This window comes from Parasteatoda tepidariorum, chromosome 9 (assembly GCF_982258835.1).
Source record: "Parasteatoda tepidariorum strain Cologne lab strain chromosome 9, Ptep-v5.0, whole genome shotgun sequence".
Classification (NCBI taxonomy): domain Eukaryota; kingdom Metazoa; phylum Arthropoda; class Arachnida; order Araneae; family Theridiidae; genus Parasteatoda; species Parasteatoda tepidariorum.
Window position 1 is genome coordinate 66,357,152 of NC_141763.1, and position 248,276 is coordinate 66,605,427.

At 28.1% G+C, this 248,276-nt stretch overlaps 1 protein-coding gene and 1 long non-coding RNA gene across 8 annotated transcripts; one reads left to right on the forward strand and one right to left on the reverse strand.

Moving 5' to 3' along the window:
- Positions 1 to 10,255: 10,255 nt before the first annotated feature.
- On the forward strand, positions 10,256 to 236,067 carry LOC107446848 (disintegrin and metalloproteinase domain-containing protein 11). 6 transcript variants are annotated; one of them, XM_087152048.1, is made up of 28 exons: positions 10,256 to 10,759; positions 199,244 to 199,291; positions 200,295 to 200,440; positions 203,037 to 203,116; positions 203,193 to 203,262; positions 204,467 to 204,549; positions 205,063 to 205,126; positions 207,612 to 207,672; positions 209,770 to 209,837; positions 209,924 to 209,983; positions 210,081 to 210,152; positions 211,123 to 211,289; positions 213,033 to 213,114; positions 213,696 to 213,789; positions 214,080 to 214,131; positions 214,615 to 214,723; positions 215,206 to 215,277; positions 216,332 to 216,427; positions 217,125 to 217,205; positions 218,578 to 218,692; positions 219,140 to 219,248; positions 220,671 to 220,790; positions 220,893 to 220,971; positions 222,843 to 222,938; positions 223,934 to 224,156; positions 224,917 to 225,019; positions 229,661 to 229,813; positions 231,964 to 233,152. In XM_087152048.1, exons 1-28 carry the CDS (start codon positions 10,678 to 10,680, stop codon positions 233,114 to 233,116), a joined length of 3,738 nt encoding a protein of 1,245 aa, XP_087008174.1. In that variant the 5' UTR covers positions 10,256 to 10,677; the 3' UTR covers positions 233,117 to 233,152. The 6 variants fall into 6 exon arrangements, with proteins under 6 accessions (XP_087008174.1, XP_042894622.2, XP_071043241.2 ...); XM_043038688.3 differs by lacking the exon at positions 199,244 to 199,291 and adding an exon at positions 235,792 to 236,067 and having other exon boundaries at positions 10,271 to 10,759; positions 229,628 to 229,813; positions 231,964 to 233,110; XM_071187140.2 differs by lacking the exon at positions 199,244 to 199,291 and adding an exon at positions 235,792 to 235,967 and having other exon boundaries at positions 10,271 to 10,759; positions 229,658 to 229,813; positions 231,964 to 233,110.
- On the reverse strand, positions 119,304 to 124,723 carry LOC147804147 (uncharacterized). Of its 2 annotated transcripts, none has more exons than XR_015429284.1 (4): positions 124,626 to 124,723; positions 122,719 to 122,780; positions 121,739 to 121,803; positions 119,304 to 119,425 (listed from the first exon to the last, which is right to left on the reverse strand). It is a non-coding gene; the product is annotated as an uncharacterized LOC147804147 (long non-coding RNA). The 2 variants fall into 2 exon arrangements; XR_015429285.1 differs by lacking the exon at positions 124,626 to 124,723 and adding an exon at positions 124,126 to 124,250.
- Positions 236,068 to 248,276: the final 12,209 nt, after the last annotated feature.

Consider the following 248,276-nt stretch of genomic DNA (forward strand, 5'->3'; position numbering starts at 1 on the left):
TTCTTATTCAGACTGATCAGCCTCAGTTTTCCCATTAAAATGTAAGCAAATTGTTTTATAATCCTTCTGTTCAATTGTTTTATAATTAATAATTCAACTATTAATTGTTATTGTATAAGAGGTAAGAGGTTATTGTTCAACTTTTTCAAACTGCAGCCCGCCTGGTGATCAGTGACCGGAATTCTGGCCCGTGGGCTCTTTGCAGTTGGACAGCCCTGATCTACTTAATTGCTTTGTAATTAAGTTTTTATTTCTAATTAAATACAAATTATTCTAAATAAATAAACGTATAACTAACTATTCAGCACTTCTTAAATTATTAATTAATACAATCTTAAAAAATTAAACTAAGTAAATCCGTTACGTATTTATTTTATTTATTTATTTCTAACTGAAATTTTAACATTATTTAATTTTTACTTAAGACAACTCAACAAAATGAATAACTATTGTGTTGCCTATTGATAGATAAATAGCCGAGTTTATTGTGGCACAAATGAGCAAAATATTCATAGTTTAAACATGCAGCTCATGAATAATTTGCTCATTTGTGCCACAATAAACTCGGGTATTTATCTATCAATAGGCAGCACAATAGTTATTCATTTTGTTGAGTTGTCTTAAGTAAAAATTAAATAATGTTAAAATTTCAGTTAGAAATAAATAAATAAAATAAATACGTAACGGATTTACTTAAGGCCTGTTTACACGGTCCAATTTCTTGAATCCGAGAAATTGGACGGATTTCTCTGTCCAAGAAATTGGATGATTCGTTGACACTATCCAAGTTCTTGAATGTCGCTGATTCGTTGAAAGAAAAACTTGCGCATGCGCATTGTTCATATTCAACATTATAAAATAATACTTACTTAAGTTTAAAATTACTAAATAAATTCAAATAAAATCATAATAACTCAAATAAACCGCAACAGATCAATTTATTTGTACTAAAATATATGAGAACAGACAAGAAGATGACATAATTTGCTGCCTGATTGTTGACGTCACAAAACCTAAGACGCTGATTGGTTAAGGCAGTGAAAACTTGGATGGAAAGTAGAACATGCTCTACTATCGTCCAAGAAGTTGGACCAAGTTCTCGGATGTTTGTTTACACGATCAAAGCTCAAAGCAAAACAAGTTTCCATCAATATCAATCAATCTCTGTCCAAGAAATTGGATCGTCTAAACAGGCCTTTAGTTTAATTTTTTAAGATTGTATTAATTAATAATTTAAGAAGTGTTGAATAGTTAGTTATACGTTTATTTATTTAGAATAATTTGTATTTAATTAGAAATAAAAACTTAATTACAAAGCAATTAATTAGATCAGGGCTGTCCAACTGCAAAGAGCCTACGGGCCAGAATTCCGGTCACTGATCACCTGGCTGGCTGCAGTTTGAAAAAGTTAATTAATAACCTCTTACCTCTTATACAATAACAATTAATAGTTGAATTATTAATTATAAAACAATGGAACAGAAGGATTATAAAACAATTTGCTTACATTTTAATGGGAAAACTGAGGCTGAAACATGCAGCTGAAAATTAAATACAGTCCTCCAGAAATCAAATATGTGATTTTTTTTCTTCAATTTAATAGTTCAGAATTTATTTGACCGATTTCTTTCAAGTTCCGTGTATTGTCATTAAAAGCTGCATCTTTTATAACGTATACAGTGCGCAAAAAAAGACCACCCTTAATAACTTTTGATATAATGATCGGATCTTCACGTTCTGGGACTCAATCTTAATGGCTCGAGGGGGTGACCTCAAATATGCTAATTAATAAGTGCAAACGATATTTTAAGTTACAAAATCAGACACAAAAATGTTCTTTTTCTGAATAAGCATAACTTTTTTTCGATGAATTCGGATTTCTGACCACCAAAATATAGTTAGTAGCCGCAATTTGGGAAATATAGTCAGCATAGTTAGGTCAGTAAAACGATCCAAAGTTTGGACATCTTAATGTTAATTTCATATTTTACGTAATTCACCATATCTCGAGAGCTTTATATAGGAATTGTAAAAGTTTTTCACACAATTATAAAATTAATTTATCCAAAGAAAATTTCATGTAACAAATAAATTTTGGTATAATTTTTTTTAATAGTCGAAAAAATTTTAATTGTAAGGTACATAATTTTTACATCTTTTTAAAGTATGTAATTTTACATGACAAATTACAAAATTTGAGCTGATTCTGTAGAATTGTTCTCGAGAAATGGAATTTTAAAAAAATCGTACAGTTAAAAGTTGATTTCTCAGCAACTAATCAAACAATTTAGCTAAAATTTTGTATTTTGCCAAGTAAAACTGTACTCTAAAATGACGTAAAAAATGTATACATTACAATAGAATTTTTTTCCATTTTTATTAAATAAAATAAAAAATATATATACTTTTACTAAAACCTATTTTTTGCATGAAATAACTAATTTAGTAATTATGTGCAAAAATATTTTGATTTTCTTAAAAAGTTCTCGTGATACAGTGAAATACGCAAAAGTGAAATTTGCTTAAGGGACCAAACTTTCTTCTGTTCTCCAGACCAAATATATACGACCCTGACCAAATGTTCTGGAACTATATTTTCCAGATTGCAGCCACCCTCCATATTTTGTGAGTCAAAAATCCGAATCCATAGAAAGGAAAATATACTTATTCAGAGAAAGTACATTTTTAGATCTGATTTTGCAACTAATTCGCCTGTAAAATTAATCAGCATACTTAAGGTTATGCTTTTAAACCAGTAAGATTGCCTCCAAGTATGTGATTACTAGATCAAAAGTGATTCAAGTTGTTAACTTATTTTATTTTGCCCACAGTAAATTTCGGTAAGTTGGGACTACTTCAAAGCATATTAAAAAGTTACGTAATTCACTTATTTTTACGAATTATTAGACTACTCCTGGAAATTAATAAACGCAATATTGTATCTTAAATATGCATTGCACATGCCACAAGATGTTTCGCAATGCCTACCCTTGATGCATACTCTAAGAAAATCCTTTTCTAAAATACAGTTTAAAATGCATACACATTATGGTTCACGCGCACTTAATTGTGGAAAAAATTTTCTAAGTTTCGTATAAGACACTATAGAAAAAAGTGGAATTAAAAATAGCAAATTCAATATGATGGTCACCACCTAAGACATGGATGTTTTTAGTAAACACTTTTCACTAGGTTATCAATAAATATTAAGCTGAAAAATAACATTATCAAAATTTGATGAATCATTGACAAAAAAATTAAAAATTAATATTTTAATTAGACTAAAAAATTTTATCTTTTTCAATTTTTTCTTAAGAAAAGGAGATGGACTTTTTTAGTTTAAATAATGCTCGCCGACCCTCATGAGGCACAGGCTAAAACTCATTTGTCCCCTTTGAATATCTCCTTGATAAAGAGATAGACTATATGTAAGAAATTAAAATCAATATTTGAGCAAGAAGAAAAATTTTATTTTAATGTGCCCTAATTTGGGCAGTAACTCCATGTAAAAACAGTGCCTTTAAACAAAAAGTTTTCTTGAAACATTTTAGTAAGTTATTTTTTACTACAACAAACACGGGTTATTTCCTTATTAATTCTTTTACTATTCTTTGACATTTGAACCCTTACAATAACAGGATTTACACTAACTTCTTAATTTTAGAAATCTTTTCATTAACAGCACCTGCCATCCTCAACACGTTACAGAAATCGCTCAACAAGGCCATTATGTTTTAAAATGACAACTAACTCCCGTTTGGCCTAGTTAATATACGATATAAATCAAATAATATATTTTTTCTTCATGACTGAAACAAAGGTTCAATTAGAGTCGTAAGAACAATTGCAAAAAATGATTAAGCTCTCTTTCATTGCATTCGTTCTTGAAGGCCATAAAATGTTTTCGTAAAAAGGAAGCGCTGTTTTTTGCTCGTTAATCTGGTCCCAAGACAAATTATGGAATGTTGTTTGAATTTTCAACAACACTTTCCAACTAACTTTATTCAAGGTTTTTTTTTTTTTATTCTTTTGTAATATATAAACGTAAGAACAAACTTAAAACTGAATTTTTGATAAGAATTTTATGTTCCAATGCGAAAAAAAAAACCTATTTAAATTACAAATTTGTTTTTTATCGCTAGTAAAAATATAAAATTCTATTTTACTTTTTTTTTTCAAGCAAAAGCGTGAATTCGGGTTCGAATGAACATGTCCGAATTTCCAGTTAAATTTAGCTCGTAATTCGGGTTCTAATTACCGTGTCCTTCATATACATGTTATATCAATCCAGTGGTCCACACTCTGTTACAACTGTTAGAATTTCCATTCTAAAATAACCAGTTGTAGTCTATCCGCCCACTTAACAGTAAAGTTTACGGTTAGGAGCATATCTTTACGGGTTTGAAACCGTTTACAATTGGTATAATAAAAAGAAACATGATCGGCCAACTTTTACAACTGTCATGGTTTAAAAATGAAATTTAACTGGACATTGGAGTTAGGTTATGATAAGCTTTTCACTAGGTAATCGTCATTGGAGATAAGTTGTAATTGAGTTGAGTTTTGTCAAGTAAACAATGAAATGTGGCTTAATTAGTTTATCTAGTGGTGCTGATGCGTAAGAAATGATATTTAGTTGACTTTTTTGTGTCAATAAGTTTTATAGTGCTGTCATTTATGAATGAATGAGATTTTCGTATTTCAATAGTCCAGGGTCATCAATTGAGAAGTGAAATAAGCGTGCAACTCCTTACGTGTTGAAGGAACAGAGAAAATATTATGATGCCACCGGTGCTCCGCAAAAGCTGCAAGGAGCTGAGTGGCTTCATAAGGTGTTCACTTCACACTAAGTACTAAGAGATTATTAGGCATCTACTGTAGTATTAGGATTTCGATGATGGAAAAAATATTAATTTGTAATTCTTATCACTCGGTTTAGCTTCACGCTTTCGATTCTCATTGGCTGTGGGCCTAGTTGGAGCGGTTGTTTATCTGCATTTGGTGAAAACAGTCCATAAACAAATTTTTTCACTGTTAATAGTTTGCATTCCATCTCTTTTACGGCTATTTGACTGTTTTGGTTGAATATGGTAAAATAATATAGTAATAAATTAAGGCCTCACATACCTTTTAATACTTCAAAAAATCGATTTTTTTTTAATAATATTTTATTCTATTCTATGGATCTTTCTGAAAATTTGGAAAAAAAAGCATAAAAAAAATCACATTAGATCAAAAGTTATCGAAAAAATAAGTCATACATTTTCTTTAATAAAATATGTCCTGTTTTGTGTTTAAACTCATTTATCTCAAAACGCTATTTTTACACCTTGCGCGCACAATATCTCGAAAACTATTGATTAGAATTGCACAAAATTTTTACAGCAGGTCTCAAATACCTGTTTCTATAAATTAACGAAGCCATTTGAAGGTGGGATTAATGTATTGACATTTAAAAAAATGAAATAGCAATTTTTTTTGTTAAAATTTTTTAATAAATTTTAAAAAAAATTTTGCATACAGAAAAAAGTAAAATTATTTGTTCATTCTTCGTCATTTTAGTTTTACCATATATTTCTATACTCACAAAAAAAATCAAGCAAATATTATGTAAACTTTTTCCAGAAGCTTGCGTGCAAATAAAAACAGAAAAAATTTATTGAATTAAAATTTCAATTAATTAAGAAATTTCTTAATTTTTGAAAAAAATTTTTGCATTGTTTTCAAAATGTAGACTATGTATAGTGTCATATTTCAAAATTTGGTATTTTTAGAATAATTATTATAAAATTGGCAGATGATTGAAAATTGCTCGTTCTCTCTCATTTTTTACCTATTAAAAGGTATGTGAGGCCTTAAATAAATTGTTGCTTAACCATTTTTTTCGAGATATTTATTGCAGTGCATGGCTTTATGTTGAAGAATAGTTTGCGAGTTTGCCAACAGATGGCGCTGTATTTTCAAACCACGCGCAAATAGACGCAAGTAATTTCAGTATAAAAGTGATATGGTATAGTCAGCATGATCACCATATCTAAACCTTTGAGCCTTCTGGCAGTAGATATTAATATCACTTTCTCGACTATCATTTTTATGAACGATAATGCACTTAAAAGCCAGCACAGTCTGTCATTTTCCCAACATTTCCAGCGATATTTCGCCTATTGTCATTGATAACGCAATGACACGCCTTCAGTCTATTGTCGACTGACAAGATAAGCTCATGGAACCCACAAATGTTCAATAAATAAAATATTCTAGCCTTTTTTTGAGTTTCAAACTGCTATTTTTTTCTTTTGTTTCATATTAAAGTTACTGTGAATTTTTTCTTCTCTCCAACGTAAGCTTCGGCTGCATGTTCTAGAATACATACTTTCGAAGTTCCCTTTGGATCCGTTCTGCAGAACTTGTGAGTATCTGTGCTATTGGAAAAAAATATTTAGCAACATCCATTATTTTATGTTAGCAGCCTTAAAAAAAAATCTTTTATATTTAAAAAGTATCTATCACACAGCTTTCCAAAAACTTTTCTATTTAGAAAAAGAGAAAAAACACGAGCATTACGTAGTACATTACATCCTCTTAAAAGCCTCAGTGTTTTCTTTGGAATTTATAAAGAATCAATATTGAAAATATTAAAATAAACTTTTAAGAAACAAATATTTAGTATTACTTTGGCAAATAAAAAGCTAGTGTATTCTGTATTTATCAATATTTATTAAAGAAAGATATTTAACAATAAATATTGTTCGCCCTAAAATAAAGCAAAACCATCTTTTGGAAGAAATGTCTCAAATGAACGTTATTTTGTCCTTTTAATGAAAGCAATGTAAGAAATAAAGTTGTATTTTTTTTTCAATTTAAAAATAGAAAGCCGTGTCGATACGAATTCTGCTCCCTGCACGCACCGACCACAGTGTTGGCAAAAAAAAAAAAAAAAACACTTTCAGTAATTGACGGATCATGGATTAGAATCTCCTTGTAGTCGGGCAAAACGTGGGATGTTTTCGTGACTTTCATCTCTATGTCAACTAAATACTCGCCTTCACGAAAGTTAGTTTGTCTCAATACTTGATCGAGGTGTTTCCTTGTCTTCTGGGTGGGGTTCAAAATTGCAAGGTTGTGGAGTTGAACATTGATGGTCGTTAACCCAATAATGTAGCAGCTCTGCAACACAAAAATTAAATTAAATATAGAATGCTAAACGTTGTTAAAAAAAGCATTAATTTTTTAACTATACTCCCTTTTTTATTGCAAATAAAAATATTGTGCTTTAAGCCGTTGATTAATTTTCAGCAAATTCACACTTTTTACTTTCAGAAATATAAGAACTTTGTACTAAACAGTGTAAAATAAATAAATGGCATTACTTCTGTAAATAAAAATATTGTGTTACAAGCATTGTAAAAGAAATGGTAGCTTTATTGCAAATAAAAAAAAACTGTTTGCAAAGAATTGTAGTGGTACTTTTGAACATGAAAATACAGCTCCCAGAAATATAGCGCATTATAAAATGAAAATATTGTAGTACCTAAGCAAATAAAAATTTAGCGAACTAAGCTTTTTAACAACTTTTATTACATTAATTAGAATTATTAAAATAATAAATATTATTTTCTATAAAAATGCAAAGCTGTCTTTAAAAACTTATTTCTTAAATAAATGCTACTTTGTTTCATAAAACTTAATCAAGCATACAAAAATATGAGTTTCAAATGTATTTTTTAAGTTAAGAAAGCATATGTTTGATTGATGATAAACTTAAAACTCACGCTCTTGTCTTAAACTGCAGAATTTTTTAGCTAGATTTAAATTTCAAAAGAAATAATTAAGATTACGGTGGTTGTTCTGATGTTTCTTTCCTTTATTCAAAAGTAATAATCTTTCCGAATTCTCACAGAAGTGTATTTCTCAGGAGGTGAGAGAATGACACAGATCTAAACTATAAGGTTCTGACAACAAATAATTTTATATTTAATACACTGCCAAATTTTTTAGATAAAATTTATTATTCTGAATAGTGACAGTAATGGCCATAAATTATTGCTAAAATTTTCTATAAATATTTAAAAAAATATTTCATACAAAAGGACTAATTTTTAATATACATGATGTTAATGGAGTCAATGTAACATCAAAAAAGACAAATAAATAAATAAAATAAAAACTTTGAATAATATCTGAACGTTTACAATAAAAACAATGGGTATAAAGACCGAGCAATTATTTCAACAAAAACTAGATAAAATTCTGTGCTTTAACCTTTTGACAGAAATAGAAATTTTTATTAAATATATTTTTCATATTTTTATATTAATTAAGGCCAAAATAAGAAAATTTTTTTTATTTAGCATTTTAATAATTTTATAGCTATGATATACAGTATAAAACACCGGTGTTTTTCTCTGTGTTAAAGGTAAAATCTTCAAAACATGGCTCAAACAATAATTTTTCGAATAATACTCTTCCAAACAATAATTTTTTCTTATTTGCACTAACTTTTATTAAAGAGAAACAGTTAATAACATATTTTTTATACTTTTTTATTGTTTCATATTAGTTCAGGCAAAAATAGGTGAAAAATATTTTATTTAGCATTTTAACAAGATATAATTATGAAATACAGCATAGAACACCGGTATTTTTCTCTGTGTTAAAGGCAAATTCTTCCAAACATGGCTCAAACAATAATTTTTCAAATAATAATCTTCCAAACAATAATTTTTTCTAATTTGCACTAACTTGTATCAAAGAGAAACAGTTAGTAACATATTTTTTATAATTTTTTATTGTTTCATATTAGTTCAGACAAAAATAGGTGAAAAATATTTTATTTAGCATTTTAACAGGATATGATTATGAAATACAGCATAGAACACCCGTATTTTTCTCAGTGTTAAAGGCAAATTCTTCCAAACATGGTTCAAACAATAATTTTTCAAATAATAAACTTCCAAACAATAATTTGCACTATCTTGTAGTTTTTAAGATCTAAGAGAAACAGCTAGTCATTATTGAAATTTCTTTAATTTACAAAATCAATGATTAATAAATTATTGAATATGAAAGAATTTTATTTTCTAGTACATATATAATTCCGATAATTTTACATATTTTTTTAGTAACTATTAGATTGTCTTTTATAATAAAAAAATACCAAATTATTCTTTTTCTCGTTATTCAGACAAGAGAAAAAGAAAATACATAAATTGTCATATATATATATATACAATATATATGTATATATATGATAAATTTTATATTAATAAAACTTTAAATAGGTTCAGTTAATTAATTTTTTTTATGTAAATAAAATTCTGACTCAAAAAAAAAATTATCTACTTCGAGTTGTGAGAAATTAATTCGCGAATAAAATACATTTTACGAACATCAACAAAGCTTTAAACAAGCTCAATTTAAAAAAAAATTTAGTTCACGAATTATGGAAAACTTAGTCTATTAATAAATACAAAATGATTAATTCAATACTAGATAAACTTTAAATGAGTTAAGTTAAATAATTTTATTAAAATAAGGCGAATTCCTATGATTGGATTCTATAATCCATCTGCACCGTGTTGTAAGATATAATAGAAAATAATTCCCGAATTACGAAAATAATACACTTACAATTAATAAATAGAAAACATCAGAACTTCAAAGCTTTTTTTGTTGAGTTAATTAACTAAGAATTAAGTTTACGAATAACCAAAAACAAATACTGTTTATTAAAATGAAATGGCTAATTTTAAACCATCAAAACTTTATATAAAATCGGATAATTATCTTTTTTTACATAAATATTCCATTTAAAAAATTATCCACTCCTAGTTGTAAGCAATGAGAGAAAGGAATTCGCGAATAAAACACTATTTATAAACATAAAAGAACAAAGCCTTAAAGCGAGTTCAATTTTGAAAGAATTTACTTCGAATTCTGTAAAACGTTGTCTAGTAATAAATACGAAATGACTAATTTTATACCAACTAAGCATCTAGCAAAATAAATTAACTGAGCCAAGTTAATTTATTTTGTTAACGTGAATAAAATTCTGTTAATTGCTTTCATATTATTATCTACTCTGAGTTGTGAATGACGAGAGAAATTAATTCGCGAATTACGGAAATAAAACACATTCAATTAATAATTATAAAACAACAGAGCCTTTAAACGAGCTTAATTTTGGCGCGCTAAACCAAAAAGCTATTTCTAGAGGGATAGCGCTCACTCACTGAATTATTGATCGGCAATTTTTACTTGATCAAACGCCGTTTTCGCCGAGCAGTTTCAATCGTTACCCCTCTATTCGGTTCCGAGAGCGGTTCTCGCGCGTTTAGAACTAGCGAATCGCGAGTAGTGATCACATTAGAACACCGCTTCTTTGCCTGCTTTCTGTAGTTTATAGCCATTCTTTGTTTCACCGAATCTGGATTCACAGACAAGACTGTGAACTTCGTCGGACGAGATGCGAGCGTGCCGGTGACAGCAAAAACAATCCAGTATGCACGGAATGATGTTCTGTGCGAGCCAATGGACGCCATTTTGGATCGGCAACCTTTACGAGGGGGACCAGCTAGCTACTGTGACGTCCATGCTGTGATGTGCGGTGCAATGATGAATGCTTACGCAGAAGACTGCTTAATAATGGCTAAAAAATATGTCCCCTAATCTCAAAAAATGCACTGGGTTCTTCTGCTGACTATTTTCTTTTGTTATGCGTCTTTGTTTCCTGGATTAAGTGTGACGAAGAAAAAAAGAGGTAGGTGATTTTTTTTCTTCTTCTTTACTGTTCCTTCCCCCCACGGCGGAGTGGTATTCATTTTTCCGGTTTAAGAGGGCAACTAGTCGCGAGCCTTTTAACTTGTTTGTTTTGTTTTTATATCCCAACTGATATCGTCGTAATTTTTTTTTTTTTACTCATGAATGGATAGTAAAATTATCGTTTTGTTTTGGTTAACATCGTTTTATTTTAATATTTGATTCGTTTGCGTTCGTAAATTTTTATTAACTTTATTTTTATGTTTTAATTCAGAAATATTGCTAATATTTTTTTAAAAAACTTTTCATAGCGGTGTTTTAGTATTTTATATCAGTAAAAACTAAAATAAAAGATACGATAAAAGAAAAATATTAAAAATGCTTTCAGAAGAAAATGAATTGTTTGGAAAATCTCCTAACATATCCATATTTTTTGATATTTTTCATGGAGTTTTAGTTATTAATGTTTTTCTTTGTATTTTTAAATTTGATAGTTATATAGTTTATTGTTTTATTAAATAGTTATAAGCATTAGGTGTTATTAATTGCAATATCCAAAAATTTTTTTGAATCCAAACTAATATCGTTGTAATTTTTGTTTTTGTTTCTGATGACACAATAACAAAATTATCGTTTTGTTTAAGTTATCTTTTTAATTAAATTTTTCGAATGTTTAATGGAATGGTTTATCGAGTGGTATATATTTTTTTATCGATTAATTATAAATTTCAGAAAAGTTGCTTTTGTACGTTATACCTTAATTATAATAGTGTTTAATTATATTTTAGCAGTAAAACGATGTAATATATATATATATATAGATAAAAACATATTTATGCTTTCGCATAACTGCATATCCATATTTTTGACAACATGACGCATAGACTTTTTTTAGCTCATTAGTTATTGATGTTTTTCATTTTTATATTTGTTAATTATAATGAAACTGCTATATATTAGTATTCAATATTATTTATTACGATTTCCTTAGCCTTTATCCTGAGGGAGACAATTTAAGAGCTAATTTATTAATTTTTCTAAATTATAAGTGCATAATGTTGATTGATTAGCAATTTTTAGAGTGTAAATAGTTCCAAACTCTATAGACTTTACTATTTTATGTTATGTTAAAGAAAACTTATATGTTGCCAATTGCTTTTTTACTGTAGTAAAAATTATTAATAATATTATATCATGCTGTTAGTAAAAATTATGTTTAGACAAATAATATTTTTTTACTTAAATAAATTTTTATTGTAGTATTGAAATTTTATTAAACAAATTGAAATCTATTAAACAAATTGAAATCTATTAAAACAAATAGAAATGTATTAAAGTATTCTTGTGCAAACTCTATGTAGTTACTTCTTATGTTTGAAATTCATAAATGGAAGGAAGTTTATAAAGCATTTCAGTAAAAACTTGACACCTTAATTTTAACATTATTTATAAATGTATGAAAACGTGTAAAATATTCTAGTGAACACTAAATATACCTTAATTTTAAAATTATTTATAAATGGAGGAAAATGTGTAAAGTGTTCCAATGAAAATTGTGAATATCTTAATTTTAAAATTACTTCTTTATGAAAGAAAATGTTTCAAGTAGTATTCCAGTGCATCTTAATTGATGTTTATAAATGAAGGAAAAATGTTAAGTACTTCTACTTAAATTTTTCAAATTAATTATATATTTTTCAAGTTAATTATGCTAACAATCTTTTCCACATAAAAAACCATAATGACCTGCAAATTTTTTTTTTGATTACAAATAAGAAAAAAATTTGTACCTTTTTATAGTCAGTTCTTTGATCATTTTATTTAAACAAAATGTTATTCTTTTTAATTGTTAGATCAAAACTTTTAGTAACATTTTGAGATACCTCTAAAAAGAGCATGACTGCTTTTCTTAAACATTGTGCAAATTAATAAAAATATTAATTAACAAAATTATTAATTAATAAATTTTGAAAAATATTTATCAGATGGTTTATTTAATGTCTCTAGGTAAGCTGTAAATAGATAAGACAAACTATCTAACTGTTTTTCAAAGTGTTATTTTTGTTAATTATAGTTAAGCAACTCATTTTATTAATAGTCAAAAGAAAATTAAATCATGTAACAAATTCAGGGTTTTTCCTGAGTTCCTTTGATAAATAATAGAAGTTATAAAATAATCACAATTCTTAACAACTGAGTTGGGAAAAACAAGTAAAAAAAATATTAAAATTTTTATCTTAACTGTTTGATATTTATTTAAAATAAAACGTAGTATAATCGATCTCATAAAGAATGCAAAAAAAAAAAAGAAAAAAAAAAGAAAAGAAGGAATTTTAAATTTTTTTAATTAGCTTTGTTTTTATTCAAAAATATCTTAAGAAGTAATAAAATTTTTTTTAGTAGGTTCTGCTCAATATCTAAATGCAGCACTTTCTCTCTCTAATTGTTATTCTTTTATGAAAATACTATTGTTTAAATTTAAAGTATTGATGCATTATTTTCTTTAAATATTAGAGAAATTTTTTTTTTCTTTCAGTTTGACTTTTTAAATTAAATATTTACATTTAAGATTTTCACTCTTACAAATTACCTAGTTTTTATTTTATTTTAAGTTTAACTAACGTGAATTATAATATTTTGTTCTTGTGTTGTTTTTATTAATTATAAAATATTTGTAAGGCTAATAACACTATTTTTCTATTAAAAAATCAAAACAATAAGAACGTTTTTGAGTAAAGGCAATTCTAATTTATTTAAGTTAATAGAAATTTCAGATTATTATTGTATAATAATGGAGAAAATTAAACTGAAACTCAGTAAATTATATAGTAAAAAGTAAATGTAATAAATGAAAGCTATTGTTAATATGTTTTGCAAATTCTTTATTGTTTTTTTTATACATCAGATGCGTTGTTTTCATTAAATTAATTGTTATTTAAAGTTTAAATAACAATTAACATTAACATTAAATGACATAAACATACTTTCAATAGCGACAATAACAAATATATATTTGCTTTTATATAGAATTTTGCTTAATTCTCATATATTTTCTTAAAATATATCTGGATTAGCAAATTTATGTTATATTGTTAAAATGTAAATAATACTTAAAGTTTTTTTTTAAAGAACTCTAAAATAATCTATTAATAATTACAATACAAACAGCTATAAATAATTAAATATTAGAAATTATTAATTTTTAATTATTTAAATATTTTTAATCTACATAGTTTTGCAATATGACTATTTTTTTTTAAAATAAAGATTTTTAATATTTATATAGATTTTTAAAGAAGCAAATAGATTTTTATAGAAATAAATTTTTAAATCAAGGTATTGTGAGAAAATACGATTTAGTAACTGATTGTATTTTTTGTTATAATAGCTTTGCAGAAGGATTTTTATAATAAACTTTAATATTTTCCCTTATATTATTTCTCAGCAATTCTGGAATTGTTTTTTTTATGTATATTTTAAATTAAATTAATTTAATAATCATTTTAATTTCATAAAAAGTATAATAATTTTTATTTGAGATGCTTGAAGTTCATTTACTTGCATAAAGAAGCTTTAAAAATTAAATAAAGAAGGGAAAAAATGGAGCACTTTTTATAGTGAGGCAGCAATGTTTTATTTTATGGAAATGAACCACAGAAAATTTTTTTTTTTTCGGGGGTCTCTATAAATTCAAAATTTATTCGAAATTTATATCTAAATTATAATTTAAATGCTTGTCAATGTTATAAATACAATAGCATTTTATACTAAAAATTATAAGATATCGTAGAAGTATAATAATTTTGAATGAAAAGTGCATGAAGTTTGGCAAACTTTGTCTTTGATGCTTGTAAAATAAAATCATAACTGCACGGATAAAAAGATTCTGGTAAAATTTTCGTACTGTAATGGTACTAGGATTTCTGGCAAAGGGGGAAAAAAGCATAGTTCTATTAAAATATGCAGTATTAAAATTCATTTGATAATTTTTCCCTTTATATGGTAACAATTTATGGGAAATTCTTGTTTTTAAAATTATACTTATTATCACACATGTAGTAAAAAATACAAAACTTTAAAGTAAATTTAACCGAATAAATGGTTCTTATGCCATGCTCTAAGGTTTCATGATAAAATAACCGATATTTTATTTGTTACTTTTACAAAAATCATTACCAAAGCAGTTCACTAAAAATTACCTAGATTTTTGGTGTTTTTATAGAGTCAGAAACACGGCAATTTCGACTGAACGTTTTTCCTGTGTGTAGTCAGTTATAAAATGCACATGAGCATCTTTAACAAGAATGTATAGTACAAAAGTAGAACGCAATATGAACTCTTGAACTCCATTAAAGAATTTACAACCTTTTCTTTTTTATTATTAAATAGAAGAAATAACAATTAAAAAAGATAACGAATTAATTTAACTTAAAACTTGCGAGCAGAGTTGCGAGCAGCAATCCGTGTGCAAGCGTCTGTAACATGATGAGTTAATCGTGAAAGCTTTATTTTAATAATGATAAAGAAATTGGTGATCCTGATAACGCTTTGACGGAGATAGGTCACCGGTGTCCGTTTTACACAGCGAAAATGTATTTTGGTATTTCTTAATTATAAAAAACAATCCCATATTTACTAAAAATAATCTGTTAGATTATCGGAATTATATTTGTTCTAAAATATAAAATTCGAAAAAAGTAGCTTGAAAATTTTTCTTGTCATTCATATTTAAAAATGTATCAATAATTGATTTCGTAAATGAACGAAATTCCAATGTTGTATAACTGTCTCTCTTAGAGCTAAATAACTGCAAATTTAAAAATTATTATTTGGAAGTGAGTCGCGTATGAAAGATTTAAATCTTAACGCAGAAAAAGACACCGGTGTTTCTTTGCTGTATTTCACTACCATAAATTATTAAAATGCTAAATATAATATTTTTCATTTATTTTTTATCCAAATTGGTACAAAATAATGAAAAAATGATGAAAAATATGTTTAATAGAAATTTTTCATCAAAGGGTTAAACAATGACGTATTCAGTTTGCTAAAAACTGTTCTAAAACATTATTTCCTTCTTAAAAACAACGTAATTCTTGAATTTTTTTTTAGTAAAATTTGATATCATTAATTATGACATATAAATACACAAAATCGCTTTAAAGGATTTTTCGAACTTTAAAGCAAAACCAACAAACACTTGGCTCATCTAAATTATTTTAAAGCTAAGGTAATTTCAAACTTCTTTTATATTTGAGGCTTTTTGGCTTTGCTTTTAAGCATTCCCAACTAACTTAGGAAAAGCTGTATCAGACAGTAATACCTTGCTTAATTTTAAGAAATCTCATTACTTTCCATATCAGTATGAGTTTCTTAATGATTCTAAGGGGATCTTAAGGCAGTGACCAAAATTAATCATTATTGCATTTCCCCCAACAAAGGAAACCGAGTCCCAGGTACCATTTACTACGTTGCTGGAAGGATTACAGTTCCTTGTGCTGTGAGGCTATCTTCCAAAATGGTCCCTTCATTATTCTTAATTAGCATACGGCTAGAGTTTTAGAAGATTAGCCTGGACCGTTTTCCTGGCAGTGGTAAAAGATCAAGAGATACTGTGTGCTTGGATATATATACCTGGCGTGTATTTGCTGGAGTGCTAGAGCTGGATTTAGTTTCTTGAGGGCACAAAATGATGGCTTCGTGTTTATTTTATTGTTAAGTTTTAGGGATATGATTTGGCGTTAAAATATTTTCTGAAGTTTCAGTGACTATAGTCGATGGCGACTAATAAAGTGTTCAATTTTGATCTTTGGATTCTATGTAATTAGTATGTTAAAATTGTGCTTTTCGAAATTATTTTTGGTCGAATGAAAATTTATTTAATAGAAAGCGCGAATCTGGTTGAGATTTGAACCCTGTTGTTTATTTTGAATTCTTATCTCGTGTGCTTTTGTATTGCATTTAATTGTTTGAACAATACCTTGTTTGCTAGTTTGTGTTTTATTGAATAGAACCTGATTAAGAGGAATATAGCTAGTGGGTGTGAATCACGTGACTGTTGTGAATCTCTTAAATACTTCGCTTCCTTAAAAATTGAAACTTCCAGCGGATTTATCTTTCTCAAATAAATGCTTAGTATATAATTACTTTCTCCTTGTGTATTTATTTTTCTCTTGTTTGTTTTTGTTTCTCGCACAATTTATTAGTTTAAGTCTTATAGTGCCGACCGGCCTGTGTAGGGGCAGGTAACTATCCTTGCATCAGAAAAGTCCTGGGTTCGAATCCCGGGCAAGGCATGGATGTTTCTTTCTCTCTCTATGTGTTCTATGTCCTTTCTCCTTCGTGTGTGAATGTGACCTGCCCCATAAACGGGTTGTGGTTGTGTGAATGGCGTGGCAGAAGTCAAATTCCTGGCCATAGATGGCGCCACTGAAAAACAGGAACAATTGCACCCCCACTGCCTAAACAGGCATGCGCCAAAAAAAAAAGTCTTATAGTTGTTATCCCGAGTTTGGAATGTTTGGTAAACAGTCACATTCAACTCTTGTGAAATTGCAAAGTACATTTAATCGGTTTATTTAAAATTTCATTATACAGGATGAGCAAAAAGTTCACATGATATGTTAAATATTTACGAGGACGTTATACCACGGGAAGAATTATTCATCGCAAATTCTCTTTCACCCCTCATAAGTAATTTATAATTTAGAGTAGAGTTCAAGCAAACCTAGAGTAAGCCAAGCAGTGAAGTTTCAAATACTGAAAAGAAAATTTCAAAATGTTAAAATGAAAACACATTGTGAGCGGATTATGAAAAGCGGTAGTTAACATTTTGTTATTTTGAATTTTTTTTCAGCAATTAAAACTTTAGGGCTAAATGCTTCAATGTAAAATTCAAAAATAGTAAATTTATATTCACATAAGTCGTAACTGGATTTTAGATTATTTAATTACATTGGAATCGTTAAGAAACGTTTTGCGTGACATTTACTATAAAAGTTGTTGCTTTCTAGAAAGTTTTAAACTTTTTTTTTAAAATAAGCTTAACTTGTCTGCCAAATTAAAACATCAAAGTGTAGTGAATCAACCCTTCTCTTGGCAAAAGTGTTACTTCCGCCAACAAGCTATTCATCTCATTATTTTTTTAAAAAATATTTATGCAGCTTTAAAAAGCATGGGTAACTTTTTGGCACAGACTTGTGCAGACTTATTTTGTTTTAAAAATAATGCTTTTGGAGCGCCACGTGGAAATCATGTGTTTATTAATTATTCTACAGTTGATTATTCTTCTGCCCACTTTCAAAACTAAAAATGTTTCATTTAAACTTCAGTTTAATTTTTGCTGTAACATCTTCTGTAAAGATCAATTAATATCTTACAATTCAAGGTTGGCATTTCGTCCAGGAAAAAAAGGAAGAAACTGGACAGAATGAGAGAAACGGGGTAAATTGGAAGAAACTAAAAGTGACCATTACGAAAAAAGTATGGTCAAAACTACCAGAATATGGTAAAATGCACCGTGTTTTTGACTGCGCCGTGTGAACAACAAAAAGCTTGGTGATTTTTACGGGATTGCTTTGGTAATGATTTTGGCAATGTAATCTGTTTCTATAATATCTATTAAATTTGTTAAAAGTGGTTATTTTATCATGATACCTTTAGAGCATGGCTTAAAAACCATTTATTCGGTTAAATTTACTTTTCAGTTTAGTATTTTTTACTAAATGTGTAGTAACAAAAACTATAATTTTGAAAATCAGAATTCTCGGTAAATATGAACGGAAAAAATACCAAACGAATGGTTTAAATACTGTATATTTTGTTTTATTAACCAGTTTTTTTTTTAACCAGAAATATCTTACTATACAGTACGGTAATTTTTCAAGAAATCTTTTCCCCTCAATTGTTTGACAATAAGTACTTAGAATATAGCTAAATTGAATATTAGTAATTTAGTATCCGTAAGTTAAAGGTTTGTCATGTTTACTTTTAAAAAAAAACAAAAACAAATTATTATCATATTATTTTTAATGTATTTTTATGCAGAATTTTAAAATCTATATATTGTATTATTGAAACGGAGGTTTGGGCATTCATATTTAACAGGATTAAGTTGTAAAAATTAGTGCGCTATTTGTTATTGTGAGTACAATATTTAATTTTCAGTATAATATGGTTTGTTAATTTAGTATTTAAATCTTGTTGTAAATGTCATTTTAATAGTTTTTTGTAAAATTAGGTTTTTAATGCACGCATTTACATTAAATAGAGAACTACACTTATTTTAATTTCTTAAGAAATTTTTGTTTCATTTTTTACTTTCCAACTCTTGTTTTTTATTTTTTACCCATTTTAAAAAATTAAATATTAAACAGCTTGGAAGTTAATACTTTTATTTAAGCTAGATAGCAAATAATAAACTAATTTGAAATTGATTTACTATTTGGTCTTTCTTTTGAAAAAGAGTCTCTTCCATTTTCTTCAATTTTGGTTATTAAAATTAGGCTATTATAAAATTAGGCTATAATATATAAACTAATATTATAGCCTAATTACTATATAAACTAATTTAAAATTGGTTTACTATTTGATATTTCTTTTGAAAAAGAGTCTCTTCCATTTTCTTCAATTGTGGTTAAGAAATAATATAAAATTAGGCTATTATACTAATTACATGTCAATATGAAGTTATAATATAAGGATAGGTTATGAAGATAATATAAAGATAAGTTATGAAGACAATATTGGGAAATAAATTTTTGTTGCATTTGTACAAGCACTTGATCTTGCCTAATTTGGATGTAGTGATTTTGAATCTGAAATTAGTTTTGTTCCTAAAGCTACAGATTTTTTTTAACTAACATTTTTAATCAATTTTTTGTCAAATGTACTAGTTTAAAAATTTTATATATACTGGCGTGACAAAAATGTTGCGACAAACCTTAAGGGCATGTGATCAGAATTAAAACTGCGTAGGAACCCTTGCCCAGAAACGTCGGCGAACGCGGCTAGGGACGTTTCTCTATTATGTTAAAGAAGCATACGAAGAAACTCCAATGAATTTCAATCTTGCTGATGTGCCCTAAACTCCTAGAAGTTTATTGTGACATATATGCCCCCCACTGTTATTTATGACGTTTTTAAACTTGTACATTTCGACAAAAAATAGATTAAAAATGTCATTTAAAAAAAGAAGCTCGAAGAGAGAAACCGATTTCAGATTTGAAATCAGCGGCGTAAAAATGTTCCAGAATTGGTTTAAAATTCTTATGCAGCAGAAAAAAATATGTTCCACATTGTAACATAAAGGTATTTCTTGCATATATAAACCTCTCTTGCATTTATATTAAATCTTGCAGGAAAGTAAATAATAAACTCAGATTTATGAACATGCAAAAATAATAACATTTTCGCAACATTGGTTTCTTTATAAATATGATCTCAAAGAATAAAAAAAAAAAGAGTGAGATCCGGTGTTGCCACCTGAATTATTATAATTTTTTTTTTAAATTTACAAATGGCTACGGTTTATTCTTTGCTCTTAAATAACTAATAAAAACCGGATGTAACCACTCCCCATCTATGCACTTTTGGCTTGAAAAATGACATAAATGTGTGTACTTTGAAACTCTTGGCAAACCAACCAAATCTTATCAAGGTCAAAGTTTTCGTGTATTCTACAATCCTCCCATTCAATTCACATCTAAAATCGTCTGTTGTCCGCAGTTCGTAACATTCGAAAAGATATTACTACTACATAATTTCGCTGTAAAATAATTCCCATAAATTTTACCAAAACGTGTCGGCTTTTGTGATCAGATTTCGTTGAAAATATGTACTTGTACCTTTTAAAGTACACGAAAGAGGAGAAAATTTTTTTATATATATCAGCACGTTTCTGTTTCGATTTCGCTCGTAACTGATTAATGAGTTTCGTTTAGTTGTAGAACGGAGTTGAAAAGAACGTTTTAATGATAACGATATGGATATTTTATAGCTGGTACAAGGGATGGGACTTTTCGTTTGTTTCTTTGCTGACTTGGGAATATAAGTACGTGTTAATGAGTTTCGGAAATTCTTCCCCCCCCCTTTACTTTTTTTTAATAGCAGATAGGGCAATGTACGAATTCACGAATGTATTGCCAAGTCAATTCTTCTTTTATTTCTAAAATTACAGGTTAATGTTCAGTTGTGATAAAATTTTGAAGAAAGAAATTAAATGTTAATATATATATATATATATATATATATATATATATATATATATATATATATATATATATATATATATATATATATATATATATATATATATATATATAAATATACTGTTATTTTAATTTGATTGCTACTAAAATATAAAATGAACACTTTCTTTTTCAAAGCAGTTTTTATATGCACCTGTTAAAAGATTAATATATCTTATTTGAGAATTACCAAAGGTTTTATTAAAAGGTTAAGATTTTATTAAGTACAAAAGCGAAAATTTTAGTGCAAATTATGCAAAACACACATAATTTTAGATGGATCATTTGGACAAATATATCAGAGAATAATACCGACCAAAATCATCTGTGTGAGGTTAATTAATGTAGTTGGAATAGCATTAGATGCAATGGGGATGATGATTACATCTAAACGAGGTTGCTTTAATGAAGGTGGTATACGCTAAATTATATTGCGCAATATATTTTTTTGTTTAAATAGACTTCAATATTTATGCTAAACTATATTACTGAGCGGTAGGTATATTAAATTAATAGATAAAGGTGTAAAAATGCAATAGAAATATTGAAATTAATGAGCGGTAAGGTATATCAATTTGTAGATAAAGCTGAAAAAAAAAACTATAAAAGTATCGAAATTAGTGAGCGATAGGGTATATCAAATTTATAGATAAAGCTATAAAAACAATAGAAGTATTGAAATTAATGAGCGGTAAGGTATACCAAATTTATAGATAAAGCTGAAAAAAAAACAATAGAAGTATTGAAATTAGTTAGCGGTAGGATAAATCAAATTTATAGATAAAGCTATAAAAACAATAGAAGTATTGAAACTAATGAGTGAGGGTATATTAAAGCTGGAAAAAGTTGAAAAAAAATCCACGGGAGTAGTGAAATTAATGGGCTATAGGGTTTATCAAATTTTAGTTATAAAATGTATTAATTTATGAATTAAAAGAAATATTGTATCTCGAGTTGTAATGATATTTTATAAGTTTTAAACAGTCAGATATTTATCCTACTACAAGTGTTTAAACATATATAGGACATCCTGTTTGAACAGGTGTATACAGTCACGCATTTGTCAGTCAGATTAATCAACAACATGGTTTGATATCATTTTTTATTTTTTTATTATTAAATTTTAGTTTGTGTTATTAGTTTTTGCTCTGTTTTTCAATTTCTGCTGTTAGTTTACATTCTCCCTATATCGTTTAAATTTTCAATTGTTAATAAAATTTATCCACTCAAGTTAAAATACATTTTTTTGAACTTGTAGAAGATTACGCTTGATGTCTATACAATTTTTTGAAATATTAATTCATTAATTAAATAGGGATGAGCGAAAAACGAAATGGAATTTTCTAATTGGTTAAGCGTTTGTCATTGTTTTAAATTTTGCTATAAGCGATTTAGTTTCTCACATATTTTAAAAATTGCATCAGTGGTAATTTCTAACTTATAGCTCTATTTGAACAAAAAAAAATAGTTTATTGCGCATATTTAAATATTTAATTATTTTTTATTCGCTGTGTCAGATAAATTCAATAAAGAACATTACGTGGTAGCACATGTTGTTTAGGTCACCAAATTTATACTTTTATAGTTGTCTGATACCACGCCCCCCTTTTTTTTCAATTCCTACTGTCAGTTCAAATTTTCGGTCGTTAATTAAATACTTTTTGTTCATTTACTCAAGTTCTAATACATTTTTTTTCACTTGTAGTGGATGACACTTGATGTTAATGCAGTTTTTTCAAATATTAATTCATTAATTAAATTTAATTAAATTTTAGTTTTATATAGGAGAAAAAATTGTAATTATTTAATAAAAAGCAACTAAAATAAAATACTTCTTTGTTGGCGTAAGTAGGAATTGACTTTAAAAAATTTTGTTTTACATTGCTTGTTTTAATGATAAAACCACGATAATTGGGTATAATATGAAAAAAACACAACTACTTCGATTTAGTAGGAACAACATATGACGCAATGCTAAACGAATGGAATTTAGTTGCTGTTTATTTAGTTATTGTTATTAGTAGTTGTTGTTATTTGTTTTAGTTGTTGTTGTTTATTTAGTTGTATTTAGTTTCAATAACTTTTCTTTATAATGCAATAAAATCTGGCGAGCAGCTATGGGTATAATATGAAAAAAGCACAACTACTTCCACTTACTAGGAATAGCATTTACCTTTTAGTTTAATTGGGTATAATATGAAAAAAACACAACTACTTCGATTTAGTAGGAACAACATATGACGCAATGCTAAACGAATGGAATTTAGTTGTTGTTTATTTAGTTATTGTTATTAGTAGTTGTTATTTGTTTTAGTTGTTGTTGTTTATTTAGTTGTATTTAGTTTCAATAACTTTTCTTTATAATGCAATAAAATCTGGCGAGCAGCTATTTAAACGATCGAACACTTCGTTTGTTTATTTGTGGCTTGAAGTTAGGCTCGCAGAAAATGCCGTTATTGGGTTAAATTTAGTAGGAACAACACAACCTGTGACGTAGGCTATATTATACCCAATTAATAAACTGAGTTTTAATTATGTTTACTAAATTCATAAACTTCGGTAAAACAACAATATAAATTATTTCCAAAGGAACTAGACTAATACAATTCCAGCCTGGCGAGTAGCGACTTATAAACAAGACACTTCGTTTGATGCTTTTACTAGTTGCTAGAAACCAGGTTCGCAGAAAATGCTGTTTACTTGTTAAATTTAGTAGGAATAACACGATCTGTGACGTAGGCTATATAGTATACCCAATTCCGAATTTTTTTCTCCCAGTTTAATTTACTTTTTTGAAACCAGCTTTGATGTTTTACGTTTGCGAAATCTTTTCCTTCGTCCTAGGAATTCTTGGAAAAACTCAATCATTTTTTTAATAGCGAAAATAAATTAACTCTTAAATATGTACTTTTTCTTTTCTCATGACATTCAATACTGGGGAAAAATTAAACCCAAACTATGCATTTTGTTATTATTTTTTCCCCTTAAGATAGAAATTTAAAAGTTTTTTAATTTTTTTTTTACTGTTATATATTAATTTAAACAATTTCAAAGATTGTTTTATGTGTTGTGATAAATTATATGCATGAAATTGTTTTGCAATGAACTTCAAATAAATTTATTATGGAAAGCTAAGTATGTATCAAATTCAATACCGGGGATAAAATTAACACCAAACATCGCATTTTGTAATCATTCCCATCCCCCCTTTAGATAGAAATTAGTTTTTTTTCTTTTACTGTTATAAACTAATTTAAATGCCTTCCAAAGATTGCGTTAAAATGCTGTGATGAATTATGTGAATTAAATTTTATGTAATAAACTTAAGTAAATAAATTTATTATGGAAAGCTAAATATGTATCATTTCATTGAAAAAATTAAAACAGTTTCAAATTTGTTAATTGTTTAATTTATTAAATGTTGAGCATATTAAATAACCATTTCTGAATAAATTCAACATTTCGGGTATTTTACATAGCAGGAAGTTTAGATAAATCTTACGTTTGTTCTATTCTACAGTGTACATAGAACACGCGATTCTTATATACGATAAAAACTCTTAAATTAATTCGAATTTTGAATTCTCGTCTCTTAAATTAATTCGAATTTTGAATTCTCGTCTCTTAAATTAATTCGAATTTTAAATTCTCGTCTCTTCAATTAATTGTAGTTTTAAACCAATCTAAATAAGAACAGCAATCCTGGGTTAAGTTTTGTAAGACACTCGCGTATTGCAAAGATTTAACCTGACACTCTTTGCAAAATCTTAAGTATGCTATTAATTTTTTTTTGCAGTTTACTCGACAAGAATTTGAAACAAGATACTTGGAAAATTATCTGAACTTCGAACCATAATACTGTTGAAACATAATACATTTGCTGTAACTTTAATAAGTTGTTAAATTGAACCGTGCTTAAGTCCATAGTATCTTATAACCAAGTTTCGTAAGTATGATTGCATAGATTAATTTAGTTCTGTATGAAGGTTTTAAAAAATCTCATTTATATTGTGATTCCGTGCAACCGTATTTCATGAGTTCTGGTAAAAACAGTTAACTTAATTGAAAAATCTGAGTTCTTTAAAAAAATTCCTAACTGCTTAAAAGGTTTATTTTGTATTGTTGCATTTTTACAAATAAAATAGCTTTTTTTATAAATAGAAAATGTAAAATAAACAGTTACAATATTTTTTTATTATTTAAATTTTAAAACAATTTCTATCTTTCGATTAAAAAAACTTTTACTTGTTTTTTTTTAAGACTTCAAAGAAAATTAAATTTTGTTCAATTCAATTGAAATAAAGATGTATTCAATTCAATGATATACAAATCTCTGTCACATCTTATTTTATTGTACACATACATTATGATTAAATAATATCCGTGCAACAATTTTCAATAAATATGTATTCAATTCAATGATATACTAATCTCTGTCACATCTTATTTTATTGTACACATACATTATAATTAAATAATATCCGTGCAACAATTTTCAATAAATATGTATTCAATTCAATGATATACAAATCTCTGTCACATCTTATTTTATTGTACACATACATTATAATTAAATAATATCCGTGCAACAATTTTCAATAAATATGTATTCAATTCAATGATATACAAATCTCTGTCACATCTTATTTTATTGTACATATACATTATGATTAAATAATATCCGTGCAACAATTTTCAATAAATGTTTTAAAAAATCTTTTTAAGCTTGTTATGACAGAAACAGAAAATTCGAAAAATTCTCTCGTGAATCGAGTAAAACGACTCCTTATTAATTTAATTTTAAAAATAAATAACTCAAACGAAAACTCTAACAGCTCTATAATAAAATAAAAGTAGAAGGTCATAAAAATAAAACATGAATTTGAGTCTAAATTTTATCTTCTCTCGGGAAATTGTAATTAATTAATTCATTAAATTTAATATGTAACTTATTAAAAAAATCTTTTTTGGATGCTAGTGAAGTATACTTATTTTTTTTTAAAATCCCATTTTAGTAATATAATTTTAGAGTCGATTCGTTATGGCGAAAGATTCTAGAATTAATTGAAAAGGGAAATAAGAAAGAACAAAACTACTGTAGCAAAAGAAAAAACAAAAACAAAAAAAAAGTAAACAGCTTAAGCTTTTATTTTGAAAATAATTTTACTAATAATGGGATAATAGTCTTGCAACAATTTCCGTTAGTTCTTTTTGAAGTTTGGCTAAAATCTTTGTTAAAAAAAAGAGCAAAAATACTCTTGCTTGCCAAGAAGACAAAATAAATGCTAAGAATAAATAATGGTAAATTAAATCCGTGCATAACATTCAGGAAACAACATAAAAACAAAATCGACTTAAAATTAGAATTAAAATATGAGTTTGAGTTTAAATCTTACTTATGTTCAAGAAATTGAAGCCAGGAAATAGCTTTTAAATTAACAGGAGACAAATGATAAAACTAGGATAAAAATGATGAAAATAGATAAAAACTGGCGAACAAAAATATCGCTTAGTTGGGGTTGAAAAGAAGAACACATTTATTACAAAAAAGTCTTTTTAAAAGGAAATAAATTGTTGAAGTATGTCATTTATATTTAAGAAAAACTAAATGGGGCGACAATTAAAAAAATAAATTGCTTGAAGACGTGTTATTAAACTTCGGAACTCAGTAAAAAAGAACTTTTAAGCACTCCCTGCTGGTAAAATGATAAGTATTAATTGCCGCTGTAGTTTCATGCACATAAGTGCTATTAATTTTGTTAGTGTGCGATTTAAAAATGGTAAGAACAAAAAGTAATTTGTTGTTTAATAATTATCTGATGCTTATAAACTAGCTTAATGATACGGGTTAAAAAATGTTTTTTTTTTCTAGTAATATTTATGCAGTACTAGAAAGAAGCATTTTATATGTTTAAAAAAATTAATTTCTGTAGATCTTATTATCAAAAATTCTTAATTTTGTAAAAAGAATAAGTACCGACTATCTGGTCAAATGATAAGTATTAATTTGGTACTTGCAACTGCAGAAGAAGTGAAGTGATTTTGTAAGCGACGATAATTGGATATCTGTAAGTGACGTCACGCGTGTGTGTGACTAATCTGATTGGCTTATGAATCGACAAATGCCACGATTTACCAACGATGACGACATTTGCGGATGTCAAATTACCGCTGCAGTTTTATGCAACTAAAGTACTAGTAATTATGTTGAGTAATTTCTTTAAACATCTCATTGAGCAATTTTTTGTGGATCGATTACTTTTTTTTCTTTCGAGCAGTTACTTTGCAACATTCATATTTTCGTGAAGACCATAATGAAATACAAGCTTCCAAAAGTTTTTTTTTTCAAACTTTGACGTCAAACGAAATTGCAATTTTCAGAGAATAATAAGCTGTTTTTATAACTCTTGTGAGTTTGTACCCTGTCAGAAATTTCTGACGAAATTATGGTATAAAGTACTTGCACTCTGAGTGTAGGTACTTTTTACAGTAAAATCCATTTTTATATATAAATACTAAAAAGATTTTCGGTACAATGTCTGATATACTGTAATTTTTTACGTTAATATTCAGTGTAAAATTACTGAATCACTAATTAAAAAAAATTTACTGGGTGCAAAATTTTACAGTAAAATGGATTGATTTTACGGATGTGGCACTCGATGTGCCAGTACTTCTTACCATAATTTGATCCAGAATTTTTTTGCAGTCTAAGTGTAGTTAATCAGAGATGCCAACTGCTCCGGACACGCCAAAATAATGAAAAAAACGGTAACTAACTACTAAGTAAATTTTGTAATTATTTGACTATTTTTGCTTGCTTTTAAAAGGTATAGCATGTCATATGAATTATAAAGTGGTGAATTATATAAGCCTACGAATTATTTAGAAGTAGTGGTGGATAAAAATCTACTAAATTGAATTTATTAAACCAAGAATCACAATTGATAAACTACCACTTTAAAATCTATATTTGCTGTCCGGAGCAAGTTGGCATCTCTGGTTAATGTCTGTTTTTTAAGCTTTAGCCGGCGCCTAAGACACTTATGAAAACAGCCCAAAATGTCAACATAAAGAAAAAGCCTTAATTAGTGAAATAAAAAACACTTGTAATTGACTTTTTAATATTTGAAATGTTACTCTTTCGTTGCATTGCTTGGACTAATAAAAAAATGCTAAAATAGAAGATTGCCTAATAATTGTATAATAAAATTTTCGTTTTGGCGAGAAAATTTCACTAAATTGGCAATTTTTTTAAGAAAACACATCATTTTAATATTTAAGAATTTTTTCCCATTCTAAAGCCAAGATAATTCTAGATAAACTGTAGATCTTTTGTTTTTCTTGGCGCAAGCGCTTCGAAGTCATATAATTTGTATATTCCATATTTTATAGCCCTCTTAAAATTCAGCCTTGTTACAAAAAATGGCTTTTTCTTGTTATGATAACGCTATTTTAGCAATGTTTATTTCATTTCAATAGAGGTCTGGCACTCCAATAGCGAGCCAAATCTGAATAAGCATGGAACTAAATATAGCTGTTATTCAAAAGTTTTATGGTAACTTGGCGAAACTTTTCGAATTATGTTTTGTTCTCCCGTTTCCCATTTGTTCAGTAATGAAGTCTTTTAAAAGCATTTCGCGTTCAAAGAATGTCAGAAGGTGTCAAGTTGAGTACGAATTTGGCGGAAAGAGAGTTATTTTAATTAAAATTTCCGCATCTCTTACGGAATGACTGTTGGTGCCCTATGACTCTCCGCGTTTCTCATGTCTCATTGGTTTAATGGATCGCGTCTACAGTTCCCGGATGAAGAATATAATAGAAAAGTCCAGGCCTTATTGGTCCTCACATGCAGATTGCTTCGTCATCTTGTTTCGTGTAAGAGGTTAATTTTATTTGTCTAATCTAATATATGCAATGTAATTCTGAGAACAAATGGGTGGATTCTGAAACTTATTATGAAAAGTGTTGAATAATCTGTTATTTAATGCAAATTTAAGAAAATTGAAATATGCTTACTCCAAGAATTGGTTGAGAATTTCATTCAATAAATATGTCACCACTAAGACTCGAAAGCCATTATAAGATGCACATTACGTAGCTAATCAGTAGATTAACTAGAACAATCCGCTAAAATGCGGAATTATAGAGTCCCGCAATTTATATCGGTAATGTGAGCATGATAGAGAAATATGCTTATTCCAAAAGTTGGTGAGAATTTCATTCAATAAATATATCACCACTAAAATTCGAAAGCCATTATGAGATGCACATTACCCAGCTAATCAGTAGATTAACTAGAACAATCTGCTAAAATGCGGAATTAAAGAGTCCCGCAATTTATGTAGGGTAATGTGAGCATGATAGAGAAATATGCTTATTCCAAAAGTGTGTGAGATTTTCATTCAATAAATATATCACTACTAAAACTCGAAAGCCATTATAAGATGCACATTACCTAGCTAATCAGTAGATTAACTAGAACAATTCGCTAAAATGCGGAATTAAGAATCCCGCAATTTACCTCGATAACGTGAGCATGAAAGAGAAATATGCTTATTCCAAAAGTGGGTGAGATTTTCATTGGATAAATATATCACCACTAAAACTCGAAAGCCATTATAAGATGCACATTACCTAGCTAATCAGTAGATTAACTAGAACAATTTGCTAAAATGCGGGATTAAGAGTCCCGCAATTTACCTCGGTAATGTGAGCATGATAGAGGAATATGCTTATTCTAAAAGTGAGTGAGAATTTCATTCAATAAATATATCACCGCTAAAACTCGAAAGCCATTATAATATGCACATTACCTAGCTAATCAACAGATTAACTAGAACAATCCGTTAAAATGCGGAATTAAGAGCTCCGCAATTTACCTCGGTCGTATGAGAATTGGCGGTTGTCGTATTGTTAAAGTTCAAGTAATGTTTCGTATCGTTCTTTTAAAAAAATCATATCAAAGGAAGCCAATATGAAACACGCACTTTTTTTTTGCTTTGAGTTAGTGTTCATTTTTTTTTTACTTTTATTTTCGGTGAATATTGAAAATTTATTTTTCAAGCATACTACTAATCTGCGTTACTCATTGTTTTAAAAATTGAGTGTTTTCAGTGGTTTATTATTTTTTTGTTTTTAATTTTCTTATGAGTTAGAAATATAGTAAAGATGCTTGTGAAATTTTTGTATATACTTACAACTTAATATGAAATGGAATTTAACTCAAAATCTATTACAATCAATCATTAATTAATACGTAACGTTTAAAAATTTATTCACTTGATCTACTTGCTAGCAAACGTGTACTATATTAACTTACCATGCATAATTTAATCTGTTGTCAAAATCTATTGCAGTAGATCATAAATTAATAAAGACGTTTAAAAATTTATTAACTAGATCTACTTGTTGGCAAGCGTTAAGGCATTACTTAACATGCATAACTTGATATGAAATGAATTTAACTAAAATCTATTGCAGTAAATCATACATTAATTCGTAATGTTTAAAAATTTATTTACACGACCTACTTATTAGCAAACGTGTAAACTTAACGCATGCATAACTTAATCTTCAAACGAATTTAACTCAAAATCCAGTGCACAAATCAATAATTAATACGTAACGTTTAAAAATTTATTTACTCGATCTCAAATATGTACCATAATAACATATATAACTTAATCTTAAATAGAATTTAACTAAAAATCTATTTCAGTAAATCATAAATTAATACTTAACGCATAAAATTTATTACTTGATGCCCTGCCTAATAAGAGTGTTCTATACTAAATTAACATGCATAATTTATTGGGAAATCGAATTTAGCTTAAAATCGATTGCAGCAAATCATAAATTAATTCGTAACATAAATTTGTTTCCCCGATCTACTTACTAGCGTACGTGTAATATAATAACTTAACACGTGCATAACTTAATCTTAAAACGAATTTAACTCAAAATCCAGTGCATAAATCATAAAATAATACGTTACGTTTAAAAATTAATTTACTCGATCTACTTGCTATTATACTCGTATATGCATTATTTAACAGGCATAACTTGATATGAAATGAATTTAACTAAAATTCTATTGTAGCAAATCATAAATTAATTCGTAACGTTTAAAAATTTATTTACATGATCTACTTATTAGCAAACGTGTAATATAATAACTTAACCTATGCATAACTTAATCTTAAAACGAATTTAACCCAAAATCCAGTACGTAAATCATAAAATAATACGTGACGCTTAAAAATTTATTTACTCGATCTACTTGCTAGCAGATATGTACCATAGTAACATATATAACTTAATCTTAAATCGAATTTAACTCAAAATCTATTGCAGTAGATCATCGAAAACGAAAAGCAACTTCTAAAAATTTATTTACTCGATCTTCTTGCTTGTAAACGTGTTCCCAAGACAAAACAAATAAATATAAAACCGTCCCATCCGATTGCATTTTGATACAGCAAGAAAAAAAAAATTTCTCTACCCCCGAAGTGATTTTCTACGGCCGTATTTCCTCTTTCATAAAAGATAGAAAACACGAGGTCCGAAGTAAAACGGAGTCCATATTTTTACGACGCTTCTAACAAAACTTCTGAAAATGAATCACTAAAATAAAAAAAAAAGGCAATGGAATTTCGAAAAGGGAAGGGGGTTAGCAAACGAAGTAGGAAAAATCAAGAGTCCTAAACTCTCCAACCCCAAAACGGTCGTTTTCCCGAAGACCATAAATACCGTCGCACTATCCATTGGTCTAAAGTGGCCGTTTGAGAAGAAATGGGTCTCATCTATTTCCTGTCAAATGCCCGTTGTAATCGAAATTCATTTTCCCTTTTTATTCTACTCTCGGTTTATGGAAGATAAGTTGAGCGTTTTTCAGTTTTTATTACATGTTCTGTACGAGGTGATTTTGATTTCACATATTTTGTGGAACAGATTTTAATTTTTTTTTTCTGTTCCTGCCTCCTTCTGCCATTGCTATTTTTAGTCTAGTTTCAATCACATTTATTCAGTTTTTTTTTATTCTACTCTCTTCTATTTTCCATCATGTTATAAAAAGTAATTTGGTTGAAAATTTATCCAATTTTTGAAACTTTGAACATTGCCATTTGGCAGACGTCCATAGGAATCAAAATCCGATTTGTAAACCTTATGTTAAGACTTAAATTCAATAAAAATTGTAATTTCACTTTTCAGAGAGCGCTTATTTTCCATTGCAACATTTTTCAATTTTTATAAAAGTTCACCATTTTGTTAGGTTTTATGATTATATTTGTAATATTTTATGTTTTTTTCTTTCATTAAGTTGTTCATACACTGTAAAAAAAGCATTTCTCTAAATTGAGCAAAAAATGTACCAAAATACTTTGAAACAAATAATGGCCAGAGTTAAAAAATCCCAGGTATTCAAAATTGAAACAATATATTCTCATTTTGGAACAAAATTTATATCGAGGGAGAAGTATGTGTGAGAAATGTTCATCGGCTGTTGGCAGAATTCGAACCAAGGACTTCCTGGTTCGTAGTAGGATGCTCTAACCACCATAGTTGTATAGAATAATCCAGAGAGAGAGTTAGGACGCTTTATATAGTAGCTGCTGCGATGATACATCATAACATACTGATTTCCGATTTCAATGGTTTAAAGGACTGCAATTCGAATAGCAATAGCTTAGTCGGTAATTTTCATATCACTTTTTGTTTCACTTTTTATTTCGCTATATCTTAATTTTTTTAAGCAAATGGAAATGTATCACAATTAGCCATTGCGGCGATCATTATATAAAGATTCCTAACATTCTCTCCCTGGATTACAGTGTACAGTGTATCACAATGAGCCATTGCGGCGGTCACTATATAAAGATTCCTAACACTCCGTGGACTACAGTGTATAATGTATCACATTGAGCCATTGCGGTGATCACCCTATAAAGATTCCTAACACTCCCTGGACTGCAGTGTACAATGTATCACAAATGTGTTACAATGATGATCACTATGTAAAGATTCTTAACACTCCCTGGATTGCAGTGTACAATGTTCCATTGACAGTGTATAATGTTCCCGCCGCAATGAGCCATTGCGGCGATCACTATATAAAGATTCCTAACACTCCCTGGACTACAGTGTACAATGTATCACAATGAGCCATTGCAGCGATCACTCTATAAAGATTCCTAACACTCCCTGGACTGCAGTGTACAATGTATCACAATGAACCATTGTGGTGATCACTCTATAAAGATTCCTAACACTCCCTGGACTGCAGTGTACAATGTATCACAATGAGCCATTGCGGCGATCACTCTATAAAGATTCCTAACACTCCCTGGGCTGCAGTGTACAATGTATCACAATGAACCATTGCGGTGATCACTCTATAAAGATTCCTAACGCTCCCTGGACTGCAGTGTACAATGTATCACAATGAGCCATTGCGGCGATCTCTCGATATAAAGATTCCTAACACTCACTGAACTGCAGTGTACAATGTATCACAATGAATCATTGCGGTGATCACTCTATAAAGATTCCTAACACTCCCTGGACTGCAGTGTACAATGTATCACAATGAGCCATTGCGACGATCAATATATAAAGATTCCTAACACTCTCAAAACTATAGTGTACAATTCTGGCGGTTAGATCATTCTACTACAAACCTGGAGGTTCTTGGTGCGAATCTTGCCAACATCTCCTCTAGAAGAAAGAAGGCCTCAGCACGGATCAATTTAGTAGTCCAACGTAACGAACTTAAACTGCTCAGTGGATGATAAATGAGAAAGATGTCATTACGTTCGGGCTATTTAGTGGCGCAGTTGTGATAAATACGAAAGTTGTCATTATGTTTGCACTACTAAAGGATCAAATTTCTTGTTTGTGGTAAACAGTGCTGAGGCCTTCTCTTTTCTTGGAGGTATTTATCTTCCCCGCAATCAACGAAAATCTCTCACACACAGTTCTCCATCGACGTGCATTTCTCTTAAAATTTCAATTTTGAATAGGGTTTTCAAATTCAACTATTATTTATTTCGGAACTATTTAAAAAAATTTTTTTCACTCAATTCTGAGAAACCCTTTGTAAGCTATACTCGTAGTCATTTATTATTTTTGAATTATTTTTGGAATTGATTTCAAATTATGAAGAGAGTAATTTGCTATTTACTCACTAGATGTCATTTTGGGGGAAATTTGAACTTATTAAGGGATCGTAATCACAAAAACGGACCTTTCACAAAAGGTTTTAAGTAATAACAAACCCTTCCTCAAATTTAATATTAGTATTTCATTTAAAAAAATGATCTTTCTTAAAATTCTTCTCTTGTAAAACACAGTTCATGACGTCTTTAATGCAGAATTTTAAAATTAAAAGAATTTTGCTGTTTTGCCTTTTTTTAGTTCTGTTTTTCAAAAATAGGGACTTATTTTCACATATTTCGAAAAAAAAAGCACAATGGTTACAAGAATTATTATCTGAGGTAATTTTAAATTCAGAAAATTATGAGTTTAGATTATGAAAATTATGAGTACCGATTTTCACAAATTCACAAAATTGTGAGACATTTTTCATAATTTCGCAAAAATCTATCTTTCACAAAAAGTCTGGAATAACTTTACACTTAGAAATTAGTCCTTCCGCGAACTTGATGTCGAAACTATCTCCAACTTTTTCAAATATTAGACGAAACTGTTTCCTATATTATGTATGTGTATCATTGTAATTCATTCTAGCTGTTTATGTTGTTTCTCTTCTATATAGTTTCTCTTTTTTTGTTAATATTACATTAAAATTTAGTCTTTACAGGGACTATAAATTTTAATTTTAATCGTTTAGAAAAAGTAGTCTAAATTAATGTTAATACATGGGCATGGTAGCTTTCTTTTCATCCACTGTGACATTACGGACAGTTTTCCAGCATTTTCATCAAACTTCATTATTGTTTGCACTGTTTGACGGGATGGTACTGGTATTAGCGTGCTCATTGTTTTGAACAGGCTAACCTGGTTCTATTTTTGGCAATGACTGATGTATTTTGCACATTTCTTTTATTTTGTTTTGTATTTCCTAATTAATTTTATTAAAACTTTTGCCAAGCATTTTTGACGAAATTCGTACCCTCAAGCAGCTGAAAATCTTATTTTCCTCAATTTCCTTAATTTGAATCTCCCATGAAACTGTTTTGTCAAAGAAGGAAAAAAAATGTAAATTTGATTATCGATTTTTTTTATCGTGCTTATAAAGAAAAGTACAGTTTTAAGTTCTTTTTATTTTAGTAGCTAGCATTTGTCAAGGTGTTTTTTTATTAAGCTGAGCCTAATTCTCCATTTTAACAATCAAATAATCTGGAATAAAAAAATAACGATAAAAATGTTCATGAATTTAAACTAATTATATTGACCCACCAAGGTATTTTTTTTTCTGTGCTCTTGGAAGAGAAAAATTTTCTTTATTTTATTATGAAATGTCATAAAATGCCTCCAAAAATTTCGAAATGCTTAAGCATTGTCACTTTATCAACGTGTTTTTTTCCCCTAAAAGGAAAAAAAAAAAATGTGCAACTCGCTTTGAGTTTTGACCTATTGGCCTATAAATAAAGCACCGTCAAGTAAACCAGGTAAACTTTGGGATAAACAATAGGGCTTCGGAATGCAGTATGTAAGCTTCAGAAAATATAAATTCACTGACTTGGCTCTTTAATTTCAAGCAGTGGATGTTATTTCATAAAATAAAAAAAAAATCACTGTGTAATTTTGGGAAAAATAACTGTATATGTTAGAAATATGTATTGTTAAAAATGAAGAATAAATATTGAATTTAAATTGAAAAAAAAAATTATACTTATAAATTTTTTTAAATTTTTTTTATTTTATAACCGTCGTTGAACAGCCGACCCAAATTATGGGTTTGCGACTACTAAGGTTTGACTCCGTAGGCTTGTAATTTTGAATTTGATCCATAAGACGAGAACTCCTGGATCAGGTATTGGGAGAAATTTTGATTTCGTAAAAAACTTTTTGATGGAACTAACCCGCATTTGCGTTACATGGAGAAGAAGACCTCGAGACCCTCCCTCGGTTAGTCTGACGGCAAAGAGACTCTAACCCATGATCCGTCTACCACTGAGGATATTTTACGTCAGCACTGTGGTCGGTGCAAGCCGGATGCGGAATTCGTATCAACCAGTCATGACAGGGATTCGAACCCGATTCACCTCATTGGAAAGCGAATGCTCTATCAGCCTGAGCCATCGCGGGTCCGAGAAAATATATTGCAAACTTTCTATATTTGATAGCTGTGCTAGATTTGATTAGTATTTGATTCCTTCGAACATTTCTTTATTTCTATCGTAATTTTAATTAATATTTAGTATAATTATTACTACGACCTTCTTTGGATTCTACTGTAATTTTGCCAACTTTTTGTTTCTGTATGGGCATTATTTGTTAGGATCGTCTAATTTTTCATTTTGACATTTATCTAAAATATTATATTATATAATATAATTATAAATTTAAAAACGTTCTGAAAGCGGTTATCAGGTTTTTAATTAGAAAACAAAGATAAGCAATCCTAATAATAATTTCTTTTTTACTTCAGATGAAATTGTTTTATTCTTAATCTCCTAAAACGAGAAAGAAAAATTGTTCAATCAATTTTATTTTATTTTCATTTGCAATTTTGAATGAAAAAAGAAATAGTTATTTAGATAATTATTTACTTTATATCATGTAAAAATATTAAAGCAATTTTAGGAACACTCATAGAAAGATAGGTGCGAGGTTTAACAATAATATTTAGTATTTTGCACCTTAATAGGGTTCTAATTCGGTGCAATTTTTACAAGATTTTATAGCAAACTGTTATAATTTATGTTGGAATAAAGTATTGTTAAAGAAATACGCTAATACGGTTCAAATTAGCATCGTAATAAAATTGTAGCAAACTTAAACTATAATATGCACTTCTTAAAAAGGATTGCACAGTTAGAATGCTCCAAAGTTTCTTGCAGTGTGTAGTTAAAATTTTTAGATTTATTTTACAAGATTTTATAGCAAACTGTTTTAATTATGTTGCAATAAAGTATTGTTGAAGAAGTACGATAATACGGTTCAAATTAGCATCGTAATAAAATTGTAGCAAACTTAAACTATAATATGCACTTCTTAAAAAGGATTGCACAGTTAGCTCCAAAGTTTCTTGCAGTGTATAATTAAAATTTTTAGATTTATTTTACAAGATTTTATAGCAAACTGTTTTAATTTAGGTTGCAATAAAGTATTGTTGAAGAAGTACGATAATACGGTTCAAATTAGCATCGTAATAAAATTGTAGCGAACGTAAACTATAATATGCACTTAAAATTGATTACACAGTTATAATGTTCCAAAATTTCTTACAGATGTAATTACAATTGCTAGATTGATTATACAAGAAAAATTTTACAAGATTTTATAGCAAACTGTTTTAATTTAGGTTGCAATAAAGTATTGTTGAAGAAATACGATTATACGGTTCAAATTAGCATCGTAATAAAATTGTAGCAAACTTAAACTATAATGTGCACTTCTTAAAATTGATTACACAGTTATAATGTTCCAAAATTTCTTGCAGTGTGTAATTAAAATTTTTAGATTTATTTTACAAGTTATAGCAAACTGTTTTAATGTAGGTTGCAATATAAAAACCCAACCTGTTAAAGAAATACGATAATACGGTTCAAATTACCATCGTAATAAAATTGTAGCGAACTTAAACTATAATATGCACTTCTTAAAAATTAATTACAAAGTTAGAATGCTCCAAAATTTCTGGCAGTGTGTGATTAAAATTTTTAGATTGCCATTTTTTTCCATTTTGATATTTATATTAAATTTAAAGAAAGAATCGTAAATATTTCAAAATGAAAAACATTAATTTGAAAACATTACAAACAAGATTGTTAAGATTCTATTAAAAAACAAAGCAAAGAACATAGCAATATTGATTTAACATACGATTATTTTATTCATTTATTTATTTTTTGGATTGCTGGTAAATGCGTGTTATTCCTAATCTGCAAAAAAGCAATATAGAGAGGAAAAAAAAACTTTTAAATTTTATTTTTATTATCATCAATTGCTGTTTTAACGAAAAAAAAGACGAATATACTGTTTTTGAGATTATTTACTTTTATAATGAATTAAAATAGCTGCGGAAATTGTCTCAACCTGGCAATGGAAGCAAAAAAAGTAATTATTGTTTGTTAAAAAAACAGCTGACGCCCTTTCTTTTTGAAAAAAAAAAAATTTATTAATTCCCATAAACAGTGAACGGTAATTATTCCTTGCTGTTCCGAGATTTAAGTATAAATGAGGCTATTTCTTAAATGTGTTGTCAGAAAAAAAATTGGTAATTATGCAAGAAGGCTATAAGGAAATGGAAATAAAAATTTATAGCAACTTTGTTTACAATTTTTTTTTTTCATTTCGGATTTAACACATGAATCCGAAAAATCACAAACGCTATTTTAATTAATCCTTGCAATCATTAAGCATTGCATTTTATCGTATCTGCATATTTATCTTTTTTTTTATCGTATCTGCATATCTATCTCTTTCTTTTTATTAATACATAGCCTGCTTTTTAAGTTGCTAATTACTGCAATTTATTTTTCATATTGTCCCTCTAAAATAAATAAATAAATAGAATAGAATAAAATAACTTCTTATATTGAAAGTAGTTTAGCTTAGCGGATGAAGATTTATATTGATTATAGAAGGTATAATTGTGCATCATTATAATATTTTCTAATTCAAAAATTGGATTTTGGACAAACTATAATGATGGTGAGTTACATTTTGAAACTTTCCTGTTTTACTTTTTCCCGAAAAAGCTGTTACATTATAAATTTAGTTTGAAGAATGGTATATTATGAACAGGGGTCTACAAAAATTCGAAATTAACGGGAATTTTGATATTTACAAGTGTTTAAAAGTCATCATATTATAAAATGTAAAGCAGCATTATCGCTTTTTTGCTGTTTGACATAAAGACATTTTACAGTTGCAATTGAATATTATAAAAATATAAATGAATAAAATAATCATTTTGCTAAGAGTTCTACTTTGTTTTAAATGTCCGTTAGTGATTCGTTATTTTCAGCGATATAATAGGATGTGTATCATCCATTTTTAGCACATATATATTACTAATGGTGCATTACACTTATAAACTGTTGGCACTTAAGCATTTTAGAAATGTGTTCGATTTTTCATGTTTCTTAAATTTTTTAATATTGAGTAAAATTCCATCTGTAAAACTTGGCTATTTCTCTTAAAGTTCCATATGTGAGTATTTTTTTGTTGTTTTTAAAGTTTCATAATTTAAAGTCTATTAATCCCTGTTCTAGAATAATTGAAATCTCATCGTTTTGTCATTAATGAGATTAAAATATATAATGTTCGATGTGTGTAATAGAAGCTAATATTTATGAATCTAAGATGAAAAATATGAATAATTTTGTAGGGACATTTGTAAAACTTGGTCATTTCACTTAAAATTCCACATGAGAGCTTTGTTCATTGTTAAAATTTCATGATTTCACATCTATTAATCCCTGTCCCTGAATTATTTAAATCCAATAGCTTTGTCATTAATGCGATTAAAATATTATTTTCAATGAGTGGGTAGCATATTTTCCAAGCCTTCAAGAACTGATCGAGGGTAATTTGATTTAAATTACCTCTCCTCGATCATTTGTCACAAAACTGGAGTTCCGTTCATAATAAATTTTGTTACAACTAATTAGACGCCATGCATGGTAGAACGCTTTTCCTATTTTTCCTTTTTCCCGCCAGCACTTTCCTTAGCCAATGAATATTTAGTCGTGTATGAAGGTTTAATGACGCAACTCTCGCCGCTGTTGCCAGATTTGAACTGAAAATGACGCAGACGATGTTTAATGAAATATTGCTGAGCGCTAAGTTTATGATGGACTTAACTTCCACATTTTTTGATGTATGTTAGAGTCCTTAACAATGCCTGAATGTTTTACATTGTAGTTTATATTAATATGTTATCGTTATTATTGTATATTTGAGCGTTGTTTTTTCGGTAGACAATAATACGCATTTACTCGTTGTTAAATAATGAGGCCTTAAATCTTTCTTTTGTTAAAATAAAAGCTTAATTCGTAAAGTTCACATTCATAGCTCCAATGAAGTATTTTTCTCGTGTATAACTAAGATAACAGTGTCTGAAAATGTAACAGTTGCATCATAAGAATGATTTTTTTTTGACATTTGTTTATCGTTTAATTTGTCTTATTTCAATACTTAATTAAAGTGATAATCCTTTAGACATTTGTTTATTGTTTAATTTGTCTTATTTCGATACCTAATTAAAGTGATGATTCTTTTAACATTTGTTTATTGTTTAATTTGTCTTATTTCGATACTTAATTAAAGTGATAATCCTTTTGACATTTGTTTATTGTTTAATTGGTTACTTTCAATACTTATGATTAATTTACTGTTATGGATATACTAATAAAAAAATTACTCATTATAAAAAATTCTTTTAATTTAAAATTATAAATTGATTATAAATTTATTCTATATTTTAATTAAAAAAATTCACAAAATTATGTCTAGATTTTTCACATTAAGCAGAACCGTTCACTAATAGTCAGAACAAAGCTCTAGTTTTTTGTAATTTTTAATAAAAATCACAAAAATAGGACCTTACTTATCACTAAATAAAGTGTAAATTTATTTACAATTTTACAAATGTAGGATTTTCCATATAAAGACTGAACTAAATTCTATTTTGTGTGCCGTTAAGGATTAATATATAAATCCGATTTCACCGTGCAAATTATTCCTTTCTGAATTCCATATTTTTTTATTTAATAAATGAGTGTTTAAACCATCCAATCAAGCATCAGATGCTAGAAGAAGCTTATGTAAAAATGCGAGTATAAGAATTTCAAAATAACTTCAAATATACTTGTTCTAGCTCATTTCTCTTAACTATATTCCTTTTGCCTGATTCAATTTGTTACGTTCAACTATTTATTTATTTATTTTTTATGCGTATTTCCGCTTGGCGATAAAATAAAAAAAATCACATTGAAATCTAGATATTCCGTATCGGAAACAATGCTCAAATTTAAACTTGTTTCGAGGGATGGAGTACTCGAAAACGACGATTGATTCAGCCCTCATAACAGAATAAAAGAATCGAACATCGTCAAAACGATTATCGCTCCCTCTGTTTCACTTTCCGAATTTTATTTTTTATCCTTCCTCTATCCTTATAGAAATTCAATATTTTTTTTATTCTCTGCGGGACGTTATCAGGAAAAAAGATTGAGGCAATTATTCAGTTTGATGATTGTGGAATATTCCATTGTGGGTGTTATAAAAACCCACTTCTTTTTTGATTAATGCTCACAATCACACGAGCGCTGGGAAAAGTGCATTAGAATCGCTAACAGATAAAATGATTTAACGTTGAGGGTTTAATTAAAGAAGAAAATGAATTTGAGGGCGTAATTTCAGTTCGTGTAGGAGAAAAAAAAATGGCTTCTGCAAGTAAAGCCAAAGGAACTATATTTCACTTTAATTATTTTTATTTAAACGTGAAAGAAGAGAAACGTAACATATCTTGAGAAGAATGGATTTTATTGGATATAAATTAATTTTCGTAATATTAAATAACCCGAGAGAGAAAAGTAAGGATTTAATGTAATATTTTATCAGTGGATGAATGCCTTAAACGGACTTGTTACTAAAGTAACCGAGAGAAAAAAAATTTCTGAAGCATTTATCAGAAAACTGTTGATAGGTAATTTCTTAAATTAAATTATACGATTCAAATAAATTACTAAACGATAAGTAGATAGATAAAGTAACCGTTTATTTTTTTAAAGTAATAAATTAATCTTGTCTCATGGGATTTATCCTATTGAATTTATCCTAGGGAATTTGATCCTATGAAATTTGAACTTTGTTATTAATGTGTTTACTTAATGTGTTTTCTTAATGTGTTTACGTCGAGCCATAATGAACTTTGATATGCTATTGAGAGGTTTGAGGTTTTAACTAAACACAGATGACAATTAATTCGACGATTAACTACACTGGGGAAATTTCTTGGGGAAAAAATCTTGTTGGTTTTTCCAGAGAACTTTTATGACCAATAGAGGCCTGATATCTTCTGAATTGAGATCGTTTGCGATAAAAATATTTAGATTTTAACTTTTTTTCAAACTATTTATTATTACCTTCTAAAATCTTATTGATATTTAAGTATTCCTCTTCCCTGAAAAAGTAAAATATGACATTGATGCTATATATTATCACATAGATCATGTGACCCACCTTAAATCGCCTGCTCGAGGAAAAAAAAAAGAATAATATTTGGCAAACAATACATTCCATAACCAGTTATTTGTAATATACTGACCCACAAATTCAATAAACTTCTTCTCAACGATTCTTTTATTCTTTTAACTTATCCTATTTACAACAGGATACGTTTAAAAATAAATTTATCTATCATAAAACCAGATGATTCAAAACAAACGTTCAATTATAAAATCTCTCGATTTCTGCCATAACCTGATTTCATTTTTCCCGAAAGGCTTATCACTGGAATAGGTTTATAAGCCTCCTATATTTTTCTCCCGAAAATTCTTTAAAATTTATTACTTTCACTACCGATTGTATTTGGCGCATTCGACTTTTTTCTTCCTCCGTAACAAGGACAAATCCTGGAATTTCCGGTTTCGGAGCCGGGCAAAAGGTCTCCAGAAACACAAAATCCCAAAAAAAGGAGAGAAAATCCCGGCTTAAATCCTATCTCGCGAGAGTGTCAGAAATCCGACTGAAGAATTTATGTATGAGTACGTCTTTTTTTTTTTTTTTTTTTCATTTTGGCGTCTTTTTTGGCTGCAATCCCGTTTTGCATCTTCTCATTTCAGAACCGATACCTACTCTCTACAACTTCCTGCTTTATTTTTATTTTGACTTCTCCTACTTCTTCCATTGTACTTTTGAAATAAATACTTGTCAGTTTCAGCGGTACCCCGAATCAAGTGTTCTATGCAAAAAAATGATTTTTTTATGAGATATTTTTCTCTTTATGTCACTTTATATTTACTTTTACTTGATATTTATATTGTGTGCTGGGGCAAAAAAAAAATAAAGATAATCTATTTTATTTCATGTTAAGCAAGTGGAAGAGTTGTTAAATGCATGGGCAATTATTTGATAAAAAATAATGGGTTATTTTTCTTTATCTGTTGAGCAATAAATTTTGTTCTTTTCCCCTTTGTATATTATGATATTTTTATCTTCTTATCTTAAGATCTTTTATTTTTATCTTAAGATCTAATATTTTTATCTTAAGATCTTTTTTCAAATTCTCCAATCTACGCTTACAAGTTGCGCTTATATTCTTTTTAACCCTTTGACGAAGAATTTTTATTAAACTTATTTTTTTTATATTTTGTATTAATTTAGGTCAAAATAAGTAAAAAATGTTATATATTGAAATTTTCCAAACTTCCAATTTATAATTTTTCAAATATGCACTTATTTGCAGTTATTTAAATTTAAGAGAAATAGTTATTCGTCTTTGAAATTACTTTAATTTACGAAATCAATTGTTAAATTTTTGAATATGATCGAAAGTTTTTTTTTAAACTACTTTTTTGGATTTTTTTCTTTTATAACAAATATTATTCCGATTTACGAAAATATTTTAGATGCTGACAAAAATTCGTCAAAAACTGAGCAAGATTTGAATATTTTAAGTAATCCTTTCATACTACTCAAGCGTGGAAAACATAAATTTTTTTTCTTCAGAATTTTGTTTTGAATTATATTTAGTATTCTATGAAAAAAGTCGGAAACCAAAGTTCAAGTATAAAAAAAGTTCCCCAGGTGTGAAACTTTTTAGAACAAATCTAATTCTGATTTATAAAAATATTTTATTTTTTCTCAAAAATTCGTCAAAAACTGTGCAAGTTATGTATGAGTATTTAAAGTAATCCTTTCATCCTGCGCAAGTGTGGAAAACATTAATTTTTTTCCTTCATAATTTTGTTTTGAATTATATTTAGTATTCTATGAAAAAAAGACCGAGACCAAAGTCCAAGTATAAAAAAAGTTCCCCAGGTGTGAAACTTTTTAGAACAAAAAATCTAATTCTGATATATAAAAATTCTTTATATTTTGGCAAAAATTCGTCAAAAACTGCGCAAGTTATGTATGAGTATTTAAAGTAATCCTTTTATACTGCTCAAGTGCGGAAAACGTAAATTTTTTTTCTTCAGAATTTTGTTTTGAATCATATTTAGTAATATGAAAAAACTCCGTTTTGAATATCTGGAAAATGTAAAAGTTTCCAGCAATTTTGTAAGTAGCTATTCTACTTTCTTAAATAAAATTATAACTGATTAAGGGTTTTCCGTAAATTTAATTTTGTATCATTTAACAAAATTTAATAATAAATGATAATACCCTACAATGATGGTCTGTAATCCAAAATGTGATGGTATAAAGCGATAAAATATGTGAAATAAGAGATACTTTAATAAGAAAGGATTTTATATAATGCCGATGTCATTTTTAATAAATCTTAGTTAACAGTACAAAATATAATTTCTAAAAAACCCCTTTCCTTTCATAGCTTAATTTTCAAATTTACAAAAACTACTTGCAAAATTGATACAAACTTTTTAAATTTTCAGATTGTTTTAGTTCCTTTGAAATCCAATTTTAAGAAAGTCGCATTTTAAAAATTCGATTTCTGAGGAACTATTTAACCGATTTATATTGTAAAATCGTCTTTAAAATGATGTCAAAAACTCTACAATTAAATTTTTTTTCTTTTAATATTAAATAAAATAATAAAAAATAAAAAATATTTATTGAAAGTTATTTTTTGTATGAAATTATCTTCAGATAAATGAATTTTATAATTGTGTGCAAAAAATTTTCAATTCGATTAAAATTTTTTCAAGGTATGGTGAAATACACAACAAGTAAAATTAACATCAAGTGGTCATAACTTTGGACCGTTCTCCTGACCAAACTATTAGGACCTTATTTCCCAGATTGCGGCTATCCCCTATACTTTGGGGGTCGGAAGTCCAAATACATCAAAAAATGGTATGTTTATTCAAAAGAAAGTACGTCTTTGTGTTTGATTTCGTAACAAAATATCGTCTGCCCTAATTATTATATTCGAGGTTCAAACCATTAAGATTGTGTTCTAGAACATAAAGATCCGATCATTAGATCAAAAGTTATATAGGGTGGTTCCTTTTTTATTTTGCTCCTTCCTGTACCTTCCTTCCTGTACTTTACTTGATAGAATATGCATTTTTTTCTGAGAAATTTGGATTCTTGGTCGAATAGTTCTCAAAAAATTAAAATCATAAAATCATTATTACTTCTCGTATCACGAATTCACAAATCTTTGCCTTACCTTTAAACATGTTACAAATTACCAAGCGCTCATCCGAATATGTAGCCATTTTCTAATTAAATCAGATATCTGCTCATACTGCTTTGTTATTAGATCGATCGAAGGATGGCTTGGCTTAAATTAATTTGACTATTTTAAGAATCTCTTTGCATTGATGAGAAACTGGGGAAATAAAAAAACTTACTTGGCGATATTTTTTTTTTCGTTTGGTGATTTTCCAGAAAACTTTATTTTTCCGAAATCAAAGCACGCAAAGGCGGTTTTTAGTTATTTTTACTGGCCATGGGTAAAAACGATTTGAGGAAGATGATTAGATTTTAATTGGATGGCTGCCTCACTTTATTTTGTTGTAAGTTCTAACCGTAGAATTAAATCTGTTAACTTTTCTGCTGGATTACCAACATGTTTTTTTTCTTTTTCTTTCTGATTTTTATTTCATTACGCTAGATAATATTTTTTTGCAAAGAAATAATTGTAAAAATGATGAAAAGTCGCTTATGCAAATGCTAGAAGGTTTGCATGATTGAGTAAATAATTTTTGATGAAGTGATGGTATTAATTATGGTTAAATTGCTAGAGATATCATTTTTTATTTTTGTAAAAGGGAAATAAATTTTTTTTTTCAAAAGATATTTTTTTCTCATTAATATATGTTTCTTTCCTTTACATTACATATTTTTAGCTTGTTTTTATGTCTATTTTTTACCAGTTATAAAAGGTAATTGAGTTAATGGTTTTGAAAAGAACCGAATTTCTTTATCAGAAATTATTTTAGGAGAAATTCGGGTCTGTTACTGATAGGGTTGGTTTTTTGACGTCAAAAACCTGTCGAAAACTGTCATAAATTGTCAAAATGTGTCGAAAGCTGTCAAAAACACATAGAACAAGTCTTTTTTTTTTTTTTTTTTTTTTTTTTTTTTTTTTTGACTTGGGACACATTTTATTAGATTCTAGATCATGCCGAATACTTGCATTATATTTGCATATACTATTATAATTATGATTTATATTATACCATAAGAAATATAACAAAAATTATTGTAACTATAAATTGTTTTTTCGATTGGTATTCTTAATACTTTGAGACCCATATTACAACTATTCGGTAATAACGATGAGTTGCTCATTGTTATCAATCTAAATATCTATTTTAGTTCTTTTATGTTACAATTTTACAAGATTTTTTAGATTAAGTAAAATTAAAGTATTCACCAATACTTGTCTGATCGCAATGTAAAATTTTTTAAAATTGATTCTTAATATTTTGTTATTAATTATATTGAAGGGAGCAGAATATGTCTGATCGTGCGAACAAAACTATTTTGCATGCAGCAATAGGGAAATTTTTCGTCTAAAATAATTCCTACAAAATTTATTGCTAAATAATGTGTCACTTTTTAAAACTTTTTTCTTGTTGAAAAAAAAAACGTATGTCAATTTGTGTATTTATTTGTTTGAATTCATTAAGTTTATAAGTGGGAAATTAAATTAAATTTATTAAATTATTACAATTTCAATATATTTTGTTTTCTTTTAATTTATAACACATATGCTCATTTATTCACAAATTGTGTAAAATCAAATGAATTTTTTTCTTGTATAAACTTTATTTTCCAAAAATATTTTCAAAAGGTACTAAAAAGAGGTACTTGAAAGAAAAGCTTAAATTTTCGGGAAAATTTTGATCCAAAAAAAAAATCATTTACAAAAGGTTTGAACAGACCTCTGATTTTTGTAAATTTTTGACAGTTTTCACTAATTCAAAAAATTATGAGTACATTTTCTCCAATTTTATGTAAACAGGACATCTTACAAAAAGTCTGAAACAGCGCTTGATTACTATTTTGATATCGGTGGCGTTCTAGTTTTTATGTAAATTAAGTTAATAAATAAATAATTAAAAAAAAATCCAAATGAGTTAAGTTTAAGTTCCTGTTCCCTTGTTCCTCGCCTTTAGGAGGAAAAGAAACTATTTTTTTTTGTTCTAATTTGTGGTTTAGCTTCATTTCTCCAAAAATAATAAATATTTATAAAAAATAATAATTAAAATTTTTTTAATCGGCGATTTAAGGTATAGGTATGACGTTGTTTTTATAATAACATTGAAGCTCTTTGGGTAATATTATGATAAACCACGATTTTAAATTTTTCAAGAGAGCTTTTTCAGTAAAATACCGCAGTCATGATGAAGAAAATAAGGTGTTTTTGTGTATTATCATGGTATCTATCAAGAAATCTTTAAAAAGTACATATCTGGAAACAGTACAAAGAAACAGTCTAGTTTAAAAATCTCATCTTGGAGAAATATGGCTTAAGACTTTAGTTCCTTATGTCTCTCAATTATTAATACTGAAAAGGAGCCTAAATTTGAATTCATAAGTGAATCTGAATAGTTTAATTAATATATGATATGCTTATTATTTATACGAAACACTAATTATTGTTTTTTTCTTTTTCTTTTCAGGTAAGAAATTATGCTGTTTTTAATAAACCACAGGCATACTACATGTAAGCTTCTTTTTTATGTTTGGAGTTATGTTACATTTAACTTAAAATAAATATTGTTTTTTTGTATTTATTTTAAAATTGACTAAATTAATTATTTAAAATTGTATTTATATTAAAATTAATTAGTTAATTAATTACTTTTAATTAACAGAATTTTACTGATGATTCACGATTTTTATTACGGCCGTTCTGTTAGTAAGATTGAAAATTATTGTATATTCTTTGTTTTAATGTTTGAGTTTTTCCGCAAGTACAAAATTTCCTCTTAGCATCGAAGAGCGTTCCCTTGTTAAATCTTTATAGTTTTCTTTCTACGGCTAATTTAAGACGTCAAAGTGTTCTCAATTCTAGTCCCGTTGCAGTCTAAGCTAACCATGGAAGATTTTTCTTTATTTATCTAAAGATTCTTTATGTTATCCAAAGCAAGCACTGCAGAGTCATGACAAAATTTTGTAAAAGTAACCACCGCTCAGGGAAAAATTTCATTACACTCCTCTAATTTGTTTAAGAACTAAAGAGCTTAACAAAATTCTTAAAAACTGTAAAATGCAGCCTCAACCGATTTCGCATGGACCTCCTCACCAACGGTCTAGTTCATGGCCCAAATGGGGTGGTCCACCAACAGGTGAAATCGAAATGCGGGCCGCCGTCCCCTCCACCGCACAATAACATGCCCCCGTGCCTAAGTCCGGTTCAATCAACAACCCCCTCAGATGTATCAGAATCATGGTGGACCCCACCCATTCAGCAACAGCAACAAGTTCAACCTCCTCAAGGTGGAAATATGCCCAGTCCACTTTATCCTTGGATGAGGAGTCAGATTGTTAAGTTAAGCTCTTCATCTCCAAAATTACAAATAAAGAAAAAAATTAATAAGTCCCTTAATTTCATTAACTACGAATAAAATTTTTTAAGTCTAAGTATGAAGCTAATGTTCGGTTTTTGTTTTTCCCATAGATCAGATCAGATTAAAATTAATTCCGTTGATTTATTTGTTGATCAGATTTTTTTCGCATTGTTACTGTGCAATGCACTTGTCTAAAAAGAAAATTTCCCTGCACCCTATTATATGCCAATCGGCACCTTGTGCCCATTGATCATTTTCATTTACCCCGAAACAATTCGATCTCGTTAATCCTTTGATGTAAATAGTTAGAATTTTTATTCTAAAATTATAGTGTAATAACAGGTAGCAGTCTGTTCATCCAGTTAACCGTAAAGTTTACGGTAAAGAACATTTTGTACCGTTACTATTCTGAAACCGTATACAACTTGTATGGTTAATAAACCGTGAATACATAACTATACGGTTTTTTAACCATTTACAACAATCATAGTAAAAAACCGTAAGAAAAAAAATTTTATGCAAAATATCTTTAATAATAATTCTGCGCTAAAGTGAACAGCTTACAGACCCAGGAATAAGTATACACAATCGGTGGTTCACTATATTATTAGAAAAAATATTTTTTAGCATATTGCAGTAGTTGTTAGAAATAGTGCTTACAAATTCTACATAATTTGCTTGATCAATTGTTCACAAACGAAGTATGAGGAGTCTTTCTTCAACGAAGTTTCCTTACAGCGAATTTCTTACTATGACCGAAATTTTAATCGAAACGTTAAATATGGTTCAGAATATTTTTCATTAAAATTAATCTCCCCATATCGATATCTTTTTATATGTTTAATTTTTCAATTAACGTATTTTTTAGATGTTTATCTTTTTTTTTATTTCGGTTATTTTTGAAGAAATTTGTAATTTCTTTGCAACCAATTGCTTTTAAATTATCACATAGATTAAAAATTTTGCATCATTTATCAAATTTTGTATCATATTAACTTAAAAAAGAAATCTGAGTAGACTATAAACGAATTACCAATTTCTCAGTAGTTCATTCTAAGCGTCTTGAAACAACATTAACTATATTGTATTACTAAACTGTATCATATCTATTATCATATATATTATAGTTATATATTGTATCATATAACTGGATCACTAAAAGTATTCTCTACAATCGAGTGTTCATTATATCTCGGATCATTATATAGGGATTAGACTGTATTACCGTTTTCAATAAAATGATATGAAATATAAATTAATTGACAAAGTTAAATGGTGCCAGTGATATTTGGTACAGACGGGTTGGGCACCCTGCAAAAATAATATGGTCAAAACTAATAGAATATGGTAAATTTAACGTGTTTTGAGCTCTATTGGAACACCAAAAAGCTCGGTAATTTTAACCAAAGCGCTTTGATAATGATTTTTAGTAAAAACAATAAAATATGGTTTATAATATGCGATAAAATTTGGTTAATGTAGTAAAATTTGGTACTTTTATCATGATACTTATGGAGCTCATCCGTGGAACTCTGGGGTTCTGTGGAAGGGTCAGAGGGGTTCCGAAAGTTTAAATTTTTTAAATCAGTAATGATTTTTGAAGCTTGTAATTATATTCATATCAAAACAATGAACCATAATTTCTTTGATAGTTAGGTTATTTTTATTAAATTATTTAAGTAAAGTGTCAGTAAAAAGAGAAGAAAAAACTAAAAATTTATAAGAATTTGCATTAGCTTTTCTTGTGGAACTTTTCAATTCAAAATAAAATGACCGAATTCAAAAATAATGAATTATGTTTCTCTGTTAACTATACTCAACGCTTATAAGAATTCTTTTTCAAAAACTATAATTCATTTTCAGCTAATCTATGCTCCAATAATAAATTCAGAGCTGGACTAGATACCACTCCAGGCCTGCTAATTTAACTGTTCGACACATTATTTTAAGAGTTTTATTTATAAAATTAAAGTTTTATTAGTTTTATTGGGAAAAAAAATTCATCCTTAACGAGGCTCAATCATTTAGAGTTCCATATACGTAAAAAATTTGAAACCGCTGCATTAGAGCTTGGCATAAAAACCATTTATTTGGTTAAATTTATTTTTCAGTAATGTATTTATTACTAAATTGTCGGGTAATAAGAATACTAATTTCGAAAACCAGAATTTCCAGTAAACCGATAATTAAATGTCGTATATTTTGGTTTTATTACTAGATTTTTTTTTTTCATATATTATTTTTATTTTTGTTTTATTTTTTTTTGAAACCAAAAATGTCATTTCCATAAAGTACGGTAATTTTACCAAATTTTTTTTTCTCCGTGTGGCCTTAGATTGTTTTTTATTAATATAGTGCAGTTTTTAAACATTTTAACCAGTTGTAACTAGATTAATAAATTCTATCATGCTATTTATTTAGATCTATCCTTCTATTCTGAATTATTTTAAAACAACAGATTCCACCGAAATGTAATTTGTAGCTGATTGATACAGAAAGTCTCCCCTTTTGTTTATAAATCGAACGTAACCCCTCATAATAGTAGAACATAGTTACCAAACGAATGCGCATTAGTGCTACTTTGCGAGCTTCCATCAATCAGTATTGCTTATGGCGACATATGCTCTTAACTTAATGGCAGCGAATCCATTTTAAACGCACTCTTGGCGCGATCGAGATTATAATTAACGGCATTGGAAAACTTTCGAATATCTAATTTGGGACCAATTACCATCCTTCAGTTATGAAGTTATGTTTCTCTGCTTGTGTTCGTTTACCATTCTTCAATGACATACCGCAAACTCAATTAGACATTATGGAGCTGTAGAATCACTGGTTTTCAGTGTTAAGTGGAAAAGCGTTGCGCATTCGATGAAGAATTTGTTGAAGTGTAAAAATGATAGAATTGAACTAGAATAGTTTTCTAATTATTGCCAGGTTTGTTCTAATCTGAGATAAATTCGAATGGATGTATTTCTAGATGATATATTTCCGTGTGTGAATTGTGAAATCCCAATTAATTAAACCATGATCATTAAGGAAATTAATTTGTTACAATTCTGAAGTCACTTTATGACTTATAGTAATAGATGTAAGTACTTATAGTTAATGAATGGCTTAGTGGAAGAAAGTTCTAAGTAACCTAATTGAAAATATTAAGAATCCCCGGGGTAGGATATTATTTTATACTTACTTAGTTTTACAACATTCACTGGGTGCGTAGCGTTTTTAAAATGTGTTTAAAGGTGCTTATTTTTGATTTACTTTTTTTTAGAAGTCTTTAAAGGTGCTTTTTTTATTCGGGGATTTTAAAAAGTGCTAAATTTTCTATCTTTTCAAGAGAAATTTTTTCTTTGCCGTGTCGATTGTCTTTCTAAATTACAAAATATTCATGATTTTTACAATTTTCTCTGCAGTATTTATCAGAAACTATTTATTATATCATGATTATGTAAAGTTTTTTAAATGTTTTTTGTATTTTATTGAGTTTATGTTTATAAATTAAGAACTTTAAACTATAGAAAAAAATAAAGCGTTTTTAAGAAGTGCTTAAAAGTGCTTATTTTTGATTTACGTTTTTTAAAAGCTCTTAAAGTTGATTTTTTTTATTCGGAGATTTTAAAAAGTGCTTAATTTTCTATCTTTTCAAAGGAAATTTTTTCTTTGCCGTATCAATTGTCGTTCTCAATTACAAAAAATGCATGATTTTCACGATTTTCTCTGCAATATTTATCAGAAACTATTTATTATATCATGATTATGTAAAGTTTTTAAAAAATTTTTGAATTTTATTGGTTTTATGTTTATAAAATAAGAAATTTAAACTATAAAAGAAATAAAGCGTTTTTAAAAACTGTTTAAAGGTGCTTATGTTTGATTTACGTTTTTTAAAAGCTCTTAAGGGTGCTTTTTTCTATTCGGGGATTTTAAAAAGCACTTAATTTTCTATCTTTTAAAAAGAGATTTTTTCTTTGCCGTGTCGATTATTGTTCTAAATTACAAAAAATACATATTTTCACAATTTTCTCTGCAATATTTACCAGAAACTAGTTGTTTTATCATGATTATGTAAAGTTTTTGAAAATGTTTGAATTTTATTGATTTTATGTTTATAAATTAAGAACTTAAAACGATAGAAAAAAAATAATTTTTACTACTGCACAGATCCTAATTATTATTTTTTCCTTGGAAAGTGATAAAAAATATTTTCAAGTGCTCAAAAAGTACTTAAAATGTGCTTTTTTTTGTTGAAAAATTTGACTACGCTCACTGATTTATTTTGTTAAATCTTTGAATTTAGTGAATTTTATTGGTTGAAAGTACTAAGCATTGCTAATAACAACGTAAGTGCTTCACGGTAACTTTCGAGAAAAGTGGCTTGACTACTATTTTCTATCTGTTGCTAATGATAGGAATCCTATAATAGAAATTCAAAAAACTGATAAAATAAAATTTAATTTATCTTTGAAAACTTTTACTACAATTTACTTTTGCAACAAGTAGCTCAATCATACAAGAACACAAAATATATAAAATCTCAATTTTGAATATTTTGTATTGATTTTTCTGTTGCACGGCAGAGGGCACGTTCAGATTTTTTTTAAATAAATTGAATTATTATTTAGATTTATAGGTAATTGAATTTCTTTAAATTTCGGAAATGATTTCTATGACCTATGTCAAAACATTGTTTCTACCTTGATACATCTATGTTAAAATATTGTTCCTTTCTTAAAATACCTATTTCAGAACATTGTTTCTTGCTTGAAACACCCATTTTAAAACATTATTTTGTTATTTGATACATACATTTTAAAACATTGCTTCTAGTTTCTACCTTGATTTGCATTCTGTTAAAGTAGCTTCCTTACATTGGAAGTTACTTTGCGGAGAAGCTAATTGAGGGGTAAACTATCAACGAGATATTATTTGCGGGGTATTATTCGAGTTAAAAGTTGAAATTATGTTAAAATTTTTGTCTTAAAATTGTTTAAATTATTTTATCGAGTAAACTATTTTCAAAAAATCTTTCTCCAATTTTTTTATGATTTTTTAAAATGATTTTAATTTTGTGATAGTTTGTGTAATTAATTTTTGATTTATTGTAAAAAATAATCAGTTTGGGACGGTTAAATTTAGATTACTAAAAAAATTTATTTTCTTAAGCATTTTTCCTCCTTTGTTTGATAAATTGTTGAAGTATTTTTCTTACATCTGCAGTTATTTTGCAGGAAAGCTAATTAAAGGGGAAAGCAAAAAGAAAGCTATCTCGGTGACATGTTAGTTAATTTTCTATTTTTAATTTTTAAAAAAAAATTTTTATATCATTTTCTAGAATAACCAATTATGAAATAATGAAATTATTTTCGAGATCTACCAATTATGAAATAGTTAATTTATTTTAAGCTTTTATAATGACGTATAACTATTTTCAAATATTCTTTCTCCTTTGTTTAATGATTTTTTTAAGATGGCTTTATTTAAATAGTGAGAATGTGTAATTTGTTATTATTTTTAACTATATTTTTTTGAAGAGTAGCCAGCAGTAATGAGATAATTAAAATATTTTAAGTTCGTGAAATAAGTTACGCTTGTTTTCAAACTTTATTTCTTGTTTGATTATCTGTAAAAGACAGCTTCTTTACTGATGTAGTTACTTTACAGAAAACTAATTTTTAAATGTTCTATATTATTTTCTATAGTAACCCATCATGAAATGATAATATTATTTTAAGTTCTTTTAATTATGTATCGTTACTTTCTAACATTCTTTCTCTTTTCTTTAATGATTTTTTAAAATGGCCAATAATTTTATTTTGATTGGTCAGTTGAATAATTTATTGTTACTTTTCCCTTTATTTTATTTACTTTAAAAGCAGTTATGAATAATTATTTTGTTAGTGTTTTTTAAAAAACACGTATTTTAAAATTTTTTTCTTGTTTGTTTGATAATCTTTAAAAATATATTTCTTATATCTGTAGTTATTTAGCAAGAAAGCTAGCTGAGGGAGGAGGGGGGGTCAAACGCACTATAATAGCTACTTTGGAGGCATATTCACTCATTTACTATTTGAAAATTTTACACTTTATTTCTAGAATTAAAAATTATAAGAAATTATTTTAGGTTTATGAAATGTCTTCCGTTTCTTTTAAAAATGCTTTTTCTTTGTTCGATAATTTTCTAAAGTATCTTAAAAGTAAGTATATGAGGGAAGTTAATGGATGGGGAAGTTAAAACCTGTAGTTTCTATTTTGAATAATTATTGACTTAGGATAATAATTTTTTTTTTTTTAATATTTTGTAATATTATTTTGTAAAATAACCAATTATGAAATAATAAATTAATTCTATTTTTCTAAAGTAAGTTGTGTCGATTTTTAATCATTAATTTCTTCTTTGTTTTATCAGTAGAAGCACCTTCCTTACATTGCAGTTACTTTGCTAGAAAGGTAGTTAAAGGGAAAAGATGAAAAATTAAGCTTGCTAATACAAGTTTAAAAATTAACTATTTTTCAAAAAAAAAAAAAAAAAAAAAAAAAAAAAAAACACTTTTTTGAACATGAAAATATTTTATTGAATATGAAATAATATGATTACATGAAATACGAAATATTAAAATTATTCTAATTTTGTAAAATGACTTGCGTTTACTTTCAAACATTCTTTGTCCCTTGCAGCAAAATAACTTGGACTCTCATTAGACCAATATTCATGAATCCTGGCTCAATAAGAGTTCAACGGGCCGTTATTTTCCAATATTGGCCCTATATAGAATTGTCCAATTCACACGGTATCTTTCATCCACTTTACAACCAATATCGGCCCTATATAGTGTTGTCAGATTTACCCAACATTTTATATTCATTATTCAGCCAATATAGGCCATAAACTGGCCGTATATAGGACCAATATTAAAAATTCTGCATCTCCATCCCAATATTGGTCCCTCGGTGCATGTTCATATAGGACCAATATTCAGCCAATTTTGACCCCAACTGGGGCCAAAGTAAAATTTTTACTAGGGGTCCTTTGCTTAGCTGTAAAACCCTCTTCCTTACATCTACAGTTATTTTGCGGGAAAGCTAATTTGGATAGGGCATGATGAAGGGCTCTTATACCTAGTAGCTATCCCGATGACTTGTTGTTTAATTTGCTATTTTTTTAAAAAAAATTTCTTTACAATTTTGTACATTATTTCCAATTACGAAATAATTGAATTAGTCTTTTGAAATTTCATTATGTCTATTTTTAAACATTTCTGCTTCCTTTTATGATTTGTAGAAATGTCTTCCTTATTTATGTCATTTCTACAAATACCGTAGCTGAATATGGGAAACAATAATTGTTATTTTGGTGGCGTGTTGAATAAAATGTCATTTTTTAAAAATTATTTATTGTATAAAGTCACTGACTTTAAGTCAGTAACCATGATGTAATGAATTATTTTAAGTTTTTAAAACAACTGACGCCCTTTTTTCAGATGCCTTTGATTTATTGTATTAAATATATGGCTGATTCTCACGAAATGTGACAATTCACTGTCCCTTGCTCCAAGATCTAATACTATAATGCTAAAAGAACTTTTTTTTTAAAAAAAATAAATAAATAGCATTGCTGTTAGCATTTTAAAATGACTTGGCAATAGCATTGACTGTCTTGTATAGTTAAAAAATTTAAACTTCAAATTTTCATGTTTCTGGCATGTCCCAAACAATGTTTCCAGTAATAACTAGCTTCAAAACTTCCCATTAATTTTTTAATGTCTAATTTCTTTTATCTCAACCGGTGTAAGCATTTCTAGAATGTACACAGGGGGTATTATTTACAAAAACTTCGTTTAAAATAATTTTTTCTGACAATAATTGTTGGTCCCAAGAAAATCTGTCATTTTCCTGGCTACTTTTATTTAGCGGTTTATAACCGAAATAGATAAAGCCAGCTATCCATATCTTATGTTAATAGATTGATTAGATACCTTGCTATATGAACATGTCTTTTTGCATGAATAAAGAACCAATTTTCTGGTTCAAGATCTATTTCAGAAAATTTTTCAAGGTGAGAAGGTTTTTGTGTTGTCATTTTCCCGACTTCTTGAAGTCATTAATAACATAAAATACATAGATTTATGTGAGTTATATTAAGAAATCCTGTTGTTTTCTGCAGAATATACACGTCTTCGACCAAAATATTAAATTAAAGTAAAGTTATATGCTATAAAATGGCGAATTTGTCATTTTCCTGGCTTATGAATGCCAGGACATTGAAGTGTTACTAGAAAATTTTTTTTAACTGCGAATACTGTAAGGAAGGAAAGCGAATATTAACCTAATATGAAGTTTATGTATGATTGCAATATGCTTGGACGTAATCAAAGTTATTTATTTGTTTAATGATTCATTATTATACACAATTTTATTCTGTACATACTAGCAACAAATTTTTTTTAATTCTTTCTACAGTGGATAAAAAGAATTAATTTAAGCAATTTATGATCCATCTAACATAAAGGCTTAAGTTGAGATACTTACTATTAGCTTAAAATGACTGTTTGATATTGATAAGTGTAACTAAAGAAGTGTATAAAAAAATTTTAGGCTATTTTGAAGACTAAATTTGAAGAAAATTTTTGTCCGAATTGTCATGTTTAAAAAGAATCACCCATATATATATATTTTTTTTTTTAAAATTTCATTGCATAATAAGATCTTAAAATAGGCATTGAAAAACTATTGTCTTAAGTTGCAAAGCGTGGTTTCGGCATTCATAAATTTTGGTTCACAACTACAACCACTTTCAATTTTGTAGTTATAACTGCCACCATTTGCGCAAAAATTGTTCCACATATGTTATTCTTTTATTTCATAAAGAGATAAATTAATAAATAAACCATCCATTAATTTCTTTCGTTTTAAGAGAATAAAGTTCACTGTGATAGTAGCATGTATTTTCGTTCTATTAATTCATCAACAACACTTTATTATTTACTTAAAAAAAGAAAAGAAGGAAAAAAAACATATTTCTTAGGAATAACTTACTTAACTTAGTGGTGATCTTTTAACGGCTCTACTAAGACCTTTTCTTCGCTATTTCTATGTCTAAAAAAATGGTCTTTCTAATGTAAGAAGGGCGTGGTTTGTTTTCGCATTATTTTCCTTAACTTTATTTTCCTCCGATTGGCATTCAGGAAAAGCCCTCCAAAGCACGTACTTCATTTTTCTTAGATGGAAAAAGGATTTATTTATTATTTATCTATTTTTTATCATCATCATAAGATCCCGTTGATATAATGGATTTTTTATCATAACATAATCGATTTTATCCTCTTTAAGTTAGTAATGCGAGTTATGTGTTTTTATTCTTCTATCATTTTGTTAAAGCTATTGCCTAATCTGTCGGTCCATTAATGATTGATTTTGAAGCACCTCTTTATTTTTTGGAGAAAAGGAGTTTTGCTTTCAGCTGGTTTTAATATTGGTGCTTTAGATATTTTTTTCTTCTCTCCTATGTTTTCTATTACAGCTGCGTATGTTGCTATTAAAGACTTCATTTTAAATGCTTTTAGGAGTCTTTTTTAAGGAAAAAAATTAAGGATAGTTATAAATTTTTTGTTGCTATATTCAGAGCTATGTAAGCTTAACAACTGTTAGGATTAGATAGTTTGTTGATTAGATGTTTGTTTGATTCATGGATATGATGAAATAAATTTGAAGAAGGTTGTTATTTGATGTAATTGGATGAAGGCAGTATTAGTAGAATATTTATTCTGAAGCTGATGATAAAGATGAATATTCGTGGGATACAGTGCTTGAAAAAACATGTTGAGGAATCATTGTAGAAAATGATTATCCATTGTAGGAAATTATTGTTTAGTGATAGCAATAGAAAGAAAATCGTCGTCAAGCCGCTTTTCTCGAATCTACAGTAGATTTCTGCCGAAATCTATTGTAAGGCACCTACGCTGTTTTTTTTTCATTTGCACTGGAGAGTACTTTTCCTTTTCTTCATTTTTGGCTAAGATTTAAATTAAGAGCGATGATTGGGAAATGCTTTTAAGGAATGTAAATGGTTATTCCGAACAAAATGTTAAATTTTTTGAAGAAGAAAAAAAATTATATATATATATATATATATATATATATATATATATATATATATATATATATATATATATATATATATATATATATATATATATATATATATATCCCGTTTATGAAAGTTCATTTGAATTCGCTACTCGCTTTGTAGATTATGTATGTTTTATGTTTTCTGTTTTTTCTTTATATTTTATTTTCTGTTTTTACGTGTTATTTTTACTTATTGTGTTCTATTTTATTTGTTGTAATTTTTGTAAAAATTTTTTGAGTGCTCCTCACACTATTTAATTGATATATTTTGCTTTGGCTACATTGATACAATATTAGAGAGCACTCTTTTTTGCGGATATAATCGTGTGGGCTGATGAAAAGATTATATCTTTTATTTTCCGGATTTTTTAAAATTTTTTTATCCTTTTTTTCTCGGATTTTTTGATTATTTTTTTTATATATTTTTTTAAATTAATTCCCCCCCCCCCCAGTTGTTTGTTATTTTTTTTTATTATTATTATTCTTTTCTCCCCTTTTTTCATATGTCTGTAATTATCCTTTGTTTTATCTTCATTTTGAACTTGATACGTTTATTTTTCGACCGTTTCTACTGGTCAGAAAATAACGGTATAACGGTTAGACTAAATATTTTTTAACACCATCATTTGGTTAGAAAATAACAATGTTACAGTTTTTTCATACTTTCTATATGATTCTTAAAATTAGTCAGAAAATAATTTTAAATGAATTATGTATTGATGCTTGTTATTGCTCAGAACGGAAGGGGGAAACAATATTTTTACGAAATAAAAATCGATACTGAATATATGTCTTCGCGCCACCTTGTTTTCGATAAATGGAGATCTTTTTTGGTTAGCTACTTGTACACATCAAATCCTTACTTTGTAACATTTCACGTTTAGGCTTACAAAATTTCTAACTATTTCAAGTAACATTAATTAAAAATTTGCAACAGTGTGGCAAGTCCAGGAGATGCAATTTGTTGGAGTGCTCAGAGCACCACGCCAAGTTTCGGTGTCGTTGGTTGCATGCAGGAGTCTGATTAAAAATTTTGATCTGTATGTGCTCAAGATAAACGTTAAATATTCCTTGTGCTCGTCCTATTTATGCTATAGGACTATTTTCTAGTTTCCTACTTGAGGTAACAGTTAAGGCATTTATAATTTCATTTCATCATAGGTATACAATTCATGACCATTAAAAGGTTGAACCCAGAAGACAGAGTTGGGTGCTTAGTCCTGAATAGGCCTTCTCTAAGATATTGTTTTTGTAATTGCGTCTAAACGACATCTTTCTCCCAAAATTTATAAAAAAACAGTTTGTATATCGCTCAAATCTGACACAACTTATAAATAATTTTTTTACCACTTAACTGGAAAATAAAAAAATTACGGGGTGGACTATTTTTTTTATGATCGTTCGCGAAAGTGATCTAAAATTTTTTTCTCCCGTATCAGAGAAAATCTTGAAAATTGACTCTTTAATAATAAAAAAAATTAACCGCTCACGGTAAACCAAAAATACGTAAAGAACGTTTTTCTGGCACTTGGTTGCAGTAATAGTTGCTTAAAGCTGATTATTTCTGCCCAGTTCCTGAGGGCTTCGGTCGAAATATTAATTTTAATCACCGTCCTTTTGCATAATTGAATTTAGTGGAACGGTTTGCCGCACAGTTAATGTGATTTCTACATCAGGCTCCCGAGTTAAATGATGTGACGAATACCTTTCCTTGGCGAGGAAGAGCCGTAATGAGATTTGGCGACGGTCGGATTAATTGGGCGCCGTAGCCACCGCTCAATCACGCGTGAATTCCCATCTGAGCTGACGTCAGCTAAATCGGTAATCTTCGCCATAAACCGCGCCATCGGCACCTTAGTCGCTGAAATTGTGATATAAATTTGGCGAAAACATTCGAATAAGCTTTTATAAATTTTGGTAAATTCGAATTTTCTGTGTTTTACGCTTAGATATGTATTTTTGAGTTTCTATAATTTCGTTTTAAGTAATATGCGCTATAAAATGTTGTTTTTTAAATTCGCATAAGATATTTATTTGAAGGGATTGGGTCCCTTATCTTAAAGATGTGGAGTTCATGAAGCAGATCTGTTTAAATCAGTTTACCACCGTCGATGCAGCTGATTTTTTTTAAAAAGAAAATTGCTCTAATACTGTTTAAGTTAAGCGTAATAACTAGATAGAGACTTTTCGATTAAAATTTACGCAATAAGCGAATAAAATGTAATAAAAACATGGGATTTAAATCCATGATTTAAGGTAAAACAATCCGCAACAATCAGTTGTCAACGGATAAGGGGGTCATGGAGGTGCTTCATAATGTCGAGATCAATGGCGTGATGACAATATGGTTAATATTGCGTGTCTTGCTTTTTTTCTAGATTTACTGACACCCATCGATTTGAAGTTGGGTGGACTTCATTACTAGAAATAGAACCCCTAACCTTCACGATGGCATTTGAGTACATTTCTATCGCTTCTCACATGATCTGTTCATCGTATCCAATTTTGCAACATTTCCTATGAAAGAACTGAATCACTGATGAGGAAATCTTATATAGCACACTCGAAAAATTTTATTTTTGTAAGCCATTTGATTTGATTTATTTTTTTAAATTTTATGATGCAAAAAAAAAAAAAAAAAATGACAATTTTTTTCTCAGTGTTATGTCCATTTTATTTGTACGATTGCAACGACCCGTTACAAAAGTTTAAGGAATTATTTTTACTTCTATGAGTAATGTTACTTTAATTATTATTATTATTTACTAATTATTTTATTTTCATACGGCTAAAAATAATAATAAAAAAAATTAGGAATCATTTTTTGTTTAAAAAGTAACTTTTTAATTTGCATTTTTAAATTAATGTCTTTAAACTGAATAAGAACAAATTCAGAAAAATGAAATAAATTTATAGGTAAGTGACACGAGAAAACTTGGATGAAACGATTCGGTTGCGTCTCCAAATATTCAAGTCCAATATATCCAAAATTCGAGTACAGAAAAAAAGTTCTACATACTTTGTAAATTTTTATATGGAATGTCCCATATCATATGTATTTGTAATCATGAGTGTCAGATTCAATAGTTTTTGCCTTCCAACTGGTTTATGTTTTCTCTGACAATCAAATTTGTTCTTTAATGTTTTCAGTCCTTCTCCAGATACGATTTGTTAGATGTCTATCACACTTTTGTTTTTTTCCTAGCTTAACTATTAACTTTAACCGTCTAATATGTATACTTCCTTGATTTAGCATATTTAGCGATTTAGCACCCTGCATATTTTTATATATTCAATATCGTTTATTTTAAAAAAGGACTGCTTGCTTATCAATGATTTTCCTCAAAAAATTAAGTAAGATTTGAACAATAGAGCTGCTAATTGGTTTTGCTCTATTAATGCATACTTCAAAGCGGTTTTTACATAACACTCAGCATATTTTTTTAAAATTCAATATCGTTTCCTTTATAAATTGACTATTTTCCATTTTTCTGAAAATATAGTTAGGGGTCTGTTTAGAAGAAACTTGGGTCCGTTAACGGACTCTTCACAAAATATCATTTCATAAAAACGGACCCTTCACAAAATGATTTTTCTTTTAATCGGACCTGCACAAATTTGTTTATCTGCGTTATTGTTCTGTTAATCAAATAAACCCTCCCCAAGGGAAAAGAAATAAAGATGGATGTAAACGAATTAAGTTTTGTCTTCGGCAGACGCTTCTTCCTATATTCATCCGAAATGAATATTCTGCGTTCAACAGAATAGGCTCAATACCAAATATTTGTATGTTGCATCTCTAATTTAGAAGCAGCAATTGCTGTTTATTTTTGAAAATTTAATTTTTTGAAATTATAGTTTCACAGTGTTGAGCATAATCTTGTATGTCTTTACAATTAAAAAACTCCTTGAAAAAGTTTTTTTGCAATAACGCACCCTATTTACACAAATGCACAAAAGCGGACCCTGGTTGAAAAAATGTGACTTAACGTTTATTTTATATTCCAAATTACGAGTAATTCTTTCACAATTTCACAAAAACGGACCTTTTACAAAATGTCTGGACAGACCCTTGATAGTATAATTTGATCTATTCGAAAAATAGAGCTGCTACTTGGTTTTGACTCAAATAATGTATGCTATAGGCGGTTCTTACAAAACACCCTGCATATTTCAGTTCCGTTTCCTCACAAAACTAACTATTAACCATTTACTCCGTTTCAGAGGAATCTAGTGAGATTTTGACTATATTTGAACAATAGAGCTGATACTTACATTTCATCTTCACATTTCTTATCAAAATTACTATCCGATATGAGATTTCTCCGTCATGGCATTTTATCAATTACCATAATCCATCTGCTGAAGGAGAAAAACAAGCGTGTTAAAGAGGTCCGAGTGACCCATAAATATTTCATGAAAAATACATCGATTTTGTATTTTTGCCAGACTTAATACTTCATCATGAAACTCCTTTACAATGAAGGAGACTTCATACATATTTATAGCGGAACTGCGCTCCTAAGTATTCTACAAATTGATTGCAGTGACATGTTAAGGTTCTGGTGCAGATTGCAGAATCGTTAAGACTTTATATTTGCTCTTCTGCCAATCTATATCGTGATGATTGGGAGGGATTGTTTACTCATAATGAATATTTGGGGTTGAAGAAAACCGATAATCGAATCTTATTGCGGCGACTGAAAATAATTTAAGAGATCAAAGTGGGTTTGAAAGGAAGGATTGTTTTGTAGATGGTATCGAAAAAGTTATTTATAAGCTTTTGCTTGATTACAAAGCTTATTTATTTTATGTTTCTTCTTTATTTCGTGGAGGATACAGGATGCAGCTTAATCTTAGTCAATATATTAAAGACTAAGTAGAAAATATATCAATTTGTTTCCAATTATTATTGAATGACAATTATTAATCAAGTAATGTTTTTTTTAAAAATTATATTTCTTGGGAAATATCTTATTTTTGTCTTATAACTCTCCAGGCGCTAAGTTTCTGAGTAAAATTGTATTAAAATTTTTCTGCTATGTACTATTCTCCTATTAAATAACTCTTATATTTTAATCAACATTTCAAATTTTAAATGCATTGTCATATTGAGGATATTTTTCGAGTCACATATTTTCTTATAAAAAATTGCAAAAACTGAGAAAAAGACATTGACTTTGATAATCTAAGTGAAAAAAGTCGCCAGATTGGCGATTTTTAAAAATGTTTAATAACTTTTAAAATATAAATTATTTTTCCGTTTAAAAGCCCATATCCCCACCTCTTTACGGTAGCATATATAGTTTCAAATTATAGCTTTGCTTCAAATGTATGTAAGACCTTTAAACTATAGCTTTTTTTATTTTCCATGGCAAAAGAACATGTTAACATTAACCATCATAGAATTTGTAAATTCGAAAGTTTAATACATCTTTTGAAATCAGATAACTATTGTAATTGTTTCTTTTTACATTGGAATATGTTATTTCTTACCAGTTGAAAGTCCTTATAAGCTTCGTAAATGAAAAAGTTTAAGACAGTGACTAAAATTTTATAACTATTGTAACTTTTACCTTTTGCACAAGCAATATAAAGTTTAGTAGCTTTATTGAATTTTTGCAAACTACAGTAATTTCTTGCATGTAACGTACATTGTATACGTTATTTCTTCCATACAATTCGTTCAATACTTCAGTTCTTACCAGTGACAATTGGTTCCCTGTAACAGCTAGCACTCCTCTGCTAGCTGTTAAACATGAGCAATGAAAACTAATACAATGCTTTAAAAAAAAACAAATGCAAGTTTGACAAAACTTTTCAGGAATGACGTCAGAGCCAACTTGTTTATTAGATAATTCAAATTTTTTTTTAAAATTTTGATAACAAATACGATGTATTTATGCGTATATACAATACCCCCTAAAATAAAACTTTACAATGTCAATGCAATTACAAGTGAAAAGATTTTATTTACCGGCACTGTTAGTTACCCAAGTCGAAATTTTTGATGGTTTTACAATACCTTTTAATACAATACCGGATCTCGTATATACAATAATCATATATAAATAATCGTACATACAATAATCGAATATACAATATTATAATCGTATATACAATATCTTCTAAAAAAACTTGACAATGTCAATGCAATTACAAGTGAAAAGATTTTATTTACCGGAACTATTAGTTACCCAAGTCAAAATTTTTGATGGTTTTACAATATCTTCTAATACAATACCGTATCTCGTATATACAATAATCATATATAAATAATCGTATATACAATAATCGAATATACAATACCATAATCGCATATACAATATCTTCTAAAAAATTTGACAATGTCAATGCAATTACAAGTGAAAATATTTTATTTACTGGCACTATTAGTTACCCAAGTCAAAAATTTTGATGGTTTTCCATTGATGGACCTACATAATATTGATGGCAACCATCAATAATTTCGCCATGAATCATTATATTTTTGATGGTAACCGACATAAGTAACCATCACTCCAATGTAGTAATTCGGACTGATTTATAATGGTTCAACATAAGAACTTGTTTTGATGTTTTGTTCATGTTAAACCATCAGAAATTTCCATCATAGTTTCTTAAAAATCAAATGTTGCAGCGATCATGAACAACCATCATTCCAATGTAGAAATTCGGACTGATTTATAATGGTCCTACATAAAAAAAAAAAAAAATGTTTTGATGGTATATTCCTGAAAACCAACAAGAATTCCCCCTAAACCATCATGGAAATATATAGTTGGAACCATCATGGATTGTTCGTCCTTGAGAATCAAACTTCTCTTGATGGTTAACAATCATAGTATTAAAGTATTTTCCTTCATGGAATGATGTAAGTTTGTGGGCATATCGAAAACAATGAACTCATAATGGAAATGTTGGACCATCATGAATCGCATTGAAACCAACATAAACCGTCAATTTTTTTTTTATTGGACCATCAAGAATTTTCACTTGGGTATCAACATTATAAAACAAGTTACCGCAAAAAGAATATTTCAAATACCGTATTTTATGACACGATTTACGCTGGAATCAACAACTTAAAAAAAAAAAGAGTAAATTTAACACACAAGCAGTTAAACATAAGTAATGAAAACTATCATACTTGAAGAAAAATAAATGCGAGTTTTAACTGTTGGACAAAACTTGACGCGAGTGCCAACGGAGCGTTTAACCATTTAAAAATCCAAGACAAAATGAGAAGAATGAATTACCCTCTAAGAACTTAAGTGAAGGATAATAAGCAACTAAAGAGGCAGTGCTCACAATCCAATTAGTTGGCTGCGTCACTTAATTTCCTCTGGTGACACTTTAAGTGCTGGACCTCCCACGCTTATTTTGAGGGGGAGGGATAATAATATTACTAATGACTCGAATACTTAAAGAAATAATAGGTTGTTTAGACTTGAGAGAAAGCGTTACTTGTTGAGAGAATATTCGCAGAAGGACGTTAATTGCGTTGACAGGTTTGAAAATTGGTATATTAAATCACAGGTGTTTTAAATTTCATCCATGAAGTTTTTTTTATTTTTATGCTTATCAGTTATTGGCGGCGTGCTATATTCTTGGCTTAATTGCCATGAAATGTATCGTGACTTCACGATTCTGTTTTAAAATACAGAGCTTCAAATCCGTAATTTGGTTCCATTTTTTTTAAAGGTAGTAAGTGGTAATCAAGTGTTTTAGAGCACATTCTATTGAATTATTTTTATTGATTTAATTTAATTTCTAATTTCCCTAATTTTAGTAAAAACAATAATAATAATGAGATTGGTTGTTTGGCCACGTATAGTATTTCATTAAGAACAGGGCAGCACAGGAAATCCCTTGAATCTTAAAAACCCTCTGAAAAGCAATTAACCAATTAGTTGAATTAGAATAATAATTAAATTAATTTAGTTGAACTAGAATTTGCCAGAGGAAGACCTCCAACTAGATGGCTGGATGACACTGCTCAAGATCTAAAAATATTAAAGATGAACAACTGGAAAAAAGTCGCCATGACAGGAGGCGTTGGAGGCTACGTGTGGTTGAGGCAGACAAGACCTGTAACGGGATGTCGTGCTGAAGAAGAAGAATATAAATTAAGTTATGATATAGTAAAAGATAATATTGTAACATTTAAGTGTACAAACGTAATTTTGGGTAAAATTTTGAAATTGAGTTTATTATAAATTTAGTATCCTTGTACTCTTAGCTTTTCAAAAAATACTTTACTTTTATTTGTACATCAATTATTTACGAAGTTATAGCTGTTTTTGTGCAAGGTATAGCTGTTTTACAGTGGATAGACTAATGCCTGTAAAAGTCTTTAAATGCGTTTATCTCAAAATCAGATTTTTACACATTTTAAACTACCTTAAACACGATATCTCATGTTGTTTTTAAAATAATTGTCTACAATTTTTCATTAGTGTTTTTGATTCTAGCACACATGTTTTTAACTACTGACTACAAGAAAAAAAGTAGAATATAATTTTTATGTTTGTTTTTTGCGAAGACAAAGGCGGACATTTTTAACAATTTGCTTTTTTTAACTACATTGATCCCTAAATCAGTAGTTTATGCACTTGCTTTTAAGATATAAGAAAGATTAGTTAATAGCTTTCTAAATAAAATCTTCAAAAGATTTTTTGTTTTAACGATACATATTTTTTACAGTGTTTAGCGAATATACAAAAATACCTTTTTGTACCGAAAAATAGCCATTTATCTGTAATAATAATAAAATAATCCTAGTTGTTCCTAGTTTTATAAGTTATTACGCATAATAAAACAAATAAAGTAGTTTTTTTAAAAATTTATCTCAATATTTAATAAGCAATTTGTCGAAACTAGTCGGATACCTTAAGGCGAGAATTTATTTTTTAACCTTAAATGTTTTCCTGTCATAAATTTCTGAAAATCGTCAATCTAATTTAGGACTCCTTGTATCTTGAACTATAAAATAGTACAGAATTGCTGGGACTTTAGTAAGATGCTAGATTGCAAGATGGACTTTAATATCTCTTAATCAAGTTCAACTTGGCTTTAATAGGATTCTAAATTGTAAGTTGAGCCTTAATATCACGTAACCAAGTTCAACTTGGAATCATATTAAGGTTGCAACAAATTTGAATGGTATTATGGTTCAACAGGCTACAAACTTTCCACCAGTGTGGGGTCAATTGGATTAGAACTAATTATTTTTAAACTGATTATTTAAAAAAAAGAGGGTTTTTTTTGAGCAAGTTGGTTGGTTTTAATGACGTTTAATTCTAACGGGATGTAATGGCTACAACTTAACTTATTTATAGAATATTGACTACATTGGATAATTTGACTTACTTTTCAAAAAATTTAACATGTTCTTAAATCTAGAAATGTGAATACTTTCTAAAAAGTTATCTATCATGGCATTAAATCTATAAATGTGAATATTTTCAAAAAAATTATATAACTTTGTTCTTAAATGTTGAATGTTATTTTAAACGCAAAATGTTACTTTGAATGCTGCAATGAATTTAAATGTTCTGAAATCTAAAAATGTAAATGTTTTCGAAATTTTTTTTCTTAAATTCAGAAATGCGAATGTTCTAAATATAAAGCTTAACTTGTTTTTAAATCTAGAAATGTGGATATTTTCAAAATTTTAGTTCATAGATCTGAAAATATGAGTGCTTTTTCTAAAATTTTAATTGTCATGTTACTAAATTTAAATTTGTTAATGTTTTCCAAAATGCTATTGGCCATGTTCTAAGAACTTCAAAATTCATTTTTTCAAAAATGTCCCTTACTGCATTCTTAAATCCAGGAATGTGAATGGATTAAAAATGTATTTTAACATGTCTTTAAATCAACAAATGTGAATGTTTTCCAAAATGTTACTTATATTATTAAGTCTAAAAATGTTTATGTTTTTGAAAAAGTAACCTCACTTGTTCTTAAATCTAAAAATTTGAATGTTTTCAAAAATGTTACTTATATTATTAAATCTAAAAATGTTTATGTTTTTAAAATAGTAACCTCACTTGTTCTTAAATCTAAAAATTTGAATGTTTTCAAAAATGTTACTTATATTATTAAATCTAAAAATGTTTATGTTTTTAAAATAGTAACCTCACTTGTTCTTAAATCTAAAAATTTGAATGTTTTCAAAAATGTTACTTATATTATTAAATCTAAAAATGTTTATGTTTTTAAAAAAGTAACCTCACTTGTTCTTAAGTCTAAAAATTTGAATGTTTTCAAAAATGTTACTTAGATTATTAAATCTAAAAATGTTTATGTTTTTAAAAAAGTAACCTCACTTGTTCTTAAATCTAAAAATTAAAATGTTTTTCAAAATGTTACTTATATTCTTAAATCTAAAAATGTTTATGTTTTTAAAAAAGTAACCTCACTTGTTCTTAAATCTAAAAATTTGAATGTTTTCAAAAATGTTACTTATATTATTAAATCTAAAAATGTTTATGTTTTTAAAAAAGTAACCTCACTTGTTCTTAAGTCTAAAAATTCGAATGTTTTCAAAAATGTTACTTAACATGATCTTAAATCAAATAATGCAAATGTTGTCAAAAATGCTTCATTGACATGCTTTTAATAATTGAAATTTTTAACGTTTTCAAAAAATGTCCCTTTAATTCTAGTAATGAAAATGCTTCAAAAAGATAAGTTTTACGTGTATTCTTCATCAAATGCAAAAAAAGAAAGAAAAAAAGAAGAGTTTTTTTAGTATTGATGGCTATGTTTCAAACACATAGTTTAATAAAGAACTAAACGTCTCGAAACATTTCTGAAGTTTCTTGTGCTAAGTTATCTACTTAAGAGATTGAGAAGAAAGAAAATCACGTACGTGAAACAATCAGTTTTCTTATACGTGGCCAAAGGTTTAACCCAATTTGGCAGGTAATTCTCACGGTTTTAAGTAGAGGTGATATAGTGGCACGAATTTCTTTCACACGCGAGGGTGGGGTTGAACGATGACTAAGAAATGAAAGATAAATAAGATGACTCAGTTCGATGTCAAGTTGAGTGAAGTTTAGTTTCTCAAACGTTAGACATTTGGGAAAAAGCTATATTAATTTCTCTAAAGAAACGTGACTGCCTGAATAATTTATGAAATATTACTTAAATATACAAATGCTGTTAAATATACCACTTTCTAAAAATAAACTTAGAAATTGGTGTAAAATGGAAATAATGTAAGTTTTATTCAAATTAAGTAGTCAGAAGTATAACTGGTATTATTTTTTAATTTAATTTTAATTTTTATTTTAGCTTGTTATATTACAACATTACTAAAATTATCTACTAACATCGCTAAGTTTTTTTTTTTAAAATTTTGTCACATTAATTGCTATAACTATAATTAAACTATAATATTAATAAATGGTAATTTTTTATGATATTTTGTGTAGGATATTAGTAATTATATCCACCCATATAATCACTTTAAAATTATTAGACATAAATTAACCAAATATCAAAAATATTCCCCATTTTACAAAAGACTTCGCCAAATGCAAATCTTAAAAATTTTTTATGTTTATTTTTTTCCATAGAAAACTACGCAATTTGCTATTTGCATTGTTTATAAATTGCTGCAACAATTTATAAACCTTAACCATTTTTTATTTATAAATTTTCGAAAAACATCAGTCTTATTATAAATTTTTCCTTATTTATTTTTATGAAAGATGCTACGTCTTTTTTTTCCCCTGGCAATTCGGTGAAAACAAAAATCACAGATAGACTCATGTACTGAATATATGTGTTTAACGGATAACGACAAAAACTGAAATATTCTGTTAAAGAACTCGTTTTCTTTTTTTTTTTAAACTTATAGATAATTTTCATAATAAAGTAATTTTTCAGTCAATTGTGACCAATTGTTCTTAATCCCCGAAAAACCCACATGTTAGTTAAAAAAAAAAGCTTTATGACAATATTTAAAAAAAAAAAAAAAAACTCCTTGAAGAATTGAATTATTACTTGAATGTTTCATAGCCAAATGTCTTAAAAAAGGTATCAAAATTTTTTATTTGCTTTCTTTCTTTCCATGAACATTATGAGCATTCTACAGCCTCCTAAAAATGAACATTATGAACGTTATGAACATTCTACAGGCTCCTAAAAATATACATAACACCTCTGGGGAGTGGCTTTATCTCCCACGATTCAGAATTGTGTTGTATTTAAATCGATTCATATTTTTTTACCAATAAAAATCGAAAGATAATAACAATAATTTTCCTACCATCCCGAAAATAATGATACAATTCCACTTAATAATAATTTAATTTTAAGCGTATCGGTTTTTTTTTATTGAAAATGATTGGGAAAAATTGTTTTTCTTATTATCCAAGAGGAAAAGTTTAACTCTAGTTTTATCACACAAATTATTTCCTTTGAATATTCAACGCCCAGATATTTTGATTTGTAAATATTCATGCGAATAATAAAATCCTCATTGCGGGTGTAACGTAAACAACAATTTCCTGAATTCATAATAAATTTTGCAACTTTCCAAGCTGGGAAATGAATCGATAGTCTCGCGTCATATATATAAATCTTGAATGGTTTTATTGATTCTCGTTTGATCGATGCGATGAGTTCGGTGAGCCTATAGGAGAAACCAACTTCCAAGACTTGATTAACATATTATTAAATTGCCCTCGTTGAGATATAATTAAAAGCCCATTCTTCTAAAGTGGTGTGTATTAAACAGAAGAAAACATATTCCTCTTGGGTACGCTTGTGCTTTAAAAAAAACTCATGAAATTCTGTATTTATGAATATAAAGTTCAATTTATGGAATGGATAAAAGTAAAAAAATATCTTGGAAGGGATACAGTTTAAATTTAAAAGAAAATGTTTCAGATTATAAATTATGTTTACAGGTGATGGCATGCAAATAATTATGGATTTTAATTCCGAATATGAAAAGCTTTTTGGAAGCTACCGATTATTTTTAATGGCCCGTGTGTGATCTGATTCTTATTTAGAGCAGAGTATTCTTTCTTTTTATCTACGACTCTTCATTTTTCAATTATGGAGAAATTGGGTAGTTTCTTTCTTTTTATCTACGACTCTTCATATTTCAATTATGGAGAAATTAGATAGTTTCTTTTTTTTATCTACGACTCTTCATATTTCAATTATGGAGAAATTAGGTAGTTTCTTTCTTTTTATCTACGACTCTTCATATTTCAATTATGGTAAAATTGGGTAGTTTCTTTCTTTTTATCTACGGCTCTTCATATTTCAATTATGGTGGAATTGGGTAGTTTCTTTCTTTTTATCTACGACTCTTCATATTTCAATTATGGAGAAATTGGGTAGTCTCTTTCTTTTTATCTACGACTCTTCATATTTCAATTATGGAGAAATTGGGTAGTTTCTTTCTTTTTATCTACGACTCTTCATATTTCAATTATGGAGAAATTGGGTAGTTTCTTTCTTTCTATCTACGACTCTTCACATTTCAGTTATGGAGAAATCGGGTAGTTAAACATACACAGGGTAGTTAAATTGACAGTCTTTTCCAAATTTTTATTAAAACTCTGATTGCTTTATGTTCCCACACTAAAATATATGGAAGCTTATATAAGTAACCGTAAGTTACGGAACCATAAGTTAATATATGGAAGCTTATATAAGTATTAATAAGTTATGTACCTCCTATTATGAAAGTTCACTTAAGCGTTATTGCTCGTAATAAATTAATTATTATAGTACGCTGCAATAGCCATACTGTAGTGTTATATTTTATCGATTGTAGCATTACAGCAATGTTTTTGCAGTGTTTTAAAGTTACAATATTTACATGCATTGGAAAACTTCCTTATCAAGTTTCGATAAAAAGTACCGGCATTCAGGGTGCCGGTACTTTTGACCTTAAAATCTATTTTTGCATGAACATGTACGGAGCAAAACATCTGGTATATTGCAGATTTTTGAGTAATAACTACTGTAAAATCACTGAAACACTCTAATTAAATTAATATTACTACAAAAATATTTTACGGTAAAATTGTATTTTACAGATGATGTGCACCCAAAGTACCGGAAACTTATACCCGTGATTTGATTCGGAATGTTTTAGTGTGGAAATTACTATTATAGTACTATTGTGCATTGATAATGCTAAATAGAATCATTATAATGCTTTGCACTTATATTATGGGAACTGTTAAAATACAGATTATTTCTCAGGTAATAATATTCTATAATTTTTCTCATTTCATGAAAAGTTTAAAACCGTTGAAGAATTAATAAAAGACACTATTAAAAACAAAATATAATTTTTTATTAAAAGGGAATATGTAAGTTCTTGCCCGCATATCAGTTACCAGAATTAAATTGCTAAATTTTTACCTCCTTTAATAAGTACCTCATATTTCCTTAACAATTTCGGAACATTGTCTTCTATTGGCCATGTGTCGAAAAGCATCATATTATTCCATTTAAATGTGTCATTTGATGGATATTAACACCATACGAAAGGTACAAAGGTTACCTCTGTGTTCTTAGTCCAACAGACCATTACAAACTTATGACATATTGTGATTATTCAGGTCTTGTTATGAATAAACTCCTCTGACATCTCACCTGTCAGCAATTAGAGGGTAACTCTTGCGTATATTGCTGTGTAACGCATCTTCTCCAAATATTGTAATTGGGTAACTTTCTCCGCCAGCTGTTGTTCAAGATGGGGATTTATACTCTGCTACATTACACTTTGGATTTAACAAATGGCTTAAGTCTGGTATATGCTCCAAACGTATGGATATTACGGTTTAAATGGGGATGCTCATAGTCCGAATCATCTAATTATGTTTAGATATTACTTATAATTTAGATTAACTTAAATTTCAAACTCCTTACAATTTTTTAAATTAACATTTGTTTAATGCATAATATTTTCTGGCCCTTTTCGGTTAGCAGGGTGCAAGAAAATTCAAATATTTTGTTTTGTTTTGTTATTCAATTTAATTTTTATGTTTAATTTAGTTTTAATTTGTTTAAGGAAACAAATTAAATAAAACAGAAAAAAGATAGGTGGAACCTGAAAAATTTGAACGATTTTTTTGCTTGTGCACGGCTGCGATTTTCCATTCCAGCGGCATTTGTGTCCCGTTTTTCTGTTTGACAATTTGTAAATTTATTTAAAAAAAAACTTGATTCTAGAGTTTTTTTTTAGTTCAAGTAAAAAAATTTAAAAGAAATGAAAGCTTGCATTATAATTGCGACCAACTACAACCAAGAGCAAAATCTTCAAAAAAGCTTACGAGTCGTTAAAGGTAAAAGATTGTAAATTAGCCGTACGGTAAACCGAAATGTACCTAATATCCTATACCTGTCATATTTACTCAATTCATAATTTACAAAACATGCTTACAGTTTTTGAGTTTAAAAGTTTTAATATTTTTGTTTTTATCAATTTAATTACTTCTAGAGGAATCTTATTATTAAATTTATTATTTCTTTAATGATTCTTACATTTGCATAATTTAGGTTTTTTTTTTTTTTTTTTTTTTTTTTTTTTTTTTTTTTTTTTACCTTATGTTTATTTAACTTATGTCTGTATATATTTCTTTAAATTAAAATTTCTTTTAGAATTTCTGTATTTATTTAGTTTTCAATTCCTTTCTGAATTTTTATGTTTGTTTAATATATAATTGTTTACAATTCATATTTATTCAATTTATAATTTAATAACCATAAATTATTACAGGGTTGGCAGGTTTTTGACATGGGACAGTTTTTGACGGTTTAAACCATGGTTTAATCCGTCACGTCAAAGACCTCACTGTCAAAAATGTCAAAAACCTATATTCATATGTGTGAAATTTAATTAATACTTAAAATTTATATATTATTTATGAAGGATAGTGTTTCTAAATATGTTCTAGAAAAAATAAATTTAAAATTTTGAAGAAGCACTTATATTTTGAATATTAACCAAAATCTTGTACTTTAATGCAATATAATGCATGGCAACTGTTGGTAGTTTTGAAGTGTATATATTTTCTTGGCAAACTTCAGTTTTTGACGGTTTAAACCAGTATTATACCCTTGTCATGTCAAAAACCACTTTTTGACGTCAAAAACCCAACCCTGATTATTAAAATGCTAAATATAATATTTTAAACTTATTTTTGCCCAAATAAATCCTACAAAATAATGAAAAAGTATGTTTAGTAAAAATATGTCTGAAATTTATTAATAAAAATTAATAAAGATTCTACGTTAAAGGGTTAATATACAATATTATATTTATCATTCTTATATTAAGTTCTTCAACGATTTTCTTCGGTAATCTTTAATTTTAGAATTGAGAGTGTTTGAAATCAAAAATTTCACACTCATGGATGCGAATAATCCTCCATCTTGTGAGTTTAAAAAAAGGTTCTTATATTAAGTACTTTGTTTCCAAACTCAATACATTTCCCATAACCAAATCTCCCTCAATATTTTATTCTCCATCAGGGAAAAAGATGAGCAAAATATTAATGTACAAACGTTATTTATTTATGCTCAGAGCTTATCCGGCATCATCCTTTATTCCCTAGAACGAATTACGCCTATCCCTTTCTGCTCTTGTTGAATCTCCTTTGACCTTATAGTAGAGAATATGATCGATGCTGGATTTGTTAGATGATTGATGATCATATGAGGAAGGTTTGTTGTTTGTGTGGGGAAATCGCTTCAAGATGTTTATGTGCAGCATTACTCTTGAAACAGCTGTTTCTTTGGGTGGAATTTGTGCGAAACTTTATTTATCTTCCTGGTTATGTATATCTTTTGAGGTCTTTATGAAAAAAGGAACAGGATTTGGAATTAAATGAAGGAGATATTTAGGTTTTCGGTGGTGATGATATCCAATTATCTAAAGACACCCGTGAATATGATTTTTTAAGCATTTTTTTATATGAATATTTTTTATGAGTCGTTAATTTTTACTGTACTAGTATAATTTAAGATGGCGCAAAAATGCTCAGTTTGATAACCTCTATCTAACTTAATAGGGTCGTGGTAGGCAAGTGGTTAGAGGATCGAACTCCCGTCCGGGGGTGTCGAGGTTCGATCCTCGACTCCGCTGAGACCCAGTGAGTACATGCGATATACGTGCTCGTAAAATTTGTCGAATCGGAAGTCCTGTGGTCGATCTCTGAGCAGTATCTTGAGTACAGGGATCTGGAGAAAATTTCCTACCCCTTCAGATCAATGTCGAAATTAAAGAAGTGGCCTCTTGAATTGTGGTGGCATGTCTCCGGATCATCCTCAAGTCTGTTTCCCAGACCGTCGCTAATAGCTCATTGTACTCTAGTGCAACGTAAACAGAGTACCTACCTATTTTGTAAGTTATAATCTAACATCTATCAACCTTTATAAATTGTAAAATATCTGTATTTGTAAATATACAGATGCCTTAATTGAGCACGCAAGCTTGCAAATATGTGTTATACCAATAAACCAAACTAAATATACTGATGTCTGACAGATGGGCAAAACTAAATCAATATCTTAACTTAAACACATCTGGATTGTCACAACCTCCTGAAATGGGAGCGCAGAGGTTCGAATCCCACCAGAGAAACCCACATAGTTTATCTGGTATTGCCATCTATCGTGATAGATAGTAAATATGAGACTTTTTGTGTTGAAGTTCTCTCTCTCTGATGCTTCTCTTATCTACGCTTGAATGAAAGTTCCGTATGAATGATCCAGCGTTACTAATTTGGAAATGCAAGACAAGAGTCATGAGTCACTCCTCATGAGTTAAATAAATATAAGAAATATTGTGGAATCAACTATGGGTTTCGAACTCCCGTTTAGCCGGTCATGAGATTAACAAATTAGCCCTTTTGGCTAAGTGTCTTTATGAGGTGGGCTCAGTTGACTCGAGTAAAATTCCTGTTGTTTTACCGTACTGGGTGAAAACAATCAATAAACGATTTTTCTCGTAGTTAAAAGTTTGAATACCATCTTTTTTTCGAATTATTTCACTGTTTTGGTTGAATATGGTTAAATAGCAAATAAATTGTTAGTTAACTATTTTTCCGAGAATTTTCTAAATGTAATGTTAGGAAGCTGTATTTTATTGTTCTATTCTTTTTCCGAACACTGGCATAATTTATTTATATATATATATAGATATAATTAGAGAATATAGTTGAATTTTGTTAATAAAAAGCGAGAGTCGCTCAACGTCTGGAAGTTAACTCCCTTTTTTTTTTTAACTAAAAAGTTAATTATCTTGTGATTGCGTGTATGTCTGGAGTCACTTAGAAATGTAATTGCAATTGAAAGCGTTAATTAGTTTTCCGAATTGTCGAAATAAACTATTTACACAAGTTTCTAAACTTGTTTACCAATTTTCTGTTACCGATTTAGCATCGCATTTTGTGCTTTCGAAAATTAATTATTGAATGGCTTCCCGATTGTGAAACGTTGATATTTTGGGAGCGTAATTAAAATGTTAATATGTTTATTTTAAAGTCTTTACATAAGTATAAAGCTTAATTGCATTTGAGAGGCCTTCCAACCGAAAAATTGCGAATCATTTGGAAAAGTAAGAGCTTTTCCTAAAAGACCTTAAAGAGTAATTTATACATTTCGAAATGAATCTCCTGACTTTTGAGTTGTGAATTTTCGAAGGAATTCAATCACATTTCCTTGAGGGATTTTACGAAAGCTTTTCATGGTTATCCTTTTGATAATGCGCACTCTGGTTTCCCATACCTTTCTATGGTTCCATACATGTTTTCAAACTAGCTGCGGTGATTACGTTAATTGGATCATTTGTAAATTGCATCATCAATGTTTCTTTTTAATTTTTAAATCTCGAACTCCACGAAAGAAATTGTTTGAAAGATGATTTCTTACAAGTGTCACGCTTTAAGAGAGACTCTCTCTTCATTTGGAGACAGTTGGATAAAATTATAACCACTTCTGATTTTTTTTTTTTTTTTAATTTTAGAACTTAAGTTTGTTTTCTTAAAAAATTGAATGTTATAAATGGTTCAGTGTGGTTTTTTGATTCTTTAAGAATGTAGAAAAAATTAATTAACCTTCTAAGTTACTTATTTAGGCTCTATATTAGGCGCCGCTGATTGATTATAAAGGCATGGTCAGAGTTATCCCACAAAAAATTTTGGGTGATGGAAAACTGTGGAAATTTGAGGTGATTCTGACAACATGTGAAGGAATTGTGGCCATCAGCTTATGCACATTCCGGAACTGATGTCAACAATCTCTTCACAAACCCTAACTGGTGCGCTTTTCTTCTCACCTATCTCATAAACAGCGGCGTTTAACGATTCGCTCCCCTGTTTAGCATTTTTTTTAAGTTTAAAAAAAAACTTGATTCTTCACATTGCTTCAGTTTGGGTAACATATTTTAAAAGAGATAAAAGTTTGTATTATAATTGGGATCAACTACAGCCAAGATTTTTTTTTTTTTTTAAATAAGAGGGAGTTGTTAAAGGTGTCTGGATTGCAAAGTAGCCCACGGGAGGGATCACAATTAAAATTCTGACTTATCTATATTGAAGACAAAGCAAGCTTTATCAGACCATGTCGATTTTTCTCTAATTGCTTTGAATTTTTCATAAAAATTTTAAGACAATTTCTGAAATTGTGTTAAATTGATGCAATGTTCGACTTTCTTCAAAGATAAGGAATGGTGTTTCTTACTAAACCTTATAAACCAGTCCCCTCTTGGCTTACAGCCCTTGAAAATATTAGAAATAGAATATTCTTTAACGTAAGTTCCTACATGATGCGAAAGTTCTTGCCTGTCACGGGGATTACCAAACCTGGTTTTTTCCAAAGAAACATTCTATAAGTTCCTATTCAAGACGTTCTTTGAAATAACTTTTAATCTTATTCGCTAATATTGGTGGGCCATATTTTCTTCCAGTTTTCTCTCTCATACTATTGCTATAGCTTTCGGCATGTTCTTTAGAGTGTGAGAAAGAGGAGTTTTTTTTCTGTGTATTTTCCTGGCATTTTTCCGCAATAGAATACAAAAACTCATCCATTTGTGTTCAAGTGAAATATGGACATAATTTGTCCGTTTTGGTTTTAAAAAAATGGGGTAATTATGGCCATACGCTTTCAGATTATTAACTTTAATGCAAATAGAAATTATTATCAATAATTGGAAGGAACTTCATGAGCTTAGTTATTAATTGATTTACTCTTACTACAAAATTTTCCTCTATTGTGGAAATCACTTAGAATCAACATGCATTAGTTTTTCAAGGATTTGGTTAGTTTTTTTTAGAGTCATTTGATTGTCAACTCCCTATTTTTATATAAGAACTATTTTAGGGTTCCTGAAACGCAAAATTCGCATAAAACATATTTTTCAAAACTTTCACCCTGGATGAATTTTTTAAAAATGGCTCTAGGCACCATTATCCCGTTATCGAAATTACCTCACTTAATTCTTATGAATTTGTGGAATTTTAATGAAAATGGCTAACTTTCTTCTTCTAAACATTAAATACCTAACAGCAAGGCTTGCATAAATATGTTTCATAAATATTAGCAAATACTAAGTATTTGCAAGCATTGCCAAATATCCATCATTCAGTCAATGGTCAACTAGTCAAATTTTTATTTTGTGACGTAGCTCAGCTAACTGTTAACCGATTTTCGATTAAAGTCCTCTGTTTTGCTCTAAATATAAACAAAAACCGATTTTGAAACGTGCGAAATATATTACCTTTCTCTAACATGCAAAATGCAGAGCTTGTAACGTAATAGAAACGGTTTAACTTTCCTTGCTTTACTTGAACTTTACTTATGGGGAAAGTTAAACAGTTAAGAAGCTCCGCCTCGTCCGCATTGTGCATTGGAAACATCTCCCACGCAGACACTGTCCCTTATGCAACGTCTCTAATTCAGCTAATTGTCTCCAATTTAGAAATTAAGAATTTTTTTAATCATTCATTTTTCTCCATTTCTCCTTTTTTGATTATTACAAGTTAAATGTTAATTTAATTTCTGATCTAGGTATTTAGGTATTACGTAATACGTATTACGTGTGTTATAGAAAAGCATATTTGTAATTATTATTATAATTCCATTCCTGTTATGGGGTAATTTTTTTCTACTTGAATTATAATTTTTAGCAATTCAAATGACATCGCTATATTTCTACTTTCCTGTGCATTCTATTCTATGGTGAATAATTCTTCTCTAAGTGCTTATAAATCGATAAATATAATTTTTTGATTTGTTTTTCGTCAGAATGCAATTTTGCCACGAGTCAAATACCAGGAGGTGCGCCCGATATGTTGCCACCCTTGCTAACAAGATCTATCGATGCGTCAGCTGCCTTTAACTGCTGCGTGGCTATTTTTAGAACCGTTCTTTTTATCTTACAGGAGTGTGAGGATGTTGGGTAAAAAAGAGAAAAGAACTCTGTTTTACGTGGAAATTGCTGTTTAAGTCACTTCCTTTTTTTTTTCTTTCCTTCGATTTACAAAAATGCAATCGTTAAAATTCCCGTGATTTAGAGTTTCCTATAAATTTTATTCTACCGCCTACTGGGATGAAAGAATTTCTTTTATTACTGTTTAGTTTTCATTCAATAAACTTGAACAGTGTTTTTGAACTTTTGCATTCTATGTAGGTACTTATCTGTAATTATATCTTGCGTGATAATGAGGACTTAATTGAATATGTGACGAAAACTAGATTTCGGAAATTTCTCTTTTTACCATGATGCTTAGCATTTTAAAAAAGTGCTTAAAGGTGCTTATTTCTGATTTTCATTTTTTAAGAGCCCTTAAAGGTGCTTTTTTCATTTGTTTCTAAAAAGTGCTTAATTTTTCCTTTTCGAAAATGAGATATTTTTCTTTACCGTGTTGATTTTCGCCACGTATTATGCAAAAGCGTGCTTTTCACATTGTTCTATTCACCGTTTTCACAATTCATTTAACCACAATCGATTTCGGCCTACCGTTGGTCCATAGCGTAAGGTGCGTATGGTTGGTCCATAGCACAAGGCTACCCACCCTGTTGACAGAATAAATAAATAACATTTTTTAAACGTTAGATCAGTAGTCTCATTTGTACTATGGCCTGCAGAGAGAGGCCAAAAACTTAACCACCGGGATCACCGATCTGTGTTAACATGAATTACATACCAGTGGCTCGTTGAAGCTTATTATGTTTATATTTTAAAATTAATATAATACCTGGTTCAATTAGAATATCATGGGTCAATAATAAGGGGAGTTATTGGGCCATTCATACCCTCCAACTGCTACGGAATTTCCGTAGTTTCAGAAATCTTCTTTTCAGACGGTAGCAAAATTAATGTCTTAATATTTAAAAAAAATTAATTTTAGCGTAACTTGTCCACTATTACTTATAAAAGTGCAGGCCATATGGCTAGATTCTTAAGTTCTGATAAAAGTTTTATGAGAGATCCATTTGCTTTAAAAATTTCTACTTTGGTTCGCTACCACTAGAAAGAATTATTTTCAAAATCCTCATAAGTTGGAGGGTATGGGCCATGTTGAAGTACAGAAAATTTACATCGAATTTCTTCATTTTAACGCTATTCAACATACTATTATATAAACATCCATAGAAACCTATTGGACCACGTAGTGTACCCCCTAATAAGCCTATAATTATTTCTTCTGGTGAGGTACACTAATACCCGGTAATATAATACGTGGTCCAATTTGAATATATATAAAATATTCGTATATAAATCTATGCATCTAATGTATCTGAATATATGCTTATATAAATCTCACAAAATAATAATCACAAGGGAAAATGAACTTTTTTTTAAAAATAATAATGCATAATAGATTAAGCTTACAATGACGTACTTTTGCGATATAGATACATCACTCGATGGCTTCTTCTAAAATAAAATTTGGCGCATAATTAAAAACTCCTGTATGCTGCTGTAATGAGCTCGCAAGTAGACATATGAATCAAAATAATTAAAATGTCTTACCTGAAAGAAGGAGAGAATTAAAAAATTTTGAGAAATTCTTAAAACAGTCTTAAAAGAGTTGAAAAATAAATGTGCAGTTTTTCTTAAATCTTTGTTAACTTAATTGGAACACTTAATAACCCTTTGACGCAGAAGCTTTATTAAACATATTTTATTTACTTTTTTCGTTATTTTGTATTAGTTTAGGTCCAAAAAAGTAAAAAAAAAATATTATTAGTATTTTAATAATTTATAGCTATGAAATACAACATGAAACACCTGTGTCTTTTTCTGCGTTAATGATAAAATTTCCAAACACGACTCATTCTCAAATAATAATTTTTAAAATTCGTACTTATTTGCAGTTACTTAGCTCTAAGAAAAGCAGTTATTAAATCATTGAAATTTCTTTAATTAAAAAAAAAAATAATTATTTGAATATGAATGATAAACAAAATCAAACTACTTTTTTGGATTTTACATTTTACAAACATAACAGATTTTTTTAAAATAGATTTCTAACACATTTTTTTAGCAACTATTAGACTGTTTTTTTTTACAATTAAAAAATACCAAAATATTTTTTTCTTACAAGTAGAGCTTCAGAAAAAATATATATAAAAGGGACACCAGTATCCCGTTTGCGTCAAAGGGTTAATTATTAATATTGTCCCTTAATTGGGACTTATTGTTTGTGTAGGAGTTAGTATGGACCTAGAGATAAATACAGGATTAGTTTAAATGATTTATCAAATTTTAAAAGGACTGTTAATTCACACATGGACGATGTACAATGACGGGTAATACGTTGAAAGATGCCTACAACTCACGAAGTTTCTGGTATATGCAACAAATATTCAATGTGTGCGCGCTTGATCATTGCGTGTATGTGCTGGTACACATGCCAATGGAGATTCATTTCCAATAATTGGTTCAATAGCATGTTTCTATCATTGTCCGTCAAAGCAGCATTGATACGTTCCTACAGTGCTGTTGGCAATAGGGGGACATAAACTTCATTCAACAAAAGTTTATGTAACCCTAATGTCAACAACAGTGTAGGAAGGCATCACTGCTGCTGTGACGATCATTGATTGAAACATGCTATTGAACCAATTATTGGAAATGGATTACCATTGACATGTGTGCTGGATGACCCCACATGCACACATGTGTATATTTGTTACATGTACACCCACCAAATATCCGGTAAATACTATAAACGTCCAATATGTGCATCGTTAGTCACCCGGCACACATGCCAATGGTAATCTATTTCCAGTCATTGGTTTAATAGCATGTTTTTATCAATATCCCTCACAGCAATAATGGTGCTTTCCTGCAGGGTTGTTGGCATTGTGGGTACATAAACTTTGTCCTTTACATATTGGCATTCTTAATTTGTTGGCATAAACTTCCCCTTCGAAAGTTTATGTTATCCTAATGCTAACAACTCTGCAGGATTGAATCACTACTGTTGTGACAGACATTGATAGATGTAATTGTATCAATGACTGCAAATGGATTACCATTGGTATGCGTGCTGGTTGACTAACAATGCTATCATTTACCAGGTATTTGGAGGGTGTATTCATTTTTCCATATATTACCCTTCTTTGTACGTTTTAGACTTTAAATAAACATTCCTTCGAAACTGGATGAATCATTCAAGCTAAACCTGTAATTTGGAAGATGCTAAATAGGATTATCGTTGCAAATGTAAACTTTGATGTGCTTATTTTCTATGGTAAGCTTTATGCATGCATAATAGTATCTTTTATTTCTGCTTCAAATAACAAAAGTATCAGCAAAGAATTTGTACCTTTTCTTGCTCTTCGCTTTTTTTTTTTCAATATTAGTTCTTAAATAAATACATTCATACTAGCTTTGGGAATGAATATCTATATTTTCTAAGATCTGATCAAAGGCTGATCAAAGTGGCCGCCTACCCACTTCCTGACCGCAGCTAGTGATGCTTGACTTCGGTGTTTTATTAGGAACAGTGTCTTTACGATCTGTTCCCTGCGGGATAAGTATCTTTTAAAAGTGGTCTTGAATTCTCCCCTTGCCCCTTTAAAAAAAAAGAAACTTCCACAAAAAATAAAATTCCTATTCTTACTTTTCAGGAACGGTATCTGACACATCATTAAAACTAACTAAAACCAACTTCAGCAATACAAATTTTATTCTTTTATTTCAAATCAGAGTTCGCACCCGTCGATTAAAATTGACATCTCCAATTTTCTTTTGAGGAACTCCATTACACGAACGAAATCTCAGTTTAACCCATCCTAACTCAATAAACGAAAAAGACGATATCACATTTCGTAAGCATAAAAATCGAGAGGAAACGTCCTGTATCCGTAAAATGTGGTCGGGAAAGGAAAAGGGGTTTCTTGCAAGGCGCCGGCCATTGCGAGAAATCAATTACGGACTGCTTGATCGATTACTTATTCGCCCGCGGCTCTCTTACTCCGATCACTCCTGTCCTCATATCTTCTGGCGTTGATGTATTACGGAAGCTCAAGAGTGGGAGATGGATGGAAGGAGGACATTGCGCATGGAGTAGTCACTTGATTGGAATGAAACACTTGCGAGTGACGCCTGTCTCTTCTAGATGGGGGACATTTTGGAGTGTTCAAACAGTTGGCAGCGATGATGGGGAAATGTTCCTTGGCGGGATCAGATTTTTTTCTTTCCGTTAGAGATAGACGAAGAGATCTTTTCTTGCTTAGGAATGCAAGAATTGCAATTTTTTTTTTCGGTTGGATATTTACGTATATTTGATATATGTAATGATGGTAGATTTCGGATATTTGCGGATTTTTGATCTATGTAATGGATTTTTTTTAAAATTTACACATGCAATGAATTGTATATTTAGATGTTTGGAATTATTGAGAGCACTCTGTAGTTCTTTTTTATTATTTTAAAAATTTTTTTTGTGAATGATTGAATGTAGGAAATATCGTTAATTACTTTAAAATTGGAGGCAGATAGTCAGCTGAACACAGAACATTGCGGTTGAAATAGTTACTTGATGAAACACTTGCGAGTGACGCCTGTCTCTTCTAGATGGGGGACATTTTGGAGTGTTCAAACAAATGCCAGCGATGATGGGGAAATGTTCCTTGGCGAGATCAGATTATTTCTTCTTTTCGTTCGGGATAGACGAAGAGATCTTTTCTTGCTTAGGAATGCAAGTATTGCAATTTCTTTTTGGTTGGATATTTACGTATATTTGATATATATAATGATGGTAAATTTCGGATATTTGCGGATTTTTGATATATGTAATGGATTTTTTTGACTATTAATTTTTTTAAAAATTTGCGCATGCAATTGTACGCTAGCGTGTTTTTTTTTTTTTTTTTTTTTTTTTTTTTTTTTTTTTTTTTTTTTGTAGAGATGATTTTCGTTTTATTTAGTCAAGCCAACATATATGTTACACTTGATTTCAGAATTTTTACTTTTCTTGCAATTTAACGGAAAATGTAATCTTCTTTCAGGGGTCTGTTTAGAAGAAATTTGGGTCCGTTAACGGACCCTTCACAAAATATTTTAACTTAAAAACGGACCCTTCACAAAATAATTTATCTTTTAATCGAATCCTTCACAAATTTGTTTATCTTCATTATTGTTTTGTTAATCGAATAAACCCTTCCCAGGAAGTGTGGGGGGGGGAATAATTAAATTTTGTCTTCGGCAGACGCTTCTTCCTTTATTCGTCCGAAATGAATATTCTGCGTTCTGCAGTATAGGCTAAATACCAAATATTTATATGTTGAATCGCTAATTTAGTAACTGCAATTGCTGTTTATTTTTTAAAATTTAATTTCTTTAACTATAATTTTACAGTGTTGAGCACAATCTTGTATGTCTTTACAATTTAAAAACTCCTTGAAAAAGTTTTTTTGCAATAACGGACCCTATTTGCCCAAATTCACAAAAGCGGACCCTGGTTGAAAGAATGTGACTTAACGTTTATTTTATATTCGCAAATTACGAGCAATTTTTTCACAATTTTACAAAAACGGACCTTTCACAAAATGTCTGCACAGGCCCCTGTCTTTGGATTAAATTTAAATCTTCGCACTCTGTTCAGTTGAATATTTCTTTTTTTTTAATATATAATTCGATTCCTGTAAGAACTTGTTCTTCGAAAATAAATGTCAATAATAAATTAAAACTAAAATCACAATTTCCGTAAATAAATATGCAAAACTTATGCTTATTTTTTAAAATTGTATCTTTCAATTGTATTTTCATCCAATTCTTAGATGTAAGAAAATCGCTTCACGAAAAACAAATACCCGACTGATATGAAAATTACATTTGATTTAAACTGGCTTTCAAAGAGCTAGCTTTGCTTTCTGGTTGATAAGCATATTAAGAATGTTTAGGAATAAAATTATACATTATTTGTTACATTTCCAATCAACCATCTATGATATTGAGTTTGACGAAAGACTTTTGCACGCTAGTGTATATTTGGAATTGTTGAGAACACTTTGTAGCTCCTTTTTTAAATTTTTTGTAAATGATTGAATGTAAGAAATATCGTAAATTATTTTAAAATTCCTGACAGATGGACAAAGAGCGGAGGACATTGCGTTTGAAATAGTCACTCGATGAAACACCCATAGAGCGACGCCTGTCGCTTTTGGATAAGATACGTTTTGTAGTGTTCAAACAGTTGACAGCGATGATGAAAAAATATAGCTGGCGTTGTCAAGATTTTTTTTCTCTTTTTTCATTTAGAGATAGACGTAGAAATCTTTTTTTCTTAGGAATGCAAGAACGGCAATTTATTGGATAGTTACGTATATTTGATAATGATGTTAATATTAAATGTCGGATAAAGAATAATATTTGTATATGTAATGGATAGTAGTTTTTTTAGATATTTACGTATGCAATGACTGTTATATTTGGATGTTTGGAATTGTTGAAATAGAACCTTTTTTTGTTTTATTTCTTTGTAAATGATTGAACGTAAGAAATATCGTGCTAATTGCTTAAAATTGGAGACAGTTGGAAGGAAATTGCACATGCATAGTAACTTAATTAGAATGAAGAACTTGTTAGGAACGTTTGGCTCTTCTGAGAGGGAGGGGGCATTTTGCAGTATTCAAACAGTTGGAAGCAATGTTGAAAAAATGTTGAGGATATGAGTTTTTTTCCCTTTTCATTAGAGACTGCTAAGAAATCTCTTCGTGCAAAAATGCAAGGATCACAAATTATTTTTTATACTTACTTATCTTTGATGTATGTATAATTATGGTAAATTTCGGATATTTACGTACAATTATTGATGTACATAAAAATGAAAAATGTTGTTCATTGCTCTAAATTGAAAACAAACGGAAGAAGAACATTGCTCCCGGAGTAGTTTAAGGGGGGGGGATTGAAATGAAACACTTAGAAATGTTGCCCGTTTTTTCTTAATGAGGGACATTTTCGAGTGTTTAAACAGTTGGTAGCGATGATGGGGTTATTTCTTAATGATATTAAGCCACTTTTACTTTTCACTAATATCTTTTATCTGTAAAAAATGCTATCACTTTTATCTGAATGGTAACTGAAAGACTATGATAAGCGAAACAGTATTATGAATAAAATGAATTAACCTACGTTCTTTGGTTTTCATTTAAAAAGCAGAAGAGATTCATTAATTCAACATCATCTTCAATCCAATATCTCTTAGGAAAATTTGCCTTATACATGCCTATGGTATTCTATGGTAAACTATAGCAAACATAGAAACTTAGCCTATAATATTCTATGGTAAACTATAGCAACCATTGAAACTTATATTTTACGATACTTGAAGCCTATGGTTACCATAGAAATTTATATGGCAAGACACCACACGCATGTGGTTACCATAGAAATTTCTATTGCATTTCTGTGGTAATTATAGAATTTGTATGGTATTATATGTCGAGACACATATGGCCTTATGGTACGATTAAAGGGAAGTACCGTAGATATAGGGCAAACAAATGAAAACATACCATACGCATGCGTCGTTCATCTGAGTGAGTGCACATGGTTGGTGAAAGAAGCAGACGCGTTTTATTGCAATTCCGACGATCCTGATCAATCTTGCGTTAATTACGCCAATACCTCTAAAACAATAGTACTTTTTAATTAAGTTCGTCCACCTTAAGAAAATTTATAGTTATTTAAAATTATTTTCGTTTATTTCTACGAAAAAACAGCATTTCTACTTCAAAAATTTCTACTGCTGACAAGTCGGCGGTAATGCTTGCACGTGACGCCGATACCTCGACAGAGCATTGTTCGGCCTAAAATACTTGGAAGGTTTAATTTTTATTATTTTTTAATTTTATTTTATACTTTGTCATTTTATTAATTTTTTTAATAGCTGACTAAATCAATTTTTAAACTTCTTAAAAATAATCAATATCCTATTAGTTTCAACAACATTTTTCAAAAATTTTGAATTTAGTCTATTTTATAAACAACTTGATAATCTAAAACCAAATTAGCTCTCGAGGCTACAATAATGTTGTGTGAATTTTGCTAACACCAAATGTTAGATTTTGCGGCTTTCTATGATATTAATTTTTCTCGTAAAGGTTTAAATTATTCGGTTATTGTCCGGTAAGAGTTCTTTGCTTTCTTACTAAGTTATTGCTCTTTTTCATATATTTAATAACTTAATTACTCACATCAATCTCTCTCGTTATACTTATTCTTGTAGCACAATCATTGCGAAAAGTTCCGGAAGTTCCTTGTAATTTAAAGACTGTTGTTTATTATTGTCTATGTATAAATTTCCCTATGTAGTAGTAAGATATACTTCCATAGGACAGTGAAGAAATTTTGCTAGAGCCTATAGAAAAATTTAAGCAAAGGCTATAGAACACTATAGTTTTGCCTTATACTTTTTCCATATACGTATGGTAAAAACTTATAATACGCGTGTGGTTAAAATTTTTCCTGACGTTTATGGCAAAAGTGTATTGCAAAATTTTACCATAGGCAAAACCCCATAGGACTGTCCTATAGTAATTTTTTATGAGTTTAAAAATTTTTTTCAAAATTTTATATTTGGTAAAACCGTATTGGGATTGGGATGTCTTATGGTATATATAAGAAAATACCAAAGGATTTCCCAAATCTCAATGTGGAGTTATCTATTGTAAAATTTTACCATATACTTTTCCCATATATTTATGGTAAAAACTTATAATACGTTTCTCATATACGTATGGTAAAAACTTATACGTGCGTGGTAAAAATTTTACCAGACGTTTATGGCAAAAGTATATTGCAAAATTTTACCATGGGCAAAACCCATACAAATGTCCAGTGGTAATTTTTATGGCAAACCAATAGCAAATTTTCCAAAGGGTATAGAACTTGTTTCATAAAATAATTTGTTTCTAATTAATTCATTTCAAATCTGATTTAGCGCAATACTTTGCCTTAGTAATCATGCATTTTTATGAAAATCTTATTCAAACAGGCAATAGCTTGCGCTAAAACAAGCATTTTCCCAAAACTTCGTTATGCTTGTTTCTAATTAATAATTTTTGAGTGAGGAAATTCTTAATTTCAGTTTTTATTTATTGGTGATATATTTGCGCAAAAATTAAACTACAAGAAAAAACTTGATTTTTTAACTAGAATTCTCGAGAATTACCACCATGAAAAGAAAAAAAAAGACTCGTCCCCTGAATTGCTTTGAAATAGTAAAAACTTGTTACTCTGAATCGCTACACTAAATTAATTGCTCCAAATTCAATGAAAACTACTGTATCTCATGGGACCAATAGTAAAGAAAACCGTTACACCTGATTGCTCCAAAATATAACAAACAAAAACTTAATTTCGAACTAGAATTCCTGATAGAGAGAAAATGAAAGTACTATACTGAATTGCTTCATAATTATTAACCCTTTAGCGCAGATGGGGCACCAGTATTCCTTATTTATAGATTTTTTTTTCCAGCTCTCTAATTATGAACAAAATTATATTTTGGTATTATTTAATTAAAAAAGACAGTCTGATTGTTACTAAAACATCTGTTAGATTATCGAATTATATTTGTACTTAAATATAAAATCTAAAAAAAAGTTTTTTTTTAAAAATTTTCATTCATATTCAAATATTTATCTATAATTGCTTGTGTTAATTAAAGTAATTTCTAAGACGAATAACTGTTTCTCTTAGATATAAATAACTGCAAATTTGAAAAAAAAATGTTACTTTAATGTTGGCCGTGTTTGGAAAATTCAGAAAAAGACACCGGTGTTTCATGTTCTATTTAATAACCATAAATTCTGAAATTACTAAATGTAATATTTTTCACTTACTTTGGCCTAAATGTAATATTACTAAATGTAATATTTTTCACTTTACTAATTAATACAAAACAATGAAAAAAGTATGAAAAAATACGTTTTGAATAAAATTTTGCGGTAAAGTGTTAAGACTCGCTTAGCGAAATTGTTTCAAAATTGATTAAAATTACAATACTTAATTGCTTTTAAAATTAATAAAAATAGCTCCACCTTTTGGCTCCGAAATTAATGAAAATTGATGCACCGAATTACTACAAAGCCAATTAAAATTCCTGGTTCTAAACATCTATTCATACCATTCTAATAGTAATTAAAATATTAGTTTTAAAATGCATATATATATCTGTGAAACAAAAAAGTGCAGTTTTCTAATTATTATTTTTTTTTAAATGAAGACATTTAAAAATAATTTCTTCTTTAAATTAGTCTTAAGAATATTCTATTTTAAATATAACTTCTTTTATTTTTATTGTTCGAAAATATTATGTTACATCCAAACAGATTATTATTCTTTCGATTAATTAATGTTTTGATATGCTGAAAATAATTTTAATGAAATGCTTAGTTTTTCACCTACTTTAAAGTATTCAAACATTAAGAGAATGTTAACTTAGTCGTATTTTTACAAGAAAATATTTCATTTTTATGAGAAACATTAATTAAAATATTTGCTTATTTCCGCACTTAAGCAAATGAATTATTTTTATGTTTTAAATTTGTTATGACTTAACCTGGCAATTCCTATTAAAATGCTGTCCGACTAAATAAATAATCGGGTTGTGTTATTTAATTACCTTTAAGTTAAATTAATGCATTTCAGAATTTTTTTGAATTTGAAATTGTCAAAAGTTTAAGTGCTAAGAAAGTTTTAAATCTGGTTAGTTATGAATGAAGAAATATTGTTTTTTGTTTTTCTTTTAATGCAGGGAGAAAAAATCCAAATAAATAAAAAATAAACCCATACGACTTTTTATAATTAATTTTATATGTTTATTTTTTCCCCAATTTTTCTTTTATATATCCTTCTGACACATTCTGAATTTTAAATATTGGCTAAATTGCAATTTTTAATTAGAAATACGTAGCTTTGAAAAAATTCAGCTCATAATTGTAATAAAATATTAAAAAAATATATTGATACAACTAAATTATTCTTTAGTTATTTTTTAATTATTTACATAAAATAACGATAAATTTTAATTGTCATTTATAGATTAATTGTTAGAATATTTTTGAGTATTTCTTCGCATTTAGTCATGAAATAAAATCAGCTGGACTTAAATATATTAAGTCCAGTTCTATATGAGTATATAATATATTCTATTTATATTAAATAATAATATAAATATATTATTATAATAATATATTTATATGCTACAGATCTGTCCCTAAGGTTATTTGAATCGAATTTTTAAGCTTTTTATTATAATTAACATTGTTATTAAAACATCTGTCCAATAAAGGTACATTCAATTATACTTAATATACCATAAACAATCGTTATAACATATATATAATTTGATAAAATACGTGTGATAACAAGGGTCTGTTTAGAAGAAATTTGGGTCCGTTAACGGACCCTTCACAAAATATCTTTTCATAAAAACGGACCCTTCACAAAATATTTTAACTTAAAAACGGACCCTTCACAAAATGATTTTTCTTTTAATCGGACCCTTCACAAATTTGTTTATATTCATTATTATTTTGTTAATCGAATAAACTCTTTCCAGGGCAGAAAACAAGAAAGATGGATGTAAGCAAATTAAGTTTTGTTTTCGGCAGACAATTCTTCCATTATTCGTCGGAAATGAATATTCTGCGTTCAGCATAGGCTAAATACCAAATATTTGTAGGTTGCATCTCTAGTTTAGAAGCAGCAATTGTTGTTTATTTTTTAAAATTTAATTTTTTTAATTATAATTTTACAGTGTTGAGCATAATCTTGTATGTCTTTACAATTTTAAAACTCCTTGAAAAAATTTTTTTTTTGCAATGACGGACCCTATTTGCACAAATTCATAAAAACGGACCCTGGTTGAAAGAATGTAAGTAATTTTTTCACAATTTCACAAAAAACGGACCTTTCACAAAATGTCTGGACTGACCCCTGGATAAACTATCGCTTTAAAAAGGCACACGACTCGAAAAAAAATCTTAAAATATTAGGTTTTTAGCGATAATAGCAAATGTTGTCCTATATATTTTATTTTATAACCGTCGTTGAACAGCCGACCCAATTTCATGGGTTTACGACTACTTACGTTCAACTCCGTAGCCTTGTAATTTTGAACCAATCCAGAAGACAAGGAAATTCCTGGATCAGTACCCCCAGAGGTATTGATTTGTTGTGGGAACATGGAGGACTTTGAGACTCGACAGATTTAACGTGCATCAGTCACCATTTACTACACGGGGAGTCTTCGGCCGGCGAGGATCGAACCCACGACCTCTTGGATATGGGCCCAGCGCCCTACCGACCAGGTTATCCCGGCCCTGTCCTATATATTGTACCCTGAGTCTCAGTAGGTTGGGTGTATATTCTAGGAGGCAAAATAAATTGGGCCCTTACTGGACCAATAGTTATGAATCTTGGCCCAGTAAGGGTTTAAAGAGCCGTTATTTCTCCGATATTGGCTCTATATAGACCATTCTAGGACCAATATTAAAAAATCTAGAAATTCGAATATTGGTGCATGTTCTTGTAGGACCCAGATTGAGCCAATTTTGAGCCCAATTGGGGCCAAGGTAAAATTGTTGCTAGGGTATGTTTCTTTTTAACAACTCAAAGACTAAATTTTAGTAATCTTTCTTTTGATATTTTTGAAATTTTTATTTGTTACGTTACTATGTAAACATTTTTTTTATTAATTCCATTATTAGCATACTTTATTTAAAAAGTATCGGAATTTATTGGCGTTAATATTTATGATTTAATTTAACTAATATTTGAAGATCTTCATTTAAAAGAGCTCCAAGGCAATTCTAAAAATGCGTGAAACAAGTAATTTTATTTCAGATAATTTATCTGTCAGTTAAATGATAATGCTAATTTTTATAAAAAATCTTTTAATGGTATTTTGTTTAATCATCGCCCAGAAAGCTTTGTGTGTATTTTAAATTCTAATCGTTATCGGAAATGTTTTATCGTTTAAAAATAACTATAGTTTTAAAATGTTTTACGCTATATTATATTATGTTATTCATGAATGCTATGTGTAGAATGTTGCAAAAAATTAGTAAATTAGCACTGATGTTCTTAGTTAAAATATTTATCAATTATCAATATTTTTATGAATGGGCTAAATATTTTAATATTTATCTATTATTTTTAATTTTTAAAAAAATAAAATAAATACATATTTTTTAAATAATTAATTTACATGCAACTAACAACTAATTAACTAGGAATTAATTAGGTCTTTTCCGTTAAAAAATAACGATAACGATATTTTTTCCGCCATTGTATTTGTTGATACTCAATATTTATGTGGTTATATCAGCTCATAGTTGACCATTTTTCTGAATTCTCCCCTGGATTTTAACTACAACTGGAAATACTAGATTTTACCCCGTATTTTTCTGTTTTTCTTGTTTAATAAAAATTCTCCAAAACTGGATAAGTTTCTGAAAAAGACCCATTAATATAGATTTTTTAATCAGTTTATCAATTAAGTATTTAAATAATTAATGCTACTAAATAATGTAGCTTCTTTTATAGTAATTAGTTAATTGCTGTTCTTGCTTAAATATTCTTTTGTTTAGAACTTTCTATTTTTAAATTAACAAATCTGTGATAACAAACTACTCAAAATAAAAAATAAAAAATTTAATAAACATACTAAAAACATATGTTCATCATAAATTTAATCCATGTAAATTATGTTAATCATAAATAATATCTGCGGTGAATTTAAATTTAACGTTAGTTGTTTGATGTAATTTTGTTCTTCATTGAATTGAAAATTGTCTAAGATTCTCCGTGACGAAAATATATTTGCAGGAAATCTATGTTAATTCTTAAAATGTTTTGGATTTTTCGCTCTTCGTGTTGGCAGCTTTGTCAACTGAATATTTGTGGCGTAACTACCACTACGATTATTAAGCATCAATTCACTAGTATATAAGACATGCTAACTCGGTTCAATTTTGAGGTATCTTTTGAAAGATGAAAATGGGCATTGTTGAAATCAACTCTCCCCCACATTGGTGACCTGCGGACGTGATATGATCACGATTACTTCGATGTATGGTCCACATTTAACAGTTGACTTGCTATTTGTGACTCCTCACGCTGTTGCTTCTCAGTCTCATTTACACACAACTGGTTTCTGCTCACTCGACTGCTAATAGCAACGCAAGAGTGACCACGCACACAACCATGAACTTAATATATAGCTCTCATGGCTAAAACTCAAAATACCCGGTGACCTTAATCCAGCTCTCCCGGTCTTTCACAAATACGGCAACTAGTGGTATCCGTTCATCGAGTTCTATCCCTGATAAAATTCTGATCGGTATTGTGGCGTAACTACCTCTACGAAAATTAAACATCAATTCACTAGTATATAAGACATACTAACTCGATTCAATCCTGAGATATTCTTTGATAGATAAAGATTGGCTTTGTCAATTTCTACTTTCCCCACATATTTATTTATAAAACTAAATGTTTTTCTATTTCTAAGTGATTCATAATTCCACAACTATACACTATCTGGCCGAAACGTATCTGGCCACACTATGGTACGATCTCTGAGAGTCCTGAGGCACATGTTAATATGATGTTGTATTGTTATTACATCCATGACAGTCTGCACAAGTTTGGTAGACTTTCCATCAGTTTTTGACTGCTGGCCATCGGAATTGACTTCCTGTCGTCCTTCTCAGCTCAAGTGAGTGCTGGCAGTAAGGATGGTCGATTTAGCTGACCATGTAATCTGCTTTCTAACTTTTTTAGAGGTGTTTTATCTGCTTTAAATCGGGGCTCTAAGGCCAGTTCAATTTTGGAACACCCATTTCATTAAACTATAGTATCGCAAATCTCAATGTGTAAATGGACCAGTTATCCTGCTAAAAGAGAATTGGAACTTTCTTGAAGTATTGCCGAAGAGCAGCTGAATGTCCACATAAATCTCAGAGTTCAGGTTCCTAAACCGTAATTATGCCTCTTCTGAAAGTGGGTATCCAGATATTTTTGACTCGTTAGTGCATTAAGCCATTAATTGCTATGAATGAGGAATATTTTCCATATATTTCTGATTTGCGTTTAAAACTCTTCTTATTCTTTCAGTTTTTTTATAAGATCTCGAATAATCGAACCAATGTTCTGTATGCAGAGGTGACACTTATCAAGATGCATCCGTAATTATTGCGATTTCATATTCAAGATTTCTTATGGTAAAGTAATTAAAACTACGGTTTTTTTTTCTTCATAAAAATCTGTTTAAAATAAGTTCCGCCCCTTTTAATTACTAAGAGTTATGAAATCTTGTTCGCAACTCATCAAAGATATTTTTTCCCACTACTTAAACAATTCGGAAAACGATAAATAAAAAAAACGAAACCGATTTGATAGAAACAAAAACGAAAAAATAAATAAATAAAATAAAAAAATAAAATCTAACTTTTTCTACTTCCAACAAACTGTTCCGAAACTTTTTCATCTCTCTGCATAAAAAAAGCAAAAATTCAAATCTGAAATTTGTGAACGAAAATTCGGTACTTTTTTGTTAGCCGGCCGTAGGCGAAAGGCAAACAATGTAGACCTTGAATAAAGAAAAACAGTATATTTATGTGTTTATCGTTAATTCTTTAAATTAAATTCAGCGGATCAATGAAACGTATTTGTTAAAAGTGCTATGGTGATATTATAGAACAAAAAATTTTGTTCCATAATATCACCACAGCAACCTAGGCTACTAACTCTAACTTACAGCTTACATGTACTCAGATAACAAATAAATTAAAATCTAGCTTACAACTTACATATACCCAAATAGCCAATAAATACCATTCAGTTTACAATTTAACATCATTCTGTAATTTTTTTCCTATTTAAAAAAAATGAACCTAATATTTTTAACTTTGTTTACTCCATATGCAGTTATGTATAAAAAGAATCGATTGACTTCGTTGTCATTCTTCAATTAAAATATTTTCCCATGAACGGCTTAGAATGAATGAATGACATTTTCATATTAATTCCGTTTTGCATTCAAAACTTCCTTCCTTCCTTCCGCCTAATCTTATTTAAATCGCCGGATTGCTGAAACTAACCGTTCTATATGTAATATTCTACTTAATGAAATTAAACTTCATTCATAATGCATCTCTCTGAGTTGGAACGAAATGGGAAATAAGATTTGTCGTTTGCTCGGGGTAAACTTGGAATCTGGCAACAGAAATTAGCCTGGCTAAATTGTTTGTTCTTTTTCTTCAAAAATTGAAAGCGAGGGGGAAAAAAGCTGCGAGAAAATGATAGTTGATGTTAAGCTTTCTGGGTTTATTTAATTTTTGAGAACTTTAGAGAAAGTTTGTAGAAATTAAATAAGGCTGTTTATTTAATATTTTTGAGAGGTATGAGTTTTGTTTTTGTTTAATAATTAAGTTAGTTCATCTTAACTTATTTTAATCCGTTAAATATTTCTTGGTGGACGAATATTTTATGGAGTGTAAGTACATAACGATACTAAGAATTGATAAATATAAATATTTTCGATTATAAGAGTTGGAAATGTTCTAGAATTAATATATTAATTGTGCTATCAATATTTTTAATATTCTGGCTAAGTTTTTAATTTCAGTAGTTAAATCTGGTTAAGACGAAAACATTTAATACAAATTTCCTCTTAAGACGAATGAAACAATTATTCGGGCACACAATATTATATAACGAACATAAAAACAAACTTCTCGCATTTAAAACGAAGTTATTGCAATTAATAAACAGATTGCAACGACCTCCTTTAAAATAAGTTTAAGGTTTTTCCTGAATTGGACAGGTAGAATTGAGATAAGGGGTCACCGTTATTTCACTTTGATCTGCAATCGGTGTCGTCGTCACTTGAACGCGGGAAAGGATATGGATTTTTGTTAACGGGGTGAGAACCGCAGACCTAGGTGATGACACTGAGGGGGAAAAAACACGATTAACATTTGTTACCTCTTAATGGTGAAATTAAGTGGTGGTCATTGCGAGCGTTCCATTTCGTTGCTAGTATATTGTTGATTCTAGTTGTATTGCAGATCTAGTTGTATAAATGAGTTGGAAAAAATCTCAAGTTTGGAAGCTAAGCAGATTTTATTACATGTTAATTTGTTTAATAAATTTACTTATCTTCAGATATAATTTAAATTCTTTGATGTGTTTTAATTTTGATACGAAAATTTTTGCTAAGATTCGACTTCTTCGTAACGAAGTTTCACTGTATTTATCCTAATGATATAGTTTGCCCCTCATGTCATGCGCAACCGCTTTCCCATTTTGGCCTGTCCAGAAGTACACGAAATCGGGAAGCACCCTTAGCGGCGTGTAATGGCATTCCGGGGCATAGATTCCAATGCAATTTTAATTTTAGTGATATGCTCTGAAACGTTTAGAAGTTTTTTGCAATGTTTATACTACTCCTGTTATACATAACGTTCTTAAAGTGTACATTTTGACATAAAATATACTTAAAATGTAATTTAAAGAATTAAACAAACTACAGCTTGTAGTGAGAAACTGATTACAGATTTGAAATCAGTGATACTAAGGTATATAGGATTTGTTTAAAAATATCACACAACATAAAAAAAAAAAACTGTTCCCCTGTGCAATTTTTCCGAAAATTAGTTTTGTCCATATCTTTTTAGGAAGTTAATGGAAGGCTTCAGTTGGTGTTAACTTTCAGATTTCAAACAAATAGAAGCTAAGCAAAAGGCTTACCTTGCTTCTCCTTCGGGGTTCGCCTGATAATGGCTTTCTAGAAGACAAACTGCATAAAAATATCCAAAGACTAAATGTTTTACAATTGAAGTTTATTTTAATTGAACATTAACGGACTAACGCAAATCTAGAACTAGGCAATGAAGATTGAAGGAACAAGGCGATAATTGGCAAAACCACAGATAACACTATGGACCAACAGATCATACTAAAAAGTAAAAATATGAATATTAATAAGCCTAATGCATTGTAATGTTTCAAATGCTTCGTATTCGACTGTAGGGTTACAATTCGTTTCGAGATTCTATATTTGTAATGTATACACTTGTTTTTTATGTTTGATTTGATGCAAACATCTTTAAGCTTTCTATGAAGTTAATAATAGATGAAAAATGATAAAATTGAAAGTAAAAACTCTTGGTAATTTCAATTTGAACTAAACGTATGAACGTGAATAATTTTGTACGAAGAGATAAATTGAATTTATCTGTCTCTTCTTTATCTGCTACAAGGGCGGCTTAAGTAGGATAAAAAAGAATACCACGAACCTTCTCCCCGATATTCTATCTCAGAAAAGATCGTTTCGCAAGCTTCCTTAATCTTTCCCTACTTAATCCGTATCAGTGTCCACTTTCCATCCATTACCTCTGTCCGGACTGTCGTATTCCATGTCCAGCGTCCAGAATTGCAGATAAAGAAGAGTTGTCGTCCATCATCCTCTCATGGACGCCAATTAGAAACGCATTAAGCGCTGGTCTCCTGAGAAAATCCCGATCTTTCCTGATGACATTGTCGACCAGCCCTTGTTGCTGGAAGGCCTTTTTTATCCTTTCAATTAGGTAGAAGACTATTTCCTTTTGGCGCCCTTGGCTTGATCAAGACTGGACTAAGACCTTTTGTTATTTGTTTGGTTTTTGTAAGGGCTAGGTTAGTTTGTGGTTCGTTTAACTTGCTGATTAGGACATATGTTTATTTCTTGGGAAAAAAATATTCAGTTGGATTATTTCGAAAATAATTATTATAGGTGGTTCTTAAAAGAATGTATAAATCAACAAAATTCTCAAGAGAAGTAATTCAGGATAAAGATTGAATTAAGACCTTTTGTTACTTGTTTGACTTTAGTGCGGACTAAGTTAGTTTGTGGTTGGTTTAACTTGCTGATTAGGACATATGTTTATTTCTTTGGAAAAAGTATTCAGTTGGATTATTTCGAAAATAATTATTATAGATAGTTCTCACAAGAATGTATAAATCAGCAAAATTCTTAAGAGAAGTAATTCAAGATTAAAACTGAACTAAGACCTATTTCTTTGACTTAAGTACGGGCTAAGTTAGTTAGTGGTTCGTTTAACTTGCTGATTAGGACATATGTTTATTTCATGGGGGAAAAGTATTCAGTTGGATTATTTCGAAAATAATTATTATAGATGGTTCTCAAAAGAATGTATAAATCAACAAAATTCTCAAGAGAAGTAATTCAGGATTAAAACTGAACTAAGACCTTTTGCTATTTGTTTGACTTCAGTACGGGCTAGGTTAGTTTGTGGTTCGTTTAGCTTGCTGATTAGGGCATATGTTTATTTCTTGGGAAAAAGTATTCAGTTGGAGTATTGCGAAAATAAGATGGTTCTCAAAAGAATGTATAAATCAACAAAATTCTCAAGACAAGTAATTCAGGATTAAAACCGAGCTAAGACCTTTTGTTATTTGTTTGACTTTAGTACAGGCTGGGTTAGTTTGGTTCGTTTAACTTGCTAATTATATGTTTATTTTTTCAGGAAAAGTATTCAGTTGGAATATTTCGAAAATTATTATAGATGGTTCTCAAAAGAATGTATAAATCAACAAAATTCTCGAGAGAAGTAATTCAGGATTAAAACTGAACTAAGACCTTTTGTTATTTGTTTGACTTTAGCACGGGCTAGGTTAGTTTGTGGTTCGTTTAACTTGCTGATTAGGACATATGTTTATTTCTCTGGAAAAAAGTATTCAGTTGGATTAGTTCGAAAATAGTTATTCCAGAGGGTTCTTAAAAGAATATATTAATCAGCAAAATACTTAAAAGAATACATTTAATATTAAGACTGGACTGAGGCATTTTGTTATTTGCTTGGCTTTGTGCTAGGTAGGTTTGTTAAATTTGCTGATTAGGAGATCTTTTTATTTCTTGGGGGAAAAGTATTGATAATTATTCTGTGGAAATAATAATTCTAGATAATGTTTAACAGAATTCAATTAATGATTAAGACTGAACTAAGACCTTTGTTATTTGCTTGGCATTTATCCTAAGTAGATTAGTTTGTGGTTTGTTTAACTTGCTGATTGAGACTTGCTGATTTTATTTCTTGGGAAAAAAGAATTAAAAGAATTCATTTAGTTTGCTGCAAAAACAGTAATTCTGGATTACACTTAAAAGATTAGAAATCCACAAAATGCTTAAAGAATATAACGATTAAAACTGTATTAATACCTTTCGTTATTTGTTAAGCTTTTATGCGAGATAGGTTAGTTTTTAGTTTGTTTAACTCGTGACTAGCTAACTGATCAGGGCATCAGTTTATATCTTTTTTTATCCAAGTATTTATTTAGGTTTCTGTAGAAATAATAATTTTAGACAACGCTTGAAGACATAAATCTCAACAAATGCTTTGAATTAATGATTAAGACTGGATTAAGACCTTTTGTTATTTGTCAGGCTTTTGTGTGAGCTACGCTAATTTGTGAGTCTTTTAACTTGCTAATTAGGACGCCTTTTTTTTTTTGCTTCTTTTTCTTTTTTTCTTTTTTTTTGTAGAAAGAAAAAGAAAAGAGAAAACCACTTAGGTTGCTGTGAAAATAATGATTCTAGGTAGCACATTAAAGAATACAACTCCACTAAATGCTTAAAATGATATAATGGTTAAAATTGGATTAACTCATTTAGTTATTTGTTTGGCTGATTTAGTTATTTGTTTTTGTTTTAGTTTAGTTATTTGTTTTTGTTGGAGATAGGCTAGTTTGTGGTTCGTGTAACTTGTTTATTTATTAAGAATTCATTTGTAATGAGTTTAAAAACTTTTAAATGTCTTTGTAAGGCATTTAACGAAATAAATAGTAATATCAGAGAAAAGAAGCTGTAGGACGTTTTAAATATTTTGATACGGATTTACGAAATCTTTAATATTTTATATACATTTTATGTTTCCCAGAAAGTGTTCATAGATTTTGTGTTCAGTGTTTAACTTTTTGTTGCCTACTTTTTTGTCTCAGTAACTGTTGCTTAACAAGCTTGTGCCGTATACTGGAACTTATCATACTTCCTAGTGGTGCCTCAAATTTCTACAAACCCATGTCACCCAGTTTTCTTATCCATTATTTATAGTTTGATCTGGCTTCGAAACAGATGAATAATAAATATATGAATATTATAGTTATGATTAATAGTAAATTTATAAATATTAGTTTGTTTTAAAAAAATATAAATTTTTTTTTAATCCTTTAAGTTTTTACACGCTCTGTAGAAGTTGCATGGGGCTTCTTAAATTGAAGTTTTTCATCGATTGTTATAAGGGTATGTTTTTCATTGGATATATGCGAATCTCTATTCTTTTTTCTCCTTTTTGTATTAAAAGAATAAAAATGTAAGCGTATCTTACACACAAGTCTATTTTCTTTCCAACATTTTCAAACTTTTTTTTCCCGACTTTTTTTAAGGATACCGTTTAACATTGCCAAAGAAATTTCAGATGCTAAAAGCAGGTCTTGTTAAGTTAAGAACCGCCTAAAAACTTATTCAACCAAGAAGAATAAAAGGATTTTCCTAAAACTTCAACTTTAACAAGACCAGTTAATCCAGTAAACCTTTTTCTATGTCCTTGCGGGATTGGACGAATAAACTTACCAGAATAGATTGCTGTACCAAATATCTTTTAGGCCATTGTCTATACTTCGCTCTCCACCTAGATTGATCCGACGATATTCCAAAAATAGTTGCCTCTGGTCTTCTCCTCTTCAAGATGAAGAGGAGGAATTCCGATCTCGTAACCATGGGAACATGATAACAATGGCTACCCAGCATCTCTCGCAGGTTCGAAAGGCCACTTTAAATCTTTGCATTTAGTACCCGTGGTCGCAGTTATAATGCGGATTATTCGGGTGGGCAAATCGATTGGGGTGGTTGGAAAAGCAGCACATGTCTCCTAGACGCCTCTTATGAAGAGTTTTGTCGAGTGTTTTTACTTCCTTCCTGTGGACGGGAGGGAGTGAAGTTATGCTGCGACCATCCCCCCCCTCCAAAGCAATTAGGTGAAAATCGTTTTAAATTTGGATAGAACAGGAAATTTTGTATCTTTATCTGTGTTGATGAAAGCGTTTGAGTGTGTGTTGAGATTGGGAGAGGAAATTTGTTCGAATTGTTGGAAGCTGTTGAGCTAGATTGAATGGCCACAGTCGTGTTCGTGAAATTGTACTTTTGCGAAGTTGGAATTGTTTGGTTTGATGTTCGCTTCCCTTTTCACTTATCTATTCATGCAAAAGCGGTGAACTTGTGCGTCATTGTTAAATGCTTTTAAGTTATATCGGTTATTCAAGTATTAAATGTACTTTTTATTTAGAGAAACAAAATTTATTTACCTCTTTCTTTGGTACCTGTTAGTTTTAATGTAAATTTAAAGATTTGCTAGCTCTGATCAATTTATTCATTTTACTTTTTTCTGTTAACTGTAAAGGAAGGAAAAGGCTAGATATGATACATCATAAAGCCAGTGTAAGATATGATATATATAATCACAAAAAACTAACTCATAGTTACAGTGAATAGCTCTTAGCGACATATTTTTTATGATTATCGTTAGCAAGTAAGAAGTATGCACACGAAATATTTGTATATGCTCAATTATCAATAATTACACATTCTTATAATACTTTAAATTCTCAGAATAGATTTGGATAAGATTTTAATCAATTTTAATCCAGGATTTAAAAGTTAATCCAATCCAACGCGGGGGTGAAACGTTTGTACGACCGTACCATCAGTGATACCTGCAATTTTTTAAATAGGTTTGAATAGTTTTTTTTTCCTCAATTATGTATACGATTTGACGATTTTTGCTAGAATGGCATGTTCTTTAAGAGAACCGGCAAAACTTTCCCATAAAATCGGCATTAAATTGTTTCTTCAAAAAAAACTATGTCATAAAATAATTCTACTGTCTGGCAAGTACGAGATTTGCTCCCGACAGTGTAGATAGCGACAGTACCATACTAGTTTATTTTTTCGCTAAAAAATGCTGAGATATCGAATTTTAAATTTGTTTTGTTTTTAAAATTTGGTTTTCTTGAACTATTCAACCGCTTTCTCTCACATTTTGGAATTTTGTAATGTAAAATAGTATTTTTTTATTATTGTATTCTTGTATATTGCATTCTTAAAAAAAAGTTAAAGATTGTATATTTTACAATTCAAAATTTTTTCCCAATTACTATTAAATAAAATAATAACAATGATAAATATTTATTTAAAGTTATTATTTGTATGGAATTTTCTAAATGGATAAACGAATTTTATAATTGCATGCAAATTGTTTTCAATTCGTTTAAAAATTTCTCGATATATGACGAAATACGCAAAAAATAAAAATAACATTAAGGGAACCAAACTTCGAACCGCTCTCCTGCCCAAACTATTGGTACCATATTTCCCAGATTGCAGCTACGCGGCTACTCCCTTTATTTTTGGGGTCAGAAATCTGAATATGTCGAAAAGCGATGTGTTTATTCAGAGAAAGCACGTTTTTGTGTCTGATTTCCAAATTTGAAATATCGTCTGCTCTAATTAATTGGCATATTTGAGGTCACCTCCTCGAACCATTAAGATTAAGTGTTAGAAAGTTGAGATCATTAGATTAAAAGTTATTCAGGATGGTTCGTTTATTTATTTATTTTGCACACTGCACATTATTTTAAAGTGTTAAGGTAACTTTTATTTTAAAAAACAAAACATTTATATATATATACATATTTTTAAAAATTTTGGAGTATCCTTTTAATAATTTTAAAACATCAGGCTTAAATTATAAAAGCAATAAATATAAATCCATATATCCTGTTTAAATCAATACTTATTCTTTAATTATCTCATTGAAGATCGTTAGGTTGACTGAGAAAAATGAAGTGGAAAAGCGTGAGTTTCATAAAAGAAAACTTTCTATCTATCTGTGAAATATATCTATGAATGTTGTCAGTTAATGCCCTTTTCGATTTGACTGTAGCAGCTGCTATAGCATCCTTTTTTTCTCGCGCTCAAAACAAATAGCCCGTCACACTCCTTTTTTTTATGGCGAAAAAACACGAATTCGTTTTTCTCTTTTTCTTACTCCTACTGTTATCTTATGCGGTCCATCCTTTTTTTCTCTCGCCATTTCTCCATAGAACTCCCAACAGAGTGAAGCAAAAATGGAAGCTATTTTAGAGAGATAAGGCTTTATATTGGCGAGAAATTTCTTCGTTACATGTGATAGAAGTCAATCCTAAATTCTTCTTATTTTATTAATTTTTCTTTCTTGGTGTGATGATAATGGGGATTAGTTTTATTTAGGAGAAAAGTTATTTTAGTTCGGAAATAAAGTTATTTTGATCATAAATGAACAGTGACGTATATATAGACAAAATATAATGTAATTGATTTTAAGTAATCATGATTATAATTTTCGATTAAAATTATGATCATAATTATAAGTAATCATCAGATGACATTGAAAGTAATTTATGCGGTTGTTTGGAATATTTAGAAACTCCTACCCTTACTCTAGACTATTAAGGCTAAACGTAGTTTAATGACTGAAACAGTTAACCCATAGGCGCAGAATTTTTATTAAACATATTTTTCATACTTTTCTCTCTCATTATTTTGTATTAATTTAGGTCGAAATAAATTAAAAATATTATATTTAGCATTTTAATAATTTGTGGTTGTGAAATACAGCATAAAACACCAGTGTCTTTTTCTGCGTTAAATGTAAAGGCTCATTTTCATACAATGACTTTTCAAATTTGTATTTATTTAGATCTGAGAAAAACAGTTATTCATATTTTGGATTTTATATTTTAATATAAATATAATTCTGATAATCTAAAAATTTTTTTTGATAACTATAAGACTGTTTTTTTGTAATTTAAAAAATAATAAAATATATTTCTGTTTGTTATTAGAGCGTTATTAAGCTTAATAACAGGACTGCATCCCTGTTATCATTGGTTACAATTAGCTTAAATAATTTAGTTGTGAACCAATTATTTTTCCATTAGTGTTATTTGGCTGGTGGCTATAACATTTCACATCCACACTCCACTAGGGGGGGGGTGGACAAAACTATGGATGGTTCCGTAACATCTTACATCGAATACATCATACAGCAAGAATCACGCAAAAACAATCGCTCCTGCATTAAGTACTAACAGAAAATGAGTGAAAAGGCTCAATTGCGCTTACCTTGTAACCCTACTCATTAAGGAAAATCATTTAATACTTCCTAATATGGAAGTGAAAGAGGGAGAGGATTCTAAAAATAACTCCTCCTTTGAAATATAAATCTAATTATGTTTCAATGGTATGTTTTCAGCCATACCCTGGTAATATATACCCTGGTAATAATGAATTATGATTACGTCTATTGATTTTTATTACCATTTCATTGGAGAAGGTAGAAAAAAATTGGTGCTTATTTTCGTAAGGGCTTTTATTGGCTGGGATTTTCTTCGTTACGTATGATAGAAGTAAACCTTAAATTCTTGCTATTTTATTCCTCATTTGTTTATTTTTTGATATGATAAATTTGGGGATTACTTAGTGGTATGATAAATTTGGTTACTTTTGATATGATAAATTTGGGGATTATTTCAGTTTGCAAAATGAAATTGTTTTGAGAATGAAGTCACTTAAATCGCAATAAACTGAATTCAAGTAATCATGGGTATAATTAACCTATGTTGGCCAGGTGGCCGAGCGGTAGGTGTGCCCGTCTGTAAAGCCAATGGTTGTGGGTTTGAATCCCGCTCAGGGCACGGATGTTGATCTCTGTAGTGTGATGTGTGAATGTGGCCCACCCTATAAACGGGTATTTGTGGCAGTGTGGCGTGGGTAATGTTGCTCACCTCCGTGACTTAGGTTCACAGGTACCCACTGGGTAACGTTAAATGAGCAACACTTTCACCATCTTCCAAGGTGAAGAAGGAAAATTCAGTGCCTGCCTTTAGAAAAAATAAATAAATTATTTACCTATTAAAATAATAATTATAATTATATCATTATCCAACGTTACAAGTAATGATGATCATCTACTATTATAATTTAAGATTGCTTCTTACAAGAGAACCATCTGCGATGCTTAGAGAAAAATTTGTTAAATAATGCACTTTTTAGGGAAATTTTTTTCAAATTCCTTTAAATTGCTTTGCAACTAAGACCATTTTCTTTTCTTTGTGGATGCCCATTTTCACTTATGGTTGCTAAGCAATAAAATTAACTCAAAAGAAATTACCTGAACATCGTGAACTGTACCTTGCTATTTCATAAAAGTCCAATTTTAAATTTTGATCTAACACCTCTTTATGTTCTCTGTTGAAACTCATGCGTTAAAATTTGTTAATTTATAAAATTTCTTACTTGCGTTAGTAATTTTTGTGAATAATTTATCTAATTTTATGTCTTTTCTTTTTCAGGTAATATGTTCTTGAAGTATGGTGTCGGTTACAGAGTAAGAAATGTTTAAAAGATTACGTATTTCATTTACTTACATTCATGTAATGTTTACATCTGATAATCATTTTTACTGCGATATAAGTTAAGAAAACTATCTGCATTTTTAACTTAAGAAAAAAAAACTTTATCTTTTTTTTATAATTTATTTTAATGCTCGTAAGTTTGGGTAAGGCAGAGCTATCATATGAAATATATCTTTTTAGTGAATAATATACAGGGGTGATTGTATTCCGGGTGTGGGTCTATTCCGGAATTCCGGGTTTTTCGTATCTTTTTTCCGGGTCTCAAAACTATTTCGTCTATTTTTCGGAAATCCTCATATCTCAAGTCTAATAGTACGTGGACTGCCCAGATCTAAAATTTTAATGTTCGAATTTTCGCTCAATTTACATTTATATACCTGTTATTCTTTCGCCAGTCAAAGAGTCGTATTTTTTATATTCTATTACTCTGGAATTATAAGAGCGATTTCGCTTGAATTTTGTATTTTGCCTTGTAAAATTACGTTCTTTAAAATGATGTAAAAAACTGTATACATTAAAATTCAAGATTTTTTTGACTACCATTAGTAAAATTATAAAACAATAATTAATATTTACCGAAAGTTATTTTATCCATAGAATTATCTTTGGATAAACGAGTTTTAATAATTTGATGCAAAAATTTTTAAATTTGTAAAATGCATAAAAGGTTTTCAAAAATTGGGGAAATCCGGGAAAATTAATATTAAGGGGTTCAAACTTTGAACCGTTTCCCTGACCTGACTATTGGGACCATGTTTCCCAGATTGCGAACACTCCCAATATTAAGGGGGTCAGAAATCCGAATCCGTTGAAGAAATGTATGCTTATTCAGAGAAAGTACATTTTCGTTGTCTGATTTCGTAACTTAAAATATTGTCCGCACTAATTAATTAGCATATTTGAGGTCACCCCTCGAACCAGTAAGATTGAGTTCTAGAACGTAAAGATCCGAGCAGTGGATCAGAAGTTATTCAGGGTGGTTCGTTTTGCTTTTTGCATACTGTATATACTTGTAAAATATAATGAAATTGCTCAGATATTGCAACGACTCTTATAATTAATGTGTTTTTGACAACATAATGATAAGCCATATTTTTCCAAATGTTCAGGAAAGTGTTGTTTGGGAATGAAAAACCACAATCTCCATGAATGCAATTCTATGTTACTGCGTAATTTATTGTTATTTAGTGGGAATGAGTTAAAACTATAAATTACCTATCTAGAAACAATGCTAAGGTACAGAATTTGATATAAAAATCTTACCTTAGGATGAACTGTCGCTGTCTTTATATTGCCCTCATCTTATAATTAGAAATAATTAAGTGATTGTAAAGTTTTATTGCTAAAATTGTTTTCTATTGAAACTTAAAAACAAAATAAAAACTTCCGGTGTATTATACTTTACTAGTGTTGAATAATTTTTGTGAAATTGCTGAATAAATTATTATTTGGTTTGTTTAAATTTTTTTTTGTTATAATAGTATTATGAAACGCTTATGTCGAAGAATATCGTTTAATTCAAATTAATATATTAAATAATCGTGTAAAAGCAATATTCAAATTTCAAAAAAATTTCCTGTATTCAATAAGTATCGCGTTGTTTTGCAAACAAAGATAAATACTTTGAAATTGCTACAATTGTTGTGCTGCAATTGTTAAAAACACTTGAGAATCGTAGTAATATTAAGAATATTAATAATTCTTGCACAAATTCACGTGCAGTTCATTAGAAAATTCATCTTCGCACTCTCCAGCACTTTCACAAAATATTATTTCTGAATTAATCACTCGTATTAAACGAGTTATGGAGGAAATTATGGAAAAAAAATATTGGTTAATCTGAGTGCCAAATTACTTCCTATGTTTCCATTAAATTATTTTTGGATGTCTGAATCGAGATCTTTTTTGACATAAATCTGCAGTCAAATTATTTTAATTCTATGGTGCATCGGTATAACGTTCGGGCCAGCAATAGCTTACTCTTCTATGACCTGAAGCTGACAATCACGTGACATTTCAGTTCCTTTCCTCTAAGGCTCCTATACTGTCAGAGCTGACCTATCAAGCAATTCGCGATCGCAACGAACTATAGGGGGCGTTGTTGTATGAGACTAATACCTGCGATTTCTATATGAACAGTCATTCAGTTACTCTGGAGACGTCGTTAATGTAGCACGTAGCATTGCAACGTTCCTTCTTTATTGTGGCTAATTAAATTTAAAAAAGAAAAATGCTTGATATTCTTTCTTATGCAAACGAAAACAAAATGGTATCTCTTTTTATTAGAGAAGGAATATCCAAAACACATCGGAAAAATATTTGTACATTAACAGAAAAAAATATGTATATTCTTATAAGAGTTAAAACCCTAATGCCCGAGAAATAGTTTTACTAAATTTAATGATATAACATGAAAGGCCCATTTAAACTTCACATTCTATAGTTTTAAGAATCATATTACTTCAAAAATTAAAATGAACAAAAAGTATACATAAGCCTCATAATTTTATGAAATTTAATTTTGTAAACAAAGTTTTTTGACAACAATTTTTATCAAAAAATTTCAAGTTTCAATAAAAATCATTATTTAGAAACTAAGAAACTTAAAATAAAGAATGCTGACGAAACAAAAACAAAAAAACAATTCTTTTTTGTCGCCATTTTTAGTGCTACAAAAATTCGTCTTTGGGATTTGCCAAAAACAAAACAAGATGCAATTTTATTTTTTCAGGAGGGAAATATTTTACCGAAGAAACGAAAATGTACCAATTCCCACAACATAAAACTTTATCTTGGTAAACGTACGTTTTGGAAATGTTATTTCATTTGGAGTCTTATTTATCAGAGTTCATATGGCGATATGATCAGTGGCGTACGCAAGGGAGGGCTTTAGGGGTTTAAACACCCTCCTTGAGCTCAGACAAAATGGCAAAAATCAAAATTTTAGTAGAAATTATGCGAGCTATTATTTTTAAGACTATATATTTTTATTTGCCTTATGCCTACTTTTGCTCATTTTCCACCGAAATCCGATTGACAATTTTGATTTTAAATAAAGTGTTTTATTTTATAAATTGTCGCAAAAATTTTAAGTGTAAATTAGCGGCACTTAAGAACCGCCAAATCTGTAGCGGCGGTGGCGTTAATACGTAAGTACCGAATTTTTATTCCATACTTTTCTGAATCATATTACTTCAAGCATTGGAATATACAAGAAGTATGCATAAACACATAATGTTATACCATTTAATTTTTAAAAAAAAGTATTTTGAGAACAATTTTTATCAAAAAATTATAAACTAAAAAACGGAAAATAAAGAATTCTTAGGATAAAAAAACAATTTTAAGAATTCTTTACATTGAATTAAAAACTTTCATATTGTTTCTTTTTTTATTATTCTTATAGTTCTTAATCAGACGTAAAAAACCATTCTGTAGAGAACCATCATCAAATGAAAAAAAAATATTTACAAGCATATTTTTTATTGTAAAAATCATTGCACTTACCTGATTTATAATTCCCGGAGAATTCCAAAATGATAAGTTCCTTGTTTGAAAACTTTATTCTCAAATAATAGATACATAGTTTATCCCTTCATTACTTTTAGATAACATACTACACAGCAAAATTTTATAATATATATGAATTTGAATATGTAGCTAAAAACAGAATAGCTGAATTCTAGTTGAACTTATTCTTTCAAAACTAAAAAATACTTACCATGAAAACGATTAAAATTAATTAAGAATCAGCACAAATGGCACTATTTCAAGTAACTTGGATAATTTTTTATTGTTGTTTTCCGAATTATATGGATACAGAAATATATACTATTCTATAACGAAGAAGAATATGCTATAACTATTACAATTCTGTATGTTCTGAATTCATATTTATTCACTGGAATGACGAAAGCAATGTTGACTTCACTTTAATTCGTAATGAATTGAAGACAGAAGAAATGCATTTTACCTTAATACACACATCTGTAACAGTATCCGAAATCGGAAGTCATCAGTTGCAAGTTTGTTGATAATAGAAATTAAAAATTATTGAGGAATTTTTCTTCAAATGTTGGGCGTGTTCTGTTCCTGAAAGATTTACTAATATTCTGGAGATTTTTTTCAAGTTCTTCGGCCTTTTCCTTAGGGAAATTTTGTTTCTTATTTGCTGCTAAAAAATGGCGTCTGATTATGTCAATGATTTCGATGGAACTAAATGAAAACGTGATAAATTAATGTCTGATATTTACAGGCTCCCGCTAGACGGCGTACTCGAGCGTTGCGATAGCGAATATTGGAGCAAAAAAGTTCACAAGTTAACGTTATGTTAGTGTTGTGCTTATGTTAGCTCTTTGGAGCAAAAATAGATGATGAGTCGGCCTGTCTAATTCAGGGGCTCTACTTTCCTCATATACATTTGTATGACGTGTATCTCCAATGCGATATCTGCAAGTTACGTAATGTGGGTATTTCGATCCTGATTGGTTGCTAAAACGTGGTATTTGTTTACGTTATGAACTGTTCTTTCCATTCTATTTTGAGTAAGCTAAACCCGTCAAGTATCAATTCTCTAAAGTGACGCATTCTATTTTCTTTCGCAAATATTCTTTCACTATATTTCTCCCCTAACACAAAAATCAAATACAAAGCAAAGCAGAGCATTATCAAACTATTTATGCATCGAAGTTGCCAGGTTCACAAAACAAAAATTTATGAGGATTACAATAAAATGCTTAAACAGCTAATAAATCTTAAGTTAAGAAAAAGGGAAATTAATTATATTTCAACAAATTTGATGTGCGATACGGCGTTGTATTTAATTAACTTCACGCCAATTAACATTTTAACTTATGTGGAGAGACTTACTCGAGTTTAACAAGCTATCTTGTTTATAAACGATCAGCTGGCCTTGAAGTCATAGGTTACGCGTCTGTGTATCAGTGACCGTCTTCTTCTCGAGTTACAAGTACCCAATTGCTTTAACCATGGCTGAACTTGATTAGTTCGTTGATTTTTCGTAACTGAGAAACTTTACAAGCTTTTGAATATAAGCATTTAAAAATAGCCTTTTGTTTTATCCAATCTACAAACACATCCATTACACTAGGGGTCGACAAGCAGTATTAGTTAGGGTCAGGATACTTCTGAAAATTTTTATTCAAGTCCAGAAAATAATCTTTATATTTCCTACTTATTTGTCAATTTAATTTTCACACAATATTTTTTAAATTACTTGTTTGAGTAATTTCTACTTTAAATAGTTTTTTTTTTTTTTTTTTTTTTTTTTAATTACATTTTACAGTCTGAATCTGGACAACAATCCTCTGGTTACCGATACGTTACACACTTTCCTGAATCCTTCTGTTTTCGAGTGGATTAATTAATAATCTCTTAGTTATGAATCATTAAGTTAGCATTTTCAGATTCTGGCTTCTTCTCTCCGGCGTAATCATGAATGTACCAACTTTTAAAACTTTCACCCATTCATTATTATTCGTTCCAAGCTAAGCATTGTTTTACCATGCTCTTTTCGCTACAAGAATTTATGGTCTTAGCATAATTATGAGTAATTTGGAAAAAATAAAAAGGAAAAGAAAAAAGACTGTTCTTTGGAGGAAGAATAAATAAATGGTATTTTTAGCCAAGTTAATCTAAGTTTAGAGTTTTAAAAAAAAATTTTGGAAGTTCAAAAACTCTCTTTTTTACTTAGGTTAGATGGTTGCTTAGCTTCGATATTTACTTTGTTCGGATAAGCTATTTTCGGTTAGAACAAATATGCTTAGTCGAATGCTTAGAACAAATATGATTTTAGTTTAGAACAAATATGCTTAATTCGTAATATTAACATTATCGTTTTTTCGTTTAACAAATATCGTTGCGCAACCTGACATTTGAATCTTACTTTTAACGATACAGCATAATATTTAATTGAATCGAACCTTTTTATGCGCATATGTATGCCTAGGACAAAGATGGCGAACCTTTTTCGATTAGTGTACCAGTAAATCACGGTTTATTAATCTTTGGTGTTTAATGTGCCACTCGCTATGTTTCTTTAAAAAAAAATTTTTAACAGGAAAAACCTGAAGAATACATGGAATTTAAAAATCATCTAAAAGAACAAGGAAGAGGCAAGGGAATTTGAATTTTTTTTTTTTAAAACCGGGAAAATATAGTAAATTTTATTTCGTATTTTTATCTTTAAAAAAATATTGACCTCTCAAATTGCAATCTATGGAATATTTAAAGATGATAGTTCAGTTATACTGTATTTCAGTTACTAAATTATTATTTGTTTTAAGTATGTTTGGCTGTTCTTTATTTTTAAAGTTTTTTTCCCCAGCAATTAAAACTAGTATCGTTAACCTAATATAGCTCACACAAGAGCACAGTAATTATGTTTCCCCTTAATAAACCTTGTATAATATGTGCATAATATGTGTATAATATGTTGTATAATATGTGTGTATAATATGTGCAGGTAAAACTTTTTTCCAGATATGAATGGCAAGCCTATTTTAAGCCGTTTCTTTTATTTTAAAACATAGAATTGTATTGCGTAACTATATTTGCTGTTTAGTTATTAACTTGCTTCAGATATTAGAAAAAAAGCGTTTTCTTACAGTCTAGTATTTATTATAGTATTCGTTGATAAAAGCACCTTTTCACAACATAGTGCAGATTTATTACAATAAAAATGTTTTCACAATTTAGTTTGAGTTCTTTCTCTATATGAAGTAAGAGTACTTTTTCCCCCCAGTAAACGCCCGTCTCCCCTACTAAATGGGCTCATAAGTCGATAGAACTTTCGTCACCGTTGCATCTTTTGGACGAATCCGTCTTTGATATCCCTTATCTTGCATTATTTTTTTGAAATGCTGTTTTTGAATCTTATCGAATAAAAGTCATTTAAATATGAACTTCTTGCGTGCCACTAAAACGTGCCACAGATTTACCATCTCTAGTCTAGGATGTGGTTCGCCAAGAATGTTGAGCTATCTCTATCACTCTTAAAATAGGGTGTTACAAAAATTGATTGTCACGACTTCAAAGATAAAAAAACTTATTCAAACAATTTTCACCTCACAAAAGTACGGCGAGAGGGCGCTTGTATGGGAAAAATGAGCAATATAATGAAAACCCCGCTATAGTGAAAATGGTTTCTAATGAACTCCCGGTTATAGTGAACGAAATGTTCGCTCCCGTGCCTTGCTATACACCTAAAATGCTATTTTTTGTGGATACTAAAAAAGTGAGGAAGTTGGATATTATGAACTTTTTTCTGTCTTCGGCTGATTTGTTTTCTTCATTTTTTAAAAAATAATTTTGAAATGTCTACTTCAAAATAAACACTTAGACTGATTTTTAAAACCTTCTATAGAGTGGAATGTAGCGATAAACATTTTTTCTTGTTTGCTTCTTTTATCTCAATTTTCCATCCCTAAACAAAAGCCAACCCAGGCAGATATATGGACAAATTTTTCCCTGCATCAGCTAAAGATAACTAATTTTTTTTTATACACAAGATCAAGAGTAATAAAAAAAAAGCAATATAACACATTTTTTGTTACTACGTATTATTTTTCAGTCATTTTTGTATTTCATTTATTTAAATAATGTATAATAAAAAGAAGTTCGGAACCATTAGTTAAAATTGTTAGATGAACGGATATAGTGAACTCTCGGTTATAGTGAACAGAAATTTCGGTCCCTTAAAGGTTCACTATAGCTGGGTTTGACTGTTTAAGGATAAAGAAAATCATGAGCAAGTTAAGCAATGATCCTAGCAACCCAAACGATGCTCGTGTCATCAGGAGAAGCTGAGTTGGCGAGCTAAAATTACAAATGAATTCATGAATTTCATTTTTATTTAATTATCAAATACTAAAATCTCAATTATCGACTTATATTTAAATCAGATTTATTTCACATTCGAGGAATTGGCTAATGCCTCAACAGCGGCAGGTGTCCAGTTGCGAATCAAATCAGGAATTAAAATGAGCAACTTTAGAACTGGCTTTACAACGACAACGGAATGAATCCATGATGCTGATTCGGGTGATAATATCCTCTCGTGATTCGACGAGCGTCTCTTAGAAGGTTTATCTCAAGATCTGGAAGGTACGATCTGATTCGATTGATAATATCCTTTCGTGATTCGACGAGCATCTCTTAGAAGGTTTATCTCAAGATCTGGGAGGTAGACAGGCTTAACTGTGGATTGTGTTCAAAAAGTCAATGGATGTTTTCACTATAAGATCCGCTCTGATTCCCCACCTATTAGCTCCCCCCCCCCCATTGTGTGGTAAAAGCTGTTTGTTTGAAATTATGTCTCCCCTTACAGTTGTGGTCCTCATTCACCCTGTATATAAGCATTTAATCCATGATGATTGTAAGTTAACCTAACTACTGTAATGTTAACCTGACTATTTTTTTTTATCTGGACTTGGTTTCCTAATTAATATAGATTATTAATTTAGCTTGAATATTTAATTTTTAACTTTTATCAACATAATCATCTGGTCTTAAGCAAATTTACTTTGTTTTATTACTTGCCTGTCTTTTTTTGTAACTCATTTACTTCTCTAAATTTGTAATTTTACTTTATTGATTAAATTTAACAACGTTTTTGTTTGGAGACGGCCATGGAGAGGTTCATCTGAATTTGTAAATAATATAACAAGGAAATTTCGTGATTTTACTAAATTTTTACTTTCAAATCATTGTTATGTTACGGTATTTCTGAGTATTTCTTTTGCCTGAAATTTTCTAGACAATGAAAATTTTAGATTTGTTGCTAATGCCTTACAAAGATTTATTTTGCCGTGAAACTACGAAATAGAAATAGAATCTAGTACTACCTCACAATTTCAATTCATTTGAAACACGGTAGTTTTATGAACTAAGTTTAGTTTTTTTTTAAGGCTGAAGTTTTGAAGTGTGAAAAACTAACTTAATGCTTTTAAACAAAGACTAAATAAACACAAGAATTTCCGGAAAGAAAAAAAAAACATTTAGAAATATTGGAAGAGAATTTTAGTCGGACAAATAAAGATATCTTTTCATTTGGAAACAGAATATAGCAGAAGCTAACAAGAGAATGCCATTTTTTTTTTAAATTCTTTTTTTATTTCAATTTAATACTGGTTGTATGTTCGGATATTTTTTTCTTCAAAAATCACAAATACCCCTTAACATGAAAAGACTCTATACGCTTACCAGGAGAATGAAATCCGTTTTTGTAAAGGGCTTAGGGTTGAGTTGTTTTTTCCTCCTCTTTAAAGAATGTTTCCATTAAAAGAACTTTCGTTTAAACTGAATTGAAACTTTGGCGGTTTCAATTCGCAGAGTGCTTTCTAAAGGGAAGTGTTCACAATTTTTTTCTTTCTATTCCTTTTCATTTCTTATTTTATATTTTTTCCCTTTAAAGCCTCGTTTCTGTAGGCTTGGGGAAAAAAGGAGGATTGTTTTCCCTTTCCCCCTATCTCTGTCCGTTCCTGTTATTCATTCGAAGTTTCTGATGTCACTACGTCTATGCAATGGCGACATTTCCTTTTCTTTTTGGCGAAGAAGGCGCCTTTCCGAAGAAGTGATTTTTAAATTTTACGCCTTGACTTCGATAGACGTGGTTTTCACTAGGGAATATTTTTTGTTTCTTCCCTAAAATGTGAAACAGAGTGACACCACATCCGGCTCCAAGTATAATTTTTTTTCTTCTTCTTTAAGTTAAGAGTTGATTTCAAAAATATGTATCGAGCAGGTGAAGTATTTGATACACGACGTAACATGTCAAAACTGCATCAAAGTTTTATCTTTAAAAATGAGCAAAATATTTCTTCTACATTTTTTTTGGTTTATTTATTTATTTAAATTCTACATGTTAATCTGCCCTCTCTGAATCAAGTATATAAACGCCACCATTCATACTTACTAATATATATATATATGTATATATGCAACATAAAAAGCTTCTATTAATCTTTTTATGTTAGCTTCTTCGCTATAAAACAAATCCTAATTAATTATTCAAATCGAAATACTTTCTCACACTTTTAAAAGCCACATCCTGTTCTTAAATCTATTTTTGGCCCAAATATGCATAAATTTAAATAAAGACATTTTTCCATACAATCATAACAATTTATTGTGTTATTTGATAGCAGTATAAAAGTGCTTTTTGGTTAATTGGTTAACACCAAATTATTTTTGAATAAACTAGCATGGGTGAAGTGTGGAATCATCAAGGAAAGCTACAACTCGAAGCCAGGCAAGAAATCAAAAAATAGCTAGGAAAATTAAAACCTATTAGGACAAAAAGAAATCTAGTTCATTATTGTTTGACAAGGGTAAAGTCTTTGTAGTTTGCTGATACCCAAGGGCAACAAAAGAGACTCGACGAAAACTCAACCACCATATCGAGGACCTATGGTTATCACAGAAATACTCCCTAGTGTCGCATATATAATCCCCCAATTAGAGGCTTGCGATGGCCATTTGTATGGCCATGTCAATCAACTAAAAGCTTGGAAAATCTAGAATGACGACGATGATAATGTCAGTGAAGATTCCGCTGAAGAAATTAAAAAAGCAACGACCCAACCGAACTGCGTTGTAGTGATTTTATAAACCGAAAGAACCTTACCTTATCATGACTTCATATTATTTATCTAATTAATTTTATTGCAAGGTATTTTAAGTTTAATTCAGTTGAAATGTCAGGATGGTCGAATGTAACGGTATATTCATTATTCAACCAATATAAACCCTATATAGGTCACTCTAGGACCAAAAAATCTAGACCTCCCAATGTTGGTGCATGTTCTTATATGACCCATATGGAGCCAATTTGAGCCCAACTGGTAAAATAGTTGCTAGGAAAGTGTCATTTATTCAGAATATCCCAACAAGCACACAACTTTTGGGCTAGTGAAGGGACAATGCCGGCTCACCTAAAGTGCCATTACGGCGGGCTTTTCATTGCCGTATCGGTTCCGTTAATAAAGTGAAATCTGGGCCAGAATGAGGGCCAGTGCATGGCATTTCAGGCAAACTTCTGGCAATCGTTGAAGGACCGGGACTATTTTGTTGCCTCTGGATTGCTTTGCCATTTTTGCCTGTTAAATACCGGGGAAAATTTTTTTTTTCACAGAATAAAGAGAAAATTGCCGTAAAGGCTTTTATTGAACCTTTATGATGTCTTTTTTGCCTTTTTATCAAAAGCTGAATACGTTCACTGGCATACGTCGTTGCCTCGCTTGCCGTTAAGGCACCTTAACTGTAGACTGATTAGAAAACGTCTATGCCGTTTTCGCCCATATCGCACCTTTATTTCAGGTGTTTAGGCGAACTTCTTTGCCTTATTTACCAATACACCACCCTTAACTCACCTCAAACTCGGTTCAATAGAGTTTTAATGGCGTCCTTGCCGGTATCACACCTTTATTTCAGATGCTTAGGCGAACTTCTTTGCCTTATTTGCTGATAAACCACCCTTAACTCACCTCCCACTTGGTTCAATAGAAAACTTTAATGCCGTCCTTGCCGGTATCACACCTTTATTTTAGGTGTCTCGGCATTTTTTTTATTTTTTATTATTAGAACTTAGCTTTTAATTTCAAAGGCTTCTTGCTGCATTTTGTTACAATTCTTATTTAGGGAACATAAATTGTCACGAGTGTGTGTTCTACTCGGCTGATATCAGTGATAGTAATTTATTGATTCTTAGCTTTTTATATTGTAATATAACAACAACTGTCATTACATGCATACTGTTTTATGAAAATATAAAAAACAAAATGGTGTAAAACAATTATTTAATTTATAACCAAATGTCCAATGAATCTTCGTACAATAAAATAGACTTTTTTTTATTTCATTTTAAACAATTATAAGCGCTATCATTTAAAGTAGAAGCATATAAAAAAAAATCTTTTTGAATTGAGTATTTAAATTTTTTAAGCATTTTGAGATAGAGGAAATTAAGTACAAATTTTTATTCTAAAATAAAACACAATGCAACTCAATAAATAAGTTTTTAAGTTTTTAAAATAATGCTTATATATTTAAAACCTACATCTAGCTTTTATTGATAGAAACTTACACACAAAAGTTTATTTATCCTATAATTTTGTGTATATTCATCAAGTCATTAATTTTATTAAATATTAGATAAACAGTATATATCATAGTTTTTTCAAAAAAAAAATATTTTGTACTAGTAAATAATACACCATTTTAGTAATTTTAAATATATAAAAGCAGGAATTTTAACAACAATAAAGCTTAAAATAAACCATGAAGGAGTTTTATTTCCTTGTAACAAATCAATACATCTGTATACACTATTTACATATGGACAAATATATTTTCTTTATCCCATTCCAGAAGCTTTATTTCAATGAGCCTTTTTCCTGCAAAAAATAAAGCAATTTATTTTACTATAGATATATTAAATGTTCACAGAAAAAAAAATATCATTGATTTAAATCAACTGATTTTTTAAAAGCCATGGATTAAGACAAGCTGATTATTTTTACAAAAAATTATTAATTTAATTATAAAAATATGATATTGAATTTAGTTAATAAATATGCATTCTTTAGGTTGCATTTAAAAAAAACAACTAAGATCTGATTTCAGAGATAATGATAGTATTTCACTAAGAAATAATAAAAGAGATATGTATGTAAATTATTATAGTCATACATCCCTTTAATGATTATACTTAAGAAAAGTATTGATTTAAAGAAATAGATTTGAAAAAAATCAATTACTTAAATAAACTTATCATTTAACTATTATAATTATAAATACTTTTTATACTATGTAACTAATAAAAACATTATTTATAGTATGTTTAATTCAAGTCTTTTTTTTTTCATTAATAAGGTTATTTACTAAGAAATGGTGAAAGGGATATGCAAGCAAATTATTATTTTTTAAAATAGATCAACTGCCAAACATATTAAAATTATTCACATTTCATTTTTTAATTATTTAAATGCAGTTCATATATATGTAGCTCATAGATATCAAGACTTATTCTACCCAAAGTAAATTAAAAAAAGTTTTTTCAGCAATGCAATCTGATCTAAACTAATTTAATCTGCTTTAGATATCTAATTGAAAAATAGTATCACAAACTTTAACATTCATTAGCAAATTGAGAATGAAAAACATAATTATAATTCTATTTATTCAATTAGTTTTGTAATAATTAAATAATTTTAACCATCTTAGTTAGAAATGTTAACTATTGTAGCTATAATAATATTTTAAAGTAATGTTAAGTGTTAAAACAATTCATTCAATGTTTTGAATGGTAAACGTAGAAAAAAAAAATTTTTTTTAAATGATTTTCTTAAACCCAACAATTTATTAACAATATTCATGTTATATTTAATTTTATTTAATGCGACATTATATTAATAACCAAACTGCTGGTACATTATACATTTATCAGTTAACTGTAAAAAAAAATTAACAAAAAAGTATAATTTGCTCTAAATATAAATTTTTTAATTCCAGAAACAAAGCTTGAATAATTTTTTTAATTCTATTAATGAGCGATTCGTAACAGTTTGAGATTGATAATTAGGAAATGTTAATAGTACTTCTGTAACCAGTATCAATTATTTAATATTATTTCATACCAATATTTATTTAAAATCTGCAATTAAATTCGTGACATCCTTAATAAATTACTTTTAAGTGGAGTTTCAATTATTTTGAAAGGAAGGCAAAGTAAATATATGTGTCTTGGCATTTATATATATATATATATATGTATATATATATATTACATCAGAAATACAAATCTTTTGATTATTCAAACTGATAGTTTTAGGAACTGCATTAGTATTTGTAGAATATGTGATGTTCTGAACACAGACATTGTCAGAAATCAGAGCAAAAAGCTAAAAAAACATGAGAATAAAGTTGTTTTTTTTTTCTTTATCAGGAATTCAGAAATTTCAGGACTATGAACTCGGATATTATTTAACTTATTAAATAAACTATTATGCTAAAATAAATGGAGAGAAATTTTATACTTTATTATTAAACTATTAGTATAAAAACTTACTTTTATTATATCTTTCCTTATCAATTTTGTATCTTTTTTATAAAATAATTATAATGCACCATATAAGAAAACACTTTTTAATTATCATTCATATAAAATATATATGATATATTGCCTTAAATATATAAAAATTTATATTATGTTAATGGATTAAAAAATAATTATGTTCCATGAAATTTAATTACATACTAATATCATAAATTATACACATCTAAATAATAACATTAATTAAACAATATTGAAATATAGCATTTCTATATTACGGGCAAGCAAGGTAGAGAATCATTCTTTATGGTATCACTAAAATCAAATTTAAATGCTGAATGTTTATTTTGCTTGCTAAATAAAGCTGCATACTTAAATATTTAGTTCTTTCCTTTTTTATTAGATATTTTGTTAATATATTTAAAGAAAAGAGTGGATATTTTTAGTTGTTTATTGAAAATATTAATTAATAGTTAAAGGAATAGTTAATTGCTATGAAAGACCTTGAATTGGATCGGTTAATTTCAATTGGCTTAAAATAATGTCCCACAAATTGTTTTAAAAAAAACACAAAACCCCCAGTTTAAACAAAAAAAAAACTGGATTCTTTTCAACCATATGGTAACCTAAGGTAAAATATAAATTTATTTCTTACCATCCTTTTTGTTGATTTTTAAATTTTGAGTTTTATCTTCATTGTTGATCTTCCATCCTGACTCCCTATGAAAGAAAAAAAAAACTATAATTAGAATATGATAGTTGTAAAATTAGTTAAAACAAAAACAACAAAATCGAAACATTAAAAAAAAAAACTGTTTCTAAAATCATGTATGAAGATTAATGTAAATATTTTTATTTCAGTTATGGAATATGACAATAAGTTCATTGTTTATCATTTATCTTGTTTATACTCTAAGCATGTGGTGTGTTAGAGGAACTAAATGTGAATTGGTAAATTCAATAAAACTTAGCACGAGCTTGTAGGGGAATACTTTTAGCCTTTCAGCCCAAATTTAATGTGGACAAAGTTTTTAATTTTTTTCATGTATTTTTTTTAAGTAAAAAATATTTGCTAAAATAATTGCTTTAATACGAATATTATATGTTGGTGAAACTTATGGAAAAATGAAATGTTATATAATATTATCATTTCAAATAAAATAACGAAAAATATTTCGTTATTCATTCATAACTTTACGTAGTTATTTTAACAGTAAAAATAATTTCTTTTAAAATTTTGTTTTCTAACTAATTAAAAAAATAGAATGATAAAAAAATGTTATAACAGGCATGAAAACAGAGAAAACAAATACTAAAATATCGTAATGATATAAAATTGTCAGCACATCTTTTCACCTAATTTATACATTCATAAAGTGCATTTTTCATTTATTACGAAACCTTATTAAGAAATTATTAAATAAGAATATTGCAAAAATATAAATATAAAAGCTTATATGAGTAATAAAAACACTTGTTATTAATAAAGACTGTGTTAGAGAAATACATAAAGTGAACTTAATTTTGATAAGCATAATAATTATTAATTAAAAAAATCAAAATTCTTTTGCAAATCAAAAATATGTGATTTAATTGAAAAAAATATTAATATTTAATGTTTCACTATGTTCTTACCTTATTTTGCTGTTGATGGCTGTTGATCGCTGGATTAGCATTTCTTGGATCGTTCGCCCTGTCTTTCCATAAAAGAAAAGGAATAAATTAGAGTATGATCGTCATAAAAACAGTTAAAAATCAACAAAATCAAAACTGTTTCTAACTAATTAAATTTTATAATTTTTGTTAAAAACAATTTTTTGATTTAAATGAAATTAATTTTGATTTAAAGGAAAGAGAAGGATCATATATTAAAATTACAGCGAATATTTATATTTTTGGTAACTGACGATAAGTTGAATGTTTACCAAATTTTAAATTACCAAATTTTCTCTTAAAATTTTTTTGATTCTAATTTAGAAAAAGAACTAGTCTTTTAGCCAATTAGAATTAAAATAAATAGATAAATTAGAATTAAAATAAATAGATAAATTAGAATTAAAATAAATAGACAAATTCTAAATAAAGCTTTTGTTAGTTAGGGCTCCCTCTCAATTTTAAAAATAAAATTTCCTGAATTTTTGAGGAATAGTTTCCAACAATTTTTAGATTATATATTTCCACTACACAGTTATCATCATAAATTTTAATTAAACAGTTAATAAAAATTCTTTTTTGTAGAAAATGTATACACTTTCTTAAACACAAAATTGTCAAAGGTGAAGGCTGAACAGGTATATTTTAGAATTAACAACCATTTAAAAACTCAAAATAGTAAATTAAGAAGAAGATAAATTACATGAGATAAATTATAGATTTTGCACAATAACTGGAAAAAAAGAATTAGTAATCGTCTTTATAGCATTGAGGACCAACAATATTTAATACAAAAAGCTTTATTTCATGAAAAAAAATATTATACAGAAAATATTATTATACTTATGAATAAATTTTAAAAATAATAACCATGAAATAATATTCTAATTTCTATTCAAAAAAATTGAACGTAATTTTAAATTAAATTTGCTTTATAACAAATTCAGTTTTACAACATAATAATTTTATAACGAATTAATTCATTTTAAAACAAATTTAATCGTAAAATTGAACTTAATATAAAGATTTGAAATGTTCTTATACCTCTACAGCAATTCATTAAATGCAAAAGAAGTATAAAAACAACAAAATAAAAATTAGAAATACTGTCCTTCTATTTAATATGTCATTTTGTTATTTATTTATTTAGAACAAAGAATATATTATATTGAGTATCAAAACAAATATTTAAATTGTTTAAAAATATATTCTGAAAATACTCAAAAAAACTTTAAAAGTGGAAGTGTTTAGTGGAACAATTTTTACATGTTTACCAACGTTATTATTATTTTTTTTAATTTAAAAAAGTCAAAGCAGAAAAATATCAAAATTAAAGTATAATTTAAATATAAAGTAACTAATTAGAGATGAGAAAATTTAAACTCTTACTATTTATTTATTTATTTTATGGTGGTTCAAAAAATATTTCTTCTTATATCTAATCAAAATTATTATTTGAAACAATAAGTGACACCCGCGGTTTAGATAATTCAAATAATGTTTTTTAACAATCCTTCAGAGAAAAAATATGGCTACCGAAATGAAGTAAATTATTAAATTAATCAATGCTTCCGAAAAATGAAAGAAGCATTTTTAATTAATGCATAAGAAATCATAAATTTTTCTTTTATTAGATAGAGTTAATTGAACTTTTATTTATTAAAAAAATCGTCTAATTCATTTTAAAACTAAACTAGCAGCTTAAACTAAACAACAGGAAAGCATAAGATAAAATAGCCAACTGAAGTATTATAGTTATAAAACATAATTTCTAAAAACTTAGCAAATAAAATCAAAGCGAATTAAACTAATTTTAAAAAGCTATTTAATAAATAAGTTAAAAATTTTTTTAAATTACATGAACTAAAGAGAAAAAACTTGTTACTTACTTGCTCTCAAGTGGCGCCATTCCTATTTTTCGAAGAAAGAAGAAAACTAGGGGCTACCTTTAGAAACTAGGGGCTACGTTTATCTCCTTCTTTTTACACCCTTTTCGCCAAATGAATCTTTTAGCTTGTTCTATACAAGTAATCAACGACCACCTACTGAGCAGCTTTTCCGTACTTGAAAGGAATGTTTCTTAGAATTGGAGGTAGGGGACAAAATGTGCTTCCCCACATTCTTTTTAGTTCAAGGACTTCAAACATACTTATCTGGTGATTTCAAACCGTAATGAATATCTATTTTGAATTCTTAAAGACAATTTCTGGTCCTCATAATAAAAAATTAATCTGCACTAAAATATTTTATTAACTATTAGCGATAAGCAAGCTTACTAAATTAAAAAATTATTGAAGTCAAAATTCATTTGAGTACTTTTCGTAAGAAAAATTTTTAATACATATAAACTGGGAAATAATGCTTACATATATATTTTGATTTGCGGAGTAGTAAATTAGAATATCGTTTCTTTATAATGAACAGTAAAGATTCCATAATTAAGGACCTTTAAGTAAATAAACCATTTTTTAGGTTTCATCAGCTTTTTAACAATTTTAGTACATAAAAACACGTTCTACTTTTATGAAATATTTTTTATAAATAATTTAATAACTTTAATTGAGCAAATTTATTTACATTAGCAAACTGGCTGTGTAAAATATAATATTAGCACTACAAAATTATAAATTTTTAAAAAAATATATATATATTTTCGTCTAAAAGTCTTTATAAATCACTCCCCGAGTTAAGAATTTTTTTGTTTTTGTTTATGAATGAATGCATGACGACTGGTTTTTTTTATATCATTCAATTACATTACTAAAAAATAATTATATTTTTGGTTGAAAGCTAATGATCAGAAAGATTTAAAATCCTAAATAACCAACTGCAACAAATTCATTACCTTGGATACTTAAAGCAAAAATTTGAGGTTACTTTATTTTTCTACTAAATACTTACTTCTTTTAACTATCTTTATAAGGATAATGATGTTCTTTTAACTTTCTTACAGATGATATTCATACGATGAAATTCTATTTAGCTATGCATATTTATACTTTCTATGGCATTAAAATTCAGGATTTTTAAATTCTTTAACATAAAAATCGTAACTTTAACTTTAAAACTTTATTTTATTTACGTTTAAGCAACAACATTGATTTTAGAAATCCATTATTAGTTTTCAAACAGTTTTATTTAGTTTATATTTTAAATTTATACTTTGAAACACACTTATATACACGCAGTTTATATTTCAAAACATGCATCGAAATTTTTTGAAGTAACATCAGTTTTTATTTTGCTATTATTTGCATAGCTATAACACATGAAAAACGTTATTTTTTATTTTATCATTTGAAACTTTAAATATTTCATTAAATGCATAGTTAAAAATTACCTGTCTATTATTTGTTTAAAAATCATTTCATTTATACAAAAATAAAAAATAGCAGGCTTTACCCTTTTCTTACTCCGCTCACTCCCGTAATTGCTTATCGTTCATTCATCATTGATTTTTTTTCTTTATATATACTTCCTTAAGCTGCAATATTTTTCACTTTTCGCAAAACACATAACATTTTATTTTCAAAATATACAAGTATTGCAGCTTTATGTAAGAACATTTTGCTAAGCATAATGAAATAAAGGATTTAATAAATTTGAAAAATAATTATCTGTACTTGAAAGAAAAAAAAAACTTAAGGAATTTAGATTGTGTAACTCAACTGGAAAAAAAAAATGAGAAGTAATACTACTCGTTAACAAGACTTATTGAAGTTTAAACAGGGAACGGTTTTAGCGTTATTTATTAAGTTTATTGTTTTTAAAAATGTCAATATAATTATTAAGAGTGATATTAGGCAACAAACAAATCTCTCTCTCTGGCTGTCTTTCGCTACTTTTTATTGACAACAACTTGAGCGCATGTTTATAAAATAAATTTTTTATGACAATGGATAAATAGTCAATGGTCAATATTTAAAGCAAAAAAACTTAAAGAAAGATATAACGAATGGGTATTTAAATTTTCAATTGCTTTCAAACATATTGGAATTTCAAAACAAAATTCTTGTTAAGTTCACACATAAATCCGCCCTTTCAGCAAATTAAATTTTAACCAAGTTACCTTTCAGCCAACTACGCGAAGAAAAAGTTTTTCTTAAATTACCGCATTCTATGATAATAACATTTTTTCAAAACAAAACCATAGCTCTGTTAATAAAACCAAGTATTTAAACCATTTATTTGGTAATTTTTTTGTTAAAATGATAGCAGTTAACCGGATACTCTAGCTTTCAAAATTATAGCTCCTTTAACCTCACATTTAGTAAAAAATATAAAACTGAATAGTAAATTTTTCTGAACAAATGGTTTTTATACAGTGCTCTAAACTATCATGGTAAAATTATAAAATTTTACCACGTTTTTCGCATTTCAACTCATATTATAAAATCTAAATTTTTTATTACTTTACCGAAAACATTACTAAACCACTTCGTTAAAAAATACTGAGCTTTTTGGTTTTTCCCTATAGCCGGAAATAAAGTAAGTTTTACAATATTTTGGTAGTTTTGATTAAATTTTCTTTTCTAGCAAACATATCAACCAATCGCAGTATTTTTTTATTAACAATTAGTGATTTTTAAGTTAACAATCGAAATCGAAATTTTCTCTACAACTCATCATGAGAACAATCACGTGAAAAGAAAAAGAAGAAGAAAAAAGGTGCGTAAAAGGCAATAATAAAATTGCAATAAATTTTCGAACATATTTGAATACCGGTATTAATTTCAAGATCAAAATTAGCCTTTACAGAGCGCACAATTTCTAATTAGTATTTGCATTTCTGTGTTCTACAAAGCAGCCAGTACAGTATTTTTTTACACCAGATTTTGCAGATAACAATTTCCAAACTAATTATAGAATAGTCATTTACATTTTCATCGCACTCTCTGTTCATTTTTCTGTAATCCTTTGTAATTTTATTTTATAACTGTTGTTGAACAGCCAACCCGAATTTGATCTCATGGTTACCAGTGTTCAACTTTATATCATTGTAATTTTGAATCTAAACCAAGAAATAAGAGAACTCCTGTACAAAAGTATCGGGAACGAATTGCCTTCGTGGAGAACTTTTTCATGGTGAGATAAACCACGAAAACCTCCCGTGATTAGCAAGACGAAGATGGGACTCTAATAATCCACGATGCGTCTATCACTTGGAATATTTTATGTCAGCCGGGTACGAAATTCGTATCAACCAGCAATTCTTAAGATTCAAATCCTCAAAACTCATTAGTTGGCTAGCGTTCCTTCCCCTGAGCCTCCACCGCTTATCCTTCGTAATTTGAAACTTCTAAATCTTATACTTTTTGTACAGCAAAGCAAAATGTAAAGTTAAAATAAACACCCAAAAATAGCGGAGGGGACTTCGCTCCTTAGGACTTTTTTATTCAGAGGGAAATGTATTATAGTAAATATTTCTTTCAGGATTCGGCTCAATAATTTAATAGTTTTCCTGCCACTGTTTATGAATTTTTTCATGTAAAAATTAAATAAAAATACAATATATTGATAATTTTTTGCAGAATATTTTTCTAATTAAAAAGATGAAATCCAGTTTAGAAGTATCTGAGTTAACTCCTCAAAGTAAATATACTAAAAAATAGACATTTAAGTGCATGAATTATAACAGATCCAACATTTTACGCATTTGTGTCTAGTTGAATAGTACTAATTTTTGAAGTTGCGAAATAAGAAGACTTAACAATTTTATTACCATTAATTTTCTTCCTTTTTTTAATAATTTATTAATAGTGTCTAACTTGTGCTTGAAAAAAAATATTAAACATTTCTTTAATTAGTAAAACAAATTCTAACAAGAAATTTTAAAATAATCCTACTTAAAAGTTATTACTATAATGGGGAAAAAAAATACTATGATGCTTCTTCAGAGTTTCATAACAGTTAAACTTCTGTTTGCGCATTTGTTTAAGAAATATAATGTGCTTACGTTGTAAAAAAAAAACCAAGATATTCAAGAAATATCGCAGTGATGCATGAACACGAAGCTTATTACAAATTTATCAGATAAATTACTCAAATTTTTGAGGGTTCAAAGAATCTAATTTCTTGTTTTTTAATGTTCTTTTTTTACCTGCACAAAAATATATATGTGTTTATATTTGAAGCATTTAAAGAAACTTGATTAATTTGTATCATGGCGTACTATAAACGTACTATATTATCTCAATAGTTGTGAAAGACTCAAATAGTCGTTCACCATGATTTAAATAATTTACAAACTTTCGACTGCTTAGATAAAGAGATGAAAGATAAAGAAAAGAACGAAAAATGATGTTGTGTAGTCTGAACATTTTAGCCAATTTAATAAATGAAATACGGTTAGAAGTTTCCACCTTGACTCATAAAAATTAGGACATTAAAAAATTAAAATGTATGAATTACAAAAGATCTAACTTTTATTGCATTTGTGTCCAGATGAGAGAAAAATTTGATTTTACTAATTTATGAAGATGCGAAATAAGAAGATTTAACAATTTCGTTACCGTTAATTTTTCGTTTATAGTTTTCTTTTTATATTTTAGCTTTCTTTATTAGTGCACGAACCACGAGATATAGCTAATTAAGTAAGCTACCGATTTATTATATCAATTGTTAAAATTAAGGAAGGTTGAAACTGATTTCTCGCTTTATAATGTTTTTTTTTCCTACAAACAAATATATCTGCTTATAATTTTAAAACACATGAATGAGAATGAATTTGATTTATTTGAATCATTTACAAACTCTTGACTGTTCAGATACAAGGGGTTTAAAAATCCAAAAAAGTGCAAAAAATTATGATGCTTAGTTGTACCCATAAATCATAAAAAGCGAGACTCTCTCCATTTTTAACAAGTTATATTACTAATCAAATAAGACTTTAATATTGAATCAAAAAATATTTTTAAAAAGTTAGAGTTTATTTATGTATTTATTTTTTTATTTACTTTTACAATTTCCCATATCCGGTTGAAAGATTTTTGTTAGATGCATAAGAAATAGAATTTTGATCTGTAAAAGATTTTTACTGTGTATTGCTTTTCGCAATCTATGAAATATGAGAATTTTGCGTTTTTCTGTTATACATTTGCTTATTTATTTTTTTAGAAAAAATAAATAGTTCAATTAAAAGCATATTGCAAACAATTGAAAACAAAATTGGTTTTATGAAAATGTTAAATAATAATAATCATCAGCAATATAAGGAAATAAATAAAAACTGAAATTTTAGTGAAGAAAAAAAAAATTGGAAAAGTCTAAAGTTCCTCAAGAACTCTGACCCCCAACAGGGTGGGATGCGAGAAGCGCATAACCGGACGTCGTTAACTTCTCAATTTACCATACACTAACAAAGAGAGGAAAAGGATCTTATTTTGAAACAGCTACATTCCATTACTCGTCCCCCTCAAAGCAAACTGTAACTAATTCTAAAATAAAGGTCTTTACTTCTTTTTGCAACAAATATTTTAATATCATGAAGGGCACACAAATACATTTACAAACTCCTTTTTATTCCTGAAATTCTATTGCATAAAATTAATTGACCATTAAAATTCTTATGATTCTCTTTTTGATATAGACTTTACATTTAATATATACAGTAAAAAATCGCTAGTTCTTACCACGTACAAAAGTGCTTGCATTACAAACTACAGTCGAACCCCGCTATAGTGAACCGTCTGCGGACTCAGTAATGTGTCCACTATAACCGATGGTTCACTATATCCAAATTTTTTGAAGAATATTTTTTGCATAAGACAGTTGAATGATTGAAGATTGGCTTTGCAATTTTGCATAAGTTATTTAAAAAATTATTAACTAATTAACAGATAATAAAGCAAAAATTGGTGGAAAAAGTAATTACGTCGCTAAATATTAGTTTTATTTTCACTTTTTATAAAAAAAATTTATGATTTTTGATTGAACACAATGTGATTTTAAATTGAGTTCATCAATTTTCTTATCTACAATGTTTAAAGAATGCAAGATTTTTACATTTTGAACAAGATTTCGAACCATCTTAACAAAGCATCTTCTACGTTTTCTCTTTCAGCTCCACGCAGTTTTTTCGATGAAACCATGTTTTTGTCGTATGCCGCAAGAATTGCACTTCGATTTTTCTAAATGTTTGAAACTGTAGATTTTGACAAGGAAAATTCCTTACACAGTGTCGATTGATTGGTTCCATCATCTATACGCTTTACAATTTTAACTTTGTCGTCTATCGAAAACGCTTTTCTCTTTAGAGAATTTGCCATTTTCACTGCTTTTGAAATAAAAATCTTGTCTCAAATAGATAATGTAAGAATATGAAGAGAGCAGCTGTAGAATGAGTTAAATTGTTCCCCTTTTTGATTGTCAAGGGGTGATTTGTAAAGAATATGGTTTGAACAGATAAGAAAATTCCAAAAATTCAGCAGGTGGCCAAGTTAACTAGTTGTAGAGCAAGATTGGGGAAAAGAGAGAAAGCGAGGCTTGTCAGGGAAGGGGGAGTATTAGATAAATGATCTGTTTGACATTTATTACAGTATAGTTAAAAGTGATAAGCATAAAGGAGAATATGACACATTTTATAGGAATGCATTCATTTTCAGTCCCAACACCAACAAGTTTAAAGATGGAGGACTGAAAAAGATATTTAAAGAAATGAAATTTGAGTCCACTATAACCGAGCTTCTAAGTTCTAAGCTGTTCACTATAAGCGTTAAAAATAACATTATTTAAATAGGAATACGGACGGGACCGCTAAAAAAGCTCACTACATCCGAGTGTTCACTATATCCCAGGTTCACTATAGCGGGGTTCGACTGTACTAATTTTAGTGCAATAATTACCAATAATACAAATTATTATAATTTTATCGAAAACTATTTAAAACAGCACTAATTCGAGGAATTAATTATCATGATGGGTCGTGTAAAGAAGGGACAGTGAGTAAACTTTGTTTTTACGAAAATAATTCAAAATAATATTTTCATTTAATATCTGTCATAGTAGCGTAAAGATTAAAGTGTTAAAATTCTGAGTAGGAAACTAAACTCCTTTAATTTTCTATTAAGATATGTATACTGAACTGCTCTAAATTGATTTTATGGGGATATTTATTTGAGCTAAGTCAAATAAAGAATAAATAAGTTAATGCGGCAAAAGAATTACGCAGCGTAAATTACTCAACGTTATGTTGAATTACAAGTTCTTCAAAATAAATATTCTACAAAAAATATGCATATCAAATAAATTTTTTTTTTTTTTTTACAAAATAAAGAGTAAAAATTTAACTTAACTATGTCGTATTTGTTAAACTTCTTTATTCTTACTATAATTGCGAAATTTATTATATTTAACTGTAAATAAACTAAGAATAAGTTACTAGATATCAGATATTATTTATATAAAATTTTATTGAAAGATTGGTTTGAACTGTTTTCTAAAAACAGAATCAATTCAAAAAAAGATTACTAAAATAAAAAATTAAAAAAAAGTATGTGTTATTAAGAGAAAGAATATACAATTACAATTTTATTCGTTAATAAAATGATTAATGGAAGTTACAGAATACTATTTGTTTAATAACATGAGAGAATTGTAATTGCACTATTCCAATCACTGGATACCCATTAATCATTTGTTTTTTTGGATAGATTTTTTTTAAGGTCGTCATTAATTACAGAAGGTGTCTAAATTAATTTTTGTCCTTTTGTCAGTCAATGGGCTAAATTGATTTTTAATTCCAGCCAATATACGTTTCGCAGAAAATTCTTTTCTTTCTTCAGTATTAATATTTATATAATAATTGCTGCCAAAAAGAAGAACAATAGTTGTGTATAAGTTAATTATAAAACGAATATAAAATTGCTTTAAAGTAATTTAATGTAACACTATTAAAATTACCCTCTGGTGAAAGTAAAAAGAAAAAGGTCAGTCTGTAAAACAATGAATTCCAAGAATTTCAAAAATTATCTTCTTTATTTTTAATTATATCATTTCGAGATGCTTTTTGATTTTCGAGATGCTATCATGATTTTTTTCATGACTCTTAGAATTCTTTACTTAAGATAATAGTGTTGAAGTTAATCTAATCGATTAAATTGGTCTAATCGAAAAGTGCGAACGCATGAGATCCTAGAATAATAGCATTAACACTGACCATTCCTGAAAATTCTTTTTATATGAAGTTGGAAAAATAAACTGCATTGTTAAATTAACGTGAAACGAGCAGATATTAATAAATTTCCTTCTCTGTCAGAAAACTGAATAAATTTCCTTCTCTGTCAGAAAACTGAAAAGGTCACTGATACCGCCACTGTTTTGGGGTTTTCAACTTAACGTTACATTTTATCAAACACTGTTTGATTTAGAAACTTCAAATTACGTTAATATGTAGGAAATTGAACGGAGATTACAATGGAATTAAAAAATAATTCTAAAATTAAGTCAAGATTATTTTTACTCTTATACTTGTTAGAAAAATAACATGCGGGCCGCTCTGTGACCGCAAGAATTCAGCTGCGGAAGTTAAATTTGGTATGCTGAAAGAGCCAAATTTGTTTTTAACCGTAACATAGAGTCTTTATTTCCTTTTAGAAACTCTTATTTGTTTGAAAGTTATTACAATTTAAAAGTTTTTTTTTTCATTTTTTCTTTAACTAATAATTATTTATTGATTGTTGTGGAAAAAGTTTTCATTTACGCGATTTTCATAATATCCCTCTTGACTTAATATTAAAAATAATGAAAACAAAGAAAAAAATATTATATAGAAAAAGGCTAGGTGTTGCCAAATATAAAACTTCAACATTTTATACCGACATTTGAAAATATGTGTAGAATAAAGAGAAATAAGAATTGTTTCTTATATGATCGGTTAACAAGAAAAAATTACTTCTAATTTATAAATTCTTTTCATTGTGTCGCACACTCTGCCTTTCTAAAATGTAATTTTTTTAAGCGCAGTTATTTATCATTCAAATCCAGCTATCCTTTTTATTTTGTCAAAATTAACAAGTTAATATAATGAACTTAAATAAAAGTATAATAATTTTACATTAAGCAAATAATTTTTAATCGACTTTTCAGGAAAAAAAAACTTTTAAGAACATTGTTAAGAACAGTTTGTGCCAAATACCTCTAGTTCTGAGAGAATAAAAAAACGAATTTGCGCGCGGGCATAAACTGCTTTTTCCATAGAACATCTTCAATGCGTAATAACTCTCGGCGAGACCGTTTTTCCTTCTTCTTCATTTGTCAAAACTTAGGAATCCTTAAAATGCAACTGCTGGCAATCCAATCGTAATTTTTACTTAAAAAAGTGGAAGAAAACAATTTGTACTTGATCTTCAATTATTTCAAACTTGATGAATGAGATTCAACTACAGGGATTATCGAGCGTAGCGAACAGGTGACGGTGCCTCCATGTAGAAAACAAGGATACATAAAAATAAATTGTGTCGAACAACTATTATCATAAAGCGTATGATTAATATTTAAAATTGTCTCTAAAAAAGGACTGTAGAAGCTGATCAATTGATAAAAATTTATCTGCTGCAGTCAAGGTATAAATTATCGTCACTATCTGAAAAACATTTAATATATTTAAATATTAGCATGTTTACGAATTATGACCTGTTTTTGAATTTTTTTTAAATTAACGTCAAACTTTAACCGGATTTCAATAAATTAGTTCAAAAAGAACTGCACTCTTTAAAAAGGAGGTATGAAAATGATTCATTGGATTCGTTTTGTACTAAGAAAATTGCCAAGTCGATTCGGCAGCATGAAATACTATTTCATTTTTCACCAGTTTATGGTTAAAAGAGCTCCACTTAGTTCTAATTACATAATCATTCAATTTCGTCTAAATAGTTATGCCTTTTCTGAAATATTGATTTGCAAATTTACCGTAAATTTAAAACTATACCTACAGTTTAATGGGACAAACAGATAAAATTTCGGTTCTCTTACCGTTATTTTAATATTTCAGCCATATTTCTGTTATTAGTTCCTAAGATTTAAAACATAGCACAATTTTAAAATTTGTTAACCCAAAACCCCTTGTGAGAAAAAAACAATGTTTTTAATTCATGTATAGGAAACATTTTGCAAATGACATTTGAAAATGATTAAATGTATGTTTATTATTTTGTATTGTTATGTTTCTTTCATTTTTCTACAACTAGGGAACATTACTGGAAAATGAGTAATTTTTCACACAATGCATTTTTATTTAAATCTTATATCGACTTCGTAGAAGAAAAAATCGGTGACTTTTTTTCAATCCTGCTGTAACTTTTGTATTTTTTCCAGCTTTAAATACAATGCTATTTTTATTAACACTTGAATTGAAGTATGTGACGAATGTAGTGTAAAGAAAGATTGAAACAGAGAAATTTAATGTTTAATTTTGTCTAATTTGCTATTTAAAGAATTTAGTTTCAAAATAAAACTCAATAACGCAATTATGGTTTTAAATAACTACTCCGCTATTTAATTGGTTAAGGCAATATGCAGTAGAACATTTCTTTATTTATGTCACATTTTATGCTAGAATAAATAGTGCAGACCCTTGCCACACATGAATGATAAATTTGCTTGACTATAGTAAGCAGAAGGGAGAGGGGGGGGGGATATTGTCGCCGCAGTGTCCTCAATTGGTTATGCCTGGACAAAAGCCGTACCGACTGTCATTCTGAGTAAATTGGCGAAATTCTATCAAAGTTAAAAGAAAGGCAACCCTACAAGACCCTACACTTTATATTTTCTGTATTTATCCGCAGGACTCGAAAACACGTCTAAAGTAAAAATTAAAAAACAGCGCCATCTATGTATTGCATTCAAAACAGTTTTTTTTCCTTAATGTATATAAACTATTTTAAAAATAAATTAATGCTGCATGAAAAAATATTTTTGTAATGCAAATAGTTTTGAAAGTATAATTTTAATTTTTATTTATATTCTGTATTATAAGTTTTTTAAAAAAATTATTTGCTTAATATTTTGAAGTTTAATTAATAAAAATATCCAAATGTATTTTTATTACTTAAAAACGTATATTTAAGAATAAAATTTCCTAAACAATTATTATTTTCAAGTATTGCTTAAAAGTTTAGGGGAAAAAAAGTTATTTACTTTATTAGACTAGACATTTGCTATAAACAGTCAGAAAATTTAAACACGATTTTTTTAAAATTCAAAATTCTTAAGACCATTTAAACTATTTTGAATCCAGTTTTTAAGAAGTAAGTGATTAAACTAAGATATTAAATTTGAAATGAACATTAAAATAAAAATAAAATAAAAAACAATTTATATAAATAAAACGTTTACTATTATAAATGGTATACATTCATTATTACAAAACACTTAAATTGTAATAAAAGTTAGTAAATTAATGTAATAAAAAAGCCCATCTCATTAAAAATCCTTGCTCTAAATTCAAGATATTTATAATTTCTAGGAGGATTTAAGCAATTTACAATATTTTTTTATTCATTTATTTTCTATAAATAGATTTTTTTATTTACATGAATTTTAAACTTACCTATTCATTTTTGTTTTAGAGAAGGTTTAAAAAAGGAGTCATAGTCTGGAAAAAATTTATGTTAATTTCATTTGGGGCTTACAGTAATAATTTTCAAGCGACCAAAACATAAACAATGGGAAAAGTTTTCATATCGCTTCTTCCTAAAATGACAAAAAATAGACAATGACGGACCTTTAGCCTTTTACTGCTATCATATAAATTATACTAGATTTTTTTTTTTTACCATGAATTACAAAAATGATGGATTTTTTATTGAATCCTTTAACGTTAAAAATAAATGTATCGCTTATTCAATAAAAAAATAATAATAAGTCTTCAATAAGAAAAAGTCTTCAATAAGTATTCAATTCAATAAGTCTTTCTTAAGTACATGTTTAATACAATAAATTTAACAAAATTTTATAATAAACAATCGAAAAAATAAAAACTTTTTCTCAATGAACAAAGGAATTGTTCTAGTTAAAAGTATTAATATTTATTCTTATTTTTAAGGGAATATGTATTAAATATTTCTAGAAAGAAAGAATATATTATATTTCGAGTTAAAAATTATACTTCAGAAAATGATTTCAAAAAGAAAAAATAAATAATTATATATATTTATTTAAAAATTTTAATAAAATTTAAAATGATTATTTTTTAATTAAAATATTTTTTTTAAAAATATAATAGGTAATACCACATAAAGTATATTTAGATTATAGTAAAATAATAAAATTCAAGTTTTTAATATTCTATGTAAAAAATTAGCAGTTTTCAAAGAATAATAAAAGTTGTTTTTTTCCTTTCAAAAATACGGTTAACGTTTTATGGATTTTTTCCATTCTCTCCTGATTTTTTTCAAATTTTTGAGTTAAAAGCACATTTTTTACCAACTCTGCATCTATTCATTATTAATCTATTGTAACATTACACTTAATTAACGGTATACAATAAAGGTCCTGTAACTAATTAAGTGTAAGAGGCCAAACAACGGTATACAATAAAGGTCCAGTAACTAATTAAGTGTAAGAGGCCAAACAACGGTTTTATTTTTCGGGCCTGTATAGGTGAAGAGTTATTCCGCCTCTTCCTGAAATGCCTCAAAACAAACGATAAAGGACCCTATTGTACTTGCCTTTTGCCGTTACCCTACCTAGAATGCCAGCTTACGGCCTTACGTTTGCCGTGAGGTGTGTGCTTACTGGGATATCTGTAAAATCATTGTTAATACAGCAGAATATCGTTTTTATGATGGCTCGAAAAAATGGCCACTCTGCATTCTACAACGTATGTTAGATCAACACATATCAAGTTTCGAAAGAGAATAACAGGGATTCAAAATCATTCCATATTGTCGGTTCAACTGACGAACCAAAAGAGTTGAACAACACAGTCTGATCTTTACTATTGTTAATACCACTCTGCAATCAATGTGTTATGCTAACACTTATCAAGTTACGAAGGGGAGTGACAAAGATTCAGAATCATTTCATAACATCAGTTGGATCATTGACAAAGAAACAACACAATCTTTTTTTTTTAATGATAGTTGCCAAAATTTCGTGAACTCATGATTCGTGTAATTTATTTGAATTACAGCTTTTTTGGGAACTTTTCAGAACAAATTTAAGATAACATTAATGCGAGATAATATTAAGTATAATGGACATACTATAACTTCAGTTCCATAAACAAGAACCTTCCTCATGTGTATAAACATCAAATGTTGATAGAAAAAGTGAAACAATTAACAGGTGCAAAGTGGTTTAACCAATAGGGACGGGGGAACAAGTTTGAACGAGGAAATAAAAAGGGGGGAAACTGGTGTGATTTGAAATGATGAGAGAGCCTCTAGGTCAACTTTAGTTTGTGCTTTAGTTTACGTAACACAAAGGAAATCCTATCCTTTGTTTGATCATATTAATGCTGTTTTTGTACATGCTACACTGCTCCCTGTTAATACATAAAATGTTAAACAAACGTTGAAATGATTGTAAGAAATATAAAAGAAAATAATTACTTTGACCAAATACTTTTTTCTTGCAGAAAATTTTAAAACTGGACTCTTAATTAAATTCAATTATAATGGCTCGAAATATTGAGAGTGACATTTTTCTGACGGCTGATATCTATCGTTAAGTTATTATAATAATGAAATTCAATTCGTTCATTTAGTTTTTTTTCGTTTTTGCATTTTTCAAAAAGAATAGCTATCATATTCAGCCTGATGTCTTTTTTTTTTCTCCCATCTCCGCAATGATTATTCAAATACAACTTAATTAACGAAGTGATTTCGTTGTCGGCGGCTTTTCTTTTTTTAATTTTTTTATCCATTCAAACTTAAATTTGTGACGTAGGATTTTTTAAGCTTTATTTTACTCGACTTGTCTTCTGTTTCGTTGAATCCGTTAATTAGAAACATTTCTCTTTAGTGACGACAGCTTCTTGTTTCTGTTGTATTCGAAGCTGATTACATTTTTTGTTTCATTCTTTCTTCCCTTTTTAACCATCGTTTCGCCAATGAAAATTGGTTAAAAAACAAATTAATTCAGAATTTTTTTTTTATTGGTAGATTGTTAATAAGCAACATGTTTTTTAAGATTAGTTGAAATATGCAATTTCATTGTTCGCTTTTTTTTCCCCTCGCCTATTTTCTTTTTTTTAAAAATAAGTTTCCCCTTAATGCAATACATTGTGTCAAAATATAAAAAATAAATTGATAGATTTCTGTATTAAAATAATAAACTTTGTAATTATAAACTGTTGATAGTTTTTTTTTTAATTTTTAAAGTTTTTCGTTTGTTATTTGGGCTACAAGTTAAAGATTTGAAAATTGCAGTTTTTTTTGTGTGTTTCATGTTAAATTTGTTTGTATAAAATAGTAAAATAAATAATAATTAAAGCATTTATTTCTTGTACCCGTATGAGTATAAATTAATAAGTATAAATGCCAGAGTATAAGTAATAAATTGATTGTCAAAATATTAAAAATAAATTGAAAAATTTCAATATTAAAATAATAAACTTTGTAATTTTAAGCTGTTGAGAGATTTTTTTCTAATTTTAAAGTTTTTTGTTTGCTATTTGAGCTTTAAATTAAATAATTTTGTTATTGCAGTTTTTGTTTTGTGCTTTATGTTAAATGTGCTGGTATGAGATATTAAAATAAATAATAATTGTAACATTTATTTCTTGTAATTAAATTCTTTTTGAGAAAATTTCCTCAAAAATTCAGCATTGATTTTTTCATGCTCAAAACTTATTTATTTGATATTGATAATGTTTATAACTGATTTCACCTTTTTTCATTGCTTTTTTTCCTGTAACTTTTTATTACTATTCCAAATGACTTCTTAGAGCGATAAATTATGCCAAATATAAATAATATATTGATAGGTCTTAAAATCAAAATAATGAACTTCGTGTTTATGAACCTTTTTAAAATTTTTTTTATTTTATTTCTGATTTAATTGAAATCTTTCTGTTTACTGTTTGAGCTTCAAGTTAAATGATTTTGTAATTGCAGTTTTGTGTGTGTTCTCTTTGTTAAATGTGCTGGTATAAAATATTGAAAAAAAAAATAATTAAAACATTTATTTTTTTTTATCTGGACATAAAAAGCTAATTTTCTTAAAAAAATAAATCAGGGTTAATTTGTTTTACAACAAAAACTTTTTTTATTTGATGACTAATGACTCTGGCTACAAATTCGTTCATAATAATTTTTTTTCTTCCTTTAACTTTTTATTAGTTTTCCTTTTTTTATTAGTTTTCCTTCTACTTCTTCTTCACTACAGTCGGCTACCGGTTTCCAAATAACTTTTATTTTAATAAATTCTGCTAAAATATAACTAAAACGTTGATGGATGTTTAAATAGTGAACTTTGTAAAAATGAACTGATGGTGATGGTTTTTTTTTCTCTAAAAAGTTTTAAGTTTTTGTTTGATGTTGAAAGTGCTGGCATAAGATATATTGAAATAAATAATATTCAAAACATTTATTTTTTATAAAAAATTGCCTTAAGTTAATTTTCTCAAAAAAAGAAATCGATGTTGATTTTTTAATCATTATAAATTTATGGATTACAATTAAAAAAAATCACGAGCCAGTAATGTTTTTGTTTATTTATAAAAAATAAAACAAGATTATCTTCCCAGTGGAATTAAGTTAACGATAAGTTGCATATTATCTCAATTTTTCATTATATTGTTTTCAAAATGTATCTATATCTTAACTTTATATTATTTTTGCAACACGATTTAAAAGTAAGTTTAAAACGTTCTATTTATCTGATTTAAGAAGCTTTATATCTGAATTTTGCCATTAAATTCTTCTAACTATGGAGTTTATTTAATTCCAAAGTAATTAACTAAAGTCTTTTTCTCCTTTAATTTGAAACAAAAAAAGAAGGAATGATTTCTGGAATGTAGAAAATTTTCTCTTATTCTTTTATTATCTATTTATTTTAGCTAATTGTTTTTTGAAAACTTTAAATGGCAAATGAAATATCACCGGCTTTTTTCTTTCGACAATTTAAGAAAAATACTTATTATTTCTAACAATTAAAAGCAAATTGTGCTTTTATACATTAAATACAATTTGCTTTTATTCGTCTGAATATGTTGAATAATATTTAGAAGTTGCATATATATATTTAAGTTAAAGAGCGAGAAAATTGTGCTTTATTTAAAGAAACATTTGCTTTTAATAATCTGAAATAATTTGGTGGAAAGTATATAACAATCGTGCTGGAATCTATTTTCAGAAATTAAAAAGCAAATTTCGATTTAAAATGTTTGACACAATTCACTCTATATCGTCTGAAATAGTTAAGTGCATAATATTTATCAATTGCGCTGGAATTTATTTTCAGAAATTTAAAAGCAAGTTTTGATTTGATAAAAAAAAAGATTTTCTATCATCTGAAATAATTTGTCGGATAATGTTTAGCAATTGTGCTGGAAATTATTTTTAGAAATTTTTAAGCAAATTTTGATTTTATATGTTAAACACAATTGGCTTTCTAATAATTTAATGTAATAATATTTCTTAATTGTTCTGAAATTTATTTTCAGAAGGAAATGAACAGGATGATTAAATAAAAGTATGATAGAAGCGCATTTTACGAATAATTGAATTAAAACGAACTTTAGTACCTATGTTATAAGCTTTTTAACCAGGAACTAAATAAAAGATTTGGAATTGATTAGAAAATTTAATGCTATGACAAAAATGCTTACTATGAAAAGTTTTAAAATCCTAACAGAAATTCCCTCAATCCTATCTTTATTCGATCTTAATTTTATTGAAATGTAGAAAAAAACTTTAACTTAAGAATTTTAAATTATAAAGAAGTATTATTCAGTCATACTACGAACGTATCCATATAGAAATAAGCAAAATCATAAAAGAAACACTCTATTATAAACCGTAGTCACGGTGCGCCTTAACCAAAGTTAAATAAAAAGCTCTTACACCTAGAAAATTAGAAGAGATTCTGAATTTACAATGTTCTTAGATAATAAAAATCGAAAAATTAAAATAATCTGTGGAGAGATTTTTAAAAAAACCCACTTTGAACATTTTTGCTCACGAAGTGCGATATTTCAAAAATGTTAGCATCATTTTATACTTATAAATAGAAAAAAAAATAAAAATTTGTATTAAATATTCATAATAACCGTTCATAATAAATTTTATAATTATTCGAAGTTTTTTAATTGTTAATTATAGTCGGTGAACCACTATTTAAAAAACAAAAATAATAAAAACTTAAATCGACTTTAGCGACACAAGACTTTAAAAATGGCAGCTTCCATTCGTGTGTGTACACGAAGTAGAAAAGCAATTGAACCAGGATAAAAAAACAAAACTTAATTTCACAGGTCATTCTGTCGACGATTATTTTGATTTTAAGGAATTTCCTTTCGTTTGTATAAAAGGCGATGAAGTCTTGGATGCTCCTGCGCTTGGAGTTTACTCCAAAGATGTTCCTGCTTTTGTTCCGTATGTGAAAAATAAACGAGATATACTGGATGTTCACTTAAAAATGGGTATTGACGGAGGAGGTGGATTTTTAAAAATATGTCTTTCTGTACAATCAAATGAGTTGGACTTCGAGTGCAGCGGTAAGCGTGTTAAGTATGATGAGGGGATAGCTGCAAGGAAATTTAAGGATTCTGGAGTTAAACGACTATTCATTCTAGCAGTCGTTCCGAGTGCACAAGAAAATTATAAGAATGTAGATCAACTCATTTCAACGTTGAATATAAGTCCTTTCCACGGCACAATTGCAACCGATTTGAAGTTAGCGAATATCTAAGCAAGTATAATGTCGCACAGCAGCGCATACCCATGCACTTATTGTTATGCTAAGAAAGATGAGCTAAGCAACTGGGGCGAATTGAGATCCCCCGAAAATGTTTCATCGTATTATACAAGTTGGCTGACTGAAGAAAAAGCTTAAAAAAACAAAGCAAAAGATTATTCAATTGCATTCATCCACCGCTAATTGCAACTGTTGGAGGCAAAACATTCCTAGAAATTATTCCACCGCCAGAATTACACCTTATGCTTAGTGTTGTTAACACTGTTTTCACGCATATGTCGAAAGAATGTGAAAATGAATCGCTGACATGGACAAAAGCTTGTCACGTTCAGAGTGAAATCAGACGAGGATGTTCTGGGTTTAAGGGAAATGCATGCAAAACACTTTTGGATAAAGAAGAACTTCTGCGCCAGTTTAAAAATCTAGCAATACTGAAGTATGTTAAAGTATTTGACGACTTCAAAAAAATGGTTTCTGCATGCTTCGGAAATAATCTTGACCAAAATTACAAAGCATGTATAGAAGCTTTCAAAAAGAGCTACATGGACTTAGGTGTCAGCGTTACACCAAAGGTACACGCAGTTTTTTTTCACATTGAACAGTTCTGTGACAAAAACGGTGAAGGATTAGCATTTTTTGGGGAGCAGGCGATGGAGTCCGTACATTTTGATTTCTTAAAGTTTTCCTGGGAAACTAATAAAAATACTGCAAATCACCCGGATTATCCTGAACACCTTTCGAGCCCTTTTTGTAGATATAATGCTTCACATGTTTAAATTGATGTAATTATATTTAAATTATGTTACATTTTCATATTTTATCAACAATAAAATTTTTAAATAATAAAAGTTTAATAGAATTACAACTGAAAAATCATTTTTTCCTTTCTATTGATATAAAACAACGCCAGATTTTCCAAAATATCATACTTCGTGCGCAAAAATTTTCAAAGTGGATTTTTTTAAAAATCTCTCCACAGATTATTTTAATTTTCCGATTTTTATTATCTAAGAACATTGTAAATTCAGAATCTCTTCTAATTTTCTAGGTGTAAGAGCATTTTATTTAACTTTGGTTAAGGCGCACCGTGTAGTGCAAACTATTCAAAGTTACAATATCAGCCAACCGTTTCTTTTTAGTGATACTAGAGGTCGCAGCAAACTGTTGGATGAGATGTGTCGTGATGACGTCAAGTGGATCGTTTTTTAGGTATTATCGTTCATGGTTGGAATATATATATAAATAAACGATTTATATCAGATTCAAAAACTTTACCTATTTTTTAGGAACTTTAGAATCTGGCTCATAGTACCTACATAAAATTTCGTTCTGGATAACAATTTTTGTAGTACAGAAATGGTAATTTTATGATTTGAAAAAAAATGTCAATATTATACTACGAAAAACTATTTTTAAAATGCGAAAATCTGCCGATCTGTTAGAGCAATAAAAGGAGCAATTGAATTAAAAGGAGCGGTTTGGAGCAATAAAATGATTAGCAACAGTTATAAAGTTGTTCAGTAGAGCGGGTCGGTGATGAACACCTCACTTTGCATGTAGTCAATAAGATGCAGATTTCTCCTTAATTTAGTAGTTTATGGTCAGAATTAGAAAGCGTTTTTATTATTTCTTCTGGCATAAATAATATTTTGCGATTTCTAACGTGCGTACTTTTTTTTTTTCAATTTTAATACGCATTCTAAAAATACATATTTAAGGTAAATATTTTTAGAATATGTCACCTTAATTTGTAGTTTATGGTCAGAATTATAAAGCGTTTTTATTTTTTCTTCTGCCATAAATAATATTTTGCGATTTCTAACGTGTGTACTTTTTTTTATTTCAATTTTAATACGCATTCTAAAAATATATATTTAAGGTAAATATTTTTTGAATATATCACCTTAATTTAGTAGTTCATGGTCAGAATTAGAAAGCGTTTTTATTTTTTCTTCTGACATAAATAATATTTTGTGGTTCTTAATGTGCATACTTTTTTTTAATTTAAATTTTAATATACATTCTAAAAATACATATTTAAGGTAAATATTTTTAGAATATTTCGTAGGCGTAATACGTATATATATGTATACCTAATACGAAGGCGTATATATTCGAAGAAGAGAAATTTTAAAGGAAATACAATACATTACGGAACAAAACTATGTCTTTTAATATTTTTCTACTTTAAGTGCTTTAATCTTTTTTTTTTATTTTATCAATTACTAAGTAAAACTTTAAAATGTTTTTGTTTTATGTTAGAAAATGAGCTAAACACATCTTATTTTGAAATATCGTAACAAGACAAAATTTCAAAATTCCTTTATCGGCGAAGCGGAAACATTTGGTATGCATGGAATTTTATCATCGAATTTTCTTGCATAGTCTGCAGTCTTTTTAAACTTCGTTCAGTTTATATGCAATTCCTTGCTTTGATGTTTATCTACAGAATTCTGAAATATGTTCTTTTATTTACTTTACTTTTTGAATTTGTACTTAGAAAAGTAAAAAAAGAGAAAAAGCTGATAGACAATAGTTGTTGTTTTTTAAAAAAAAGTATAAAATGGATTTTGTCATAACATCTGTGACTCTTTCTTAGACATTTAAATATGTCATTTTTAAATTTCGTTTTATGTGCATTTAAATGCAATTCAAAATAAATAAATATATAAAATTGCTTATCTTGACGACAATTGTATTTTTGAAATTTCAATGTCCCCTGTCAATTTCCAGTTAAGATATCAGTAATCCACAGCATAAGCATAAAATACTATAATATTTTTGCATTGTGGATTTTTTTTAATAAGCATATAAAAAAAGAAACTTTAAAGAGATATGTTGAAAAAGGATTATAATTAAAGCTACCCACAATGATTACCACCCTTTTTTTAGAAATAATATATATATATATATATATATATATATATATATATATATATATATATATATATATATATATATATATATATATATATATATATATATATATATATATATATATATATATATATATATATATATATATATATATATATATATATAAATATATGCAATAATATGCCCTTAAAGGCTAGATAATTTAAGAGACTATGGCTTATTCAACAAATAAGGCATTTTATTAAGTTATATGAAGTATTGAAAACATTGTTAGCTGGAGTTTTGCATCGTTTACCTTAATGGGTTTCCATAGCACAGATGTTGGAATTGGGCCCGGATTTATCTAGCCACGAAAATATGAAAAAGCCACGAATTTTTGGTGGTCTTGATATTTAAAGTAGGGTTCTGAAAGGGGAGTGGTTGCAAGGATATTCTTATCTTAATGAAACGTCATTCAATTTATAAAATTTAGAGATTTTGATTCGCTAAAAGGACAGTGCCACTCTGACGCTGAGAATTTTTGGGACTATCTTAATGCTTACTTAATCCACGAATTATTGCCCATTAACTTCATATATATATATATATATATATATATATATTATAACTGCCGCTGAACAGCCGACCCAATTTTGAGTTTACGACAACCAATGGACTTGTAATTTTGAACTCAATCCAGAAAACAGGGGAATTTCTTGATCAAGTGTTGGGAGAAACTTCGCCTTCGTAGAGTTTTTTTTAAAAAATAAATCTAACCCGCATTTGCGTTACAAGAAGATAGGAAAACCTCCCACGCTTTGCCTGACTTTAACCCATGATTCGTCTACCACTGAGGATATTTTACTTCCTCACGTGGTCGTTGTGAGCCGGGTGCAATACTCGTATCGACCAGCCATCGCTTGGATTCGAAGCCGGGTCACTTCATTGGGAGGCGAGCGCTTTATCTTTTGAGTCACTACAGCTCAAAATAAGGTGAATTCTTCAGAGAATAATACAAGAAAGTCGTGAAATACCTATAAAAGCATTATTTTTTTTTATAAGTTCCAGTTCTACGTCACACTCATTGTATGCCTATAGCGAGGAAAACACAAAGCACCCTACAGGCCGAGAGCTTTGACTTAATAGTCAATCAAATCCTCTGGTTTGCAAAATGAGCCCATTTGTCACAGATAGTTGATAAGTTAAAGCCTTCATTTATTTAACGTCGTTTATTTGGTGTAGTGGGCTTAGTCTTATCCTATACTAGGCTTAGGTCGGGGTTCGATCCCCTGTTTTGAAGACAGAGTGTTAGATCGGATCAAGCTTTGGTGGGTGGGAGTTTATTCTAATGTATACGTGTCTGCCTATTTTGTCTCATTTTAAAATAGCTTGGCATGTATCAAATAAATTTTTGTATTTTTTTCTTTTCTTTTACTTTATAAAGTTAGTATTAAAATCTTTAAAAAAACCCGTTCTGAATTTTTTTAACTGTTAAAAGAGATCACTTTTTCCTATCCAGTTTTAAGGAATTTTACAGTTCTCAAAACAGACTTAGGTATTAAAAAAACTCGTTAAATTTTCCGGTATGAATTCTAAAATATAGCAATACAAGTGGAACATTTTTGTGTAAAACTGTTTCCAGTAAATGCATTTTAGGAGTTATGAAACTAGCGCGTCTAAATTGTTACCTAACCCTAATGTAATTTAGAAATTTATAGTTTAGTTATAACGATTCAATGAAGTTGTTTAATTGCGAAAAAGATTTTAAGTTTCATCGAAACTAAGATGCTGTATTTTATTTATTTTATAACTGCTTTTTTTTAGTTAATTATTTTTTTCTGGTTTAGTTTTCCATTTGGTTTTTATCGTGTTTTTTTTTTTTTTAATTTTTCATAGAATAAGAATTCTTTAACAGCTTATTCTTATGTTTCATCATTCATAACTTTTTTTAAAAAAATATCTCTTATGTTAAAACTTGTTAGGAAATGGATTCTATTACTTTCAAACTTATTAGAATTTGAAATAAAATACAAATCTGTGACTAATATAACATACGTTATTTTTTAATCAGTTTTTATCGTAAAAACTTCATAAGTTATGTGCGTTGAAAGCGATGGCAGGATCATTTAAAATATTTTTTTATCCCTTTTTGAATAAAGCCATTATTTATAATCATTAAGGTTTTTTTTTTGTCTTTACGTAATCATATTTTTAATATTTTAAGCTTGTTATACATTTTTTTTATTCTTTCTTTCATTTATTTACTCTCATCAAATAGATTTAGTTTAAAATATATTTTTTCTCTTTTCAGAAAGCTATTTTTTATAGTCGCTTAATGTTTCAGTTTCTTTATGCAAACATTTCTTATACCTATTTTAAATTATCTATTTTTTATTCACTATTATATTCGATAGAATATTTTTCTTTCTAGTTCTAGAAAACCGGTCTTTATTTAGATATGAAACTAAATTCGAGCTCTTTTAAACTCTTATTCATCTCTAAAAACAAATTGAAAAAGAAGGGACATTTATAAAATGATATTTCTCCGAACTAGCATATGTGTGCTTTTTTTAGACCTTTTGAATAACTCTTTACGTTAATTTTAATGGCGGATGATTTTGTTCTTTTTCTCTTCTAATTAAAATTGGAATGAATACTGTCCTTTTTAAAGGAGAGGAGGAGCGAATGACAACTCATTAACACGTTGTTGCATATTTTAATCACACGCTTAAGGGGAAATAATATTCAAAAGACCTTTTTAAAAACACTCTTTGAGAGAACAAAGTACGGTGAAATTTCATTCCCGCCATTATTCTTATTGACTTGTCATTTCTATTTCAATATCTTTTTTTTAAAAAAAACTCTTATGGCTAAATATGCTTTAGGGACTTATGATTCTATTTTATTCACGAATTTGTAATACACTAATATAAAAATCTCTTTCATTAAATCATTTGCATTGTATTCTTTATTAAAACAGTATTTTTAATTCATGTTTTCGGAACGGAAACTTATTAACTAATATTAATGTAGATATAATCAATATATGTTCTAAGATTTAATGGTTTCATTTAATCCCTTTTGCTTCTTAATGTTCTTTGGTAACGAATTTGTAATTCACAAATGTAAAATTCTCTTTTATTAAATCGTTTGCATTGTATTCTTTATTAAAACAGTATTTTTAATTCATGTTTTCGGAACGGAAACTTATTAACTAATATTAATGTAGATATAATCAATATATGTTCTAAGATTTAATGGTTTCATTTAATCCCTTTTGCTTCTTAATGTTCTTTGGTAACGAATTTGTAATTCACAAATGTAAAATTCTCTTTTATTAAATCGTTTGCATTGTATTCTTTATTAAAACAGTATTTTTAATGCATGTTTTCGGAACGGAAACTTATTAACTAATATTAATGTAGATATAATCAATATATGTTCTAAGATTTAATGGTTTCATTTAATCCCTTTTGCTTCTTAATGTTCTTTGGTAACGAATCTGTAATTCACAAATGTAAAATTCTCTTTTATTAAATCGTTTGCATTATATTCTTCATTAAAGCAGTATTTTTAATGCATGTTTTCGGAACGGAAACTTATTAACTAATATTAATGTAGATATAATCAATATATCTTCTAAGATTTAATGGTTTCATTTAATCCCTTTTGCTTCCTAATGTTCTTTGGTCACGAATTTGTTATACGCTAATGTAAAATTCTCTTTTATTAAATCGTTTGCATTATATTCTTCATTAAAGCAGTATTTTTAATGCATGTTTTCGGAACGGAAACTTATTAACTAATATTAATGTAGATATAATCAATATATCTTCTAAGATTTAATGGTTTCATTTAATCCCTTTTGCTTCCTAATGTTCTTTGGTCACGAATTTGTAATACGCTAATGTAAAATTCTCTTTTATTAAATCGTTTGCATTATATTCTTCATTAAAGCAGTATTTTTACTTCATGATTTAGGAACGGAAACTCATTAACTAATATTAATGTAGATATAATCAATGTATGCTCCAAGATTTAATGCTTTCATGTTATCCCTTTTTCTTCGTATTGTTCTTTGGTAACGAATTCGTAATACACTAATATAAAATTCCCTTTTATTAAATTGTTTGCTTTGTATTCTTCATTTAAAGCATGTTTTTGTAATGGAGACTTATTAACTAATGTTAATGCATTTATAATTAATATATACTTTAGGAATTAATGATTTTGTTTTATAGCTTTTTTTTTTTGGCTGTAATTTGGCAACAAATTTGAATTAAATTGGTAAAAGATTCTTATTTATTAAATTGGTTTGTATTCTTAATAAAAACAATATTTTAATGCATAATTTCCAAAAGAATATAGAAACTTCATTGACTAATAATATTTAATAAATGCAATAAATGCATATTTAGTGTATGCAAATTTTAAAATCTTTAGCAAAAAAAAAAACAAGCAAAAGCTTTCTTTTAAAATTAAAAATAAGAAATTAATTCTGTTTTTGTCAAATCAAACGTTGTGCGAATTATTTTCCCTAGACCGATGGGAATGGATTTTTGGTGTTGATAGAACTTAATCACAAAAGTGACTGCTCTTCGATTTACGTCTGATAAAAACAAACTTTTTTTTACTCCCACCTGGAAGACGCAGCTTTTAATTTTTTTTCTTCCTAGTCTTCTGAAATGTCATATGAACATCATAAATATCATATCATATCACATAAAATGTAAATATCATATTACATAAAATGTAAATATCATATCACATAAAATGTAAATATCATATCACATAAAATGTAAATATCATATTATATCATATCACATCATAAATGACTTTTCAAGTGTGCACACAATAGTTAGAACATCGGTAAGGAATATGCAGCTGTCTTACAAAGAACCCAACAGAGCAATACTTACACTAAATCATTAAAGAAAGTATTAAATTTTAAACGAAAACAAACTTCGCCAAAATTATCAGGATTCCACAATTTGGCTATCGTTTTAAATTATTTCCAGTATCCTTTTTCTTATAGTCTTGTGAATTTAAATGTGTTGAGGGGGGTTAGGGGAATGTCTAACAACAGATTAATTTCTCGTGACCTCATAAGGCTGATGAATAAAAAGATTACCAATTTTATTAATAGTTTATTTTATTGAGAAGACAATAAAATGAAACAATAATTTAGTTTTTAAATGAAGAAAAATATGTTGCACAGATTTTTGCCCGAGAGTTATGATTTTAGGTTGCGGTTTATACGTCCTGAAGGGGTTTGAACTGTATGCAAGAAATTTGCTTTCCAAAACTTGCTTAGATTGTAGAAATTTGTCTAAAAGTGTGTTAGAGTGTTCATAACCTATAATTCTAAAACTGGTTAAAACACTTAAAAACCTCAAAAGCAATTATTATGCACTTATTGTATAGATAAATTATAAATATATCTAACTGTATTTTACAGTGATATTTAATTTTAATTATTAGTTCAGTATAAATTGAAGACTCACGTGTCATTGAATTTATAAAATTACATTTAAAATTTGTAAAATACGTGATTATATTAATTAATTTCCTAATTTTGTTTAATTACAACACGAACAGTCCAATTTTCAGTACCTTTCAAAGATGAGAAAGGTAATGAAAATTATAGATTAATTTTTGCTGTTATTTTAAATTTTTTATTCTTTGTAGTTTTTTTGCCATTTTTTTAAAATTTTTTTTAATTTTTACTGTTTAGCATATTTCACGTTAAACTACACTAAAATATCTACAGTTTTTGACTGTTTCAGACAGAATAGATAAAACTACTTCTTTTTAATTGAAGTGTTTTTTTTTTCATTTTTTTTTCATCTGACGTCTTTTAAAAGATAGATAGAGAGAGAGAGACATTTATCAAAAATTTAATTAATAGGCAGTTCTTATTTTTGTATTAAACTTATTGGATTCTCAATCTCTTAGTATTGTTATATGTATAGCTTCTACAAAATTTATCTGCAGGAAGAAGAGTTTAGAACCTCAAGAGATGCGTTTTCGTCGGTTTAGTTTTTCTGTTATGCCCAAAACTGTTTACATTAAATGAATTTTTGTTCTAACAGTTTTGAACAGTAAAAGAGATCCATGATTAACTTTGTCCTTTGGACAAAGTGGAAAATTTAGAAGAATTTCAGCCTAGTTACCAAAATTCTTTTCATTTTTCTGATTAAATTCTTCGATTCTTGTAGACATAAATGTAAAATTTTCTTACATTTCATTCGAAGAATAAATTTAAAGGGGGAATTTATAATCATAATTCTATAAAAAAAATAATATAAACTTCTATAACACAACATTAAAGCTATTTGTTCTAATGAGTTATTTTGGTAGTATAATTTAGGCAACTGCGATGCTTATGGCATTTTTTTAAATGGTTTCTTTTTCAAATTTATTCCATATTAATCTCGACGTTTTAAAATGATTATTTTACTCAACTTTCAAGTAATGCTTTTATTTCTTAAGTTTTTCCTTAGATTTTTTCTAATTGAATTTCCTTATTCTTTTTTATCCTATTATCTCTTCGTAACGTCTTATCTAATGCGATTATTTGGCATAAAGAAACAAAGTTTTTTTATTTTTGAATTACTTAAGAAAAAAGTTTATCGAATTGCATTAAGAGTTCTGCAGTATTGTTAATAAAAAACTAAACTGCAAATAAATTATGAATTTGGAAAAAAAAAAGATTGTGCTTTATTATACTGATTCTTTTTAAATGCTTATCTTGCGATTTATAATAATAGTATTACTCAGAGATTTAAGTTGTTATTGTATATTAAGAAATATAGTTTCGCTTGAAGAAAGCAAAATATTCTTTTAAGTTTTTGATTTAAGTGTCCTTTTCCTTTTTATCTCCTTTTGAAGTAGTCAAATCATGTTTTTGAGTAGTTATCAGTTTAATTGCCCTCACAAATTTTTTAGTTTAGTGTTTTTGCTTAGTACGTTCTCTCAAAAAGTTCCATCAAGCTCTAGTTAAGGATGGTAATCTTTTGCTTTGAAATGGCTTAAGGAAAGAATTTTTTTTCTTTTGCGAATAACAGAGTCAGAAGAATATTTTTGAGATCTACTTAACAGTGTTTTTCAGAGATCTTTCGCCAAAGAAAATGAAAAAAAAAAGAAATACTTTAAAGAACTTAATCTTAAGAAAAGCTGTAATTTTAAATTATTCTTGTAAAGAATTATTTTGGCTTTGAAACAGACAAATAACTTCAATATTTTAAAACTCATTAAACCTTTCAAAAATCGCCAAATTGCAAAGATTTTTTTTCTCCTAGATAAAAATCAATAAAAATTTTGAGAATTCTTATGAACCCAGATAATGCAAAGTTGGAGTTACTTAATAAATATTAAAAAATTAGGTTGAAGGACGTTTTCATTTTTACAAAGCTGTTGCTTTTCCTCATATTAACGTTTTGGATCCTTTTCAGAATTAGCATAAAATTTTCTGGCTAATGATTGGCTTAACCTGAACTTACGGTCATGAATTAACTGTTGCTAACTCATAGCAGTTACGTAAATAGCATATCATTTGCAAAAAATCTTTATTTCAGGTGAAAACAAGCTTTCGAAAAACAGCCTTAATTTTTACTTGCTTTAATAATGTTTAATATATTGCTTGAGTTACATGTTGAGAGTTCTTAGCGAAAGTTCAAGTTTATGAAATACAAATATTAAAGCCCTAATTCGTGGAAGGCATTATTTTGCTCACTTTTAATGTTAATAATTATTTCCTATTTTGAAGTGATTAATTCACAAGCTCTAAAATTGTTTGTCCAGCACAAACAGTGTTTCTACACTGTAAAAAACTCCGCATCAAGTTACGGTAAAAAGTACCAGCACTCTGGGAGCCGGTATTTTTCGTTGTAAAATTAATTTTTACCTGAACATGTTACGGGTCAGAAAATCTTATGAACCATAATTTAAGTAATAATTGCCATGAGATCATTGAAAGACTAATTAAATTAATATTACTGTAAAACTTATGGTAAAATGGATTTTACGGATGATGACAGTGCCAGTACTCTGCAGCTATATTTTTTACAGTATTTTTCGTTCACATTGTTAGGGTTGCTGGAAATTCCGGTTTTTAAAATTATAGTTCTACCAAATATTTAGTAAAAAACACAAAACTGAAAAGTGGATTTAACCGAGTATGCTATGCCATGCTCTAAGAAATCATGATAAAATTGTTAAATTTTATCAAATTTTACAGCATAATATTTTAAGGTTAATTTAACGAAAATCATTACCAAAGAGTTTCGGTAAAAATCAGCGAGTTTGTTGGTGTTCACCTAGAGCCAGAAACACGGTAAATTTAACCATATTCTGGTAATTTTCTGGTAATTTCAGGCAATTTTTTTCCTCAGTGCAAACATCATAATATAGAAGGAATAGAGAGTGTTGTACCATGCAATTTAAAATGCAATCTATTTCAGAAATCCTCATAACTACATCAGCATTATGTTGATTTCTGGTTATAGCCTTAATCAGTGCAATAGTTAGCATCCGAATCATTGAATTAATGTATTCCATATCAAAAGCAATATTTCAAATCTTTAAAGGTAATGTTTTCCTCATACAATTTTCATTTCCTGAACTTAAATTTATTAAACCATTTAAATGAGTTTATTCCATTATAAAAGAAAAGAACTTAAAATGTTTTTTAAAAAGAAAAATGCTAGTTCATTGAGATCGACCATAATTTTGTATTTCTTTAAACCGTGTGGTGATTGTACCTCAAAACACATATAAAAGATACAACAAATGCATTGTTTTTAATAATTCTGGAACCTCGCGCTACAACGTTTTGTGTTATTCTCTAAAAATAATGATATTGTTGCAATAGTTCTAAAAATATGCAACTTTTATATATGATATAGCTTTTTAAAAGTTCATCTTAACCCTTTGGCGCAGAATTTTTACTAAATATATTTTTCATAATTTTTTTCTATTATTTTAAATAAGTTAGGTTAAAATGAGTGAAAAATAGTATATTTAGCAATATAATTATTTATAGTTAGGAAATACGGCATGAAACACCGGTTTCTTTTTCTGCTTTAAAGGTAAAAATGTTCCAAACTTAAATTTTTTAAGGCTTCAATTTTTCGAATTTATACCTATTTAGATCTAATGTTTAGCCAATTAGTCATCATTTAAATTTCTTTAATTTATAATATCAATTATTGATAATTTTTAAATATTAATGAAAAAGATTTTCGAACTACATTTTTTGTATTTTAGTATAAATATAATTCCCATAATCTAACTGATGTTTATAGTAATTTTGGGACTGTTTTTTTAAAAAAAATACCAAAATATATTTTTTCTTGTGATTTGCATCGCATCAATCTGTGGTGCGTAACGTTCTTAAAAAGTACTTAAAGGTGCTTATTTTCGATTTTCGTTTTTTTTTAAAAGCCCTTAAAGGTGCTTTTTTCATTGTGTTTTTACAAAGTGCTTAATTTTCCCTTTTTTCAAAATTAGATTTTTCCTTTACTGTGTTGATTTTCACTTCAAATTATGCGAAAAGAAACTGTTCACATTGTTCTGTTCAACGTTTTCAGAATTAATTCAACCCCAATCTATTTCGGCGCATTGTCAGTCCATAGCGTATGAAAACGCCATTCGTTTCACATGATTCAAAATTTCATGATTTGACCGTTGTCAAAAAACAGTGCGAAAGTTTTTTTTTTTTTTTTTTTCTTTTTTTGGCATGACGATTAAAACAAGATAAAACCATAAATTGTCAAAAACTTACCAACCCTGCCTAATTATGATATTTTTTAAAGTGCTTAAAAGGTGCTTATATTTTGTTGAATAATTTAGTTACGCTATATATATATATATATATATATATATATATATATATATATATATATATATATATATATATATATATATATATATATATATATATATATATATATATATATATATAAACAGGACACCGGTGTCTCATCTGCATCAAAAGGTTAACAAGAGAATTATCATACATACAAAGCTAAGGCTAAAATACTAAGTTTTCAAGCGGAAGCTGTTCCTGCTGTTGGCCAGCGGGGGGGGGGGGGTCCCTTTAGTTTAATTAAGCATCGTTACTTTTCTTAAACTGTAAATTCAAAAAAAGAAAAACCTCTTATCACCTGCACTATTATCATCCAAAACGTGTAAGATTATGCTAGCTTTACTTATATCAGCGATATTTATGGGTCGCAATACTTGATTGCACCTAATTTATCTTTTATGTAAAATCTCATTATCGTAAAATCTTCCTTAATTGCTTTTCATATACCTAATTAATATCCCTCTTTTACATTGAACAGCCTTAAGTGCTTCGATTTTTTTTCTTCTTTACTCTTCTATCTCAGAAAAACTGTTTAACATTAAGTTTAGTGAAAACACTTGGCTTTATCTGATTTACAACTTAAAATGAATTAAGCAATTTTTTTTCGTTTAGCTAATTTCGCTATAAAAAAATAGCTTTTCTCATTATTTTAATCAAATAAGTGAATTTATTATAAATTTTTCTACGTGGGGGTGTTTATGTGGTGTTGATTGTGATACTGTTGGTTTTAAATAAATTCACTACTTCAGTAAGTGGTTCCCAATTTTTTTTCCAGCTATGGAACCCTAAATGATCTGCCATCTTTTGGCGGAACCCCTAGGCTTAAATAAATTTATAAATAAATAAAAAATATTTAATGACTGAAATTTTATTAACCTTGAAGAAATGTAATAAATGAAAAAAAAAGAAATTCATTAGAAAAATAAAAGTGCAAGTTCAAAGGCACACGAACCTCATGTCCATAATAGGGGTGTGCCCTAAGCAGCATAGATGACGTTTCGGGTCATGGTTTCCTAGGTAATTCTTAATCCTTATGATGTGCCCTACTTCCCCTAGAAGTTTGTCGCACGATATACGAGACACCCTGTAATATAGTGACAATTTAAAATGTTGGAGGTTTATTTTATCTTGAAGGAAGGAAAGGGTTAAACTATGGAAGTTAACTTTTTAATTATAGTAATAGTATATTGCATTGGTTTTCTTCTAAACTTATTTTTGAGACAGTTCTAGAAGTTTATATAGATAAACAGGTTGATCAAAATAGTGGAAACACTTCTAAACTAACTCTATGTCAATAATTTTTCTTTCATCAACAAATGTTTCGAAAGATTTTATGCTGCAAAACTGTTGGTGCAATTTGAAAGATTGTGCTTGTAGCTTTTAGAAATGGTGTCATTTATCCATGCAATATTCAGATTAATCAAAATGAGTAGAGGATGTTAGTAAGTTCACTTCTAGATTTAATACCAGCAATTTTGAAATCATTATCTAGAATTGAAATATTTATATAAGAATGCTTTTTTTAAAATTATATTGATATTGAAAAATGTTGTCATGATAGCTCATTATAGTTGACGCAAATTTTACATGGTTAAAAAGCATACCTTTTCTGAAAGCTTCAAGCATTATCTTTCAAATTGTGCCAACGGTTTTACCAAGTGAAATCTTCCAAAACATTTGATGCTAAATGAAAAATTGTTTACATAGTGTTAGTTTAGACGTGTTTCCATTATTTTGATCAACCACTATATTTATAAAGTAATTTTTCTTATAACTATTTATTTATTTCAAGAACTTGTGCTGTTGTGCCACTGAATCTTATTTTTTCTTTTATACACAGGGACCGCACCTAACCGTGGGGGACTGGTTTACATTATGTCAATGGAAGCTAGACTTCTTCCCCTATGTATTTTCTTTTGTTAAGCCTTTTGTATGATATTTCGAAATTCTCCCAAAAAGTAATTTTAATAAAAAAACAGGTTTTTTTAATTTGTTTTTAATGGGTAATAACTTTGAATTTTCTTAAAACGGCACTCAATTGCATCTTTCATTACATGGTAGGGTTGTTTATACAAACCTTTGACTTTAAAAAATTCCTAAGAACAAAGTTCAACTGCGTCGAAACTCGTGATCTGGGTGGTCAATTCTGATGACCTAAACGGAAAAGTCCACTTCCAGGTAATAACATAACAATGCTCATATTATTGTTCAGCAGTAAAAACGGTTTCTTTATTTCATGCAGCGCTTCAATTTCAATTAACCAACTCTAACTTATCAGTTGTCTCTCTATCCAGTGTAAGTTTTGGGACACCACGCCGATGTGTGACTTTAACGTTTTCGAAATATTTTTTAATACAACTTTTTTATCATAGTATTCCAAAAAAAAAAACTGACCTTTTTTTTAAAAATTTTTATTCGTAAGCTCTACTTTTTTTTATGTCAGAAACAATGTTTTTACATTTTTTATGTGTAAAGAAGTTCTATTTTTTAAATATTTATTTTTATTTTAACTTATTGTTTTCACATATTTTTTATTGACACATAATTTCATAAAATTTATTCCATAATGTCAAAATTATATTCTGAAGTATATATTGAAAGAACGCATAAATAAATAAATCTGAATTTTATACAACTCATCCAAATTTTTTTTTTACATTCTAACTGAAGAGCTAAATAAATAAAGTACAAACATTATGATAAAATATTGTTTCTGTAGTCTTCTCAGAGAAATATTTGAATACCTAAAATTTATCCAACTCCCATCCTTACTTTTAGAATTAACCAAATGGGAAAAAGAAAATACATGAGCGCATTAGGTTTTGAACCCCATTTATTTTATTATTTCTATTTCCTCGAATATTCTCTGCACATCAATCCATCAAAATATTTCCATATTCCGATTGCTATAATGTACATTCTAAAACATGCGATAAAAACTAAAAATTCTATCGGGAAAAAGCTATTTTCTACAAACAAACATAGATGAAAAATATTGGTAACGTTAAAACAATGAATTTGAAATATGGAGAATAAACTCGCCAAATATATAAGAGATAGTGTTAAAAAAAACGCCAAATAAAAGTAAACAAAACACTTGAAATCCCTCAGCAAATATTTACATCTAAAAACAAGTGTTCCAAATAGTGTGAAATAACTAAGAAACTGAGAAGAAATGAAATTCAGCTTTTGCACATTTTTTTCTTTTCTTTTCTTTCACTTCGTTTAAATGGTTTTTCTATTGAATATTTTTCTGAAAACGAAAGCCCTCTCACATACTTACACCCCCTAATTTTTTCTCTCTACCCTCTGTGGGAGCGGTTCGAATTCTTTTCGATAAATGTTCGCAAAAAAGAAACTAAAGTGAAATGCAAAGGAGGTTATGGTAATTTATTTGGTTTTTTAAGTTTTTTTTTTAGTTGGAATAGGGATTGGAAAAAATGAATTTATGCAGGAGGTAATTATTTTGAAAAAGAAATGGTCTGTTTTCAAACCATTTCGAATCCCTCTTCCCTCATTGGCTCCCCCTTCTACCACCTTTCTTTTACAATATAAATGTGTTTTTATGATTTTACAGAGTTTGTTTATTTACATTTAATAAATTTTTTGCACAACTTGTGCTCAAAAAACTTTCACAATAAAGTGATATTTGTTCTTTTTCTTTATTGTTTCTCTTCAAGATGTCGGTTATTTTTCTTTTCTTTCTTACTTCTATTTTTTTTTATGGTCTTAATATCTATTAGCATGAGCAACTTCAAATATAAAAAATTGGTCCCTGAAAAAAATATTTTGCTAGATTTGAAACATTCTTTATTTTTTTCGAATGCATTTTTTATATAACGTCTCATTAAAATATACTGAATTATTTTTAACATTCTTTCCACGTAAATTATTTAGTTATTTTGAAAACTGAAATCAAATGTTTCCAAATGTAGAATTTTTAGCTTTCCATAACATTATCTCTTTATTATACTACCCCCCCCACACCAATTGAGTTCATATTTTATTACTGTAAACTGGTTTGTTCCACTAAATGCATTCATATTCTAGTTTAGATCGTCGTTAATGTTTATCAATTAAAGTTAATTTTTATTGTTTAAATCGAGTTCTAGCGTTAATTTTCAAAAGCTCTTATTATTATGCTTCGCTTTATTGCCCCCCCCCCCAAAAAAAAAGGAAATACTTTAAAGCCATTACTTGGTTTTCTCTTCTTCGTCTTTTATTTATTTATTTATTTTACTGAAAGCAATGGATATTACCTTATTGTTATAACTTAGCTTTCTTTACTAAATGCGTTCACATTTTAGTTTGTATCTTCGTTAATATTTATAAATGGAAGTTAATTAAAATTGTTTAAATCGAGTTCAAGCGTTAATTTTCAAAAGCTCTTATTATTATGCTTCGTTTTATTGCCCCCCCCCAAAAGGAAATACTTTAAAGCCATTACTTGGTTTTCTCTTCTTCGTCTTTTATTTATTTATTTATTTTACCGAAAGCAATGGGTATTACCTTATTGTTATAACTTAGCTTTCTTTACTAAATGCGTTCACATTTTAGTTTGTATCTTCGTTATATTTATAAATGGAAGTTAATTAAAATTGTTTGAATCGAGTTCGAGGGTTAATTTTCAAAAGCTCTTATTATTATGCTTCGTTTTATTGCCCCCCCCCCAAAAAAAAAGTAAAATACTTTAAAGCCATTACTTGGTTTTCTCTTCTTCTTTCTTTCTTTCTTTATTTATTTTACCGAAAGCAATGGGTATTACCTTATTGTTATAACTTAGCTTTCTTTACTAAATGCGTTTACACTCTAGTTTGTATCTTCGTTAATATTTATAAATGGAAGTTAATTAAAATTGTTTGAATCGAGTTCGAGCGTTAATTTTAAATATTATTATGCTTCGTTTTATCACCCCCCAAAAAATAGGAAATACTTTAATGCCATTACTTGGTTTTCTCTACTAAATGTGTTCACATTCTAGTTTGTATCTAGATTAGTATTTATCGATGGAAGTTAATTTAAATTATTTAAATCGAATTTAAGCGTTAATTTTCAAACGCTCTTGTTTTTTTAACAAACAAAAGACGTAATACTTTATTGCTATTACTTGGTTTTCTAATCAAAAAGAAGTCATACTTAATAACAATTATCTGGTTTTCTTCCACAAAATGCGTTCATGTTTTAGCATGTATTTTTGCTACTACTTATCAGATCGAAGTTTATATAAATAATTTAAATCCAGTTTTAGAACGTTAATTTAAAAAAGCTTTTAGCTATAGTACTATAATCTGGTTTTTCACCTCTATTTCACATTACAGCTTGTATCTTACTTAAAATTTATAACTGAATGTTAATTTAAAAACTCGAATTTATGCGTTAATTTTAAATAGTTCTTTTATTAAAAAATGGAGTTTCCTTCACTAAATTAGTCCTCATTTCAGTTTGTATCTATTTTTAAGTTAAATCAATGGATAATTAATTTAGAGTACCTAACTCGAGCTGGGTATTTAATCTAAATATCTTTTTCTGTTGTCTCTCGGATTTTTATAGGAAATGGGTAATGTTTCGATCATTACTGAAACCCGATTTTTTGTCCACTAAAAATTTTCATATTTAAATTTTATCGCTGTGAAAATTTATTTATGAAACATAAATTAAATTCTCCCATTCAAGTTCAAGCTGTTAATTTTTAAAGGAATATGGATCTTTTTTTTATTAATTGATAAACCTCTCAATGTTATTCCATTTCCAATAAGAATGTGAAAATTATAAGCGGTTTTAGGCCATTACCTTTTTATATTTGATGATTTTAAACTTCATGAGCTTCAAAATTCAATAAAAATCGACATGTTTCCAGCACCCAAAAATCGGCGCTCATTTTCAAGATTCACTAGAATGTTTTGAAAAAGAAGACTTAAATGATCCAATAGAAAATAAAGGTGAAAAACAAAACTAGATTAACTGAACTAACCGAGTGTGAAAAAAAGACGAAACGCAGTGGCTGAAAGAGACAAAATACATTTTCACCCGCTATGGAGCAATGGTAAAGAACTTATGTCGTTAGCAAGGGAATCTATATTTTTTTATAGCCGTCGTTAAACAGCAGACCCGATTTTTGGGTTTACGACTACTAATGTTCAACTCCTGGATCAAGTATTGGGCGAAATTTTGCCTTCGTGAAGGACTTTTTGATGCAACTAATCCGCATTTGCGTTAGATGGAGAGGAAGACCACGAGAACCTCCCACGGTTAGTCTGACGGCAAAGGGACTCAAGCCCATGATCCGTCTACCACTAAGGATACTTCACGTCAGCACTGTGGTCGGTGCAAGCCGGATGCGGAATTCGTATCGACCAGCCATCGCTGGATTCGAACCCGGTCCACCTCATTGGAAGGCGAACGCTCTATCCCCTGAGCCATCGCGGCTCAAGGGAATCTATATGAATGAAACAAGATTCCAGGGCATCTAGAGGAACTGATGTAACCAAGGCGGAAAAAATTTTGGCATTATCGATACTGAATTTATGGCCAAAATCTCGATAATGTGCGACATTAGATGATTTGTCGAATTTTTGATAACGGACATTTTCTTTAGTCTAAATTGATTTGACCGATGTAGCCACACTGGAAATGTATGGCAGCTTCAATATTTTGAAGCAAATGAAGTTTTTAAATAATCTTAATTAATTTCTTTTCAATTCTCTAATTTCGTTAATTTCTTTCGATAATTTCTTTAATTCGTTAATTTCTTTCGATAATTTCATTAATTCGTTAATTTCTTTAATTCGTTAATTTCTTTCGATAATTTCTTTAATTCGTTAATTTCTTTCGATAATTTCATTAATTCGTTAATTTCTTTAATTCGTTAATTTCTTTCGATAATTTCTTTAATTCGTTAATTTCTTTAATTCGTTAATTTCTTTAATTTCGTTAATTTCTTTCGTTAATTCCTCTAATTCGTTAATTTCTTTCGTTAATTCCTTTAATTTCGTTAATTCCTTTAGTTTCGTTAATTCCTTTAATTCGTTAATTCCTTTCGTTAAATCCTTTAATTTCTTTTCAAGTTTTTCTATTTCTTTTAACTTTAAATTCTTGGAAATAATAATTTTACATTACTTTTTTTCTTTATTTTAACGTAATAGTTTCTTCTAAGATTAACTTCATATCTTTCTATAACAATATACTATTTATCTATTACTGCCGCATGCGCAATTCCGAGGTATCCGTGATTTTTATTCAAAAAGAAAAGAACCAATACTTTTTCCTCCTAGATTTATCGTTTCTTAAGGGATACAAAAATAAAATTTTAAGAAAAAGCATTTTGTCTACCGTTTTTCCTAAAGTTGAATTTGTGAAACTACCGTTTTACCTAAAATTGAATTTGTGAAGGTACCGCTAAACGGTAGTAAATTCGGCCTGGACAGACCCCTGATGGCAGCTTCAATATTTTGAAGCAAATGAAGTTTTTAAATAATCTTAATTAATTTCTTAATTTCTTTTCAATTCTTTAATTTCGTTAATTCCTTTAATTCGTTAATTCCTTTAATTCGTTAATTCCTTTAATTTCATTCGTTAATTCGTTAATTTCTTTTCAAGTTTTTCTATTTCTTTTAACTTTAAATTCTTGGAATTATTAATTTTGCATTACTTTTTTTTTTATTTTATTTTAACATAATAGTTTCTTCTTCTAAGATTAACTTCATATCTTTCTACTAACAATTTACTATTTATCTATTACCGCCGCATGCGCAATTCCGAGGTATCCGTGATTTTCATTCAAAAAGAAAAGAACCAATACTTTTTCCTCCTGGTTCTGATGTTACTGGTCCGTAAATAAGAGGTTCTGTGCGGTTGAAGAAAGTTACTTGCAACTCCTACTGAACTAAACGTTTTTGTTTTTAGGGCTTTTTTATTTCGCTCAGTCAGAGTTTATTCAATGCTTTCTTCTGTGATTTGTACGTGTCTCAGCAGTGATTTCTTTGTCGAGTGATAACAAATAAGTCGGATATTGGCGCCTCCTAGGGGGCCAAGCATCTAGATGTGAGACAGTATTTACTGATCCAGTGTTGCCAGATTGGGCTACAAGTAGCGGATTGGGCTACTTTTGAAAGTCCTCGCTACTGAAAATTGAATTTTCGCTACTTGCTACTTTTTGGGCTACTTATTATTTTTCGAACGCTACAAATCTTAAATATGAGCTACTTTTTTTCCTTACTGAAATATATATATATATATTTTAATTTTTTCCCTTCCCATTATAAAATGATTCTGAAAGTTTGCAGCTTCTTTACCATTTTTAAAAAGGACATTTTTGTTGTTGTTATTGAAAACGTTCTCGCTTCAGTTTTGGATTCTTGATATGTTTTACTGATGGAGTCTATAATCTTTCCATGTCTATGTTTCAAATCGTAGACTCGGGAAATCGCAAAGATATATATGGAAAAATGCACGGAGAGTATGATGGAGAAAATGTTTTTTAACTCCAACTATTATTAATCGTTTATCTTCTGGAGAAAAAAAATCACGTTACTCGCTTTGAAACTCAGAAAAATTAAATCCAAAGTCATTTTACCTGATGAATGAAAATAGTTGTTGTGAATGACAATGAGTTTCCAAAAAATATCGTACTGTTAAATGCTTTTTAGTGAATTCATTTCACTTTTGTAAATCACGATCTATTCACAGTTGGACGAAAAATAGGAAATTTTTTATATCTTTCTAGAGCAGGGATGGGCAAACTACGGCCCGCGGGCCAACTGTGACCCGCCGGAAGGTTTTATCCGCCCCGCGGATATAATTTTAATTTGCCGATCAGTGGCAATATACATAAACAATATACATCCATTTTCTTGTCAACTATTTAAAATTATTTCTGTTTTTCCTTTTTTAACAAAGTACTGATGACCTTTTTACTTTCTCTATTTTTGTTCTACAAAACTTAAATTGATGGAAATAGTTCGCACAGACAGCTTCAATTGGTAAAATGTTGAAAGCAGAAGTTCTTCATAGAATAGTCTTAGATTGGCTCTAACTAGCGTTTGTCTTTCTCGAGGAATCTAATAAAGGTAAATTGTACTTCACATTTGGCAGACTACGCATTTTAAGATTCAACGAGCGGACAATCTAACAATCATCTGAAGCAGTTGTTTCTAAATATGCCAAAGTTTTACAAATCATTACCAAAAGCTAGTTTCCAAAATTTAATATTTCATGCCCAGAAAATCAGCTCTATGTTTGCTTAATCTTGTATATGTGAACAAGAGTTTTCAACTTTGAACCTTAGAAAGAATTATTTCAGAAGTGGACTAACAGAAAAGCATTTAGCCTTGTTCCGTAAAATAGGCACATCTCGCTTCGAACCTTAATATAAGGAAATTTTAAAAACGAAATCGCAATTTCATTCATCTCACTAAATATTTTAATTAAAACTTGTATATCGCCTTTTTTTTTTAATTTTGAAAGTTTTATTTGTCCCACCAAACATTTTTTTTCTCGATTTTTGACCCTCGACCAAAAAAGTTTGCCCATCCCTGCTCGAGAGCTTAGATTTGCCCGTTGTAAATGATGAAATTATTTTTTTTAATGGAAGTTATAATATGTATTGCTATGGTTACAGTTATTATTTTTCACCTCATTTTGCCAAATATGCAATAAATAAATAAAACAAATAAAAATTAAGTTTTGGATAGTTATCATATTAAAATAAAATTCGTATTACCAAACGCAAATGATAATCAGAATTGGCATCAAGGAGAACGACATAAAGAAATATTTCATAGAAGGCCAAGGCCCACCCAATGATGACGATGAAACGCAAAAGATGGATTTTGTTTTTAAAACAAAAATATATACCATGAAATTTCAAATAATAATTAACTATAACAATGAAATTATGAATAAAAATGACTAAGTTAATTGAAACATAATGCACTTAGGGCAGGAAAACTAAATAACGACAATTTTTTTAATTCGAAAATGTCAACATTTTAAACCTTTCGAAACATTTATAGTAATTGCAAAATAACTAGGAAAGATAATTACTTTAAATGATAAACACGGTAATGTATATGCTGCGTGTTATAAAAGGAGTTTAGAAAATTATTAAAGCTACTACAGTGAAACTATCGTAAACTGATCAGAAGTGGAACTACATTTTGATGGTTTTATAAGAGAAGTCATCTTATAAAAATGATAATAAATTGTTTTTACCAGTTTTGCACTTGATCATCAAAATCTTAGATAGGTGATTAATTTATAGAGATGGTCAACTTAACAGGTTTCACTGTGCAAGTAAAGTAAGCACAGCAACTAAGGCGAGCTGCGAGAAAAGAAAATATTTACGAGCATTTAGTGCAAATCTATCTTTTTATTATTGTTTTTTTTTTTAACTTAACAGCAGATGTTACGGCTACTATAAATGAAAAAAAAATTAGTTAAAAATATTTGTTGCTTCGTAGACGCTTTAAAATACTGTTTCATACGTGGTTCAAATCAAAATATTTATTTGTTCACTAAATTACTATCAAAACTATTCTCAATCGAGTTTGAAACAATTATTGATGCTGTTACAAAGAAAAGCAAAGTCATATTTCTCATCTGCGAGCTGAATGTTTGTACTTTGTATTGTTTTGAACTTCAGGGCAGAAATGATTAAATAAATTATTTTGCTTATCAAAAAAAGATTTTTTGCCTCTTATTTTTAAATACACACAGATGTAGGCCCATGAAGTTGAACTTTTCTGAATTTCTTGTTGGAGATTGGGTCCTAGTTAGGTCTTATTTTTAATTTCCTCCAAACGCGAGATAATTTTTATTAAAAAAAAATTCGCTAGTGAGAACATTTTTATGTGCGAGTAATTAAGGTTCTTGAGGAAGGCAAACGCAAACGGCGCTGTTTTACAGAAATATAGCCAAATAAATTAGTGCAGTAAATAAATTTATATATATATGATTTATTTTTGGGCTACAAAATGTTCGAATCCGCTACTTTTGGAGCTCCCATTCGCTACTTTTTAATCTTAAGTTCTGGCAACACTGTACTGATCCTTCTTTGATTTAACTCTTTCTTCTTAGTCACCAGCTAGGATTATACTTTGAAACCAATATATAGTGTGCGAATTTATATCTGGCGTAATATATATTTTGTATTATGGATCAGAGGTTTTTTTTTTAATCTTTATTTACTCAAACATACTGATGTATCTAATTTTAACTAATAAAGAAGCTTTTTAAACTTTGTGTTTGTGTACTGAAACAACTAATATATATATATATATATATATATATATAATATAGAATGCCTCATACGAGTCTTTCTATATTAAATCATAAGCTTAAAATAGATTTCTCTTATTTATTTTAAGATGTAGAAATCGTTCTTTCACAAAGAGGCATAAAAAGTCAAGATGCCGATTAAAAGATTATTCTCTGAAGTTAATGGGTCATAATTCTTAAAAAAATACTCATTAAGAAAATCCCAAAAATTCCCTATCATCTGATTGGCGTCATGTCTTGAAATATATCAAAATCTCTAAATTTACCCGTTTGATTAATTAAAGGATATTCTTGCAACCAATTATCTTTCAGAATCCCTGTTTAAATAGGGGGAGCTATCAAAATTGCGTGTCTTATTCATGACGTAACTGCTAGCAAAACTGCGGCCCAAATGATCAAACCCCAAGCCCTGCTAAGAAATACTGTTCCTTAAGAAGTTATAAGATGCTGAATAAAATTTAAAGGAAACCAACTTGTGCCTCGTTTGTGGAAATGACTTGTGTTTTCTTCAAATAAGAGCATGAATAAATAATTACAATATATATATATATATATATATATATATATATATATATATATATATATATATATATATATATATATTACTTTTTAATTTTGAAATTTAAAAATGGTTCCTTCACAAAGAGCCATGAAAAGTCTAGATCTCAATTAAAAGATTATTTTTTGTAGTTAATGGCTAATAATTCTTCTAAATATGCTCATTAAAGAAATCCAATAAAAAACCCTATAATCTACATTCCTACAGCATCATCTGTTAAAGCGAATAAAAATAATTAAATAACTATTCTCGTTTGAATGACATTCGTTTACGTTAAAGATTTTCTTGCGGCCCATTTCCTATCAAAGTCCCTGAAGAAGTGACAGGACAGACCAATTTCGCGTGGCTTTATTTATGATGTTAACTGCTAGAAAAACTGCGGCTCCAATGGCCGAACCCCAACGTCATGATTGGGGTAACCCTTTGCCTTAAAGAATTTACTAAATGAAACTTAAAAGAAACCAACTTGTGCCTCGTCTATGGAAATTACTTGTTTTTTCTTTAAATAAGATCGAAATATCTTGTAAGCCGGCATTCGGTAATTCATATCTTAGGGATGCAAAATAAATTTTAAAATATATTTGACGCAATTAGAAAATAGGGCGGACGAAAAATATTGAAACGTAACTACTCTTTTTGCAGCATAAGAAAAAAAAAGTAGATAAAGTAATATATTCTTGAGTTTATAATTCACTCAAGTTCCTTTTGATTTGATGAAAGGCAGAAGATTCCTTTTATTTACTATAACAAGCAAATAGAAAGAGATAATAGCACGCTGAAAAAGATAAAGCAAATAGAAAAAGATAGCACAAATTAATTAGCATATTTGAGGTTTCTCCCTCAAACCATTAAGATTGAGTGTGAAGATCCGATCATTAAATCAAGAGTCATTCAGGGTGGTCCTTTTTTTATTTCATTTTGGTGCACTTTTTAACGAACTAAAATCACCACCACTACTACTATAATTCTTCCATTATAACTGGACCCAATGTTATCCATAGTGCTTAGCGTTTTTAAAAAGTGCTTAAAGGTGCTTATTTTCGTTTTTTGAACGCCCTTAAAGGGGGGACTTTTTTTATTGGGTGTTTTTAAAAAATGCTTAATTTTCCCTTTTCGAAAATGAGATTTTTTTTCTTTACCATGTCGATTTTCGCCACTTATTACGCAAAAGAGTGGTTTTCACATTGTTCTAATCAACGTTTTCACAATTCATTCAAACACAATACATTTCGGCGTACCGTCGGTCCGTAGCGTATGCAAGCGCCAATTATGTTAACTTGTTTGAAGGAAATGCTTGCAGGTCCGCATGTGCGTCTTCAGAGCTGGGTTCGGTGAGGTTCTTTCACTCTCATGTACAACTCTGCTGCATTTTGCAAGATGCTCACAGATACTCTATTAACCTGCTAAAGTAGTAATTTATGCCCCAGACACAATACTATTTAACTAATGTGGTAACTAATGCTCTCTCAGCCAAGAATCCATTAATTTTTTTAAACAGATTTAACTAAATATTTTCAGGTCATACAAAGCTAACGTAGTGACTATAACCAATTAAATTTTCGAGAGATATTTCTAAAAAAATTTATACAGTACGTACACAGTACACTTATACTCAACAGTACACGTATACAAAGCAAAACTAATAAATTTTTAACAGATTTCACTAAAAAGTAAAGCGCATAGAATACTAACGCAGTTACTCATACAGTAAATAACTAATCCTCGCGTGAATAGGGCGATATTTCAGGGCTCGAAAAAACTCAGAAATTTTACCCGTCACCAAGGACGGCTTGTCCAACAATGTACCCGTCCTCCTTTGAAACTAACCCGTAGCTTCTAAATAAACAAAAATATAATTTTCTCTTATTTACTGCAATTTTTTACATAAATTGCACAATGAATTAGTAGTTACTAGGATTACAAATACTATAGGATAACATTATACGGTAATAAAAGAGATACTAGGTTACTAATAATAAAACCTAGTATTTCTTTAATGAAATAATTTATTTCTTTAATAAAATAATTTAAATAACAAAGATCAAGTTATCTGTCAATTATCATGTCATTTATCCGATGGTACTGCGTTTTTTAAATGAATCAAATGCGACGTTTGCCAGTTCCACAATCAAGCCAATGATTTACAGAGGTTTCTGCACAGAAATCTGAAAGAGGTTTTTCATTTAGGTAGATGTTCATAATTGTGGTTGACGCTTCTTGTTTAAGACCAGTACGTAATGTGTTTTTTTGCAAGTTCATTGCTGAAAAACCCCTTTCAACCGCTGCAGTACACCCAGACAGAGAAAACATCCATTCCACCATGCGCAGTATGTTGCTGTATTTCGAGATTAGAGGGTCATTTTAGAAGTGAGGAGCTAGACTCTTGTAAGAGTTGGATTCGAGAAATTTGTTGTCCGCGGGGAATTTTTGACCGCCGAGGACGGGCGGTTTTTCGAGCCCTGCGATATTTACTCTCGCCACCAGCAATAGGGCGACTATTAGTCGCTACCCGATCGCCACTTTTTCGTCGAAAATGCACAGAAACACATGTCATTATTCATTATTTTTTGATAAATGCGAAATTATTATGAATATTTTATGACATTCTAAAAATTACTTTATTACATTAATTTCTTAATTTTTTTCTTCATTCAGAAATGAAACTTGTAATGTATATCATATTTAGAGACATTCCTCAAAAGAAAAGCCTTACGTTATTAATATCAATACTTTTTTTAAAGCTTATAAAAATTTTCAATTTTTGAAAAAGTGACCTCTGTTGAAAAAGGCTATAACTAGCCAGTGGCCAGGAGGAAAAATTCCTAAATATACTCACAAACAATAACTTAATTTAATTTTTCACAGATGATAAAATCATTGTTTTAGGCATTTCCTTAAAACAATTTCTCGCTTATTAATTTATAATATGCTATGCTTTTAACACATTTAGGAAAATTTCCGATTAATACATTATTTCTAGTCTGACAATTCTAGCGACTTCTGCGTGAAGTGAAAAATGGAAGCTTTTCTCGCCCAATGAAGTGCCCAATAGTTTACTACCAGCAGGAGAAAAAAATTAAGAGAAAGAATTTCTGCGACTTCGTGGTTAAATCCCACGATTTTTCTTTTGGAACTTCTAAGTGACAACCCTATTGGGCATAGCTAGTCCCACCACATTTTTTTCCCTCTTCCTATCCGTTAACCCGTTCCTGCAAATGATTTCACCTCCCTTGATTGATTAACTGAACTATTAAGTTTGTCTGGAGAATCGAGATTCGGATTTTTCCTCCATCCTTTTCACTTAAGCCTTTTCTATCCTATCTCGTTTTATTTTCCCCATCCTAGAAGGGAATATAAAGATTAAAAGATCAAGACTATGAGTTTCGTGGGGAAAAGAGGGATTTTCGTAAGAGGATACGTCTTCCCAGGAAAAAAAGTTAAGAAAAAATTTTTGCCAACTTCACACTTATCCAAGAAAAATTCTAAAGAATCAAATCCTTCTAATAGTATTATAATGAATCTTGATTAATGACCTACATAGCAGAGAATAATTAAGCAAACTATTCCAACAATTAGAAGTAATTACAGATGGAAATTATGAGCTATTCTACTATTAATTATAACTGAAGGTTATGGTTAAGTTATTGCACAAATAATTAATATGAAGTATAAATTATATTCCTAAATCGAGCATGATCTTTATTGTTTTGTTTCCCGTTCAATTATTTATTAATAAAAAAAAATTTATGAATCCAGTTGCGATCCTAATTAAGTGTCATTCACAAGTTTTGTTTTTATTCTTTTTAAATTTAAGCAAAATTTACTTCTGTAACAATCTGTGAAGTCTTTAGCAGAAGTTATTTCTCTTCCAACGTAAAAAAACATCGAGCATAAATTATTGTCTGTAACAGATTCTGTCTTTTAAGAGTGTAATGTGCTTCACTTTCTGTGAATAAATATAGAATAGAACATAAGTTATTGTCTTTTATAGAGTCTGTTTAATCTGTATAGGAAATTATCTTCATTTAAAAATTTGGATGGCGCTTAACTAGTTTTCAAATTAAACATTTCTTATTAATTTTTTTTAAATTAAATAATAAATAGGAGGGAACTTTTATTATAAAAAGAAAAGCACTAAATAAGGAAGTAACAGGAACTTTTCTAGAACGAACCCTGGTTAAGCTTATCCCTTTTAGGGAAAATTTATTTTTTAAGTTTTTCGAGTTGGCGAAATCTTTTTTGATGTCGACGATGCTTTTAGGGTCTGAGTCTTATCCAAATAACAATAAAACGACGAGCAGTTAATCATAAGACAGTTCAAAGCAAATTAACCAAGTTATGGTAGCAATTATTACAACTTTGTGAAAATTGGATGCAAGTCTTTCAACAAAAAATAACCACCTTTTAAGTTCTTTTAAAGCACTAAAAGAATATTTTTAAGCACTATATACAGCTAAATAATTTTCAAAGACTTTACATAATCACGATAAAATAACTAGTTTCTGATATAGAACTCTTTCCTTGATTATATTAGCCACCATAAAAAAAAAGATCGAGAGATTTTTCGGTTTGATTTCAGAAGATGGAAAATGAAGCCTGGAATGGATATCTCTAAATATGATAAACATTACAAGTTTCATTTCTGAATGAAGAAAAAAAATTAAGAAATTAATGTAATAAAGTAATTTTTAGAATGTTATAAAATATTCATAATAATTTCACATTTATCAAAAAATAATGAATAATGAAATGTGTTTCTGTGCATTTTCGACGAAAAAGTGGCGATCTGGTAGCGACTAATAGTCGCCCTATTGCCGGAGGCGAGAGTAAATATATTACCCTATTCACGCGAGGATTAGTTATTTACTGTATGAGTAACTTAGTATTCGATGTGCTTTATTTTTTAGTGAAATCTGTTAAAAATTTATTAGTTTTGCTTTGTATAAGTGTACTGTTGAGTATAAGTGTACTGTGCACGTACTGTATAAATTTTTTAGAAATATCTCTCGAATATTTAATTGGTTATAGTTACTACTTTAGCTTTGTATGACCTGAAAATATTTAGTTAAATCTGTTTAAAAAAATAAATAGATTATTGACTGAGAGAGCATTAGTTACTACATTAGTTAAATAGTATTGTGTCTGGGGCATAAATTACTACTTTAGCAAGTTAATAGAGTATCTGTGAGCATTAGTTACTACTTTAGTTACTATATTAATCACTATGTCAGTTATTTATGTGCTGTTAAACTTTTAGTCAAATCTCTTGAAAGTTGAAAAAGTTATAAATCTGCTAAAATTAGTTAGGGAAAAAGGGGACTAGTGTGGACATGGAACTAGAGTAGACAACTTGAATAACTTTTTTATTTATTGGTCAAACTTCGTCTGAGAGATATCGTAGATTGGCAACTTTGATGTATACTTCCATGTTCCATGCATAATCACGCTCTAAATTCTTAAATACAGTAGGAAACCGATTATCTGGAACGATCGGGACCATCGCTATTCCGGATAACTGATTTTTCCGGTTTTCTGAATCGCTACAAAAAGCCGTTCTTTTTATTGTTTAAACCCAACTAAAAAAAACAAAAACAAATTCGAAAATAATCCTAAAACGAAGAAAAAACGAAGTAATACACTAATGATTATTTCCACAATGATGGTAAGGTAAACATCTATCAAAATAGAAAGAAAAATCCTAAAATCTTATGAGGAAAAAAAATTTTTTTTTTGAAAATGGTGATAAAATGTATCGAATTTCATTCCGGTTTTTTGGTTTTCCGGTTTTCTGATTTCCGGATAACGGGTTCTGTACTGTACAAATTAGTTAAAGGAGGTTTTTAAGAGGCAAAGGTAACCTTCGAATGATCTCTTTGCTCTTTTTTTTTACCATATTTTATTTTTATAAATTATACTTTTTTTCTTTATACATATTTAACTTTTGCTCTGTATAGTTTCAATTTATCAGCATTAGGCATAAGCAAACTGATATTTTCGTGGGGCTAGTATGGGCATATCTACACGGTCCCATTCAACTTTCAATGGAAGAAATATTAATTGGTTACAAATGTAACACATTTGATGTTATTTATTTCCTAAATTGGAATAATTTTGTTGTATGTACCTTTACAAATACTAGTTTCAGTCTCGAGTAGACAATTAAGCGTGAAAATTTTAAATTGAGCAATTTTTTAAAGGTTTTAAAAAAATTTAAAGATTTTGTCAATTTCTTAAAAGTATATAATTCCATATAGATGAACTAAGGAAAAAGAAAGTTCTTAATGTATATTTATTTTTTGAATTTGACTAAAACATAACATCAGCTATAGTTTGTCCAAAGCAAGAACTCCCCTAGCCTCTCGTCTGAACCCGTGGCTGTTACTATCGTAACGAGGGATTACTTTTTCAAGTAGGGATGTGAGATCATTATCTAGGACCAGTTTTGGTTTTGGTCGGAGAGAGAAAGGGAATATTTTTCTTCAGTCTAATGTGTTAGCCATAGAATGAAGAGAAGCTACCCTCTCTGAAATGCACTATTCTTGCTTCCATAGCAGCAGACGGCCTCAGACTTTGTGGCTGGGGGAGTTATTATCGTAGACAAAGTGTAACTGCCACGTCCTTTTCTCTTGCAAATTATTTACATTGCCCCAGTGTAGAAAATATCGCTAAACCATGCCCTTACAGAGTTTTCCATTCAGACCATTTCATGATCAAGTTAAAACTACGGTTATTAAAATTGATTCAATATAAAATTTGGGTTGTGTTTTCAAATAAATCAAATTGAAGAATGGTTCTCAAATGTATTGATTTGCTCTTGAAATGTTTTTCTTAATATAGTGAAATGCTCTAGTGCAAACTAGCATTTAATTAAAACATGCCAATATTTATACTCTAATAAGGCTTAGATTAAAATTAATTTCATTTTAACTTTGGGTATACCTTACTGATTTGTAATAAACAACTACATACTAAGTTATCAACTTTGTCTACACTAGCTTCATTACGGGCTAGTGAGGACCAATTTGAAACTTGATAGTGCGGTCAAAAACGCTTTTATTTAAAAAATATATATATTATTGAAAAACTAAACTACTTAGTAATTCCAGATATAAATCAGAATTCTGGTAAACGTCCAAAATATTGTTTAAAAACATACTTCACGAGTTGAAAATTGTATTAAATATGGTTTTGTGACAATTTTGCAAATAATGTCCAATGCCAGCGCTAGTCAATTAGTATCATGTCCGTAAGCATTAGTTATACATTATTAGTCTCTACATTAGTTATGTAGATAAGCTGTTTATTTATTATTCAAATATGCTTTAAGTTATACTTATTATTATAGTTTATGTAAGTATAGAGAAAAGCTCTAATTGTGTAAAAAAAAGCCATTGTTAAATGCTGTTCTTACTATATCCTCGATTAACCATAATCTTTCTCTTTGCATGGGGATATTTATTATTAATGGTACAGAAATCCTATTGAAAATGTCGCCATTTCTTTCATCATTTATCTCGCCGTCAGGGCGAAAAAGTGGCCAACCCCTTACCCTAGCCGATCGGATATCTCCAGAAGAATCCTGGATTGACCTTACGCTCCGGGGCCACCGGAATCAATTGAGGGGACGATGTATCAAAAAGCCTGGAAGTTGCCGATAGTAAAATTTCCGCCTTGTTGCTTCTTCCTGTCGGAGAGAAGGTTTTCCAACTCTATCTTCTGGCAAGAAAGTCGATGTTTTTTTTTCTTTTCTTTCTTTTTTTCTTTTTTGCTCCTGTTTGAAAACTGTCAGGTGTTATTTTCTCCGACTCTTCTTCACTTCGTTTTCCAATGTTATTCTAACCATTTAAATTTCCTGTTCTATTTCTGACACTTGTGTGTTTTTTCTTCTTTTTTTTGCTTACGTTATACGCTTTGCCTTTACTTTTCTGACTGAAAACGAATTTATTTTGTTAGTTGCTCATCGGTTGCTCTTTTTCTAATAAAACTAGCAATATTCAATAATGTATAAGCAATAAAGTAAGTAATAGAGGCAATAAAGTATATATAAACAACTATAACAGGGTGCGTAGCGTTTTTAAAAAGTGCTTAAAGGTGCTTATTTTGGATTTTTTTAAAAGCCCTTATAGGTACTTTTTTGATTTGGTGTTTTTAAAAAGTGCTTAATTTTCCCTCTTTCAAAATAAGATTTTTCCTTTACTATGTTGATTTTCACTTATTATGCAAAAAGACTCAATTCACATTGTTCTATTCAACGTTTTCACAATTAATTCAAGCCCAATCTATTTCGGCGTATTGTCAGAACACAGCGTATGAAAACGCCATTCGTTTTACATGATTTAAAATTTCATGATTTTTGACAATTGTCAAAAACAATGGCAAAAGTTTCTTTAACATGACGGTTAAAACAAGATAAAACCGTCAATTGTCAAAAACTTTCCAACCCTGCCTAAAAGTGCTTAAAAGTATTTTTTGAGTGCTTAAAAGGTGCTTATTTTTTGTTGAATAATTTGGCTACGCACCCTGTATAAGCAGTTATCAAGGCACTGTTATAAAGTCATTGAATACATTATTTGTTTTAAACATATCTTCAAAAATATAATAATCAGATATATAATAATAATATCATTGATGAGCTTTATTCTCGGCATGCTCAAAATGCGCCTCTAAGAAAATGAACACAGCTCAAAATGCGCTTAAAAGAAAATGGATACAGCTCGAAATCCGCGTTTAAGAAAATGGATACAGCTGGTATTTCGCTTTTTCAGTCTTTCCGATGAGATGTCTGAAATTTACATCTTTAATCCATATCAGTCATCTGAATTACCGAAGACCAGGACTTGGCTCCGCAATTATTATACTTAACTGAGTTTTTTTTTTTTTAAATTTATTTTAAGAACGGAAAAGTAAGTAACAAATTTCTCGTTTAGTTGTTAAATTCGGGTTAAGCACTAAAAATGCTCGTTTTTTACTTTGTCCATTTTCTTAAACACGCTTTTCTAGCTGTGTTCAGAATAAAAAGCGCAGCGACTATTTATTTCTAAAAATTTTTCAGAAATATAATTAAAATATGTTCATGAGATTTTTCCCTGCTCGCCATTTCCAACGCTTTTGGCCTTGTTTCTTAATACAACAAATCGTATCGTTCTTTAAAAAAAAAATTTCAAATATTCGTTACTCCGGCAGCCACAGAAAGTCCTATCATGGACTCAAAAGGTCCAGAGGGCTACTAGCTCAGGTTCCACCCATGTCATCCGATCGGATTAAAGGTCCTTGGCGTGCCTTCGGAAATGTTTCCATTCATTTGGTAACAGGGTATCGGAAAATAGGGTTTTCAAAACTGTAGTTTTTATTGCCACACATTTCGTAAAATATACAAAACTGAGAACTAACTGTAACCAAATAAATGGGTTTTATGCCATGCTCTAAGGTATCATTATAAAATTGCGAAATTTTATTACATTTGCTAACTTTCATGACATTATAAAACCATATTTTATTGCTAATTTTACCAAAATCATTATCAAAGCGCTTCGGTAAAAATTACAGAGCTATTTCCTGTTCCCACAGAGCCAAAAACACGATAAATTTTACCATATTCCAGTATTTTTGACAATACTTTTTTATTCCGTACATTTGTGATCACTCCCCCTAGTTAAAAGAATTATGAGCTGTAAATAAACTTAGTAAGAAGTTTTTATTTCCTGCTTAGCTTCAGAGTAAAAGGTTAACAGAATGCAAAAATCCATATTAATTAATAAAATTTAAAAACAAGTTGTCGTTTCAGTCGTAATTGCTCAACTACTATCAATCAATCTTTGAGAGTTTCTTTGTCAGTATTTGAAAATCAGTTCTGAGAAATAATTATTATTTTATTTTATTTAAAACATGCTGATATACTAATAAAATTCAAGAAAAAAATGTTAAGAACCGAAATCTAAAATACCCCAATGAGGTGGTGCACCATCTTGTTGAAAAAAGACATGTAGCTGAAGCTGTTCTAGTTGTGGAAATACGAAGGTATCATCGAATATATATGTGGGTATCATCGCTCGTAGTTCTTTGAATGACCATTTTCCAGGAAGATGAATTGGGCGAGGAGGTCCAATTCCTTGGCCACCCAGATCACCTGATATAACGCCGCCGGACTTTTTTCGTTGGGGATTTGTAAAGAACAATGTTTACAGGAGGATCGTGTCGAACATTGATGACTTAAAAGCCAGAATTACAACCGCGAAAGCCTCTGTGGATGCCCACATGCTTGCCGCTACCTGGCGTGAAATTGACTATCGACTTGATATTCTCCGTGCGACGAAGGGGGCACACATGGAAGTTCATTGACAAGGGTTATGAAATGTTTTGGGTCTATCTAACCATGTAATTAATTTTAATCTATCTTTATTATTTTATGAGTTATTAAACATCAAAATGGGTCCGGGACTTTATAAACATCCTGTATATTTCATACGCGACAGTCATTAATACAATTATTATCGATTTTCCGCGTGCCTTAAAAGAAAAATTTTAACAATTGTAGTCATAATTTATATAGTAAAAATTTAAACTTTTATAAAAAGGGTAGGGCCATGGTAGTCCAGTCTGACTGCCCCCCCCCCCAAACCGGAGTCCGATTCTCGACTCCTCTAAGACCCACCGACTACATGCGATATACGTTCCATGTTCGGTCGCTGAGTAGTATCATGTGTACAAAGATCTGGAGAAAATTTTCTTCCCCTTCAGATCTATGTTTAAATTGAGGAAAGTGGCCTCACAAATGAGATCCCCTCTGCAGAGGATCAAAATTGTGATGGCATGTCTTCGGATGATTCTCAGGTATGTTTCTTAAACCGTGGCCAATAGCCTATTAAAATATCTACAAAAAATTGTTAGAGAGAGTTGACTCCTTTTTACCTATAAATTTAGTGCATAAGATTTATGCGAGATGAAATTCACAGTAACTATGCATTCTTCTTCTTTCCATCTCTACAGTCCATTGTAGGCCATAGATTTCCACCGCATCTTCTCTCTCTCTCAATTTTTCTCCAGTTCTTGATTTTTTATAACCCTAAGAACTCTTTACCTGATCTACTTATCTAAAATTTGAACTACCTATGTTTTTGTCATTTTAGAGATATAAATGTCTTGTCTTGGAAAAATAATGTGTAGTAGTCACAAATGTTTCAAAATATTGTTTGCAAATTTTTTTCGTCGTGTTTAGAGTCAGGATGGTACAGGTGATATCGCGGTAATAACTGGTCAATTTGTATATATTCCTTTCAACTCATGTCGATTTTCCTATTCACTAAAATTTTCCATTATAGATCATAGAATAAAATTTTTACTGTTGGGCTAACAACGGGAATTTTCCGAGTTTTTTTATCTCCGTGTGATGCAAGTGTGGTTAGTTTCTTCAAAAAGTGATCCAGGACGACTAATTTTTCACAATTATAGTTCAGGAGTTCTGTATTTTGGGTTGGGCTCAAAATTATGAGACTTCCTCTTCGTAAATCCGATATGGATCTGCTCTTTATTATCGGTAATGCAACAAATTAAAATTCCATGCAATAAATTTTTTTTAATTCCCATTGGAATTATCTAGAATTTTTGTGTTATGGAATTTTCATACCATATTAAAACTCTTTTTCATGGAAATTCTGTCAAACCAAAAGAAAATCAAACAAAATGAAATAAAAAGATTAGTTGAAAATAATTTTCTTACCAAACGAACATTACATAATTATTTTTAACTTTCCTAGACTAGCATTTTAAATACTGTATGAATTTAACTATGTGGGTATTTTTTGTTTTTAAATTTTCCCATCTAACATCAAATAACCCATTAAACTCTTTAATTGGACAGTTTTTAATGCTTAAAAAAAACTATTTCCATGAAAAAAATTTCCAGCTTTTTATTTTTAAATTTTTTTTTTATATCTAAACCAGTTGAACAATCATAATAAGCCTTTTTTTTCTCCTTTTAATGAACTAAGAATATTATGTTCTAGCTTTTGAAAAAAAAAAGAAGATATTTTTTAACTCCTTTGTTCAAAAAATACTTTCGCTTTTCTTATATAAAAAAGAGAAAAAAAGATAATTCCAAGAAATTTTTCACGTCCATTTTACTAAAAATAGAAATTTTATTTGTGTGAAATCTTGAAGAAGGGAAAATACCTTAAGTCGCTTTTAATTGTTTTATTTTATTTTGCTTTTCTTAATATCAAATTAATCTTTTTCAGTTTAGTTTTTCACCTCAGTGACGCTGTAAGAAAAGTTTACTTTTTGCTCGTCAAATTTCTTTTGTAGTTGGCGTCTGCAACTTTTCGAATAACTTCTTTCAATATTTCACTTTAAAATAGTTTTGGCTATCTCCTAATTTATTTTTGTTTACTTTATGTTTCAAAATTAATGTCTTTCTTTTGTGCATGTAAACTGAGTTTGAATTAGTTTAGCAAAGTTTTTGTTCTAAAACTTCTAAAATATCTATTTTATAAAACATAATAATTTTGTTTATCATCGTGATTGCTTTGAATTTCACGTTTTCTTTTGTAGGAATATCGCTTGATAATAATACGAATGATAAATTCAAGCATTAAATATTTTACAAATATTCCTGTACTGAATACATTTAATAATACATTATTAATAACTTAAAAACGGTTTATTGTTACTTGTGTCAACAGGGAAAATAATTATAAATGCTAATATAATATGAATTTAATATCTGAAAGTTATATGGGATCTTCTAATTTTTTATTCTAAATCTATTAAAAAGTTTTAATGAAATAACACTCTTATTTGCACACAAATATGGTCTGTGGTCGAAAAGTTTAAAATTCCTCTATATTAATTAAAATGATAATTTATATAGTTTCTTCTATTTAAAGGAGTTCTTTTTTTTCTTCTTTATGGGGGTGGGATGAAACAAAATTTATTTTAGTCTTTCAATATTAAAAATGAATTTCCTCTAGAAAAAAATATTTCGAAAAATAAATTACAATTTATTAACTCCAAGACTAATTTGATACTTAAAAAAAAGATAAGATTTTTTGACATTAGATTTCGTGGCTGCAAGAAAAAAAAAAACTGTCAGTATACCATTAGTTTCTTCAAAACTAATTCGAAATTTAAAAATTGTGAGGCGTTAATGCTTATTTTCAAACAAAAGAGTGCGGCGCATTAGAAATCATATTTTTTCTGCTAAAAGCGTTAAAAAAAAGTCATAATTCTTCTGCTTATAATTAGGCAAGTTAAAAGGAAACCTACAACTTTGACATAAAACAACTCAAACACTAATGACCGCATCAATAACAATTTCATATTCGAATGTTCCTTAAACAATTCTCTAAAAATATATTTTTTTCTTACAATAACTTTTGCCTTAAAAGGGTGAGGCGCGCACGATCAATATAAAGAAAGAAAATATTGCAAAATATTTATATAAAATTTTTTTTTCGGTTACAGAACTTTAGTAACTTTACAGAACTAAGGAATTGTAATGCATTTGTTACAGATTTTGCGGATACTTTTACATTTATATTGTAATACAACTATTTTACTTGAATAAAATTAAATTCATTTTTTTTTTGTAGTTCAAAAAACTGAACACCAACAATTGAATTTTGCTTTTAGCGAACTTTTATTTAAACTGTTTGGTTTGTCAAAATTAGAACAAAAAGAGTCATTAAAAAACGAATCTACTTCTTAAAATGCCAAATTCTTAGTTATTGAAAACAATAAATTACTTCTTTTCGAGTCATATGTACTGTTATGGAAAGAATAAGAACTGTTATCTTTTTGAACTCTACTTATTATTCAAGATTTTTTTCCAAAAGAAACAAACTTCTATTGTTAAAGACTAACCTAGATTAAATTTCTAATTTTTTTAATATTTTATTTTGAACTAGCCTTTTCCTGTTCATTGATGCACCTTGTTATTTGGCTTCCAATTAAGATTCCTGTAGACTTCGAAAAATAAGGCGATATCCTCACAATGCAACTTTAAATAGAAAGTATTGGAATCCGATAGTTACGTGAAGTAGAAATGAGTGAAGGGGTCGAACATTTTCATTTTTGTTCCATCCCCCCCCCACATCGTTATTTTCAATCACATGCGCAAAAATACTACTTCAGTAATTTTTTTAGCTATTCGAAATGAAAACTTGATAAATAACTTTTTTTGTTTGCATGTGTTTTTATCGTTTGCTTATATTTTTTTTATCGTTTGCTTTTCATTTTTCAAAAATATTCTTTGTCACTAAGTAAAAAAAAAAGTTCTTTTATTTTAACCTTTTTTTAGAAAATGTATCACACACTTTAAAAAATAATGTTATTTTATCTAAACTTTTCTCTTTCCCTTCTTTTTTCATTAATTTCAAGTTTACGTTGGCAAGTTTTTCTTTCAAACGACTTTTTAAAACGAAACGGACGACGAAAGTAAATTTTTTTTTCCTTTTAGTTATTCGATCTTGTTAATTTAAAAAAAAAAATCTAACTAACCGAACGTGATATTTTCATTATTTTTAAGTGAATATATGACAAAAGGTGTGCATAGTTTTCAAATTTTTTTAAAAAGTTTTTCCGCTATAATCCGAATAAAAAAAAAGAAGCTTACAATTACCAGATAAAGAGCAATAATTTAAATTCAAGTATCAATAAAAAATGAATTTTTGCTTATTGTCAACTTTTTTGTATATAGCCACATATATGGGTGTATTATTTGAAGATATTGTGCTTGTCAACATTAAATTAATTTCTTGCCGAACTTTTTTTGATATCAAATTTTTTAATGGAAACTTAATTGTAAAAGCATTTTTTAAGCTCTCGGTTTAAAACAAAAATTATAAATTTTAATTATACGTGTGACACTCCAAAATATTCTAATAAGAGCTAAAAAAAAGTGAAACATTAATAGAGTTAAAATTATTTTCCATTTAAACTGTTTCTGTTTTCTTATAAAATATTTAATAACTTCTGCCGAGGTTTTGTAAAAGAAAATAATTATCAAATTTCTTTTTACCGCTTTATTAATATTTTTAAAAATAAAAGAAGGAAATGAATTACTAAAAATTGTTACTGAATCTAAAGAAATCATTTGTTTTTTGTTAAAAAAATTAATAGTTGATAAGTTCTTTTGAAAAATAAATTTTACACTCTCATTCCCATTAAGTGATTAGAAAAAAAGAGCAAGTAATTCTAGCTAAAAAAAGTAAATCAAAATGTGTAAATTTTGACAATATTTTTGTCTTAACTAAAACTATTTTTCAACTATATTTTGAAGGAAAAAATAGTATAATAATCAACTGAATAAGTAACTTATACTAGCTCAATGAAATTTTCAAAATCAAACACATAGTGTTATTTTGTTTCATGTTTAAGTTAATTTTCTATCAGTATATTTAAAACTTTTTTTGTTACAAAAAAGAAGAAATAATCATGTTATTAAAAATAATATTGATGAATATTAAAAAGACTATTCTCTTCGGGAAGGAAAATAAATAATAATGCTGAAACGTTTCTCTGAAAAATAAGTGTGAGAAAAATGTATTTCAATAAAACAGAATAATAGTATAATGAATAATTTACTAAAATGAATAATTAAGGTGTTAGCGCTTTAAAATAGGCACCCATTTTCAAGACTTGCCAGACGTAAATGAGAAGAAACAAAATTGATTTGAATTAAACGTAAAGCTGCAATAATTGAGGATCTTATACAAGCTGAAAGGAAAATTATTTTTCAACAATACATTTAAGATATTTTTTTTCTTAAAAAATGACAAATAATTGACTTGTTAAAAAAAATGGTGCATCTAATTCTTTTTTTTTTTTTTTTTTTTTTTTGAAAAATAAAAGTTTTTAAGTTTCTGTAAGAAATAAGTTTGGAAAATACATTCCAATAAAATGGCATATTACTAAAAGGAATGATAAGATGGAATAATTTATACTAGTTAAAAATTATTCAACGAACTTTAACAAGTGCAACTGATTTTAAATTAAATTCATTTTCAACAAAAACAATATTTTTTGTTGAAAAAGTTTTTTTTTAAAAGAAAAAAGAGTAATTAAAAAAATTTGGTGAATTTATAAGATTTATATGGAGAACACTATCATAAAATTGGAGAATAATATCATAAAAGTTTCGCTAGCGAAATAAATTTGGAAAATATTTTCTAGCAAAATGAAATAGTGAGTGAATAAATGGAATAATTTAAAACTATCTACTTCGGGATTTGATTTTCCACTCTGCGAAATGAAAGTCAATTTTCTCTTCATTTTCTGAAAACTTGCTTTTGAGGCGGATGAAACGGAGTTTGGCGAGATTCCAAGGAAGACTTGAAAACATTTTAGATGGATAAATGTTTGTTATAATACATGTTTTACGTGAAAACTATATCAAACAGGAAAAAAAAAGGAAGAAAAAAATATTTGTTTGGATGAACTTGAAATTGTGTTGAATTCATTTGAAATTCTTACACGTTTTCCTTATGGAATTTAAATTTGATGTTATTTCGTGAAACGAAGGAAATTATATCGTTTTTTATTGCATTGCAAATTTTGATTAGATTTAAATTACTGATGAAATGTTCAGAAAATGAGTTTTCTGAGTTTAAATTGTTTTTGGAAATTAAGATTTTGTTCTTTGTTATAAAGCATATTTTTAACTTTAGAAATAATTAAATTGTTTAGGTTGAAAATATTTTTAAGGATTAGTTTTTGTCGTTTTCATTCATTCTATAATATTTTGTTAGTTTTACTTGTTTTATGTGGCAAATTATGATCAAGTAGGAAAAAAATGACGAAAAAACTATTTATTTTGATGAATTTGAAATTGTTGAAATCATTTGAAAATCTTAATTCGTTTTCTTTTTTGAATTTAATTTGATGTTATTTAATAAAGGTAAGGAAATTATATCGTTTTTTTTTATTGTATTGCAAGTTTAGATTGCGTTTTGAAAGCAAATGGAATGATAGAAAAATAAATTTTCTAAACTTTTTTTTTGAAAGTAAGATTTTGTGATTTTATAAACATACTTCATATTTTAGGTTACGAAGTAATTTTTATTTATTCTATAAAATCAATTTTCTATTTCTTTAGTTTTCCTTGTTTTATTTGCTAATTATCATCAAGGAGGGAGAAAATGGCGAAAAAACTATTTACTTAGATGAATTTCAGACAGTTGAAATTATTTAAAAATTCTACATGTTTTCTTTTTTGGAATTTAAATTTGATGTTATTTAATAGAGATCGTTTTTTATTGCGCTGCAGATTTAGATTGCGTTTGTAAGACAAATGAAATGAAAGAAAAATAAATTTTTTAAACTTTTTTTAGGGAGTAAGATTTTGTGATTTTATCAAACATACCTGATACTTTTTGGATCAGAAATAATTTTTAATTCATTCTATAAAATCAATTTTTTATTTCGTTAGTTTTACTTGGCTTATATGTTAATTGTCATCAAGTAGGAAAGAAATGACGAAAAAACTATTCGTTTAGAATTTAAATGAATTTGAGATTATCGAAATCATTTAAAAATATTACACGTTTTCTTTTCTGGATTTAAATTTAGTATTATTTCATGCATGTAAGAAAATTATGTCGTATTTTTATGACATTTCAAATTTAGATTGCGTTTAGAAGACATATGAAATGATAAAAGAATAAATTTTCCGAAGCGTTTTTTAGCAATTAAGTTTTTGTAAATTTATCAAACACGTTTCTTATTTATAGGTTTAGAAATAATTCAATTGTTTAAGTTGAAAATATTTTTTAGTTTTATGAGTAGTTTTCGTCTTTATTCATTGTGTAAAAGCTGTTAATGAAAAGCATTGTAAAATGACGAATTCTGTATTTCCCCAAAGCAAGCATGGTTAGCAATACTTTTCCCGGAAATTATGACTCTAATAATGGGTTATTATGACTCTGTATTTCCTCTAAGCAAACATAATTGGCAATACCTTTCCCGGAAATTATGACTCTAGTAATGGGTTATTATGACTCTGTATTTCCTCTAAGCAAACATAATTGGCAATACCTTTCACGCAAATTAGGACTCTAGTAATGGGTTATTATGATTCTGTATTTCCTCTAAGCAAACGTAATTGGCAATACCTTTCCGGGAAATTGTGACTCTAGTTATAAAAAATTTTGTTGAAATCGTTTTGTGAGTACTCAAGTTACTTTTTTAATTTAAGTTTGCAATGTTTGGGACTTCTCATCACAAGGAATAATCCTAATGTAGTATTTTTTTTCCTTCATAAAATATTCTCAAAATACAACTCATTATTTGAAAAGTCACGAGTGTTATTAATTTACGATAGGCTTAGATGCTGATCAACAAGTTTAAATTCAGAAGAAGAAAAAAGAAAGATGAAAGGAAAGATGCCATGTAGTCCGTATATAAACTGTAACTTGACATTTATCTATTGGCGTTAGTGCTTTTCATGCAAATCTTGGACTCATGCTCAATTTTTCTTCTGATATGATAATAAAGCAAGAGGTGAACCCTTTTACCACACTTAATGGTTAAGAAAGACGAAAATTAAAATTTTTTTTAGGGAGAGGGAATATTTTGTCATATTTAAAAAGAATATGAACTCGTTTCAATTTCTTTTTATTATTATTTATAAACATAAAAGGTGAAAGTATTATTTTAGAAAATTTCATGTTCCTAAACCATTTACTGAGTTTTGAAAAAAGCATTTGAAGATGAAGTTCGTCATCTTTACTTATTTATTTCTTTAGCACTAATTTTTATAAGTAAAAAAAATCATTAAAACGTCATTTTTATGTGTGAAAAAAATCATTAATTTCTGGTAAACCGTAACCATATGTACGAAAAAAATTACCAAATGAATGGTTTAAACACTGTATATTTTAGACTTTATTACCATTGTTAAGGATTTTTTTTTATTTGAAATGTTATTACTGTGCAATACAGTAATTTTACTAGAATTTTTTCTCCGTGTAACTTTTAATTATTATAAGAATTATCAAAAATTCTTTTCTTAAAGTTTTGATCCGTGCTAGATTTTTCAATCATCTTCAATTCGAAGTTTCTTGTATCTTTTATGTACTTTTTTAATATTTATTTAAGTCCATGTCGGCAGAGACTTGTCAATTCTAAATTAAAATCATTACATAATTTTTTTCTAAATTGTTTAAACTCATCTGCGAACAAATTAAAAAAAGGTTTTCTATGATATTCCGTGTATCTTTGGTAATTCTAGAAGGGACAAAAAACGTGCTCACTTTAAAAAGAAAGGAAAACTTACTTTAAAAACAACCTTTTAGCTTGATCAGAATTATTTAAGAATAAATTTTTATTTATTGGTTTTAGTATAGTAAATAAAAAGATTATCTTAAAATATTTTTACTATAAAGATTAACTTTTCTCCCGCTTTTGAAAACAAAAATAGTGATTATAGTATGAAAAGGTATTTAACAAAATTTTTATCCGTGCAAGTTTTTCTTTACTTAATCTTTATTCATCATGCTTTTTTGAGATGTATTATATCTTGTATAATTTTTTTTTGAACTTTAGATTTGGTTCGTTTAATGTTTTTAGAGTTTTTTTTAATGGCAGGACTTAATTTAATTAACAAATGAACGCTTCTCTTCTCAAATCGTTTAACTACAATTTTTAATTCTTAACTTTTCATTTCCACTTCTTAAAACCTGAAATTTAACTTTAAAGTACCTTGATTCCTTTTAACTGTTTATTTCAAATCAGATTTCTCAAATTTTAATTTTTAGAACTACTAAATGATAAAAATTCTTTAGCCCTTGAATAAGAATTAATTTAAGCCTTTGAACAGTAAAAAAAATTAATATCTAATAAATTATAAATAAATGTAAATAATTATCATTTATATGAGGCATTCGTATACAACTTGTCTCACCGCAATTTTCAATAATTAGTAAGTAAATAAAAGATACAATGTTTTATACAGTGTTTAATTAAATGATTACATTAAATCAGACGTTATTTTATTATTTTTTCGAATTATTGCTGATGTTTTTTATGTGAAATTAATCGATTTGGAAACTGAAAGTGAAGCATTCAAATGCAAGTTGTGTAAATGCAATTTTCATTAATCAACAAATAAATAAAATAACCTTTTCGGCATTCTTTGATGCACCGTATATTTTTTCGTATTTTTTTTCTTTCAGATAGTTAAATAAATATTTTTTTCCCGTAACACTAAGGAATTCCTTTAGAATAGTCAGTACTTTCTAATCATGAATTTTTTGTATTCTCAAAATAATGTAAAAGAAGAAAACAAAATTGCTATTTTATATAAAATTATGATTTGTTCACGATTTCTCCATGCTTCGTTTTTATTCGCCACGTTTTCGGAAATTTTCCCTATTTCTTTAACATTTATTTTTTGAATTTATATTTAGTTCATTTTATGTTATCTGAAAAGCCTCACCGGCAACACATGCTTTAAGAGATCAGTATATACAACTTGTCTAAACAATTTTCAATCACCAATAATAAATATAAACGAGAGAATCTTTTGCTCAGATAGTTTTCTTATTAAAAAGGAAACTTCCAAAAAACTATTTTTTCCTCAGCCTCACGTTTGGACGACCCTTAGGCTACAGCAGCAGTGTTTTCTAAGCCAATCATATCTTTCATAAACTCAGAAAATCGTGTTAAAATTTGTTTCCAAAGGAAAAGAAGAAAAAAAATCTTTCATAATAAATAAAGAAAATACCATAAATAGAAACATTTAGTATCAAGAATTATTTATAAAATTTTGATCTGTACAAGATTTTTCCTATCGTCTATGCGTCATTTTTATTCCCTATATTTTTAGAAAATTCCCTTATCTTTTCTGTATTTTTTCCCCTTTTGTATAAAAGGCTATTTTCTATATATATATAAAAAAAGATTTTTTTCTTAACTCCTTATAAATTGAAAGGATGGGACTAAAAAATCAGATCTTTGCCATTTGTCTGGAATTCTTGTCAATCTGAGACCCAGGAGTCATTTATCAAAAGTTTTTTTCTCCTAGTTTCTGAAGATTTATTTGATGTTGGCAGCGACACCAAAATATTTTTTTGGAGACATCGATGGTGCAGGAAGGGGAAAATAGCATTTTTTTTTCAACGCAATTTCTTTCTGAAAGAAAACAAATGCTTCTATTTTGACTTGTGGTATCGAAAATTCTTTTATGTGATATTAAGTACAATTTATTACTATTTGTTTTATAAAGAATGTTTCGGAAAATGTTTCCTATATAAGTGTAAGTTTAGTTACAAATAATGCATTTTAAAAATAAAAACTAAAATTGTGTTCTACAATTTTGATTAAAAACACTTACGTTTTGCAGTGTTTTGTATATCTTATAAAATGTTTCAGTAGAATCGGAAAATTGCAAATAATGTGTTTTTAATTTTTGGATTTTTAGATTTGTGTGCGTTAAATACAACTGAAAATTTGGTTAAACTCGGGAATTGTACCAGCGGTAGGGCAAAGGGTATATACCCTCTCTATGGGTGATAAAAGCCCCCTATAAAAGAAAATAATTTAATTAGCATTTTAAAAGAAGCGCGATTTAATTTTTGAAAAATTAAAAAAGGTATACATTTATATAAGTTGTTCTGTAAAGAATGTGCGCGTGTAATTTTTAAAAATTCTTGTCAAAAATAAAGTAAAGAGTATAATTTTTTTTTTTTTTTTTTTTTTTTTTTTTGCTTAAGCTAATTAAAGTGAAGAAAAAAAAACCTAACAGAATACCTAGAATCGAGGAAGATGTGATTAGAAAACCAAAACTTGTTTGATTGCTGGAGGAAAGTTAAAGAAAGACGCCTTAAGTCGAGAAATGTCAAGTTTCGTCAGACAATCAAACTAGTTTTGTTCTCTTTCTATACAGCCTTCCTCGCTAGAGATTCGTTAGATTTTAATAGCGTTTTTGTTTCTTATTCGCTTAAATATTAATTTGCAATACCTAATATGCATATTTTTTTACTTATTTTTTGACAAATATTTTTAAGATATTAATTAAAGTTACCACTGTGAATATTTGAAGTTCTTTTTAAATGCCCCATCGGGGAGTTTTAAAATAAAGGTTTTTAGTAATAAAACTTTCGGCCTAATGTCTGTTTACCCTTTGTTTTAAAAATCATTTTCAATCAGATGTAAATAAATATTTATACCAAGTGTAAATAAATGTGTATGTAAATAAATATTCATGTAATTAATGTAAATAAATATTTATACGTATTCATTACATGATTATATAATTTATACTTATTAATATAAACTTAAGAAAATAAATATTTATGTATATAAAATATACACTATATATTTTTACTGTTGTTATTTCTTTAAAAAACAATAAATTGATTTCGAGATATTTTACTAGAAAGAAAAAAAAACTAAATTACGACTCTAACAAAATGTTTGATCCATTTACACTCAGAAATATTCTCCACGCTCTTTTGGGAGTATCACGACAAAAACGCATTATTTCGACACAGAAATACCTTTTTTTACCCCTCACACATTCGAACTCATCAACCTTTGTTTTATTTATTTCAAATATATGCCGAGTGCAGAAAGTGCTGTGGGTGTTTTTATAGAGTCGCAAGTCTCCTAACGATCATTTGGTGCTGACAGGTTAGAGAGAGCACTTTATTCTCTCTTGCCATTGGCTACCATACTCGCCAATGAGTTAAGATCAGTGTGTGAAAATGATGCAAAGCATTCCTGAATAAAGAAATGGATAGAGAGAGAAAAAACTTAAGAATGAAAAAAAAGTCGCCAAAATCACATTTTTTTTTTCTGCGCGTAATCAGAGAAGTGAACTGGAAAAGGATAAGTTTTATTTTTTCGAATATTTGATGGTAGAAAAATGAAGGTGTCGGTTTACTCCTAGAAAAAGTCATTCACAGTTTTCATCTCATTTAACAATTTTTTTTTCGCTTGGGGGAGGAAAACGAAATTATCTTTCTCTGAAAAAGAATATGATAATTTGATGATCTGCATCTAATGAAAATTAAGATTTTTCTTTATGCAGTAAATTCGTGTTTTTTTTTTTTCAACCGCAGTTTTGGTGTAAAATAAAAGGATTGTGATGTTTTTCTTTCAATTTATTTCGCTATCTTTTTTTTATTTTATTTAAAAAAGTAAAATTTAATGAAAAATGGTATTTTATATTCATTAAGGTTATAAGCTTAGCTTTAATTACAAATAATATTACAAATAGTCATTAAAATATTACATAATAAAAAAATATTATATAATAAAAATAATAATATTACAAATAATCATTAAGGTTATTTGTAATACTTAGCGAATGATTCATTGTCCGAAATATAATACATTTATTATTTTTTAGTTTTTTCATTTTCTTTAAATCATTCAAAATTATTTTAGTACACTATCTGTAAAAATATATTTTATAAATTAAAAAAGTAACTTATAATTATTGCGCTTAATTATAATCGTTACTAAATAAAATAAGCACCCAAAATAGTTTTATTTGCATTTATTTAAATTAAAATCAATAAACATAATATTGTTAAATAATATTGTTATAGTAATTTGATAATATTGTGTTATTGTAAGATTACATCTTAAAATTCAAAAATATTAAGATTAATCAAATTATAACAATAACAAAGAAGCTAAAATTACTGTTTTAACTTTTATTTCTATGATATTGATCAACTAGAAATAATTATATTATAGATAATCGTAATGTAGCAATAACTGTGTGGCTAAAGTTATTATGTGGCTAAAGTTATTCAATAACTTTTGTTACTTGAATGAAAGCTTCAGTCACTTTAAAAATACATAAAAAGTAAATAATTGTCGACTCGTTTCAAGCGCTTCAAAAATAGGCACCGATTATCTAGACTTGCCTGACGTGAATGAGAAGAAATATAAAAAGTAAAGTTGCCAACGGAAAAGTGAAAAATGGATATGCGAAACAAAACTAGAAAAACCTCAAAAGCCGAGAGAGAGAGGAAAAAAAACCCGAGAGTAGCAAATTAGAGTAAAATGCATTCCCACGCACTATGGAGAGTGGTGAAGAACTAATGTCGTTAACATTAATTAGCATTCTTATGAATAAAATAAAATTCCAGGGCATCAAGATGAGCTGATGTGACTGGAGTGGATAATTTTCGCATTGTCGAAATTGAATTTATGCCCTAGATTCTAATAACTTTTATTATTATGTCATTTATCAATCATAGATTATTATATAGAATTTAATTTTGTTTAAATATATATTAAGAATATTCTTTCTTTTTTTTTTGTAAAGGGTATTTTCATTTATTAAAAATAATTCAAATCTATGCAAAAGAAAAGCAAAACGCTTTAAGAAGCAAGATACGTATCATTGCTTGCAATTGATTATTACAATTTCGAATTATTTTGTTGCACATTTTGCGTATTTAATCAGTGTCTGAAAAAATTTAACTTTTATTATCTTAGTCTGTTGCTTTTTGATTACAATGTAGATATTTTCGCAAGGTAGCTAGAATCAAGTATTCTGCGCCAAATTTAAACGATTTTACCCTCTCAAATTAACGAAATCAAGGGTTACTTGAAACTATAGGCGTAAAATAAATAAATAAAATATTGATTCCTATACTCGAATATGCTAAAAATTTCTTTATCATGTACACACTCCACGTTTCATTGGATACCTGCGAGTGATGTCATCGTAGGTAAATTGCGTCATCTGTTAATTCAAAAGCTTATCAGTTTCGATACTCGCGCGTGACGTCGCTTACAAGTATTCAATTTCTTATTTAAATCACATGGTTAAGCATCATGACTTCATTTCTTTTTAAGTTGCAAGTATCCAATTAAAAAACCACAGGAAAGAATGTGGTTTTTAGTACAAGTATATGATAATTGTTCTTACAATATCAAAGTTAAAATTGTGTCAAGTTTCGTATTTTCAGTAATTAGAACAATCTTGTATACTTATCTGGCAAATTCATTGATATAGGTCGGAGGTTAATTGTTATGAAGTTATGAGCTACTATAAAAAATGCTTTCAAAATTTTTCCCATGAACTTGAAAATGTGATCACGTTTTGCATAAAAACAATAAATTTAAAAGTATGCATCGTATTTATTAGAATATTCTATTTTTTTTTTCACTTAATGACGGTAAGATAATAAATCAAAAGAAAAGCTTTAAAATTTATGTTGAAAAGCCGAATTCTTAAATTAAGGCTAAAAAGGAATATTAGATTTTTAAAAAGGGATAAACGTCGTCTTTTTTTTCGCAGATAGATTTATTTATATTATATTGATGTTGCATCATTTATTTTGTTTTTTAAGGTTGTGAGCGCAAAATAATAGATATTTAAGCGCTTAAGACCATCAATATTTTTCTCAGTTTAAAAAAAAAAAATAATAATGTGATAAATGATCCCTTAAGTGTGTGAAATTTTCGAAGTACACGATTACAAAATAATTAGTTTTTAAAAGAAGACTTATTGAAAATTTTAGGGACGGTTTTTAGACATAAATTATTAGTTTTATTTTGCTTTTTCGTTTTTAAATTCAGAAATTTAGTCTTTTACAACATTTCCTTTCATTATTCTTATATTACAAAAATACATAAGATTCATTTTTTAATGCATAGTTTTATTAAGTATGAAGGACAAAATACTGACTGAATATGCGTACTAGAGATTCTGACCGGTTGCCATCTATTGCGGATTTTCTATAATTTTTATTAGTTTTAGTTCATATAATGAAATTACGGTGCTGAAAACATAAATTACCAATTTAGACCTTATTTTCTAATCGTGTTTAATTTGTAAAATGCCCCTGAATATTGTATATTTTATAATCTTTTCATTTATTTATTAATTTAATTCAAATGAATCATTCCAATATTTATATTCTTATTGATTAATTATAAATAAAATTTTAATTTGCATCATTATTCAGTTTCTTAACTAGCTTCGTGTAATTGTTTTATGTTATATTAATTTTTAATTCCGTATAAAAATTTTATAGAATATTAATCGTGCATTCTGTATGGTATTCCATGTTACGATAATTGATAATTTTGTTGACTTTTTGTTTTTATTTATGTATTTATTTTTTGAGAAGGAGATGAAACCATTTGCGGGGGAATATACCAGTGAAATGTTGTTTGATAATGAGGGGTCTGTTCAGGGCAAATTTACTGCCGTTAAGCGGTACTTTCACAAATTCAATTTTAGAAAAAACGGCAGTTTCACGAAATACTTTTAACATATTTTCGAAAAATATTTAAATATTTTCGAAAATATTTTCTTATTTTACTGCAGATAGCATTAAGGTGAAGTATCTTCAGTAGGTAAAATAGATTCATGACAGAAAAAAAGCCTCGTTGCATGTTAGCATCCTCGAAATGACTAAGTTTTACTGATAAATTTTGGAGTTTAAAAAAAATTGTCATAAAAAAAAGTTTTTATATTAAATATTTGAAATGTGTTCAAGTTTATTTAAGCTAGATGTCCAGGTAGTACGTAATTTCATAACAAAGTAAGAAACTACAGATAACCTAAAATAACTTTGGGTTTCTTTGGTACATGGCTAACGAGTAACTTCGCTTTTTTTTTTTTTTTTTGTAGCTCGCTCCATCTTAAAATTAACGTAAAGAAAGAAAAAATTATAATAATTTATTTTGGCGAGAAAAAATATTGTTTATTTTCTAACATGTTAACATTTAGATATTTTATGTTAATATTAATTAGCTATAAAAAATCGAAAAAATAAACATAAAATACATTCGTAATTTCGTGTAATAAAAAAAACAGTAAACGAAATTAAAGACACTAAGATATTGTCTTAGTAATTTCCAGAAAGCGCTCGCGGTATTTAAAAAAAAAAAGAAAAAAAACTAGATCTGCAGCCCGTGTCTTGTAGTTAAGATGTTTTCTCTGCATACCTAATATCCTTGTTAAGAAACCACTTTTAACGAAATTATACAGTAGTGCAGTTTCCGTTTTTTTTTTTTTTCCCCAATATTTGGTTTACTTTTAGAACTTTTATGCAGGATTTTTATATTATGAAAATAATTAGAAGTATCTTACTTTTCCTTAAAAACCATTAAGACATGTTATTCGCTTATTAAAAAAGGTATAGAAACTATGTTTCAAGAAGAAAAAAATGTCTAAAATGACTCTTTATAATTTTTAGAATTGAGTAAAGCAAATAGTATTCAAACTTAGTGAAAACAAGGATAGATTCCAAAAGCATTATAGAGTAGAGAAGATTTATAAACTTCGTTAATTTAGTAAAATTTTTGTTGGTGCTTTGTTGTATACTAATACTAATTTAAATCATTTTCTGATAGCTTATGTCAGAATTGTTTCGCCATATTGTAGTTAAATAAAAATTATCGTCTGCTAAATTTTTGCTCGATTTCCATTGTAAAACTGCTAAAAGATACAAAACTAAAATGAAGAAAATAGTCAGAGTCAAAAATAAAATTATTTTGTCCTCTTTGACCCCTTTAAAAAACGTGATTTATTATTTTTGTTAAAAATTTTATTACTTGTATAACATGCTTCTGAAAACAACGTAAATTTTAAAAATTGAATTCTAAAAAACAAAAAATTATTTTGTTTGCGAATCTGTTTCAACAGATAATGATTATATCTATTTGAGATTAAGTTGCTTATAAAAAAGTACCACCTTTTTATTACTTTAAACGTGAAAATGAACTGTAAAAATGATATGGAACAATCACTCTTTAAACAAAATCTGTTTCTAAATTATCTTTTAGATACTAAGTTAAATGGTTTTTTTTTTAATTTCTTTTGCCCATTTCCTCCTTATCTCCCCATTCAAAAATAACGATTCTAATATTTCTTCATGTTTTTTGACACTTTTGTCCAATTCCATTATTCCTTTTTACAAAACGCTTACATTTTAAATAAGAATGTGTTATTAATAGGAAATGGATTTTAGAAATCCTATTTTTCTTATTTCTGTGGTTTTTTGTTCGTTTTGTTTTCATTGCAAAAGATTTCTTTTGTTTTGACGAATACAATAGGGTATTTCTTCATTTTTATATAACATTCATTTTTTCCACTCATTCAAATGTTCCTAAATTTTTTTTGAAAAAATCTCCCTTGCTTTGGAGAGAATGATTATTTTTGTAAAAGATGTTTTGCGATATTTAGTTGAGCTGTAACGGTCATTATTGTTTCTATTAAATATAGGTGAAAATATATTCATGCTTTTAAGTTTAGTTCCACGTTGCCAAAACAAAAAGATAAGTTAATACAATTCCAGTCAACAAAAACTTTGACTTGGTCAAAGCAATGATAAATGTATTTTTATTTTATTTTTTTTAAATTTCGTATTACCAAACTATAATTCATTCTTCAGTGCAAAAAAGAAAAAAAAAATGCTTTGATAATTCCACGATGAAATGTAATTGGCCAGCACTGTAGCATGAATTAAATTATAGTACTTTTAATTATCACTCGAATTAAATTAAGGAATGTCTATCCATCATAAGCATTAAATTATAGGAAGGAATATTGTCGCACGAATAAAATTATAATACTGTTAGCTATTGCATAAATTTGTTATAGTGTGTTTGATTATCGTCCAAATTAAATTACAGAACAGTTAATTATCGCACGAATTAAAATACAGTTCTATTAATAATTGCATGTATTAAATTATAATGCGGTTAATTATCGCACACATCAAATTACAAAGTAGCTACTTATTATGCGAATTAAGTTATAGTACTGTTAATAATTGCACGAATTAAATTTTAGTTCTATTAATGTTTTTATGAACTAAACTATAATGCATGTATGATGGAAAATTTTTGTTCAAATAAAATTATAATACTGTTAGCTATCGCACAAATTAAATTACAGAACAGTTAATTATTGCTCGAATTAAAATATAGTTCTTTTAATTTTTGCATGCATTAAATTATAATGCGGTTAATTATCGTGCGAATAAAATCATTGTAACAGTTAATTTTCACTCGAAGTAAAATTTTTGCTCAACATAATGCTACTCTTTTGTGTTCCGAATATGCATAAATACTAGAAATATTACACCTCATTAAAAATTTTTGATGATTTATATTGAAACACTTTTTAATTACATTGAGAAATTTTCGTTGAAAATATTGAAAAATTTCCGTTACGTTACATTTTCTTTCTTACAAACTTTAAATTTATTAAAAAATTTTCTGAAAACACTATTAAGAATCAATGTTATGAAATGTTTAAAAACATTTTTGTGTCGGAAATAATAATAAGAATGAAAAGTCAATACAACTTCAGCTGTCAATTCCCCCCCCCCCCCTACATTTTTGTCAGCAATGTGCAGTGCGCAGAAAAATAAACGGACCGATGTTAAGCGATATTTGAAATTACGAAATTAGACAAAAAAGAAATCTCACTTTCTCTGAATAAACATACCTTTTTTTCGACGGATTCTTTGCGCTAATTAATTAACATATTTGAAATCATCCCTTTCAACCATCAAGATTGAGTTCTAGATCTTGAAGATCCAATCATACGATAAAAAGTTATTCAGGGTGGTCCGTTTATTATTTTTTTTAAGCATTGTACATGCTACCATAAAGCATACTGATACGATAATTTCAATCCTATTCTAAAGAAACTAGTTCTTTCTAGCGTCGATAAACTGTAACTATTATCAGAAATAAATTGTTCCATTTGCGTTTGATGGTGTATAAAACAAGGTTGTGATAATATTCCTTACTATTATGAACCTTCCAGTTAACTTGATGACCAGGCTTTAACCACTAAGGATAAATTATCTGAAAGTGTGGAGTAAATTGGTTTTCTGTCAACAGTATTTAAACCCATTCTGAGCTTATCGCTGTCATTTATATCGCATTGCCTTAGTAATGATGGAAATATATAAATGGTGTACATATTATCTCTGTTCGATTTGTCTTTTTTTGTTCTCTTTATTTGCTGTTATCTCAGTTCTCTTTCTCTTTGAATTGCATCGTTATGAGACAATGTCAGTATTGTTTTGTGTTTGATTTTTGATACAATCATAAGCTATCAACCATTTTGCTGTGTGTAGTATTGTGTCGGTGTTCCTTGATTCTTAATGTATACATTTTTAGATTCATTGTCAAAAATGGTATGAAAATCATCTAAGCCAGTGGTTCCCTGTTTTTTTTCCAGCCACAGAACCCTAAAAGATCGAACTTCTTTTAGTGGTACCCTGACTTTTAAAAAGCGAAGGTATGAATATGCAAACGATAAAAAAAAATGAAACTTCAAATTAATTTAGAAACATTTAATGTGAGTGAAATTGTTTCGTTGTTTCATCAATAAGTCTTAAAATTAGGTTTATTGTTAGGTAGTTGAAATTTCCACGTCTGTAGAAGCTAAAGTTTTTGCTATTTAAGTTTGTCTAATAGATTTTGCTGTATAAGTTAGTCTGATAGTTTTTGCTATATGAATTAGTCTAAAGAAAAAGAACAGTTACAAATTGCAGGAAAGGTTATCAAAGAAAAATTAAAATTTATTCTTGAATATTTTTTTTTAAATTTCAAACTCTTATGAGAAATTCTGATGCGATAACTTATAAATTCATATCGTTTAGCAATTTATTCAATGTATTTGTTACCCCCGGACCAACGTGAATAACTTTTTATCTAATGATCGGATCTTCACGTTCTAGGACTCGATTTTAAAGGTTCGAGGAGGTGACTTCAAACATGCTGATTAATTAATTCAGACGATATTTTAAGTTATGAAATCAGACACGAAAAAGTTCCTTCTATAGTTAAACGGATTCGGATTTCTTACCCCCAAAATATGGTTTCAATAGTTTGGTTTAAGTTGAAATTGAGTAAAATAAGCTGAATTGTAATTTTTGAAAAAGAAAAATAACATTAATAAATTATGGGAAAGCTTATCAAGGAAAAATTATTTATTCTTGACTTTTTTTTTCTTAATTTTTTTATTTTATTATTTTCAAAATTTGATGATAAATACTGATGCAATAACTTATAAATGCATATCGTTTAGTAATTTATTCAATGAAAGAAATATTTTTTTAAAATTTCCAATTTCAATTTTATTACAATTTTACATAAATAATGGCTTATTGGTTGGATACAAACTTATAACATGTTTCAAAAAGTCATTGCTGGTTAGCTAATTCCTAAGTAGCTAATCCCTGTGTCCTTTCCACGGAACCCTAGGGTTCCGATGAACACTATTTGGGTGAACTATTTGGGTGTGAACACTAATTGGGTGTTTATAGTGAAATAAAAATTGCCTCTATATCTACATATTGATACGGATTGTACGAAAATTGTTCCGAATCATTAATCACAACCGAACCGCAAACAACTAATCACATTAATACTAATCACCAACACTAGTCCTTCTATATCTATTTTAAAAAAATTTTATTAGTAAAAAATTTTTATAATGCATAAAAAAATGTCCTTTAGAAAAAAATATATGTTTCCTGTGATGTTTTATCGGAAACTAGTGAGTATTTATTTATCTTTTTGTTTTTGTTTTTCCGCGCACTATTTAATAAATTCACATTCCAGCTTGTCGTCTCTATGTAGGTACAAATCACGGGGCTCAAATTAACAACTTACAGGCAAAAAAAACGAGCCGCCACTAACAGTGGATCCGTCGCCAGCTTGGCTACCATTTTGGCAGTACGGTGATCGGCAAAAGCCTTATCTACCTTACTGAAGTTTGGAGGCTCTCGATAAATTAAGAAACGAGATATCCGAGTATTCATTTAAAGTTTGGCAACTTTATTGCTACTTGATGGATATAATAATCAAACACTTTTATTTATGCAGACTCACATTTCATCTAAGGAAGAAAGTTCAAATTTATTGTACTATGTAATCTTTTGGCGATAAACAAACCTAACTTTTTATTACAAACTGTTTTATTTTTTATTGCATTCACTACTTTGTACTTCAAAAATAGTAAGGTCTTATAATTTTTTCTACTGTTTGTGTGTAGTCTTCTTGTAGTTCTCATAGAAGCCTTTAACTTTTCTTCTTTTATTAACTTCTTTCTGTAGCTAATATTACTTTCTTTCTCTCTTTTTCTTATGCTTTCGTAGCTCCCGAGTCATCATCTTTTGATGACGACGATCTCAGCCGCCCTATTAGTAAGTACTCTTTTCTCTTAAATCCCCATTAACTATCTTAATCGATTAGTTATGTCTAAATCCTTTTTATGTATATTTTTGTTGTAATTTCAGGTAATATTTTTTTGTTGCTTATTGTGAAAAAAGAATGTTAATTATCTAATAATTGTTAATGTTTTTTATAAATACAAAACGGTATTTTTTATATTTATTTTTAAGCTTTTTGTAAAAAAATTTTTTTTCACTATTATATATATTTCGTGTTTTTTAACAAAATTAATTAAAGTTCATTTTCAGGATTTTGCACCAATTTTTATTTTCATTTGTTTATTTATTTGAGGATAAGATATTTTTTAAGGTACAGTGATTAAGAAATGTGTTTAACTATGCGCATTTAAAAGACAGTAAGTAGGGCGTGTTTCCAAAGAATTGTATTGCAGAGATTGTGCATGAAATCAAAATTCTTTTTTTGAAAATTTTTAATAGTTTCTTCTTCCTAGTTAAGCAATTTTTATCGTCTGTTATATTATTAAAAAGCTGTTATTACAAAAAAGAGAAAATTATGGACAAAAATACAAATTTTAAGATTCGAACTTTTAAAAAAGGCCATTTTAAATGGCATTTTTTATTCGTATAATAATAAACTAATTATTATTATTTTATGAGAAATTCAATAGAAAATATAAATTTATTCTAGTACGCATCACTATATGCATTGTAAGATTATGGTTCTGTAAAATTCCAACCTGAATTTATTTATTTTTTATATTTATTTATTTGGTTGTTATAGGGTTAGCAATTTTAAAAAATGGTGCTTTTTTTTATTTGTTTTAGATAATCTCCATTTTTTTCCAACGACAGATAATTATAAAGGGTTAGCTAATGAATACAAAATTATCGACTTCGATGAAAATATATCAGAAACCTTAAAAAAATAATTAGTCTTTTATGACTGTATTTTTTTTCGGTTGTTCCTTTCATGAAATACAAATTATTTTTCATTCCTTTTCTTTTCTTTTTTTAGTTGCGGATAAGCTGAAACGCCTTTATCCAGAAAATGAAAGACTCATAAATAGTATACCTAGTCGAATTTATGAAGTAATTTATCCTGTACAAATTCGCCAACATGTTAAATTAGGCATTTCTACTAGAGAAACTGGTGCCAATAAAGTAAGTTAGTTGTGAGTTCTTATTTTATTAAAATCTGTGCATTTTCTTTAATATCTAGGCTGTCCAAACGAAAGACTTGCGTGCTGTTCGATTATCTAGCATTGTCCCCGTTGTTGCATTATTTAAAGCAGAGATGGGCAAACTTTTTGGGCGAGGGCGAAAAATCGAAAAAAAAAAAGTTTGGTTGATTAAGTAAAATTTTCTAAAATTAAGAAAAATAAACGATATACAAGTTTTAATTTAAATATTTAATGAGAATGAAATTGCGGTTTCATTTTTAAAAGTTCCTTACATTAAGATTCCAAGTGAGATGTACTTATTTTAAATAACGAGGCTAAATCTTTGTCTCTTAGTCTACTTCTGAAATTATTTTTTCGAAGATTCATAGTTGAAAACACTTATTCACATATATAAGAGGAAGCACAATAGTACTGATTTTCCGGTCTTGAGATATTAAATTTGGGAAATTAGCCTTTGGTAATGATTTGTAAAACTCAAACTTTGGCATATTTAGAAACAACTGCTTCAGATGGCACCAATCTACGGCTATTCTATAGAGAACTTCTGCTTTCAACATTTCACCAATTGAAGTTGTCTGTCCATCAATTTATGTTTTGTAAAACAAAAATAGTAAGTAAAAAGGTCTTAAAAAAGAACAAAAATAGCTTTAATCAAAGTAGACAAGTAAATAAATGTATATTGTTTATATTCGCCACGAAAAGGCAAGTTAGAATTCTATCCGCGGGCCTGATTAAACCTTCCGGGGGCCACAGTTGGCCCGCGGGCCGTAGTTTGCCCATCCCTGATTTAAAGTGTAGTGTCGTGGGTAGTGATTTTTATTTAACAGTCATAATATATAGCATAGAAATGCATATATATACTATACTTTTTTGGTAAGGCGACAGCTAACGAGAATGTTATTTATTCGTGTAAATTGTTAGTGCAGAAAAGTTTACCCAATTTTTTAAATTTGTACATGTTTTTTAGTGATCTATGCACCTTTTCTTTCTTTCTTTCATTTTTATTTTTTTTTAAGAAAAAATATTTTGAATTATTTTGTACATTCTACGGAATGGCAACGTTATGTCGGCTGAAAATTATATAGTTCGCTATTATCATTTTCCTCAAGTGTTCTATCGTGAAGTGCTCAACTTCACACTCAGCTCGTCAGACTACCGAAGCAGGGAAGCCGTCTCCTCTGCAGAGGATCAAAATTTTGATGCCATAGTCTTCGAATCATCCTCAGGATTGTTTCCCTGACCGTCGCCAATAACCCATTGTGCAGCTCTCGTTCGACGTAAACCGACAACAACATTCTTATGTTTCCTAATTAGGGTAAAAGAGTATCTTTGAATTTGTGTGTGACAAATGTCGTTTTCTTTGCCCTAGATGGTGAAACTGAATAACCTTAGCCTTAAACACGGTTCCCAGTAGAACACCGAAGTCAAACATCACTGGCTGCGGTCAATAAGCGGGTGAGTGACCACTTAGATCAGTCTGCGTAGGGACCGATAGGACGCGATATCGGTCCTCGTTAAACTGTTATACCGTTAAGTGCTCGACTTCGCGCTCAGGTCATTGGTCTACCTAAGCAGGGGAGCCATCCCCTCTGCAGAGGATCAAAATTGCGATGGCATGTCTTCAGATCATCCTCAGGGGTATTTCTCAGACCATCGCAAATAGCCCATTGAGCAGCTCTAGTGCGAAGTCAATAAAGTACCTACCTACCGAATTTTTAGGCCCTCGTGGAACATTCTTACTAAATCTAGTTTGATCATTCTGCCTAAAATGCACCAATCAAATTATCAATTTCTAGTATACTTCATATGAATTTTTATTTTGTTGAAAAAGCTACAGCGTTGGGGAATATTTTGTATTAAAATGAAAAGTTTATTTTATAACAAAAAAAGAGAAACATGGAATCTCTCAACTCTTCTCTTTTCACTTTCTTTACTTAAGCTTTTTCGTCTGTTTTGTTTCAAAAAGTTCCAAAAGCAAGTCCTAAAAACTCCAAATCAGAGGACTTTCCCCATGTACGAAAAATAAGGTGCACAGAGGGAAAAAACTGGTGATTAAAAAAGAGCTTTGCATTTTTAAAAATAATTTTGTTTTCTTATTCGACTTAGTGAAATTTTTTCAAAATTTCTTACCATTATTCGTTTAAATATAGTGACAAATAATAACTTGAGTTCCAATTTTTAAATGTTCTTAAAAATCGAAATTTTAATTATAAAGTATTATTCAAGTGCATTATTTGTTAATATTACAGTTTTAAGTATTTAAAACCAAATTTTCGTGTAATTGTGTGAAGACTTAGTTTAGTTAGCAATCGTCAGTTAATTAAAATTCTAATTAAACTTAATTAAACTAACTTCGTCAGTTAATTAAAATTGACGATTAAAGGAAGCAGATGATGAAAAAATTAGTATAGGAAAAACTTAGAGCAACACAACATAACAGAAATGTCACTTTTTTTCATCAAAAATTTGTCAATTTTTCTTTAGATCTCTTAATAAATGTCCATGTGTTTCATTATTATAAGTATGTATTCTACAATTTTATTTATTAACATATTTTTTTAATTTTTTTTATTTAGACTGGGGAGCATTATCATCAAACATCACTGCTCATTAAAGCTTTTAATTATAAATTTCGCATTGATTTAGAGCTCAATACGTAAGTGACACTTAATTATTTATAATGCTTAGTTTGTTGTTTTATTTGTTTTACATCTTTTTTGTTCTTTTTTTAGGCACCTACTTGCACCAAATTTAATACAAAAGCACTTTCTTCCCGAAGGGGCTCAGCAAATTTCTACTCAGGTATGAAAACTATTTTATTAGATTTATAAGTTCAGTGATATGGTTACAATTCTATTGACTCTAGCTACTCTTAAGTATCGAACAATGTTGTCCTCAGCTTATTCCAAAATCTTTTTCAAAATTGTTACCAATTTGCTCCAGTATATAGTGTAATATTGTTCCTAACCTGTTTCAAAACTTAGTAATAAATTGTTCCCAACTTGCTCCAAAATATTTTACAGATTGAATTTAGCCTACACTGCAAAATTGTATGTATTTATATTATCTAAGCTCTTAAACTACAGAAAATATTGTAAAATATGTTGAAAAGAAATCTATCACAAATTTGTTGAATGGAGCACAAAAAGATACATTTTTATATGAAAAACTGCTACTCTAGTAGAATTTTTAATTGCAATTCCAAGTTAAGTTAAACTGCTGTCCCAAGCTGCACTTTGCAAAATGTTCCAAAACGCTTAAAACCTTTGAACATTTTACTTTGTTATACTGGTAATTTCTCTCTCTCTCTCTCTTTTCTAAAATAGTAATAGTGGAGTCTGAAAAAATTTCCCATTGATTAACAATGTAATATAAATTTTTAACGAGTCTTGATTGCACATTCTAATAAGATATATTTAAACATTTAACAAAAAAATATTTAGCTTTATTTTTTATATATTGAAATATTTTATGACAAATAATAAAATAGTATTTTATAAAAATTATACTGTAAAAAAATTTTCTTTTAGTGTTATAGAATTACTGGTTACATAGTTTTCATTAGTCATCTCATGTTTTTTTTTTTTTTTTTAAATTTGATGATAAATATATGTTTAAATACTTTTAATATTTCTTTTTTCTTTTTTAAATAAAAATTATTATGAGAGGTTTTAGTGTAAAAAACCTAAAGTTTTCTAATTTTATTTCATTCCAAAATTATTGTATTTCACTATTTTATGTGACTTAAGTACTAGTCTTCTAAAATTTTACTGAATATTGATAATTGTGCCAATATTTGAATGGAAGTTTGAATTATATTATTAATTGTTGAAATACAAACTCAGTTGAAAGTTTAATGACTATTTGAACCAACTTCACCTTTATGATTTGTGAATTTGTTTAATTCAATATACTAGACAAAATCACTTCACAGGTATATGCACAGTGCGTTGTTCGGTATAAATCGCTATAGTTTGAGTATTAAAATTCTATTGTTGAATTTTAGGAAATAGAACATTGTTACTATCATGGAACTACAAAAGACTATCCTGGAGCCATTGCTGCCTTTCGCACATGTAATGGGGTTAGGTAATAATTTTACATATTTACTCTTAAACTCATGGTTTATTAATTAATTAAAGTGATTTTTAAAATTCAGAATTTTAATTTTATTTAAAATTTTGTTAAAACATATGTTTTAAAAGTCAGAAAATAAAAATTTTCTTTCAATTTTTATTTCTTTATTTCATATATGAATTACATTACATTTAGTTAAAACTTTTCTTTGAATGAACCAAAGTTATATTTTTTCTTTAGAGTAAAGTATATTTTTTTAATGAATTTTAACACTTATATTTTTTTTGCAGTAAAGTAAATTTTTTTATGAATTTTAACATTAACTTAAGTAATCTTTTCAGAAAATATACTATTTTAACTAATGATCTTTTTTATCAGTTTTATTTATAGTAAAAATGCATTCTTGAATGATATGTCTAAAATAAAAATTGTCTTAGATTATTTGTGTTTTTTTCTGACAATGTATTTTTATTATTTGTGTTTTATTTATTTGTTTGTCATATAAATATTTATTTTATTTTTTAGTGGGATTCTTCATGTTGGAAACGACACATTTGTTATTCATCCATTTTATGGGGGGGATCAATCAGTAAGTTTGATTACTTATCAGATTTTGATTAAATGAGTTTTTTACTGCATTATATTATTTTCATTAGCATGTTGTTAGATTAAAAGTTATAATTAAAACAAATTTTTCTTGATACATATATGTGTGGCACACCTTGAAAATTGTTTCACTTCACGAAAAAAGCTTTGCTGAAAAATTCATTTTTCTTTTAATCTAAAAATTGTATTGTTTTGATTTTTTTAAAAATATTTTAACATTATAAAATGCACTTTATTCATGCATTATGAAGCATTATTATTATTATTATTATTATTATTGAAATTTTACCAGCAATAAGCTGGAAAAATTTTCAAAAAAGTGTTACTGACCTCATGTTGTCAGTTGTAACTCAGTAGTTCTCATATCATGTATTATAAAACTACTTCATTATTGCACTATTTTATCTATAACTATTGAATGAATTGCAAACTCATTATAAATATTTTTATATGACTTTACATGATTGCACTTAACACTTTTAAAGTATTTAAAATGAAGGGAAAAATCAAAAGCAAGTTCTTAGGTTTACGATTGTAATTCCAATACATTTTTTTGATAATGTGTATGAGGCAATCCATTGAAAAATTATGTTGAGGAGTTCTCTTTTTCTCTTTAAAAATTGCATTTTTTTTAGCAAAAACAATTGTTTTTTAAAAAATTGAATTGCTTTAAAAATTTTTTTAGCAGTATAAAATTTATTGTCATACTAATTTATTCATTGTGACATTTTGTCTCTATCTTTTGAATTAATTGCAGACCCATTATAAATATTTTAATATAATTTTATACGATTGCACTTTACACTTTAGTAAGAGTAAAATATTTAAAATGAAAGGCAAAAGCATGTAAGTGTAAAATTAAAATTTTCGTCAAGGATTTATTTTTTCTTAATATGTTTTTATTACTCTAATGCTTAAGAAAGATTTCTCTATTCTAAGAAAGTGTATTAAAATAGTTAAGTCCTAGGGTATGGAAATTTATAAACTAAAAAAGAGATGTTGAATTTAAAAATTTAAAAAAAAAAATAATAAAATAGAATTGGTTTGTTGTAACTAATGTTTGAATATATACTAAGCATAAAGGTTATGTGACTAATAATTTACTGAGAAAATGGACATTAAGTTTTGTTCTTTACTTATTGATTCAGATAGAAATTATGAAACTCATTCACAGAAAACTATAAAAATTAGTAACATAATTCTAAAAGGAATATGTTTTATCGGAACTTATTTAATTAAAATGGTCAATTATTTACTTATTTAATTTTTTTTTAAAGATCTTTTTTAATTGAATAAAACAATTGTTTGTTTTTTTTAAAAATCAAATAACTTATAATAAATTATTGGTTTTGATAATCTGATTTAAGTTATCGTTATCCTGTTTATTCTTGTGTACAATATAACGTTAATATTCACAAAAGTTTTGAAATTTTAACTTTTTAATTTGAACTTTTCAACACAGTAAAATTTTACTTTAAAATTTTACTGTGTTGAAAATAAGTATTTTAGAAAAAAATTCCTATTCAATTATATTTTGACAGTATCATAAATAGTTTTTACACCATAAATTCATTTCTGCGAGATTGTTACATACTTTTCTAGGAATATTACATGTTTTTTTGCTCAGTAATGTAATGTACTTTACTTTTAATATACTTATACAGTTCTTTAATTATGCTTTTTTTAACAAATATTATTTATAAAAGATTGCTAAATTTTGGTAGTTTTTTAGTTTAATCTAAACTAAACAAGAGTCAACTAATTTTTTTTATATCATTTTAGATGGTATAGATTTTATTTTAAATATCCATCAAATGGTAATGTTATCATGATATCCTTAAAAAAAAGTTTATTTCTACATCATTTTTAAAAAATTATTACCCATTATTAGTTTGTTGGAGGGAAACGTACTTTTCTGTAAAACAACGCAAAATGTCCTTCGAGTAATGTAGTGATGCCAGAGATTTTTGGTTGACATTCCGGAAATTATGGAGCTGGAATGGCATTCCAATATTTTTGTCTTAGTTTTATTTCTTCTTATTTGAAAATCATTTTTTCTTCAAAAAATCAGTTTTTCACATATATTTTAAGCTGTAATTTTTATTTGATGTATGTGTTGTAAAAGATGATTTAAAATTTGGCGAGCCTGAGATAAATACTATAATGAAAAAAATAATATAAAGAAACAATGGTACATCTGAAGTAATTGCTATAGTGGGTCATAATTTAAAAACTTAGTGGCAGAGAATATATTTATGAAATTTTGTGTAAACATGTTTGAGTTTTGAAAGTGTACTTATATACTGTTTATGAACTTTATATGAGTGTCTTTTTTAAGCATTTTTCATATCTAACTTGAAGTGCTTTGAACAATAGTGTATTTTATCAGAAAAAAAATTTTTTTTGAATGTTTGTTATAAGAAGTCTGTTTTTTATTTAAAAAAAGTAAACATGTTATTTTTTTGCAGAAAAAACATCCACATGTTATATATCGTTATTTTTCTGAATCAAAAGATAAACATACTTGTGGTAATATTTTTTCCATTAAATTTATTTTCAATTTATAAATACTTGAATTTTATATGTATTCAATTGTTATTGTGAATTATGTAAAATTTGCAATTGTCTTGTTAAATAATATCAAATTACTAAATATCATGAAACAACATGTCAAATTTTAAAGATAATTTTAAGCACCTCACCATAATTAGTATCCAATGCTTTTTTCATCCACTGTTGCATGATAGAGGAGAATGAATAACTGTTTTCTTCATTCCTTTCCCTCTTTAATTCAGTTAAATATTTTTTTAAATGGAACAAACATTCTATTAATTGCAGTAACAAAATGTTGTCAAATAATCATTGTTATAATTATTGTGATTTGAGAACATCTGCTTATGTTAAAAGCAGGGCTTGGTTATCAGAAGGGTAGTTTGTGAAGGGTTCCCACATATTAATATCTAAAAGATTTCAATTTAAATTGTAAACCTTTGAATTTTACACTTTGTTCACATTTGTGCATTGACAATTCATTGAGTTTTTTACAAAAGAAAAAAATTTTTCCCAAAAAATTCTAATAAAGTTAATGATGCACATGAAAGAATATTTACTTTTACTGTGATAGTCCACTGCCTACATCAAATACATCTTGACAGAATTAAATGGTTAAAGCATTAGCTTATTATCCCAGAATTTTTTTCTGTCGACGAAAATAAATTAATATTATGACCAAATGAATTCTCACTTACCAATTGATTTTATTATTCCAGGGTGCGTAGCGTTTTTAAAAAGTGCTTAAAGGTGCTTATTTTCGTTTTTTAAAAGCCCTTAAAGGTGCTCTTTTCATTGGGTGTTTTTAAAAAGTGCTTAATTTCCCCTTATCCAAAATGAGATTTTTCCTTTACTCTGTTGATTTTCGCTATGAATTATGCAGCAAAACACTGTTCACATTAGTCTATTCAACGTTTTCACAATTAATTCAACCCCAATCTATTTCGGCGCATCGTCAGTCTGTAGCGTATGAAAGTGCCATTTGATTTACCTGATTAAAAAATTTTGACAATTGTCAAAAACAATGACAAAAGTTTTTTTTTTGACATGGCGGTTAAAACCCGATAAAACCGTAAATTGGCAAAAACTTTCCAACCTTGTCTAGTTATGATACTTTTTTAGAGTGCTTAAAAATATTATGAGTGTGCTTGAAAAGTGCTTAAAAGTTGCTTATTTTTGTTGAATAATTTGGCTACGCACCCTGTTATTCATTTTCCTTAAATTTTAGTTATCGAAAACATACCCCTAATATCTTTAAAAATTTAAAGTAAACGACTCTACTAGTCAAATAGTATGTTTTTTAAACTTAGTAAAACTAGCAGACAAAGTGTTTTTTCAGTATGTTCACCAAATTCATTTTCTTGAACCATGTTTTCAGTAGGTTTTTGAGTAATTATGAATAATATCTTGAAATATGCAGACAAATCAACATCTCTGTGCTGTTCATTATTTTTCATGCTGATTGGTCGTATGCCAGAAGCATTTCTAAACTGGTTGTTTTTGTTTTATGATGTCATCAACAAAGAATCTGACATTTCAAAACAACTTAAAATATCAAATTGAAGAGTAGTAAAGATTTTTTAAAGTGCATTTAACTGAAGGTAGTACAAAAGCTCAACATCAAAAGAAAGGGTCATAGATCAAAGAAAATGACAAACCATAATGACAGAAAATTAAAGGGATTGTGAAGAAAAATAAGAACAGAGGATTTGTAATACAAATTACAAGTTCAATTTAAACTCGGAAACAAAAATCTCTCACAGAACAATTCAAGGATAACTTATTCTTTGGTTTAAAAGTCCATATGAAACTAAATTAAAGGAAGTAACAAATTATTTGTCAAATAATTTATTTTTGAACTCTCGTATAAACAAACATCTTGGTAAAATTGTATGGAATTTTTCTTTTTACGTAAAATCTTAACATGAAATTATATAGCTGAAATATGAAATTAGTTATTTTATGGGGAAAACCAGATTAAAGTTTGGGGTGGGGGATGCAGCAGATGCTTAGAGGATTATGTAAGTTTTTACTTATGTTAATCTTGTATTAATAATTTCTCTTTTATCTTATTAGGGAACACAGGAATGCACGAATGGGGTTTTAAAATGTTTCGTATGAGACCAACTCAAACTCGGTTAAAAGTATGTCATTTTTAAATTTTCAAGTTATATTTGGATGCATTTTATATTCTCTTACCCAAGGGTAACGTTCTGTATTTTTTGTTTAGAAAGATGTTAGGCAAGTTAACAAATTTGTAGAATTGGCTTTAGTTCTTGATCAGGCTATGGTAAGAATGAACCATCTGTTTGATTATTTGAATTCTGTGCTTAAAATTTGTTTGTTATTTTAATAACTTATACATATATTTTTGATTTAAATTTCAGTTTGATAATCGAAATGCAAGTAGAAATGAAGTTGTGAATGATGCCATCCAAATTGTCAACTGTGTTGACATGGTATGTTTATAGCATAATTATTTTCTAAATTGAATTGTGAAATTTTTCTTTTTAATTTTAAGTTCTATTAATTTATCTGAGATGAATTTTTGCTATGCAATTTGTATATGTTTAAATTGAGTATTTAATTTAATATTTTTCTTCAATACTTTTCAAACTGTTACAAATCTAAATATAGTAATAAAATTAAACAGTTCCACAACGTTTTAATGCATCAATTAATTCTCAGAATACATGAGTTATGCATAATAAGTATTAACAATTTATGTAAAATGAAAAATTTTATGGCTCAAAAGTCTATGTTTTCCTACTACATGAATTTGAAAATTAAAGTAATCAAAAAAGTTATGGAAATGATAAATAAAATAAATAAAGGCAAAACTGCCCTTACTTTTTTTCAACTTTGTAGTTCTGTTATTCTTGTACTGAAATAAATTTTTTATGATTAATTTAAGAAATATAAAACTGGCAGTTAGTATACTTAATCCTTGGGTAAATTGTGCAAAATTTCTCTCTTACCCAATATTTTTGTCATTGAATAAACTTTAAAATAGATGTTGAGAATCCAAACATATATAGATATATTACTTCTTTAAGATGGCCAAATATACAAAAGGTGAAAGTGCAATTTAGAGCCCTAAACTTTCATGGGGCATTTTTGCATTTATTTACTTCATTTCTGTTACCCCATATATTTTGGGGTCAAACCCCCAATCCATGAGGAAAAAAAAGTTATATTTATTTTGCATCTGATGTCATAACTTATACATAATAACATAACATAAATATCATCTGTACTAATTAATTATTGTATATAAGGTTCGACCCTTAAACCCTTAAAATCCGGTCTTAGAAAGTGAGCAAAAGTGATCAGTAGATCAAAAGTTATTAAAGGTTTTTGCTTTGTTATGCACTGTACATTATAATGTTTTTCTTTATGTTGTTTTATAATTGCATTGTTTGCTTTCAGTATTTTCGTACCGTTAATACTCGAGTCTCAGTTGTATATGTAGAAACATGGGCCCATAAAGACCAGATGGAATTCAACAGTGATGTCCGTCAAACACTGTTGAATTTCATGGAATATGCTTCTCGTAAACTTTATAAGGTTGCCAAAGATGCTACACATTTGTTAACGTAAGTTGAGCAAATTTATGGAAACATTTACAGTCTCATAATTTTTATTAAGATGAAATGTGTTTTTTAGTGAGAAAAATTTTCAACTGTGTTTATGTTATACAGACATACCTGCCAAATCTCCTGTTTTTTAACGAAGACTCCTGTATTTTACAACTATGTCCTGTTTGCCCATATATTCTCAAATTTCCTCGTATTTACTGAAGAAATTTAAATTAAAACAATTTGGCGATTAAATATCCGCTGATTGCAAAAATACTTCTCCTATTCTTCAACAAATGCTGCTATTGCCAGTACTGCAGTAGTTTGAGTGTTAATAGTTTATGTAGTTATAAATAATGGTTTAAAAAAATCTTCTGTAGATTAAGATTTATATTGATATTTTTTACTTTGCTAAATGTAAGTGCTTATATTATTTCCAATTTTGAATTTCTCTTTTTAATTTACATGATTATGCATGATTTATCAAAACTTTACTCATGGCCTAAAAATGGACTGGTAAAATCTCCGTTATTTATCTTCTCCAATGTTGGCAGGGATGTACATAATAACATTAATGACTGCCTTTGTACATGAGTGTTTTACAGTGCATATTAGTTCAAGTACTTGCTTTTTATTTTGTTTTTGTAGACTTGATTTTTAATTCTAAAATGGTTGATTTTTTACTATAAAGATTCTTGGGTGTATATCGTTAAATGTTTATAATGTTCCTCAAAGATTTGTAAATTATATTTTTCCTTTGAAAAACAATGTTAAAATTTCATTTCATGTTTTATCTACTCCTTATTACGATTATCAGCATTTTACTTATTTACTATTATCTGCAAAATTATTGACAATGACCATGTAATCCAGAATAGCAATTTAACTTCACATTTTATTTAGATATTAAAAATTGAGATTAATTTCTTATTAAAATTTCAATTAATGAATATCTTTTTCGATCTTATAAGTAAGTTAAACATTAGAGAAACAAAATGGACCAGACAAAATGGGATGTTTTTGTCTTTGTAGCTTTTAAATATGATCAGATTAGTATGAGACCATTTTACAGATGAGCAATTATGTCATTTTAAAACATTTTATTTTATAATCTTTTATTTTACAGTTAGTTACAAGTATTATAAATTAATTATACTTGCCATATATTTTGAATAAAATATACCAAGTTCTTATCAATCCACAGCTTATTAGCAAATATTTCAACCTCATCCAATATTGAAAATTTTTATAATTTTTTAAAATAGCAAATAAACGTTTTTAAATACATCTTAATAATTTTAAATTTTGATTGTGTAACATTTATGTTAGGTAAAATTTAAAATTAAGTTTCATAAATGAATTATATAGTCATAGTTATTTATTATAAAATTATGTAACTTTGTAAATTTTTATTTTGTGTTTCCTTCCACTGAGGATTACTCCTTAGGTGCCATGTACTTGAAGCGTCTTAATGAACTTTTTTTATTTTACTTTGCTATATTAAACAGTTTCCTTGCATTTTAAGCAAATATTAAATTATTATTATTTCAAGATTATGTATGCATTGAAGTAGTACATTTATGTGAGAATATAAAAAATTATACCATCCAGTTATAATAATTTTTTTCATATACAAACAAAAACTATTGGTTAAAGTTAGTCAGAAAAAATTAATGTATTAAAATGGTTGATACTTTTATTTAAATTAATTTTTTATTGTATATTACTTTTTAAACTTATATGCATTTATTGCCATTTTAGTGGTAGGAGGTTCCGAGGCCATGAAGTTGGTATGGCAGTTCCTGATAGTATATGCACAGCAAAAGCAGTTGGCGTTAATGAGGTGAAGCTCTCCCTTTATTGCTTTGATGTTTTCTATTTTTTCATTTTCATATTAAATTTAAAGATATAGGGGTTTGCTGTTAGTGTTAATTAGGTAGAGCTCAATTTTTTAAACTTTAATGTTTTATTTTTAATATAAAAATGAAAGTAATAATTTTTAAATGATTGCAATGAAATTCATTATTTCTTCTTTTAAAGTTGTGTATATATTATTCAATTGTAATTATAACAAGTTAAATTTATTAACGTGTTCACGTTTATTCGTGAATCTTAATTATTTTACTTTAAAGTTATGTTGTAAAAATTTCTTCATTTTTTTCTTTTTCTTCCTAAATGTTAGTTGTCTTTCCTTGTATTTTTTAATTCCTTGTTCAATATCAATTGCCAATTCTTTTGCCTTTGTTTTAATTTTCAGTTACTTAGTTTCTGTCAAGTATCGAATCTTATTATGCATATGATAATCAGAAGTTATTTTTTTAATAAACATGCTTTATGCCTTTATTCTTCTTTAAAGAATATATATGATTGGTGAATAATTATTTTTTTAAAATTTTTTTGACTGCTTTTATTTCCTAAATATAGGATTCAAATATATATGAGCCTCATCTAATTGCCAGTACTGTAACACACATGTTGGGGCATAACATTGGTATGAGCCATGACCACTACAACGGAAGTGAGTAAATCAATATTGGCAATTTAAAATTTACAATGTTTCAATTAAGTTTTGTCTGACTGGTCATTTTGTTGACATTTTGTACCTAAAGAATTTTTTCTAAATAATGCAATTATTTTATCTTTATGTGTTGATTGAATAAAATAAGAAATAAGTTAATATCTGAAGGTAGGAATTAAATACTTTAAATAGATATTTTAAGACATTTTAATTTCATAATATATTGCAATTAATAATTATTTTTTTACAATATTTAGTTTTTAAAAGAAAATATTTTTAATTTTATTTAGCTGACTGTAAATGTGATGATTGGTGGGGATGTATCATGGCTCAAACTATCTTGTAAGTACAATTCTAAAAGATTCATTTTTCTGTTGTAAAAATTTTATATAAATAACACTTATCATGTAAATGTTATTTTTTATCTGTTAAATGTACTTTAATGTGTGTTTATCATAGGTTTTGTTTCATATACATGAAGATTTTTTTTGTTGTATTTTTTGCATAAAGAATCTTTTTTTTACTAATACTACATTAAAAATTTTCCTACTATTCTATAATGATTAATTTAATTTAAATTACCACTGGTATTAATCGGAATGAGGATACTGCTTGGCTGTGCAAATCTAGATTTTCTTTTCATCTTTTTATTTGTTTTATGTTCTTGTAATGTGTTTTTCTAGTTTAAATTAATTCTATGAAATTGTGTATTTTTGTTACTTTTTTGCAAGTTTTTTTTGGGTATGATTTTTTATCTCTATTTTGATTTGACTATTGAGTATGTAAACTTTATCTTATAAATTTGTTTTATTCATTCTTTGACAGAGGGGTAAATAAAATCCAGCCATATCATTTTTCAACCTGTAGCTTACAAGATTATATAAATGCTCTACGAATTGGCCATGGTATTTGTTTGTTCAACAAACCTAATCAGGTAATGTATATTTCTTTTTTTATTTTTAGGTTCACACTTTTTGTAATTATAAATAAATTAACTTTTTGTGTACGGCTGATATAGCAGGTGGGCCAGAATAGCTGGCTTCATCATACTAAGCACCATAAGCAAGGGGTGAAAACTAGCTTTATTGATTTTGTTGAAAGTTTCTTATTCTATTTATTTATTTATCAAAATTAAATTTTTAGTTATTAAAATTCATAACAATTTTTCTGCACATAAATTTACAGTTTTATTTCTTTGTGTATTCTGTCTATATTATTCCATTTGCTTAACGGAATTATTTTTATCTCATGACAATTTACAAAATTTTTCCAGTGAAACATTTAATGTTTAAAGAGAATTGCAGTTAAGTTGTAATTCTGATTTATTTTTTTTTTGTGCAAATTTGAATTTGATTAACTTTTTAGATTCGTTTTTTATATATAAGAATTTTATTAATCTTTGGAATGTGTTTTTAGCTTGAAGATTTTCGAACGTGTGGCAACAACGTGGTAGAAAAAGGAGAGGAGTGTGATTGTGGTAGCATCGAAGTAAGTATTCATATTTTATAGTTTTGTGAATTAATATGCATTTATAAATTAAAATTTTATCTTTAAACATCTTAGTTTTTTTCTTATTTTGATATTTCATTAAAATAACATTCCTTTTACTTACACAAGAGAAGAAACAGATTATAATAATAAATTACATTACTTGGTTGTAATTTGTTTTTGGAAATTTGCAATTTCTAATTGATTTTTTAATGCTGTTCTTGCTGTCAATTAAATATATTTTTTATTCTTCTTTTGGGTTGCTATAGTTTAAAGTGAGTGTTTACTTGTTGAAAAATGTTGTTTCAAACATTCCTGTTCTTAGGATTGGATTTCCCCACGATAAGTTGTTTCCGGCTGATAAGTCTTTTATAAATTTTCTACTTATATTAAGAAAAATTCACTTAAACTGATTACAATTTTACATTTACATTTTCACTGTTTATTTGCCGCTTTCACTTGCAATTTTCTTCCACTCCAAAAGCACTTAGTGTCTGATTTCATATTCCAATGAGATCTCTGAAATTTAATAAGTTGACTAAATAAATCAAAGTTGTATTGTCAAATAAGAATATAACCAGATCTCTTACCAAAAAATCTGTTTCCAAAATCCATTTAAAACCTTCCACTAAACTTTTCTTTTACTAACTGTTAAATTTGTTGGACATTCGACAATCAAGGGAAATTTAGGCATACTAAAAAGGCCAAATTCTTTCATGAGTATGAAATCAAGTTTTTAAAAAAAGAATTTTTCAAGATTTTAAAAAAGAAAAAAACCTTTTTCCTTTTTAAAGAATATAGAATTTTAAAAACAAAAATAATTAAAATAGTGTTAAATATATTTCATGTTATTTCACTTTTTTGAATCTATATTAATTATGAAACTGAATTATTAAACAATGATAAAAAAGCTAATCTAGATCATTTTTGTTCATTGCTTCATAATTTTGATATCAAATTTTTAATAGTTAATAACAAAAAATTATTAATCAGAATTATTTAAAAATAATCCTGTAATTATATCATTTAATTTATATTAACTCTTATATTTTAGGAATGTATGCAAGCTGATCCATGCTGTGATCCAATTACTTGTAAATTAAGAGTGGAAGCTGAATGCTCTATGGGTCCATGTTGTGAAGACTGCAAGGTATCAGATTTATGTAATACTTTTAAAATTAAGTACTTTTAAAGTAAATTATAAAACATTTGCTTTCTTAATAAATATGTGATACAAAAATTAAATAAAATTGTGATGTTGGCTATCAAATCCTGTTTGATCCATTATTTTCAGAATTTATACTTTAGTTAAATGCTTTTGGAAAAATTTAATGGGAGTAAGTGTTGTTAGCAATGTATTGTTGTTTTGTTGTAAATTAAAAAATATTTCTGTTTTAGTTGATTTTTATATTTTTTGGTTTTAACCTACTTATTTTAATTGAAAAATTAAATTACAGTATCTGATTTATTTAGTAGTTGAATTGTATTTCTCCGAAATAAATAATGAAATATTTTCCTAACTAACGTTCTTTTTTAGTTGCTTTAGTATATGTATATACATTCATTTTCTTTTTGAAATATTTTTAAAAAGTTTATAAAATTAAAATATAAAGAACTGTTTTTGATCTGAATTACTCAAAGGGATTAAGGAGCTATTAATATTTTACAAAAGAATTGATTTTGGTGGAGGAAATTATATTGGTCTAGTTTTGAAACTAAATACCTATAGTATTATTGTATTTCATTAAACTTTTAACAAACATATTGAAATACTTTTATTAGTATTTATTAACATATTGTTTAAATTTTGCATTATGTACAATGGTTTTTTGTTGTTTTTATTTTAGCTTCGCGGTTCGAATCACATGTGTCGTCTGTCTATAACTGAATGTGATATTCCAGAATATTGTGATGGCAAAGATGGACAAGTAATTTCAACTTTTGTCTGTCATAAAGTTTTAATTTTTATTATTATTATTATTGTCTCTGCACCCATTTTTATAGAATTTCTGCCTTTTCTCCATTTGCAAGTTGATGAATTGTAGTTTTATAGATAAAGTTCTTTCTTTTTGAACTGGTTTTTTTCTTTAAGAACAAAATTCTCTCTATCTGCACATGCTTTCAATGAAAAAGTAATGTTCTGTAAGAAATTTTTCATGCAACTTTGGCTAGATCCATAATGTTTTAAGCATTAAATTTTTCAACAATGCGTGCACTAATTTGCTTTTCATTTTCTGTTTGATATTTTATTAATTCTCTTGTAGTTAAAAGATCTTTTTTTTAACTTATATTTTATCGCAGAGTGCCCAATTCAATTCAATAAATAAACAAAGCATTTTATTTGCAGCTGTTTTATTATTGAACTATAATTTAGCTAATATTCTAGGTCCCAAACTAACTCATTTTCAAACTAATAGCATTTTTGATATAATTTAAAAAAATTATTATTTTAATTTTAAACTTAATTTTTAAAAAAAAATTCTATTTAAAATTAATTGTTTTTAAACTAACTTATTTTTTAACAATCAAGCTTTCTTATTCGTTTAACAATTGATGTATGCAATTCGAGCATTTTATTTGTTGTCATTTCATATACCTTCTCTAGTGTTTAGAGTTTTCAGTGTGTCCCGTCAGTGTTTTCAAAAACAATTGTGCATTTTACTATTGAACTGTTGTTTATCTGCCTGTTTTTTGTATTTCATTTTTATCAATTAAATAAGCATTCATATTAGTTGATATATTAAAATTAATAATGAAACTAGTTTTATTTACTTATTTTTTCTTAAGGCATTTATTTTATGTTGCTGCCTATCCATTTCCTTAACAATGTCCATTGATGTATTTAATAAGAATAAGGCATTTATTTCTCAGTTTGTTGCCAAATGTTTCCAAGTTTGTCTTAGTTCTTCTCTCTATAAGTTTTAGTCCCATTTAATTTACAGATCCTTCCTATACTCTATTCATTTATTCAAAAATATTGGTTACTTTTTTCAGTATTTTTTTGCTTAGTTTACTTTAACACTCTTCTCCTTATCATTTCAAATTTGTACCTGTTTAAAAAGTTAAGTGTTTATTAATAGAATCTTGCTAAGTATTATCTTATTTTTTATTAAAATGATAAATACCTAATACTATTTTAAGATTTTTCTCAGTTTACTTTAACACTCATCTCTTTATCACTTCAAATTTGTCCTGTTTAAAAGTGAAGTGTTTATTAATAGAATTTTGCTAAGTATAATCTTATTTTTTATTAAAACGATAAATACCTAATACTATTTTAAGATTTAAATTTCTTTCCAGTGTCCGAATGATTTATTTAGGAAGAATGGTGCACCTTGTAAGAATGGAGCTGGCTATTGCTTCCATGGTAGCTGTCCAACACCAGAAGACCAGTGTGAATTTTTATGGGGAGTTGGTATGTTCTTATTCTTTTTATTGATTTGAGAATAATAAAATATTATATTTTGCTGCACATAACATCTTGTTGGAAAAATATTTTAAGTAAATTTCAATCTTTTATGTATTGTTGTAATTATGATTTATATTAACATAGTTTCAACCATGCATATTTTTTTTTCAATTGCTTACATTAATGATTTTTATTTTTCTAATTCAGATCCAGAGAGAATTTAGTAAATTTGCTTTACTTAATGTAATTTAAATTTAGTCAAATGGTCTATTTAAAGTAGATGTGAGTTTTGAAGAGATGATCCACTAATGATTCACAGATATTAATTATTTTTAATGTATTCTAGTTAGTGAATTAATTCTCTTGAATTCTAAGCCTTTACTTTACAGAAGCATTCTCTTTATTGTTTATTTTAGTTTATGAAGAAATTTCATTATATTTTTTTTGTTGTAGGAGCCATGCAGTCTGAACTACAATGCTATCGTCAGTTTAACACCCAAGGTACGCTTAGCGGTAACTGTGGATCTGATGGACAAGGAGGTTTTATAAAGTGTACTGAAGAGTATGTCTTTTTCTTTATAATATTACTAATCAGCTACTTTACCCACAAGAAATTTTCAAAATTTCTAAATTATATGTTTTTGCCCAGAAGTTTTGGGAATTAAAAATAAAAGTAATTCATTATTTGTTGATGGAAAAACTTTTTTAACTTCAAAATTTGATATAGAAAAATTCTACTTGTTTATAGCACTTAAAACGGGGGTGCCATGGATAGTCTGGAATTAAGTTTCAAAATGATTTGATATGACTGTCAATATTAAGCTGATTTTTTGTCATTTTGTTGTCCTGGAATCTTCATTCAGTCATATGAACATCCTTTCAATGTGTTTGGAATCATATCCTGCATGAATTTAGCCTATTTTGGCCAATGTTATATCTATGAGATGCCAATACAGGTAGCATTTTTAAAAATGGCTTAAAGGTGCTTATTTTCGATTTTTTAAAAGCCCTTAAAGGTGCTTATTTTCGATTTTTTAAATGCCCTTAAAGGTGCTTTTTTTAATTCAGGGTTTGTAAAAAATGCTTAATTTTCTATATTTTAACAAGATATTTTTCTTTTCCCTGTCAATTGTCGTTATAAATTTCAAAAAATGCATGATTTTTTCAATTTTCTCTGCTATATTTATCAGAAACTAGTTATTTTATCATAATTAGGTACGTAAAGTTTTTGAATTTTATTGATTTTATGTTTATAAATTAAGAACTTTAAATGATAGAAAAAGTTTTTTTATTACTGCACAGATCCTAATCATGATTTTTTTAGAAAAGTGATTAAAAATATTTTTAGAGTTCTTGAAAAGTACTTAAAAGGTGCTTATTTTTTGCTGAAAAATCTGGCTACACACTCTGCAATATTATTTCTATGAGATGTCATAATTTTTTCTGTAAGCTATGTTGTGTTCTTCTTTCAAATCGGTTTTGTTTTCCTCGTATACTTGTTGGTGTATCTTGATAATGAGTTTTTTTTATTTTAAAAGCTTCAAATATATAGACTTTTTCCTGTTAAGTTTTTGAAGTTGATGCAGTTTTTTCATTTACAAGTATATCTTTCCCCTTCAATTTCTTGGAACTATTCATTACATACTTCATAATTTGTCATTATTACTTATGGTATGACAAGTGTCATAATCTGATTGTTCTTATGTTGATAAGTACCTTAAATATGGCTGTATTTTTGCAATAAATCTTTCCTGGAATTATGATTTGTTTCTTTTTATGGGCTATGGGAAACTTTTTTTCTGATAACTGCACTTGCAAAAAATTTTAAAAGCTGTTTATTATTCTAAACATGTGAAAATCATACATAGCAGCTCTTAATTATATACAAATATGTTGTAAATTAACTAATGCAAATATTTTATAATTAGGGCTAATATGTCATAAATTAGTTATAAATATAATGTGTTAAAATTGTTTTGTTTAGTAATATGAAGTGCGGATCTCTGCAATGCCAGCGTGGATCACGTGCACCTATGATCGCAAATAAGGATATGCAATATACAAGAACAATTGCATCGATCGCGGGTACAGAATACGAATGCAAGTAAGAGATAATTCTTAAATATTAACTTGCTTACTATAAAGTACTTAGAAATTCACAAACTTATCAGTAATGAAAATGTTTCATTTTTATTTAATTTGATAGAGTTACCTCCGGTACTATCACTGACGATATTCGTGACTTGGGTTTGGTGACTGATGGGACTAAATGTGCTGAGGATAAGGTAATATCTATTTTAGCATTGTACTCAGTAATGTTTTTTTATCCTATTACTTATACTTATTTATTTTTTTATCCTATTTATTCTTATTTATTTTTTATCCTATTTATTCGTATTTTTTTATTCTTATTTATTTTTTATTCTCTATTCTTATTTTTTTATCCTATTTATTCTTTTAAAAACGGTTCTGATCATGATTGGGTGGCATGTCATTTTATGATCTTATAAATGAATTTGTTTAAGTAACTTCTTTCCTTGCTATCTTGAATTTTAGGTACATTTAATATTTTTATTTTTAAATTTTTTTTGCTAATGTTTGTATTAAAACTTTTGATAATAGAGTATCATTTGGCAGAACCATATATTTTAGAAAAGATGGAAAATAAAGCTGTTGCTTTCTTAGATTAATAGAAATAGCACTTGATAATTTTTAGAAATTCAGTAGATTTTTTTTCAAAATTGAAAATTAATAAAATTATGCTGTTAGTAATTTTGGATACATAATTTAATACCATTAATTTGTCTGAGTTCAGATTTTTTAAAGTAAATAATTATTATAATTTAAATTCATGAAAATCAATTTAGTTGGGGTTTAGTTTAGTTTTTTTTTTTTTTGTTTAATTGAAAATTGTTTTGCCAGTTTTTGTGAATAAGTATTTAAAAATTACATATTTTGGTTTTTAGATTATGTAACGTACTGTTAAATAGTTTTTCAATTGTTAAATAGTTTATACAATTGAGACATGTAACAAAAGGGATAAGATTGAGAATCGTTGATATGCAAAATGTTTTTATCACACTTCATTTTAATCTATTATCTCTTTTTTTTTTTACAACTTTCACTTTGAAATTTTAGTTTTCGTTGTTCAAAGAAATTGAAGATTTACTCAATTACTTTTCTAAATAAAATAAAAAATGTAAACAAAATTATTATTTTTTAAACGTTAAACAAATGTGATTAAAAATTAATAAAAAAAACCAAGAGAATGATAGAAAGGATTTATTTTCATAAAGTATATTTTATATACAGTGGAGAACCGATTATCCAGAACTCTATTCCGGATAACTGATTTTTCCGGTTTTCTGAATTGCTACAAAAAGCCGTTTTTTTTATTGTCAAACTCAACTAAAAAATATATATATATTAATAATTTAAAAAAACTCTTGCTTCTTTTGACAGTGTTGGGAACTAATGATTATTTCTAAAATGAAGGTAAACATCTTTTACAAAAGAAAGAAGAATTCTGAAATCTTTTACAGGGAAAAAAATTTTTTTGTTTAAAAAATTGCCGGAAAATATATTGAATTTTGTTCCGGTTTTCCGGTATTCTGATTTCCGGATAAGAGGTTCTGTACTGTATTTATATTTGAAGTCATTATAAAATTAGATGATAAAATACTGCCATCCAGATTACTAAAACTTGTTTTGTAACATAATTTTTTTTAAAACTTGGTTTCATAATTATATCAGGGATAATTAGACATATTGATGTAACATACTTTATTTTTTATAGCCATTCCAATTTTTAAGTACCTGACTTATTAACAAAGTTAAAAATCTTATTGAAAATCTTGTTAACCCAAAAGCTTTTTTGAAATATATTTCTCATTTTAAAAAAGTTGTGTCAATAAACTATTTTTCAATTTAATTTTTATTTATTAAATCTTTCAGTACTAATAAGGCTTTTTTTTTCTTTCAGTATGCTTTGATGCATGTTTAAATTTAAAAAAAGAAAAAAAAACTCCTTACCGTCTTTACTTCCAATGATATTTTTTGTTTTGTTTGTTAAATTAAAGCAGTTCATCTTCCTGACCATTTTTTAAGTTGTATTTATAGGAAAGATGAGTGTTAATTTTTTAAAACTCTTTTTCAGATATGTATGAATCAAACCTGTATTAGTATTGATGTATTTATTGAGCCTGGAACGTGTCCAACAAACAATATTGCCCTGCCTTGTTCAGGACATGGAGTAAGTTTCCTATTTATAAACATGCACTAACTTTATATTGAACTTATTACAATAATAATCATATTCAATCAATTTATTAATTTATTACTCCATCATTGAATTAAATGGTTACACCTTAACTCTGAGACTATGAAAAATACCAAAAATAAATAAAGTTTGAAGGCACTGAAAAAAGTACTGCAATCCATATGGAATTATAGCTCTTTTTTCAGTGCCTAAAAACTAATATTTTTCAGTATTCTTTTATTTTATTTAAGTATAATTAGTTTTGTATAAAAAGAGAGTAATCTGTAATAGGATTGTCTACTAAAATTCAGTAAACGAATTAGAATTGGCCATTCATTTTTCCTTTTTGCTGAGTGTTTCAATATTTGAAAATACTACTTTTTGTATTATATTTGATTTTGCAATTTTAAAGCGTGTACCTATCTTTATTGTATTTTTATGCTAAAAAGATCTGCTCTAATTTAGAGCTAATTTTGTAAGGAAATATAACATTCAGATCTGATACAGCTTTAAAAGAAAGACAGTTTTGATAATTGAATGTTATATTAATTGTATTGCAGTTTTATTTTAATTTCTGAATTCTGCACTTTATTCTAAATTTTAAACTGCACATATATTTCTTTTTTTTTTTACTTACATTCATTATAATTTTTTGTTCATGTTACTAGACACAAAGTATTTCGCAATTATTGTCTATTCATGTTCTTAGTCATGTAGCATTGTAATATTACTTTATATCTGCAGTTTGGGCAAACTGAATCTGGCTATATTTTTTGTCACTTGAGATTTCAGTGCAAAAAAAATCTGTTCTTTCCAATAGTACATAGCATATTCATGGTTTTATACCACAAAGAATCATTTTTGTTTGATGAATGTTATGTCTCTTTTTGCTGCCATATTCTCTCTCTGTATAATAAGGATTCACATTTCTTTGCTTTTTATTTCAAGTAGAAGTTTTTTATTATTCAAACTTTTCTTTATACATGCAGGTTTGTTCTAATATCAACACTTGTCACTGTGATGCAAGCTGGACATCCTTTGATTGTAGTCAACCGAAAAGTTCAAGGCCCGATACCGTAGATCATGCTAATACACCTCCTGGAACTTTAAGGAAACCTGGAGAAAGTGACTCAATGACAACCAAGAAACCAACCTTGGATGCGGTAGATGCTTGGAGAAACAAAACATCTAAATCAAATACTCCGTACGGGGGTGAGAGCATTTCCTTTTTTTATTCTACTGCACTGTATTAAGAAATCTTTTTAATGGCCTTTTAATGGTGTTTATAACTATGTTTTTAATCACATATTTAAAGTAAATAGAGCTAATTTTGTAAGGAATATAAGGTGATTATAAAATAATTTATATTCATATTTATTGCCAACACGTTTCTATAGTAATTGAGTCATTTTGTATAAATGTATTATAACGTATGCAATCAAAAATGTTAAAAATGATTATCTTATACTTATGATTATAGTGGCATGATAAGACTAGGTGATAGGCAATTTGGAAAGATAAGACTAGGTGATAGGAGAAAGATTGATTCTTTAGTAGAGAAATATCTTAATATTTTTAGTTTTGGATTAGGGAAAAAATTAACATACTTTAAAAATGGTGAAAAGTTGCATATTTTTTTTTCCTCAGAGAAAGTTTTTTTTTTTTTTTCAAATTTAGAAAAAACAATGTCCGGTTTGAAGGGATAGAAAATAACGTTTCAAGGCAAAAATGACCATTCTCGTCCGGTTACGGAAGTGTTCATTTTTCAGAGAATGTACATAATGGTTTATTAGTAGAAGATTCACGGGGGAGAAAAATATGTCCGTATTGAGAGGTGTTCGTTTTGCAGGAGTGTCCACAACTAGAGGTTTCACTGTATATAGAATTCAATTTCTGTAACAATTATATTAAAAATATTGATTTTCTGTCCAAAATATATTGTTGATTTATCAGTGCTTATCTTTGTTATCAGTGGGAAAGAAAGATGTCCTCAGCACCCCATCACTCGTAATAGTTCTTGTGTGTGTTGTTGGTGGAGTGTTTATTTTCTTCGCTTTATTAGCCACCTGCTACAGGTAATTTCTAGACTTGTTTTATTTCTTGTTTAATTATAAAGGCTTGTAAGACATTATCTCTTCAAAACAATTTTTAACACGGCATTTATAATTGTTATTGCTATATAAGAATGCAAAATAACAATCAAACATCTTTTTTTTTTTTTTGGAAAGATACTCAGAAAAATTTACTCACAACTGCCAAAAATATTAATTAAACTCTGGTAATGTTTTTTTAATATTTTTTCTACATGTACTTTTTAGAGATTTTAAAAAAACAATTTCATTAATTTAATAGAAAGCAATTAAACATTTTTTACGGAAAAATGTATATTACAGTAAAAGATCTTTATAGCACAATTCTTGAAATCTGGATCTTTGTGTTTTATGGAATTTTGTGTTATATAGACCATTTCACTCATCTTTAAAATAAATATGGCAATATTAGTTTAGAACGAGTTAATAGTTAAGTGCTTTAAATTAGTTTGGATACAAATACTTAGAAATACAAAAAATATGAACTTAAGTATTTATTGTTTACAAATTTTTTTTAAATATTTTTTGCCACATTAGAACTATGAACAAATTAATGAATCAATTTTGATTTGTTTAGCTTTTGAAATTTTAATTTCTTAGCAAATAATTAAGCAATTAATGTAAGAAGTTAATAATTCTTTTTTAGTTATAGAAATTTCTTTACTACAAATTTTATTTTTTACACTCACAAAGCTAATGTGATTTATGAAGAGTTGCAGCTTATAGAATGACAATCTTCTACTGTATTAACAACATAAAAATTTAAAAACATAAAGTCATGCTTTTTTAAGCTTTTAAAATTAAATATCGTGTGTGCAAGAAAGAGCTGTTAGTTCTAGTGTTTAATATTTTACTTTAATTTTCTATTTTAAGTATTTTATTTTTGATACTTATTCAAATTAAGAAACATGTTAATTCTATAGCATTATGCTTACAAAATGTAAATTTTGCAGTTAGTTTATCAATCGAACTCGATTCAGTATCACAGTTCATAACACCGTATTTTTAATAATTAAAAATAAAAATCTAATATTTAAAAGCAAATATAATTTTAAATGAACAAAATCTGACTAAACTTTCTGTCAATAAATTTATGTAATCAGTAGAGGTAGAGAAAAGTTTGTTAAGAGTGTTAAAAAATTTTGAATAAATCATAGTACCTCATAATAGATATTATGTTCACTTGTGACCGACCACTTTAAATGTACAGTTTTAGAATTCTTGTCGAAAATCAAGTAAAAAAGTACATGCATTAGAGGCTAAAAATTAATGTTTTATTGAGAAAAAAAATCAAAAGCACTTTTCAATTACTACTGAAGAAAATAGAACTAAAAACGTCAAAACTTATTTGATTGCTGGAGAAAACAGAGAAAGTGATCATTACAAAAACAAGTTTCAACAGACTTTCAAACTGGTTTGAAGGAATACTTTTATCCCACATTTCTTATTAGTAATCTAACATAATTTGATTGCCTTTTGTCCTTTCCTTGCTTAAATATTAATTTGCCACTAATATTGTGTCTATTTTCTTACATCATTTTTGACAAAGATTTGAAAAATCTAGATTGAAGTTAGTGATCCTGGCACATTTTGTAAAAGGGAAACAGTAGAACATTTCATTAATAAAACTTCTATCATTTCCTAATAATTCAATATTTGGCTGCTTCTGTAGAGCACATCAACATACTCTTCATCAGGAAAGGACTCCACTCAAATCTCATGGAAATTAATTGGTTGTAGTTCAAAACATTCTTATCAAAAGTTCTGCTGAGCAAAATGTCCAAAAAATTTATAGCTTTTGAGATAAACAAACATAAATAGTATTTCTCAATTCTATCATGACATTAGCATTAACCAATGTTCTACATGTGGAGGTGGTTTGATCAGATTTTGTACATGTTATAGCCCTTATCAGGACTGATTGTTGAAACAAAAAGATCCTTGGATATATGCAAACATATGTAGTTACGCATAAACATAGCTAATCATCAGTTATTTGAATATTATTTACATTTTGTTGGAGAGGTCAATTGGCTACATCGTAGATACATTCGATTAATTTTATAGATGGATATTTGATTTCTCTATACATTGCATATTCTAAAAACATATAACACTCTCAATGTGTCGGCAATTACTCAATGTCCAATGCTGCAGGCAAGTGTGCTTCAAGCACCTTTCAACACACTGACCATTACTTATATCCCATGTCCAATTCTCTGTATTTTGGAATTTTACCATTTTTGAGTTTTGTGTCAAAGAGAACTTTTGCACAGAATGTTAATACAACATATTAAATTTTCATCCAATTCGACAGGTAATTAATTTCCATAAGATTTGGGTTGTCCTTTCACTTTCGTTTTACACTTTTACTTTGTCACTACATACAACAATATTTAAATATATTGTTTTTAAAATGAGTGAGGTCTTGAATGTATTAAGTTTAAAACCAGTAAATTTTAAGAATTAATTATAGAGTAAGTCTCTTAGTTTTGTATGTTTCCTTTTTAATATATTTTGATTAACAAACATGCTTTAGAATATCAAAATGCTATATCACAAGATATTTTTTTAATAATACAAACAAATTCTGTGTGCTGACACACATAGAATTGCTATTGTTGTTTTTTTTTTACTCAATTCCCAATGCTATTTTGTGCTATTTAGTCACAAATCATTTCTCTTGCCTAGTGAATTTTTTCGACACATGGTACATTTAAATTGTTAAGCAATGATAATATTTATGCTGTATTCAGCAATGGAATTTGTGTTGAAAAGTGTAGCAGCTATTCTGCTAAATAAACTTTAAAAAAATGGCATAATTTGAAATCATTTAGTAATATTTTTAACGGGTTTTTTAATCAAAAGTTCAGAAGTGAAAATACAGGTGGTGGACAAAATAGTAGAAACACTTCTATACTAATAAAAAAATTAATATTTCTCCAGAAATACATAACGAATTATTTTATATCTTCAGCAATAAATTACAAACTGAAAATAATGTTTTTCAACACCCCATGCCAAAAAATGTAGCAATTGATTTGTGACAGTTATTGAAGTTATTGTATGCAATAATTACACAAAATTTCGTAAGCCTAGTTTAAGTATTTATGGAGGTATGGACATTTTTATGAAAAACAAATTTTTTTGTTTCACATTTTTTGCTTTAAAATTTGAGAAAAAATTTGTTTAACCCACTGGCGGTTAAGGAATGGGCAAAATTGGGAGAATGTTTCTCCCCTACACACAGTTCCCCTATCAGTTAACATGGGAAAACCGGTTTTGCTATGCAGAGAAGACTGCAGGTTAAAATGCGACTTTTTACGTGCAGAACCATCAGTGGGTTAAAACTGCGTATGATATGAGTAATTAAAGTTGTTTTTGTAAACTGCGCATGCACAGCCTTAATTTTGCTGTAAGCCATCTTTCGCAACTAATGAAAAAGGTATATATGATATTGTATTAAAATATCTTGAAAATGTAAAACGTTTCGAGCAATTTTCTGAGAAGTTTTCGTACTTTATAAAAGAAAGCTCAAAATGATATGGGATTTTCTACAAATATTATTTTGTATCATGAAACCGAATTTAATAACAAATGTTGAAACATTATAATGAACGTTCATACATCATAACTTGATAGTAAGAAAAGAAAACAGATGAAGAAAAAGATGCTTTTATGGGGATAATTCTCAACAATGCTGTTGTAATTTTTAATAAATCTTGTTTAATACTACAAAATGAAATATGTAGTAAACCTCTTATTATTTTAAGCATTCTTTTAAAAAGTACAAAAACTATTTAGAAAATTGCTCAAAACTTTTTGAGTTTCTGAGATATTAAAATCAGATTTTCTTCATTAGTCGCCAAATGCGATTCACTACAAAATTATGTAGAAAATTTGAAAATTATGTAGAATTTTTTTTTCAGAGTATGCGTAGTATAAAAAACTACTTTAATTGCTTACATATTACACAGTTTTGAAAAAAAAAAATTCAAATTTTAAAGCAAAAATTTTGTAATTCATTTTAAATTGCGCCAAAAATTAATTCTGTTGAATATTTTTAAAGTTATAGAAAAATTAGCTTTTTTTTTATTAAAAATGTCTGTATTTCTGTAAATATTAAGCTTGGCTTACAAAATTTTGTGTAATTATTGCATATAATAACCAAAATAACTGTTGCAACTGTTACAAATCTTTTGGAATAGGCTGTTCAAAAACATTTTCTGTTTGTATCTTATTGTCGCTTCCTCAAACATTTAAAAGCTTTAAACTTCACTGATATGTATGAGAAATTGTATGATCTGAACACTTCTGAAGTTATAAAATTCTGAAATATAGAATTCTGACTTCTGAAATTATTTAACTGTTTCTGGAGCAATATGAGAAAATGTATTAGTACAGAAGAGTTTCCATATTTTGTCCACCCCCTGTATCTACGCAATAAATTAGAGGCATCTTAACATTTTAGTTTGTGTTTTCTTCTGTATATATATATTCTTGTTAATATTTTTGAGTAAACTAGTTGCTCAAAACAATAATTAATTGTGTTGCTCTTTATACTTTTGATTTGTGTTGTTTTATGTGTGTAAGACACTGTGACTGCAACATTCCTTTTGTCAGAAGACAGAGTGCTATGCCCAAGCCGGACCCATCCCACCTGAAAAAACATTCAAGTCGCAAATTTTCATCCACTCAAGGTTCCATCAAGGTTGATGATAGCTCTTCCCAGGAAAACGTGAACCGTATTATTACTTTCGGAAGTATGCCTTCCTACAGGTAAACACTTTAACCTCTTGAAATAGGGCAAAGTTAAAACATAAAAATTGCACAAATCATTTCATATAAACAGGGTACGTAGTGTTTTAAAAAAATGCTTAAAGGTGCTTATTTTCGATTTTTGTTTCTCAAAAGCCCTTAAAAGTGCTTTTTTCATTTAAAATGTGCTTAATTTTCCCTTTTTCAAAATGAGATTTTTTCTTTACCATGTTGATTTTCCCTTCAAATTACACAAAAAGACGCAGTTCACATTGTTCTATTAAATGTTTTCCCAATTACTTCAACCCTGATCTATTTCGGCGTATTGTCATTCCTTAGCGTATTAAAACGCCTTTCATTTTACATGATTCAAAATTTCATGATTTTTAACAATTGTCAGAAACAGTGTCAAAAGTTTTTTTTTTCCGACATGATGGTTAAAACAAAATAAAACCGTCAATTGTCAAGAAGTTTCAAACCCTGCCTAATTATGATATTTTTTAAAAGTGATTACAAATATTTTTTGAGTACTTGAAAAGTGCTTAAAATGTGCTTATTTTTATTGAATAATTTGGCTACGCACCCTGATAAACAAACATAGGATTTTTTCAGTATCCAAGTTCAGTCCCAAAGTATCTGAACACCCAGTGGTAGACGCTTACATTAAAGTGACGTTGATTCCCCTTTTGCATCAGTGATGACCTGCAAACACATGGGGATACTTTCCACCAGTTTTTAATAGTTTGCCAACAAATAATGGCTTCCAGGTGACCACCACTTCTGAAGAGAGGATTGTCGATTTTGTTGTATTTGTAATCTGCATTTTGATTTCTCCCAAAGTTATTCTATGGGATTTAGATCAAGGATCTGAGAAGGTCAGTCCAGTTTTAAGACATCCAATGTGTCAAACTGTGGCGGTGCATGTCTCAATAAGTGAATCAAAATCAAACAGTTATTCTTCTGGAAGAAAAATGGCCTCTGAAATACTGCTATGGAGTTGGGAAAACAGCATTGTTCAAAATGTCCATAATTTGAAGTTTATGTATCCAGCTGCAGGAATTAAGAGTCTCAGGCCAAATGATAAATTACACCCCCAAATTTGATCTTTTAGGTAAGTGTCCAGATAGTGTATAAAAAAGCACTTTCTATTATGTCAAAGGGAAATGAAAAAGGGGAATATTTCCTTTTTGAAATGAACTCTCCAAAGGTCAATAATTCTCATATTTGTGGCAAGCAGTACATCTCTGTGTTTCAACAATAAAAAAGAAGCTTCTGTGATTCCGGTTCAGTGCAAAAGTGTGTCAAATGCATCAAAAATCATAGAGGGGACACAAAAAAAGTTCCTCCTTGTCCCCAGGATAGGTAATTCTCCATCATAGAATAAAAATAGCTTGCCAACAGATTTATGTAGGATTCATATTTCAGTTGAATAGATCTAGAAATTTTGGTTTTAATTTTTCCTTTATTTATTTATTTTTGATTATTGAATCAATTACTATTTCCATTTTTATCCTAATCATGAAATTTTTATTTTTTATGATTATGTCTTTAAAGTAGACATTCATATTATTATCAACAGGGTTTTATTAAGAAGAGGGTTTTTATTAAGAAAGAACATAGAAATTCGAAAGTCTTTAGTCTTAAAGTACCATAGTTTACACAGTGTAGCTTCATTATTGTTTGTAAACTATCCTATTTCTGTTTATATGACAATGTTTATACTCTTTTCATGTTGTTTTATTTATTATACATAAACATTTCAATCAATAATAGTTTATTCTTTCTAAAATAGTAGAAGATTATGATTATTTTATATGGAAATGTGTTCCACTGATTAAAAACACAGGGCTGGATTTTGGGTAAAACAAAATTCCTCCAGATACAGAATATTCCAATCTTTTCAACTATTCTAAAAGCTTTAGGGGGGGGGGGTAAGAGTCTGAGTTTTTATTAAAGATTGATTTTTTCATATTGATAATTAGTGTTCGTTCTTGTATTTTTTAAAACTGCTGATAATTAGCATTCATTGTTTTAGGAACAGAAATATTATTTTTAATAAAATCAAGACGTTTGACAATATTTTTTAGATTTGGACATCACAAATATTATAGATTATTTGAACAATTCTTAAATCTTTTTGGCAAATTTAAAGGTATTAATTGTTTTTGCAGGGAAGACAAGCTTCAGGAATTAAAAAGACAGCAGGTTTTACAGTTGAAAGACACATCGTGTTCAGATGGTGAAGAGCTACTTGATGAGACCTCTGCATTTATTGAACTGTCACCTAACAATCTCTCTAAGGTTCCAGAGAAGGGAATATTAAAGCGAGCAATCAGATCGGATAAAGAAAAATGGAGTGACGAAGCGTCTCAGTCAGATAACCAAGATATAATGAGTCAGGCAGACAGCCATGGTGAGCGTAACAGTGATGCACTAACAGAAGTTGAAAGAACTTTAAAGAGCTTGAATGGATATCACGAAGAAATATTAGAGGCCCTTCACACTGTGTCTTCCCATCGTCCACTCGATAGCCAGGGAAGTCCACAGGATACCAAAAAAACATTTATGGACGCTGTAGCAGATTACAGTGTCATTAAAACTAGTACTGAACATCTAGGGAACACGAGCAGTGAGGAAGCTGAGGACATGGTGCCACCTTGTGGACCAATTAGGATAAGAAACTTAGAAGATCTTTTGCGGCAACTTGAACACCAGCCTTTGCACGTATCCCCAGCAGGTTCTGATCTTCGTCTAAGTGAGCCAGAAGCTGATCGTCATTATCGAGTGGATAGGACGGACAGTGCAAGTGGTACTGAAAGCCAGCTAGAGCCAGGGCTACAGTTCTACTTAGGCAGAAAGCAGAGGCAATCTGCTGGTGACGTTTCAGGCCGTTTTACACGAGTCCCTCCCACGGAGACGGAAGAAGATGAGGAAGAGTTTGATGAAGAGGGTAGCATTGAGGATGAAGGAGAAGATGGGGATTACGACGCAGCGCATCAGTTTGTCCGTAGTGCGAGTGAAGAGGCCCTCCCGATTACTTACAAACCAGATTACGCTTATGAGAGGAACTTAAACATTAAACAGCCACAAGACAAAACACTAAAAATTGACGGTTGTGAGTATGTACCTAGTCCACCATCCGATGAAATTTACGATGGACTGTACGATGATAAGGGTTATTTTCCTCCATCTACAACTAGGTCGGATCGTGCTCAGTTACCCGTAACTGCTCCGCCTTCTTCTAGCTCCTCCACTTCCGGCTCCCAACCTCCTTCGGGAGCCAAAAGAAAAGGAAAAAAGAAATTTCCGGAGTACAAGGTCTAACATATGATTTTAATTAAATAAAAGAATTGCTAGTCATTTAATTTATTGTTATTCAAAAGACTTAAATATCAAGAATTTATAGGAAATCATTTTATGGAAATCACATCTTAATAAAGGGCAAGTTTTTAACTTATTCATGTGGCATCTGCACATAGAAATTACATTTGCTCAGTAAATCAGGTTGCTGCTGCATGCCACCACTTTTGAAGATTTGGTTTTTGCTCACATTCACGGTCACTTTTTCTTAAGATTTATTTAGATAAAAATATACTTATATATTTCACATGTACACAGACTTTTTAACTTTCTATTATAAATTATGGAAGCTGAATTCAAAGTAATTGTGAATTATCGAGGAATGCTTTAAAGTATGTAATATTTAAAATATATAATATAATAAAATATATACAGTATTTAAAATATAAATACATTATTAATTTAAGGGTTCCTAACATTTGGACATCTTGCCCTCAGAATTTAATATGTTTAAATAACTATTAATATTTCTTTGGATAATCAAGGTCAATAACTAATTAAATTGCCATAATTAAATCTCGAAATTGTAGAATTAATATTTAAAATTCTAAAAAAACTTGATTTTTATGTTTTGAGTCTATTACTTAGGTTATATTAATTAAGTTTTGAAAATATGTTTTGATCTTAAGAAATTAAAAATCAATTGGTAATTTTATTTATAATATGTTAAAAAATCAGTTGAGTTGTTTTCAAGAATTATTAAAAATAAAATAGTTATGAACATATACTTTATTGTATAGTAAACAGTAGACTTAAGTCTAATCTTATAACCTACTTTTACTCTGAGGGCAAATTATTAGTAAATCATAATTAAGTCCCATGTTAAAAATGTTGAATTAAATAACCTATTTTTCAAAACCAATATTTCTTAATTATTTCATGTATTTTTTTGTTTAATTACAAATTATTGCATTTCTTTTTCTCGCAAATTTTAATAAAATTGTTTATAGTTATTCCAATTGGTTAGTAAATATTTTTGGTAAAAATATTTAATTAATGAATTTCATTTTCTAATTTCTGCAAGTTTATTTTATTGAATAAATTTATGTTTTAAGATATATATTTACTTGCACATGGTAATTCCACTTATATTTTTTAATACTATTTGAACTATTTTATATCTACTTTAGGTCTTAACTTAAAATCATAAATGATTTGTTATTTTAAAATTCAAAAAGTACAATGACTATAATTTCATTCTAATTTAAGCATTGTCTAATGATAGAGTAAAAGATTTGTTTATTCAAGTTTTTTTTTGTGTCAGTAACCTCTTTTTTGCTTTTATTTTAATAATTTCCAATGTAGTTCTATATGAAAATTTATTTTTCCTTTAAATAACTAAAAAAAGCTGTTCTTAATTAATAATATATGCATTGTCACATTAACTTATTTATATTTTGCGAATTTTTTACTTCAAAAATATTTACTATACAATTATTTTTTAATATTTGCTAACCTCTTAATTTACCCCAAATTAAAACCCATTATTATAGTACAAAAAGATATCTTAACATTCTATATTTATTTCATGATATTCTCTAAAATTTATCAAACAATGTAAAAATTAAAATTCCTGATGTTATTTTATTAACTGAATTTTATTGCAGTTGAAGTAATTTTACTTGTTTGTATTATTCAAAGAAACAGATTCTAGTCAAAATTATTTTAAAGTATTATAACAAAACATATTTACATATCAAATTTATAAGTTTTATAAAAAATTAATATTTTAACTGGTTTTATATAAATATTACATAATAACTAATTTTTCAAAAATAAAAAATTCAGCTTAAAATTTTAAAGTTATTCTATTTCAAATTTGAAAATTTTACTGGGACATAAAAACATTTACACAAAAGGCTTAAATACTTGCTTACTAAGTTATCTTTTATGCATACTTTTACTTAAAAGTGCCTAAAAAACTTATCTTCAATTAGATAATTTTACAGCTGTATTTAAGTGGATAATAGTTCTCTTCTATTGACTACTTTTTGTGCTCGAAATTCACCTTGCAAGCTTAATGAGGTTTTTATATTAACTATCATAATTTAAGTCTATGCACTTATAATATAAATATTACTTCCATTTTTTTTTAAATATTATTATCCACATTCTTAGCTGTTTTAGTTAGATGAGATTTTTTTATTTATCCGCCACTTTCTACCTTGAATATTAACAAAAAAAGAATATCAAATCAGTATCATAAAGTTGAAAAAAATTCTTATTCCTTAAATGATATGATTAAAATTTGTGCTATTATAAAATAGAATATACTACTGAAAGAAATTAATTTATGATTATTTATAAATTTCCCATACATGCTTAAAAGTTATTTTTTTATATATTACTTAAGCTCGAATCAGCTTAAACTACTATATCTCTAATTTACTTCTAAAATTTTAAGATCTGTAATTTCCAAATGCATCTATGATTGTTAATAATTTATACAAGTAACATTTAAAGCAATATAAAAAGGATTTTGGAATAAAATTATTTTTCATAACTCTTAAACTGTAGAATAATTTCACCTCTTAAATATAATTGGTGCTGTAGCTCATATTAAGGAAGAAACTTAAGAAGAGATAAAAGATAACATTTTCTTTTTATCACACATAAACTAGGTATTTAATTTATTCTAGGTAAGGCTTGCTAAGGAAGAAGATTATTTAATTTACTGAAAACTTTTTGTCTGAAACAAAACAAAACACAAGAAAAAATGTTTAAAATTTAATCATTTCTGTCAGCTGACAGTAAACTTTGTTATGGTTTTACTGTTTCTTTATATGTATTTAAAACTGTTGTATTACGTAATTTCATGAACGACCTTTGAATTCTTATTAAATAATTTTGTGTAAATAGATTAAGGGTGCACATACCTCAGAAGCTAAATGTGATCCTTAAATGATCGAGACCCCTGCCTAAGAGCCAACAATAATTTGAAAAAAAAATTACCTAACTAGCTTAAGAAGTTATATAAGTGTTTTTTTTTCCAAATTGATTTCAATGAACTGTAAAGAAATATTCAAATTATAACATTAAAACTTCAAAATAAACCCTAATACCAAATGTCGAGATTTAACTATCTATAGTTGAAACTCTAAACTTTGATTACAAGTACAAGACAAATGCAGCTGGAGAAATTATTTAAAAACAAAAAATGTTAATAATTTAAAAATAGTAAAAGAGAATATTAAAGTTGCTTTTTCCTCAATTTTTTTTTAAATCTTATTAAAGTAGACTTAAGTGGGCAAAACGTATGTACAGAGTTTACGCGTATAATGTATTAATTTGCTGCATTTTGTCCATTAATTTTTTAAGACAATTTTCTTTTCTTTTTATTGCACTAAGAAATATTTTATTATCTATGCAAGTATTTTATTATCTATGCAAATCACTACGTAGGTACCTAGAAAACCAAAATTTTGTTTCTTATGGTCAACTACGAAAAATGTTGTGCACCCCTAAGCTAAACTTTCTTGTACGAAAATGATTTATGTTGTGTTGAAAACATTTAAAATATGTTTCAGATAATTTAAAATTTTATCTAATTCAAATACTTTTCATTAATAGGAAATAATTTATTCAGCTATTAGTAGAATCATTCATAAACATAGAAACTGAATAATTAGTTATTTTTATTTTTGTATTCAAAATTTGTGTCAATTTTGACATTTTCTTGAATATGAAATGTAAAAGAAAAATAAGTCGCATCAATATTCAATTTTCATCAATAAAGGACAGAAGGTGGTTTTAATATGGCAGCTACTAATGTGAACTCATAAACTTTCATCTAATTGTGTGCAAAGCATCACACTTTTTTAGACTTTTTTAAATAAAACACCAACTGAACAACTTGTTCTATGAGAAATAAAACAGATAGTTATTCTAATTAGCAAATTTAACATTTTAAGAATGGTATTGTAGGAAAAGTTTGGGCTGCATTTGTGTTTTGAAATGTTTGCTTTTTTTAATCTATTGACTACTTTCCTTAGTTAATTTCTGTAATCAAGCAACAAACTGGTAAAATATTACTTTATAATTTGACCACCTATCATTTCAAGTGGTCACCTTATGCAGATTTCAAGTTTGGGACTTTATGTTTCAATTTAAAAATTTTTTATTATGTGTTATCTTTCAAATACTATTTTTTTTTTGTGGTAATTGATGGCTCTGTAAAGAAGCATGTTAATTAAACATTTTAAAATCTGCTTTATGATGCATGGAATCATTAGAAATTTGTTTTCAAAAGAATTTTTCGAATTAAAAAACTGTCTTATTTCAAAAACTTTGCAAAACACTTGTCATGTTCTCTATATTTAATGCTAACTATAACATATTTATGAACCTGAAAAAGATTGCTTAACATTTTCTTCTAATAAGTTATGTAAATTATTTATTATTATACACAGTAAAAATTACTGTATTCAGCTCTTCATCCTTTTGAATAGAAAAGAAACATTTAACCCCTTAACGATCGGTTAATTTTCAAGAAAACGGTCATAAAAGTGCCTATTTTTTTTACTTTTGTATTTGTATTACGTATTTGATTAGTGCTGCAACTAGTTTAAAATAAACTAACTATCTAGAATTACCTTAAAAATATCCTGATACTGCCATCAGGTGTGTAAAATGAGAAATAAAATGTTTTCCGGGCAAAGAAAATGAATTAGCTTTATTCTTATTGGCGCGTTACTACTGAACACTCCAGCCCGTCAATATCACAGGTGCGAGAAATAGCGGGCCAAATCTCACCCCGTCATTTTCACGGGAGCGAGAAGGAAGGGGTTGAACAATTATTTGATTAATTCGCAACGAGAATTTATTAAATTTTACTTGAATAAGTAATCATTATTTAAAATTACATAAAACAAATTACCTAATGAAATGAACACAGATATTAAAAGTTTAAACTTAACATTGAATTCCATACATGTTGAAGCAAAATTGTAACAGTCAAAGTAATACTTAAAATATAACTAAACAATGTTAAAGAAAAAGTTTTTCTCAGACACATCTGTTGCTTAGTGACCATTAGATAAGATTTTCTGAGAAGAGAATTGTATGGAAAAATTTTCCCTGAACAGTGGATTATTTGACAAAATTTTGTGTGTACTGTGGATTGTTTGACAAAATTACTCCTGAACACTGTAAAAAAATTCTCTTATAAAATCTTAATATAATTTAATTTCCTTCGAAATAAAATAGAGTTGAAATCTGTAAACATTATTTCTTCAATTGTTTTAAATAAAGACTAAAAGCTTTCAGTCCTATATTTAAATAATATTTAATATGATGATATCCCAAACTTTTTCTCACTATTGATATGAATTTAAAAAATTATCAAAAATCAATATTGAAAAATATGTCTGTTTTATTTCTCTGAACATAAATCACTCATTCTTTTTTCTTATGCTAATGCACTTACAAGTTAAGTGGGAATTTTTTTTAAATTTTTTCATGTAGCCAATCATTCATAACAGCATTTGTATGCCTTTTTTTATTCCTCATCAATTATTGAAGCATGTCTCCATTGATCAAAAAATAAATGAAGGAAAATATTAGTTTTAGACAGTGTTATAAAGCTTTGCATGTGAATTTCAGAAAGAATTTCTCAACACAATTTTCCATATGTTTTTTTAAGACAGGTTTTCAAAAATATTTTCACATTTTAACTATACAAAACTGAATTAGTTTAAAATCACTTGTTGATTGTCTTCTGTTTACTTTTCTGTTAAGTATAATATGGAAAATGTTTCAATGTTTCTTCCTTTATTGTGAAAAAATTGTTTAAAGTTATAAATTTTATTAAGTTTCATTTTCTTTTCTAGCATAAAAATTATATTAATTTTTAACTCATTTATTTAAATCTTTATCTTTTACTCTGATTTTGTAGTTTAATTTGAAAGTGAAAGAGATTTTATGTATTGATTTTTAAAAATCGGTACTTTTATATTTTTCTACAGCGCATGGCCAATTGGCCCAGGCTGATGTAGGATCATAAAATAATTTTTTTTTCTGTAATTTTAGTTCTATTTATCATAAACAATTTCACATTTTTATGTTGTTAAGTATTAATAAATGTTACTTGTATGTTTTGTTTAAATTTGATTTGTCCTTTTGTTAGAAATGTCTATATTAACATGTACCTGATAATCAGTACAATAGTTTTTTTTATTTATTATTATTTAGAAAATACCTTAGTAATTAAATTCACATTCCATTTTATAATTTATTATTTGTGTTACATCTTGAAACTGAAAGAAACTATTTACATCATTATGTTTAAATTTTGTTATTAATACAGTTATATTTTCAAAAAAAAGAGGCAGCAAAAGGTATATTTAAATTCCGTCCATTTGAATTCAAATTAAGTGTTTCAATTGTATTTAGTAAAATAAAAATCTTTAAAATACTACTTTTCTATTCATGAACATTTTAAATTTTTTTTAAAAAAGAAAAACAGTGAAATTAATGACAAGAATAGTTTACAACACAAATGAAATTTGATGTTTTAACTATTTTTAATATTAATTTTTAAATAATTCTCTTTGAATCAATAAAATAGTCATGTTTTTTTTTTTTTTTTTTTTTTTTGTTAAAAGGATGTGTCTGCTATAATTTACTTTAAAATCAAATTTATTTATAAGCAGTTAACAATATGGAAATACCATTAAAACTTTTATCATTTTAAGAAAAAATTGAAAACTTTTATATTGATTTTGTTGTTAAATATTATAAATAATTATGAAGATATACCAATCTATCCACCTTCCACAATTTAATTTACTCACAATTGAAAGGTGGTAGTTGGAGAAAAAAAAACATGTTCTAAAACGTTTTTTTTTCTTTTTGAAACTCTTTTATTTTTAAATTTGACAGAATAATTTAATGTTCTATAATTACATGTTATAAAAACAAAAACTTGTTCTAGAAATTGTTTAAAACCACTTTTTTTCTTCTTTAAAACTACTTTACTTAGATTTGACAGAATAAATAGCTGTTCTATATTTGCAGTTTACCATAATTAGGAAATTTTTAATTTTTCAAGATCTCAATTAACATGTTCTTCCATGAAGGTGTTAAATCATTCTATAAATTCAAAGTATTATACTATAAAGCTATAACTGAGGTTTAGTTTTATAATTCGATACTTTAATAGTTTATTGCACACATAATAAATTCAAAATTAAAATCATTCTATAAATTTAACATTAATATTTTTCTTGTATGCTCATGAATTATTATTTCTTTCTTTTTTTTATTTATTTCACAGAAAGTTGAGAAATTCTTTTTTTACAAGCTTGAAAAAAATGTTGAGAGCTTTTTTACTTAATAGTATTGTCTGTGTGAATGATTACGAATGATTGATATTTCATACATATGTAGATATGTGAATAGTTATCATTTCATTTTACTTAGGTATGTACATAATAGCTAATTAGCTCCATAGTATTAGGATATTCATTTATAAATATGTTTAATTTTCTTTTAGAAAACAATTAATTTACTTTTAGAAAACATTTGAATTAAATTTGAGTTTGTTAAATGAAAAAATATTCAAATTATTGATACGTTTTTCACGTAAAAGATTTTTTTTTTGTTACTTTATTTATTCTTTTCTTGTAAATTAAATGTATAATGAAATTAAGGAAACTTTGTACCTTTCATTCTTTACAAGATTTTTTTTTAAATTAAATTCTAATAATAGTTCTTAGATTTAAATTACTGTTGATGAACTAATTGAAGCCATTTGGAAAATATGTTTAATTAAATTATAAATAAAAAAATTTAATTAAAAGAAGAAAAAAAATTTATAGCTACTTTATATGTGATTTGGAAAGTGATATTTTTATTTGGTTTAAAATATTATTTAATATTCTTATTACGTTTTTAATATATAATTTTGATACAATGAGTTTTTAATGTGTATTAAAATTCTTATTAATATATAATCTACTGTAAAAATATTCAAAACTGGAGTTTGTTTCATTGGTACTGAGTTTCCTTAAATAAATTCTATGTTGGAAAATATATATCTATATATGTATATTTATTAAAAAACAATTTGAAATGAATATTTTTCGAAATAAAAAATGTACATTTGTGATTAGACAATTTTCAAAACTATTCAGCATTCGTTGATGGAGAAATTCGACATAAATTATGCAGAATTTAAATATTTAAAATAAATTAATTAAAATATAAAATGGATATTTTCTTTGGATTATTTAAGTGAATTGTTATTTAAAAAAAATAGTAATATTCTATCATTTCTTTTATATTTTAAGTAAATTAAGAAAAACTTTTTTTTCTCGTATATCTATAAGTTTTAAAGGGAAAAACATTTACGTCTAAGGTATTAATTTAATGGAATTAAATATCAATTGAAATTAAGGACAAATTATAGTTGTAAGTTTTAAAGGGAAAAAATTATGTCTTAAGGTATCAATTTAATGGAGTTAAATATCAATTGAAATTAGGAACAGAGGCACAAATGCAAATTGAAATATATATATATATATATATATATATATATATATATATATATATATATATATATATATATATATATATATATATATATATATATATATATAAAAAAGTACTCTATTTTTAATACTTCACGTAACAAACATAATCAAATCAGTGTGCACTCGCATTATATGTCTTTGAAGAAAAAGTAGTTTATAAAGAAATTAATCTGAAAACTTAATCAACAAAGCTTAAGTTTTGATGATTGTCAATGCATACATGTACATCACATTAGGGGTACTTAAGTCAAATGCATTTTTCTTTTTTCATATCTCAACATTTGTAAATAATAGCACTTTATGAATTAGTTGATTTTTGAGATATTAATAATTATTCAAATCTGTTATCATTTATTTAAAGTGTGAGCAATAACTAAGGTTATTAAAATCAAACTAATAGTATTTTTAATAAATTAAGTAAAAAAAAGATAAAAAATTTTATTACAACAAAATGTGAATCAGCTTTTTTCTTTAATTATTTTAATTTCCACTTTTTTCCTTTCTGTTTGAAAATTTCAAAAAACTTTGACCAAAGGAAAAAAAATTGCTTTTTTTAAAAATAATATTTACCTTCCATATTTTTTTAAAAAAGAAAAAAACTAGCATTTTTTTAAAAATATTCTTGAATTAGGGATTAATAAAGGGCAAAAAGTATATAATTACTTTAGTTTCCTACGTATAATTTACTTAAGAAAGTAAATTCTTCAAACACTAATAGTCAGTTTTCTTTTCTATAAAAGGTTATTCTGTGATCTCTTTCATTTTAGTTTCTCATTTGTTTTCCTTTTCATTGAATGTAACTTAAAATTTTACTTGTAATAATAAAATGTTAAATTTGTATAAATTTAGATTAAAATAAAATTATAAAGATTGTCTGTCAATGAAGAACAAAATGCGACTAAACCTAAAATAATTAGTTTTTAATATTTTATTAAATGAAAAAAAAAACTAAATGTTATGTCAAGCTCTTAAAAATTGTAAAAAATATATTCCTCTATCTAAAATTTCTTGTCAAAATCGTAGAAGTAAATTTTAAGAAATATATATATAATTTAATTCCAGCCTTTAATGTAACGAAAAATGTATTTACACTGCCAAAGATAGTCGATGTTTAAAGAAAAAATGGCTAAAAAATTAAAGTTTGTGATAAGAATAACGTAACAAAGTTTTTTCTTAAAGAAAAAAAAATTCTTTAGTAACCATTTTAAATGTTCACACTTTACCAATAGAACAATTTTGTTCTTTTTGTTAAAAAATGACTTCCAAATTTATAATTCTGTTGCTTCACGCTCTTATGGTGGAAACTGTCACGAAGAATTAAGATCGTTTGCAAGGAACGCTTTTTATACGATTTATTTCGATACTCTGAAATGCTCGGTAAATGTTAGCTAGGATGATAAGTGTGCTTTCCTCCTTTTTATCCCGCTTTGTTCTATTTGTGTTACAGCAACAGAATTTGAAAATTGGAAGTCGTTCAATGTTTTTACCGAAGAAGTTCGCCTTTAAATCCTTCCTTTTTTTTTCCTTATTTACCTCATTAATTATCTTTTTCATTCCTCTATCAACATGACTATAACAGCAATTACCAATTTTTTTTTTAGAAAATCCTAATTTATTATTGAAACAAAAACTAACAGATAATTTTTATCACTAAATAATTTAATTTTTCTTACCCTTCTATACCATAAATGTAAATTTTTTTAGTCACTTTTTTTTTTTTTTGCGCATGGCAGAATACCTTACATGCTCAACTCGTTCTTATTGTACTTCCGGTATATTGTAGAATTCTCGTACCGTTCTAAGTAGTAAGTCTGATTTTATAAGAGTTTGTGAATAAAAGTTGTTCACTACGTAGTCAGATTTCTTTTCTCTTTATTTTAAGAAAAAATTGATTACCCCCACAAAGAAATTTTAGAAAAAGGAGTACTCAATTTTTCAGAAATACAAGAACTGCCTTTTTTTTTTTTTTTTTTACTCAACCGAGTGGCCATGTACGCATTTAGGAGTTAGGAAGTGAAAGACAATTCGGAGTGGGATTTAGGACTGATTTTTCTCTACGAAATCGAAGTCGTTGACAAGCAAGTTGGCAAGAGCCCCGAATTAATGTGTACATATTAATATGCATATGTAAGAGTTACAAATTATTTATGATTAATTATGCTTTTATTTAAAATACGCTTGCGGCAAGCTAAATAAAAACATTTTAAATAGCAGAATATTTGGTACATTTTAAAGAGGGCATAAACTTCATAGTAAGCTCATTTATGCTTTAAATTTGCAATTACAAATAGTTTAATCTCTATTAATAGTCCATTGTACGGTAAACATAATTTCAAATTAATTATAAACCAGTTGTCAGGAATACAATAAATCATCTATTGCCGCCTATTGTTGGAATTTTGGGCATAAATTCAATTTTAATTATGCCAAAATTCTTATCATCCTTGTCACATAAGTTCATCGTGATGCTTGTTAATTAAGATTCCATTAATTTAACGACGTGAATTTCTTACCATATCTCCATAGTGTGTGGAAATGCATTTTGCCTTGATTTGACTTTCTCGGCGACTACAGTTTTTCTAGTTTTGTTTTGCGCCTTTATTTTTCCTTTTCTGTTTCACTCTCAGCAACCGCGGTTTTCATAATTTTATTTTCCTCATCCATGTCTGACGAGTCTTGAAAATGGGTGCCTATTTTTGAGCGCTCGAAACATGATTTTTTTTTTTTTTACTGACTTAATATTTTTGAAACAAATGAAGTTATGTATCAAATAAAAGTCATTTTTATTGTAAATGCTGCTATACTCATATGATATATTGAGCCATTACATTAATCCATTTATAAACTCATTTACCCACCTATTCCATTGATCACGTGTGCGGTGCGCTCCATGAAGAAATCGAACTTCACTTATCACGAAAGAATTTTCAGCGTGCGAAACAGTTAACGAACGCTTATATTTGTTTACTCGTGAAAAAAGTTGGAACTATTCCCCTGCCGTTTCATTTCAAGCTAAGCACCGAGTAAGACAGAGATTATTCGAAATAAACTAAACCTTGTAACGATCAACTCTGAGTGACAGTTCTCATTGAAACTCAACCATTTTCTTCAAGTTTCACCTTTCCAATGAACTTCTTCGGTTACAGTTGAAGTTAAATTGATTTTTTTCTTTCTTTATAATGACATTGTACAATGAATTCAGTCTTGTTTCAGAGATGTTATATATTTTATTATACAAGGGTAAATTTATGCTGTACAAAATGAAAAATCACTATTGTTTTTGTGTAGATAATTCGGAGAGAGAGAGAGTAACATGAATTTGTTTGCTCATCATTTGAGTTTGCTTTTAGTAAATCACGATTAATGTCTTTTGGAATTTGTATTGTCAAAGGAAAAAAATAAAGAAATGATGTATTGCTTTTCTTTGTGTTTTGGTGTTTATTTACCTCGAACAAAAATTTTTTTGACATAACTTTTAATTTTTATTTAACGTGATTTTTCGAAACTCTTTCGTCAAGGAAAATTAAAAAGTCACCGTTAAGGTGCTTTAGAATTAAAGCAGAGCTATAATTTTATGCTATGTTTACTATCTTGCCTTAAAGAATTATCTGAGCTTTAGAACGGACGAAGAACATAAACATTTTAAAAGGTATTGAACTTCTTTGGAAACTGCCAATTTTGCTAAATTTTTCCACCTAGATGAAAATTATGAAACTCACTTTCTAATTCTCAGTTTTTACAAATGTTTAAGAGCCTAGATAATGCAACATTCGAGGAAGTTTTTAAAAAATCAAAAAATTAGACATCAAGCGCTTTTAACTTTCTCAAAACTGTGGCTTTTCATATTGACGTTTTACACCATTTTTAGAATAAGCATTGAGTTGTTGTTAATTTACGTCGCACTAGAGCTGCACAATGGGCTGTTGGCGACGGTCTGGGAAACATCCCGGAGGATGATCCGAAGACATGCCATCACAATTTTGATCCTCTGCGGAGGGGATGGCACCCCCGCTTCGGTAGCCCGACGACCTGCGCTCGAAGTCGAACACTTTAAGGTAGCACAGTTTAACGAGGACCAATACCGCACACCCTCGGTCCCTGAGCAGACTGATCCAAGTCGTCACCCACCCGCACACTGACCGCAGCCAGTGATGCTTGACTTCGGTGATCCGCTGGGAACCGTGTCTTAACGAGAAATAAGCATTGAGAGCGCTGGCTTTAGATAGTTTTAAATTAACCCTTAGTCATGGCTTTAGATAGTTTTATATTTCCCTTAGTCATGAGTAACTGTTATAAACTCGCAGCTGTTGTAAAAATAGCATATTATTCGTAAAAAAAAACCCGACCCAACTCAACGGTCAAAGGGATGGAGACGGAGAGGAAAAATTCTAAATACGAGTATGCTTCTTATCCTTATTTAATTATCACAAATAAACTGATGATGAATATTTATTCCAATTTATTGTATCTTTGGGTACACGTAAAATGCAAGGCCGCTACCCAATCACGATTTGAGATATAAAGCGTGAGGTATTTTAGATTCTCTATTCATTTTTTTTCTGACAAAACTATACCTCTGCAATCAACAATTTTTGATAAGTATTTAAATAGTATACAGTTGCCTGTTTTTAGATTTCGGATAACTAACTGCAATTAACGTTAAAAGAATTTTTGAAGCTTAAAAAATCGGTGTTCATTAGTTTAAACTTAAACTAGATTTAAAAATATATATATATATATAGAAATTGAGAAACGTGTCGTTTACGCTATAGCGTGTCGAACGTTATAAAGCTAGATTTTAATAAATCTAAAAACTGAGAAACTTGTAGTTTTAAATTACTTGCTTAAAACTACAAGATTCAACATTTTACTACTCCAAAGTTAGAGGAAAAATACTTAGTCTTAAAAATCAAGCGCTATTTCCCCATATCTAATAAATGGACCCCTTTATTTTAAGGTATTCTACAAAAATCAGCTTACCGACATGCAATGTGCGCTCTTCCCGGTACTAGGCGCTATTCAGGGACGTCACCTAAACTGAGCAGATTGGGCTGCAGGGCTGCCGTAACGAAAAGGTTAAAACAGACAAAAATCATAAATATTTAAAAAATTGACTTAAAAAAAATACTAATTTGGCGGTATTTTTTCCCCACGTTGATAAAAATCGTTAAACTGAATGAATAATTTTTTATCAACCCAAACAATGCGGAGCAATTTCTGAAATGCTAAAAATTAAATTAAAATCAATTTCGCTAAACTACGGCTTTCCTCCATATTGCTTGTTTCTATACCTAGCTTAGAGGATGCAGGCGCCAGCTGAGAGTGACTATACTCAACCTAATAGTTATGAATAATTGTTTCTATTTCATGAAAGTTACAAAAATAGCATATTTTCTGCTAAAAAGCTACTTCCTATGTGAACAGATTCTTCTAAGAAACAGTTTTAAAAGATGTTCTCTCAAAAAGCCCACACAATAGAGATATCTAAGATAACGTCGCTTCACTTATGCCTACTGAAACTGTATGGATGATCAATCTGTTATATCAACAGATTAGAATGTTTTTCATTTCAAATAAAAATAGTGCAGCCAATTGTTTGCAATTAACTACACAATATTACAGCGATTGATTTAATAATAATCAAGTGATATAGTTCGGCCTCTGGATCGGATATTTCTATATCGTTGAGCAAGATTAAAAAAAAAAAAATCCTTCTAAATTCCTTTCTTTTCATAGTTGTATTTTGCGCCATTTTTTTCCCTTCAAAAATTGAGGCAACTACAACAATCACCAAAGAATTCAAACAATTGCTTATAAGACGTCCACAGGGCATAAGAGCTACAAGTTGTAAGAGGTTGAAGCACAGCGACTGGGAAACAACTGTCCCTCTCGGTCAATCGGGCAAAACAACTGACAAAACGTTCTTTATTAGAAGAAAAAAAAAGTATTTTGTTTTTCGCCCAAAGCACAAATTTTGGTTTAAGTTTGATGAACCGAAATTTTGACCTCTTTCAAGAATTTCCTGTTGAAGAGAGGGCCTAAGATTTTTTTCCCCTTCATAATTGTTGGCCAGGTAAAGTAATTAAGGAATTGCATCATAGTAAACCATTGCGCAATGTGTTGTTGATTACTTCCTCAAACGTGTGAGACTATTACTAGTGTTATAAAAACAAAGAAAAAATATGTGAGGTGTTTTTATTGCCTCAAATGTATAGTATAATTAATTTTTTTTCCAAGTTGCATACGTAGTTTATTGACAATATAAATTATTATGATCCGATTAATACTTATGCATAAAAAAGTTAATTATTGTGGAGATAATAATGTAAACGGTTACTCTAAATTGAAGTTCTCGCAGCTGAGAGCTTTATTGTTCATAGTAATTTTGTGCTTTACTCACGTTAAGAGACACGCATAAATTACTCCCATCAGCTATTCGCCTCCGGAATTTTCCCCACCAGACATTACTTCGCTTTAGCCTTGACTTCGCCTCCTGTATAATGAGTGATTAAATATTAATCAGTAATGCAATTACTGATTAAATTCTCGAATGAGATGCCGAAAAATCGCAATCGGCAATCAAAAAAACGAAC

Bases quoted from the DNA above. Each gene is read 5' to 3' on its own strand.
- LOC107446848 (XM_043038688.3), top strand. From the start codon at position 10,678: ATGCACTGGGTTCTTCTGCTGACTATTTTCTTTTGTTATGCGTCTTTG. The intron at 203,117-203,192 runs GTAAGTGACACT...TTCTTTTTTTAG, and splicing joins ATTGATTTAGAGCTCAATAC to GCACCTACTTGCACCAAATT. The intron at 215,278-216,331 runs GTAAGTATTCAT...CTTATATTTTAG, and splicing joins GTGATTGTGGTAGCATCGAA to GAATGTATGCAAGCTGATCC.